At 37.6% G+C, this 243793-nt stretch overlaps 1 protein-coding gene, 1 long non-coding RNA gene and 2 pseudogenes across 4 annotated transcripts; 2 read left to right on the top strand and 2 right to left on the bottom strand.

Moving 5' to 3' along the window:
- Positions 1-24190: 24190 nt before the first annotated feature.
- LOC123806922 lies at positions 24191-28600 on the bottom strand. The gene is made up of 3 exons (XR_006783547.1): positions 28568-28600; positions 26226-26387; positions 24191-24899 (listed from the first exon to the last, which is right to left on the bottom strand). It is a non-coding gene; the product is annotated as an uncharacterized LOC123806922 (long non-coding RNA).
- Positions 28601-29356: 756 nt separating this feature from the next.
- On the top strand, positions 29357-143550 carry EPC1 (enhancer of polycomb homolog 1). Of its 3 annotated transcripts, none has more exons than XM_045820137.1 (15): positions 29357-29622; positions 102667-102826; positions 113573-113718; positions 114670-114876; positions 115204-115352; positions 116193-116352; positions 117578-117757; positions 117839-117928; positions 118010-118158; positions 130098-130447; positions 138170-138288; positions 138369-138455; positions 139812-139953; positions 140058-140421; positions 142171-143550. In XM_045820137.1, exons 1-15 carry the CDS (start codon positions 29620-29622, stop codon positions 142241-142243), a joined length of 2379 nt encoding a protein of 792 aa, XP_045676093.1. In that variant the 5' UTR covers positions 29357-29619; the 3' UTR covers positions 142244-143550. The 3 variants fall into 3 exon arrangements, with proteins under 3 accessions (XP_045676093.1, XP_045676091.1, XP_045676092.1); XM_045820135.1 differs by lacking the exon at positions 29357-29622 and adding an exon at positions 55920-56306; XM_045820136.1 differs by lacking the exons at positions 29357-29622; positions 138369-138455 and adding an exon at positions 55922-56306.
- LOC123806692 lies at positions 118503-121340 on the bottom strand (annotated as a pseudogene).
- Positions 143551-193564: 50014 nt separating the features above from the next.
- LOC123806709 lies at positions 193565-195812 on the top strand (annotated as a pseudogene).
- The last annotated feature ends 47981 nt before the right edge of the window (positions 195813-243793 follow it).

Genomic DNA, 243793 nt, shown 5'->3' with positions numbered 1-243793 from the left:
ACCTAAACATAACAAAGGCCACTGCCAGCATCATACTCAATGGGCAAAAATCACAAGCTTTCCCTTTAAGATTGGGAACATGACAAGGATGTCCTCTTTCACTTCCCTTATTCAACATAGTACTGGAAATCCTATACATAGCAAACAGACAAGAAGAAGAAATAAAGGCATCCAGATTGGAAAGGAAGTAGTAAAAATGTCATTATTTGCCTATAACTTTTGGCAAAGTAGAGTATCAATGACTTTGATACTCTACATAGAGAATCCTAAAGATACCACCAAGAATCTACTAGAACTGATAAATTATTTCAGTAAAGTAGCAAATACAAAATTAATATCCAGAAATCAATAGCATTTTTATATTCTAGTAATGAACAAACAGAAAGGAAAGTTTAAAAAACAATCCCATTCAAAATTGTTTCAAAAAGAATAAAATATCTAGGAAAACTTTAATCAAGAATGTAAAAGACCTGTATTTGGAAAATTAGAAGAAACTAAAGAAAGAAATTGAAGAAGATACTAAGTGGAAGCATATACCATGTTAGTGGAGAAGAAAAATGGACATCATTAAAATGGCTGTGCTACTCAAATAAATCTAGAGATTCAACACAATTCCACTCCAGATACCAATGATGCATTTTACAGAATCAGAATAAATATTTCAAAAATTTATATGGAACCACCAAAGACCCTGACAGCAACAGCAATCTTGAGAAAGAAGAACAAAGTTAGAGGAATTACTGTACCTAATATCAAACTATACTACAAGGCAATAGCAATCAAAACATCATGATACTGGCATAAAACATGCACACAGATCAATGGAACAGAGTAAATAGACCAGAAGTGAACCCATGCATTTACAGTCAATCAATATTTGACAGAGGAAACAAGTACATACAATGGGATAAAGATAGTTTACTCAATAAACGGTATTGGGAAAACTGGACAGATACATGCAGAAAAATGAGAATAGACCACCTTCTGTGACACAAACAAGAATACATTCAAAATGGATTAAAGGCTTAAATATTAGACTTGAAATCATAAAATTGCTAGAAGAAAACTTATGCAGTAAAATGTCAGAATTGCTCACAGCAATATTTTTTCTGATATATCTCCTCAGAGTAGGAAAATCAAAGAAATAATAAACAAATAGGACTACATCAAACTAAAAAGATTATGCACAGCACACGAAACCATGAACAGAATAAAAATACAACCTACTGAGTGAGAGGACATATTCACCAAAACATCTGATAAACAGTTAATATTCAACATTTTTAAAGAACTTACAAAACTCAACACCAAAAAAAAATCTTATTTAAAAAATTGGCAAAGGACTTGAATAGACCCTTCTCCAAAGAAGACATAGAGGTGGCCAGTAGACCTTTGAAAAGATGCTCACCATCACTAATCATCAGAGAAATACCAATTAAAACCACAATGAGATATCATCTCATACCTGTTAGATAACTATCATCAATAAATCAACAAAATCCTTTCGCACTGTTGGTGGAAATGCAGAGTGGTACAGCCACTGTAGAAAGCAGTATAGAGTTACTTCAAAAAATAAAAATGGAACGGCCTTGTGACCCACTGTTTCCACTTCTGTGAATTTCTTCAAAGAAACCCAAAACACTAATTCAAAAGAATATAAGCACTCCTGTGTTCATTTGCTGCATTATTTATGATAATCAATATTTGGAAGTAGCCCAATTATCCATCAGTAGATGAGTTAACATCTCATCTACTGGGTTAACAACAACAACAACAACAACAACAACAACAACAACAACAATGGGACATTTATGCAATGGTATACTACCCAGACGTAAAAAAAAATAAGAACATTTTACAATTTGCAGCAACATGGATGGACCTGGAGAACATTATGCTAAGTTAAATAAGCCAGACAGAGAAAGACAAATACATGATTTCACTCATATGTGGAATCTAATGAAGAAACTGAACTGACAAGCAAAATAGAGACAGACTCATAGATAGAGGGCAGGCTGACAGCCCTGGGGAGGAGTCCTAAGGTAGGGGAACAAGCAAATAAGAAAAAGGACTCATGGATACAGATAACAGTATAGTGATTGCAGTGGAGAGGGCAGTGGGTGGAGTTGGAAGAGGGTATGAGGGGAATAAATAGTAATGGAAAACATAAATATAAACAAATAAAATATAAAAATTAATTAAAATGGTGAGTTTAAGATTAAATTCAATTATATAGAAATTTTGAGCTCAAATCTCATCTTTTGGTCTTTTTTTAATTTTAATTTTTTATTGTTGTCCCACTTTTTCCCACTGTTGCTCTACCTTGCTCTGCCTAACACCCTCCCCGCACCCATAGTTAATCTCCACCCCACCATCCATGCCCAGAGTCCCCTGTACATGTTTCTTGACTTGCCCCTTCCCCTTTTTTTCCCCTGTTATCCCCCTCCTCCTTCAGATGCAGGCAGATGCCACATCTGAGACTCTATCAACCTGGTTCAGAAGGTCTGCTCAACCATGGGAAATCCCTGAAGCTCCATTTCACCCAACTTTCAGCCCACCCAAGCTGTTAACAGTGGCTTTTCCATATAAATGGCTGGTCTTGGCTCAAGTTTCACATCTCCCTAAGTTCTCTCAAACAAGCAACAATCAGCCTTGTACCTCTGGCTAAGTGGATCCAGGCCTGGCACTAGTAGCAGCCACCTGGGGATCACAGTTTAGCTTCACCTGGGAATCCCCAAGCTCAACACAAGTAGCTTCCATCTGCAGATTGCTTTGTAGCTAATGCTGGGTTGCCATAGGCAAAACACAGGTAGTGGCTGACCCTGGTCTGCACCACCCAGGAAACCCCAGATCCTGCTTTCCCAGTGGACAGCTATAGACCATGTAGAAGCACCACCACCATGCCCCTGCACTGCTGATGCTCCATAGAGGGATGAGGTTGATGGTGAGTGGTCACAGCCAGTCCTTGCTGACTGGCCTGGCGAAATAGCTCCCATTGACATGCAAACAGCAATCAAGGCTCAACTACAAGAGGAGGGTGTACTCGGCCCATACAGAGGGCACATCTAAATTACCCACCTTGGGTGATAGAAAAGCCTGTGCCATTGGCCCCTACAGACCACCTGCTACATTAGACCATGCTACAGAGAGTCATAGCAGCTCTAACTAATACAAAAAAAGAAAAAAGAAAAAGGGAGGCTGCCACAATGAAGATGCAAAGAAATATGTTCAAAGAAATGAAAGAACAGATAAAAACTCCAGAAAACAAACTAAACAAAATACAGATGAGTAATTCATCAGATGCTCAGGTAACTTAGTAAGTACCTCAACAGCATAAAAAAGACCTAGGCAGAAATAAAAAAATATACTAATGGAAATAAAGAACTATTTATATAGAATCAAGAGTAAAATGGATGAAGCCAAGAATCATAGCAATGATATGGAACATAAGGAAACAAACAAAAAAAATCAGAAGAAGAAGAAAAAAGAAATGAAAAAAATGAGGATAGTGTAAGGAGCCTCTGGGACAGTTTCAAATATACCAACATGTATATCTTAGGGATGCCAAGGGAGAAGAGAAAGAACAAGAAATTATAAACCTGTTTGAAAAAATAATGAAAGAAAACGTCCCTAATTTGGTAGAAGAAGTAGACATGCAAGTCCAGGAAGCACAGACATTCCCAAACAAGATTGATGCAAATAGGCCCATACCAAAACACATCTTAACTAAAATGCTAAAGGTTAAAGATAAAGAGAGAATCTTAAATTCAGCAAGAGAAAAATCACTTATACCTACTGTCATATGACTTTTCAAAATAAACTTTGTGGGCTAGAAGAGATTGGTAAGAAATATTCAAAGTCATGAATATTTCACAGATATACAACAAACATTTCATACATTTATATGGAACTGTAAACAACCCAAATAGCTACAGTAATTTTGAGAAAGAAGAACAAAGTAGGAGGGATCACAATACCTGATATCAAACTGTATTACAAGGCCACTGTAATCAAAACAGCCTGGTATTGGCATGAGAACAGACACATGGACCAATGGAACAGAACAGAAAACCCAGAAATAAATTCAAGTCTCTATGATCAATTAATATTTGACAAAGGGGGCAGAAGCATAAAATGGAGTAAAAATAGCCTTTTCAGCAAATGGTGTTGGGAGAGCTGGACAGCTACATGCAAAAAAATTAAACTTGATCACCAACTTACACCATACAAAAAATAAAATCAAGGTGGATAAAAGACTTAAACATAAGTAGCAACACCATAAAAGTCCTAGAGCAGAACATGGGAAGGAAAATCTCAGATATTACACACAGCAATATTTTCACCAATATGTCCCCTAGATCAATGGAGATAAAGGGAAAAATAAAACAAATGGGACCTCATCAAAATAAAAAGCCCTGCACAACAAAAACAAACAAACAAACAAAGCATTAAAATGGAAAGAGAACCAACTGTATGGGAAAATATATTTCCAGTGATACTTCGGACAAGGGTTTAATCTCCAAAATATATAAAGAACTCACAGGATTCCACACCAGGAAAACAAACCCAATTAAAAGATGGGCAAAGGACTTGAAACGGATATTTCTTCAAGAAGGACATACAGAGGGCCCAGAGACATGAAAAGATGATCAGCATCACTAGCCATCAGAGAGATGCACATTAAAATGACAGTGAGATATCACCTCACTGGTCAGAATGGTCATCATTAATAAATTTACAAACAAGTGCGGGCGAGGATTCAGAGAAAAGGAAGCCCTAGTGCACTGTTAGTGGGAATGCAGACTTGTGTAGCCACTGTGAAAAACAGTATGGAATTTTCTCAAAAACCTAAAAATGGAACTGCCTTTTGACCCAGCAATTCCACTGCTGGGATTATACCCTAAGAATCCCGAAACACCAATTCAAAAGGACTTATGCCCTACAATGTTCATAGCAGTACAATGTACTATAGCCAAGTGTCCATCAGTAAAGAAGTGGATCAAAAAACTGTGGTACATTTACACAATGGAAATCTATGCAACAGAAAGAAAGAAGGAGCTCCTACCATTCACAACAGCATGGATGGAACTGGAAAGCACTATGCGAAGTGAAATGAAGCAGGCAGTGAGAGGGCCAGACAAGGACTGAGCAGCACCAGGTTGCTTGAAGGCACAAAGAGGGGAGTGAGGACCGAGAGACAATCACACAGGGGCTGTGGGCACCCACGCATAGCCCTGGGAAGAGTGTATGCCCCAGCCTGTGCAGCCAAGGGCAGCCTGGCCACGTGCCTGCATCCCCAACCCCGAGATAGTGTGGCTTTGTGGAAGACCCAGACCCCACAGCCCTGAACACAGAAAAGGCACAGGCGGTCCGAAGGATCCTGGAGCCCGCGGTGGTGAACTCGGGGGAAGTGCCTGTCCCCTCGAGATCCCTGGAGCTCACACTGTGAACCTGGAAAAGACGCAGGGGCGCAATCCACGGAATCCCGGAGCCTGGGAGCCCACTGCAGTGAGCCTGGAAAGCATGCTTGGGAGCACCCAGACCCACAACCAGGGCCCTGCAGAGGGCACCAGACCAGCTCTGGGGAGGCTGCACAGCTAATCCTGGGGACAGTACCCGAGAGGCTGAGTGAGTTCTGACTGGGAAGGGAGAAAAGCATTCCAATTGCCCTTCAGCCTGCTGAAGCCAGCAAGACCAGAAAAACTGGTTTGGCCAGTTAGAAACCAACAAGAGGATTTTTTGTTGCTGTTGTTTGATTGTTTGATTTTATCTCTTTTTTTAAGAAACTTTTTATTTTTAACTCTTATTATTTTAATATCTCTCAATTCCTTATGTTTCTCTTCCTTTCACCCTAATGTTATTCCTTCCTTTCCAAATTTATCCTTCTTCATTCCATCTTCTGCTATTTTTCCTTTTTTTTTGAACCTGCAAGTTACTGCAAATTTGTATTATCTTTTTTTTTCATTATTCTTACATTTTTTATTTTAATAGTATTTTGGTATCCCTCTTCTTTCTGTATAGTCTTCTTTGCTTGGCTGATTATACTGTGTCGTTTGATAGGTGTCCTCTGTTAACTCATTCACAGTGTGTTGCTCATTTACTGTCCTTCATTTGTGTTCCATTAGTACACTACTCAAGGTTCTATACTCCCTATTCTTGTTATCTAGATGTCATAGACTCTGCCATATGATTGTTGCTCAAATATTACTGTAAATAAGACCTATTCTATACCATTGTAAATACTACACAACACCCCTCCCAGATCTCAGCCCACTTAGCGGTTTCCCGAACTCTATTACTATAGTGGTTAACTCTATTCTATCACACACTACACCTATTTACTATTCTTTACTCTCACCCTATCTCAGAATCTGACCTCCCACAGCTTCACTGCTTTCTAGGTCCAACTCAAAATCTTTTCCTCCCCAACAAGAGTGTTATCTTCTTTCCATCCTTTCTAAAATGTGGCTAGTTGGGTGGAAGATCACAGTTAACACTATACATAGCCAAAGGATCTCCTATCTCTTCTCTACTGGCTGCTACTGTAAATATCATAGAATACTCTCTTGCTGTCTTAAACCATTTTGCCTTACTCCTCCAACTGATCACAAAAAAGAGTAGGAGGAAGCTGTGAACACCAGGATACCCAAAGGGGACTGCATCACTGAATCTCACAGCTATTCTACAACAGAAGTTCACACCATAAACCCAGGGAACCAGAACAGATCAATTTAAGAAACAGAGGCTAATACAAAGAGTCTCACAAACAATGAGAAGACCAAGAAACAATCCCCAAATGAAAGGAAAGGAAGAAGCCTCAGAAAGAATGCTAAATGAAACAGAAGCAACTCAACTATCAGATATTCAGTTCAAAGAAATGATTCTCAGGAAGCTCAGCAGGCTCACAATGAGCTACAAGAAACTACAGGGAAGCTACAACGAACTCACTGCAAACTATATCATGAAAAATAAAATAGAAACTATCAACAAGAGCCAAGAGGAAATGAAGAATGCCATTTCTGAACTGAAGAACACAGTAGGAGGAATGAAAAGAAGGATGAATGAAGCAGAAGATTGGATCAGCGAATTGAAGGGCAAAGTAGAAAAAAACACCCAGGAAGAGCAATAAAAGGGATAAAGAGGCTCAGAAGGAATGAAGAGGGATTAAGAGAAATGCAAGACAATATGGAATGTAATAAATATTAGTATAATAGGGATAACGGAAGGAGAAGAAGAAGAGCAAGGGATAGAAAACCTACTTGAAAAAGTAATGATGGAAAACTTTCCTAATTTGATGAGAGAAAAAGTTACACAGATCCAGGAAAACACAGAGAGTCCCAATCAAGAGGAAACCCAAAGAGGCCCATCTCAAAACCACATCAGAATTAAAATGGCAAAATTTAAAGACAAAGAGAGAATCTTAAAGGCACCAATGGAGAAACAGGAAGTAACATAAAAGGGAGCCCCAATAAGGCTGGCAGCTGACTTCTCAATGTAAAGGCTCCAAGCCAGAAGAGAATGTCAAGAAATATTCCAAGTAATGAGAACCAGAGGTCTGCAACCAAGGCTACCTTACCCAGCAAGGCTCTCAATCAAGATAGAAGGCCAAATAAGAAACTTCCCAGACAAAAGAAGTCTAAAAGAATACACCTCCACCAAGCCAGCTCTGCAAGAGATGCATAAAGGACTACTTTAAGGAAAGGAAGGAAGAGAGAGAGAGAGAGAGGAGCACAGTTACATAAATGGCAATGAATAAGTACCTATAAATAATAACCTTAAACGTAAATGGACTAAATGCTCCAATCAAAAGACATAGAATAGCTGAAGGGATAAGAAAGCATGACCCACACATATGCTGCCTACATGAAACCCACATCAAGATAAAAGACCTACACAGGCTGAGAGTGAAGGGCTGGAGACAAATCTCCCATGCAAATGGACAAGGAAAAAAAAAAGCTGGGGTAGCAATACTCATATCAGACAAAATAAACTCCCAAAAAAGGTCCATAAAGAGAAACCCACAAGGTCACTTCATAATACTCAAGGGAAGAATCTACCAAGAAGACATAAACATTGTAAATATATATGCAGGCAACATAGGAGCACCCAAATACATAACAAAAATCTTAGAGGACTTCAAGAAAGATAATGACAGCAACACAATTATAGTGGGGGATTTTAATACCCCACTGTCAAAAATAGACAGCTCTTCCAAACAAAATACCAACAAAGATATTGAGTCATTTAACAATTCCCTAGATGAAATGGACTTAACTGATATATACAGAGCCCTCCAACCCAAAGAAGCTAAACACACATTCTTTTCAAATGTACATGGAACATTTTCAGATAGACCACATGATAGGATACAAAACAAGCTTCAACAAATTCAAGAAAATTGAAATCATACCAAGCATTTTCTGCAATCACAAGGGACTGAAACTAGAAACCAACCCCAAGGAAAAAAACTCAAAATACTCAAAATCATGGATATTAAACAGCATGCTATTAAACAATGAATACATCAATAATGAAATTAGGAAAGAAATCAAAAAGTTTCTGGAAACAAATGAAAATGAACTCACAACAACCCAAAACTTGTGGGACACAGCTAAGGCAGTCCTGAGAGGGAAGTTCATAGGGATACAGGCCTACCTAAAAAAGATACAAACTTTTCAAACAACCTAACCCTATGTCTACAAGAACTCCAAGAACAACAAGAAAGACAGCCCAGAGCAAATGAAGGAAGAAAATAACCAAGATCAGAGGAGAATTAAATGACATAGAGACTAAAAGCACAATTCTAAGGATCAATGAATCCAGGAGCTGCTTCTCTGAAAAGATAAACAAAATTGATAAGCCTTTAAGCAGGCTCATCAAGAAAAAAGGAGAGAGTACCCAAATAAACACAATCAGAAATGAAAGGTGAGAGATTACAACCAATACCACAGAAATACAAAGGATTGTAAGAAATTACTATGAAAAACTGTATGCCAAGAAATTTGAAAACCTAGGTGAAATAGACAAATTTCTAGAAAAATATGATCTTCCAAAACTCAATGAGGAACAATGAGAAAGCCTGAACAGACCAATAACAGCAGATGAAATTAAAGAAGTAATCAAAAAACTTCTGACACACAAAACCCTGGACCAGACGGTTTCACAAAAGAATTCTACAAAGCATTTAAGAGCTAACCCCTATCCTTCACAGACTATTCCAAAAAATCCAAAACGATGGAAGACATCTTTTTATGAGGCTAGCATCACCCTAATCCCAAAACCAGATAAAGATACAACAAAGAAAGAAAACTTCAGGCCAATGTAGCTAATGAACATAGATGCTAAAATCCTCAACAAAATATTGGCAAACCGCATCCAACAATACATTAAAAAGATCCTACACCATGATCAAGTGGGATTCATCCCAGGGATGCAAGGATGGTACAATGCTCACAAATCAGTAAATGTAATACATCGCATGAACAAAAGCAAAGACAAAAATCACATGATCATATCAACAGATGCAGAAAAAGAATTTGATAAGGTACAGCACCCATTTGTGATTTTTTAAAAAGATTTTATTTATTTATTTTTAAAGAGGGGAGGGAAGGAGAGAGAGAGAGAGAGAGAAACATCAATGTGTGGTTGCTGGGGGCTGTGGCCTGCAACCTAGGCATGTGCCCTGACTGGGAATTGAACCTGCTATGCCTGGTTTGAAGCCTATGCTCAATCCACTGAGCTACACCAGCCAGGACCCATTTATGATTAAACCACTCAGCAAAGTGGGAACAGAGGGAACATAATAAAGGCTATATATGAGCAACCTACAGCCAACATCATACTCAATAGGCAAAAACTAAAATCTTTTCCACTAAGATCAGGAACAAGACAAGGCTGTCCACTTTCACCACTTCTGTTCAATATAGTATTGGAAGTTTTAGCCACAGTGATCAGACAAGAAAAAGAAATAAAAGGCATCCAAATTGGAAAGGAGGAAACAAAACTGTCACTGTTTGCAGATGACATGATAGTGTACACAAAAAATCCTATACACTCCGCCCAAAACACTGCTTGACCTAATAAATGAATTTGGCAAAACAGTGGGATACAAAGTCAATATCCAGAAATCAAAGGCATTTCCATACACCAACAATGAAACAGCAGAAGTAGAAATCAAGAAAAAAATCCCATTTGATAAAGCAAAAAGAAAAATAAAATACCTAGGAATAAACCTAATCAAAGAGGCAAAAGACCTGTATTCAGAAAACTACATAACACTGAAGAAAGAAATCAAGGAAGACACAAACAAATGGAAACATATACCGTGTTCATGGATTGGAAGAATTAACATCATCAACATGTCCATACTACCCAAAGCAATTTACACATTCAATGCAATACCTACTAAAGTACCAATGGCATATTTCACAGACATAGAACAAACACCTCAAAAATTTACATAGAACCATAAAGGACCCCAAATAGCTGCTGCAATTTTGAGAAAGAAGAGTAAAGTAGGAGGGACCACAATACCTGACACTAAACTATACTACAAGGCCACTGTAATCAAAAGAGCCTGGTACTGGCATAAAAACAGGCACATGGATCAATGGAACAGAACAGAGAGCCCAGAAATAAACCCAAGTCTCTATGGTCAATTAATATTTGACAAAGGGGGCAGCAACATAAAATGGAGTAAAAACAGTCTCTTCAACAGCTGGTGTTGGGAGAACTGGAAAGCTACATGCAAAAAAATTAAACTCGAGCACCATCTTACATCATACACAAAAATAAATTCAAGGTGGATAAAAGACTTAAATATAAACCATGACACCATTAAAGTCCTAGAGGAGAACATAGGCAGGAAAATCACAGATATTTCATGCAGAGACATTTTTACTGACATACCCTGTAGAGCAAGGGCATAAAGAAAAGAATAAACAAATGGGATCTCATCAAAATAAAAAGCTTCTGCACAGCGAAAGAAAACGGTATTAAAATAAAAAGAGAACCAACTGTATGGGAAAACATATTTGCTAATGATACCTCAGACAAGGGTTTAATCTCCAAAATATATAAAGAACTCACATGACTCCACTCTAAGACAAGCAACCCAATTAAAAAATGGGCAAAGGACTTGAACAGACACTTCTCCAAGGAGGACATACAGAGGATTCAGAGACACATGAAAACATGTTCAATATCACTAGCTATCAGAGAGATGCTAATTAAAACCACAATGAGATACCACTTCACACCAGTCAGAATGGCCATCATAAACAAAGCAACAAACAACAGGTGTTGGAGAGGCTGTGGAGAAAAGGGGACCCTAGTGCACTGTTGGGGGGACTGCAGACTGGTACAACCACTTATGGAAAACAGTATGGAACTTCCTCAGAAAACTAAAAATGGATCTGCCTTTTGACCCAGTAATTTTACTGCTGGGACTATATAGTAAGAACCCTGAAACACGAATCCAAAAGAACCTATGCACCCCAATCTTTATAGCAGCACAATTACAATAGCCAAGTGCTGGAAGCAACCTATATGCCCATCAGTAAATGAATGGATAAAAAAACTATGATACATTTACACAATGGAATTCTATGTAGCAGAAAGAAAGAAGGAGCTCCTACCCTTTGCAACAGCATGGATGGAGCTGGAAAGCATTATGTTAAGTGAAGTAAGCCAGGCAGTGAAAGACGAATACCATATGATCTCACCTTTAACAGGAACCTAATCAACAAAACAAACAAGCAAAATATAACCAAAGACACTGAAATAGAGGATGGCTGACAGTGAACAGAGGGGAGAGGGAAGGGAATTTCAGGGGAGAATTAGAAGGGTTTACAGAAACAAATATAAAGGACACATGGACAAAAACTAGGGGTGATGGAAATGGGAGGGAGGTGGGGAGGGATGGTTGGTCAAGCTGGAATGGAAGTAAAGGGCAGAAAACTGTACTTGAACAATGATTAAAATAATTTTTTTTAAAAAATGAGAGAGAATTACCATATGATCTCACCTATAAATGGAACCTAATCAGCAAAACAAACAAGCAAGCAAAATACAACCAGATAGACTGAAATAAAAACAATCTGACAGTACCAGAGAGGAGGGGGTAGAGGGATAATTGGATATAATGGGGGGGGGGGCAGCAAGGAACATATGAAGGACACATGAACAAAGCCAAAGGGGGTAAGTTCAAGGGTGGGATATGGGGATGGGTAGGGAGGGGAAGCATGGTGGGGTGAAAATGGAGACAATTATACTTGAATAAAATTTAAAAAAAAAGAAATATTCAAAGTCATGAAAAACAGGTACCTACAGGCAAGCTCACTCTATCCAGCAAAGCTATCATTTCGAATTGAAGGGCTGATAAAGATCTTCCCACCACCAAACCATTATTATATAAAATGTTAAAGGGACTTTTTAAGAAAAAGTAGGTCAAAACTATGAACAATAAAATGGGAATAAACACATACCTATCGACAATCAAATCTAAATACAAGCTAAGCAAACAAGAAGAATGGAGACCCAATCATGGATATGGAGAGCATTTTGATGGTTGCCAGATGGGAGGACAGTTTGGGGGAATGAGTGAACAGGTAAGGAGATTAAGAAGAACAAATTGGTAGTCACAGAATAGCCATGGGGATGAAAAGGACAGTACAGGAAATGGAATAGCCAAGGGGCTTATATGTATGATCCTTGGACATGAACATAGGGGTGGGGATTGCCTGAGAGAGTGGGGGATGTTGGCTGGGGAAGGCAAATGGGGGAAAATTGGAACAACTGTAACAGCATAATCAATAAAATGTAATTTAAAAGAAAAAATCAATCAATAAATGCATAACTAAGTGGAAAAACAAATATTTCTCTAAAAATCAATAAATATATATATAATTTTTATTGTTGTTCAGGTAGTTTTCTGCTTTTTCCCCCACCCCAGCCCAACTCCCAGCCCTCCCCACCTCCCTTTCATTTCCTCCTTCACCCCCATTATTGTCCATGTGTCCTTTATAATTGTTCCCGCAAACCCTTTGCTCTTTTCCCCTGAAACTTTCTCCCATCTCCCCTATGGTCACTGTCAGCCTGTTCTCAATTTCAGTGTCTTTGGTTATATTTGGCTTGTTTGTTTGTGTTGTTGATTAGGTTCCTGTTAAAGGCAAGTCATATGGTATTTGTCTTTCACCACCTGGCTTATTTCACTTAGCATAATGCTTTCCAGGTCCATCCATGCTGTTACAAAGGGAGGAAGCTCCTTTCTTTCTGCTGAATAGAATTCCATTGTGTAAATGTACCATATCAAAATGGCCATCATAAACAAAACAACAAACAACAAGTGTTGGAGAGGTTGTGGAGAAAAGGGAACCTTAGTGCACTGTTGGTGGGGTTGCAGACTGGTGTAACCACTATGGAAAACAGTATGGAATTGCCTTAGAAAACTAAAAATGGATCTGCCTTTAGACCCAGCAATTCCACTGCTAGGATTATATCCTAAGAACCCTGAAACACTAATCCAAAAGACCCTATGCACTCCAATATTCATAGTAGCAGAATTTACAATAGCTGAGTGCTGGAAGCAACCTTGGTGCCCATCAGTAAATGAATGGATCAATAAATAAAACTTTAAAAAAATAAAATAAAATAACATATTTAAGTTAAAGTGCCATTAATTTAAAGAAATTTTAAGTAAATAATAGTAAAGGTGGTATGAATCTATAGCAAAAATTATGATAATCAAATGACAAGTTTGGGAAACATCATCATTTGGGAAACACTATAAATAATGTAAAATGCAGCAGGGCAATTGAGATTTAAATGGTGTTTTCTTTTTTCTTCTGATGGAACTTAATGATACTTCCTCTGCTTCCTTATCAATGTAGGTCACAATGGCAAGAGTCAATTCCAGGCTTTCTGCTCTGCCTTAATCTGGTCAATAACTAGATTACTTCACCACCTTCCTTCCTGACTGACAGGGGAGTAATCTTACCACAAATTTGGAACAGTCAGGAAATATGCTCACAGGGCCAATCTGAGTGATAGTTTTCAGATTCTGTAAAAACTAAAAAACTGACCCAAATAAAGAAACAGCTAAGTTGGCCAGGATCAGGGAGTATAGATTTTCATGCCAACACACCCCTGGAACACCAGTTTCTGTGTTGCTTTTTTTGGCTCTTTCTAGAAGGCAAATGTGAATCCTGAGTTAAGTATATAAGAGTGACAGAAAGAGCACTGTACTTTGGGAAATCTTGAAAGTCTGTTAAGGAAACTGTAAATTGGAAACCCTCTCTGCTTCATATTTATTATAGTTCTGTTATAGCAAGTATTTTTTTAGCTAAGAAATGATAAATATCTTATTTAAATGGCAGATGGCTGGAATGGCAATTTTTGTTCTTGGCAAAACCACCAGAGGAAAAACCACACAGGATTGGGAGGTTGGCAGGGGAACAGGCAGGGGGAGGGGTGGGGAGATGGAAACAAAGATCTGACCTTAAACAGCAGAGCAGAATTTAGAAATGGAAGTTCATGTTTTTGTCTAAGAACAATTTATAAGACCAGAAATTAGAACATTTATTAACCTTGGGTAAGTCTCAAAACCTTTATAAGCTTCAATTTCCTCATCTGAAAATAAAGACAGCCCTAACAGACCTATCTCACACCAGGTCCTACTAGATAGGTGGTCAATAAATGTAGCTTTCCCATGAAGCCAAAACTCAGGTCAAGTTCTGAATCTTATTAGTTATATAACAATAGGTTATATTTTTATTTATGGCTCAAAATTTTCCAAAATGTATATGAGGTAGATTATAAGAATCCAAATAATAAAATAATATTTGTAAAATTTCAGAATCAGGGAAGATACCAAATAGAATAAAAAATCAAAACCAGGAAGAATGTATAACATAGATTTCCAGACCAGTAAGTCCTACACTGTATTGATGTGTGCTAGTAGGTGGTGGTACTAATGTTGATATCCAGGAAATTTGGCCTGAGTCCATGTTATTCAACCATCTTTATTCACACATACTACTAGATATAAATTCCTTATGCTTATAGAGCATATGTAACTATGAAAATATTAAGTTATAAAGCAAATATAAATAAATCAATAAATCCAATAAGTTTTAAACTAAAAGTATTAATTTTATGTGATAGATATCGATTTCCTTATCACCAGCTGTAGCATGAATTACTGTCAGGTTACTTCCAGGTAGTATGACATGACAATTCCCCATCAAATTTTTTATTGAAGTCACTGGAAACCATTTGTTCATAGAGCTTGTTGTGATACATGTGGTCTTCACTGTATAAATGCATCATTTATATACTAAGTCTGCTTTGGTTCTTTTCTCATTAACTTCCTGAATAAAGCAGAAATGATTAGTGCTGACTCAATTATGAATACAAACTTAGCCCTGGCTGGTATAGCTCAATGGATTGAGCATGGGCCTGCAAACCAAAGCATCGCCAGTTCGACTCCCAGTCATGGCACATGCTTTGGTTGCAAGCCAGGTCCCCAGTAGGGGGTGCTCAAGAGGCAACCACACATTGATGTTTTACTCCCCCTCTTTCTCCCTCCCTTCCCCTCTCTCTGAAAATAAATTAAAAAACATTTTTTAAAAATCAGTTATAAATACAAACATGAGATTAAAATTGCAGGGTGGCTATAAGGAGGTCATTTAGATGACCCATAAAATGCTTATGTTTTTTAATACTATTTAAATTAAAATAGAAAATTTAAAAAAATCAGAGAGCTCACGGACACTAGAGTCTGCAGTTTGAGAAATCCTACCACACAGTATTCTTTAAAAAACAGGTGACCAGATGACCTCTCTGTAATGTATTATGCAACCCTATCCCAGTTTGTTGCCAGCAAAGAAGCGCTGGAGCAGAAAGTCTCCAAGAACTGTCTGTAATCTTTCAAGTTTCCAACGCTTTCTATCATATCCTTGAGCATTTGGCAACATTTTGAGGTGAAAAGTCCAGCTATTTTGAGTCCTATTTAGATAATGACTACTGGGGAAAGAAAAGAACAATATGTAGATTTGACATTCTGATGGAACCAAATGCCACATGCTGGCCCAAGAGGTCTCAGAGTAACAGAGGCTTCTTTGGGGTTCTTTTGGCAAAAACTAATTCCCAGCTTGGCTCAGAGTCCCAAACCTAAAGGGTTACACCTCTCCCTGAACAGTAAGTTCAGCTCCTTTTCCTCAAATTCCCATCGTGAAAGCTGGCCCAAGCAGCTATTTTTAGCCTTGTTCCATTGTAAGTATCCCTTAAATTATGGTTTGCAAACTGAGGTTTGATGTATTGATTTTCCAAATATGTACAAGGACACAGCAAATTGATTTGAAAATGCCAACAGTTTCAGATATCTGTTAGTGGAAATTACATTTTAAAGACTTTTATGATGACATTGAATATATTACAACAGTCACTGCAGAGAGACCATGAAGAGTCCAGCATGCCTTGTTTTTGCTTAAAATTTCCATAAAAAAGAAAGCCAATAACATAGATCTTCACTAGCAGTTCTGAGAGTGAAGTCTGCACCCTAAAATAGAGTGACTCTAACTCATGATGACTGAAACCTAATCTTGGCTCTTTTACAATAACTCCTTCATATGCCATCTCTTTAAAGAACACTCAGTGGGGATAAATAGCACCCACCTGACATTTTTTTTGTTAGTGAAATTGATTAGAGGTAAATGATGTTGAGTCAAAAATTAAGGATGATAACATCAGAACTTAAATGGTAAATGTAACAAACAATTAGCTGTCTTTGGGGCTATAGATTTATTATGTAAAAGTTTATCTAAAATGACCATGTTTCCTGACTTTCACTGTATAATCCAGGTTGTTGATCCATGCAATTATTAATAGTGCTGTTTAACTCTTTCAAATGTTCTGGAATTAACTGTCAATTATCTGATCACCCTATTTATGGTGCAATCCTATTTATTATATTCTCCACCTCTCCTTCTGATATTATTCTTCTTCACCCGCCAAGAATCTTATTTCTTCATTTTTTTTCCCACTGTGTGTCTTTCCCTGTTTCTAAGTGTTTGGTGTTGCAAAGTTGCCCCTCTCTTTTAACATTCACTCCCATGTGAGTGAATGTTCCTTCAGCACAGATGACCTAAGTAAATGATTAGGAAGCAAGTAAGCAATTTGATTATTTCACTTAAAGTCAGTTGTATTTGTGTTATCTGTGATTTAACAAATAATTTAGAACTAGACAGGAAAACAGTTTTCTAATATTTCTTGCAAAATCTTTGCCCTTTATCAAAGTAGGGTGCAATTGTGTTAATTATGTAATCATTTCTGTCTGAGTTATTTTTGTGATTGCTATTATATACAAGTATACTTATTCAGTTATATAAAGGGTATCGTTGACTTGGCACCCTTTATCCTGAAAGTCTGCCAACACATAAAGAATTACAAGGGAGGGGCCTGAGATGGAACAGTGCAGGCTGCCCAGCTCTCTGCTGGCTTTCAGTCACTTCCTCTGCTACATACAAGCAAATTGGGCCCTTCTGGTGCTGATTCCCAGGGGAGTTCCAGCCAAGATGGAGGCATATGTAGAAACCCTTCACTTCCTCGAACAGCCAAAAGGAGGATAACAACCAATCTAAAATCAATACACAACCAGAAGTGCCACAAAATCAAACCACATGGAACTCCAACAACTGAGGAATTAAAGAAAAAGTTAACCAGAACAACCAGACCACTGCTCCAAGACAAAGAAATATGGCCCAAATGAAAGAACAGAGCAAAACTCCAGAAAGAGAGCTAAGTGATGAGATTTTTTTAAGATTTTTAAATTTGTTTTTAAAGAAACTGCATACATCATCAGAGACAAACAATAATTTAAATGCCATGCAGTTTCTGTATGTACAAAACCTAGGCCACAGAGACCCAGTTTAATTTGTATTCTATTTACATTGTCTTCCTCACACAGCCATTGTCTGTTAAATTAGAATACGAGAGAGCTCTCCTATACAAAGAAATTCTATGTACAGACACCCGGGAAGCAACTGGAAAAAGCAACTGGTTTGGGCATTAACAGACAAATGGGAGGAAGAACTCATTTAAGGTGACCTTGGCACACTGGCTGTGTGCAGGGAGAGCCGGGGAGGCCATTCACCGAAGCACACTCCACGGTTGTCATTCCACAAATATAGCTGAGTCCCCATAAGGCTATCAGCTGACTTTTCAAAAGAAATCTTATAGGCAAGAAGGGGCTGGAAAGAAGTATTTGAAAATATAAATACACATATATAAATACAAATATAAATACACATTCATAAGCAGGAGAAAAATAAACTCAGAGGTTTTCACCACATCTACCATCACACTGTTTGATATCTGATGGAGAGTTTAAAGCCCTGGTAATCAAAATGCTCACAGAACAGCTTGAGCTTGGTCGAAAAATGAAAGAACAAATGAAAGATACCCAAAATGAAATAAAGCAAAATATTCAAGGAACCAACAGTGACAAGAAGGAAATCAGGACTCAAAGCAATGATTTGGAACAAAAGGAAGAATTAAACACCCAACTAGAACAGAATAAAAAAACAAGAATTCAAAAAAGTGAAGAGAGACTTAGGAGCCACTGGGACAACCTGACACATTCCAATATCTGCATTATAGTGGTGTCAGAAGGAGAAGAATAACAGCAATAAATTGAAAACTTATTTGAACAAATAATGAAGCAAAACTTCCCCAATCTGGTGAAGGAAATAGACTTGGACCCAAAGAGGAACACATCAGGTCACATTATCATGAAGTTACCCAAGATTAAAGAAAAAGAAAGAATCCTAAAAGCAGCAAGAGGAAGGGAGATAGTTACCTACAAAGGAGTGCCCATAAGGCTATCAGCTGACTTTTCAAAAGAAATCTTATAGGCAAGAAGGGGCTGGAAAGAGGTATTTGAAAAGCAAGGACCTGCATCCAAGATTACTCTATCCAGAAAAGCTATCATTTGGAATGGAAGGGCAGATAAAGTTCTTTCCAGATAAGGTCAAGTTAAAGGAGTTCATCATTACTGAACCATTATCATATGAAATGTTAAAGGGACTTATCTAAGAAAAAGATAAAAAATATGACAAGAAATAAAGACAATAAAATGACAACAAACATACAACTATCAACAAATGAACCTAAAAGAAAAGAAAAAGAACAAAAACAGACACTAAGCAAACAACTAGAACAGGAGTAGAATCAGAGAAATGGACATCACATGGAGGGATTTCAGTGAGGAGGGGGAAAAGAAAAATGGGGGAAAGGTACAGGGAAGAAGAAGCATAATTAGTAGGCATAAAATAGATGGGGAGAGATAAAAATGGTATAGGAAACAGAGAACTCAATGAACTTCTGTGTACATCCCATGAACATGAACTAAGCAGGGGGAATGCTGGAGGGTTGGGAGGTACAGGGTGGAGCGGGGATAAGGGGGGAAATTGGGAAAACTGTAATAGCATAATCAATAAAAATATTTAAAAAGAATAAATAAATAAATGAATAAGTGCTTTACAAAAAGAATTGCAATGAAGAACATTGAAAAAGATCCAGAGGAGTGGAATTACAAGTGGTTAGTGTATTTTTTATTACACATTTTTTATTATCCAAATAGGTACTAATGAGTTTATATTGCTTTTACCACTGTGAGGAAAAATGAATGCAATAAAAGAGAGTAATACACAAGAAAATAGTAAGTCATTATTTACTTTTATCAATAAGAAAATCTGAAAGCTAGTTTGACATTGAATGATAATCTACTGATTATAAATATACATATTTGTGTCACATATATTATGTAACACTTCTTTCAATGGTCAAATGTTGAAGTGAATCATCACACTGGAAATCTGGCTATGTGAGAACTGTCTCTCTTTTACTAGTCACCCTTACTTGAACAATAATGGCACCCTGCTTCCCAGTGTATAGCCCTGTAAGGTGTTCATCCAGCCAGACAGAAATAAGCCTTGTAAAAGCACATTTCTGTATGAATGCTACTTCTCTGTACCACCTGCTATGAGCACCAGGATTTTTTATGGTAATTGTCAGTTGAGAGCTATTCAGTCCCCAAGTCTAACTTATAAAAAAAATGCCCAAAGTGTTCTTTTAATGCAACACAATATAATGACAGGGAGATTCATTAAGAATAACTGACCAAATATTAAAATATAATAAACCACCTGTGTAGATTCTGTTATTAACATCAATCCCCACTCCCCCCACCCTGAGAAATTATAAGAATCCTTAGCTAGATATAGCCAAGGAAATTATTTATGATTTGATCCTGTTGAACTCCTCTTCCTTTGTCTTCCTAGACCTGAGTTATTTGCTAACTCTCTTTTTTTGTTGTTTTTTTTTGGGGGGGAGGGGTAATTCTTATTGAATTTTATTCACTGGCTTTTGTAATCCCATGTACATCTTATTCTTCATATCCATCAAGACCCTGTAATAAATTGCTTTAAATCTTTTTCATTTTAGTAACCTTTGCTGTAAGTAGCTGAATAATTAGAATCAAAGTATCAAATGTCAGGTTGCCCAAGAATAGCTCTAGTGTGATGTGAAATTCAGCTCCTAACTTTGGTCCCCACTTGAGCCAGCAGGTTCCCTCATGGGAAAGTCAGGATGCCTCAGGCCTTTCCAGGCCTTGCTTTACCCTTCCGATACCTTAGCTATCACTGCATTCTGTCCTGTCCTCTGCTGGGTGGTCACCTAGCTCCCTAGGTTCAGTTAATCACCTGTTCTTTGATAAAACTATTCCATGATGATGTGTTGGCTGGGTCTACTCCCCTTCCTAGTGCTGACTCTCTTTCTGTTCCAGTAATGATTCACATTCCATAACAGTAAGTGGTCTTTGTTGTATGGAAGCTTTAATAATATCTCTTACAGAAAGTATCCATCTCTCTATAATTGTTCAAGGTTCATACTTTAAGAGTCTTTACCAGCTGCATTTCTATTGCTGTAGCTATTCCAGTTCCTCTTTTGCATCATAAACTCATGCAATGCTGAAATTTTAAGCAGTATGGTCTCTGTCAATGTGTGATTTTTTTTTCATAACTGCACTGCAATATGTGTGTGTTAGAGAGATGGTTGTCATGGAGGGAGGAGTACTTTATATTTCTTTCTCCACATTTTTTATTGTTGTTCAAGTACAATTGTCTCCATTTTACCCTCACCATTCCCCCCAAATAGCCATCCCCACTTCCCACCCTTGATCCTATCCCCCTTTGGCTTTGTCCATGTGTCATTTATACATGTTCCTGACAATCCTTTCCCTTTTTCCCCCCATTACCCTTCTCCCCCATCTCTGGTTACTGTCAGATTGTTCATTTCAATGTCTCTGGTTATATGTTTTTTGCTTGTTTGTTTTGTTGATACGGTTCCACTTACAGGTGAGATCATATGGTATTTGTCTTTCACTGCCTGGCTTATTTCACTTGGCATAATGCTCTTCAGTTCCATCCATGCTGTAGCAAAGGGTAGGAGCTCCTTCATTCTTTCTGCTGTGTAGTATTCCACTGTGTAAATGTACCACAGCTTTTTGATCCACTCATTTACTGATGGACACTTAGGTTACTTCCAGCACTTGGCTATTGTAAATTGTGCTGCTATGAACGTTGGGGTGCATAGGTTCTTTTGAACTGGTGTTTCAGGATTCTTAGGATATAATCCCAGCCAGTGGAATTGCTGGATCAAAAGGCAGTTCTTCCATTTTTAGTTTTCTGAGAAAATTCCATACTGTTTTCCATAGTGGCTGCACCAGTCTGCAGTCTCACCAACAGTGTACTGGAGTTCCCTTTTCTCCACAACCTCACCATCACTTGTTGTTTGTTAATTTGGTTATGATGGCCATTCTGACTGGTGTGAAGTGGTATCTCATTGTGGTTTTAATTTGAATCTTGCTGATGGCTAGTGATGCTGAGCATCCTTTCATATGTCTCTGGGCCCTCTGTATGTCCTCCTTGGAGAAATGTCTGTTCAGGTCCTTTGCCCATTTTTTCATTGGATTGTCTTCCTGGAGTGGAGTTATGTGAGTTCTTTATATATTTTGGAGATCACACCCTTGTCTGAGATATCATTTGCAAGTACATTTTCCCATATAGTTGGTTCTCTTTTCATTTTAATACTGTTTTCTTTAGCTGTGCAGAAGCTTTTTATTTTGATGAAGTCCCACATGTTTATTCTTTCTTTTATGTCCCTTCCTCTAGGGGACATATTGGTGAAAATATTGCTGTGTGTAATATCTGAGATTTTCCTGCCTATGTTCTCCTCTAGGACTTTTATGGTGTTTCTACGTATGTTTAAGTCTTTTATTCATCTTGAGTTTATTTTTGTATAAGGTGTAAGTTGGTGGTCGAGATTCTTTTTTTTTTTTTGCATGTACCTGTCCAGATGTCCCAACACCATTTGTTGAAGAGGCTATTTTTACTCCATTTTATGCTTCTGTCCCCTTTGTGAAATATTAATTGATCACAGAGACTTCAGTTTATTTCTGGCCTCTCTGTTCTGTTCCATTGATCTGTGTCTGTTCTTATGCTGGCACAAGGCTGTTTTGATTACAGTGGCTTTGTAATATAGTTTGATATCAGGTATTGTGATTCTTCCTACTTTGTCCTTTTTTCTCGAAATTGTTGTGGCTATTCATGGTCATTTATGGTTTCATATAAAATTTTGAAATGTCTGTTCTATATCTGTGAAATATGCAATTGGTATTTTAACAAGGATTACATTGAATCTATAAATTGTTTTGGGTAGGATAGACATTCTGATGATGTTAAATCTGGTTTTTAAATATTGAAAAGAATAACTTTCACACTGATAACCAGATGAAAATTTTGTTTTTGTTTTAGAACATATTACAATATGTCATATATCATACTCAGGAAAACACTAGCTTAGGGTTTGCTGCTTAACCATTTCATGTCCACTAGGCCCGCAATAGGTCATTTATTACAGATCTTAGTATTCTTATTAGAATGAAAAATTTGAGTGACAGCTGAGGTCATCTAAAACTGGGGATTCATAAACTAAAGATGATTGCTGCTGATGAAGGCATGTATATAGCTGTCAAATAAGAATATAAGAAACAGGATATTGACAGAGTGAATAGTGACAGAATATGATAGAACACTGTGTCGGTAACATGATTAAGAGAAAAATAGATATAGCAGCATGAAGTTTTCATCTTTTTAAAATTTTATTGAATTTATTGGGGTGACATTGGTTAATAAAATTATATAGGTTATCATTATATATAATTATATATCATACTCATATGATATATATGATATACATATCATAATTATATAAGGGTACAATTCTATAATGCATTATCTGTATATTGTATTGTGTGTTCATCATTCAAAGTCAAGTCTCCTTCCATCATCATTTATTTCCCCTTTATCCTTTTCTACCTGCCCCCACCCCAATTTTTTAATGAGAGTAATGGGTAGTTGTCTGAGGTACTTAGAATAATAGAATGTGTTTTAAAATAATTAGGTCTGTCTAGATCTTTTACAATGTCTATATTCAAAGTATCAGAATCTATCACTCTGTAATATATTGAAATTGCTTTCTTTCATTAAAGAGTAACATACATAAAATAAAACACAATAAGTGTACTAATCTGTAGGGAACCGATCTGCCTGGCAATGGTAATTGTAGCTCAGCCCTATTGAAAAGCCCAATAGGTGCATTGTGGTACACAAGAGCCAAACCCATGAATCAGTTCTCCCATGAGAAATCAGGCCCATATTATAACTAGGCTGCTTTGTGACTTGCTCTTGCTAAAACTCCCTCACCCTGAGTTGAGGCAGCAAATGCTTAAGGCATATCTCCAAAGTAAATTCCTAAAGTCTGTGCTAATTCTCCCAAGGACTGAAGTGTAACCAGACCAATGACTCTTATTGTTCCCTTGCATATGCAATATTTTTTCCTTGTTAATCTGTAAGAAGTAATCAGTAACATCCCTTCTATTGCTATCTGTAAAAAGTAATTACCTAAAGCAAGCCTAAGCATAATGAAGGAAAACCTTCTTTGATGTATGCTATTAGAAAGCCAATAAAAGCTTGTCAAGGCAAGGGTTGGTTCACTCTCCTCTTGAGAGAGTGGCTGTGCCATCCCTTTTCCTCCACAGGACTTGGTAATTGATGTGAATTTGTCTCATGTCTCATACACAATGCTGTGGACACTGTGGGCCGATGTCTGCATCATTAATCAGTGTACAACTCATTAATTTTTATATATGTGAGATATGTTACATATCTCACATGTACATGTAACCACAATGTAACAGAACAAAAGCAAAGGTTCAGCTGCCTGCTACCACAAAACCCAAACTCATGAGTCAGCTGCTGATGCTCCGGGTCCTATCCATTCATATCTCTAGCCTTGGACACGCTCAGTGTAAGAAACTCCCTCTGCTACCATCTTGGCCAATAGGAGAGACTCGCCAGCAATTAGACTATCTGGATAACAACAACCCAGATTAAGACAAATTTCTTGCATTCCACAGTCCCCTTGGTCCTCTAGTACTACAAGGCAAGTTAAAAGTAGTTGATTTTAACAGAACAAATATTTTGAATATTACTCACACTAATTACATTAGGAATTGCATTTCCCTATGACAGAGTACATAACACTATACTGTAAACAAATTAATGCATACTTTTTTTTCTCATGTAAATAAAAAGGTTTAGATGGAATAGAGGCTCCACAAAAAAATACCTTTCCTACTTCTGTTCAGCATGCTCTTATCCACAGTATGCTTGGTTGTTATGAGCAGAGCTCCAGACTATATCCAGGTGTGCTGACTACACTCCAAAAAGGAAGAAGCAGAAGGTGCAGTTGTCTCTGTCAGCCACTTTTCCAAGTTTTCCCTTATGAGTAAGAAAGAAAGAGAGGGTGAATAGTGGTTAATCGGCAATCTTAGCCACATCAATGGTCGCAGACTTCTCTCATGAATTACATTAAAAAACAAAACAAAACATTGTGCTTGCAACGGACAGATGCTATCTATAGCATCCCACAATGGGTGATGAGTTGTGAAATAAACACTCACAATCTCTACTAAAGACATAATATTAAAACATTTTGCAAAGAAAAAGTTTGATGAGGTACTGCTTTAAAACACGTTTGCCAAAAATAAAGCATAACTTCATGTTCTTAAGCAGAAAAATATTTGTGAAATCATAAAGAGTAAAATGAAAAGGATTTCTTTAAGGCCAAACACATAAATAAAAAAAAATAATAACAGGGTGTACATGAATTCAGGAGGGCCCACTAATGGAAATCTGGCCATTTCCAAATTATAACTTTGTTCATAATCACTAGGATTATGAGCTTTGATTTAAGCTAGGAATAATTATTTTAACTATCTGAATGGGCTAAAGTCTACAGATCCACATTCCCTTATCCACAATTATGAATTCATAAAATCTTTGAAAATTGAAAGTTTTTCACAAGTTGTAGTACCTGGTGACAAAAGCTGAGGCTACTTGTAGTCTGTTTTTAACCTCACGTAGTGTGATTATATTTTACTACAAAAATATTATTGTATTTGATTATAGGGTGCCATATCATATTACTACTTTAAAATCATGAGATTTAAGATTATCAGATTACTTGCATTTCATAAGTTTCCCTTGTTCTACTTAGCCTGCCACTGTACAGCAATTAAGTAATTCCTGGTTTTAACCAGGAAAATACTCAAGATTACTGACACTGATTGTATTAAAAATTACATTTGACTAATGATGAAGGGACCCCATAAATGGTGTTTCAAACAGATTAATGGCTTTCCTTTTCTCTCATGAGACAGAAAGATCTAGATGGAATAGAGTCTTCATAGAACCTAGCTTCTGAATTCCAAAAACATATCTTCCTTCACCACAAGGTTCTGAGAGGTAAAGATCTTAAAAAGTCTACTACCTAACTGGCTCAAAATTTGATTTCTTAAGAGATTTTTATTACTATCAAAGCTTACTCAAGGGATTACACACCATTGACTTGGCCTATTTTTAAAGGTTTTTTAAGCCCTGAAATCTAAGAAATTGAACACATAATTTCTGCCCATGTGGACACAGGATTTTGGTTTGTTAACAACCAGTTAGTAAATTAAAAAAGAATAACTGTTTTTATTCACATTATATTAGTTAAAATTTAGCTTTAATAATGCTTTACCTCACCCTGGCCATGTGACTTACTTGGTTGGATCATCGTCCTGTGCACCAAAAAGTTGCAGGTTTCATTCCATGAGGGCATATATCTAGGTTACAGGTTCAATCCCTGGGTGGGGCTCATATGGGAAGCAGCCTATTCATCCATGTTTCTCTCTCACATCGATGTTTCTCTCTCTTCTGCCCTCTCTAAAATCAATAAAAAATTTATCATCAGATGAAGATTTAAAAAAACACTTTACCTCATTGTTTTAATAAAAAGTTGTTCATTGAGTTTTGTTCCACTGATAGGAAATGTAAGGGTTTTTTAATTAAAAATACCAAATTCACCACTACCACAGATAAGCAGTAGTTGCCTAAGTTCTTCCTTTTCATTTTACTAGTAAGATGAATGATCTCTGATATTTGTTTCTTGTTCATAATTGTTTATGAACTGAGGCATAATCTATGGCTATAACATGCAGATGAAATGTGGATTTTTAAAAATATAATACCAAAACACTGTGATACAGCTATGTCATTCAAAATTAGGATGAAGTTGTTTTCTTCACCGCAGCTTCTCTGTATCTTATCATTATTTAAAAACTCCAACACCTCAAATTCCAACATTTTCCTCTTTGAATACAATTTACCTGCTTAGATATGAAACTCCTTTCTATAACTTGTCACTCTGCAGGATGTCACTACGTTTCTGACTTTATCGAATGTCTCTTTCTCTCAAAATACTGCACATTGGCCTTATAATATTCCCTAGAATACCCCAAGCTTCAGTTTGCCTCAGGCCTTAACACATGTTGTAACTTTTTCCTGGTCACTATTTCTCACGTATTTTTCAAGTGTGGCTCCTTCTCATCCTTCAAGCCTAGCTTCAATGTCACCTGCCTAGAAACAACTTTCCTTACAACTTTATCTATGTATTTCCCTTCCTGTTGTTCTCTAAGGCTGTACTATGTTTATTTCTTTAAATAGCATTTATCATAATTGACAATTATTTATATTTTTACTTGCTTGTTTCTCTGGCTTCCCACAAGACTAAACATGTCACTCTACATTTTACTTTTACCAAAACAAAAGATGTTCATATCATGTATATGATGAATATTGCCTCAAAATCTCTGAAGAAAATTCTCCTGAAGTATGTAGTCAGAAATATTCATATTGTAAAAAGTATACAGAAGGTTGTAATCTATAGATAATAAAATAGATAAAAGAATATATGTACATATATACATTATATTTGTATAATATGTATGCATATGTACATACATGTGTTACATGGGTATACGGGGATGAAGAAAGGGATGGGAGAGAAAAGAACAGGGTAGAAAAACGAAAATATAGTGAAAATGGCCCCTAGCAATTTTTTCTATTGGAAGGAAAACTTTAAAATTTTCTGAAGAATTTTAGTCCACTCTCTTCAGTAGATGACTTCTTTAAAACGTTTTCTTAATTTCAAATAAATGTCCTTGAAATTTCCTGTCTTAAGGTCACTATTACTGAGACCACAAAATAAAATGAAAATATGAATATTTTCCTTACCATAATTATTCATTAAGTACATCTGAATTTGAGTTGTTTTCTACTTCAGTTGACAGTAGAGTTAAGGCAGTAGGTACAGCACAGAAAAGAGGTCTAGCTCAGGTTCTAGCTACATTGGTCTAGAACCAGGTGACCTGCTTGAAAAGTTCAAGGTTTCCCTGAATACATAGTAGTGAGCTCTACCTCCTGATTTACCATGGACTGTCCCTATTTATTCCAGTCATTCTATAGTTAGTAATATGCTCCCTTTCAATCTCAAAAATGTCCTGGTTTGGACAATAAATTATATAGTCACCCTACCTATAGGGTTCTCTAAGAATTTTACCTATCAAATGCCAGGCAAGAATAGAAATACCAAACTGTGTGTCTGGAGGAAGGACTCCTAAAGAATGTAGGCAAGTACCCACCCTTTCTTCACCCCTTTCCTTTAAACCCTGTTCTATCCTTGGATCGTTAATAATTTATTGGGCAAAGAATTTTATACTGAATATGTTCAATTAAAACATATACTATGCAGTATTTGACAAATTTTGGTATTTGCTGACTTTTGTGACTTTACATTTTAAATCATAGTGTAGCATTCATTTAACTTGTTTTTTTTAGGTTTTCAACTTCATTTTTATTTAAAAGCCCAGTTGCAACCAAGCACCTAACTGGGCTCATTTCCCAGCTCACTTAATTTGAAAGCCTGCCAGACTACGTGAAAGACCTTATAAGTCTGTAAAGCAGGAAATTCAGATTACAGTCTATTAAATTTCTAGTGATTGATGTTCTTTTCAAAACAATTTTTTAAAACTAATAAAAAGCCACACATTCCAAGACCCCGTTACCAAAGGTTTCACTGGAGTTCAGCCTCGGACAATGTACTTGGACTACCGTATTTACCCTAGATTTTTAGCACTTCCGGCAGGCTGCGAGAAGGCACCGTGGGCGGGCAGGGCCATCTCGGCCATTTTGTTTGTGAGGCAGAGGGCAGGCATTCCACCCGGCGGTGAAGGGTTTTGAAATAGAATTTTGAAGGAGGAAAAAAAGCAACTGTGGCTACTGATTTTAATTTGACGCGGAAACTATTATTTTATCTTTAAGATTCTTTCCAGGAATGGTAGTTTTTATGGCTAACAAGTTTTATTTTTCCAAGGAATTAAAGCTCTCCGAGTAAATGGGTCGTGAATTTCTGCAAGGGTGACTGGCTTCTTTGGGTACTTTAATGATATCAAATCAAAAATGTTTTGATGGAGATAGTTTTCAAAGGGCCGTAATTGTATACCAACATTTGTGAAGTGATAAACAGTTTGCTTAATATAGAGATTATATTCTGCAAGAAAAGCCACATACAAGAAACACGAGTGTTTCTAAAGATATTTAAAAAGGCATTTTCCTGAGATAACAGGCAGTCGTAGGTGCTATTGTTTTGCAGTGTCACCTAATAGCGAGCTTAGACTTAAGTTCTTTGGACGGCTGTGCTTTCAAAAGCCTGGTGTAAAATGGCACACACACCGCATTTCTCTACGAGCCGCAGGGGGCGGGGGGGACGGGGGACAGTGCGGCCTGTGGGGACGCTGCCCTGCCAGCCAATCAGAGCGCGCCTGCTCGCCATCGCAAAGTTGTTAACCCCAGAGTCTTCTGGCTGCCGCTGCCTACTCTGCCTTTAATCTTCGTGGATATTTCTCCGATTTTCCCCAAACGCCCACAGATTGTGGGGGAAGCCACCCGACTCAGCCACCAATCATGGAAGAAAGTATTACTTTTTATTTACCAAAAACCTTAAAGATGTTTCAAGCTCCATATGCTGCCTGGAGGCTGTCGTTTCTAGGGACACAAGTATCCAGCCTATATTGTTACAATTATTTTTCAAGGACTGGTTTCTTCTTTGCCTTCACTAATGGTAAGTTTGTAATTTTAAATATTTGTATCATTAAATCTTTGAATGAACCACCAGGTAAAAAAGATTTTCATTGTGTTTCTTCCAACAAAACCAATCTTTGTATTTTTCTTTAGGTTTGATCTACAGAATACACCTCATCTTGTCTAGTTAATTTTTACCAAAAGGAAAAAAAAAACAGTTTCTTTTTCATTGTTAAAGCTGAATATTTATAATATAAATTACACTTTAATTACTGTGAACCATGGAAGAACTAAGCTATTTCGAGATGGACTTGTTTTGTGCCAGCAATGTTGGTAATGCCAAATATGTGCATATCCTCTTTAAAAAATTATGTATTACCTAATTTGTCCAGGACTAAATTATCAGCAGGCAAACTATGGATGTAGTTAGCTTTTTGTATTTTTTTAAAGCCTATTGTGGTTTTCTTGATGAATTGCTTGGACAAACTAAAGAAAAGCTGCCCTTGGTGTAATGAAGGTGGAGATTGACATAACCGGGTTTATATTAAGTTATGGCTGTTGCTAAATAGTGGATCTTTTATTTGCTGATCAGATCTAAACTTGTATTCCATGATATTAATTCTTTGAAGCACTTCATTAGATAATCTCAGATCTATCTTGTTTTTGTCCAAAAAGGTACATTTGGTAGACATTTTGTAATTTTTGGCATTTTTCTAATTTTTTTTCTTTTTGCACACGGTGAGAGATCTTTTTTGTTTTGCATTGATCTGTGTTGGTGGCGCTGTAATGCTTCTTAACAATTTGTCAGTTTCACTAAAAGAAAAACGGAGGCAAAAGAGGTGGGGCTAGATTTGATCTATTACTTTATCCCTTTATTTCCTTAAAGAAAGTTCAGTTTGTTCAGGAGAAATTATTCAGTCGTATGTTTTAAATATTTTCTGTGAACTGTGAACTCTGGGCGAGAGCAGACATGTCCTCACAACCTGTCCAGGGAGCATCAGACACAAGCATGCAGTTGTGTTTTATCTGATACGACTATCTCTAAGTCAGATTTCTTCAATAATACAGCTACTGGTTTACCTTCCCTTTCCTCAGTAACAGTTTGCTTTTTCCTTATATTACAATATCACACATGTTAATGTCTTTTCAATTTAAGAAAATGTTTGAATTTTAGTTTACTGGATATTGTAAAAGTTGAATTTCATGTTGAACCTAGGAATTTCTTAACTCCTCTAGTCATTTAATTTGCTAGTAGTTTTCTAGTAGCTTTCTCCTGGGAATTGTCTAGTAGTTTGACATACATAATGAAGCCTCCATTATTGTCTGTTTTATTTTGAAATGATACTTCACTTTAAATTTATGTATATATTTTTAAAGGCTAATTTTTAAAGAATATATATACAACTGCTTTTAACTTTTAAAATATCGGTATCACATGTCTAAATCCAGGATAAATCTTTTCCATCCTTGTCCTTATTGAGAGTTATCTGGTTAGAGAATATGGGATTTAGGCCCAAAGCCTCACAAGAACAAAAGTGTATATGACAATATGACATAGGTTTTACTAGCCCCTGTAAACATTTTAGTTTATGAAAATAGTATGTCCTTTGTTTAAAAAGAAAGTGGGAAGAATCATTAGTTGTGCCTAAAATATATATTATTTTGCCAAATAAAATTAAAACTGAAGTAGTATCCTAGACCACCTTTTCATACAATAGAGTAAATTATTTCTTGAGGATAAAAATTTCTGAGTTATTATTGTGTTTTTCTTCACTTTGACATACGAAGTGCTCTTTTCACTAATCATTTAAAATTCCAAAGTAAAAGACTGTGTACAAATGACTAAAAATAGTATTTCTGATCTTTGTGTCCCTATGATTCACCTGTTTAAGATCCTTTCCTTAAATTTCAGAAATAATTATGTATTACACCTATATTTTGTTTATGCTATGCTATGAAAATTTGAAAATGTTTATTCTAACATTTTATCTCTTGTAAAATTTGAATGTCCCTGTCAAAACTAGTTATGACATTATAGATTATTTATAGAATGAAATACTGCAGGCATAAATTTATTACTTAACCCTCTGGTTATGATGGAGAGTTTAGTTCTCTAAAGTTGATCTGCTGAATAAAACATACTTGCCAGTATTTTTCTTGCTGAAATATTCTGTTATTCAGATGGTGACATTTTAAATTTTAATTTGTGAAAACTAAAAATGTTTATATAAGGTAGCTCTCCTTTTAAAGAGCAAATTGATGCTCTGAAGTCCATATGTAGCTATGCAATGCTCTTTGTTCTCCCAACCATTGACTATTACATCACTGATTATGAGTAACCAGTATAGTTAAATCTTCACTTTAAAAGTCATCCACAAATATTCTTATTAAAGATATTATTCTATCTGTGATTCTTAAATCACTATGTATGGCAGGCGGTTTAAATCTATGAGACAAAAACAATTATAATATTCTCCATTTTAAAATCTATCTTGTGCTTCATTTTAGCTAATTGATTTTTTGGATATTGTCTGTTTCTCATTGACAACATTTTTGTAGGTATTTCGTTCATAAGCTTGGCATGATAATGATTAGAATTGTTATAATTATGCTTTTATCATGAAAAAACCTTTATTAAATGTAGCATATGGAGAACTCAGTTTTCCATAGCAACTGTTACTAGATTATGAACAAAGAATTATTTTTTAAAAATCCTAAATGTCATTTTAGTCAACAATTACTATTTCATTCTTGCACACCATTTATCAAAGATTTTAACAAGTACCAAATATGACTATATTAAAATATATCATTTTTCACTCTGCCCATCCTTATGATGGAGGGAGGGTAAATGAGCAGTGAAATTGCAAAAAACAGGTTGCAGGAAGAAGACATAAGTGATGCCAAAGATATGAAGAATTTGTAAATCAGATTCTAAACAATAAACCTCAAGAAAATGAACTTGAAATTATGGAGGCTGTTCAATAACAAATAAAATGTAATGAACCCACATAATTTCCTAATTTGTTAATGTGTATTCATTGGTATTGCTGAAGGTTGAGGAAATTTTCAGGTTAGCCAAACCTTTTAAGAAAGATGAGATAACAAAGGGAAGAAATATTTATAGAGATATTAAGATGACCTAACATAAAATGCTGAAAATATCAGCCAAGACCAATCTAATATACTTTGGAATGAACTCTTTTAGAAGAAGGAAAAATAGCTTAAGTTTTTGCCCTCTGAAGGCCTAGTTTAATACAGATCCGAAATTGTATGTTCCTAATTCTACCTAGTTCTTGTGAGTATTTACTATACAGATTCATTCACTATTCTCCTTAGCATGGTTTTGCCAACAAAGAGAAAGGAGAAATTATACACAAACTGGGTGTTATGACTTTTTCTGTACAAAAATATTCTCAAATGGAGAATCTAAAGGGAAAGTAAAGCAAAAATGGTTACTTTATGAAAAAGGTGAAAAGGGTACTTTATACTTGATTTATTCAACATTTATTTTTATTTGGTGGTTGGTTGGTCCTAGATTTTCCTCCTATCTGTTATGTGCTGTTATGCAAAGATGCTAGGATACAATATTAATAAAAGAGGAAAGGATCCCCTTTGACGTTTACAGTCCAGTATGGTTCAAAGTTCTAAGGATACTTTAAATCTAAGGTCTTAGATGTGAGAGGTTCCCATTTGGGAATAAAAGCCAAATAAGGTCCCTAAAGTAAATTTTTAACTTAATTCTTTTTAAATAGACTTTAACAAGTGTCATACTACTGAAGGGCCATTATTTGGGTACCAGATTTCACATACTGAGGGGGAAATAGGCCCCAGATTCTGATAAGGCCCAAATAAATGCTATATAAGTAGATGGTAACCCAATACAAATTCCTAGTGCAAAGTGAGAAATAAAACATTAACTTACTTGTTTGAAAAGAGAGACAAAGAGGATCACTCTGGAAGTAAGAACTTGGGCATGTCCTTGTGAGATCCATTTAATGAAAACTTAAAAAAAATGTGGTAGAGCCTCATTTTGTACATTTTGCTCACATTTCATGGAATAAATCTCAATGTAAATGTTAGGATTTTATCAGAATTAAAAATTTTATTGTGAAATTGAATAGTTTTAATGCTATGTAACAAATTATAAACAAAAGCAAATATTTTAATTTATGAAGATAATTACATGTTTAGCTAATTAATTAGTTAAGCACATCAGATATGGAGCAGGAAAGTATTGTATATACAGATCAGCTGGAGGAGAAGACACTATTCATTAGGATTCTCTATATGTGGTTTAAGAGAGATACGTCAAGAATAAAGTCACCAAATCATTTTGTCATTAAGCCAATTAATCCATACTAGCTAAATGTGGTATGTCATTTAGTTTGCTTTCATGCTAACAGAATCCTACTGATAGTGGCATAAAAAAATAAGAACATTGATTATTTCAACTAAATTAGTAATCAGGAAGCAAGGCAGTTCTACTTTCAGTTCAGTAGCTCAACAGTGTTATGAAGTTCTTTGGTAGGTTGTTTTATTTTACATTGCAATGTCAGCAGTGTTGCCTCATAGTGACAATATGGCTGCTGCAACTCCAAGCATCATATTCTGATATTACAATTTCCAAAGGGAGGAGAGTTTTTGTTATGCATCTTTTTTATAAGTTAAGGAATTCTTTCCAGAGGCCCACAGCACACTCCTTTTTACAGTTCATTGGCCAGCTTGTAGGACATGGTCATGCCTAAACCAGTCACTGACAGGGAGGTTGAAATTACTGTGATTGGTTTAGCTAGGGTAAAGCTCTTGGAAGGGTGAACATCTGCTGAGTATCCAGTGCTCAGTATGGTTAGCACCTACTTGCTTTGTGTACACTTTAATTGCTTTGTATACACTTTAATTGCTTTGTATAAACATTCTTTAGTGACAAAACATGAGTATCTGTTTTCAGAGAGACCAGACTGATCACAGATGCTGCTAATTAAAAAACTAAAACTAAAACTAAAAACAGACATTTAATTAGAGAGATTATTGTATTCTAGTCTCTAGGCTAAATGCTACCTTTATTATCTCCTTAAATCCTCACACAATCTTTGGAGATAAAATTATTAGATGCATTCTATAGATGAGAAAACTGAGGCTTAGGGAGTTTTGGCCCAGTTACATTGTAAATGAAAAGCTGAGGCTTGGTCCAGGTTACACAGTAAATAAAAAAGCTAAGAGTTTGAACCTGGGGAATCTGAAATAAGAGCCTATTTACTTACCTTCTCTTCTATAATGTCACATTAGGTATTTGTAAATTTATGTTGTGTAAATTGACATTTTGAATGCACTGAAGGTATCACTGTTTCAATGAATTTTCAAGTAAATTATTTTATAAATTCAATAACCTATTTATCAGTTGCATATATCTGAATGTTAAATTTGCTAAAGTCACATTTGTATTGCACCTCATCTATTCAGGACTATTCCATGAAATTCTTTCAGAAATTGAATTATAGGGAAAATAAAGATCAAAGACTAGAGATTCTGGGAGGCTTTGTGGAATTGGATGAATTCATGATTCATAACACTAGATCCAAATATTGACTTATGTTTCACAACTTACAAGATCAATTTTATGTACAAAATGTTTTGATCTTTACCAACTTTGGGATGTTTTTGCCTCTGGGATATTTGAGGGGGGATTCTACATTCAACATACTTCTAGATCAGTGGATCTCAAACTTTGGCATGCACCAGAATCACCTAAAACAGATTGCTGGTCCTCACACCCAGGGTTTCTAATTCAGCTGGTCTGGAGTAGGGCCTCAGAAGTTGCATTTCTAGCAAGCTCCCAGGTCATGCTGATGATGCTGACCCAGGAACCACTCTTTCAGACTCTGACCTAGAGAACCAGATGGTACTGCCATGATAAATGTTGTCTTGCAATATGCCAGACTTTAAGGGATGTCATTTAATCACTTGGTAACTACATAAATAAATGCATACTACACTATTAAAAAGGGTGGTCAGGACACCCTCACTGAAAAGCTATGGTAAATTTACACAGTGGAATAGTACTCAGCTATAAAAAAAGAATGAAATCTCACTTTTTGTGGCAGCACAGATGGACCTGGAGAATATTGTGCCAAGTGAAAAAAAAAAACAGTCAGAGACTGGTGTATTTCACTCATATGTGGAATCTAATGATCTCATACCATATAATCTCACTCATATGTGGAATCTAATGGAAAAATAAACTGACAATAGAAATAGACTCATTGATACAGAGAACAGACTGATAGCTGTCAGAGGGAAGGGGTTGGGTGAAAAAGGTGAAAGAATTAAGCAAAACAAAACAAAACAAAACAAAACACAACTCGTAAATATAGACAACAGTATGGTGATTACCTAAGGGAAACGAGGTGAGAAGAGGTAGAAGAGAGTAAAGAGGGAATAAATGTGATAGAAGGAGACTTGACTTGGGATGGTGAACACACAGTAGAGTATGTGAATGATGTATTATAGAATTCTACACCTGAAACCTATACAATTTTATTAACCAGTGTCACCCCAATAACATTCAATAAAAAAAAAGAGTTTCAGCAGTGACTTGAAGTATTCTTCTTATGCCTCAGCATGAACATCACATTTGAGATTTATTTGCGAACAGTTCATATGTATGTGTTTTGACCTTTTAAAAAATAGCAAACCATAATTTATAAATTATTTTTAAAAGCAAGTAAAAATAGAACTTAGTTGTGCTCAATAGCCCATTACATCTGAAAAAGACATCTGTGTCTGTGGCATTTTGCTGGTTTTTTCTCAAGATTTTATCCAACAATCACTAATAATCCACATTCATTAATGGGACATGGTTTCAACGAGACTGAGAAAGGGAAGCTGCCATGCCAATGACCTGTATTTAGCTCTGACACCCAGGCCTCTGCCCCAATCCACTGGAAAGTCTCCATTCTCCAAGACAGAGGTCAGAATCTCCAGTTGAAAAACACTACAGTGTGCCAAGGAGTGAAGAGGACCTTTTCCAAAAATTTAATTGCTTCACTGCATTAAGACTTAAGAAAGTCTTAGTTCTGAAGGTCTTTGCTCAGTTTTCATTAAGGAATGAAATCCAAGAAACAAACTGCCAACATAAATGAGTAAAAAACAATCAGCAACTTTAATGACATTAACATTCCCAGAAGCCAGTATTGGCTTGAAATTCTTTCATACCACTGAAGGTCTAGTCAAAAAAGCTAGCGTGAGTAGTTAGTTTGGACTGTTGTGGTCCAGTATCAAAAACAGCCATTCAGCACCTATTTAATAATAGACTCACATAATTTAAAATGGCCTAAAACTGCCAGAACTGTGCTGTTCAATAGAGTAGTCCCTACACACATGTAGCTATGTAAATTTAAATTTGAATTAACTAAAATTAAAAATTCAGTAGCTATACCTAACCCTGGCTAGTTGGCTACTATAATGGACAAAAAATTTAAGGAACATTTTTGTCTTTGTCTGTTCAGGCTGCTTTAACAGAATACTATAGACTGGGTGGCATATAAACAACAGAAATGTATTTCTCACAGTTACAGAGGCTGGGATGTCCAAACCTAAGGAGCCAGCAAATGGGTGTCTGGTGATGACCCACTTCCTGATTCATAAGACTGCCATCATCTCACCATGTGCGGCCTCACTTAGTGAAATATAGAGGGAGCTCTCTGTGTACTCTTTTTTAAAAGAACATTTTATTGATTATGCTATTACAGTTGTCCCATTTTTTTTCTCCCCTTTATCTCCCTCCACCCTGCACCCCCCCCTCCCACCAGCATTCGCCTTCCCCTTAGTTCATGTCCATGGGTCATACATATAAGTTCTGTGGCTTCTCCATTGCCTATACTATTCTTAACCTCCTCCCATCTATTTTGGACCTACCCATTATGCTTCTTATTCTCTGTACCTTTTTCCCCCATCCCTCCTGTCCCCCCGTTCCCATCCATATTGATAACCCTCCATATGATCTCCATTTCTATGATTCCATTCCTGTTCTAGTTGTTTGCTTAGTTTGTTTTATTTTTTTTTTATTCAATTGTTGATAGTTATGAGTTTGTTGTTATTTTACTGTTCATAGTTTTGATCTTCTTACACAAGTCCCTTTAGCATTTCATATAATAATGAAATTTATTATATGAAATGTACTCCTTTTATGTGACCTTATCTGGGAAACACTTTATCTACCCTTCCATTCCAAATGATAGCTTTCCTGGATAGAGTAATTTTGGATGTAGGTCCTTGCCTTTCATGACTTTGAATATTTCTTTCCAGCTCTTTCTTGCCTCTAAGGTTTCTTTTGAGAAATCATCTGATAGTATTATAGGAACTCCTTTGTAGGTAACTCTCTTCTTTCTCTTGCTGCTTTTAAGATACTTTCCTTATCTTTCATCTTAGGTAACTTAATTGTAATGTGCCTTGTTGTGTGCTTCTTTGGGTCCGACTGGGACTTTCTGAGCTTCCTGGACGTCCTGGAAGTCTGTTTCCTTCACCAGATTGGGGAAGTTCTCCTTTATTATTGGTTCAAATAACTTTTCCACTTGTTGCTCTTCCTCTTCTCCTTCTGGTACCCCTATAATTCAGATGTTGAAACGTTTCAAGATGTCCTGGAGGTTCCTAAGCCTCTCCTCATTTTTTTTGAATTCTTGTTTCTTCATTCTTTTCTGATTGGATGTTTCTTTCTTCTTTCTGGTCCACTCCATTGATTTGAGTCCCAGTTTCCTTCCCATGACTATTGGTTCCCTGTACAATTTCCTTTACTTCACTTAGCCTAGCCTTCATTTTTTCATCTAATTTGCAACCAGATTTAACCAATTCTATGCGCATCCCAATTATCAGTGTTTTGAATTGTGCATCTGATAGGTTGGCTATGTCTTTGTCACTTAGTTGTATTTTTTTCTGGAGCTTTTATCTGTTCTTTCATTTGGGCCATTTTTTTTTGTCTTGATGTGCCTGTTACATAGTGAGGGGCAGAGACTTAGATATTCACCCAGGAGGGGTAACCCATGTCACTGTGTTGTGACCTTGTATTTGGGGCAAGGGTCCGAGAGGGAACAATGGTGCTTGCTCAGCTCATCTTAAGGTCCCTTTAATGTTTCAACACTACATATAACTTAGTAGGAGTTCTACTTAAAAGTCTAATAGGATGACCTCTTACTCATTAGGTCAAGTGTTCTAAAACAGAACAATTACCTACACTAAAAAATATTTCTGTATTCTAAGTCTTTCTGATGTTAATATATTACCTATGAGGAAAACAGTATGTCCTACCAAAAAATTTTGTGTTGCCATCCCAAGTAAATGTTTTGGTCTGCCTTCTGAGCTTATTGAGGTTTCTTGATGATCAGAGATTTTGGTTCGACCACAACTAAATCCTTATCTGAGACACTGTTGTGACATGCTGAGCCAAAGCCTGCATGCCTAAAATAGTCATGTCTTTCATTTTTCAAGCCAAGTCAGAATCTTTGGACCCCACACAAGTAGCTATTTCAATTGGCAAAGATTTGTATTTTTATTTCTTAATCTTCTAGAGCAGGGGTGTCCACCCTTTTGGCATCTATGTACCACACTGGAAGAATAATTGTCTGGGGCACACATTAAATACATTGTGACATGCAATCATGAAAAAAATCTCATAGTGTTTTTTTAAAAGATTTTATTTATTTTTAGAGAGAGGAGGGGAGGGAGGAAGAGAGCTAGAGAAACATCAATATGTGGTTGCCTCTTGAACAACCCCCACTGGGGTCCTGGCCTACAACCTAGGCATGTGCTCTGACTGGGAATCAAACCAGCAACCCTTTGGTTTGCAGTCTGGTGCTCAGTCCACTGAGCCACACCAGCCAGGGCATCATAATGTTTTCAGTAAATTTATAATTTTCTATTGGGCCGCATTCACAACCATCCTGGGCTGCATGCAGCCCAAGTGTCACAGGTTGAACACCTCTGTTAGAGTATAAGATTTAGAGACCTTTGAACTTGGTGGAATCCTACATTCTTTCACATTCTGTCTTGTAAGACAATCAACTCTTGCAGAAATTAACAGATACTCAATTAACACTGAATCTCTGTCACAGCTTTGTCTATGTGGTCACAATTTCCAAGCTTATTTCCAAAACCCTTAGACAAGGGTTTTTTGTTGTTGTTTTTAACTTCCAGAATAGCTAACTAGAAGCCTCTCAATGCACATTTCTATTGAAGATATGAGAACACTTGAAGGACACAGCTTTGACTGATCTGATGGAGTTCCTAGCTCTGTTCTTAACTACATGTAGGTCTGTCCAAAAAAAGTCCAGCCATTGTTAATACAAAGAGAACAGTCTGTGCAACAATGTAACCTGGCAGCCAAGGAGAGTGGACTGGATTGCACATGCGTGAACAATGACTGCTTCACTGTACTAGTCAGTGGGGGTGATAGATGCCATTAAGTAAGCATGTGTACTGTGTGGCCATCATGTTCAAAATGACTGCACAAGAAGAGAACCAAATCTGCATCAAATTTTGCATTACACTTGAGCATTCCTCCACGGAAACTACTTCAATGATTCAGAAGGCTGCAGCTATTGGCAACTTTATCACAACAATGTGCCCCCTCATGCATCATGTTTGTGCAGACTTTTCTGGTGAAACATCAAGTTGCCCAGGTGACTCAGCCCCCCTACAGCCCAGATTTGGTGCCCTACAACTTACCTGGCTTTTTCCAAAATTAAAATCACCTTTGAAAAGGAGGAGATTTCAGACTGTTGATGAGCTTCAGAAAAATACAATGTGGCAGCTGATGGCAATTAGGAGAACTGTGTGAGGTTCCAAGGTTGAAGGGGACTGAGGCATCATCATGGTCCTATGCACAATGTTTCTTGTATCTTCAGTAAATACCTCTATTTTTCATATTACATGGCTGGATACCTTCTGGACAGACCTTGTATAATGTGGACCAAATTACTTATCAGTCCAGACCCTCAGTTTCTTCTGTGAAACAAGGTAATATTACCTACCTCAGCTAGCTATTGTGAGACCACAATAAGTTAATGCATCTAAAGCACTTAGAATATCACCTGACATGTCATTATCATTCAATGTAAGCTTTAAGTTCATTTTTGCATGAACACCTTTGATTTTAGGGATCAAACTAGGCCTTGCACAGTGTGATGGAAATTAAAAAGATCACCCCATGTAGGTTTATTGATATTGTAGTATTACAGAGGCTCCCATTATCCTCTCCAGGTATTGTGTTGTAAGCCAACATATTGAAGAGCTTTTCCAATAATTAAGGTTTCTTTGTTTTCTGCTTTGTTATCATTTGTTAAATAAATCTTTAGTGAGTTCCTACTATGTTGAGAAAACAATATTGTGCTGAGCCTTTGAGGATTAGAGAGAGAACAGAAGAGAAGCATTTGGAAATTGGGGTAAAGTTCATGGAGAAAGTAATTTTGACCAGAGCTTTGAAAGATGGGAAGGCTTTCAACATGTAGAAATGGAGAGGAAATTCTACAAGTAGGGAAAGCAGTGTGAGCATAAGCAAAAAGGAGAGAAAATACATGGCATTTGAGAATACCAGCTAAAAGTTCTGTGTGGGTAGAGAGTCAAGTATAACTTGTGGGTTAGAGCCTGGGAGAGAGAAACCCCTGATGGCTGCCTGGAACCAGCACAGTGAGGACCTGGAATCCTGAACTAGGGAATCCAGGTGTCAGTCACTACCCACAGAACACCAGTTCAAATGCTTGGAACTGGCAAGAAAATGCTGATGGGAAAAACAGGAGGGAACTATCTCTTTCTTAGATTAACCTGTTTATCCTTTTGCTTGGTAGAGGAAAACTGTGCTGGCCTGAATCTCTGGTCAGGTAAGTTGTGTTGGGGAGAGTAAGAGAAGCAGAAAAGGTTCAAAGTTTGGGGGCAGTTTTCAGTAAGTGTAGACACTGGACAGCAGGGGGCAGGATGAAAGCACCTAAAAATTGAAAAAATGCATGGAGGATTTGCTTCTATAATACTTATATTTCTTGACAATTATGAATATATCTATAAGGCTACTTTTAATTAATAAGCACTTAGCATTCTTTTTCCCAAAATGAATAGAAGTTAAAAAGAGAAAGAAGAGAAATAACAGGCCGATTAATGACAGAATGATATTGCTATTCGAGACCATAGAAATAGTTGTCTAGGTATTATTTCTTTTCAAGTGAGAAAGGAACTTAGAGTTTATATGTAATTTGAAAATGTATAAATTTCCACTGAAAAACACACCCTTACATGACTCTTCAAGAGTTTGCATTTTTTTAAAGTATATTTGTTCATCTCCACTATGTTAAAGGAACTAGTAAAAAGAAAAGTGGGGAAAACTCTTTAAAAAATTTTAGTAAAATAATAAATAAAAAAATTAATATGCATTCTGTTTTATATACCAAACATAATAGAATTTTAATTTTTTTATGATTATGAAATTTTTGGACTTCTAAATGAAATTTTTTTCTTTATATATAAAATTCAAGACTATACTCAATTTTATCAAACTTTTCTGGTGAAATTCACCTCCTACCAATCCTTTTAAAAGTTCAGATGATTAGTGATATTAAGAGTGGAAAATTGTAAGTTTCCAAGTAGACTTTTGGAGCTCTGGAATTTGTCATTGCAAATGCTACATCACACCCACCAGAAAATCAATCTCTCTCTCAAGTGGTATCTTACTGCTTCATCTTGCACACTGCACACTTATGGAGAAACTTTCCTTCTCATTTTGCCTTCCTGATTATCTCAGTGTCCATCACACATGTTTAGGAGGTTGTGATCCTGTGTAGGTCACCCTTCATGAACTGCTTTTCATTCCCTCATATTGTGTAGTCTTCTTTCTTTCTGTGTATTGACATAACACTTTGTACTTGTTACTTTAAATGGCAACATAAATGGATGGCTGACTTTTCCATAATTGCTGAATATTGATCTCCAACTTCATTAAAGAAAATCTGAAATGATGGATAAACTTTTGGTTTTAGTTGACCTGCATATTGGTTCTTTTTTTAGGTTACATTTTATTGTTTATGCTATTACAATTGTCCCCACTTTTCCACCATTTGCCCACCTCCATCCAGCACCCCCCACCACCTCAGGCAATCTGGAAATTAGTTCTTAAATACCATGAAAAGAGGTGAAAATAAACTACTCCATAAGGTAAATTAATGAAACATTTCCAGTATATTTTATTTCAATTATTTGTAAATCTGATAAGGATATAAAATTATTTAAATTACTACCTTTCAAATCAGGATATATGCACAAGATGTGCCCTGTTTGTTTTCACAGGAACTAAATACATTAAAGGCAAGAATAACTTTTTCTTTTGTATCTCCCATGGTTCATAATACAATGTTTATGCAGAGGTGGGACCCAATAAATGAAATGATATTAGAAAAATCTATTAAAGTATATGAAACATAATCTTGTTTTTTTTTTGAGGCAAGATTTAAATGTACTCTCACACTTTCATCATGCTTTTCACGTTGTTAAATTGGTTAATTTATTACTATTGTTGCTGTTGCTGCTGTTTGCTATTTTTCTCAGTGTTTGGACTATTGTGTTCTTTTCTTAACTGATTATTTAAAAATTTCTTCTGCTTTTCCGTGAGAATATCAGACTAACTGCAGATCTTTTATTACTAGACTTCATTATTTTGACCATTTCTGCTTCAGCTTTTATTTTGAAGTTTGTATCTTTCTCTTCATATTAATTCTGAAACTTCATTTTTCAGTTTTAATGAGATCGCATTTGACCACACTCATGACAAATATTGTTGGAAAATACCTTAAAGGCATAACTTCTTTTTTTAACTATATTTTATTATGCTATTACAGGTGTCCTAATTTTTTTCCCATATGCCCCTCTCTACCCGGTACCCTCCTTCCCTTCCAGAATCCCCCCCAACTTAGTTCATGTCCATGAATCATGCATATAAATTCTTTGGCTTCTCCATTTCCTACACTATTCTTTTTTTAAACTATATTTTATTGATTATGCTATTACAGATATCCCAATTTATTTTCCCCCCTTTATTCCCCTCCTACCTGTACTGCCACTCTCACCTTCCAGCATTCCACCCCCACAGTTCATGCCCATGGGTTGTGCATATAAATTCTTTGGCTTCTCTATTTCCTATACTGTTCTTAGCCTCCCCTTGTCTATTTTGTACCTACCTGTTCTACTTCTTACTCCCTGTACTTCCCCCTCATTATCTTCCTCCCCCTCCCCACTGATAAACCTCCATGTGATCTCATTTCTGTGATTCTGTTCCTTTTCTAGTTGTTTGCTTAGTTTTTGTTTTTTTAGGTTCAGTTGTTGACAGTTGCGAGTTTGTTGTTATTTTACTGTTCATAGTTTTTGATCTTCTATTTTTTAGATAAGTGCTTTTAACATTTCATATAATAAGGGCTTGGTGATGGTAAACTCTTTTAACTTGGCCTTATCTGAGAAGCACTTTGTCTGCCCTTCCATGCTAAATCATAACTTTGACAGATAGAGTAATCTTGGATGCAGGTCCTTGCCTTTCATGACTTTGAATATTTCTTTCCAGCCTCTTCTTGCCACTAGGGTTTCTTTTGAGAAATCATCTGATAGTCTTATGGGCACTCTTTTGTAGGTGACTCTCTCTTCTCTTGCTGCTTTCAAGATTCTTTCCTTATTTTAATCTTGGGTAACTTAATTATGGTGTGTCTTGGTGTGCTCCTCCTTCAGTCCAATTTCTTTGGGACTCTCTGAACTTCTTGGAGTTCCTGGAAGTCTATTTTCTTTGCCAGATTGGGGAAGTTTTCCTTCATTATTTGTTCAAATAAGTTTTTTATATTTTGCTCTTCCTTTTCTCCTTCCAGCACTCCCATGATTTGGATGCTGGATCACGTAAAATTGTCCCAGAGGTTCTTATGCTTCTCATCTTTTTTTTCTTTTTTGCATTCTTGTTTCTTTATTCTGTTCCAGCTGGATTTGTCTTTCTTCCCTTTGTTCCAAATTGTTAGAGTCTCTTCACTGTTGGTTCCCTGTATATTTTCCTTTATTTCACTTTGTGTAGCCTTCATGTCTTCCTTTATTTTGCAACTGAGCTCAGTTAATTCTGTGAGCATCCTGACTACCAGTGTTTTGAACTCTATATCAGACAGGTTGTCTATCTCCTCATCACTTAGTTCTTTTTCTGGAGCTTTGATCTGTTCTTCCATTTAGGCTATATTTCTTTGTCTCAGTGTGCTGTCTGGATGAATGTTTCTTTAACTCCTTCATTGTTGGACATCTATACAAATGTTTTTCTGGCAGTTCTGGTTGTTCTTTGTTTTCAAATTGGTTATTATCTTTCTTTTGGTTTTGTGAGGAAGTGGAACATTTCTTCAAGTCATAATTTCTATAGAAATCATGTATTTCAATTTAATTCTTTTAACTTTTTACATCTAAAACATTTTAGGTATCCCCATTTTTTGTACCAACTATGGAAAATGGGAGATCATCATAAAACTTAAGTTTCAAGAAATCATCAAATCTTAGTCCTTTTCAAAGTTGAGGAGACTGAGAACCAAGGAGATTAAGATAAAGATCATACAGCTAGTTGTGGTGGAACCAGAATTGGAACCTACATCTTTTAAAATAAAATGCTCATAAATAACTAATACAGGAGAGATAGCAAAGCATGAAGTGTTTTTTAATGAATTAATTCTAAAAGTGTAACATGATTTAAAAAGCTTTTTCTTTTTAAAAATAGTCTTAAAAATTCCCATGATGGAGGCAATACCTTTATATATATAAAGTTAGACTCTTTCATTTATACTTAAAATTGTTTTGTTGTTTTTATCCCACTGAAAATTAAGAGAATTTTAAGAAAATCTATTTTACAGAACACAGTTCAAAATTAATCCTGAACATTCATTATTTTTCAAATAGACTATGAAATTTTAGTTATTTTAAAAAGCACATTATGAAACAACCCATGAAAATGAAGATAAAGAGAATTCTGTTTAGGCAGAAAAACAGCTAGGTATTGGAGAGACACGGGACCATATCCCTTGCTCCTCTGAAGTAAAGAAGTGTGTGTGTGCACTATCATCTTTGTGCATGGAAGGGGAAAGGATAAGATTTGAAAAATAATAATTCAGGAAGGAACACTTTTTATTCAGATAGCATTTCTTTCTCTTTAAGGTTTGGGTTTTTAGTGTTTTTGTTCCAGGGAAAAGACTGATGGGCTACTTACTGTAAACCCAGTTTATCATTTATGCTAAGAGGAAGGTAATGAGAACTTAGTTTGGCCTCCTCCTGGGGAACTATCTTTTCATCCTACACTGGAAACTAGACCTTAATCTTCCTTTAAGAAAAAGGCTGAGCTTTTATGTGAAATAGTATCTAATACTTGTTGAAATCTTGTAAGCTATCTTGAGAGGCACTGAAACTATCTTGTAGGATTTTGTAGACGTGAAATGAGATAATGGATTAAAGCACCTAACCCACAGAAAGAACTCAGTAAGTTTGGTTATGTGGATTATTTATTTATCATAGTAGTTAAGAACTTATTCAAGTTTACAGAGCTAGGAAAGAGCAAAGTTCAGATTCAAACCTAAATTTTGTCTGGCTCTGGAGCTAGCACTTTTAAGCCCTTACATTACACTCTGTCTTTTAGCAATTTGTTTTCTTAAAGCTCCTCTGCTAGAAACTTTGAATACAGCTTTTTGAAGGGGAAAAACTAGTGAGCAGAGAAAATTCAGGAAGAAAACATTTTAATTTATTTTTCTGCTCTAAATTGGGCATGAAGAGAAAATTATATTAAACTTATATAATTTATTAATTGTAAAAATTATAGGTACATTTCTTATCTCAAATTAATTCAAACTTATCATAGACTTCCCAAACTTTTATATTGTACTAGACACTCTTTAGAACAATTCAGAAAAAAAGCAAGATAAAGTTAAAGGAGTAAAAAATAAATCAAATGGGTGGATTTCTGTTTAAGGATTTCCTATTTAAGGAAATTTCCAAAGGGTCCTAGTCTAGCAATCAAATCTTCTGTAGCCAACTGTATGATTTAAACAGGTCATAGATTTTCTGTTCCAGTGTGTTGTTTGGAGGGAATATATATATATATGCCTTCCTAACTACTATGATGGAATTGAAATAAAATAATATATTCTTCTTTATATTTGTATAGTACTGTGCAATTGTCAAAATTTTTTCACTATAATATCTCATTTGTTCTTCACAATGCCCTAAGGATGAGGAGAACAAGTATTCTTTAGGCCAAGCATATAAGATACATAAGCCTCAGAAATTAAATAATTTCTATAGGGTCTCTGCTGGTAAAGGATAGACATTAGATTAGGATCCAGATCTTCAATCGCGGAAGCCAGTATTCCTTGCAGCACATAATGCTACGTCTTAGTGCATAATGTTGCTACTTTGAATATAAAATGTTACTTATCATTTGACTGTTACTAGCAAAGCACTCATCTTGAGGGAAACAGTAGCAACCTGTGCAGAGAGGCCCTGACTCCCTGTGAGCTTGCTTGACCAGATTTAGAGATTGAACACTCATGAGAAACCATCTGATGAATCATTTGGCAATGGAGGGGAAAAGTGCAGCATAGTTCCCTATAGATTTCAACATAGGAGTGACACAAAACTACACAATGGAAATGAACCAAAAAGATTCCAGAAGATGAGTATAATATTGTACACAAATTAGTTTTCTATATATCTAGTTAATCTTTGGTTTCATTGGAGGATTTCTTAGTTTTGTTTCCTTAGCTAAGAGTTTTGAAGGGTTTACAATCCTTATGTTTTATACTGCACATACAAAGTAAAGCTCAGAAAAACAAAATGGTTTAGTCGAAGTTACAAAATAAAAATACCCTTAAAAATAGCTCATGTTTATGGAGCAAGACTTTTGTTTCAGGTCCATGCCAAACCCTACTTTAATTTCACTGAATTAACATAACAACCTAGGTGATAGATTGTATCAAGATATTTTCCCCTGGCTGGCGTAGCTCAGTGGATTGAGCGTGGGCTGGGAACCAAAGTGTCCCAGGTTCGATTCCCAGCCAGGGTACATGCCTGGGTTGCAGGCCAAAACCCCCAGCAACCACACATTGATGTTCCTCTCTCTCTCTCTCTCTCTATCTCCCTCCCTTCCCTCTCTAAAAATAAATAAATAAAATATTTTTTAAAAAAAAGATATTTTCCAAGAGCTTAAGTCAGAGCAAAAATCTATAAATCAAAACTCAACTTGTTCTTTTTCGTAAAGATACTTTGGGAAAGAAATGTAGCTAAACATTCTGGTCAGTTTTGTATTAAACACCAAATGTATTGCCACATAGTAATCTGTTAAATTATAGTGCTTGTTAGAATTCTGTCCAATTGTATATTCAAATGTCTTACTTTGCAGTGTTTTTGGCAGGATAAAAATCTTAAGAATAAAGATAATACTTTACATTTATAACATCTTTTTGCTTTTTCAAAGTTTACGTCAGACCAACTGTATGGTCTGACGTAACTACCTTTTTAAGTAGTTAAATGGATAATTTGTTCAGAAACACTTATTTCTTTGTACTGCATAGATTAGAATTTGCTAAAGTGTGCCTTTTGTAGAACTAATGGTGCTAATTGCTAGTATGTGGTAAGGGGTTGCATGATCACATAAATTTGGAAAATACCATGCTCAGTATCAGTAAATAGATGTCTTTGCTGCAGGACTTGTCTGAACCTATACATACTTTAAAGACAAAGCTATAATAGGTAGTACTCCCCTAACTTACTGTTTTTTTATGTAATTAATTCATTTTAGAATGTAACATCTGGAACAGTGTTCTTTGGAACATAATTTTAAAAATACCAAGCTTATATCTGGGAAGAAATATTGACATTTAAGAATTAGGTTTTTGCAATCAGTTCAAATTGACAATAAAATTGCCAACCTTTATTTGTGTAGACCTGACTTTGATTGTTATTCAAAGAATAGCAGACATTTTTCTGTGCCTTAAATCAGGAAAATTTAAACACATTTTTTATTTCAAATGTTCTTTGAAGATTACATATGTTCTTTAAAATAAAGAAAATTCAGTATGTCTTTAAAATGGCCCTTTAGAAGATGGTGCTTAAGTAAATTATGCTATATACATAGGTTAAAATCACTATCAAAAACTAATCTTATAAGATTATTTAATGAGGTGAGAACATTATCAAATTATATTAAATAAGGAGTGAGGACCACAAAAACAATATGTAGTATCACTACAATATTATAAAATAAGCAAGTGAAAAACAAAACAAAAAATACTGGAAGAAATAAAAAGACCAAAATGTTAATCTGATTATGAGTAAATCAGTTAAAATCAAATTATCTATCCAAATATATGTGCTACCACAGAGATACTTTTGTTGTTGTTTTTGTCTTAAAATCTAGTGTCTGAATTATGGAAACCTAATTCAGAAGAAATCTTAAGATCTGGTGTCGCTTATAACCTTGTCAGTAACTCAAGTCAGGTTGATCTTTTGTTTACCAGTTTCTGCATATTTAAAGATGGAAGATAATGTTTTACTTCCTCCTATCAACAGGATTTTGTAAAAACTTGTAAAATAATAAAACATATCTTCTTCTGATGCTTAATGCATGAGGTGCTGATGATGTTAGCTACTCTCTGTCTGAAGCTCAGCTGATTTTGAACCTCAAGGTGCTCTCAGTCCTTTGAGCAAGTACCAAGAATACACTGGAGAACCTGGGAAATTACTGCAAAACCTTACAGCCTTTGGCTTACCTGGTTAATGATTAACATGCTTCAGGTACCACTCAGCCAGAGACTCCTCCAATTCATGTTTCAACTCAGGAGAAGATATTTTCCACCCACAGCATCCTATTGAAATTGTGTTTGGTGTGATCTCCAGGGACCTCCTCATTCTTTTTGGTCCTTTTCATTGATACCTCCTGGAAATACAGACCTCACCTGGCCTCTCTCCATGCTTCTCCTGCTTTCTTCACTCTGCTGTCTCCTGGATGTGGGTGTTCTCTGGGGCTCCATTCTCCATGCCCTTCTCCTCTCCCTCCATGAATCATCCTTCATACCTATAATCACACTCCTCTGGTTAGAAATCACTTTCCCTTCCCTCCTTTGAAAGAGAGGAGGAACTGGAGTCAGATAGCAATTGGCACAACGTTATTCTAAGTATCATAAAAAATAATAAATATAGTAAAATGTTTATTTCACGAATATTATCTTATTAGATGATAAAAGTTAATTCTGTGCCCCAAGTTTCAGAAAGATAATAATTTCCTTCCTTGAGTCATAAAGCAATAGCAATTCACAACAGTCCCTCTCTTAAATACCCTCTTCCTCATCAATCTTTGTCTACCACCCACTTATATAGTATTTGACTTCAGCCTTTCACTATAAATTTCTACTTCATTAACAGTTTTTCTCTTGTTCCTCTTAAGTTTCTTTCCTTCACCACTCATGTACCATTTATACTATACTGAGTTGTATGTTTCCTTAGTAATACTAATGCTCAAGTAGTATGTTTTATGTACTCAAGATTGTAAGGCACCTAGAGGTTGCTACCTTTCTTTCATCTCCTTTGTCAGCCTTCTTTCCCCACACTCACTTTTATCCTCCTGCCCCTTACAACCTTGGACTAACACAACCGGCTATAAACAATAGTCTGTCAGCAAGTGCCAGTCATTGGGTTAAATAAAGGTAACAATAATTAAACAAAATGCAATTTAGACAAAAATACTACCAAATGTTTTTTATATATGGTTGAATTCTTCAATTTTCCCTATTTTCCAGGTTGGACCTTTATTATTATGGTAACTTAACTGGCATGACTGACATTCCTTAAATACTACATTGCTGTTGTTCAGGTTCCAAAGCATTTTTTGTCTATGCCTCCCAACACCTGTCCAGTGGCCTCCACCAACATCCTTATTAAAATGCTACCATAGAGGTCTCATCACCTACCTGTGGATAGTGAGGGAAAGATCAGATGACTTATAGAACTGGGAATTAAGGAGGGCAAGTCCTAAAAATGGTCAGACTTCCCAATCCACTTTTTGAGGGTGAGTAGGTTGTAAAGTTTGGCTCCTTGTTGTGCTTAGAGTGGATTTTCTGTAAATTTAGGATTTTGTATTACATAATAAAATGTATTCCATTTCTTTCTTTTCTTTTTAGTTACAGTAGTGCTAGAACCATTTCATGGATTTTTAGAAATCTTAATTCCTTCTCAGACAGGTACAATTTGTTTTAGTAGTGTATAATGAAGATACAATTAAACTGAAATGACTAAGTCTGTCTGGAAATATTCTCAACTATTTTATATCAAACATAGTTCTTAAATATTAGGTATAGAATTCCATCAATAAATCAACTCTGTAGATAAAGTAGTAGTTCGGTATTGTTACTGAGAAACCCTATGAAATATACTGCAATGAATTTTGCAGTATTTTATTTCCCAACATTTCCTAAATGAAAAAAAGCAACACATCATAAAAAGCTTCCAGTTTTTATTTTCCTAAAGGTATGTTGAAAGAATTATTTGATGCCATTTCTTCACATAACTTATTATTACAATAAAAAAGTCAAAAAATGGTCACTTTCAGTGAAAATACTCAGTATTAGTACTTTTACACAATGCTTTCAATTACAACTTTGTATTACATTTTAACATTGAGATCATTGTGCAGTCACACATTTTAAAGAAATTAGTTTCACATCTTCCCAATTAAATACAAATGCAGTCTCACTTTATTGTTAGCTCTACGAGGCTATAGGGATCATGCTTTGCCTAGCTTTCAGTAAATATCCAATAAATACTTGTTGAATAGTTGAAGGAATGAAGAATCTGGTCTCCTGCTACCATAACTGATGTCATGATTTTTTAAAAATCTTGTCACATCAAAGAGAATTTAACTTCTTTGGATCAATATCATTTTTGCCCTCCTTCCTGCTTGTTTCAGAGGAAGACAGTCCATTTACATGATTCAGCAAACATACCCACATCTCTCCTACCCTCAAAAACAACATAACTGGTGCCCTGAATAGCTACCCCTTTTTGTCTGTCTCTCCCCTTCCCTCATTGCCAAGACTTTGAAAGAGGCCTCTCTCTTTCCTCACTTTTAGTTCACTCACTTACAGTCCAGTTCCTGGGGCTGCACTCTGGCATCAACTTAAGCCTCACCTCTTGCCAGCTTAGTGGCCATAGTCATAGGTGTGTCATAAAAATTAAGTGAGGTAATACATTTAAAATGTACTTCCACATTGCCTGGCACATAGTAAATGTTCAATAAATTGTCACATCAAAGAGAACTTAACTTCTTTGGAAGTTAAATGCTAGTTATTCTTATTGATTAAAAGTGTGATAGGAGTTCAGAGACAAAAAATATTGGTACAGCTTAAGAATTATTTTGAATTTACCTAACCTCATTCTTCCAGGTTAGGAAATTAGGACTTAGAGAGGTTAAGCACTCAAAGTTTCATGAAGGAAGTGACATTGGAGTTGGATTTTGAAGGATAACAATAGTTTACATCTATTGAATGTTTACTGTGGGCCAGAGACCATTGTAAATGCTTTATGTGAAGTGCTTTACTTAATCCTCAAAATGTTCCTCAAAAATGTGATGTAGTATTTTGGTAGAAGTAGATGATCTGAAGCCCAACAAAGAGAATGGAAAGAAAGGAACGAATGAAAACCTGGAGGCAAGAAAGAGATTCTGATTTCTAAAGATGTTGAAGAGATGAGATTTACCAGCCATAGTGAGGAGCTTTTCTTAGGCAGTAATGAGAAGCAATGTTGGACAGAGACAAAATTATTAGGCCTTGACAGCCATGCCAAAAATTTAAAAAAAGGGAAGAAGAAAAGAAAAAAGGCTATATAGAATGGCAAAATAAAGAGCAGGTATAAATAAATTATTTGGGAAAGGGGCACGGAGATTTGGTGACATAAACTACGAAGCCCAGAAATAGCGGCTTGATCCTGTGTTCTTCACGTCCCCAGAGACCCACAGCCTATACCAGACACCATGAGTTCCTACTAGCCACTATTAGGAGAATACCAGCACAGTTTCCAATAAAGTAGGATCTTCATAAAGGTTTATTGAAGTAACAAATTAATCAAAAATAAATTGGATTGGAGGTTGTTTTTAAGTGGGACTATGGTTAAGACAATAGGAATGGACATAAGGCAAACCCCAGAAACAATTTCAGAGAAATAATAGGACTTGGGCACATATTAGACATAAACTAATGTTTAGATCCATATGTCAGGCTTATATATACAGCGGACTGCAGTGTCAGAGCACTGCATTTGACATTCAATTTTGTTGTTTAAGCAGAAGTTCTGTATTTGAAACAAAATGAATCATGTTTCAGGGTAATGATACTGTAAGTAATTGTTTTTGTCATTAAAACTTATGTTTCTACTTTCTTCTCCTACTCCCTTCACCCAAGTTCTTAACAGTTTTACCTAGATTGTTGTCAGAATCTCCTACCAACTCTACCAAATAAACCTCATCTTCAAGCATATCTCCCATGCTTTTGTTTATACAGTTGCCTTCTTCTATGAATACCCTATCTTCTACCATGTCATTCCCATTACCAGTTGGATTCCTTGTCATCTTTCAGAACAAATTACCTGCTATCTTCTCCATGATGTCTGATCAACCCAGCTAGAACTGACAGCTTTCTTTCTGAACAGCACTGCATCTCACTATGGTGGTCGTTTGTTAAGTGGGTATCCCTTTACTAATATTTTATTTGTTCGCTATGATGATGGTACTGTGTGTTACCTATTCAGTATATAGTTATGGCATGAATTAAAAGCATTTTAAATACTCCAAGTCCCTTCCCAACCATTTCCCTTTGCAGAAAAGTTAGTACAGTCAGCTTTACACTAATATATATCCTTTGTAACATTAAAAATCACATCACCATTGTTAGGAATACTTAGGCAAAGAAGGAACTTGAAGTTGGGAATAGAAAAAGTTAAAAGACTGTGCAAGATTAGACATTTTTGCGAGAAACCTTTTGATTGGATAAAGGAAGCTGAAGAAAAAAACCCTGAACCCTTATTGCTGCACTCCTGCCACTTAGGAGGGAGGGAAGTGAATTGAATATGAGAGGGACTCCAGCTTTTGGGTCCTTGGAAACCCAGGAGGACCAGGGCATTGAGTTGGATAGGAAACTCATGCAGAAAGAAAATATCTCTTAGCAGGCACATTATAGACAAAAGGCAAGCTTAATTTGTAAGTATCTCTCTCAATCTGCTGTGGGAGATGATTCTAGAATTTCTGGGGAACAAAGATCTTAGTTGTATAGTGCCCACTATTACTAATGTAGGATGTGGAAAATGTTATCCATAGTCTATTTTTAATGAAGTTTTAAAAGTTTATATATATATGCACACGCACACACAAATATTTGTTTCCTTGGTGGTTCACTCATGACTTAAGAGTTCACTCTATTTTGTTCTAAATCCAGTCTTGGATTCCTCAATCAAACAAATTTTACTACTAGGATTTTCAGAAATCTGTAGGCTAGAGAGGGCTACAATGAAACCTAGTTAAATAGGTACCATATTTCGCAGCTCAGTGGGCAATTCTTGAGGATCCCAGACACTCTCCAGGTGCTCAGTCTGTGCATGCTGCTTCCCTTGCCTAAGATACCTTTCTTTGCATTTTGCAAGGTTAACCCATACTTATCCTACATAATTTTTACTCACATGTCATCTCCAAAAAGCCTTCCCCCATAGATTGGGTGCCACTCCTTCCTGTTTCCACAATAGCCTGGGCTTTAATGGAAACGCACACCTCTGGTGGGGTAGTTGCCATCCTCCGCAGGTCCTTCTCCCCCTGTGCAAACTCCTCTGGGAGCCTCCTAGGTGCTAAGCTCTCAGCAGTATACTTAGAAGGCCAGGAGGGCTCAATAAATGTTTGTTCATTGAATGAATAAGTGTATAGTCTTACAGGAAATGCAATGGAAGTCCCTCTGCCCAGCAGAAGTGAGTTGTCAATACTAGAGTTTTAGGATAATTTTGGAGAACTACCATCTATGTTCTTGTCTTCCCCCCTCCTGGTATAGATAAACAAGCCTGAAAGGTAGCATTTTGCCTATGTGCCTTAAGCAAAATACAGTCCCTATCCAACCCAGTATTAAAGAATTGATTATTTTTACTATATAGCTCCCAGGGAGAAGAACAGACTTGAAACATTTTGTATCTTAGTGAACATTTGAAATTTTGTCGCCAGACTTATTTTTAAAATATTCCACTGGAAATAGCTCTGTGCAGATACCTATTTTCTTTTGTAAGAAAAATCAAGAGTTGATCTATCACATCCATCCATATCTAATAATAGTTTTTCCTTTTTTTGAATTCATAGTAGTACAGGTCTTCATGATTCAATTTTATAGTTTTTCTCAGAACAAATGATAAAAATAACTAAACCCATAACTCTGTGAAGTAGCATTTTCCTTCCGTACAAACTGAAAATCATGAGCTACCTATAAAGAACTGGCTCTAAAATTTTGAAGTAGGTCTTTAATTTTTTTCCTGAAAGTTACAGTGCCCAATAATTATTACTCCCTTTGCTTCAATTATAACAAAAGAGTAAATATGGGTTGATAAAATGCAGAATTAAAAAAAAAACTTACTTTGGATCAGAGTAGGGTGACATCCGTTTATATTTGGCTGACCAATGTGATACTAAGCCTGTAATCCAGAGTTTCATTAGACATAAAAATAACCGCTGGCAAAAGTTCACATGAGTAGTATTTTGCCCCTAATTTCATTTGCATTTTCTGTTTTGAAGACTTAAAGAAAGCCTGGCGAATATGATGCCTCACCCACCATCTGTACCCAGGAGCGCCGCTCCTCGCGCCTGCGGGGCGGGAGGGCAGGTGCCCGAGAGGGGCGACCCCGGGTAGTGGTTCCGCCCAGCACTTCTACCGCCGCGGCTCTTCAAAAAGCTTTGCGGGTGCGGAAAGCTGTCCAGCACCTTCGCCAGTTCGCCAACGGCGCTGGGAGGGGGAGAGAGTGAATAAGGGAGAGTGTTCGGAAAGCGAGCGGCGACCTGGGACTTAAGGCCCCGTCGTCCGAGAGCCCAGTAGACCCGTCCAGTCTGGTCGCGCTCCGGGCCCAAGGCGTGAGCCACAAGTAGCTAGGCGCGGCCCACGCGGCCGGCGGGCGCCGGGGTTGGCGGGACGCGCGCTCCTTGTCGGCGCCCGCTCGAGCCCGCGCCCCCCCCTCCGCGTGCCCGCGCCGCTGCGCGATGCAGTGTGGGGAATGGCTGGGGTTGGCTGAAGAGCGCACAGTGGAGTTTTAATGTCCGCCATGTTGGCCATGGCGTATTGAAGAGAGCGAGCGAGAGAGGAGCGGAGCGGCACAGCCTCCCACCCTCCCGGCTGCTCTGAGGGCCCGGACGGCGGGCTTGCGCTCCGCCCCTCAAGTCCCCGGCAGCGGTAGGCGAGTGGGGACCGAACCCCCGGTTCTCCATGATCCCGCTGGCCGGGGCCGTTTCCCCAGAGCGGAGAGGTATCTGCTGCGCCTGAGATGAGTAAACTGTCGTTTCGGGCGCGGGCGCTAGACGCCTCGAAGCCGCTGCCGGTTTTCCGCTGTGAGGATTTGCCCGATCTGCACGAATACGCTTCGATAAACCGGGCCGTGCCGCAGATGCCCACCGGAATGGAGAAGGAAGAGGAGTCGGTACGTGTTAACTCCCCTGTCCGACCCACTGCCAGGCCCTGCTCTCTCTGCTGCCGGCGGCGGCGGAGCACCAAACCCACACAAAATGGCCGCCATCTTCTCTCTGCCGCCGACTCTAAGTCCCCGGCCCGGCCTTTACCCCGCCTCCCTGGCCTAGACCCCGAGCCGCCGCGGCCTGGCGGGGCCTTCTCTGAGGCCACCCGTCGACCCCCGCCACTTGTACCCGGGTCTCATGGAATTCGGGAGCCCGAAAGGCACAAAGGGGTCACGTGACGAAGCTGCCGGCAGCCATTTTGTGGTCTCAGTTGTCGGGTTGGGCCTTGTGCATCCGGAGAGGGGAACGGGCTGGGTGGCTGTGGGGGTGCGGCGCGCCTGGTGCCGGGGAGGACCCGCCTGCAGGCCACCCTGCGCACCGCTTGGTGGCGCTCTAGGGCCACCTTGATCTTCGCGCGCCACTGGCGTCCTGGAGTTCAGGTTCTGTTCACTGTCGGGCGTCTCACTTCCTGGTGGCCTGGAAAGCTTGTGGGGCTCCATGGGCCCACGTGGAGCTTCCTGGGGTCTCCGGTGTTGATGGCCAGTCTCTGAGGCTTTATCCCTCTCCCTGCAACGAAGTGTTGAGAGGACTGCGTATTTGCCTGGACGACTTGACTTTCATAGCAGATGGGACTTAACTTTCTGCCTTCATTCCTCACCAGTTCTAGTTAGTCGGAGGGTAATTAAACTACCGTCCCTCAGTTTTTCTTTAGTACTTGAGAATATGTCGCGGATTTATTTATTTTACTTATTTATTTAGGAGTATGTGGCTCTTCTAAAGCCTGTAATTATTAGGGCTTTTGTTTTGTTTTGTTTTAATAAAATTTAGGTTCGCTTGCCTTCTAGTTTCTAAACACGGGGGTGGAGGGAGAAAACATCCACCTCAAGATGTTAAAACTAAGTTTTGAAAGACGGCCCTTTTCATATACATAACTGAACTAAAGGAATCTTAACATCGAGATGCCTAATTTGGGTGGGTTTCAGTATTTTAAATGTGTACAGCTAATAGACATTTTATCATAGCTGTGGCTTTACCTTGTCATGGAAGTTGGGTTGAGACATAAGGATAATAGAATCTTCCTCTCATTTCCCCCAGATCCTTGACAGTCTAACTTGATGACTTCTAATCCTAAGGAATTGCATACCTTGGTTTTCAGGTACAGCCATTTAAACAGGTGCAGTGTATTGACAGTTCAAGGAAGTCGAGGAGTCGCTGGATTTGTGTCCTGCAAATTTGTGGAAAATTGTACTGTTATACCTCTATTTGGTACTGTAAGAATTTTAAATGTAGAAATTATGCTCTGTAATGTGGATTTTGAAAATAAAGCTGTTTAAACTGTTTGGGTTGTTTACCTTTTAAAAGTAAAATAGTTGTGACAGTCAAATGTTAATTTTGAAGCTAGTGCCTTAAAATAGAGATAAGCTAAAATAAGTATATGTAGTACTGGAGATTGTCTATAGTACTCACTTGCAGCACAGGAGACAGGATCTCTTAATTTATTTTCCTTGTATCAACTTTAGCCGTAGAATGGTGCCATTTGTTTATCTTTAAATAAGTGATTTGTTTATAAAAATTAAAGTACTTATGACTGCAGAATCTTGTCTTTTGGTTTTATTTTTGTTTCTGTTTATAAGTTTTACAGATATTTTAAATTTGGGGTCTTGGTGTTACATTGTCTTGGAAATTGATTTGTAGTTTTTGTTTTATGGCCAAGGAAGGGGAGAGCCTTGATACAAGCAAGATAGCATTTAAGTTCACTTTAGAAATGTAGTAAAGTGGTGCTTTAGTTAAGTCTTGGGCAGTCCCAAGAGTGACATACAACCTGAAATCTGAGTTTAGCTCAACTGAAGTATCAATATGCCTGTTAAATTTTACAGATAATTTTTATTCACTGACATAATTTTGACATAGTTTCAGTGGATATCCTAAGTTTGTAACACATGGCATCCTTGTTTTTGAAGGACAATGAGGGATTTCTTTTCCCTTCACACCGTTTTCTGTCATCTGTTTAGAATTTGTTGCACTTCATATCCAGCCAAAACTGATCAGTGAAACACAGACCTCAGGAATAGATACTGAAGTTAATACAAGAATGCAAACAGCTGCTTTACAGTCCTGTGGTTGATGCAGGTAGTAGTGGGCTGTATAAATCACAATATTGGCAATAGTGTGTTACACAATTATGAAAATATACTAAGTATAAATCAAGGTAATTGAATTCAGAGTTAACCTTAAAAAACAAAAACTTTTTGATAATTTGATGAAGTACGATATACTTAGAAAGGATTGAAATAAACTTTTGCCTTTGATTGACATTTAGTCATTGTGTCTTTAAGGCTGGAGTGACCCAGGCCCTGAATTGAGTGTCTAGTTTAGAAAATGTAAAATCCTATATTAATACTGAAAGATGGAGCAAATTTAGATGAGGACAGTTTTGTGTGCACTTCCTCATTAAAGCATTTCATGATGAAAATGTATCTGCAAATTGTCAAGTGAGCTATACCTGGTAATTGTTACCATATTTTGCTTCTATGGTAGACTTGACAAATTCTACATCTTAACCCTGGGAAAATAACACTTATCATTGTACTCCCATTTAACCATGTTTTATAATACAGTTGGAACAACTGACTTAATTAGGCATGACTCTTAATTTTTAAGAAACTATGTAGAAGTCCCCTCTTCGCCCCTCAAATTAATTTTTGTCAACTTTAGAATTTAGTAATTTTTTTATTATTGTGGGGCTGAAAGCAATTTAAGATTATAATAAAGTGAGGGACTTGCTTGAGGTCATAGATGCCAGGGATTAAATGTCTGAATTGGTATAATGTAATATGTTGTAACTTGCTAAATCAAAAAGTAACCCTTGAAGGTTTAAAGAGTTACAGAACTAATTTTCAAGTCATAGGAAATTAGTAGACTATCAGCTTTAAATATGAGATAAATGAGTCCCATTAGGGATAAAAAGGACAGAAATTTAAGCATTTGAGGAGACATATATAATATTTTAATTTTTTATAGATTATAATCTTTAAGATCTTTCAAGTTAAAATAGTAAGTTCAGTGCCAGTTTTACCTTTAATGGAAAGGATAGCTTTCTAAAATATCGTTACTATTGACTTTTTAAAATTAAAATTGGAGCTTTATGTTTAGTTATAATTCTCTTTTATGAATACTCACTTTACGAATGACATTCTGTAAACTTTGGTTTTAAAGTGATATTTAAGAAATTGCAGCTACCTCGTTCCTGTAGTGCTTTAACATCTCCCATTGGGATGGATAGGCTGTGGGGCTTCATTTATTATAAGGTGCAGAGAATTAACCTTTCTTGTCCTTACTTAGGCTGGGTTCGGTAGCATATGTGATGCAAATAAGATCTGAATGATGATGTGACACTGATATTACCCTACACAGCCTCCTTTGAGACTTAAAGTCTAGCCATAACAATCCGACGTAGTTTTAGTAGGATTCTAACCAGATGGAATAGTCTCATAACACCAGCCTCTTCTCTCCTATTAAAACTATATCCTTCATTACTGGCCCAGTATATAATCATTAAGCCCAAGTTAAGGACCACTTACAAAACAGACGGGTGTTTTTTTCTGAAATTAGGGGGAAATTGGAAATATGGGAAATTGGAATATTGGGCTGATACAAGAAAAATGGTTAAGCACTACATTTTTAAAATGATAGAAATAGTTTTTTAATAAAAAGTTTAAATAAGTTTAAATTTTTGATTTCTCACTTTTGAAAGAAATGAATCTTTTTCCTCTAAAACTTTGTAAACCAAGACTTTTTAATCCAGATAAAATCACAGGTAATTGAGAACCAATGATAAAGTCCAGTTTCATCTTTTTACCCTGCCCAAAATATTTTTGAATAGGAATTTCTAAGTTGGGGTTTTGAGGTTGCATGAAAATGATTCTGGAAGATAATGGGTTACCATGATGTATATGTAAAATTCTATGATGGCATATTTTTCTAGGAAGAAAATTCATACTTGTCATCAATTTCTCAAGGTGTGGTAGAAAGCTTAAAGATCTGCTATCTTTGAAGTTTCAAATGGAGTTATTTTGGTTTTATCAGAATGGCAGTTACTACATAGAGTTAATAGGAGAAGATAATTTAAAAAATTAAAGGCTTAGGAAAAGACTGAAGACTTCACTACAAAAGGAACCCCTCAATAACTACTACCTGAGTGCCTGGAGTGTTAATATTAACTGATTCAGTTTACTATTTGTAATTTAAAGTTTTGGTTTAGTACCATTTGTACTAAGACTTCGTATTCTTATAAAACAACAATGAAAATTAACAGGCTTATGTATCTAACAGTGTTTGTGGGTGCTTTGTGATCCCTAATGGAATTTGTGCTGAACTACCTTTTCTCTGTTAATCAATAGGACTTAATTAAAAGTGCCATCTAAATGTAGGGTAGCTTACATTTTGTAAACAAGGAATAATACCTATAATTACAAGCTCATTAATTTATTGCTACAATTAAATATTAAGCCAACCACTCTTACTACTTTACAGTGGACTCGTTTTCAGTTTTGTCTTTTTGCATTCTATTACATCCATGGTATGTAGTAGTAGTAATGGCAAAGAAACAGATGGAAGACGTGTGTATGCATGAACCTACATAATGGCAGGAGTAGTTTGTATATGTGAAGGTGTGAATTCTAACTATATGATACAATTTTTCTGAAAAGTTAAGGGGACTTATTATCGGTAATTGGTTAAAACGGTAATTGTAAATTAGAGGGTAGTGTTTAAAAGGAGCAGTAATGCCATGAAATGATGTTATATTGTGTAATTTTACTTTTTTTAAAGATTATTTTTAATTCTCACCCAAAGATAGGCTTACTGATTTTAGAGAGAGAGAGAAACATCCATCAGTTGCCTTGCTCTGACCAGGAATTGAACCCATAACCTTTTTGATGTATGGGAAGACATTCTAACCAACAAGGTCCCCTGAACCCCCCGGCTAAGGCTGATTTTACTTAAAAAAAGCCAACCCAAGGGAATAAGAATTTTTCATTTTTATTTAATTAGGGAATAAAATGAATTGTAAGTGCAGAAGTAGTATGAAAGTATGAAATAGACAGAACTAGGTAGAATATATCTTAAACTTTTGAACCCTTAAAATGTGACTTACATTAATATAGTAACGTTTCTATAAGACTGTTTATATAAGAATATAAACTATATAAGAATAAGCTTAAGAATAAGATGTTTATGGGGAAATCAATAAGAAATAGATGATTCAAATGTTTTAAGCAACTTGCTAGAGAAAAGCTGTGTTGTCTTCAGCACATTTATAAATTGTGGCAGATCTTTCTTGATTAAGTTTATTAATCTAAGGTCTGTGATTATAGGAATGATTTTAAGTTATAACAATATTAAACATACTCAGCTTTGTACCTTTAGTTCAAAGAAGTGAATTTCACCTACCAGCCCCACTATAGTAGGTATATGAAAAACAAAAAAATGTTGCAGTCAGTAAACCTAATATGATCCATTGTCTGGAGTTGGAGCTTTGATGAATACAGATACAATCAGTTCTTTACAAGTCCTTCCTCTATTATTTGTTGTTAGGTTATCTTTAATAAGTATGGTTCAGCTTCAAATATGCACAGTGACATAGTTTGCTGAATTTTGCAACAGATTTTATTTATTTTAGACGGGGGAAGGGATGGAGAAAAAGAGGAAGAGGAACATTAACATGAGGTTGCCTCTCACGTGCCCTACACCAGGGAACCTTGCCCACAACCCAGACATGTTCCCTGACTGAGAATCGAACCAGCAACCCTTTGGTTCACAGGCTGGCACTCAGTCCGCTGAGCCGTACCAGCCAAGGCTGCAACAGATTATTAAAGCAGATTATCTTGGTTTAATTTTCTTCAGTAGAGCAAGTACAGTTAAAGAAATAGGATGTGACCTTACAGTGAATTCAAGGACAAAGATAACCTGAAGTTTAAATGTCCTCTGAATGACTTAATAAGAGGTTCTGGTGGTTTTATATGTTGGGATACGTTATTTGGGGCTTCATTTTTTTAATAATTTTGGGAGCACAAGTACCAGTTATATATATCCTCTGAGAAAATGTACTTCTTGTGGCCTTGAGACAAGTCAGTTACCCTTACTAATGAACTTTAGTATATAGTAATATATGTAAATGTGTTATACTGATGAATTTCAGTATTACTAAATACTAATAGAATGTTTAGAATGGCCCTGCTTTTTGTTGATGCTCAAAAACTACTTGCATTTATACAATCCTTTGTATTTGGGATTGTCTGTTATGTTCAGTGAGTTCTCTGTCTTTAAAGAGTTGTATGATATAGTTGTAAAAAACTGTGTCTTTAAATTTAGATAATTATTAGTTGGGAAAAGCATTAAACTGGAAGTTATTAGACCTAGGACCTCATCCATTTTCCAAAACTGCATATACATGTTCCCATTCACCCAGGTTTTCTTGACTGCAAAATGAAGTGGAACTATGATAGTTTCCTGTTGTAACGAGTATATTATGTTACCTGTATATTTCAGTCTTTTTTCAAATGTATTTTATGTGTTCATAATTATAATTATTAAATCTTTAATTAGTTTGTGAGTGCATTTGCATATTATATAAACATAAGGTACATGAAAGTAAAGTAATACAGGTGCATGAGTAAGTGGTTTCCATTTAGTCTAGGAAGGCTGTAGTTCTAAAGGTTTAGTGAATACAAATGGGTGCAGTAGTCACAGAATGATTTTTCTGTTATGAAAATTTGAAATTAGAGCCAGAATTTTAGGGATGTTTGCAGATTTACCCATGATGTGTGAAGAGAAAACAATATAAATATGGCCGTTGTGAAGTCTAAAGAAAGAATTTGATCATTATTCTAAAAGCTAAGTGGGGATATTTGAGGTGATGTATCTTGTGCAAAGACAAAATATAAACAAATCCATTTTTATTCACTTCTGTAGCAAATATTTGATGCATATTTCCTATGAGCCAGGGACTGTTAAAGGTCCTGTGGATGTAACAGTGAATAAATGGTTCATTTTTTCGTAGATGTTACATTTTAGAATGGAGGCTTTATGAGGGCAGGAATTTTGTCTGTTTCATTCACCGATGTGTTTTCAGCACCTGAAATAGTGTCTGGCACATAATCAGTGTTTGGTGTTTGTTTAATTGTGTGACCAAATTTCAATGGGAAAGCACAGGCAAAAATCAAAAAGCAAATTAATAAAAATAAAAAATAATAACACAACTCTTATGTGGCAATGGAGCAAGATAATACAGAATTTCAGGTGGAAGGAGGATATATAGTTTTCTTTGCATGGATGGTGAAGGAACATTGCACCTGAAATTTGAATGGTGGGAATGAGCCAACCCTGTGAAGACCTGGACGAAGAACATTCCAGGCAGAGATACTTCAAGATCAGAGAGCCTGCAGTCGGAAGAGAAAGCCAGTATGACTAGAGAAAAGTGGGAAAAAAAGGATTGAGTAGTATGAGATGAGGACTCAGCAGAAGTTAGAGGGTCTATATCTGTAGGCTACTACAGGGAGTTTTGATTGTTTTTGAAATGAAGTAAGCCACTAGAGAGTTTCAGGCAAAAGGGTGACATGATCTGAATTATGTTTTGTAAAGATTATTCCCCCTACCACGTGGAGAATGAGTCATATTGGGCAAGAGGGGGAGTTGATGGCTTTAATTAGGGTGGAGATAAAGAGAAATGGATGGATTTGACGTACATTTTGAAGGTAGAACCAACAGAACTTGCTGAGTGATATGAGTGTACTAGATGGGGAGAAAGAATAAGGATTAACCCCTGATTTTTACCTTGAGCAGCTGGATAGATGATTGGGCCACTTACTGAGAAAGGGAAAATTAGAAGAAGGAGGGTATAGAAAGGATGGACTTGTTCAGTTTGAAGTGCTGGTTACTTGTCCATATTCAGTTGGAATATGCAAGAATGTAGTACATTAGAGCAGTTTGCCCTAGAAGTGTATAATCTGGAAATCATGGGCTGGTGCCATAAATTTGAAAGTGGTGTATAAATAATTTTTAAAGCTGCACCCTGGGGCTCAGGTAGAGTAGGAGATGTTAGAGAGTAGGAAGAAAATGAGGTTAAATGTGTTCCAAGGAGGAAGGATAATGATTAATTATGTCCGCTGAGAAGATAAGTAAGGGGAAAATAACTGCTTAATTTGATTAAATGTTTGCCATTGGACTATTTTGTTCAAGTGGTGGGAAGAAAAGCCCAGTTGGAATAGAAGAAATAATGAAGGGGTCACAGCAAGTAGGATGATTCTTTGGAATAGTTCTGCTATGAAAAGGAACAGGAAAAAAAAATAAGGTGGGAGCTTAGAACCAACAAATGATTTCTTTTTAAAATTATTTACGAAATTTCAGCAGACACAAGGGGAAGTAGGGGGAGGGAAGCAAAGTTGAGCCCTCAATGCCCTAGTCACTTTCTAGGGAGTTTCCAGGCAAAGAAGATCTCAAATAGAGCCTGATAGCTTTTTTCAGTTGAAGAGACAGAATGCAGAGTTCTGGGATGCTGAAGTAGCTTAAGAGCAGGGTACTGGAGGTGCACAGAGAGGTTCCCTTAAGTAGGGGGTGTCAAAACTCATTTTCATCTTTCACCAGGGCCACATTAGCCTCTTGATTGCCTTCAAAAGGCCAAATGTAATGTTAGGGCTATAAATGTAACTACTTAACAGTTATGGGAGAGCTCAATGCTGCCATTGGGCTGGATAAAACAAGGTGGAGGGCCTGATTCAGCTGGATGGCCTTGTGTTTGCCACCTGTGCTTTAAGTCTTTGGCTGAAAACTGATCTTCGGGGCTCCCCAAGGCTGAGGGAAAGGCACCTGGAAAGAAGTAGGAGGAACAGTTCTGGGAGTTCACAAAGAGCTGGCAATATGTTGTGTTTTCATAGCTAGAGTGGAAAGTCATGTTCTAATTCAAGGGGCATCTGATAAGAGTCCTGAAAAGGGCTATTTCCTTAATAGTGGAGCTAAATTAGCTCTAGCTAGGGGTGTCCAACCTTTTGGTGTCTCTGGGCTACACTAGAAGAAGAAGAGTTGTCTTGGGCTATACATTAAATATATTGCAACACATAATCACAAAAAAATCTCATAACATTTTAAGTACATTTACAATTTTGTGTGGGGCCACTTTCATAGCCATCCTGAGCTGCATCTGGCCTACGGGCAGGTTGGACACCCCTGCAAAGTGCAAGTTCTACACTCTCCTAACAAACAAAGATTAACGTCTAAGCTCAAAAGCATCAAATTAATTTCAAGTAATTTAACAGTGTCCCAGAATAAAGTCCAAAAATGTTTGGGACCCAACGAAAAAAAAATTTACAGGCATGCAAGAAACTATAATGGAAAATATAATGGATGACTAAAGGAAAAATAAAAAGAGATAACCTAGTTAATAGAATTAGTAGATAAAAATGATTAAAATAGCTATTATAAATAAAAACAAGAGTTACTAAAAAGTGTAATGGCTAGAGTGAAATAATTAAAAAGGATAAAATACCCCATTCCTCCTTCTCCTACTCAACCACTTTGCTCCTAAAAACTATTTTCTGTCTTTTTCCTGGATCAGGTTTTTGGAGGGGTCAGTGACAAATTAGAGCACAAATACTTTTTCCTTTTTTAAAGTAAGGAAGGCAGATAAGTGAGGAAAGATGTAGATCATTTGGTAAAGTTGGCAGTGGGAGCATGATTGTATTGTATTTTGTTCATTAAGTAATGACATGCAGACATCACCTCAGAGTGAGAAGTATGAATACCTCAGGAGAGACAAAGGTATGTATAGGGAAGCTAACTTACCAGAGAAAAGTAGAAGTATAGGTGAATTAGTTGAGGGCTATTTGTGGTCATTTAAAGTGAAACCAATTAGTTCACTTGGGCAATTGAATGTAAGCATTGAACTGAGTTCAAGCACAACGTATGTGTATGTACTAGTGTTTTTCTAGGGTTTGCCCAACAAGTATGAAGAAGGAAGAGAGTACTGAGGAGATTTAAAGTATCTGAGCTAGATTACTCATGACAGACCATAGGAGCTAAATTGGCTCAGCAGGGAAAAAAGACATCAGGAGCTGACAAATGGTGGGGAAATGGTAGGACTCATTGGAACAGAAAGTTCTGTGGAATAGATTTGTTGGAGTGAGAGTGTAGGAATAGGTGAAACTAGACAGCCGGGAGGGGGTTGGTGGTTAAAGAGTAAGGCTTGAATTTAGATTTCAGAGGGAAAGCAAAATCTAGAGTATAACCACAGGAGTGGTGGCTGAGATACAAAAAAGATTAGGGTGGGTGAAAAGGTTGTGGTATTAGATGTAGATAATTGTCATTAAGAATGCCAGAAATGCAGTAGTAGTTGAAAAGAGTTCTGTGACTATGAAAGAAAGTATATGACAGCTTTGGGGAGAGAGACTAATTATGATTTTGAAAGAACTAGCCATGGGAAGTAAGGGGAATGAACACTTATCCCCAATTGTTAGTATGTAAGGCATGGGGAAATCAACAGCTTCTGCTTGAAATGGCTATAGAGAGCACTGTTTTTAGAAGACACCGCCAGGCTTCAGTTAGGACAAGATGAGAGAGCATTGGAAGAAGTTGAGATTATAAAGAGGACTGTATTGATACATCTTTATTCTAAGACAACAGTGAAAGAATTTGGGAAAGTGGGAAAAGGGATAAAATTGGGTCAGATTAGGGAATATTGAGATGAGAATGGTGATAAGAGTCAGGGTGATGCTTTTAAGTCTTGAACTTGGTTGATAATGGATATGAGGAATGGTGGGATTTATTCAGCCAACCTCAGATGCACAGACAGTTAGGATACTGTTCTACTAGATATTCTGAATGGTACAGGACCACTCCTGCAGCTGGAGATGGCATCTGAAGGACAGATAACCCCACTAGGTAGAAATTGGTGGCTCGATAAACTCCAGTGAGTATGTATCACTTCTGCTCCACAGTTGTATAAATATCTTTACAATGAAGGATCTTTATACAGCATACTTGTTTCAAGACCTTTAGGGTTGCACCATGGGATGCCTGCAGATTCTCCTTGTTTCTCTGCAGTGGTTCTCAATGGGGATTCTTTTCACTCTCAGGACTCCTGGAAGACTGTGGGGGTGCTTTTGATTGTCATCATTTGAGAGAGGCACTGTTGGGGCCAGGAACAGTAAGTTACACCATGCAAAGGATGGTCCTGCAAAATAAAGAATCACTCACATGACTTTCAGCTATCCTGTAAAACATACCAGCAGGTGAAATTTCCACTTATAAATTACAAGACTAGGACTTAATTCCATTTAACATATAAAGTGTTTTTTGTACAATTTTGATATGCAAGAATTTCCAGGACTGCAACAAAAGGTAAATTAAGGGAATGTTGAACTTTTTTTGTTGTTCAGTACTTGCAGGAGATATTACCACTTTGGAAGTAACTCCATCAATCAACACCACTTGTGATATTAGTCTCAATCATAGTAAAAGCCTGCATAAAGTCTGGGTTTTGATCTATTACATTCTTTTGTCTTCTGAGTACCTATCCCAAGCATTTACATGTTGGAATACCTATTTTATTAAAAATTACTTTCTTTTTGCCCTGGCCCACGTGGCTCAGTTGGTTGGAGTGTTGTCCCGTAAACCCAAAAGGTCAGGGGTTTGATTCCCAGTTGGGGCGCATGTGAGAGGCAGCCAATCAAGTGTTTCTCACATTGATGGTTCTCTCCTCTCTCTCCCACCCTTCCCCTCTCTCTAAAATCATGTCTTCAGGTGAGGATTTACAAAAATTACTTCTACTTGTTTTGCAGTAAAGTTTTTGGATTGGTTGTTTGAAAAATGTGTGTAAGTAGAATAGCGAAGGATTTAAAAAGAAGGGAGCATTAGGTCTAATAGTGTTTAAAACAACTCCATGAACTATTGAGTTAAGTTCTGGTTGTACTACCTAAAGTCCCCTTTAAGTGTGGTGTAATGATTAAACGAGATCCTGTGTAAAGTATATAACATGGTACCTTACCATATAGTAAATGCTGAAATCATTTTAACTTAATAGTTTAATTTTTAGTTCTAGAAGGATAGAAATTTGCCTTTTAAGTTTAAACTTTTCAACAAATTTTCTTCATACCAAATGATTTTTATTCGGGAGTGCTTCGATAGTGAGTGGATGCTGATTTTTAAACATATCTAGTTGTATTTGTGATAGAATATGAGATATTAAGCAAGGTATCAAAAAGCATGGTATTAAGGAGAGAAGAATGTCTACAGAAATGGACTGTTTTCTCAACTTAAATATATGCTTGCTTTCTCAATGGCTACCTAAGGCGTATAAAAAGTATTTTGAAGAATTTGTCACATGCAAAAAAAATCCTCTACACATTTTAAGAGGTTGTTTACATTTCATTGATTTTCAGTTCTTAAGGCTACCCTACATGTAAATCTATTAAGCATTTGCACCTAAGAATTCCTGTTATGCCCTGGCTGGTGTGGTGCAGTTGGAGTGTCTCCCACAATGAAAAGGCTGCTGGTTCAATTCCTGGTCAGGGCACATACCTAGGTTTCGGATTAGATCCCTGTCTGGGCACAGTTGCATGTGACCCCCTGTTTGGATGCATAATATCCTGATCTGGGCATTGATCCCTGGTACAGGTACATATGGGAGGCAACCAGTCATTTTTTCTGTTTTTCTTCCTTTCTCCCTTCCTCTCTCTGTCTCTCTAAAAGCAATGAAAAAAGAATGTCCTGAGGTGAGAACTTTTAAAAAAAGATTAGGATACCCTTTTTATTCTGAAAGGTTTGCAAATTCTTTTTAACTGGTCTCCCTACTCTGGTTTTCACATTTCCAGCCCTCTCAGAGTTATCTGGAGGCTCTTTTAAATGTGTGAGTCTGGTTGTTATTTTGTTGTCTAAAAATCTTTAAATTTGTGTGTGTGTGTGTGTGTGTGTGGTAGAATGAATTGCAGATCTCCTTACTGGGGTTTAATGACCTTGGCCTCCATATCCGGGCTTTGCCTTAACCTTCCTTACGCCCTATACTAGCTATTTATTGCTTTGTAACAAATTAATTAGTCCAAACTTCTCAGCATAAAACAAAAGACACTTCCATTATGTTACATAGTTTCTGAGAGCTAGGAATCTGGGGACAACTTATCTGGGTGATAGTGACTAAGTCTTTCACAAGGTGCTAAGGGCTGCAGTCTACTAAAAGGCTTCAGAGTCGAGAATTTCACTTCTGAAATTCAGAAGTGAAATTCAGCTCACTCACGTAGTTGTTAGCAACCTCAGTTCCATGCTGACTAGAGGCCACTGTTCATAACCTTCTTCATTGCTATATCACTGTCATCACAACATAACAGCAGGCTTTACCCCAAGGAAGTAATAAAAAAGCAAGAGCACAAGTGAGAGAGCACTCAGGGCAGAAATCACATAAAAGTCCTAATTTTGGAAGTTACATACCTTCACTTCTGTCATATGCTATTGGTTATACAAACTAACCCTGGTAAAAACGGAGGAGGGAACTACACAGGCAGCAGTGAATGCCCAGAGATGGGGATCATTAGAGGCTAGCTACCACATTCTTCACATGCAGAATGTTTTGAGGACTCCCAAAGTATCATCCCATTACAGTACCAGCTCACAGTCCAAAATCTTACCCAAATTGGATTCAGGTACAGTGAGGCTTCTCAGATGTAGTGCTATAGGTACAGATTTCCAAGTACAAATTTCTTCTAAGCTAAAAACATAAAGAAATCTATCTTCCCATACCTTCCTCACATACCCAGTATACAGCATTGGGTCAGGCTTAGGATGACTGCTATAAAACATTCCTATTCAAAGGAAGGCAGAGGTGGGGACGGTAGGCACAGGGGGTCCCTGGTAAAGAGCATTTCTGAAATCCAGTCAGACAAATGATGGTACTTCCTTGGTTTAGCATCAATTCCGAGGGATAATTCACTCAAGGTTCTCAGCTTTGCCCTTTGTATATTTGGTTTTACCCTCTAGTCACCTTACCATTTGCACAGAAGGTAGAACATGTTTGTTTGCTATTGAGTTTTCTTAGCTATACCTTCCTGCCAAATTTTGGACTCTGAAGGCCTCTTTTGATTGGGTTGGCCAGAAGGGTCATTTGTTGTTTTCTGTAAGATGTCTCTAGTAGCACTTAGTTGTCTTTAACTTCATTGGAAACAATTTTGTTAGACTGTATTGTGACAGCTATCATATCAGTGTGCATTTTTAAAAAAAAAATCAAAATTGGTGAATTTTTATGTAGCCATTTTGATATTGAAGATGAAAGAAAATACACATTTTAGGTATATTGTACTTTATTATTTCAAGAAAGATAATGCAACTGAAATGAAAAAAAGAAGATTTGTGTAGTGTATGGAGAAGGTACTGTGACTGATTGAACATGTCAAAAGTGGTTTGGGAAGTTTGGTGCTGGAGATTTGTCACTGGACAGTGATCCACGGTCAGATAGACCAGTTGAAGTCGATAGCTATCAAATCGAGACATTGATTGAGAACAACCAGCAGTATGCCAGGCGGGAGATAGCTGACATACTCAAAATATCCAAATCAGTAAAGTTATTGGTGAAAAAGAAAAGTGTCTTTTATTTTATAGAAAAAAACCACAGGAACTTTTTGGCCAACCCAGTATTTTGTATCATCTCCTGTCTTTTTCAGTTCAATGTTTCTGAATATATAATTGTTAAAAAAAAAAATAACAGTCTTCTATGAATTTCATTGGTGTCCATTCCATTAGTTGAAAACCATACCCATGCATCTTTTTGAAATAAGCCTTTTACTATCTTGAGCATTTGCTGAGAGACTAAACACCCTTAAGCTTCCTAAAATACAGTATTGTTTGAGAGAAGCTTTAAAGCATATAGTTCTCTTTAGCAGGCCTTTTGTCTGAGGCACATCTCTGATATTTCTGAGGTCTTAAACAGAAGATTTTAGTCACTCTCAGCTTAGGTTTTTAGACTTTTGGGGGGGAGGGTCAATAACATAGATTCGATCTTGACTCAGAATCCATTGCTGAATGTTAGTGTTGGTTGCAATCTGGAGAGACTATACGTTTCCAAAATCAAATCCTGACTCCTCTTTAACAGTTTAGCTTATTTCTTCTCATTTTTACCATTTTTGCAGAAAAATAAAGCAGCACTTTGAACTCTGGTTGAAAATCACCTTAGCTAAATCACCCAGTTTATTAAGTAAATTTTCTACTTTTCACATAACTAAAGGTTACAGTGTTACTAAATTTTCTGCCCTCACCTGCAGCCTTGTAAAATACCATGAGGCTTTTATTAACAGCCTCTTCACTAATACTGTCCTCATGGGCCATGGTCTAGTTCCAAACCTATCCCAACAATTTAGGTTTTTGTTATATGGGGAGAACTCTCAATACCAACTAATCTGTTATGTATTGCTACATAACTACTTATCCCGAACTTAGCAGCATAAAACAACAGTCCTGGATTTTCTAAGGATTGGGAATGTGCAACTGGCTTTACTGGGTGGTTCTGGTTCAGTGTCTGCAGAATACTGTTCAGGGTTAAAGACATCTGTACTGAAGAATCTGCTTCCAGGCTCACTCACACATAGGTCTCTGTGTCCTTACAACTTGACATCTGGCTTTCCCAGAGCAAATGAGACAAAAGAAAGGATGTGTACAAGTTAGTAAGAGAGCACCTAATGAAAAAAAGCTTCAGTCTTTTATAACTTGTTCTTGCAAGTTACATACCATCACTTGCCATGTGCTATTAGTCACTCAGCCCAATACAACAGTGTCGGAGGGGAATGCCGAATGGTGTGATTAACCAGAGGGAAGGACCATCTTAGAGTCAACCAAAGTCCTCTTCTCAGTAAACTGAACTATTGTACTTAATATTCTCTTAGCGCCTCACCTGTGCCTTTGCTTAAACCACTCTCTCTACCCCAAATGTCTTTCCTTCCATTCACTCAGCATACTTTTTGCTGTCAACTTTTATGAAGCCTTTCTTATACTTGCCCTTATTACTAAGTCCTATGACAGCACCTATACTTTTAGAAAACAAATTCATTTATATGATGATACTATTTTCTTTACTACACTGCAAGCCCTTTGAAAACAGAAACAGTGTTGTAACTTAAAATTGTTCTGGCACCAATGTTTATTTCTGGAAAAATGTAAGTACTTTCTGATTATTTGGGTTCAAAAATGGTGATCAGGTAGTCTATTTTAATGGCCTTTGAGCTTTTGGAGTGAAGCTAATAAAGTAGGATTTAAGCTATGGTTTTTGTATGATTGGGATGGACATGTTCTAATAATTAAGCTAATTTTTGAAACCAGAGAAAATATCTTGGCATTTCCAAAATTATGTTTTGTGAAACACTGTGCTATAAGTACTCATGTAGATTAATTTAACAAATATTTGTAAATTTACAAAGCATAATGGTAAATATCATGAGGTCCACAGAGAAGTTTTTTTCCTCCAACGGTAAGATGATAAACCATAATCTGGGACAGTCTTGTCTCTATTGTAAAAATTAGAAATACCGAGTTTTACTTTGGGGAGTTTGTGCTATCACTTGGAGTCTAATAACTCTGTGTAAGTCAACAGCTAACATTCAGTTTCAGAAGAGTCAATTTTTTCCCGTGTTTAAAGTAAATACAAGTAAAATCAAAATCAGTTATTTTACTCTAAAAGTTCATATATTGAAATTCCTTCTTTCTGATCTGAAAGTGTTATGAAAATCGAGATTTTGGTTGCAATTACCTTATTATTACCCTCTTTGAAATTTCCTTTTTTATTTTTTTTAAGACTTCGTTTATTTATTAATTAATTAATTAATTAATTTATTTATTTTTATTTATTTTTAGAGCGAGGGGAAGGGAAGGAGAAAGAGAGGGAGAGAAACATCAGTGTGTGGTTGCCTCTCACACACCCCCCTACTGGGGACCTGGCCCACAACCCAGGCATGTGCCCTCATTGGAAATCAAACCAGCAACCTTTTAGTTCACAGGCCTGCACTCAACCCACTGAACTACACCAGCCAGGGGCTGGAGTTTCCTTTTAATCTACTATAAGTGACATCTTGACACTATATGTGAGAATTTATATGAATTTTTCCCCCTTGTTAAATTTTTCTTTAAAGTGCAATTCCAATTTTTACAAACAATTTTTTTCTGTATACTAGGAAATATAAAATCAACTCCATAAAAATATATTCCTTGATTTCTTTGTATTGAGTTTTCAATATACTATTTAAAAATATCTATTGAATTCTATTTTATCTTTTTTTTTAATCCTCACCCAAAGATAACGTTTATTGATTTGGAGAGAGACAGACGTTGATGTGAGGGAAACATTGATCAGTTGCCTCTTGTATGCACCCTGACCAGGGATCAAAGACACAACCTTTTGATACAGAGGACAATGCTCCAATCAACTGAGCCACCTGGCCAGGGGTATTTTTTGTTGTTGTTGTCTGGACTTTTATGTTGTGACTTTCTAGAATACACTTCAGAAATTTCTCCTGACTCTTACAGTGATGGAAAAAAAAAACATTTCTGAAGATGGAGCAGAAAAAAAGAAATGCTTGTGATAGAATTAACATTTTTTCCTGGTATTTATGTTTTTGGGATTGAATTTTTCATATAAAATTTTAAATTTTTGTTTATAACGAAATTATTTTCCATGGATGTCTTAATACTCTGTATTACTAAGAAACCAATTAAATAACTATAATGTTCCTCTATTTCTGGGCTCAGATATCTTAAGTCCTTCCTAGAATAAATCTTTAATTTGGATTAAAAACATCTGTGATTTCTAAGATTCAGATCTGGAAAATTTTCACTAGGTAGCCTGCCTTATAAGTTGGGAAATAATGGGATACAATCTAATGTTTACTATATGAAGTGTCATGAAACAAAATGACCACTATTCCTAATATATGTGTAGTTCCTAAAAGTATTTCTGGAGCCTGGCAAGAGGTAACCCTTGTGATATAAATATGTAGCATAGTGGTGTTATGTTATCAAAGTGGCTTATATACTAGGCCTTATTATGTAATCTGGCCCCTGCCTCCTTTTGTTTCCTCTAATGCCTTCCAGTTTTCTCAAACCACAGGATCATTGTTGATTCCCATTCCTAAAATATTCCCCTATGGGTTGACTTCATTATTTCTCACTGATCCTTTAGAACTCAGCTCAAGGTATCTGTCTCCCATTAGGGTAGGTCTATCACATGGTATCATAATAATCACTTGTTCTTAGCAGTTACTTTCATTTATGTGGTTATTTGATTCATCTTTACCACATGACTCTAATCACCAAGTACCTTTAGCTTCAGAGCTTAATGCTTCCATTACTTGTTGAATGAAGACTAGATTTGTCTATTATTAATTAACTCATGTTAGTTTAATGTAGTTTAGTTTAAATTACAATCCAGAGCTGTGTTTAAAGATTGCAGGAAACTACCACTATAATTTAGTAGGACAATGATTGTTCCAGCACATTCTTCTACTATGTCATTTCTGTGTGGTTAGACAAGTCACTTAACTGCTAGATCCTACTTTTATCATTTGTAAAAGAAACTTCTGATCTATAAGCTTATCTCTGACTCAGATGTTTAGTGACATTAAGGATTTCCCTCCGGTTATTAGACAGGATAGGCAAGGTTGAGCTGTAAGCACACAATCCTAAAATCATACTGGCTTTATAAAAGATAATTCATAACATTGCATTGTGCATTGGGTTAATTTGGGGGTTCTGATGTACATGACCTCTTTCCAGGATCCAGATGATGGAGCAGCCTCCATCCTAAACACTGATAGACACTGTAATAGAGGAAAGAGTCTGCAGTATCTCATATCTTGTATCATTTATTCAGATTATCTGTTCAGAAATTACATGTCACTTCAGCTCATAGCTCAATAGCTAAAAAAAGTCGTATAGGTCCACCTAACCACAAAAGAACTAGGAGGTCTAATTGTCCCATATGACCCAGAAGGCAAAGAACAAAAATATTTGGCAAACAACAGTAATGACAGATCAGTAATGGTCAGCCAAAGATCTGGATCACGCTCCTCACAGACAAGAGAGTCTTACCACCTTTCCAGTGACTCCAGCCTGAAAATCCCAGGTAAATAGCATCAAGCTTTTGAAGTATTAGGATTTCCAGGTGATATACAGTTCTCTATATCTGGTTTGGATGTGTTTCCTCTTGGTCTGGAGATGATCTGTGAATGAAAATACTGTCTCTGCGCTGCTCCCCTCCACACATATCCAGTACACGTTGGAATAACAGGGACAGGACAATCACAATGAGCACTTTCCTTCAGATAACAGAAGATTGAGGGAAACACAGCAGTCCCTAATCCAAAACAACTCAAAAATCTCACCAGGCTGACTTTCTAAGGGTCCCTTTCCTCTGAATGTGGGAATATCCTTATTAGGTACTAAGTCTACTGTCCTTGGAGGGGCTCCTCCATCCACTGTTTGTTGTGGCTCTAGGCATTGACAGCTAGGTGGTTGTTCTTTTTCCTTCATCTTCCTTAGCCTCATCTTATGTAGATATTAGAAAGTAATGCCCTTTAGGTTTGGGGGCTCTATATTCTGCTCCTATCTGTAGAAGGTTAGAAATCAAAGTGTACTTTTATATCAATCAGGTTTTAATTAGGCTCTTGATAATGTGTTTGTTGGCAGCACAACTTTGTGGGCTTCTAATGTGTTTCCATTTTGCTCAGCATGCCAGTAGCTTGTACTCACAGTTCTTTACTAGACATCTGTCTGTCTCATAAATGCTAACTTGCGGGAAGAGCTGCACCTTTAGTGTCTTTGTCAGTCTGTTTCCTCTGAGCGTTTGGTTCAACTGGGAGTTATAACTGGGTCTCTGCTCTAAGATTCTAATCCATTTCAATGTTGTAACTATCATAGCCATACCCTTTATTTGAACCTTACCCTCAAGGTTGATTTCTCTTCCTATAATAGAGGAACATTATAGTTATTTAATTGATTTCTCTTACTTTGACTGGATGGCCAGTCAAAGGCCATCCTGGTTTTTTAACTTATGGCTTGGTTTGAGAAGCACTCTTCAAACATTGCAAGTCTCCAAATTTTTGGACTTTTCCCTTTCATTCCTGCTTACAAACTGGTCACTTTTTAAAATTTGTTTCTTTCTTGAGCAACTAACATACCATTTTAATGTTCAGGTTTTTTAAACTCTTCTAAAGCTTCAGGTTTGTTAAATACATTATCTGCTTTTTAAGTCATCATAACTGGTTTTTACCAATATTTTATGCTGCCTAATATGAATTGCCAACCTTCCAGCCTCTTAGAAGCTTCCTTGCTTCTTGGCCCCCAAACTAATGGCATATATGTAGTCTGATTGGAAAGGGTTCAGCCATTGTTAATATAGCAAGAACAGTTTGTACCACATCAATGTAACGGCAACCAAGGAGATTGGACTGGAATACACATGCATGAACAGTGGTAACTTCACTGGTTCTAGTCAGTGGGGGCAGTAGACATTGTTGAGTGAGCATGTGTACTATATGGGCATTGCATTCAAAATGACTGACCAAGTAGAACAACAAATCTGCATCAAATTTTGCATTTAGCTTGAACATTCCTCCACAGAAACTATTTAGATGATTCAGAACACTTTTGGGGGTGATGCAATGAGTACAGTGCAAATAAAAGTGTGGCACAAATGCTTCAGAGATGGTGGAGAATCTGTTGAAAGTGATCCATGTTCTAGAAGGCCTGCAACAAGCAGAACACCTAAGAACGCTGAACGTGTATGGGCTACAACCAACAAAGATCAATGACTGACAGTATGAGAACAAGAAGCTGATACAAGAATTTCAAAAACTATTGTGTCCAATATTTTGATGCAGGATCTTGGCATGAAATGTGTTGTGGCAAAATTCGTTCCATGACTTATACTACCAGAGCATAAGGAACATTATGCTATAGTTGCTAATGACTTGATTCAAACCACTACCAATGAACCAGATTTCCTCAAGAAGATTATAACCAGAGATGAATCATGGGTCTACAGCTATGATCTGAAGACAAAGACCCAGTCCCCCTAATGGAAGTTGCCTGGTTCTCCACAACTGAACAAGACAGGGCAAAGTCACAGCAAGATCAAGATTATGTTAAGTGTGTTTCCTGATTGGGAAGTGTCCATCATGAGTATGCCCTTCCAGACCAAAAAATTAATAAGGAACACTACTTCAGTGTTCTTAATCAGTTGAGAGATGCAATACGATGAAAATGGCAGGTGATTTGGCAGCTTCATCACGACAGTGTGCCTGCTCATGCTTCATGTCTCAGGCAGTTTTTTGGTGAAACACCAAATCACCCAGGTGACTCAGCCCCACTACAGCCCAAATTGGCGCCATGTGACTTCTGGCTTCTCTCAAAACTAAAATCACCTTTGAAAGGGAAGAGATTTCAGACTGTGGGTGAGATTCAGGAAAATACAATAGGGCAGCTGATGGTGATTAGGAGAACTCTGTGAGGTCCCAGGGTGCCTACTTTCAAGGGGACTGAGGCGTCGCTGTCCTATGTTCAGTATTTCTCACATCTTCTTCAAGAATCATCTCTTTTTCATAGTACCTGGCTGCATACTTTTTGGACAGACCTCGTATTTTAGTCTTTGTATAATAGCAGTACCTTACTTCTGTGATCAATTTATGTCTCTTGGGATAAACTAGGTTATGATGTGATAACAACCTCGAAAGCTTATTTCTCGTTAATGTGATATTTTTTCATGGGTCAGCTGGGGAACCAACCAGTCTGATGCAGCAATCAGCATCTCCAAGATGGTGACAGGTGGAAGGAGTGCTTTAAAGGATTTCACATCATTTACCAGCAGTTAAATATTCTGGTCCAGAAATAACATAAGATGCTTTGACTCACAGCTCATTGGCCAGAAATAGTTACCTTGTTCCAGCAGCCAGCCACAGCAGGGCCAGAAAAGTACAATTGTACTATGTGTCTGAAGACAGAAATAATTTGATGAACAGAATTAAAGACGACTAAGAGATATAACTTCAGTAGGCCATGTTTTATCTCTTCTGAGCTTAAGGTTTTTAATTTGTGCTCAGTATTAGAAAGTAAGTTTTGAGGAATCATAATTCCTGATATCAAACTATACTACAAAGCCACTGGAATCAAAACAGTCTGGTACTGGCATAAGAATAGAAACATAGATCAATGGAACAGAATAGAGAGCTCAGAAATAAATTCATGTCTCTATGGTCAATCAATATTTGACAAAGAAGGACACAAGCAATACAATGGAGTAAAGACAGTCTCTTCAGTAGGGGGACACAAGCAATACAATGGAGTAAAGACAGTCTCTTCAGTAAATGGTGTTGGGAGAACTGGACTGGTACATGTAAAAAATGAAACTAGACAACCAACTTAGACCATATACCAGAATAAACTCAAAATGGTTAAAAAAGACTTAAATATGAGTTGTGATACCATAAAAATTCTAGAGGTAAACATAGGCAGTCAGTTATCTCACATAGTAATATTACTGCTGATAGATCTTCTAGGACAGTGGAAACAAAGGAGAAAATAAATGGGACTACATCAAATTAAAAAGCTTCTGCACAGCTAAAGAAACCATCATTAAGATGAAAAAGGAATCCACTGTATGGGAGAACGTTTTGCCAATGATACATGTGATAATGGTTTAATCTCCAAAATATACAAAGAACTAATACATCTCAACACCAGGAAGACAAATAATCCAATTAAAAAATGGGCAAAGGACCTGAATAGACTCTTCTCCAAGAGGACATACAGATGGCCCATACGCATATTAAGAAGTGCTCAGCATCACCACTCTATAGAGAAATGCAGATTCAAACTACCATGAGACACTACCTCACACCTCTCAGAATGGCTACCATTGATAAATCAACAACAAATGTTGGTGAGGACATAGAAAAAAGGGAACCCTAGTGCACTGTTGGTGGAAATGCAGTCTGGTGCAACCACTGTGGAAAACAATATGGAGTATCCTCAAAAAATTAAAAACAGAACTCCCTTTTGACCCAGTGGTTCCACTTCTGGGAATGTATCATAAGAACCCTGAAACACCAATACAAAAAATGTATGCACTCCTTGTTCATAGCACACTATTTACAATAGCCAAGATCTAGAAACAGCCTAAGTGACCATTAGTAGATGAGTGGATAAAGAAGTGTGATACATTTACACAGTGAAATAACACACAGTGGTGGGAAAAAAGGAACTCTTACCTTTTGTAACAGCATGGATGGACCTGGAGAATATTTTGCTAAGTGAAATATTTCATTTGGTGAAAGACAAATCACATGATCTCACCATGTATGCAGAATCTAATGAACACAATAAACTAACGAACAAAATAGAAACAGAAGCGTAGATACGTGGAACAGACTGACAGCTACTGGAACAGTTTGGGAATGGATGTAAGATGGTGAAGGGATTAACCAAAGAACATTTATGCATGACCCATGGATATGGACAATTATATGGACATTGAGGGAGGAGAGTGGGTGGAGGTGGGGAAAGGAGAAAAAACAGGAACAAATTTTACCACATAAACTAAGTTTTTTTAATATTAGATAAATCACACTAATAATTGTCAAAGTATAAGAAAAGGTTGACTTCCATATTTTGGGGGGAAGTCATGGTGCATTTTGACTATTTTAAAATCTGAGGATTCTTCTATTAAAAAATCTGTTCAACACTGTTTATTTCTGTCTATGCATTTCCCAAAATTATTTTATCACAGAACTTACCTAACACCTACTGGTATCCCTAGAACTGCTGTTCAGAAGACGGTAGTCTGAGACCATCTAGTTTAAATCGAGAAATTAAGAGCCGGAAACTGTAACTGACTTATGAAGATTGTACAGTTATCTGGCAGTAATTCTGGAAGAAGTGCTTGCATCTCTGCTTACAGAGTCTACTTTTTCTTAAGAGTTTCTACCGTTTCCTTTTGCTCTTAGCTTTCAGAAAAAAATTGCAAGAAAAAGAGTAGTACACCCATATACACCTACTGTTAACATTTTGTCTCATTGGCATCACTATGTTTTTTCACACATTTTATTCCATTCCCCCACACATATTTTTCCAAACAATTTGAGAATAAGTTGCCCGTGTCATAACCCTAAATATTTCAGTGGGGTTTTAATCTTTTATGATGTAAACATTTCTTGAGGTTATAGACCCTTTAATTTGTTTTTAAAATAGAGTGATACCATTTGGGATTTGTCTGAAGTTTTCTCAGTTAGATTCAGGTTTTGCATTCCTAGCTAGAATATTACAGAAGGGATGTTGTATTCTCAAGTCACCACATCTGGAGGCATATATATCTATCTGTTTCTCATTAATGTTAATTTTATCACCCAAATTGTGGCCCAGTTTCTCCACTGTATTGTTACTAGTTTTTCCTTACAACTAAGGAGCATTCTGTGGGGTATCTAAATCTTTTTGAGAGTCATTATGCCGAAGTTAAGAGTTCATACTCACAGCAGGGTTTGAATCCAGCTATGAATGAACCCAGGCAAGTTTACTGATCTGTGGCATATGGATGATAGTTGCCAACACTTTTTCTACGTGTGTGTAATAGTATTGTTGTAAGCTTTAGATAAGATTTGTGAAGCTCAGGCCTGGCAGGTGATAAGTGCTCAGTATGTGTTGGCTATTATTATTTTAATTCTGGAAAGATGAATTGATAGGTATTGTAATAAAGCCTAAGTGAAACTTTTAAAGATTTAGTACCCAGAGCTAAAAGGGGCTTCATAAAGTCATTTCTTCCAAGTAGATTATATTTTATCCAAGATGAATGCCTTTCTAAAATATCTAATTATTGAGCTTGTTCTTACTTTCAGTGTTGTTCCCTACACCTTGTGCCCTGCCCCTTCTAGTATATATGAGGCAAGTAGTTTAGAAGTGAAAATTTTATGAGAATTTTTATTTTTGCTAGATTCTGACTTGCTCCATTTTCAATTTCATAGGGATTTTAACTGAATCTTTATGAAATAGACATTTTTTAAAAATCACCGCTACTTGTTTTCTAAGTCACCTTTGTGTTATATAATAGTTGTGAAAGACTTTCTAAAAGACAAGTAGACATCTTAGAATTGCAAAGAATACAGAGGTTTAGATTATTAAAAACTAAAGACTGAAAGCATCACCAATAGGTGTTACAGAGAAAGTTCTATGACTGAAGTGTGAAATTCTGGGTGGAAAGCAGTAAGGTGCTGGACTAGAAGAATTAGGTAGAACTAGATCATGAAAGTCCTTGTTTGCCATGTCAAGAAGTTAGAATTTTATCACAAAAGCAGTAAAGAGCCAAAGATTGCATGAGAATGGTGTGATCAAACTTTTTTAGAAAGACCAGTGACAGTGACTATAGAAGGTAATTGGAGAATAGTGTGATATGTGACATTGGAAGGCTAGGTGCTACATCAACTGTGAGAATGGAATGAAAAAAAAAAGCACTGAATAATTTCTAGATAGAAAATGAGTGAGATAACTAGAAGGACCTTGTACGTAATTTGGAAATGGGGAAGTAAGAAGGGGGAGCTGGAAAAATAAGGCTTATGGCCTGGGTGACTGGATATATGATGCTTTTCAATGAACGGAAATGGGTTAAACAGGAGGAGGAACAGACTTACAGAGTCAGTGGATGGGAACGTTGATGTTTTAAGAGATGTCTGTGGAATGTATATTAAAAGATCTTTTTTGATATACATGTGCTAGAGTTCAGTAGGAGTCTGGGCTAGAAGTTAAAATTTTTGAATCCTGTCATCATACAAATGGTAATTAAAGCCATGATAGTAGATGAAATTGCAAGAGTGTATTATTATATAAGGGCTGAGGACTAAGTCTTGGTATACTTTGTATTGGATTATCTAAACATGTTTTCTACAAGTGTAAATTAGATATTCAGTTTATTCAGTGTTGTTGCTCTAGATGCTGCTTGAATCCAAAAAAAAAAAAAAAACACAGAAACATCATGAATTTTATTTGACTGCATGAATAAAAAGGTATTAAATGGCAGATACCTAGTTCTTAAGGGTGCATTGGAGAGAGCTGTAAAAATCATCAGTATAAAGATTATAACCAAAAATAAGACCTTTTTGAGCCTTTTTAAATTTAATTTTAGGGAAACATTCCAAAGAGATTGACTTTTATGAGAGTAGAAAGAAATTGAATTTAGTCCCTTTCCTTCACTTAGCCAAACATCACACTGGGCATACAAGCTCAACAACCCAGTCGAAAGGGATGTAAGGGGAACAAATAAGGGACACGAGAAGACAAGGATCAGAATTAAAACTTAATTTTTCCTAGGGGCTGCCTTTGACATGCTACTTAGTAATTATAAGCCCTGAATATTTTCTAAGGAAAGTACTAAATTGACAAATAATTCACACCGAAGAGAGAGAACAACACTGGACTGTTCTACCTATACCTTAGCAGTGGTCTTCCTTTACTGTTTCTTACCCTAAAAATAAAAGTAATTTCTACGTACTGAATTCTAAGTAGGAGGAGAGTTAGAGGGTAATGGTCTTAGGCTCTTTTACATTTATTTCTTGTAGAAAATAAGTATTGAATTGCTCTTTTTCTTGACATATTCTGTCCTTCTTTAACTATTTTTTTAACTATTTGCTCTGAGTTTTTGAAATACAAAAACAAAATGTGTTCATCTTAATTTTTCCTTGCCTTTGTGAAATTTAATCTTAGTATTTTTATGCAGTCTATTCTGGAACATTTATTCAGCAAATATTTTTTGGATACACTGGTATGTATTATGCACAATTCTAGACCTGGAGTAAAGCAAAGCAAAAAAAAACAAGTTTCTACCTTCATGGATTTTGTATTCCAGGGAGAAGAGACAGATATGAAATAAAATAATAATTAATTTTGTAGTCTATAAGATGATAAATGTTATAGAAGACAATAAAGTAGGGTAGGGGATAGAGAATACGTGTTTTGGGGTTGAGAAGGGAGAGATTCCATATTCTTTTGCAATACTTTATTATGAAAATTTTCAAACATGCAGTAACATTTCAAGGGCTTTTACCATGACCACCCAGATACCCACAAGTTAGATTCTACTTGCTTTATCACATATCTCTCCATCTCCATCTGTCAATCCATCTCATTTTTTTGATGCATTTCAAAATAAATTGCAGGTATCAATGCATGTTTCCCTAAATGTTTCAGCATACATGTTAATTTGAGTTCAGGCTTTGTTTACTTTATTCATTTTAGATTAAATTTCTTTCAAAGAGCCTTGGCTGGTGTAGCTCAGTGGATTGAGCATGGGCTTTGAACCAAAGGATCACCGGTTCCATTCCCAGTCGGGGCACATGCCTGGGTTTTGGGCCAGGTCCCCAGTGGGGGCCTCATGAGAGGCAGCCACACATTGATGTTTTTCTACCTCTCTTTCTCCTTCCCTTCCCCTCTCTTTGAAAATAAATAAAATCTTTTAAAAAGTTTTGTTCAAAGAATTTCACAGATATTTAGTGTATATCCGCTGACTTTTGACAAAATTTATATACTTGCATAACCCAACCCCCATCAAGATATGGAACATTATCATCATCCCAGAAAATTCATTCTCCTTCCCAGTCAATTCTTGCCATCACTCCCCAGAAGCAGCTACTGTTTTGATTTTTTCAGTATAAATTTAATTTTGCTTATTATAGAAATTCATATAAAGGGGACTCAAAGAGTATCAACTCTTGTGTAAAGCTATTATTACTCACCCAGTGTTTTGGGAATTTATTCCTGTTGTAAATAGCCTATTCCTTTTTGTAACTTAATAGTATTCCATTCTATTATTATGTCACAGTTTGCTCATCTGTCCTATTGATGGACATTTGGGTGGTTTCCACTTTGGAACTTCATGAATAAAACTGTGTGAACATTCTTATGCAGGTTATTTTGTGGGCTGTGTTTTCATGTGGAACATGTGTTTGGTTTTATAAGATTCTACCACACCTTTTTCTCACTAACAGTATATGAGAGTTCTAGTTATTCCACAGACTCACCATCATTTGATGTTAGCCTTTCAGTTTTACCTACTGTGTCAGGTATATAGTGAGAAATAGTTTGTCTGCAAAGATCACTTTGAACAAAGACTTGAAAAAGGTGAGAGAGCAAGCTGTCTCTCCCTCCCTTTCTCTCTTCCTTCCTTTTTTTGCAAGCTATTTCTTATAAATTGACAAAAAACAAAACAAAAAAAAACAAGGAACCTAGTGTGACAAGGGCAGAGTGAAGAGGAGAATAGTAAATGATGCCAGACAGGTAACAAGGAAAGGGGAATGCAAATCATGTTGGATCTTGTAAACAATTAAGTGATTGCAGCACAGTTTCTAAGGGGAGAATGTAGTACTATAGAAGGACAAATTAGGTGAAGTAGAGGAAAGATAATTTTAAACCAGAATTTGAAGAACAAGTGGGAATTTTTCATGGTAGGTTGGAGGCATTGAATGGTAATGTCAGCAGAGGTGTCTGTCTATATGAGCAAAGGCACAGAGTAGATGTTTAAGACACATTTGCAATACTGTCCCTTCAGGTTTTTGTCAAAAAATAGCTAATGCCACCCTTTACCAATAAAAATGTTTTCTGATTTCTCAAATTGAAGTGATAGGCCCTGTTTAAAGCCAGTTAATCTTTTAACATTAACTACCAATGTGTTTAACAAAGAGACCATAGAAAGGCACCTGAAAATGGGAAGATTTTTATAGAGTAGGCCAAAATAACAAAAAGGACAGTAACCATTAACAGCTGGAGAGAAGGAAAGATGGGTGAGAAATATATATACATAATACAATTTTAAAAATAGGTAGCAAAGTCAGTTGCTGGTCTTGGGGTCTAAGGAGGAAACTAAGATACTTTTTGGGGGGGTCTCTGTCTCTAAAGCTGTTCCAATGCACTAGGCAGGCTCAAGTAACAAAAGTGAATGATTTTGGAGCCCAGGTAGCACGGTTCATGGAGACATGAAAGTGCGCCCTCTGAACTTTGTAAAGGTCGTTGTTTGGTCTTTTTTATGTCCCCTTTTTTAATTGTTCATAATGCTTTGTGTAGAAAACATCTATAAATCCTTTCAGTGCAAGAGGCTTTTTAAAAAAATCTTTACCTGAGGATATGTTTATTGATTTAGGGGGATGGGGAGAACAACATTGATGTGAGAGAGAAAGGTCAATTGTTTGCCTTCAGTACCTACCCCAACCAGCGATCAAACCCACAATCTTTTGGTGTACAGGACGACACTCCAACGAACTGTCACCCAGCCAGGGCAGTACAGGAGGCTTTTAGAGTTATTTGTTAAGTCATAAATTACAGTTCATCCGATTACATTGAATATGAAAGAATTGTTTAGGTTGTTTAATTTTATTTACTTTGTTCCTGTCAGGTCAGATTTATTCAAGAGTTTGTCATTTTATGAAAAACTGGAATTGCTCTTGGCATTTTGATGATTAACTCTTAAATTGCAACTGAACCTAATTATTATAAATATTTTATAATATAAAGAAACTCTACCTACCTAGGGTGTCAAACTAGTAAGTGGTCTTTAGCATAGTTTATTCTTTTTTCTTAATCTTTCAACTAGCTCCCATCTGCAGATTTTAGCTTAAATGTCATTGTGCACTAGTGAAAATGATCTATACTGTCCTTGAGATATTTTTCCTATTTATATTTCCCTTAACACATTGTACTTTTCCTTTATGGCACTTAACCATACTTTACAATTTATTTTTAGGAATATTATAGTATCTCTCCCCCCAATAAAATGTCAAGAACTGTGTCTATTTTATTTTGGAAACTGTTGTTGTTCCCCATGCCAGGTACATAGTTAGCACTACATAAATATAGACTAAGTTAATTAATGAACAAGATGTTCTGCTCCAACATCTCTAGTTTTTATTCTGTACCAGCATTTCCCAAACTGTATAACAAAAGTTCTCCATGAACTATTAAATAACTATTTTCTGAAAAAAAAAGTATTCTGTTGTCATAGGTTTGGAATGACTATATTCTCCCTCATGAAGAACCTCAATTTACATTAGCATGTTAAATCTTTTAGAAGTTCTGAGGTAGAAAAAGAACTCAGAACCTAGTATTCTGGGGGTTTTTATTTCATTGTTGGTTTTTGTTTGTTTGTTTTACTGTCAAACTCTTTATTGGACTATCTGTTGATAAACTGAAATTAAGTATTCCGGTGAACACAGTTTGGGAATGCTGATGTAGTCAATGCTGCAAGTTGATTTACTCTTAAAATTTCACTGACAAATATTATCTTCAGGGAATGTCTTAACTTTTTATATAATTATAAGTTGGAGTTGGATTATCTCAGGTATTTAGTCAAGGCAGGCAGTAAATAATTATTGAGCTGAATTCAGAACTTATTCTCATTTATTTCATTCCACATTTTCCTACTCTATTTCATTCTACATTTTCCTACTCAAAGCAAAAATCTCATTTTCACTGATAATTTAACATTATATAATTTAATGTTCTATTTCTTAGAAATATATATAGTTTTGAGTTTTAAAAATACTTTCTTTACCTGAAAAGCTATGAGTATGATGTTTTACTCTTTGTTATTTACTTTTTAAATTTATTTTACTAAAGTATAGTTGATATACAATATTATATTAGTTTCAGGTGTACAACATAGTGATTCTACACTTATATACCTTACAATGGTGGTCACCATGATATGTCTGGTAACCATCTGCCACCACACAAAATTATTATAATATTATTGATTGTATCTCTGTGCTGTACCTTATAACCCCATGACTTGTTTATTTTATTTGGAAGTTTGTGCTGCTTATTTCCCTTTACATTTTTTTACCTGAACCCCCACCCCTCTGGCAACTAGCAGTTCTCTGCACCTGAGTCTGTTTTTGTTTCTTTTTGTTTTTTTATATCCAGATATAAGTGAAATCATACAGTATTTCTCTGCCTGACTTAATTCACTTAGCATAATATTGTTGCAAATTGTCATGGTTTCATTTTTTATTGCTGAATAATAATCCATTGTGTGTATATACCACATCTTTATCCATTCATTTATTGATGGGTACCTAGATTGCTCCTGGCTTAAATGGGAAAAGTTTTACTGAACCAATAATTTATGTCATCATGTAGTGAAATATATTGAGATTTTTTGTATTACAAGTACATTTGAGAAAACACAGGAAATAAAATTACAAAAGAGCATTTCAAAATCTTACCACCTGGAGGTAATCTGTTTACTTTTGGTTTATGTACTTTGAAACTGCGTGTGCATGCATATATGTAAATACACAGATATATACATTCATGTTCATTTATTCAACAAATATTTAAGTACCATGCATTGTCCCCAGTGCTACTTTAGGATGATTATTCAGCAATGAACAAAATGGACAAAATTCTCTGCACGTTTGGGGTGGGGGGTGTGGCGGGGTGGGAGAGGTGACAATAGTAGTGAAGTATATGACATGTCAGGATGACAAAATAAAGCAGGGAAAGGAATAAAGGAGTATAAAGAGAAGGATTATTACATATATGCACATCTACTTTTAGACTTTTTTCTTTGTATACATATGTTCAGTTGTGTCTTTTTAAAAAGGTTATACACAAATATTCTAAGCATACAATTTTCAGATTTTTTTTTACTTAATAAATTCGTGGGGTTTTTTTCATATTGTTAGCTATTATTCTGAACCATTTAAAAGTTATATATATCCTATCCTATAGCTATGGTTCACTTTCCGTACAGCAACCAGTGTGATCTTTTAAAGACCTTCAGCCACTGTTGCTCTTGGTAAAACAATCCTTAACAAGACCCATGACTCTATGATTTGGTACTAACATCCTGTGCAGATATGTCTGTCATTTTTCCCCCTCACTCACCATGTTCCAGTCTCTCTGGTCTTCTCTGGTCTCCTTGCCATTGAGTCCTCGTATACACGGGAGAGAGTAAGTAGGAATACATAAGGTTATAGTTATAGTTATACCCCAGTTGTTGAGGAATGATTTTTAAGACTTAGAGGAGAACTTAACCTTGTCTGTTGTCTGTTATACACATCTCGGATCACTATTCCATCTTTTTTATTAAGAAAATGTTCACACAGAAGATCTGAATGAATAATACAATGAACAACTATATACTCAGCCTAAATTCTATAATTAATGTTTTGCAGTATTTTTTATTCTATAAGAAAATGGTTTTTGATTGAGTCATTGGAGAGTATGTGGCACACATCATGGCACTTTACCCCTAAATGGCATATATTAAGGGGAAATCAGTTTTTTGACTGTTAAAGATAAGAGGAAATTGTGTGAAATATTTTATAAAACAAAAAACACATGATTTTTTAAAACCAGTATTAACTATAATATTGATAAACAAAACATTTGATTTCACAATTATGAAAATAGATATAAACATAAGGAAATATTTTTCTACACACTGTTTGCACTAGAAAGACTGAGGATATAGAAAACCCCAGCTTCTTTAATATTGAAAAGTATCCCTTTGCTACCATGTTTTGGATATTTAGTATGCCCCACGTAAATGAACATTTACAAATAATAAAATTTGGCTGGGAATAAATATCTTGCATCAACAAGTGACCCTAAAAAAAAAACCAAAAACTAAGCAAACAACTAGAACAAGAACAGAATCACAGAAATGGAGAACACGTGGAGGGTGATCAGTGGGAAAGGAGAAAATGGGGGCAAAGGTACAGGGAATAAGAAGCATAATTGATAGGCACAAAATAGACAGGGGGAGGTAGAATAGTATAGGAAATAGAGAAGCCTAAGAACTTATACGTACAATCCATGGACATGAACTAAGGAGGAGGTAATGCTGGAGGGAGTGGGGCGCAGGGCAGAGGAGGATAAAGGGGAGAATGGGACAACTGTGTTAGCATAATTAGTAAAATATACTTTAAAAACTAATCTTGTAGGTCCCAAAGTAATACAGGTAGTGAACTGTGAAGACAACATTCAAGTTCAGAGGTACTCTTGATGACAAAGTCCATGTTCTCAAGCACTGTACAGTATTACCTGTAAAAATCAACTTTTGGGAATCTAATTTCACACCTAAAATACAATTTTCATTATGATTCATCTAGGAAAATAGTATGAGATATCCAAGAAAATTCTGAGAAAGAATTGTGTGGGAGGAGGATTGTCTTACCCAATAATAAAAGGTAGTACGAAACTACATTGTTCAAAATACATTAAATACTGGTGTGGAAGACAGTTAAATAGAGTAGGTAAAAAGAACTTGGAAATACTTCTAAGTGCAAGGGGAATTTATTCTATGATAAAGGCACTTTTTTAAATTTTTATGTTTTATCCTTGTTTATTCTATTACACTTGTCCCAATTTTCCCCCCTTTGCCCTCTACCGCATACTCAGTTCCCACAGCCCATCCCTACACCCATTCATACAAGTTATTGAACTGATTCCTTCCCCTTCTTTCCACCATTCTCCCCCTCCCCGCTTTCCAGTGGCTGCTGGCAATCATTTCCATTTCCATGTCTCTGGTTCGGTTTTGCTCGTTAGTTTATTTTGTTCATCAGATACCCCTTATAAGTGAGATCATGCAGCATTTGTCTTTCACCACCTGGCTTATTTCACTTAGCATAATACTCTCCAGTTCATCCATTCTGTTGCAAAGGGTAGAAATTCTTTCTTTCTGCTGCCAATAGAATAGTATTCTGTTGTGTAAATGTACCACAGTTTTTTAATCCATCCATCTACTGATGGGCACTTAAGCTGTCTCCAACACTTGGCTATTGGATATAGTGCTGCTATGAACATAAGTGCATACATTTTTTAGAATTGGTGTTTCAAGATTCTTATGGTATATTCCCAGCAATGGAATCCCTGGGTGAAAATGCAGTTTAATTTTTAATTTATTTTACATTTTTAAATTATATTTTATTGATTATGCTATTACAGTTTTGCCAATTTTTCCCCTTTATCCCCCATCCACCCTGTACCCCCCAACCCTCCAGCATCCCTTACCTTAGTTCATGTCCATGGGTTGTACATGTAAGTTCTTTGAGTTCTGTTTCGTATGTCATTTTTTATCTCTCTCCCTCTATTTAAAACCTACTAATTATGTTTCTTCTTCCCTGTACCTTCCCCCCTTCCTCCCCTCCCCCTGCCTACTGAAAACCCTCTATCTGATGTCCATTTCTCTGATTCTGTTCCTGTTCTGGTTGTTTGCTTAGTTTTTGTTCTCGTTTTTCTTTATTTTTTGAGGTTCATTTGTTGATAGTTTTGAATTTGTTGTCATTTTCCTGTTCATATTTTTGGTCTTCCTTTTCTTAGATAAGTCCCTTTAACATTCCATATAATAATAGCTTGGTGAGGATGAACTCCTTTAACTTGATCTTATCTGGGAAGCACTTTATCTTCCTCTCCATTCTAAATAATAGCTTTGCTGGATAGAGTATTCTTAGATCTAGGTCCTTGCTTTTCATGACTTCAAATACTTCTTTCCAGCCCCTTGTTGCCTGTAATGATTCTTTTGAGAAATCACCTGATAGCCTTATGGGCACTCTTTTGTAGGTAACTCTCTCCCTTCCTCTTGCTGCTTTCAAGATTCTTTCTTTATCTCTAATCTTTGGTAATGTAAATATGATATGCCTTGGTGTGTTCCTCTTTGGGTCCAACTTCTTTGGGACTCTCTGGGCTTCCTGGACTTCCTGGAAGTCTTACTTTCCTTCACCAGATTGAAATTTTCTTTCATTGTTTGTTCAAATAAGTTTTCAGTTTCTTGCTGTTGTTCTTCTCTTTCTGGCACCCCTATAATTTGTATATTGGAACATTCCAGGATGTCCCAGAGATTCCTCAACCTCTCTTCATTTTTTTTGGATTCTTATTTCTTCATTCTGATCTGATTGGGTGTTTATTTCTTCCTTTTTTTCCAAATTGTTGCCTTGAGTCCTAGTTTCCTTTCTGTCACTGTTGGTTCCTTGAATATTTTGCTTTATTTCATTTTGGGTATCTTTCATTTGTTCTTTCATTTTCAACCAAGTTTAATCAGATCTGTGAGTATTTTGATTACCAGGGCTTTAAATCTCCATCAGATAGGTTGGCTATCTCCTCCTTGCTTAGCTGTCTTTCTGAGGTTTTGCACTGTTTTTTCCATTTTGGCACTATTTCTTTCCTCATGGCCCCTGTTAAGATATAAGGGGGCAGCACCTAGGGAATTCACCCAGACATGGCAAACCTCCTTGCTGCCATGTTGTGCTGTCTGTTGGGGAGGGGCCAGAGAGGGAACAATGCAGCTCACCTGCTGTCTTTTAACTCACTTTTCAATGAACTGTGTGAGACTGGGAGTTTCTCCCACCACAGCAACCGCCATGGTTCATAACCACCTCTGAGTCTGTTTCCCCTTAAGCCAGCCCCTCCAGCACAGCCTGCCACTGCCCCGCAGCCAGGTTGGCCCCCGCGGTCTGAGGTCTCACCAAGGTTTCTCTCTGTTCACCACCTTACTGGTCTTGTTGTTCTCTTTGACTGTTTCTTTAATTTTGTGGTTGTTGGAGTTCTATGCAGTATGATTTTTTGGCACTTCTGGGGGTTTTATTAATTTTAGACTGGTTGTGTTTCTCCTCTTGCTTGTGTGAGGAAGTGAAGGATTTCTACCTACACCTCCATCTTGGCCAGAACTCCCTTTTCGTGTGTGTGTGTGTGTGTGTGTGTGTGTGTGTGTGTGTGTGAAATTCCATACTGTTTTTCACAGTTGCTGCACCAGTCTGCCTTCCCAACAGAGCCCTAGGGTTCACTTTTCACCACATCCTCGCCAGCACTTGCTGCTTGTTGAGTTATCAATGATAGCCATTCTGATAAGTGTGAAAGGTACCTCACTGTGGTTTCAATTCACATCACTCTGATGGCTGGTGATACTAAGCATCTTTTCATATGCTATGGGCCATCTCTATGTCCCTCTTGGGGAAGTGTCTATTCAGGTCCTTTGTCCATTTTTAAATTGGATTTTTTTGTCATCCTGGGTTCCAGTCATATGAGTCCTTTATATATTTTGGAGATCAAACCCTTGTCTGTGATGTATCATTGACAAATATGTTATGCCATACAGTCTGTTGCCTTTTTATTTTGGTGCTGGTTTCTATAGCTCTGCACAAGCTTTTTAATTTCATGTAGTCGCATTTGCTTATTTCTTTCTTTTATTTCCCTTGCCCTGGGAGATATATTGGGAAAATATTGCTATGTGGGATATCTGAAATTTTATTGCCTGTGTTTTCTGTTAGGACTTTTACAGTACTTTTACAACTTATATTTAAGTCTTTTATCCATTTTGAGTTTATTCTGATGTATGATGTTGGTCTAGCTTCACTTTTTTGCATATACCAGCCCAGTTCTCCCAACACCATTTACTGAAGAGGCTATTTTTATTCCATTGTATGCTTGTGGCCACGTTGTCAAATATTAATTGTCCACAGAGGCATGGATTTATTTCTGTGCTCTCTATTCTGTTCAGTTGATCTATGTGTCTCTTCTTATGCCAGTACCTGACTGTTGATTACAGTTGCCTTGTAGTATATTTTGATATTGGGTATTGTGATCTTTCCAACTTTGTTCCTTTCTCAAGATTGTTATAGCTGTTTGGGGTCTTTTTGGTTCCATATACATTTTTGCAATGTTTGTTCTAGATTTGTGAACTATGCCCTTGGTATTTTAATAGGAAGTGCATTGAATCTGTAGATTGCCTTGGGTAGTATGGACATTTTAATGATATTAATTTTTTCCAGTCCATGTATATGATATATGCTTTCATTTATTTGTTGGGGGGGGGGGGTTCTGTTTCTTTTTTCAGTGTTCTATAGTTTTCCAAATGTAAGTCTTTTACCTCCTTGGTTAAATTTATTGCTAAGTACTTTTTTTTTTTTTTTGCTGCCATTGTAAATGGGATGCTTTTTCTTAGTTTCTTTTTCTCATAGTTCATTACTGGTGTACAAATGCCATCAATTTCTGTATATTGACTTTGTATTCTGCTACTTTGTTGAATGCACTTATTAGGTTCATAGTGTTTTTGGTAGAGCCTATAGAGAGTTCAGTGTATACTATCATGTCATCTGGTAATGATTCCAATTTTACTTCTTCCTTTCCAATTTGGATGCTTTTCATTTCCTTTTCTTGTCCTGTTGCTGGTGGTAGGACCTCCAGTACTAGGTTGAGTAAGAGTGGTAAAAGTAGATATCCTTGTCTTATTCCTGATTGTAAGGGAAAAGCTTCTAGTTTTTGCCCATTGATTAAGATGTTGGCAGTAGGTTTCTTATAAATGGCCTTTATTATGTTGAGGTATGCTCCCTCTCCTCCCACTTTGCTGTTTTTATCATAAATGGGTGCTGGATTTTATCAAATGCTTTTTCTGCATCTACTGATATGATCATGTGGTTTTTGTCTTTCATTTTGTTGATGTGATATATCACATTTATTGAGTTGTGAATATTGTACCATCCTTGCATCCCTGGAATAAATCCCACTTATGGTGCATGATCTTTTTAATATATTGTTAGATCTGGTTTGCTGGTATTTTATTGAGAATTTTAGCATCTGTGTTCATCAGAGGTAGAGGCCTGCAATTTTCTTTCTTGTGTCTTTACCTGGTTTTGGAATTAGGATAAAACTGGCCTCGTAAAATGACTTGGGGGTCTTCCCACTTCTTGAATTATTTGGAATAGTTTGAGGAGGAGAGATGTTTGTTCTTCTTTGAGTGTTTGGTAAAATTTGCCTATGAAGCCATCTGGATCAGGGCTTTTGTGTGTCAGTAGTTTTTTTTTTTTTTGTTTAGTGCTTCAGTTTTGCTAGTTATTATTGGTCTGTTCAGGTTTCCACTTCTTCCTGATTCAGTTTTGGCAGATTGCATGTTTCTAGGAATTTATCCATTTCACCCAGGTTGTCCAATTTCTTCACATATAGTTGTTCATAATATTTCTTGCAGTCCTTTGTATTTCTGTGGTATCAGTTGTAATTTCTCTTCTTTCATTTCTGATTTTATTTATTAGGGTCCTCTCTTTTTTTTTCTTGATGAGTGTGGTTAATGGATTGTCAGTCTTGTTTATCTTTTAAAAAAAAAAACAACTCCTGGATTCATCGATCCTTTCAATTGTTTTCCTGGTCTATATGTCATTTAATTCTGCTCTTATTTCCTTCCTTCTACTCACTCTGGTTTTTGGGTTTGTTTGTTTTTTTTTTTAAGGTTTTACTTATTTATTTTTAGAGTGAGAGAAACATCAATGTGTGGTTGCCTTTTACATGCCCCTTACTGGGGACCTGGCCTGCAACCCAGGCATGTGCCCTGACTGAGAATCAAACCAGCAACCCTTTGGTTTGTAGGCTGTGCTCAGTGCATTGAGCCATACCATCAAGGGCTCACTCTGATTTTATTTGTTGTTGTTCCTCTACTTCTTTCAGATATAGAGTTAGGTTGTTTATTTGAGATTTTTCTATCTTTTTTAGGTAGACCTGAATTGCTATAACCTTCCCTCAGGACTGCTTTCAGTGTGTCCCATAGGTTTGGGGCTGTTGTGTGTTTATTTTCATTTGTTCCCAGATACTTTTTGATTTATTCCTTGATCTCATTGTTAACCCATTCATTATTTAATAACATGCTATTCGGCATCCATGTATTGTAATGTTTTTTACTTTTTTCTTGAGGTTCGTTTCAAGTCATTTTGATCCCAGAAGATGCTTGCTATGATTTTAGTTTTCTTGAATTTGTTAAGGCTTGTTTTGTGCCCTACCATGTACTTTATCTTTGAGAATGATCCATATGCATTAGAGAAGAATGTATTTTGCTTCTTTCAGGGGAAAGTTTCTACAAGTATCAGCAGAGTCCATTTGATCTAGAGTGTTGTTCAGAGCCACAATGTCCTTGTTGATTGTTTGTTTGGAAGAGCTACCCATTGTTGACAGTGGGGTGTTAAAATCCCCTATGTTGACTGTCTATCTCTTGACAGAGAAACATTGCTGTCTATCTCTTAAAGCCCTCCAGTATTTTTTTATATATTGAAGTGCACCTATAATGGGTGCATATATGTTTACAAGAGTTACATCTCTTGTTGGACTACTCCCTTAAGTATTATGTATTGAATTTCTTTGTCTCTTATTATGGCCTTCGTTTTGAAGTCTTTTGTCTGAGATAAGTATTGCTACCCTAGCTTTTTTTTCTGTCCATTTGCATGGAATATTTTTTTCCATTCTTTCACTTTCAGCTTACATGTATCTTTTGTTTGAGATGGGTCTCTTGTAGACAGGATATATGTGGGTCGTATTTTCCTATGTGTTTTGATTGCAGCATTTAATCCATTTACATTTAAGGGTATTATTGATAGATACTTATTCATTGCCATTTTACTCCTTTTATCTGTGCTTCCCCCCATCTTCTTAAAACAGTGTCTTTAGCGTCTCTTTCTCTGCTGACTTGGTGCAGATGTACTCCTTTAGCCTTCTCTTCTCTGGGAAGCTCTTTTTTTAACCTTCAATTCTAAATGATAGCCTTGCTGGATATAATAGTCTTGGTTGCAGGTCCCAGCTTTTCATTACTTGGAATATTTCCTGCCATTCCCTTGTGGCTTGTGTTTCTGTGGAGAAGTCAGCTGATAGCCTTATTGCAAAGCTCCTTCATATGTTATTAGCTGTTAATCCCTTGCTGCCTTTAAGATTTTCTCTGTCTTTTTGACATTGTGATTGTAATGTGTATCTGAATGGGCCTCTTTGGGTTCATCTTGATTGGGATCCTCTGTACTTCCTGGACATGCATGACTTTTTCCTTCAACAAGTTGTTTTTGAAATAGGTTCTATCCATTGCTTACTTTCTGGTCATTCTGCAATTCCTATGATGAGAACATTGTCATATTTCATGTTGTCCCAAAGCTCCCTTAAACTGTCTTCATTCTTTTTGAGTCTTTTTTTTGTTTGTTGCTCTGACTAGGTATTTTTTTCTACCTTGTCTTTCAGCTCATTGATTCAGTTCTCTGCTTATTCTAACTTGATTTTAATTCCTTCTAGTGTGTTCTTCATTTTAGATACTGTATTTGTCATTTCCATCTGGTTCTTTTTCAAGGTTTCTGTGTCTTTTTTCATGCTGATGGTAGGTCCCACTAAGTTCCTTGTAGTTCTCATTAAGTTCCTTGGGCATCCTTATAACCATTGCTTTGAATTCTATGTCTGATAAATTGCTTGCATCAGTTTCACTTAGCTCTTTTTCTGGAGATTCCTCCTTTTCTTTTATTTGGAGGTTTCTTTGTCTTTCCATTTTAGTTGTTCCTTTGTGTTTATTTCTATGTATCAGATTGTGTTTTGACTCTCTGTGGAGTAGCCTTGTGTGTTAGTAGTCCTGTTTGCCTCAGTGATGCACCCTCCTTGATCTCCTGATCTGGATGCTCTAGGAATGTCCTGTGTATTGGTTATATAGGCTCGCCTGTTGTATTTTGATCCTGATTGCTATTGGTCCATTTGTTGGTGGGAACACCTCTCCGTCTGGCTAGCTAAGAAGTTCAGCCTCCACCACATGTTGTATGCTGTTGTATAGGTACTAGGAGAACAAAGCAAAACAACAGAAAAACAGCACCAACACAATCAACCCACACTGACCACCACAGCAATATCAGCAAGAAGAAAGCAAGGGATATTAAAAGCAGAAAGAGAAATAGAATAGTAGGGAAAGAGAAAAGGAAAAAAAAATATGAGAGGACCAATGAAAAGTGATGATGAGAGGAGAAAAGGGAAGAGAACTGCTACTCGTGAAGAATTGAAATAGGAATATGGGGGAAGGAACATAGAAAAAGTAACAAAAATAATAAAAAGAGAAAAGGAAACAGAAGAGGAATCACATATAAGAGTAGGAGATATAAAAAATTAAAGCACCAAAAATAAAAAATAGATTAAAAATGCTATGAAAAAAGAGAAATAGCTAAGATAATGAGAAAAGATCCAAGGGTGCTTGTCTCAGCAAAGTGTAGATCTTGCCTTTTGGTTTCTCCCTTTGGATAGTGCTCTGGTATCTGAGTCTGGTATAAGCCAATGGCAGGTGCTGTCCATGTCTGGCCCTTGGCTGCCATTTTGAAGCTACAGGACATCCATAGTTTGTGACTGATTTCTCCAGTCTTAGCTGCTCCCAGAATGGGCCAAGCTGCTATGCAAAGCTGGCTTTTATCATCACTGGGTCCAAGGGTGTGTCTGCAAATGTACCCAGTCACCACAGGATCCACCTCTGCCTGTCTCTGTCTACTGGCCTGCTGTCAATCTTATACTAGTTGTAGACCCAACTATTTCTGAGGGCTTCTGGCAGAAACAGGGGGCTGAGATTCCTGGATCTCCCATGGCAGGTGCCTTTCAGACTTAAAGGAAGATGGTGGTTTTTTTCCCCCTCCCCTAAGCCACTAGTCTGGGTCTGTCAGACACTGGGTGTTTTCTGTGGCCCTCCCATGAAGAGGAATCACCAGTCTGTTTCCCAGGATAGCATATGGATTAGCTGTGCCCTATCACCAGTCTCTGATGACCCCTGAGTCTGTTTAGTTTTCTGTCTCCTTAAGATACAAGGTGGAAGAAAAGGAAAAACAAACAAACAGAACAGAATACCAGGACAGAGTAAAACTGAAAAAAGAACAAAAAAAGTTGCTGAGTGTAGCAAACAGGATTTCAGAGGTTGTGGCAAGAGTATTTCCAGAAAGTGGAAGGAGCAGTATCCCACAGAGTAAGGTAATTGATTTTTCCTCTGGGGTGGCTAGCTCTTCTCAAGAATGTTGGCTGCTGTCTGGCTCAGGTATATTGGGCCTCCAGAATTTCACATCCACTCCCCCAAGACACTCTCCCCTGTGCTTCCCACTCCCGACTCTTCTTGCACAGCTCCAATCTGCAGCACCCTCTTTTTGCCAGGACCCAAGGTGGGTAGCCGTAAGCACACAGCATGTGCTTTGCCCTTTTAAGGAACAAAAAAATAAGATGATGGGTTTATCTCTAGCAGTTTTTGTCTCTCCCCAGAACAAAGAGCCCCCACATTGCAGACTCCTTGATCTTTCTAAAGGATCTAGGTGCTTTAGAAATGTCCTTTGTGTGGGATATGTGGACTCTCCTGTAGTATTTGGAACCTGATTTTTATTGGTCAGTTTGTTGGTGGAAACTTTTCCACTGTCTGGCTGCCTAAGGGGCTCAACCCCAACCACACCTGCCTCTGCCTTGAGCAGGCTTCTAGGTATGGATTGGATCCCTAGCTGGGGCACGTACAGAAGGCCACCTATCAACTCTTCTCTCACACCAATGCCTCTCCCTCTCTCCCAAATCAGAATAGTCTTCTTTTAAGTCTCATATTGTCCTGATAGGGTACAGGGGAGGGAAGAGTCCAGCAGTAAAACTATAACATGGGGTGATGGCATGGACCTCCAGTAAGTCTCAGCCTTGGACTCCCTCCACTGTGCTTTTGTCACTGCACTTCTGCCGCAGTCCAGGCTGCCTCTTTCTACCCCCTGGCATTCCCAGGTTCTCTGCCAGTTCATAGCTACCTGAGTCAGACTCTGCCCCATTCACTGTTCCAGCAACACCTGGGGCCAAGGGAGGCTATAGCCCCTTCTTTGGCAAGTACCGCAGTCCCCAGGAGATTGGTTCTCAGTGGATGTAGAGATCACAGAGGCAAGCCCAGACATGGAGGTGCAGCCACTCTGGCAGCTTCTTCCCGAGGAGAATATTGCAAATTTCACAAAATGGCTACTGCTCCAAATCTTTGCAGCCAGAAACACCAGGCTGGGCATTGGCTGTAGTGGCGGTAGCAGTGACTCTGCCAGGAGAGTCTGGGTTGCTCACCCCAAAGTGCTCTCACAGGTTTATGGGCACTCGTATGCACATGCACTCACTCACACACCCTCTAATTCACAGTGGCTTGATTTTGGAGTTGATTGCTCTGGTTTAGCTGCAAGACTGGTCTGGCTGGGGCTGGAAGGAAGTGGACAGAGCTTCCACCTACCCTGTACCCATCTTGGAACTATCTGGTAAAAGGACATTTTTAATGATTAAGGAAAATAGATGACTTATGCATGACATTTATGTTCACTATCTCTCCTTACACTCACAAAAAAATCAAAAGATAAATCATGCCTCTCATGTCACCTACACAAAAGAAGTGATAATAGATTGAGCATTCTAAATTAGGAACAGAATGCAAAGCAGGAATAGTGTGCCTTACTTCCCCACTCCTTGCCTTGAGTTGTATGTATATATATGGGGGGGGCGTGAATCAAAGAAAAATTTTTCTGGACTTTTGAGGGTATCAGAATAGAAGAGTACAAGATCTGTCCAGAAAGTTGCAGGCATATAATGTGAAAATAGAGACACTTATTGAAGAAGATACGAGACACAAGAAACATTGTACAGAGGACAGTGATATATCAGTTCCCTTCAAAGTAGGCACCTTACAACCTCACACAGTTCTCCCAGTTGCCATCAGCTGCCCCGTCATAATCTCATGGACGGCCTGAAATCTCTTCCCTTTCAAAGGTGATTTTAGTTTTGGGAAAAGCCAGGAGTCACAGGGCACCAAATCTGGGCTATAGGAGGATTGGCTGAGTTACCTGGGTGATTTGATGTTTCATCAAAAAACCACAGATGTGATGCATGAGTGGGTGCGTTGTCATGATGAAGCTTCCAGTCACCTGAATAGTTTCCACAGAGGAATGTTCAAGCTTAATGCAAAATTGGATGCAAATTTGTTGTTCTACTCAGTCATTTTGAATGCAGTGGCCACACGGTATACATTCTCACTTAACAGATTCTACTGCCCCCACTGACTAATACGGTGAAGTCATTGTTCATGCATGTGCATTCCGGTCCACTCTCCTTGGCTGCCAGGTTACATCAGTGTTGTATAAAACATTCTCATTATATTAACAATGACTGGACTTTTTCTGGACAGACCTCATAACTCAACTTCCCAGCTGGGTCTCACAGAAGCACCCTGTGTCAGTGGGCAGTAGAGACCAGTAGACAGGACAACAAACTACCCAAGTATAAGAGAATATAATCAGCCATTGGTCATACTTCCTGCCCTCTACACCAGTGTTCCCCAACCTTTTTGGCACCATGGATTGATTTTATGGAAGACAATTTTTCCACAGACCAGGGGTGGAGATAATGGTTTCAGGATGATTCACGCATCTTACATTCAAGCTCACCTCCTGCTGAGCAGCCCAGTCAGTCCCGACAGGTCCAGATCGGTACTTGTCCAGAGCCCACAGGTTGTGGACCCCTGCCCTACACTTTCAGTTTCTACCAGTTCCCTGGGGCCCTTAGGCAACCTGAATCAAAGATCATAGTGAGTTATAAAAAGGGAAGTATCTGTTTATACACCCTGGTTTGTGACTGTACAACTTATATCTGTATCTGTTATTAGGCCTGACAAATCTATAAGAAGATTAATAAATTTGATCAAACTTTCCTGCATGGAAAAATACTGTAAATGAAATCAGAAGTCAAACTTCAGGAACATACTTGTAAAATATATTACTTAGGACTCATTTTCTTAATATTAAAAAGGAAATTACTCATGTATTTAAACATCAAGAAAAAAAAGCATTGACAATGAACAAAAAGCAGCAATATTTAAGGGAAGGAAAACTTAATCAGCATTGTAAAAAAATTAACAAGATAGGTGATTTTAAAATTCAAAAAGGATGTTAAATGACAACAAGGAATGATACGAATGTCATTCATAACCTTGTTGTACAAGGATCAATCAATTTGTACATTGTTGTAACCTCATATATATGCTTTCAGCACTTCATTTGTAATTTTTTTATAGATGATTTTACAAGTCCATAAAAAATGTATTTAATAGTACAGAAGTGGTTTTTGGAGTATTTGGGAAGAAAGGTTGGCATTTAGGTTGTTTCCAGGGGAGAGTTTCCTATCAGTTCTAGTTAAATAAATTATGGTACATCCATATAGTGTATACAATGGCAGCTGTTGTAAAAATTGTAGAAGTGTCACTATGGAAAGATATACAGACTATATCAAGTGACCAAGGGATAAAAGTTCTAGGGATAAAGCTCTGTATGTTGCACAGTAGAATCCTATATGTGTATTGAAATGTATATACACATATATTTAATACAGACTGCTTATGAGGACTGGAATTTTTTGTTTTCATACTTGTTTTCATACAAGTTTCATCCCGAAACTTGTATTTTATATACCATATTTTACAGTATATAATGAGTGCCCACATTTTTGGCCCAAACTTTCAGGAAAAAAATCTTTTGTTTTAACTTTTCAATTCGGTTTTTTATGTTTAGAAACAAAACCGATTATAGTACTCTAGGGCATTATTTTGCATGCAGATACTGTTATTGCTTTCTAGAGTTGTATTTTTAATGCATAAGCATAAAAGAATTAAAAACATTTATATAGATACAGAATTCATACTACATGTGTGTAAATGTGCATCCTAATTTTTCCCTCAAGAAATTTGGGTAAAATGGTGCACATTATACATGGCAAAATATGGTATTTAAGAAAAACATTAAATTTAATAAAATACTTAACCAAATTCACTGATTATAGGGTTGGAGGAGAACTTGATATTTTTAGGGCAGCTGGTAATATCACAAACTGGAAAAATCTTCCCTATATGCTAACTAAGTTAATTTTGAGCAACTGTTATGCCAGACATTATACTAAACACCTTATGTACATTTATCTTACTTAAATCTCTAACCAACCCTCTCAGGTAGATTCTGTTTTTCTCTTACTAGAGGAAATAATTTTAGACGATTGAATGAAGGACCTTGCCAAGAGACACAAACTCCAGGGTGTGTGCTTTCAACCCTTATACTGTCTGTACTACTGTTTGAAAGGGGCCTGGAAGTTCATATAAAAAGGTTTACTCCAGACTAAGGACCAGGTTTGAATCTCTGTCAGTTTCATCAACAAAAAATGGACTGATACCTCTACCTTTCTTTGAAAAGATCATATTTGTATGAAAGTACTGAATAGATTAAAAATTGGCAAAATATTTTTCATCCATAGCCTGCTTTATTCATACAAATTCAAATGTTTTTTAACCATTTTCTTTTGAATCTCATCTGTAAAATGCAAACTTTAACAGTTTTAGTCAACTTTTGGAATTTTTTGTACAATTCAACTCAATGTACTTTTTCTTAAATTGAAGAAATTAAAATTAACAAATGAACAAAAACCTCTTTATAAGACTATACATTTTGTTTGCTTTATTTTTAATATATAAGCTTACCTATTTTTCCTTCCTTTTAGGAACACCATCTTCAACGGGCTATTTCAGCACAGCAAGTGTATGGCGAGAAGAGGGATAATATGGTTATACCTGTCCCTGAGGCAGAAAGTAATATTGCTTACTATGAGTCTATTTATCCTGGGGAATTTAAGATGCCAAAGCAGCTCATTCACATACAGCGTAAGTAACTACTCTCTAATTATACTTTCTATATCTTACCATCTTTCTGTCTAACTCTTGACAGATTTTTATCTGTTCAAGGTTTTCAGTACTGATTTCATTGACCAGCATGGATGAAATGAGCATTATTAGAGCCCATTTTCAACTTTTAAAATTGTGCTTGAGATTTCTGCCTGACAAAAAAAGATAGCATTTTTATTCTAGATTTTTAGTTTCACCTCAGCATGGAATCTTACGTTACTTTAGACAAATAGGATAAAGAATATGCCTCAGATATTAGAAATGGGTTTCTTACTGTTCAGAAATGGTAATGTTAATAGTCTTAAAGAACTTCTTAATGTTAGCAGTCAGCAAACTTTCTGTAAGGTTCAGATGGTAAATATTTTAGGCTTTGTGAATCATTTTAGTCATTTGTCACAAGTACTTAGCTCTGATGTTTAAGGCACAGTCAGCAATAGATAATACACAAATAAATGAGAATGGCTATGTTCTCATAAAACTTTATTGACAAAAAAGATAGCAACCCAGTATCGGCCCATGGGCCATGTTTGCCAACCCTTGATCTGTATTTCTACTAATTTTTTTAATTTCAGTGCTCTAACTGGTAACTTGTTTCACTTTGTAGTGATAAATTCTTCATTAGAAATTATGTTATGGTAACTATCATATATAATGCTGAACAGCTGAGAGCTTATAGATTTAAGAGTTCATGTATATTTCATTGTCTCAGTCTCCTAGGATTTGACAACTTAAAAATATAGTTGAAAATTTACCAAGGTAAAATTGTAACAGCTTTCATTGTTGTCTTGACATTAATAACCAAGAGGTTTTTCCAGGAGCCTTTCTAGACATTTTTCAAGACAATACAAATCTATTTTGTTTTTATTGTTCTTTCTAAGGACATATGGAAACTATTTTTTAACTCATTAACTACTTTCTAACTCATTTAACTTTTTCTCCATATGAGCTAGTTTCTGTTCTGGATTTTAAACATTTATTATTAAATGTTAAAACCCAAAGTAAACATGGTGGCCATATTGGATCTTACCAGAATGATATTGGCATTTGATTTTTTTTAACTTTTTAGTTTATTAATCCTCTCATGAAAAATCCACACAATCACCATTGATAAAGTCACTGATAAATATTTATTCCTACTTTTTACCAGTAGCTTTATGGCTGGTTGGCTTTGCCAACCAACATTGGCTTTTGCAGTCTCTTTGACTTTCATTCCGTTCTTGTTTTTTTGCTGGGGTTTTTTTTTGTTTTGTTTTGTTTTGTTTTAAGAATTTTGTGTCATCCCAGAGAGTACACAGTTAATTCATTTTTCTTCCTTTTTGTTTAAGTTGACTTTTAGTGGGAGAGAGAAACATCAATTTTGTACCACTTATTTATGCATTCAGTGGTTTCTTCTTGTATATGCCCTGACCGGAAATGGAACCCACAACCTTGGCATTATCCGGACAGTGCTTTAACCAACTGAGCCACGTGGCTAGGGCCTTTTTTTGTTTTCTTGAGGTCTTCTTTTCATACAGGCCATGTCTTGAACGTCTGTGTTTGGATTCACTTTTCTTCGCATAATCCAGAGAATCATAAATCATGCCAAAGCTAGTTGTTTTGCCACCACCAAAATGGGTTATGAATCTGAATACAAAGATGACATGGTATGGCCATGTACATTTTAGCTAGTTTTTCCCACATTTTTGTCTTAGTTCCCAGGGTGAAGGACATCGATGACCATTTGTTTTCGCTGAAGCAATTTGTTAGTTGTACACTTCCTTGTCTGGATAGTTACTGTGTTGTTTATGATGGCAGCCTATCTTCAAGTAGTCAGTGAGGAAAAGAGCTATCGCATGTCTGTTTCATTATGTTTTATACCTGAAACCATCATAGCCAGAGTGACTATACCTGATTGATTCCCTTCTTGAGTCTGGAGAGCCTTTTGTGTCACCAATTTTGATTCATAACATTTCAGGCCCTAGTTATTCCCTCAGAGATAGTTCTGGAGGCTGCAAGTCCAAGATCAGGGTGCCTGCATGATCTGGTGAGGAGGGCTGTCTTCCAGACCATAGACTTCTTGTATCCTCACATGGTGGAAGGGAGCATTTGATATTTTTAACATGATTTTTTTTTTCATCTTTAACTTGTACCTGACTTTATTGATTTCCTTCAGGAAAAAAAAATAGTAATTTCATTCTACTAAAGGTGACTTTGAGGTAAACCAAAGAAGTGTGTTTTCTTGCACACTCACATGTTTAATTACATATAAGTCACAGACACAAATTTAACCAATTCTAGAACCTAAAAGTTGGTTCTCTGGAAAATCATATCAGTGTGAAAGTTCTAAATCTGATCTTCGTATATTGATTTACTAGAGCCAGATTGTATTCCATAGCCACAAGCTATATTATCTCACAAATGCATGTTTTTAGGTTTAAGTGGGATTGAGTAAGATAAAATTACATTAATCAATTTATATTAGCATTACTATCAGAAAAAAATAGCATGTTTTACAAATATAGACTGTTTATCGATAACCAAATTCCACAACACACATTTTACTGGTAACTAGTGAATTAAATTCTGATCAGAAAAGTCAAAAGGTACTATATTTAAAAAGGAATTGACTTTGCTGACATTGTAATCAAATAGTAATAAAATGACAGCATGATTATAGTTTATTTGGAAAGAAAAATTTTAATCAGTACAACTTTGAAGAATATGGTCTTTGGAAAGAAAGTCAAAATGCATTTTTTTCATTTGATAGGATCATGTGACCTTTCTTCTTTAGCCTGTTGATATGGTAGGTTACACCGTTGATTTTCAAATCCACTAACCAGCCTTACACGCCTAGAATTAGTCCTACTTGACTATGGTGTATTATTTTTTTCATACATTGTTGGATGGGATTTGCTAAAATTTTATTAAGCAAATTGTTCTTATTCTGTTTTCTGGAAAAGATTGTGAAATTGATGTTAATTTAAAAATTGGCATTGGCTTTTAATATACTATAATAAATAAGAAAAAGCTAATTATAGCATAAATTTCTGCAAAGTTAACATTGCATCTTGACTGCTAGGTAGTCTAGTAAATTGCCTCAAATTACATATATGAACTGGTTCATTTCAATTCAGTTAATTTCTGTTATGTAAAGCTCTTAAACAAAAGTGACATAAACTGTTTTTTTGTTGTTGTTGTTGTTTTAAGGATGATAATTAGTATGTCCTAAAAAAGTAGTGGCCAGACATGTTAGAATTGTGTATTGTATTCCCCTCTTCACCCTCAGAGCATTATTTTCCATGTGAATAGCTGTAAACCTACTTTTGCTCCACCCTATATTACTGTATTTATAGGCTCTGGGAGTCTTGTGGAAAAAGTTTATTTTAGCCAAGCATTTTCCAATTGTATTCATTACATGTTATCTGTTAACATTTCATTCAACATTAGTTTAGACATTCTCAACTCTGTTCTTTTCTTCAACTGGCTTAGTAAAGAGATCATCCTAGTCAGAGCTCTGAAGAAAGAAACCCATATAAAAATCATTATCTCCTTCTTTAGTTCCAGACTGTGGGTACCTTCTAATCTATTTCACTGAGTATTATTCAACATTTCCTGATCCAAAGAGTCTTAATGTTTTTATTTCTTTAGATTGGTAACCTGTAAAGCTTCTAGATTATACAGCTAGGACTTCTCCTTTCCTATTTATACTGGAAGAAAGGACAAAACAATTCTGACCAGAAGACGGGAACTGTTCTCTCTCCCTGTTCCCCATTCACTTGGGTTTCAAAGTTCTGCTGTTAATCCTCAAAGGAAACATTTTTTAAAAGGTCTTGATATATATTTATATATGTATATGTGTGTATATAGTTACAGATACATGCATTTCTAGTCCTATCCACTGGAAGGCTCAAGAAGCAAAAATTTTCCACCACAATGAGCACACCTAGCACCTATTTTTTAATCCATTCCCTACTAAATGGAACCAAAACTGTGGAGAAATGGCTGATTCCAGGGCTGGGGCAGGGTAGGTACAAGATGAACCTGGAACATCTTGTAATGCCAGAAATGAAGCCCTCACGGGGACATAGGAATTTCCACTGGCTAATTCTGGGACAGTCTAAACAAGGGAATATTTAAATACAATGATGAATTATAAACCATTGAAAAAGTAGTAATTCATTAGTCCAAAGTGATGATAAACAGATGAGTGGTAGAGAAGAGTACCTCTCATGCTTGTACAGTGGAGTGCAAGTACTGAATGTAAAGAGAGGATTGGAGTTGGGGAATTATTTTCACAATCACCATGATGATTGGATCACATATGAATCATCAGTGTGTGCTCAATATAAGATGAAATTTGGATGAGGCACAGGATATTTGCATGGTCTTAAACTCTCCCACAAACTGCTTATTAGTTACAAGGATGGAAGAAATACAGTGAGTAATCAGGTGATCTCTTGACTGGTGATCAAATTTATCATCACTTATGAGGAACAGATGAACATTGTGTGCCTTCTACATATGATATCCTGAGGAAGACTAAGAAAATTGAGTATGCAGTATGCCAGCCAACAGTGCCTAAACTAGTAACAATGGGAAAAAATCAGACACAAATGAGGAATGTGATGATAATAAGTAAAAATAAAATAATATCCTGGGAAGAGGAATATTTTCTTCAAAAATATCTATGTCTTAGCCCTGGCTGGTGTAGCTAAGTGGATTGAGCTTGGGCTGCAAACCAAAGTGACGCAGGTTCGATTCCCAGTCAGGGTACATGCCTGGGTTGCACGCCATGACCCCCAGCAACTGCACATTGATGTTTCTCTCTCTTTCTCCCTCCCTTCCCTCTCTAAAAAAACAAATAAATAAAATCTTTAAAAAATATATCAATGTCTTAAAAGACAAAGCATGGGGGTGTAAAGTACAGCATAGGGAATATAGTCAATAATATTATAATAACTGCATGGTGCAAGGTGGGTACTAGAGTTTTTGGGAAGGGTCACTATAACTTTTAAAAAATATCTAACCACTATGCTATACACCTGAAACTAATATAAAATATTATTGAATGTCAACTGTGATTGAAAATTATTTTTTTAAAGACAAAGACAGTGGAAATGTTCCATATTGTAGTTGACTATAGTGACAATAAGGAAAATAATACCTAATCCTAGACTGGTCCTATGCTGAAGGGAGAGAATATTATAAATTATTAGATTAGCTGACAAATTAGAATATAAACAGGAGGTTACATTGTATGAATGTAAATTTATGAAGTTGATGACTATACTGTGATTATATAAAAGAATCTCTATTAGGAAATATACTCTGAAGTATATTTTGCAGTAAAGAATGATGTATATTACTCTGATGGCTCAAAAAATAAAGTGTGTGTGTGTGTAGAGAAAGAGAATGCTCGCACACATGCAAATGATAAAACAATATTATTTTAACAATGGGTGAATTTGGGTAAAAAATTTTCAGGAATTCTTGTAGTTTTATTTTTCAGCTTCTGTAAGTTTAAACTTAATTATAAATTAAAATATTTTTTAAAAATAGGTTCACATAGAGCTTACTTTTCTATTGCCTGTCAGACACAGATGTGTCCTGTCTTTATGCCCTTATTCTGAAAGAGTACATATTTTCCTTTTTGCCTGCCTCCACATCTCACTATGCATACATTCTTCCCCGCATTATTCTTCTGGTACTATTTCTGACAGGAAAAATCTATAGCATGAGCCACAGAGCTTTATCTATAAAGGATTTTTTTTCTTTTTTATTTAATTTAATTTAATTTTCAAGAGAGGGGAAGTGAGGGAGAAGGGGAGGGTGAAAAACATCAATGTGAGAGAGAAACAGTCATCACTTGCCTCTTGCCTGTACCCCGACCAGAGACCAAACCTGCAACCCTGACAGGTGTCCTGACCAGGAATGGAACTAGTAACCTTTTGCTTTGTGCGATAATACCCAACCAACTTAGCCACCCTGTGGTCAGGGCTAAAAAAGAATTTCAGAACTTTCAAATGCAAGTTTCTCCATTTACTCTCCCAAAGTACATTCAAAGAAGTTCCTTGTCTGGTTAGCCAGTGATAGTTTTGTTACCTTAGGTCAAAGACAAAGATGTCAAACACCCACCATTCCATAGTAAATATTACTATTGTAGTAGTCTTTCCTGCTGCTCAGAATTTATTCCAGGAGTTTTGCAAGTAGTCATTGAGAGTTAGTGCTTGAGTTGATACCTATTTACCATTTCTGTTCCGAGAAATTTTTCCTCAACCTTGGCTAGTGTGTCTGTCTTTTAATCAGGGATTATATTCTGATATTCTGTTCCTAATCCACATCTGGTGCCATTTCATGGACCCAAATATTATTTTATTATTTGTTTTTTGTATTTTAAAAATACTGTCTGGAGTGGTAGACATACCTACCTGTACAGTCGTCCCTCGCTATATCGCGGTTCACTGATTGCGACTTCACTGTAAACTGAGATACAGTGAAGCTGTAATCCGTGAACCTTGATATAGCGAGGGACGACTGTATACTTCACTGATGAGTACCCATATAGAATTTTATATGCTGTTAAAATTACGTAGGTTTAAGAGTGTAGAAAGTGTTTAAGAGCATATGAAATGTTTATAAGAGTATAGGAAAGGTTTATAGGAGTGTAGGAAAGGTTTATAAAGCCTTAAAATATATGTAAATAATAAAATAAATATAACGCCGCTACTTAACGGATTTTCACCTATTGCATGGGGATCTCTGGAACGTAACTCCTTCAATAGGTGAGGGATCACTGTATACACTCACTGTGAGCCACAATATGGCATTTGTTACATAAACATTTATATATGTTTCGTCTCTATCACTGAACTCTTAAATCTGAGTGCAAGTACCATGGCTTGTACCACTTGATTTAAAATAATCAATTTATGTGTATGGTGTTCCTTCTGCTTAGGTTTATTTTCTATTGCATTTTCTCCCTATGTGCATTATTGATGTGGACACCGGCCTGCAGTGAGATGAGACAGATTCACATGGACTGCTGAGTCCTGTGGAGGAAAAGAGACAGCACAGCCACTCTCTCAAGGGGAGAGTGCCTGTACCCTTGCCTTGACAAGCTTTTATTAGGTTCAATTTGCATAGGAATACGGGGTATATACATAAAGCTCATCAATCATTGTCAGGCAGAAATGATTAATGTTATCTATTGTAGATAACATTAGATAATTATCTAATGTAGCTAATATCTATAATAGATAACATTCAGAGAACTGAAGATTTATTGAGTCATGGTCAGATAGTTAAAGAAAGAACTGCAAAACTTTGGGAAACAAATTCACTTCATGATTGGACCCTTATCATTTAAATTGAGGGCATTAGCAAAGCAGGTTTCACAGGATATTACACATTCTTTCTTAGGCCTGATTGCCTCGGGAACCTGCCCTTTCCTGCCCTTTCCAGCACAGGGCCGCACCCACCTCCAGCATTGTTTCAGGCTTAGGCCAAGCAGGAGAAGTAAGGCAGCCAAGAGATTAGGAGACTTCTTGCAGACAGAATGAGGACTCAGGCCATGTCAAAGCCGAGGGGCGAGGGTCCATCACCCCCTTTCTCTATAGCCCCCAAGTCCTTCCCTGAGGGCCCCTTGTGACCATGCTGTTGTAGGTCATCTCTCCCTTGAGGAATCTTACCTGTCATTGGCTAACCAGTTCATGCACTGGGGCCAGGCAGGGTGAAGTAAAGTGGGCAGAGGCTGTGCTCCTACCAGGGGGATAAGCTTTGTCTCCTTAGTGGCTTAGAATCCCAAGGTCTCTCACCCAGCCTTAGCCATGGGGGGGTTACAGCCTCTGAAACCAGGCAGGGTGATTCCCAACACATTATACTCGGTTTTGTTTAACCACGTGCATATCTTTGTCCCTATTAAATATTTTTAAAGGAGTCAGCTTCTACAGTATGGCTCCCATTATTTAATAATTATTGGCTAGCTAGGTCTCATTTTAGTTGTCAGAACTTAACTACATGAGGCAGCTCATTGGCCTTATTCTCTCTATAGCCTGTTTTCTACTTTCAACACAGTAATGTGGCCCAGAAAATTTGAAGACTCTCTTATTTCTAGGACCATGAGAAATATGTCTTCATCAGCTGTGGTTCAACTGTTAATTGGAATTGCAGGTTTCGCTGAAACTAATTACACTTTAATCATTGTCTGTAAGTTTATTTTGGTTAAATGAAGTCCTAAAGTGAATTTTTTTAATATTAACTTTTTTCTGTAGTCTTAGTAATTTATATCTCATCAAAAATTGGCTGTCTTTATATTTTAAGATCTTAGATGTATTTGTACCAAGTAAAAGAATAGCTTCCTGCAGAGGCTAGAGCAATCTCACTCTCAGATACTTGTTAATTTCACTGGAAAACACACCGAAATCCCTAGGACAGGAATTTTCTTTTCCAGTCTTGATTCTGCTGCCTGATATGTTGGACATGACTTGACATTGATGATAAAACGTATGACAGAAGTATGTCAAATGTATTTTGATAATGTAAAAGTAAATTGGTATTGGATAAGCTTGGTTAGTTTTTGTTTTTTGAATAATTAAGGTTTGTAAATGTGATTTGGTCTAAGGAAAAAATCAACTTTATAGTGAAGGATGCAGAAGTAATGTATAAATGGGACCCTAAAAGTATGTAAAATATGCCCTTAAGAAGGCAGAACATTTGCCGGTTAGTCCCTATTAGTTTTTCAGTTTGGTTTTCTGAATTAATCTACATCACCACTCTTTAATAGAACTTTTAATGATAATGGAAATGTTCTGTAATCTTTCCCGTCTGGTACAGCACTAGCCACATGTCGCTATTTGTGGCTTGAAATGTGGCCAGTGTGACTGAGGTACTGAAATTTAACTTAATTAATTTAAATTTAATTAGACACATATGGCTAGTGGTTACCCTATTTAACAACACAAATATGCATTATCTTGGTCAGAGACAAGAAAAACAAATGTTTTTAATCCAATTAAGTTTTAATCTACTTCGAAAAGTCTAGAAGGTCTGTTTACATAGCAATAACAAACAATTAGATCATGAGAAATCCTTGGAGGGCCTGTGGTTGCAATCAACATGGATACAAAGATGGTAACATATGTCTATGGCCGGAGTAGCTCAATTGGTTGGTGCGTCATTCCATAACCAAAAGTTTAGGAGTTCAATTACCAGTCAGGGCACATACCTAGGTTGTAGGTTCCATCTCTTGTCCTGGAGCATATCATCCCTGGTTTGGACACGTACTCTCTCTCTCTTCCTCTCTCTTTCTCCCTTGGATGAGGGGGAAAAATTTTTTTTAAAGATGTGTTAACTAGAGATTTTTATGAGGGAGTCTTAATATTCATTTTCTTGAATTAAGAATGTGATAGAAGTGTGATGTGGGTCAAAATAGAAAATGAAGCAATGATATAATATATTCTTTTTATTTTTCAATTACAGTTTACATTCAATATTATTTTATATTACTTTCAGGTATAGAGCACAGTGGTTAGACACATATAATTTACAAAGTGGTCCCCCGTTAAGTCTAGTATCCACCTGGCACCATACATAGTTATTACAATACAGGGTGGGACAAAAGTAGGTTTATAATTTGAGTATGTGAAACAGGTTATTCCTGTATTATTTATTAATTATTGAATTATCTACGTGAAAAATTGTAAACCTACTTTTGCCCCACCCAGTATTATTGACTATATTTCCTATGCTGTACTTCACAGGAGTGGATGTCAGGTTGGGTTTTGAAAAAAGTAAATAGTCGTATATTAGGTGGCAAGGCAGAAAACAACTAATGTGAAACTTGAAGACGTGAAACAGCTTGCTGTATGAGACATGAAATTTAATGTTGCTAGGTTATAATATGGTACTGATGAGACTGCACAAAGTAAATCAAAAAGGGCTTCATAATTGTAAGGATTTGGATTCTAAGGTGATAGGAAGTTGGAGGAATTTAAGCAAGGGAAAGATGTGAGACAAGTTATGATAGAAAACTACTTAACACTTTACATTTTGGTCATCCCTGCCTCATGTTGATAAGTAATTAAATGACATTTGATAATATAGAGCAGTGGTTCTTGCCCCTTTTTCAAATATTGACAAATATAGGAAGCACCTCACATTTGTCACCATGACAGTGAGTCTCATGAGGATGCAAATATTTGGGCACAAACCTCCTTAGACCAGAGTGCACTCGCTGAGTGGTAGTTATTATAGCTGTTGGCAGTGGCTTCTAACTAACACCTCAGCTCAACTCTACTCCCTAAGCTTTTGGTAAAGTAGTATTTACTTTAAATATTCTAGAAACAATTTTATTTAAAAACCGTATCTTTTTAGATTATATCAAACCATATTGAAATTGCTGATAATTTATCAGGTTTTGAACTACAGCACTTTCATATAGTTCAAGCCAATACATTTTATAATCTCTGTTCTTAATAATGGACTTCTAGTTTATTTGCTTTTGGGAGTGGGGCCACATCCATTGTCTTTTATCACATATCTATATTAACAGTAAGATAATCTCATTTCTTGAACTTTAAATGTGGGAAACATCTATAAGCTTAGATTGTATATCTAAAAACAAAATCCCCCCCCAAAAAATCTTTCTTATTTCTTTAGAAAGTCTAGGTCTTGTTTTTATCCAGGTGTCTGTTAGAAGGTTTGTCCGTGCACTCACAGTAAATGATTGCTTATGGTTTCTTCTGTTAGCTTTTAGTTTGGATGCTGAGCAGCCTGACTATGATTTGGATTCTGAAGATGAAGTATTTGTGAATAAATTAAAAAAGAAAATGGACATTTGCCCATTACAATTTGAGGAGATGATTGACCGTCTAGAAAAAGGAAGTGGTCAGCAGGTACAATTTCAATGTATATATAAAAAATTTGTGTGTATGTTTATATGGGAATAGCATTGGGTTGGCCAAAAAGTCTTCTCTGTTTTTTCCATAAAATAAGATACACATTTTTCTTTTTCACCAATAACTTTATTGATTTAGATATTTTGAGTATGTTGGCTATCTCCTGCATGGTATAACACTGATTGTTCTTGATTAATGTCTCAGTTTGATCACTATCCACCTCAACTGGTCTACCTGTCAAGCATTCTTCAGCAAGAAATCTCCAGCATGAAACTTTGCAAACCACTTTTGACACAATCAGTCATAGCACCTTCTACATACACTACACAAATCTATCTTTGCATTTTTGCAGATTGCGTTTTTACCTTCCTTGAAATAATAAAGTATAATATGCCTAAAATGTTGCATATTTTCTTCCATCTTCAGTATCAAAATGGCTACACAAAAATTCACCAATTTTTATTTTTTTTAAATGCATACTGTTATGACAGCTGTCACAATACAGTCTAACAAAACTGTTTCAAATGAAGTTAAGCTAAGTGCTACTAGAGCCAGCTTACGGGGCTGGGGGGCGGGGGACAAACGAACTTTTTGGCCAGTCCATTGCAGTGTTGGGGAGGGATAAATGAGCAGGCTTGTGAGTTAGCAAGCATGAATTCTTATCCTGTCTCTGCCCACTATAACCTGTATAATGTTGAGCAAGATATTTAAATTTCTCTGTGCCTCAATTTTCCCATCTGTAAAATAGAGCCGATAAATATCATAGAATGTAGTAAAAATTAAAAATAAAACAATATATAAAGCATCTAGCTCGATGACTAATGTATCTAAGGTATTCTGCATGTTTGCTATTGTAAATACTGTTATTTTGATGTCATTTAAATTTGGAAGTACCTTTGAACCTTATATATGTCTTATATGAAAATGACATAATAATTTTACATTTAGCCAGTCAGTCTGCAGGAAGCCAAATTACTACTAAAAGAAGATGATGAATTAATTAGAGAAGTATATGAATACTGGATTAAAAAGAGAAAAAGCTGTCGAGGGCCATCTCTTATCCCATCAGTAAAACAAGAGAAGCGAGATGGTTCCAGCACAAATGATCCTTATGTGGCTTTTAGAAGACGCACTGAAAAAATGCAAACTCGAAAAGTAAGTGAATTGGGGAAATTTTATAATCTTTTTTTATATAAGAAAAACTATTTATAGTTATGAATACCTCAGTATCTGGAGGCTGTGTTTTGTGCTCAAATAGAGTTTCTGTACAGTAAAATGAAAACAAATAACTTTAAATTGGTATATTTTAATGTTCAGTCATTTAAAATCATATACAAAATTGATTTCCTAGTGATCCATGACCCCATTCAGTGTTTTTAACTATTTTTCTAGCCCTTCAAATACATATATTCTTATGTACATTAGTAGCTATATACAGAATGCCGCTAACTAGGAATTCTCATTACAACTTTATATTTGCAGAATCGCAAAAATGATGAAGCCTCTTATGAAAAAATGCTCAAGCTGCGTCGAGATCTAAGTCGAGCTGTTACTATTTTAGAGATGATTAAAAGAAGAGAAAAGAGTAAAAGGGAGCTATTGCACTTAACACTGGAAATTATGGAAAAGAGGTACAGTACATTTTAATGGCATTAGAAAGTTTGGTAGTATTAGCATTTTGTATACTGCATCAATTTATTTCCTAAGCAGTTATCTTTAACTCTAGAAATATCTTCTTTTAAATGTGTGATACGATATACTTAATATAATTTTATATGTATATCTCCCTATTCATTTTCTTTGAAAGTGATTATGTTCAGTAAAATTAAAATATGCTAGGTATTTTCATTTTGAAATCTTATTCTTTTGTCCTTATGTGAGTGTGTGCAGAGCTATAAGAGAGAACGTTTGTTAATTTAAAATTTTTACTTTATAGGAGAAAAGGGTAAGGTCCATAATTTTAACATTCAAATAACCATTCAGCAAGGTACACAATGAAAACTTGAAGCCTTAGTCCCTTAATCACCTATTTCCTATCCCCCCCCCCCCAAAAAAAACACTATTAAATTTCTTATGATTGAGTTCAGAAAAATTAGTTTTTATAGCACAGGCAATTCAAATTAGCAGAAAGTTCCTCAGCATCATTTTAAGTATTCATTTCAATTTCAACATCTCCAGCAAATCTTTCACCAAAATTTCTAAGTTAACATTCAAACCTTTGGTGGTTTTTCTTTTCTGTTTTATTTTTTTCTACAGTCATCTATTTATGGTGCCAAGATAAAAGTATAAGCCTAAAAGTGAAAGGAAAAAACTAAGGGAATTATGTAATCTTTAATTTTAATAAGCATTCACCAAATTAATCATAGTTTAACTGTAATTTTACCAAGTCTAATCAGTGTTTATAATTAATAGTCATAAGGATAAGTACTTACAGAACTAACTTTTTAAACTCTCTTTTTTTTAAATTTCAGGTATAATTTGGGTGACTACAATGGAGAGATTGTGTCTGAGGTTATGGCACAAAGACAGCCAGTGAAACCTACTTATGCCATCCCCATCATCCCTATTACTAATAGCAATCAGTTTAAACATCAGGAAGCAGTGGATGTGAAGGAGTTTAAAATCAATAAGGTGATACAAAGTTTTGTGATTAAAATAGCTGATAATGGAGTAGTAGTTTATCATTAGAATCAGAGTGAAACATAAAATTATATATAAACTGTACCATGAAATATGCTTCAAAGCCAGCTTTTCATTCAAATTATGCCTGTTGCTATAACTATAGAGCTTGTAAATAATAATTAATTTTGTAATTAACTTTTCCCAAAACACCGTAATGCCATAAACTGCATAAAACTTGACAGAAATATTTAGCATATTTACATAATTATACTTGCCATGATCTTTTCCTTCCCAACAAATACCATTTTTGCCTCTAATTGTTTTTGCCTTTTTTCCTACACATAAAATTCCTAGCCTCTGCCATCCCTGCCATACATATTTCTAACTCAGTCACAGTGGCCTGTATGCTTTATCCTTGCATTTCCCTTGTTTAATGATTTAATATATTTATCCTCTAAAACTGCTCAAAATTCACCACTCCAGAATGCCCTCATTGTTTAGCTAGTAATAAATCTTTACTATTTATTTTTAGCATTATGGCTTTATTTTCCACTGTGTTAATAGTAATCTGAAGTCTGCTATAGAGCAGACTTCATATTACTTCATACATATGTCAAGTTATTTTCATTATTTTTTCCCCATATTGATTCTTAATTCTTTAGAATAAAGACTAGATACCTTTTTTGTTGTTGTTCTTCTCCTAGTATTTTTATTTTTTTAATCCTCACCGAAGGATATGTTTATTGAGTTGAGAGAGAGGGTGGAAGAGAGAAAAATTTATGTGAGAAACATCAATCAGTTGCTTCTTGTACATGCCCAACCAGGGATCGAAGCTGCAACCATTTGGTGTACTAGATGACACTCCCAGACAACTGAGCCCACCCAACTAGGGCAATATTTTTATAGAAAATTAAGAAAAAGAAACAGGAACCAGCAGTAAATACTAATTGCATTTATAGGGTTTCAGAAGCTATATAACTGGTATTCTTTTCCTTTAATTGGAACAAAATATTTTATCAGATTGTGTTTTAAGTTGTAGGAGCATATTCATGTTTTCACAGAGACCAACCAAGCTCTAAGACTTTACAAGATGACAAAACATGAGAGTTTTGTATCTTTTATGAATATGAATGCCTGTATTATAACAGTAAACTTCTTTTTAAATCTTTCCTAAAACTGTGAGTTTGTTCAACATAGTTTCCTAATGTTTGATTAATTCATGGTTTTATTGTAGCAAGATAAAGCTGATCTTATCCGGCCTAAACGTAAATATGAAAAGAAGCCTAAAGTCTTACCATCATCTGCTGCTGCTCCTCCTCCTCAACAGATGGGTCCTGCTGCACTGCCAGTCTTTAATGCTAAAGATTTAAATCAGTATGATTTCCCCAGCTCAGATGAAGAACCTCTCTCCCAGGTAAATACAAGAATTTTTCTATGAATATAGAGGAAGAATGTAAAAAGTCAAATGTTTTGACTCACTGCATTTTATTTAAAGGTTTTGTCTGGTTCTTCGGAAGCTGAGGAAGAGAATGATCCAGATGGTCCCTTTGCTTTCCGTAGGAAAGCAGGCTGTCAGTACTATGCTGTAAGTTTCAGGCTCTCTTTTTAAATAAACTGTTTACCTTTAACTGGCCAAATAAAATAATTTGGGTTTTTTTTTTTTAAGCCTCACTTAGACCAAACTGGCAACTGGCCTTGGACAAGTCCTGAAGACGGAGGATTAGGGGATGTACGATATAGATACTGCTTAACTACCCTCACCGTACCCCAAAGATGTATTGGATTTGCACGAAGACGGGTTGGACGAGGTGGAAGGTAAGGTATTTCTGTATCTTAAGCATGGGGATATTTTTGACAATAGGGTAATCAAATTTAAAATTTAAATTGAGGTAATCCTTCTCAACAGTTTATTTGTTCCCATTTGCTGTTCTTGACTGATGTTTTTGTTTGAAATACTTTGTCTTGCTACCTGGTTCTTATACAACCCTCTTTTAATGCATAACTAATGGATCCCTAATGGAGCTGCTTTTTCCCCCCAAGTTTGAAAACCTCACGTATCTGTCCTCACAGATAGAATTCTAAAAAAAGGCACCAGGTAAAGGCAAATGTAAATTGTGATTGCATAAACTGATTAAGTTAAAGAAACTACAAAATTTGTTTTAGGAATTCTGGAAGATACTGACAAAAAGGATTAAATAAGCTAAGGAATGTAATATATAATATAAGGAGTTCTTTAATTCGTCAGTGAAAAGGCTTCAGGTTCCATGTATGACCTGATCTTAACATCCAAGTTTGTCAGGATCAAATTTTTCTTCTTTTTTTTTTAAACCTAATAGTACTCCTTTATACTCTGGATGCCTTTGTGTGAGAAGTTGTATGGCGGGAGGGAGGGAATTGGGGAATACATAAAAGCAAAGGGGAAAAAAGCTTTCGAGTAAAATGTGAAAAAGTAAAAGCAAAACATGTAATATCAAGGTACTTTTAGGAAGAAACCTAAGGGTATGATATATGATAAATTAAGGGCTTACACATACGTTTATTTCATTTTTGAATCTTAGTTACAGTTCTTATCACATTTTTTTTCACTGTTTGAGGAGTTTTTATTAAAGCAACAATTTTATATTCCAAATTACCATTCCTTGCTCACTTATCAGTTCTGTTATTTAAAACAGAATTGACATTCTGAGCTATTGCACAGTAAAGAATTACAAAAATAAAAAAAGGAATGCTTTAAATTTGTGTATTTGTTGGAAATTCTTTTCCCAGGGTCTATGAAACATTAATTTGTTTCTATATTTTACTATTTTGGGGGGTTTTGTTGTTTTTAAGTAAATAAGTAATCTAGGTCTAGCGTTATGTTTGCTAGACCTGGCATTTGCTTGGTATATAAGGTCCAAAGTTTCCTTTCCTTTTTATTTATTTTCTGTTTTGCAATTTTTTTCTCCATAATATTTAAGTTTTTCAATGTTTAGATATTTTCCTTCGGTGAGGCATGAGTTTCTTTTCATGGTCCCTGACCAATTGTAAACAGTTCGAACACCAGTGGCACTGTTCACTGCTTTCTGGGAGGCCTCTTTAGCTTGGTGAGCTTGTAGCACAGCTACAGCTTCATCAACTTTAGAATGGAGAGACTCTGGAGATTCAAGCATATGAAGAAGTTCTGAATTAATCAATCTCCAACAACATGCCAGTGATTTTTTACCAGCAAGAGTAGGGTGCATCACTTGAAGGAGAAGAAACAGCTGTTCATCTAGCATTTGCTTTTGCTCTTGAGGAGAGGCAGATGCCAACATGGAAGCAGTTCAAGGCTCCTGACCTTGTTCATGAACAGCAGGCTACTGCACGGTATTGTGGCTGTGCATTAAGATGTCGAGGATTACAAAATCCCGCAGCATATTTGTACTGTGGGATGGTGCGGACAGCAGAGTAGCTGTAGCAGCAGCAGTTGCAGGATGTGGACCCATTGTCTGTATTAATGTGTTAGCAACACACTGTGTGGACATGACTCATGGAACCTGTGAAAACATTGGTCTCATAGTACTAAATGGTGGTCTAGGAGTGGCTCGGTGGATAGCAATGGGCATATTTTGGAAGGGATGAGGTCTGGCACCCTGAGCATTCCAGCAAGGACTTGGTCTTAGTTGAGCAGTTTGGCTAGGAGGATAGTATGCAGCATGGTTCTGAGTCTTTTGGATAGCTGCCATGAAGTAACCTGAAAGAGGTGCTGGCTGGTAGGAGTTGATTCTGGGGTTGGGCACAGCTCTCACACTCGCCATTCTCTGCATATACTGGTTAGTGAGGTGAGCCTGGTGTTCTTCTTTGTACTGAGCTAAAACTACATATGATGATGGCTTGATAGCCACAATTCTATCATTCATTTCTATAACTGCTTTAGTGGCTGTTTGGGGGGAGGACAAACATACAAAACCAAACCTTTTGCTGCTACCACCCTCCATCATAACCTTTTAAATTTGTGTATTTGTTGGAAATTCTTTTCCCAGGGTCTATGAAACATTAATTTGTTTCTATATTTTACTATTTGCACTAGCGATTGTACCAAATGGAGAAAACTCTTTCTGGAGACATTCATCATCAATGCCCATCATTAAGATTTTTCACATAAAGGTTAACACCCTGGTATCTGGTGATCCTATCTTGCTTCATCTGTTCAAATTTGCACTTAAGTTCTGTCTGCCATTCCACTTTTTTCTGAGTTCAGCCAATGTAAATTTGTTTTCTGTTAAGCTCCTTCCCATTCATCTTACCTACAGCTTTCTGTGCATCTTCATGCCTTTCGAAGCTTACAAATCCAAAACCTTTGGATTTTCCATTTTCATAGGTCATTACTTTCACACTCAAGGTGGGCCCAAACTTGCCAAGAGATCCTTAAGGCGCTCATCATCCATGTCTTCTCCAAAATTCTTCATGTAAACGTTGGTAAACTCTTTTGCTCTAGCTCCAAGTTCTGCTTGTTCTTTACAGAATTTAAATCATCCAACAAATACTTTGTGATCATTTAGAAGCATCCCATTCATTTTTTCAGTAGCTCTTTCATCTGCTTTCTGTGTTTCAAAATGTACAAATCCATAACCCTTGGAGCCATTTTCATCACAAACCACCTTACATGAAAGGATATTACCAAAACCAGAAAATGTATCATACCGTGTTTTATTATCAATAGATTGTTCAAATTTTTAATGAATATGTTGCCCACTACACTTTTGCGAAGTGATGGATCACGCTGAGACCACATGATATGAACTGGCTTGCCTTTTATAACATCAAAATTCATGGTGTTCAAAGCACGTTCCGCGTCCATAGGCTAGTGGAAGTTCACAGACACGTAGCCCAAAGAGCTGCGGGTGCGGGTGATCGTGTCCCTGCAGACCCGGATGGAGAGGATGGGTCTCGCCGGGCTGAACTTCTCTTAGGGAGTACAGCATTGCCTTGGTCATGTCAGGGTATAGTTCCCCCACATAGAGGGAGGCCATAGGATAGCTGGGGTGCTGGGGTTCATCTGGGCACAGCTGCCCATAGGGCCACAGGTCATGACCTGTCTGTAAGAGGAGAGCTACTGAGTGCTGGAGCCGGAGGGAGGGGAGTGGGGAGCAAGCGTAGAGAAACAAAAGTCAACTGAGATCGAAAACTACTCAACAGATGCAGAACAGGGTTGATCTGCTGCCACTGGCCACTGGCTGCCCGCTGAGGCTAGGGAACAAGGGTGGCAGTGTTGTCTGGGCAGCCAGAAGGCCTCGGTCTCTTGGTTCCTCCTTGGAGCTGCTGCAGGACCATGGGAGGGTCGGTCTGCGCTGCTTCACCAGGTTATTTTATTAAAAGGAAGGAAAAAATAAAAATCTCCAGCGGAGCAGATGCAAACTTTTTGTGAAAAAAATTTTTTTGTTGGTTTCTTAAAAGATTGTTTTAGGTTTTTGGTTTTTGGTTTTGTTTTTTAAATAATAAATGTGTATTGCGAGCCTGAAGCACACAGTCCCCACTCTCAACACTAATAGCCAGGGAGAAGGGCACACTTCTTACCACTTTAAACATTAGTTCAGAATTATCTGGGCATCCAAATACATACTTTTCAGTTTTTTTTTATTTTAATTATTGTTCAAGTACACTTATCTGCCTTTTACCCCCATGCCAACCCACCCCCACAGCCCTGCCCACCTCGCTCCCATTTCCACTGCCCTTTGTTTTTCTCCATGTGTCCTTTATATTTGTTTCTGTGAACCCTTCCCCTTTCCCCCTGAAATTCCCTCCCCTCTCCGTCTTGTGACTGTCAGCCTCTTCTCAATTTCAGTGTCTTTGGTTATATTTGGCTTGTTTGTTTGTTTTGTTGATTAGGTCCTGTTAAAGGTAAGATCATATGGTATTTATCTTTCACCACCTGGCTTATTTCACTTAGCATAATCCTTCCCAGTTCCATCCATGCTGTTGCAGAGGGTAGGAGCTCCTTCTTTTCTTTCTGCTGCATAGAATTCCATTATGTAAATGTGCCATAGTTTTTTGATCCATTTACTGATGGCCACCTAGGTTGCTTCCAGCACTTGGCTATTGTAAATTGCACTGCTGTGAACATTGGGGTGCATAGGTTCTTTTGGATTGGTGCTGCAGGATTCTTAGGATATAACCCTAGCAGTGGAATTGCTGGGTCAAAACGCAGGTCCATTTTTAGTTTTCTGAGGAAGTTCCATACTGTTTTCCATAGTGGTTGTACCAGTCTGCAATCCCACCAACAATGCACTAGGGTTCCCTTTTCTCCACAACCTCTCCAGCACTTGTTGTTAGTTGCTTTGTTTATGTTGGCCATTCTGACTGGTGTGAAGTGGTATCTCATTGTGATTTTAATTTGCATCTCTCTGGTAGCTAGCAATACTGAGAATCTTTTCATGTGTCCCTGGATCCTCTGTATGTCCTCCTTGGAGAAGTGTCTTTTCAAGTCCTTTGCCCACTTTTTAATTGGGTTGCTTGTCTTCTTAGAGTGGAGTCATGTAAGTTCTTTATATATTTTGGAGATGAAACCCTTGTGTGAGGTATCATTGCCAAATATGTTTTCCCATATGGTTGGTTCTCTTTTTATTTTAATACTTTTTTCTCTATCCATGCAGGAGCTTTTTATGTCAATGACATCCCATTTGTTTATTCTTCCTTTTATGTCCTTTGCTGTAGGGAACATATGAGTGAAAATATTGCTGCATGAAATATTTGAGATTTTCCTACCTATGTTCTCCTCTAGGACTCTAATGGTATCACGACTTATATTTAAATCTTTTATCCACCTTGAATTTATTTTTGTGTATGGTGTAAGTTGGTGCTTGGGTTTCAAATTTTTTGCATGTAGCTGTCCGGGTCTCCCAACATCATTTGTTGAAGAGGCTATTTTGACTCCATTTTATGTTCCTGCCCTTTGTCGAATATTAATTGACCATAGAGACTTGGGTTTATTTCTGGGCTCTCTATTCTGTTCCATTGCTCAATCTGTCTGTTTTTTATGCCAGCACCAGGCTGTTTTGATTACCATGGCATTGTAATACAGTTTGGTATCAGGTATTGTGATCCCTCCTACTTTGCTCTTCTTTCTCAAACTTGCAGCAGCTAAACAGAGTCATTTATGGTTCCATATAAAGTTTTGAAATGTTTGTTCTATGTCTGTGAAACATGCCATTGGTACTTTAATAGGTATTGCATTGAATCTCTAAATTGCTTTGGTTAGTATGGCTATTTTGATAATGTTAATTCTTCCCATCCATGAACACAGTATATGTTTCCATGTGTTTCTGTCTTTCTTGATTTCTTTCTTCAGTGTTGTGTAGTTTTCTGAGTACAGGTCTTTTACCTCCTTGCTTAGGTTTATTCCTAGGTATTTTAATTTTCTTGTTACTATATCAAATGGGATTTTTTTCTTGATTTCTGCTTCTGCTGTTTCATTGTTAATATACAAAAATGCCTTTGATTTCTGAATATTGACTTTGTATGCCACTGTTTTGCCAAATTCATTTATTAGGTCGAACAGTTTTTTGGTGGAGTCTATAGGATTTTCTATGTACACTATCATGTCGTCTGCAAACAATGACAGTTTAGTTTCCTCCTTTCTGATTTGGATTCCTTTTATTTCCTTTTCTTGTCTGAATGCTGTGGCTAGAATTTCCAGTACTACATTGAATAGAAGTGGTAAAAGAGGACATCTTCACATTGTTCTTGATCTTAGGGGGAAAGCTTTTAGTTTTTGCCCATTGAGTATGATGTTGTCTGTAGGTCTTACATATATGGCCTTTATTACGTTGAGATGTGCTTCCTCTATTCCCACTTTGCTGAGTGTTTAAATGATAGATGGGTGCTGTACCTTATGAAATGCATTTTCTGCATCTGTTGATATGACCATGTGATTTTTGTCTTTGCTTTTGTTTGTGTGATGTATTACATTTACTCATTTGCAAACATTGTACTATCCTTGCATCCCTGGGATGAATCCCACTTGATCATGGTGTGGGATCTTTTTAATGTATCATTGGATGCGGTTTGCCAGTATTTTGTTAGGAATTTTAGCATCTATGTTCATTAGCTGCATTGGCCTGAAGTTTTCTTTCTTTGTTGTGTCTTTATCTGGTTTTGGGATTAGGATGATTCTGGCTTCATAAAAAGATGTCTTCCATCATTTTGGATTTTTTGGAATAGTCTGTGAAGGATAGGGGTTAGCTCTTAAATGCTTTGTAGAATTCTTTTGTGAAACCGTCTGGTCCAGGGTTTTGTGTGTCAGAAGTTTTTTGATTACTTCTTTAATTTCATCTGCTGTTACTGGTCTGTTCAGGCTTTCTCATTGTTCCTCATTGAGTTTTGGAAGATCATATTTTTCTAGAAATTTGTCTATTTCACCTAGGTTTCCAAATTTCTTGTCATATAGTTTTTCATAGTAATTTCTTACAATCCTTTGTATTTCTGTGGTATTGGTTGTAATCTCTCACCTTTCATTTCTGATTGTGTTTATTTGGGTACTCTCTCTTTTTTTTTGATGAGCCTGCTTAAAGGCTTATCAATTTTGTTTATCTTTTCAGAGAACCAGCTCCTGGATTCATTGATCCTTAGAATTGTGCTTTTAGTCTCTATGTCATTTCATTCTGCCCTGATCTTGGTTATTTCCATCCTTCTACTTGCTCTGGGCTGTCTTTGTTTTTGTTCCTCGAGTTCTTGTAGATGTAGGGTTAGGTTGTTTGTTTGAAAAGTTTGTATTATTTCCATCCTTCTACTTGCTCTGGGCTGTCTTTGTTTTTGTTCCTCGAGTTCTTGTAGACGTAGGGTTAGGTTGTTTGTTTGAAAAGTTTGTATCTTTTTTAGGTAGGCCTGTATCCCTATGAACTTCCCTCTCAGGACTGCCTTAGCTGTGTCCCATAAGTTTTGGGTTGTTGTGAGTTCATTTTCATTTGTTTCCAGAAACTTTTTGATTTCTTCCCTAATTTCATTATTCATTGTTTAATAGCATGCTCTTTAATCTCCATGATTTTTATTGTTTTGGGGTTTTTTTCCTTGGGGTTGGTTTCTAGTTTCAGTCCCTTACAGTTGGAAAAAATGCTTGATACAATTTCAATTTTCTTGAATTTGTTGAGGCTTGTTTTGTGTCCTCTCATATAGTCTGTCTTTGAAAATCTCTCATGTACATTTGAAAAGAATGTGTATTTAAGCTTCTATGGGGTGAAAGACTCTATATGTATCAGTTAAGTCCATTTCATCTAGGGCATTGTGAAATGCCACAGTATCTCTGTTGATATTTTGTTTGGAAGATTGTCTTCTTGAAAGATTCTTCCCTTGAGTATTATGAAGTGACCTTCTGGGTCTCTCTTTATGGCCCCTTTTTTTGAACTCTATTTTGTCTGATATGAGTATTGCTACCCTGGCTTTTTTTCGCCCCCGTCCATTTGCTTGGAATATTTGTTTCTAGACCTTCACCTTTAGTCTTTGTTGGTCTTTTGTTTTGAGGTGGGTCTCTTGTAGGCAGCATATGTGTGGGTCATGCTTTCTTATCCATTGAACTATTCTGTGTTATGATTGGAGCATTTAATCCATTTACATTTAAGGTTACTATTGATAGGTACTTATTCATTGCCATTTTCGTACCTGTGTTTCTCTCTCTTTTCCTTTTTTTTCTTAAAGCAGTCCCTTTAGCATCTCTTACAGAGCTGGTTTGGTAGAGATGTATTCTTTTAGACTTCTTGTGTCTGGGAAACTCCTTATTTGTCCTTCTATCTTGATTGAGAGCCTTGCTGGGTAAAGTAACCTTGGTTGCAGACCTCTGGTTCTCATTACTTGGAATATTTCTTGCCATTCTCTTCTGGCTTGGAGCCTTTCCATTGGGAAGTCAGCTGCTAACCTTATCAGGGCTCCCTCCTATGTTACTTCCTGTTTCTCCCTTGCTGCCTTTAAGATTCTCTGTCTTGGAATTTGCCATTTTAATTATTACGTGTCTTGAAGTGGGCCTCTTTGGGTTCCTCTTGATTGGGCTCTGTTTCCTGGATTTGTGTGACTTTCTCATCAAATTAGGGACGTTTTCCATCCCTTTTTCAAACAGGTTTTTTATTCCTTACCCTTCTTCTTCTCCTTCTGGTATCCCCATTATACAGATACTTTTACGTTTCATGTTGTCCTGCATTTCCCTTAATCCCTCTTCATTCTTTCTAAGCCTCTTTTCCTTTTCTTGCTTTTTCTGGGCAGTTTTTTTCTACTTTGTCCTCCAACTCACTGATCCAGTCTTCTGTTTCATTGCGCCTGCTTTTGATTCCTTCTACTGTGTTCTTCAGTTCAGAAATTGTTATCTTCATTTCTTCTTGGCCCTTGTTGATAGTTTCTATTTCCTTTTTCATGTTGATATGGTTTGCAGTGAGTTTGTTGTAGTTTCCCTGTGGTTTCTGGTAAGTCTCTGTGAGCTCATTGAGCTTCCTGATAACCATTGCTTTGAACTCAATATCTGATAGTTGAGTTGTCTCTATTTCATTTAGCATTCTTTCTGAGGCTTCCTCCTTTTCTTTCATTTGGGGATTATTTCTTTGTCTTCCCATTGTTTGTGAGGCTTTTCTTGTTAGCCTCAGCTTCTTAAATGTATCAGTTTTGACTCCCTGGGTTTATGGTGTAAACTTCTATGGGAGAATACCTGTAAGATTCACTGGTGCAATCTCCTTGATCTCCTGAGCTCACTGGTCTTGGGCTGTCATTTATGTAAGCTCTGTGTTTGTCTTTGGGTTTTGATTGTTGTTGGGTCTTTCTTTGGTGGGTCCTTCCCACCAGCTGGTTAACTGAGGGTCACCCTGTCTACCACCTCTTGTATTTTGTTATGCTGGTGTGGGCAGTTTGTGTTGAAGCTGGTTCTTCCCTGTGTGCAAGGTTTTGAGGATTTTCTCTTGCTCTTGTTCAGTTGTTTGTTCTGGGTAATTTATCCACTATTTAGTTGTATTTCCAGAAAGGTCCTGGATTGAGGTTAGTGTGGCTTCCACTCTCTCCTTCACCTTCTTCTCTTGTTATCTGTTGGTGGTTCCTTTGTTGGCGGGTTTCCTTTTCCAGCAAGTATCCTGGTGTTCACAGCTTCTACCTATTCTTTTTTGTGATCATTTGGAGGGGGAAGGCAAAATGGTTAAAGATAACAAGAGTGTATTTTATGGTATTTACAATATCGGCCCGTAGACAAGGGATAGGAGATCCTTTGGCTATGTATAGTGTTAATTGTGATCTCCCACCCAACTAGCCACGTTTTAGAAAGAATGGAAAGAAGGTAAGACTCTTTTTGGGGAGGGAAGGATTGTGAGTTGGATCTAGAAAGCAGTGAGCTTGGGGGAGGTCAGATTCTGAGGTAAGGTGAGAGTAAAGGATAGAATATAGGTGTAGTTTGTGAAAGAATAGAGTTAACCTCAACAGTACTAGAGTTCAGGAAACCGTGAAGTGGGCTAAGATCTGGGAGGGGTGCTGTGTGGTTATTATTTACAATAATGGAGCAACAATCATATGACAGAATCTATGTGATCTGGATAAGAAAAATAGGAAGTATTGGACCTTGAATAGTGTGCTAATGAAACACAAGTGAAGTGAAGGACAGTAAAATAACAATACACTATGAGCGAGAGAACAAGGAAAACCAAACAATACAACTTAACCAGCCAAGCAAAGAAGACTAAACAGAAAGAAGAGGACTACAAAAATACTATTAAAATATGTAAGAATAATGAAAGAAATGATAATACAAATATACAATAACTTGCAGGTTCTCTGTATTACCAAAGTGAAATTTGTCTCACTGTCTCAGCTGTTAGGATGTCCCCTCTTTGGGTCCAACTCTGGTCTTTTTACAGTTCCAGGTTTTTTTGTCTCACTTCTGGGAATTAAAAAAAAAGGAAGGAAGAGTAAATAAAATGGGGAAGAAAGGAAGAAGGAATAAAACAAGAAGGAAAGAGGAAAAGGAGTTAAAAGATAAAAACAAAAATAAAGAATTACTTTACAAAAGAAAAAGCCTCTTGCTGGCTTCAAACCAGCAAACTAGTTTTGCTGGTCTTCCTGGCTGCAGCAGGCTGAGAGGCATTGGTTTCACTTTCCTCCCTTCTTGATCTACACTCAAGTCAGCCTCCAGCCCGCCCCGTTCCCCAGCAGTCTCTTGTCCTACTGGTTCCACAGGTTCGGGCATGCATTCTCCCTGGGGCGTTGGGTGTGGGCTCCGGACCTTCTTCAGAGCGCACTCTGAGTACTGGCCTCTGTTGCTGGCCTGTGCTCTTGGCCGGGGGCCTCCCATCCCTCAGGTTCAGGTGCGCACTCTTCCCACTTTTCCCAGGGCTACAGGAGTGCAGGCGGAGCCCTCCAAGCCACCTGGGAAGCAAAGCCTGTCTGGGTGGGGAGGAGGAGGCAGGAGTGGCTGCTGCAGGAGAATTCCCCAAACAGTGCCTCTTTTTTCACTTTTTCTTTTTTGAGAAATTCCTCCTATTCAAGCCTGCCACTCCATATATAGGCCTGGCCTCTCACACAGCCCAATTCTCCAACCAGACCAGGGACTCTCTGGGTCACAGCCCATCCTGGCCTCACTCTCAACTCTCCCCAGCTGGTGCTCACAGCCTCTGTGTGTTTGCCACTTAGTCATTATTCCCCTCTCTGCAGCTTCAAGTAACCACGTCTCTCCTGGTGCTGCTCAATCCTTGTTTGGTAGGCGAGGGAGCCGTTAACCTGGCTCTCTCCCAAGAACCCTGTGGCAGACCCAGGGGGTGCCAGGCCTGGGGCTGCAGCTGCCCTGGTCCCTGCACTGGTCCCAGAGACCTTATTGTCCTGAAGCACTCTCCTTACCATCTGGTTTTTCAATGTCCTCTATAATTTTTGATCTCCTATCTTCATGTATGCTGGGGTACTGTTGGCTGTTTGCTCTATTCCTCCGTGAATCAGCTAGGTTTTTCTCCCCTGTGTAGGGTGAAGTGGAATCTGCTCCCTCCTACCTTGTCGCCATCTTCAGTCTCCCTATTTTTTTTTAATTTTATTAAAATGTTTGGGATGACAATGGTTAATAAATTATAGGTTTCAGGTGTCCAATTTTATAATATATCATCTGTTATTGCATTGTGTGTTCACCACCCAAAGTCAAATCTGCTTCTGTATCCAAAATATATTTATTTAGCACTTTTTCCCATGTCATTACACTGGTATCAGTACTAGTAAGAATTTTCTATGTTTGCTATATTGTATTTTATACTAACATGAATCAGTGTTAGCATGTTAAGATGGAGTCATTTGTAAAGTTTGTATTTGTAACATCTGAAATATTTTATTAGAAATTTTAAACATACCTTTTACCGCTTTTCTCCTGCCTCCTCTCTACCCTTCAAAAAATATGATGTTTTTACTTAAATAGATAACAGATATGTTAGCAACATTTTATAAAGTGTTTTGGTGCTTTGTAATGGCAGTGACAATCTTTGATATAAAAAATAATTTGAAAAGTAAAATATTTTGATATGTTATCAGTAACTTACACTGGTAGGCCATCCAGTGCAATTACAACTCTTACTGTTGTAAAATATTTACCTTATTCTTTGAGGTAAATGAGATCATTATAAATAACATACAAGAAAGAACCTTTATCAGATACTGACATTTTAGCTTATAGAGCTAAATACTGCAATAATCAAATTTAAATATTAAGTATGAGATGGTTTTTTGGAGTGAGAAAAAAAAACCCTTTTTTATATCATTTTTGAATAGCTATTTTACAAACATGTTTCCTGCCTTATTTTTAATAGGGTCTTACTGGACAGAGCTCACTCAGATTATGACAGTGTGTTTCGCCATCTGGATTTGGAATTGCTGTCCTCACCAGAACATTCTCCAGTCAATCAGTCTGCCAATACCTCAGAAACAAATACCTCGGACAAATCTTTCTCTAAAGACCTCAGTCAGATACTAGTCAATATCAAGTCGTGTAGATGGCGGCATTTTAGGCCTCGGACACCATCCCTACATGACAGTGACAATGATGAACTCTCCTGTAGAAAATTATATAGGAGTATAACTCGAACAGGAACAGCACAGCCTGGGACCCAGTCATGCAGTACCTCTACGCAAAGTAAAAGCAGTGGTTCAGCACACTTTGGTATGTTTATTTGTTATGATATACATTGCTGTGGAAATGTCAGGTTTATCGATTTTTTGAGTATGTGGCTTATTATTCTTATGGCTAAGAGTCCTTTTCTCTCAAAATAGTTAAAAAAAGAAAGACCTAGGTTTAAGTATTTATTTGAATCCTGTTTGTACATGTGTCTTCATTTAAACATACATAGAAAGGTATGGTTTATTACTGTAGGGTGGACAGAAGTAGGTTTACAGTTGTTCATATGGAAAATAATATAATAATAATAAATAATGTGTTTCATGTGCTCATAACTGTAATTCTATTTTTGCCCCACCCTGTATTTATAATAATTATTTCCTGGATGCAGTCTGAGAAACACAAGATTGAGCAATTATATTTTCAAAATAATATGAAAAAATGGACCATAAAATGTTGTTGTTTTATGTTTAGACACTTGTGTAGTCTTCCACTGAGTTTGCATAAAAATAGACCAGCAAATCAGTAGATACCCAAAGCTTTATCTGTCACAGTAATTCAGAATAATTTATAGATACATACCAGTTTTTCATAGAACAATATTTAAGTTAAAAGATTATTTTAATAATTTGGAAACATTTTTAGATAATATTTTAACATTATAGCTATTTAGTTAAATACATGTGAAATAAATGCTGTCTAGTTAAAATATTTCTAAAAATTTAGCTTTCTATTTTAAAGCATAAATGTGTTGAGGCATGTAGATTATATAAGTCCACTGTTAAAATTATGTTACTACAGATTTTTGTAAAGATGAACAAAAATTTTGAAAGGACTATAAAAATATTTATTCTGTTTCTCTAATTATCTGGTAAGACTATAGTAAAACCTTCTAATAAATACGGGAATTTGCTTATTTTTAAAGACCTCCAGAAAAGATTTTATAAATAGTTTACTTTGTGGTTAGAAAAAAGTATTTCGATGAAGTGGAAGTTTTCCAGCTCAGAAGAAAAATAATCACGTTTTAGAAATTAACTAGAAGATAATGTAAATTATTTGAGGCTTAACAGATTATTTATAATCCCACTAGTTTCCATCTGTATCATAAAGAGTCAAGTTTGTTTCTGCTTTTATAGTCTAAATCAAAATGAAGGAGGACTTATTTATAGTGTGAGTGTAGAGATTATAAAAGTATAAACTTGTAATATGTTTTCCTTAATGGAGATTTTTAAGATGTGTAAAATTCTTTGAGATTTCTCATTGAAAATTGGTGTGTTCCATCAATCCCCATCTTTTCCACCTCTTAAAATAGAGAAGTTTAATTTTGTAACCATCCTTAGGATCTTATAGTAATCTTTTATGTAAATTGTTTTGCTATACAACTTAAGTGAGCATCAATATTGTAAGACTAACTTGATTTGTGTCGGTCAAAGAATATTAAAAGGTGTACATTGAAATGCAGTACTGTGTGACCAAAAGTTTAACCGAAAAAAAAACTACAGTAACTCTGTAATTCTCTTCAGTTATTTCCTTCCCTTATATGTGTGGTATAACTTTTTTAAAAATGGGTTTATCAATTTTGTTCTGTTGCATTTAATTGTTTTTGGTTTTTCCTTCAATTTTACCAGATCCTACTTACGCTGAGAGAGTAGATGCCTATAGATTGCTGTTGAGCAACATGTTCTTTCACATTTGTTAATGCTCCAGAAATCTAAAGCTTTTCTCTTTATTCTCTGTAAAGTGCATTACAGTGGAGTTACATCATATGTACATTTAAATGAATTTAATTGTAAGCCCCTGGAGAAAAAAAATAAAAATTAGTAGGTCAGATGTTATACAGGCTTCTGAATACAATTCTCCAAAAGAATGTAGTTGCAGAGTGGGCCTCTGTGGGAGCAGGAGGAGTGAATATTCATTGTTCTCCTGGCAACATTGATGCTTCATTCGTAGGTTAAGCACCTCACCTCGGGCAGTGTAATTACAATTTTAAAGTGTTTTTTGTTTTTTTTTTTTTAAATAATGTGGCTCTCAAATACTACTTCATCTGGTACTCAGCCACAGAAGCTCTGATCTAGTCTGATGTCAGAAGAAAAATTTGACTGTATTGGGCTTATTATTGAAAGAGATGGATCTTCCTCACATGATGCACTCTAAGGAATTTTTAAAGCTTAATTTTTACTATCCTGACTTTATTTATTTTTTTTTTAATTTTATTTTATACAATCCTGACTTTAGAACTTAATCATTGTATGAGATGAGTCAGTTGATATACTCGCCTGCTGCTTAAGCCAAATAAGTGGGTTTTGATTTAGCCATTTTTTATTCTATCATTATTTTAAATATTATATGTGTGCTGTGACATAGTGATGCCCTCTGGACTGAGTTTTCATTTTTCTAAATAATCATCTATGAGGGCCAATTTATTCTCATTTTCAAATAGAATTATTCTAAATGAGGATATCAGGAGACCATTATTTTTAAAAAGGGGAATGAACTTTTACACAGCAACTTTTGTAGCCTCTGTTTCAATTGCTCAGAATGTGTTTGCTTCCCAGTCTTTGGCCATTATGCATAGTTGTATGGCTAAAAGGGTAGTCTGGTTAGTCAAGTGCTAGAGTTCTGTGTCCTCTGGATACTACACAGCAAAGTCATACAATGTTGAGGAACTTGGGAGGACTTGCTTTACATGTACTTAGAATTTTCAGATCTAGGTTTTAGCAGTTGATAAATTGTATATTTTTTAATAATTTAATACGTGATATGGACAGTTTCCAAATCCTGGTTTGTTTGTTTTTTAATCTATAAAAGCATCTTTGAAAATTTATTCTTTGTTCAGTGACTGAGTATCATTTACATGTATTTGAGTTTGGGAAATACAGAAGTCAGAATTAATACCTTTTGTCATAATTAGAAAGGATTCTTTATAATTCAGAAAGACTGAAAGCAGTAAAGTGATTTTTAAACCACCATTTAAATCCATGTTCAGTATTTGAATTCTGAGTTCCCTATGCAGTTTCATCAGCATTCTAAGTTTTCTAAGCTCACATAGCTACACTAAAGACTTAAGTGAATAGGAAATTTATAGGTAGAATGATATATTCTTAGTCTCAATGTCTGCAGCTTAGACAGTGCAATTTACCCCAGTTTGTAACATAAATTATAATCTGGTAGAGAAAGAACTCTAGATTTGAGCTATTCATTGTTGAATTTTGTAAATCTGTAAGACTGTAATCCTTCCAAATATGTTTCACAACTCAGAACTGCAGTCTCAAGTAGTACCATAGTAAAACACATTAACAGTAGTTCTGCAGTTTTACAGTAACATGTGGGAGTGGTCTCACTAAATGGAATGTTTGACCCCCCAAAACTTCATGTTCAAGTCAGCTGAATGAATTCAGGTTCAGTTATACTGTGCCATCAAGGAAATCACCAAACTTCTGTTTTCAAATTGGATTTCTGAATCCAGTTCTGAGTAGCAGCTGATAAATGTTCAAAAACCACATTCTAAACTATCAGTTCAAGCTTACTGATTAGGAAGTCATACTTCAATACTGTCTGGGATCATTTCATTTCTTTAAAGTTAATTTTTTTCTGTATTAAAATTATTTCCTGCCTGTGTTCTGCTCAAAGAAATTTATAATTGAGGGGTATCTTTTGAAGTAGGTGTTTGGGTTTGTTAAGGTTTTTTGTTTTTATTATTTTTTAATGAAGTAAACCTTTGAGTAATCTAAAATCCAGTTCTAAAACTGAATTTTTAAATTGTCAGTTTTTTTCCTAAGTACCTATCTATCACCTTCCCCACCTGCACTTTTTTGATCATTTCAGTTACTCTACTCCAGCTGCAGGATTGCTACCTAAAGGGCAGCAGCCTGAGCTACGGCCTACTCCAGCTGCTGGTGAACCTCATGGTAGTTTCCTTGTATAAGCAGTGAGCTTTTAAAATCCTAGATTATTTCAACTGAAGTCCTACCCCAGAGAACTGTAAGAAGCTATAAAAACAACAGTAGTTTATGGCTTCTACCTATACTCCTCTAGTGAGGGCAAATTCAACAACTTTCTTGATCAGGTTATTGTATAGTTAGGAGTCTTATTAGAAGTTTGTCCATATATTGAACAAAAGCTGCCTTCAAATATGTGAAGTTCTGCCATGTTTCTTCACAATTCTCAGCTTTTAATGCTGTCCCTCACATGACTCTTGACTGCCAGACTCCTGTAGGAGCTATGTATACATGAGATTTTTTTAAGCACTTGAGTCAAACAAAGTTTTGTTTATTTTTTATTTAAAATCTCATTGGTTTGGGGGTGGGTTTTCCTCCCTTCCACTAGTAAATATCTTTGAGTCCTCAGACAGAAGTCTCTTCATCTCTATTATGAGGTTGTAGGAGGAAATCACTAAGGATCCCTCCTGATCTAAAATTTTTTGGTTCTATGAAATGATTCTAATTCTGTCTATAAAACCATCTTGTCCATTTTTGTGTGAATTGCAAACTTGACCACCACACCATAGATGGAGATAGACATACAACCTAAAAACTTGCTACTTTGTTAGAGATTTAGGGAAATATGGTCATTTTTTTTATTTCCACTTAGCATCTGGTTACACTTTGAATTATACTGGCATCCAAGATGTTCTTTGTTTTCCGTACAAATAATAATGTAAACCCCAATTCAGATTGTACTTGATCCAGTTTACTACTTTACCAAGCTTTCCTTTCATTCACACAGCCTTTTGGATTAGAATTTTATATCTCAGAAGAAATTTAAAATCTTAGCATCTCATGGCTGAAAAGGACTACAATGATCACCTCTTTTATCTTAGATGAATGTACTGAATCTCAAAAGGTTTATAAGTAACTTGCCCAGGTGTACTCTGCTAGTTATGATAGTCTTCAGAACTAAAATAACAAGATCTCCTTGCCCCCAAACCCATGGTTTTTACTACTATTGCTTGTAACTCATGTTATCTGTACAGTTCTTATAGATAATTTATCAAAAATATCCAGCAAAAATGTCATAACTAGACTCTAAAATACAGAGGTATCTAAGAAATAGGCCTGTATAGTGATCTAAAATGTCAGCTGCATTTTAATTTATTTATTTATATATTTTTTAACATTTTTTATTGTTCAAATACAGTTTTCTGCCTTTCCCCCACCCCTCCCCACCATCCCAGCCCTCCCCTCCTCCCTCCCCTTTTTCTACCCCCCTTATTATTGTCAATATGTCCTTTATAATAGTTCCTGCAAACCCTTCTCCTATTCTCCTATTGCATTTTTATTTTTAAATCTGTTATTAATAGGAAGTTAACAGTTGTTAAAAAGTGAAATTCACAATAGCCTCAAGAGACGAAGGATTAAAATGTTGATTTAAATACAGCAGAAATATTTGGAACCTTTATGCATACCAGTTTCCTACTTATTATTGCTAAATATTTTATTAAAACACACAACCATAAAACTCTAGTCACTGAGCTGAGCACCTAAAACTTATATGATGTTGAATGTTAACTATAATTGAAAAACGTTTTAATTATTTAAAAAAAAATATGGCCCTGGCTAGTGTGGCTCAGTGGATTGACTGCTGGCCTGCAAACCAAAGAGTCGCCAGTCAGGGCACGTGCCTGGGTTGTGGGCCAGGTCCCCAGTTGGGGGCATGCAAGAGGCAACCACACATTGATGTTTCTTTCCGTCTCCTTCTCCCTCCTTTCCCCCTCATTTCCCCTCTCTGGGGATAATAAATAAAATCTAAAGATTTATTTTATAAATAAATAAAATTGATTGATTGATTTATTAAATAAAATTTATTTTATTCCCTGGAAATAATAAATAAAATCTTTTTCAAAAAATAAAATAAGTAAATAAATAAATACAGATGAGAAAAAATAAGACATTGAACAAAGGGAAAAACATGCGCACAAAAACATCAGCAAAGAATATTTCCATTCACATAAATGGAGTTTTACACATAGGTCTTCAGTGAATGCTGAATTATTGATTCCCCAGATCTGTAATGACCTGACCTTCCAGAAATAGTCCCTTTTATAAAAATTTACAGAGAATTTCCTATGAGGAAATTCAAAACTTAGGCAACTCATTGAAATTTGGAAAATTTTTAAAGTGTAAATCTCAAAAAATAAAAGTTAGCAAAACTAATAAATTAAAGATCTTTTGGCTTAAACAGTTGCTTTTTACGTATTCTTTAACCATAAAGACAAAAATTATGTTAATAATCATTCAAAACAGAATAAGTTTTTGTAGATTTTCTTCAAGTTTGATTCAACACATTTCTGTATTTGGAAATGGTCATGTTGACAGAAAGTTACTTTTTATTTCAGTAGTCAGGAATTATTCTATTATCAATAACAATCTTCCCTATAGAAATCAGCTCTGAGGGTTTCAAACATAGGAAAAGAAACTCATCAAAGGACAGATATCCACTAAATAGATTTGTAACACAGAAAATTTTAAAAATCAATAGAATTTTCCCAACAGATTATTTTTTTGCTCCTGTAGCCCAAAAACATAGTTCAACTCAAGTATAAGAGTCCATATACATACTAATAACTTCTTTCACAATTTTCTGAGTCATTCAAGATATGGTAGAATTTCTGCCTAAACATTTTGTAGTTGTACAAGTTGGAAGCTTATACTGGTAGGTGAAGATTATTCAGGAGTTGTAAGTGAAAATTACAAAATTTGATAAAGTGATATTCTAAATAAATTATCAAAATCCAGTTAAAGACAACAAAAAATTAGGTTGGCAGTATTTTTAAAACAATAAACTTGAGATTGCAGAAATTATCATGATTTGTAGATTCCCTGGTACCCAGGGATGCATGATAACCCTTTTTTGTTTGTTTGTTTGTTTTGTTTTGCAATAATTCTTACTCAAACATCACAGCTTCTTAAAGAAGCCTTTAAGGTCAGATATTGTGATTGTATGTGCTTTTTTTTTTCTTTTTTTAATTGGCAAAATGAAAAAAGAAAAAGGTTTCCTTTTTAAAAAATGAACACACTTTTGGGGGGGTAATAAATGAACATTTTTTTGTTTGTTTTTTTTAGAACTGAGCTCTCCATAGACAAACATAAGTAGCATAACACAGTGTCTTTCCTCAGACATCATTCTGTACAGTAAATCAACATAAACAACTTCGTTCTTATTGACTGGATTTTTTCCAGGTGGGTTAATTGGGTGGGGAAAATGAATTAATCTTAACATTTGGAGCCTCTTTTCTTCCTGTTAAACTAAAACGATGGGTTCTTAAAAAAAAAAAAGGTAATAAACCAAACCTTTTTTTTTTTTCATATAGAGGAAATGTTTATAATGACTAAAATCAGAAAATACGTAGAACAGTTACTATTATGTTAGGGGTCATCTGAATGCAATGGAACAGTAATATAAGTAAACTAAAAACCAAATGATAATTGCCAGATATCTTCTCAAGCTTAGTGCAAAGTTAAATTTCAGATATGTAGATTTTTTTGAAAGCTGGTATTACCTTTTTACACAACTTGGGAAGTGAGCAGTTCTCTTTCCTTTGTTTAACTCAAGAAGTTTAATATTGTTTTTCTTTAGACTTAGTCACTCTTATTAAATGTAGTTGTAAAAATGCCTAAGTTTTCATTTGAAGGTGACCTTTGGCAGGACCATGAGCTTTTGTCAAATACTTTCAATTTTGCACAATTTTTTTAATGCTGGAATTTTAGTATTGTAAGATGTATATGATATTGTGCATTTTTATAAAATGTTTCCTCATCTTATGTTCAGCATTTACAGCCGAACAATACCAGCAACATCAACAACAACTGGCACTAATGCAGAAACAGCAGCTTGCACAAATTCAGCAACAGCAAGCAAATAGTAATTCCTCCACCAACACTTCACAGGTGAGGGATTTGTCTGTCTTATGATTATCCCTCATTGTTTCCCACCAGAGTTCATCTCTAATTACCAACTGTTGTCATAGAACCTTGCATCTATCCAGCAGAAAAGTGGCTTTCGCCTGAATCTACATCATAACCATTCTGTACAGGGTTTAGAAAGAACGTTACAGGTGAGTATAGAAGCTGTTGCTCTGCTCCCTATTTTAAAACTAAAAAGCATAGTTAAATGAGATGGTGACCCTGTTTCAAGTCTTACTTATAGTCTGTGATGTATGTCTTTAATATATAGCTCTACCTACACCTAGCTCATTATCTTACTATTTTAATTAGTATTATAACTTATTTAAAATTATACTAGAATAACCTCTTAGAAAAAATCACTTTTAAACCTAAAGCACAGTAAAATGTTTGCCATTTAAACACATTTAATGCTTAACGACTGAGATTTGAGCCTCTCTGCATCTTGGAAGAAAAATTCATGTAAAAAATTAAAAGACTTCTTAATTTCTAGGCTAAGTTCTGAAATTTTGTTACTTCCATTCTAAAGGGATGGTAATCTTACTATTCCAAAGGTACATTTAATTATGTGTGTATATATGGTAAATTAAGTGAAAGATATTTATGTACTCATTTATTCATTATATGTACTTGCAAATCACTGAAATGTTTTATGAGCTTATTTCTTGTTCAACATTTTATGTTGGAGGTTTATTATTTCCACACTATAGGAGGTTGATTTTGGTAATTGACTTGTCCATGTTATATATTGTCACATATGAAGATCAAAATTTATAACACCTGAGTTGTAAGATTACTTACACATTTCTCAAATTTATGACTTAGCAAAAGAAAGAAATTGGATGGCCAAAAAGTCCATATAGTTTTTTCCATAAAATAAAAGACACATTTTTCATTTTTACCAATAACTTTAGTGATCTGGATATTTTGAGTATGGAGGCTATCTCCCACATATTATAACATTGATCTCAAACAATGTCTTGATTTGATTGCTATCCACTGCAACAGATATACCCAATCATGGAGCATCATCCAGCAAGAAATCTCCAGCACGAAACTTTACAAATCCTCTTTGACATATTCAGTCAGTCACAGCACCTATTCCATGCAGTGCACAAATCTTTTTCTGTGTTTCAATTATGTTTTCACCTTCCTTGAAATAATAAAGCATAATATGCCTCAAATGTTGCATATTTCCTTCCATCTTCAGTATTAAAATGACTACACAAAAATTCACCAGTGTTAATATTTTTTTAAATGCATGTTGATATGACAGCTGTCACAATACAGTCTTAACAAAATTGTTTCAAATGAAGTTAAAGACTGCTAAGCGCTACTAGAGCCAGCTTATAGGAGGAAAAACCAAACGAACTTTTGGCCAACCCAGTATTTTAGTGGTTTGCCACTTTCGTTCATATTCAAACCAATTTTGCTATACCTGTGTAGCTTTAATATTAATGTCAAACTAAGTGATTCTGAATAGATTTATATTTTTATTTTCTTTTTAGGGTTTTGTTTCCAAAACTTTGGATTCTGCTAGTGCTCAATTTGCTGCTTCTGCTTTGGTGACATCAGAACAACTGATGGGATTCAAGATGAAGGATGATGTGGTGCTTGGGATTGGGGTGAATGGCGTCCTTCCAGCCTCAGGTAAGGAAAAAGACATTTGAGTGGTTTTGATAAAATTTGTAACACATACCTCTTACAAACAGCCAAGTTGCACTTTGTTTAGATGCTTCTCTCTTTTTCTCTAGGAGTATATAAGGGCTTACACCTCAGTAGTACTACACCAACAGCACCAGTACATATGAGTCCATCAGCAGCGGGTTCAACTTTGTTACAGCCTTCAAACATGACACAGACTTCAAGTTCCCACAGTGCACTGAGTCATCCAGTAACTGCTGCCAATTCTGCAACAACTCAGGTTCTGATTGGGAACAACATTCGATTAACTGTCCCTTCATCAGTCGCCGCTGTAAACTCTATTGCCCCCATAAATGCACGGCACATACCCAGGACTTTAAGTGCTGTTCCATCGTCTGCCTTAAAGCTGGCCTCCACAGCAAACTGTCAAGTTTCCAAGGTTTCGTCTTCATCCTCTGTAGATTCAGCCCCAAGGTGAGCAGTCATTCTAAGATTAAAATGTTTCAAAAATGAATTCTACCTTAAAGTCTCTCGCATTGCTGTCTACTTACTGCTTTGTGGTTTTTACACTTCTCTTTATATACATTAAAAATGTATAGATGAGAATTCCTTACTTATTCAAGAACTAAACAGATAAATGTAATTCAGTATTGTTGAAAATTTGGACTAAATGGTATAGAGAATATTACATATATAAGTTGTAATTTGGACATCACTTTCTTACTGTGACAATAGCTTATGATGTTCTTACTCCTCTACCTCTGGATGGTTGGGTTCTCTTTTGAATTCTTATTTGTCTATGATTTCTCCCACTGCTTTTGTGTAGACAGAACTGGTAGGACTCACATGGCTGCAGTGCTAAGCTGCTCTTAATAATGTAAAGGCCTACAGTATTCATGCCAGGTCAACTTTTAATCAAACCATTGTATTCTGTGCTAACTTGTCTTCTTGGGTTTCAATAGACTGTTTAGAATCTTTGCTCAGTCTCTATTCTGTTTTAAATCTTAATGGTAATTAAAGTCCTGCTGCTTACAGAATACTACGGGAAAACAAAAAGACAAGAAGTTTTCAGTGTAGTTAGAAGACGAGCATAAAAGTGAAAAGTTAAATAATGTTGATCATAAATAATAGGAGAAAATAATTTTAGAAGTATCACAAAGCATTATATGCTTGTCAAGCTTATTATATTAGATTATGGCTATAATTTCAATATAAGGAAACATCTTTTCATACCAGGAGTGTTCTGGCAATGTTCTACATAATAAAATTAGATTTGATCTTGGTTGGGCAGAGAAGAGGAAGACAAAGAGTTCTGGAAATATAAGTGTCTTCAGAGGTTTACAAGTAAACTAATTTTTCTAGAGGTTTGGGAAGGTACGTAGTTGAAGTTGGAGTAGTAGGAAGAGGCCAGACTGATATTTAGACTTCCTCACCTGGCAGTGGCCTGGAAGGAGAAGCACGGTTTGTTAGCAATAAGCTGTAGCCTTTAGTTTCTAAACCCATGCATCCCTGTCTGCTTCTGAACTTAATAGTCATTGTCTGCTCAATACTAATCCATTCTTACTAGTATCCTGGGTCTAGTAACACCTAGTCAATCAATTATATAGTTCTTAAATATACACTACATGGCTTTTGTCACTATAGAATTATATAACCATGGAACAGTTGCAGTATATGGAAAACTTTTTATATAGCTTATTTCAGTCCCTTTGTTTTAAAGCTAGGAAACAGATCCAGAGAAGTTAATTGACAAAGTACACTGAGCAGTCTGGGTGCTGGAACAACTAAGACCCTGGTCTTCTGACTCCCAGCTCAATAGCTGTCCTGCTCTACTCTGTAAATAAAACCTTTGAGGTCCTGACATGTATGTTCCCTTTTTTTAAACTCTTGTGAAAGATTTAATAGAGGAAGAAATTGAAACCAAAAACTAAAACTTGGGAATTCTTTGTGTTTTTAATATCTAGGTTGCTTGAGTGGTATGGTACTACATACAGTTCTGTTGGTAATGTAGTTGATCATGGAATTTATAAGTCTGACTTGTGATTTTGTATTTCTGATAATAAATTAAAAGTTTGTATTCCTCTACTTGTTATCTTGACCCAAAAGAAATTTCTATTATTAAAAATATTTAAACTTTTTATTAGGAAAATGGTCTTGGTTTGTTTAATTTATATTTGTTAGATTTGTTGCAGAAAATTAATTTATTGAACTTTATTTCAACAGGGAAAATCATGAATCAGAAAAGCCAGCACTGAACAACATAGCAGACAAGACAGTCGCAATGGAGGTGACGTAGCTTTCTCAGGAGTGGGACTGCAGCCCGGGACTTGATTAGGTGCTATGCATCAGGAGCATTCTGAATGCAGGGGATGATGGGATACAGCACATGAATTTCTGTGCAGCTGTGGGGACTTGACAGCAATGCTCATCTCTCATGCTTCAATTTTTCTTTTCTTACTGTTAATAGGAAAAATCACATCTGTAAATTAAGAATACAGCAATTATCTGTACAGTACTGCATATTTGTAATACCCTTGTATATATGTTACTTGAATACAGAAATGTTCATTTGTGATGCTTTGCACTTGGGGGTGGGGGGTGGGAGGGAAATAACTTGCAACAAAGAGTGTGAGATGTGAGATTGTATAGAGATGAAGTGTCATCACATCATGTGCATGGTGCGGAACCTGCTGTTTTATCTATTTATTGTGCCGTGTTTACAGTTTTTTGTACACTGTACCTTCATTGGTTCCTGTGCTGTAGTAAATGTGTTAGGTAGCTGTGGACTCCTTGGTATTTTGTAAATGGTATAACATAACTTGGTTCCCCTCTGGGTCCCTGAGTTTTCTGTGTATCGTGTGAAAAAAAAAATGGTGACATACATACAGAATTTTACAAAAAAAAAAAAAAGGCATCAGTGTTTAAAAAAACAAAAATGGGGAATGTACTATTAAATGGGGATCATCCTGGTCTACTATCATTAGGATAAGTATAACAAGCTAAAAATGAAGTCTCTTGAATCTTCCCTTCCCCACTTGCCCACAAAGCTGTGGGCAGTTTCTGGTACTTAAAGCACTAATGTTATGTTGCTGCTCTACAAACAGCCCAGTAGTCCCATTTCCTTCAACACCAAAAAGTGTTAAATCAAGTATGCAAATGGAGTCCTTACAACTGGAGTTTATGTTGTCTTGCCCTTTTTTTTAGCACAAAAGAAATTGTACTTTTTTATTGTCGAATTGTTTAAAAGACTTCATTCTTTACTTGTTCTTACAAAAAGGATATAAGGGAAAAGAATGCAGTAATTGCTGTACGTGTATCATCATTCCAGTTTCTAAAAACAGCCAGCCAGCTTTTTTCCTTTTAAGATTCTCCAGAAGGCTGCAAGGCCAGAACCACAAATATCGGGTGCCTTCCTTTGGAAATATTTGACCTCTCTTCTGTGAAGAGAATGGTACTTAACAGACTACTACCAGTGCTTTGTCAGTACCGAAGTCTGAATGCCCAGTCCAATGGCATATATTATCCTTAAGGTTTTTAATCCCACCTGGAAAAATTGTGATAGAATTCTCACAAAATAAACCCAGGGCATTACATGTTGACAAACTAATGTCTAGTGGTCTTTTGCTTTTATTTTTACCCCAATAACTTTTGTGTGCCTTTAATTAAAAGTATTCTTTAGACCAAGCCAGTGTGGCTCAGTTGGTTGGAGTATCATCCCATAAACCAAAGGGTTGTGGGTTTGATTCCCAGTCAGGGCACATGCCTAGGTTGTAGTTTGGTCAAGGCACATTTGAAAGGCAGCCAATCGATATTTTCTCTCACATTGATTCTCTCCCTTCCTCCCTTCCCCTCTCTCTAAGGTCAATAAGCATGTCCTTGGGTAAGGATTTTTTTTAAAGCATTCAGCTAAGGGGAACATGGAAATAGGAGTGAAGACTTGATCTATTTTTTTTTTTCAACAATTATTTATTGAATGATTACTCTGCTTGGGACTATTTTCAGTCCTACAGCAGTGAAAAAATTCTTGCCCTCCCTCATGGAGTTTATAATCTTATTAAGTAATTAAAAATAAAATTAACAAGATTTAAATGGTATTATGGTATAAGGGGAAAGTAATGCAAGGAATGGGGAGAAGCAGTACCAGGATGGAGTGGAGGGTGGGAAAGGAAGGTGATTCCATTTGATCAAAGACTTGGAATTGGGAGGAAAGCATTGCAGGCAGGGAGAATAGGAACAGAGATCCTGAGGTGAGTGCCTGGCTTACTAAAGGAACAGCAGTGTGACTGTTGCAGCAGGAAAGAGAATAGTCAGTGGGTCAGGAAGTACTGGGGAGCCTGCTTGTTAGAGGGCCTGGGAGGTGATGTTGAGGACTTCGGGTTTTCCTCTACTTGAGAAAAGAGTTTGGAGCAAAGGAATGATGGGGTCTGAATAGGCTGATTCTGTCTTTGGTGTTCAGACAGACTGCAGGGGGAACCCAGTTAGGTTGCAAAGTGTAATAATCCAAGTGAGAGACAGTAGTGGTAAGTAGTTGGATTTTGTTTATATTTTAAAATTTGACCCAGTAAACTTTCTCACTGAGTTAAGTGTGAGGAACATGAAAAAACTATGATTTAAGGATGACTCCAAGGTATTTGGCCTGAGCGACTGGCCACAGTTGGAAAGCACTGTGGGAGGAGTGAGTTTGGGGGCAGCTCAGTTTTGGGCTACTGGAGGTCTCCATTATATATCCAACTAGAGATGTCAGGTAGGCAGTTGGCATATATAAATTTGATATTTGGAGGAGAGGTCTGGGTTGGAGGACAAAACTTGAATCATCTTCATAAATGTTGTTAAAAGCCATGAATCTGGGTGAGATTGAGAGTGGGATTAAATCTTGGTATAGTAAACACAGCTGTCATCGATTGAATGTTTTATTCTCACTTTTAAGAGAATTCCCTGTACAATTTGGATAACTTTTTTTGTTCTGTTGTGTTCTTTAAGAACATAGTAACTGATCAGTGTGACTAACAACTTAAACAGCTGGTTTAAATGTACTCAAATAATTAGGATTAAAATTTCTAAATGAAACCTAGCAGATAGAATGAGGTGTGGGCCCACAAAGTGCCTAGTATGCCTACTGAATTGGGGAACAAGAAAATGAGTCCTCATCAAGCATACCCATTTGAAATAAGTTGCATGGGTGAGAGTTGAGAAGCGGCAGATAGGCAAGTGGTGATCAACACCCAGGTAGCATTTACTCTCTTACTTGACCATACCAACTCTGAGATACAGAAAGAATACAAATTAGTATCATTCACATTTTAAAATAAGGAAATTTACTCAAAACTGCATCTGGTCTCAGTTCCTTGCCTTTTTTCCATATACTCTACCAGGGATATCCAACTTTTTGGCATCTCCGGGCCACACTGGAAGAAGAGTTGTCTTGAGCCACACATTAAATATACAAACACTAACAAAAGCAAAAACATCTCATAATGTTCTAAGTAAATTTACAATTTTGGTTGGGCCACATTCATAGCCATCCTAGGCAGCATGCGGGCTGCAGGTTTGACACCCCATACCAATGTTGTATTAGCTTGAAGTGAAGGATTTAATGTGAAGGAGTAATTTAAGCATTTAAGATATTAGGAAAAGGGAGAAAGAGGTCATCGAGGGAACTTTGACATTTAGTCTGGTTAATAACTACCATTTACTGTGTATTTGCAATGCAACATTGTATACATACTAATTATCTCTTTTAATCCTCACAACCCTTGTATATACTAGGATTATCAACCTATTGTATGTTAGACTTACTTGATTATACAGTGATTGACAGTCCAGGATTTGAACTCATCAGCCAGATTCCAAAGCTGCTGTGGTTTGTATCCCTCTACTCACTGGGTAAGCCCAGAAATAGATTTCTAATATAACTTCTTAGCAACCTTTGTTCCCGTTGGGTTCCTAAAGAAATTGATACTGTCGATTCTGTTATTCTGGCATTATTATGCTAGCGTCCATTTCATGAGCAGAAGGCCAAAAACCTCCCAAACTGTAAATTCACCCTAGGTATAAACTGTTTTCCCCCAAGGACATTGTTTTCTGAATTCCAAATGGAGGATTTTTTTTCCATGAATATTATAACAAGGTAGAACATGCTACGATGTTAATGTATAATAAGTTACATTCAGGTAAGCAGGATTTCACATTCCTCACTAATACTTAGTAGACCTTTTGTCTATTTTATGTATGGATGTTCTACATGAATTCTTTCAAAGAAAGAATCGATTTTGATGTTTGAAAGTAATGGCAAAAGGAATTAATAGAGAAATCACACATTGATTCAACAAATACTTATTAACTATGCCAGGCACTATTGTAGGGGAGAGCAATACGTGAAGTTCCTGCCTTCATGCACCCGACATTGTATTGATAGTAGGATATGCACTGAATAATAATCTAGGCAAAATTATGCAAACATTAAAATTTGAATTAACATAAAATGTCTAATGGAGTCAAATTCAGATTTTTAAAATAAATATAACATTTATCCAGCTTTGGAAATTATCTGTGGAATACATTATTGCAAGGACCAGATGAAAATTTCAGTATTTTCCCACAAGATTATATTATGAACAAATTATATAAACAAAATGTAAAACCATGCATTTTGCAAGAGAATCCATCCTTAAAGAATAATCTGCCCTACTTTTGTAGTTCCATAAAAAAGGATTGGTCTGGTCTGTTAGACTATCAGTATTGTAGAGCATTTGTCTCTACTGAAAACTTTATGACCACCTGAATTAGTTGCCTGTGGCTGCACTACTAAATTACCACAAATGATGGCTTAAAACAACAGAAATTTATTCTCTCACAGTTCTGAAGTCCAAAATAAGTTTCAGTGAGCTACAATTAAGGTGTTAGCAAGCAGGGTCATGCCCTCTCTTGAGGCTCTAGGGGAGAATCTGTTTCCTGCCTGACATCACTTAGTGTACGATGGCATCTCTCCACAGTTTTCACATTCATTGTCTTCTCTGAGTGTCTGAAATCTCTGCCTTTTTCTTATAAGGGTACATGTGATTACATGTGGGGTAAACCCAGATAATCCAGAATAAATCCTTTGAGATTCTTGATTTAATCATTGTTTGCCATACAAGGTACTATTCACTTGGGATTAGCATTTGCACAAATTTTTGCCACAGACAATTGTGGATTGCCTAAAAACAATCTAGAAAGATGAGACAGGCTATGACTCAAAACACTGCAAGGAATATACTTAGAATGATCATTGATTTTGTTCAACAAATACTGAAATTGTGGGAACAGGAGCCTTCCCTTCTCACCCATCCACACACACATTTGATTCTGGTGAAATATTTACGTTTGATGTAAGAACTATGCAAGTTTACAGTAAATGAATTTAAGGTACAGATAGTGCTTAGAAGTTAGTAAAATTTCACAGTTGGTTTAATGTATATAAGAAACTTGATAGTACTGTTATAGTCAAATTAGGGGTTCTTTCGGATAAATCTTCCTTCCAAGGTAAACATAAAACCAACTCTAATGTCCATTAGACTGACGGCAATTTTCAGCTGGTGACACAAGAATTTTTAAAACATTCACTACCTGACTAGTCAGTCCATGGCACAGACCTCTTTTCCCTTTGATTTCCAAATAAAAGATGACAGCCAATACAGCAATAGCCATCTGGTGTGAATGAATCAAAATTACACTTTTTTTTGTCAGATTGGCAAAAAATATATTTTTGGTATGTTGCAGAATTTTAGTAATTTATGTGTGCTGTGAGATGAAAATGGTTGAAAATCACTGGGCTAATCTGATTTGACTCATCAAATTTTGTTTTATCATTTGTGCTGTTGACTAAATTCCAAGCTTGTGCTGCTCAATATGCTAGCTATTAACCATATGAATTCTTAATTTAAATTAAATAAAGATTCGGCATCTTAAGGTCACTAGCCACATTTCAAATGCTTAAAGCTGTTTGGTATAGTGGCCATTATGTTGTACAGAACAAATATAGAACGTTTACATCACTGCAGAAAGTTCTATTAAACAGTGGTGTTCCAAAGCCAAATAAATACACTAGGTCAGTCCAGAAAGAGTCCAGCCAATTTTAATATAACAAGTGGTTTGGGCAACATGGATGTAACCAGGCAGCCAAGGAAAGTGGACTGGAATGCATGTGTATGAACAATGACAATTTTACTGTTCCAGTAAGTGGGGGTGGTAGATGCTGTTGAGTGAGCATGTGTCTTGTATGGCCCTTGCATTCATGATGACTGAACAAGTAGAGCAATGGATCTGCATCAAAGTTTGCATTAAGCTTGAACATTCCTTCCCAGAAACTATTCAGATGATTCAGAAGGCTTTCAGGGACACTGCAATGAGTGCAGCACAAATAAACATGGCACAAACATTTCTAGAGTGGTTGAAAATCAACAAACAAAACACCTGAGAATGTTGAACGTCTGTGGGCTGCAGTCAACAAAGATTGGCAACTGACAGTGCAAGAACTAGAAGATGATCCAGGGATTCCAAAAACTGTGTCCGAGATTTTGATGCAAGATTTTGGCATGTGGCAAAATGCGTTCTATGGCTTCTGCTACCACAGCAGAAGGAACATCATGCTGCAGTTGCTAATGACTTGACTCAGACAACTACCAATCAACCAGATTTCCTTAAGAAGGCCATAACTGGAGATGAATCATGAGTCTATGGCTATGATCCAGAAATGAAGGTCCAGTCGTCAAAGTCACCTGGTTCTCCACTCCCAAAGGAAGGTGCGACAAAGTTCCAGCAAGATTAAGACCGTGTTAACTGGGTATTTTTCATTGGGAAGGTGGTGTTCATCGTGAGTACTCCTCCAAGCCAAACAATTAGTAAGGAGTACTACTTCAACATTCTTTGTCGGTTGAGAGATGTAATGCAACAAAAATGGCCCCAGCTATGGGCAACTGGTGATTGGCAGTTTCATCGCAACAATGCACCAGCGAATGTATCATGTCCTGTGCAGAGTTCTTTGGCAAAACATCAAATCACCCAGATGACTCAGCCCTCCTATTAGCCCAGATGTGGCACCCTGCAACTTCTGGCTTTTCCCAACACTAAAATCACCTTTGAAAGGGAAGAGATTTCAGACCGTCAATGAGATTCAGGAAAATACAGCAGGGCAGTTGATGGCAGTTCCAACAAAGGATTTTGCAGTGTTTTGAACAATGGAAGAGATGCTGGGAGAACAGCATGAGGTCCCAAGGTGCCTACTTGGTAGGGGACTGAGGCATCATTGTCCTATGTACATTGTTTCTTGTATCTTCGATAAATGCCTCTATTTTTCATGTGGCTGGATACCTTCTAGACAGACCTCTTATGATCTGTTTATTGATCATTTCCATTTGGATGTGTTCAACACGTTTCAAATTAAACATGTTCCACACTAAGAACAACTCTTCCTCCTCACCACTAAAAAAGAACCCACATATGCAATTTGGTCTTCACCATCTTACTGAGCCAGAAACCCGAGTTATCCTTAGTTTTTCTCCTACCTAACTTTCTACATCCATCAGGCAAAATGGTTATTTAACTTTCTTATGTGTTCAACTGGTATGCTTTCCATATCCACTGCTGCTCCATTTGTTTAGGCCACCATAGGCTGTCTTCTGGCCCATGGCTGCAGTTTCTCTAAATCTTTTTTCATCTCATTCTGTTGCTAGCATACTCTTTCTAAAACTCAAATCTGACTAATGCTCTTGGGGTGAATTCCAAACATCTTCACATGGTTTACAAAGGCCATCTTTGGCCATTTTCCTTGTCAAAATTCTCCACTCCACCCCTGATTGTAGCTAACATTTTATTAACCGCTAATTAAGCACAGCACTGCTCTAACCTTTTTGTTTTCACTATCTCGTGTAACCCTCATAACCAAGGCCACTGGGTTATACAAGTTATTCTGCTGTTAACTATGTGATCCCATGGAAATGGCAAAAACAATAAAACAATTTACAGATGAGTAATCAGAGGGAAAAGACAACCTGTGCAGGTAAGATGTAACTCCAAGCTACTTTAACTCCTGAGTCCACATAGGTAAATAAAGGCCACATGTTTAAACAGCAGGTTAGCTTCAGTGAGAACAAGTGCAAAGTATTGTGCATTTGTGGATAAATAATGCAAACCACATGTAGAAGATTATGTACTCAAAGTTAAGAATTTTAAAAAGTAAAGAGGCTTCATTTCAAGAAAAAATTCTCTCTTTCTTTATAAGGTTGGAAGTCAGAAGAAATTTTCACAACTGCTTTCCCTTTTATAAAACGAAGCAATATATCTTTGACTTGTTGCCCATTCCAGGAAACTCAACAATTTAGGCATAAAACATCCTATAATAACAGTGATTATTCTCAATTTTGGATGTTGTAGGGAAAATGGAGTCAGTCAGGTTCCCTCAACTGGATGCCCAGGTGACTGTGGCTTGACAGTGTTCATGTGGCCTTGAGCAAGGGTCTGCACACATAGACTGAAGCTCTGTTATATAACTGAAGGTCAGTATTGGCACCTTGCCGGCTTTGTGTGCACTTAGTATATAAGGGATTTGGAACTTCCCATAGTGTGACTCTTGCCTTGCAGCTTGGGTGGATTGCCCCATCCCAGAATAAAGGCATGTCAGGCATCCCAATAACTCCATGAATTTTCTTCCATCTGCCCGAATCCCAGTGTGAGCCCACCTAGCCATGAATGGCTGCAGGACAGATGTATACAAACAAAGAACATCAGAAATGGTAAATATGTATGAATATAAAAAATGTTTTTCTTACATTTTACTCTTTTAAAAAAATAACTGATTTTTATAGCAGCAAATAAGATCAGTATATTATGGCATTAATAGGAGAATAAAGGAGAATAAAGAATAAAGTAGAAAGAAAATGTGTGACCATAGTAACACAAAGGTCAGGGAAAGGAGGGGATTTAAGGGCCTTAGTTAATACTTGAAGTTGTATAATATCACTTGAAATTAGGCTATGATGAGTTAAAGATGGAAAGTTAAATCCTAACCCAACCACTAAAATAACAAAATAGTTATAGCTAATAAGCCAGGAAAGGAGGTAAAGTCATAAACAATATCCTACTGGCCCAAAAGAAAGCAGAGATGAAAAAGAAGACAGATAAATAGAAAGCAAATATGAATGTGGCCTATTTAAACCAAACCATATCAATAGTAATAATATTAGATGCTAGTGGTCTAAACAGTCCAATTAAAAGGCAAAGATTGTCAGATTATATAAAAGAATAAACTCATCTATACATTGCCTACAAGAAACCCATTGTAAATCCAAAAGTGCAAATAGGATAAAAGTAAAAAGATGGAGAAAGATATACCATGTTAAGACTAATCAAGGAAATCTAGAGTGGCTAAATTAATTTCATATAAATTAAATTTTAGAGCAGAGAATATTACTAGGGACTAAAGAAGTTTGTTTTATAATAAAAGGAGTTCATCAAGAAGACATAAATATGCATCTAATTATAGAAACTCAAAATATAAAACAAAAGTAATAAAGTTAAAAGGAGAAATAGGCAAATATAAAATTACAGCTACAGATTTCAATAGCCCCTTTTTGATACTTGATTTTAAAAAAGTAAACAGAAAAGTCAGTGAGAACTTGAACAATGCTATCAATCAACTTGACCTAATTGACATTGACATTCTATCCAACAAATGCAGAGTATACATTTGCTTTAAGTACATTTGGAACATTTGCCAAGATATACTATAGTGTGGACCATAAAACAAATCTCAAGCAATTTAAAAGGATTTCAATCATACAAAGTATTTTCTCTGACCACAATAGAATTAGGTTAGAATTATTAACAGAAAGAAATCTAGAAAACTAACAAACTTCTAAATATAACATGCTCAAAGCAGAAGTCAGAGAGGAATTAAAACATACTTTGAACTAAATGAAAATGGAAGTACACAATCAAAAGTTGTGAGATATAGCTAAAACAGCTTAGAGGAAAATTTATAGCAAAAAATAAATAAAAATAAAACAATGACCGGAACTAACTCCTAAGAGAATGCAGAGTGCATATTAAACCTAAAGCAGACAGAAAAAGGAAATGATGAGGATTAGAATGAAAATCAAGAAAATTTTACAAAATAAAGTAGTAAAGCTCTGGCAGGGTGGCTCAGTTGGTTGGAGTGTCATCCCATTCACCAAAGGGTTGTGGGTTTAATCCCCAGTCAGGTGCCTACAGGAGGCAACCAGTCAATGTTCTCTCACATTGATGTTTCTATCTCATACACACGCGGGCGCATGCACGTACACAGAGTCTGGCACAAATAACTTTTGGTGCCCTTTTCTATTATAAAATATTTTACTACAAAATCATAAGCATGTAATTCTGTAACATAACTATCAAACTCAAGCACACTATATGACATTTTAGGTGAAATATTCAAATTAAAACTAGAAATTATTACACTCATTACCCTACCAACCACCCTCAAGCAGGCATTAGTTCTGCTGGACCCTGTAAACATATATATATATATATACACATATGGTCTGTCCAGAAGATATCCAACCATGTAATATGAAAAATAGAGGCATTTATCGAAGAAGACACAAGATACAAGAAACATTGTACATGGGACACTGACGCCTCAATCCCTTTCAAAGTAGGCACCTTGGAACCTCACACAGTTCTCCCAATCACCATAGGCTTCTCCATTGTGTTTTCCTGAATCTCATCAACAGTCTCAAATCTCTTCCCTTTCAAAGGTGATTTTAAAGTCAGAAGTCACAGGGCACCAAACCATGGCTGTAGGGAGGCTGAGTCACCTGGATGATTTGATATTTCACAAAAAAACTGCAGGAGATGTGATGCATGAGTGGGCGCATTGTCATGATGAAGCTGCCAATCACCAGCTGCCTATAGCTGTGGCCTTCTGAATCATCTGGATAGTTTCCACAGAGGAATCTTCAAGCTTAACACAAAATTTGATGCTGATTCATTGCTCTACTCTCTCAGTCATTATGAATGCGATGGCCACACAGTACACATGTTCACTCAATGGCATCTGCCACTTCGACGAAATAGTGCAGTGAAGTGGTCATTGTTCACATATGCACATTCCAGTCCATATATACAAGATCTGCCCAGAACATCCAGCCATTGTTAATATAATGAGAACCATTGGCTCAACATTGATGTAAGTTGGTAGCCAAGGACAGTGGACTGGAATGAAGACTATATAGTCTGTCTAGAAGGCAACTTCTCTCAGTAAAATCAATAAATATGTCATTGAGTGAAGATTAAAAAAAGTAAAACAATAAAATCAAAAGCTGGTTCTTTGAGTAAATGCATAATATTGATAAACTTCTGGCCTAACTAGAATAAAAATAGAGAAGATACAAATTAGCAATATAGTGAGTATAAGAGGATAGATCATTACAGATCTACTGAAATTAAAATGATAAGGAAATACTAAATACTATATGCCAATAAATCTGACAACTTAGTTGAAATGGGAAAACTCCTTAAAAGACACAAATTACCAAAGCTCACTCCAGAAGAAATATTTTTTAATATTTTTAAACTACAACAAAAGAAGACTACAGACAAATGTGCCTCATCAATGAACATCAATACAAAAAAAACTTTAAAATTTTTAGCAAATCAATTACAATATATATGAACATACAATATATGACCATACAAATGACCAAGTAAGAATCACCCCCAAATAACTGTGTGGCATATCTGTGGCTAATGCCTCAGATACTTACATAGTATATCATGGTCCAGGAGAGACACTGTATGGCCGTTGAGATTACCCCATACCTCTAAAAGGACATGAACAGAGCTCAGATTGAACCAGAGCTTTAAAGACTACATTAGATAAGGGATGCAGTTATGTATCAGCACCAAGGATCAGATGGGGTATTCTATACACTAGCATGTACCAACAAGTGATCAGATGAAAATTGAAGCCCAGGAAGCTCTGATTCAAATTCTGGTTATTCCACTAAGGAGCTGTGTGAACTTTGTTTGAGTTACTTAACATCTCTAAACTTCAGTGTCTTTCTCTCTAGAATAAGGAAAATAGTAGTACCTAAAATGTTGGGAGAGTTAAATGAGATCATTCAAAAATAGTATTCACTGAGGACAATGTTAGAAAAATAAAAAAGAGAAAGACTGTAGTGCCTTCCCCTAAAAAGGACTGAATTTTTTATTATCAAGATGATGCAAGCAGGACCAGGAGAATAATTCATAGCTTAATACTTGTTCTGGTTTTCTGTTTGTTTGCTAAATAGGTTGACATACTCATGTTTTCCTTTTCCTATTATCATGAAAAATTGAGCAAGTTTCTCAATTCACTGTGGCCCAAATTGCAAAAGGAAAAAAAAAAACATGAAATATCTAGCTAGTAATACTCTAGAGCCAGCTCAAAATGAGTCATCAGAATCAATTGTTAAATTTTCGGGAATTATATAAACTGATTATTAAACAGTCACTCTTAAGAAGAAAATTACATAAACATACAAGTAAATAAATTATATAACAACAAAGATAATTAAAAAGAAAATACAGAACAATATCCTGAATTAATATCAATGCAAAATCCTCACAGAATATTGGCAAACAGAATTCACCAGCACATTAATAGAATTATACACCATGACCAAGTGGGATTTATATCTGGAAAAATAATGGTTGAACACACAAAAGTCAATCAATACAATATACCACATTAACAGCATGATAGAGAAAAAATACATATTCATCGCAATTCAAAGAGCATTGGACAAAATGTAACACCTTTTCATGATTAGACACTCAACAAACTAGAAATAGAAGGAAATGATCTCAAAAAAAATAAAGGCCTAAATGACAACCTCACAACTAACATTATACTGTATGGTGAAAGACTTAAGTCTTTTGCTATAAGATCAGAAACAAAATAAGGATACGCACTTTCACAAATTCTATCCAACTTAGTACTAGAAGTTGTAGCCAGAGCAATTAGGCAAGAAAAAGAAATAAAAGATATGCAAATTAGAAAGGAAATAGTAAAATTATCTTTGTTCACATGACTTTAACATGTGAACAAAGTCATGATAACATGACTTTATATGCAGAAAACCCTACAGATTTCTCAAAAGAACTCTTAGAACTAATAAATTTAGCAAAGTTGCAGGGTGCGAAACCAACAAACAAAAATAAATGCAACAGAAATGGAAATTTAAAAAATAGTTCCATTATAGTAGCATGCAAAATAATAAAATATTTAGGAATAAACTTAACCAAGGAGGTTAAAGATTTATACATTGAAAAACAAAACATGTCTGAAAGAAATTAAAGGTGACACCAATGTACAGCATGTGGAATATGTTCAATAATATCATATAACCTGTGCATGACAAATGGTTACTAGATTTAGCATTGTGATCCCTTCATTAGGTATACCAATATTAAATAACTGTTGTATACCCAAAACTAATGCAATATTGTATATCAACTATATTTTAATAAAAATATTAAATAAAACACACTCCCTGATTCAAAACCTACTGCAAAGCTTCAGTAATTGAAAATGTGGTAATGACTTAAAAACAGACATAAAGACTAACGGAATAGAATAGAATGCCCAGAAATAAACATTTGTTCATATGGTCAAATGATCTTTGACAAGAGTGCTAATACCATTTGAAAGAGAAAGAATAATCTCTTCAACAACTGCTGGTGGGACCTTACATCGTATATTAAAAAGTATCTCAAAATAGCCCTGGCTGGCATAGCTCAGTGGATTGAGCGCGGGCTGTGAACCAGGCATCACAGGTTCAATTCCCAGTCAGGGCACATGCCTAGGTTGCAGGCCATGGCCCCCAGCAACAACACATTGATGTTTCTCTCTCTCTTTCTCTCTCCCTTCCCTCTCTAAAAATAAATAAATAAAATCTTAAAAAAAAAAAGTAACTCAAAGTAGATCAAACTAAATGTAAGACCTAAAACTAAAAAACTCTTAGAAAATATAACAGAAAAGTTTCATGATATTGAATTTCACAATGATTTCTTGGCTATGACACCAAAAGCACAGGCAACAAAAGTAAAAAATAGATATATTGAATTACATCAAAACTAAAAACTTCATCAAAAGATACAATCAACAGAGTGATAGGCAACCTATAGAATGGGGGGAATATTGCAAATTATGTATCTAAAAAGGGGTTAATATAAAAAATATATAAAGAACTCATGACTCAGCAACAACAAAAAATGAATATTCCAATCAAAACTTGGAAAATGACTTGCCTTGAATAGATTTCTCTAAAGAAGATGTGCAAATAGCCACAGCATATGAAAAGATGCTCAACATCACTAATTGTTAAAGAAATGCAAATCAAAGCAACAATGAGGTTATCACCTCATACCCATTAGAATACTGATTATATAAAAAACAAACAGAAAATAGGAAGGGTTGGTGAGAATGTGAAGAAATTGAAATCTTGTGCACTGTTGGTACTATGTAAAATGGTACAGCTGCTATAGAATACAGTATGGAGATTCTCCCAAAAATTAAAAATAGAATTACCATATGTCTAGTAATTCTACTTCTGGATATTTATGAAAATTAATAGTAGGACTGAAAATGTTATTTGTACAGCCATATTCATACCAGCATTATTCACAATAGCCAAAGGTGGAAGCAACCCAAAGGTTCATCAACAGATGAGTAGATGAAGAAAAATGTATTATATACAAACACAAGAATACTCTTCAGCCTTAAAAAAGAAGACAGCCATGGTTGGGTAGTTCAGTTGGTTGGAACATTGTCCTATCCATCAAAAGGTTGTAGGTTTGATTCCCCATTGAGGCACAAATCTATGTTGCGGTTGGATCCCCAGAAGGGGCACATATGGGAGACAACCAATCAATGTTTCTCATATCTGTCTGTCTGTCTGTCTCTCGATCTCTCTCTCTCTCTCTAAAGTAAAATAAAAAACAACAACAACAAAAATACCCACAATATATCCTTGGATGAGGATTAATGAAAAAGAAGGCAAATCCTGTCACATGCTACATGAATGAATCTTGAGGATATAATGCTAAATGAAATAAACCAGTCACAAAAAAAGACAAATACTGTATGATTCCTCTTATATGAAGTATCTGAAGTATCAAACTCATAGAGACAAAGTAGAATGGTGGTTGCCAAGGGCTTGGAGAGGGGAGAAATGTAGAGTTGTTTAATAGGTACAGAGATTGAGCTTTATAAAATGAGAACAGTTCTGGATGGAGATTAAGTGCACAACATGAATATACTTCACACTACTGAACTTAAAAATGGTTAAGATGGTAATTTTTAAGTCATGTATGTTTTACCATGACTTAAAAAAATTTTGACAGATAATAAACACTCAAACCTCACCAATTCCTAGTTATATTTACTATATGCTTTTGAAGTTACATCTACTGTATTTATTATAGTAGACAGGTGGGCTTCTGTGTGTTTCTTCCCACACTAATAGCTTGAAATCAGCCATGATGGCAGTATTCACCCCCACAGAAACTGGTAAACACTAAAAGTAGTTGTTTGTTGGTTTGGAGTTGTAGTGCTGGTTGTTAAATTATACTAGCAGACCTTTATGTCTAGCATAGATGTACATTTGGGCCCTCTCTGCCACTGAAAAATAAACCAGTCACCAGCACAGGGCAGCCCTTCTTTTCCCTGCCCCTTTGACAATGCTCAGAGAGGAGGGTGGGTGCGGGTGTTGAGATCACATGAAGAGTGCTATTTCTCTTCATTGGACCCAGGGGAAAGAGATGTGAAAACTCAGACCTGATGGGGGAAGTGTGTCAAGCCAGCAGGCCTGTGTTTGAGCCTATACAAAACGGCTGCATTATTCACAGCTGTTCTTTATGCCCAGGACAGCCCAGACCAAATCCTTCATGCAGAAATCCCCAGGTCTGGCACAAGCCCACACACCTCACATTGCTATGCAAATAAATCTCTGATTATTATCAATGGCCCCAACTCAGTGGTTCTAGGATTTATCATGATGTAATCAGAGGCAAAAGATCCACATCTTTGGGGCTATAGGTGGTAAAGTCTGACTGATAAAACATCCTTTGACTCTTCAAATACTGGTTAGTTGCTTACTAATTTGGCAACTTGACAACTCAATGCACTATGAGTACTAGGGTGAAATCACTGGTGCCCCCTTGTGGCAAATTTTGAGAAGGTGCAAACCCAGAACTATCCAGAAAAAGTGGAAAATGAAATGCATGTTGGGTGACAACACAAACTGGTACTTCCACTTGTGTTACAAAGGGGGCTAGAGATGAGGAAGCAGGTCTACTAGCTCTAGAAATGTTACAGTGTCAATGTAATGCTTTAAAAATGTTTTTAAGAAATAAAGACAACAGTCCTGACCTCAGTTCACTGGGTGTCATCCTGCAAACCAAAAGGTCACAAGTTGATGGAATGGAATTGGTTAGGACACATGCCTGGGTTGTGGATTTGGTCCCAGGTGGGGGACCTATGAAAGGCAACCCACTCCCTTTCTTTCTCCATCCCTCTCCCTTTCTCTAAAAATAAATAAAATCTTTATTTGTTTTTTAAGGTTTTTAAACCTATTTTATTTTTATTTTATTTTTTATTGTTGTGTAATTACAGTTGTCCCCATTTCCCCTTGCCATTACTCTTCCCTGCCCTACCCACACCCACCAACCAGATTCAGTGCCCCCAAACCTGTTGTCTTTCTCCATATAATGACAAGGAACATACAAACATGTTCATTGATTATTCTTCCCCTTTTCTGCCCCATTATCACTCTCCCCCTCCTCCCTGGTTACTGTCAATTTGTTCTTCATTTCCATGTATCTGGTTCTATTTTGTTCCATTGTTTGTTTTGTTGTTTAGATAGGTGAGATCATACAGTATTTCTCTTTTACTGTCTGGCTTATTCCAGTTGGCATAATGCTCTCCAGTTCCATCCATGCTGTTGAGAACAGTAGGAGTTTATTGGAACCTAATCAACATTTTCTTCACTGTAGCTGTCCAGACCTCCCAACACCATTTGTTGAAGAGGCTATTTTTACACCTTTTTTTGCTTCTGCCCCCTTTGTTGAATATTAATTGGTCATAGAAACTTTGGTATATTTCTGGGCTCTCTATTCTGATCCATTGATCTATGTGTCTGTTCTTAATCAAAACAGTACCAGATTGTTTTGATTACCAAGGCCTTGTAATACAGTTTAATATCTGGTTTGGTAATCCCTCCTACTTTATTCTTCTTTCTCAAAATTGCTGAGGCTCTTTGGAATCATTTATGGTTCCACATAAATTTTTGAAATGATTTTTTTATATCTGTGAAATATGTCAATGGTATTTTAATAGGAATTGCATGGAATCCATAAATTGCTTTGGGTAGTATGGACATTTTGATGATGTTAATTCTTCCAATCCATGAACATGGTATATGCTTCCATTTATTTGTCTCTTCCTTAATTTCTTCTTCTCCAGTGTTATGTACTTTTCTGAGTACAAGTCTTTTACCTCCTTGATTAGCTTTATTCATTGATACTTTATTTTCTTGTTGCTATAGCAAATGGGATTTTATCCTAATTTCTGTTTCTGATATTTCATTGTTGGTGTACAAATATGCCTTCATTTCTGAATATTGACTTTATGTTGCCCTGCTTTGTTCAAGTCACTCATTAGGTCGAGTGGTTTTTTGATGGAGTCGGTAGCGTTTTCTATGTACACCATCATGTCATCTGCAAACAATGAGCATTTTACTTCCTCCTTTCCAATTTGGATGCCTTTTATTTCTTTTCCTTGTCTGATTGCTGTGGATAGAACTTCCAATACTATGTTGAATAGAAGTGGTAAAAGCAGACACTCTTCTCTCATTCCTGATCTTTGTGGGAAAGCTTTTAGTTTTTGCCCCTTGAGTGTGATGTTAGCTGTAGGTCTCTTGTATATGGTCTTTATTATGTTGAAGTATGTTCCCTCTACTCCCACTTTGCTGAGTGTTTTAATCATAAATGGGTGCTGTACCTTATCAAATGTCTTTTCCACATCAATTCATATGATTATGTGATTTTAGTTTTTCCTTTTGTTTATGTCTTGTATTATGTTTATTGATTTGTGAATATTGTACCATCCTTACATCACTGGGATGAATCCCACTTGATCTTGGTGTGTGACATTTTTAATATATTTCTGGATGCAGTTTCCCAATATTTTGTAGAGGATTTTAGTGTTGATGTTCATTAGTGATTTTGATCTGTATTTTTGTTTCTTGTAGTGTCTTTATCTGGTTTTGGCATTAGGATGATGCTGACCTGATAAAAAGAGTTTTGGAGTCTTCCATCTTCTTAGATGTTTTGGAATAGTCTGAGAAGGATGGAGGTTAGCTTGTCCTTAAATGTTTTATAAAATTCTCCTTTGAAACCATCTGGTCCAGGGCTTTTGTGTGCTGGGAGTTTCTTTATACTGCTTAAATTTTGTGAACTGTTATCATTCTGTTCAGGCTTTTTGTTTCTTCTTCAATCAGTTTTGGAAGATTATATTTTCCTAGAAATTTGTCCATTTCACCCTAATTTTCAAATTTCTGGGCATATAGTTCTTTGTAGTAATTTCTTACAATCCTTTGTATTTCTGTGGTGTCAGTTGTAATTTTTTCTCTCTTGTTTCTGATTTTATTTATTAGGGTCCTCTGTCATTTTTTATTGATGAGTCTGGGTAAAGGCTTGTCAATTTTGTTTATCTTGGTTCAGTGCCACAACATCCTTGTTGATTCTTTCTTTGGAAGATCTATCCATTGTTGACAGTAGGGTGTTAAAACTGCCTGGTATAAGTGTGTTATAGTCTATGTCTTTCTTGAAGTCCTCCAGGATTTTCCTTATATATTTGAGTGCTCCTATGTTGGTACATATATGTTTACAATGTTTATATCTTCTTGATGGATTCTTCCCTTGAGTATTATGAAGTGTCCTTATGGATCCCTTTTTATGGCCTTTGTTTTGAAGTCTACTGTGTCTGATATAGGCATTTCTATGCTGGCTTTTTTTCCCCCTCTCCATTTCTTGGAATATTTTTTTCTAACCCTTCACTTTCAGTCTGTATAGGTCTTTCATTCTGAGGTAGGTCTCTTATAGGTAGTATATATATGCAAGTCATGTTTTCTTATCCAGTTAGCTACCCTGTATCTTTTGATTGGAGCATTTAATTCCTTTACATTTAAGGTTATTACTGATAGGTACTTATTCATTTCCATTTCTCCCCTCTATACCTGTTTTCCACCCTCTCTCGCTCTTTTCCTTCATTGTCTTAAAGCAGTCCTTTTAGCATCTCTTGTAGAGCTGGTTTGGTGGAAGTGTATCCTTTGAGGCTTCTTTTGTGTGGGAAACTCCTTATTTTTCCTTCCATTTTAAATTGAGAGCCTGACTGAATAGAGTAGTCTTGGTTGCAGGCAGTTGTTTTTCATTACTTGAACTATTTCTCACCATTCACTTCTGGCTTGTAGTGTTTCTGTTGAGAAAACTGCTGCTAGCCTTATCAAGGCTCCCTTGTATGTTACTTTCTGTTCGTTTCTTGCTATCTTTAAAATTCTTTCTGTGTCTTTAAAATTTGTCATTTAATTATGATGTGTCTTAGAGTAGGCCTCTTTGAGTTCATCTTGATTGGGACACTCCGTTCTTCCTGAACTTGAATGGCTTTTCCCCTCTTCTGATTAAGGAAGTTTTCTGTCATTATTTTTACAAACAGGTTTTCTATCCCTTGCTCCTTTTCTTCTCCTTCTGGTATTCCTGTGATTCAAATGTTGTTGCCTTTCATGTTCTCTTGCAGTTCTCTTAAGCTATCTTCATATTTTTCAGCGTATTTTTGTGTAGCTGCTCTACTTGGTTGTTTCTTTCTACCTTGCCTTGCTGCTCACAGATTTGGTCCTCTGATTCATTCAGCCTGTTTTAATACTTTCTAGTGTATTTTTTATTTCAGATATTGTATTCTTCATTTCTTCCTGGTTCTTTTCTATAGCTTCTATTTCCTTTTTCATACTGTTGTAGCTCCCACTCAGTTCCTTAGAGTTGTCAGTGAGTTCCTAGAGCATCCTTATAACCATTTTTTTAAATTCTATATCTGATGGTTTGCTTGCCTCCATTTCATTTAGCTCTTTCAGTGGGGAATCTTCCATTACTTTTAATTGCAAGTTCTTTCTTTGTCTCCCCATTTTAGGTAACTCCTTTTGTTTTGTTCCTGAGATTCCTGTTGCTCTGCTTTGCCAGGTGTCCTCGTAGTATGAATTTCTGTGGTAGGGGTTCTGTAGGACTCAGTGGTATGGTCTCTTTGATCTCCTTGTCTGGATGCTCTAGGTTTGACCTCTCTTCTATTTGTGTGGGATCTCTTCTTGTACTTGGGCTTTACCTGTTGGTAGCTCCTTTGGTGGTAGGTTCTTCCCTCCAGTGGGTTTATTGGTATTCACCACTCCAACTTGTCTTGTATGCTGTTGTACAGGTGTTGGTTAACAAAGCAGTATTACCAGACAACCAAATCTATGCCAGCAAAGAGAACCCTCTACCACATCAGCAGTCTCAACTGCAATTGAACTAAGATGAATAAAATTGGAGGGATATTGCAAATGTTTTATGATATGACAAAGGAAATATGAGATGACTAAATGGGAGGAATATTGGAGTGTGATAAGAGGAAGGAGAATTGATAAGAGTTGAGACAATCAAGGTGATGACAGGGAGAGAGTAGAGTAAAATTTACAACATAAGTAAAACACAAGAAGGTGATGGGAACAATGGGATAAGACAAGGGAACAGTATACTACTATGAGGTTTGAAGTAAGACTGAAAAGATACTGGACCAAAGGGAACAAAGTTGCAGAAAAACCACAGCAGGGTCAATAGCAATGACAGTTGAATGAAGTATAATAAAGGTGGAATGGGAATTAGAATATTGTGGAAAAGTGAAAAGTGATTATGAGATGACTATGTTAAGGAAAAATGATTTTGAAAGGATGGGTGAAGCAAGCTAATAAGAGTAAGGAGTAAAGCCCAGGTTGAGAGAGGGTGAAAAAGAAAGAAAAAAAAAGGGAGAGAGAAAACAATGAAATAAAATTCCTTACTGAACTTATTAGGGGCAGGGCAAAGACAAAATGGAGTAAGACAGCAGGAGATTATACCATGGGATTTAAAGTACAAAATATTAATGAACAAATAGGAGATCCTTTGGAGAAGTACATCAATAACTGTGATATTTCCCTCAACTCGCCACTGTTTATGATAGGTGAAAAAGAAATAAGACTCTTACTAGAGGGGAAAAAGAATGTGAGCTAAGAAACAAGAGTGCTTATGTGAAGTAGATGGAAAAGAAATAGTGAGAGTAAAGGATAGAAACTTGGCATAATGTGAGAGAAAATAAAGTTAACTACAACTGTAATAAAGCTCTGGAAGATGGTGAGAAGAATTTAAGACCGGGAAGAGTGCTATGTGGGATTTGGAATAACTATAGTATGATAAACAATATATATTCTGAATAAAAAGAATAACAAGTAAAAGACCAAAGGTAATGTGTTATTTGGAATATGAATGACGTGAAAGGAGAAAAAATAAAATGCAATATGAAATGGGCAAGAAAAAAATCAAATCAAACAATGAAAACACACAAAACCAAAAAACTACAGAGGGAAAAAGATGGCAGCAAGGTAGGTGGGAGCAGAGCCCAGGTCTCCCTCTGCCTAGCTGGAACACCTAGCCAATCTTCTGAGGAACAGAGTGAACAGCCAACAGAATCCCAGCTTATATGAAGTTTGGAGGCCAGGAATTGTAGAGGACACTGAAAAACAGATGGTGAGGAGATTGTGCTGGGACCTAGGCTGCTGTGGCCCCCCGGCCTGGGACCTGCCGCAGGATATTGGAAGGAGAGTTACATCACCAGCTCCCTCCCCTGCCAGGGCAACCTGGCACCAGGAAGGACCTGGATCATGGAAGGACCTGGAGGGAAATAGAGACAAAGTGAGACACACACAGAGGTGGTGTACACACATAGAGGTGGTATACACCCACTGAGACTGTGGACACCAGCACCAGAGAAACTGGGGTTCTGGGCAACACCTGGGGAAGAAAGAAGAGTGGAGCCATGTCAGACCCTGAACTGGATAATCTCCAGACTGGTTAGAAAGCTGGGCTGTGTAAAAAGCCATATGTTTCTTAAGAATGGCAGGCAGCTGATTTGTAAGGAACTCTTGAGCAGTGAGCAGAAGCCGGCTTGCCCCTAGGGTGATTTGAGCTGCACACCCAGAGACCGAATGGCTGACTTGAACTGCATACCCAAGCTTGACTCGTGCTGCGCACCCAGAGGCTGAGTGACTGATTTGAACCTGGCAGCTCACAGAGGACTTGGGCCTGAGGCTGGGCAACTGTGAATATTGTGGCCCAGACCTGGTGCCCATCCTCTTGAAACAGTAGGAAGGGAGAAAAGCAAAGCCCAGTCCTCCTCTTCTTGTGGCATCCAGGAAGAACAGCAGAACTCCCTTAATGGGTTTAAAGTCAGCAGGAGGCTTATTTTCTTTCTCTCTTCTCTGTGTTTTTTCCTTTTCTTTCTTCCCCCAAGCAAGACAATAAGACAGGGAGGTATGAAAGGTCCAGAGACAGATCCAAAGGGGGGAGCACAAGGCTAACCCTAAAATCTGAGAAACTGAGACAAATGTCACTTTGCTGTCCCATAGAACTGGCACTTCATTGTTAATGTGTATTATTAGTATTTCTTTATTTTTACTACTTTTATTTATTAGTATTTTTTTATTTCTCTTCCTTATGTTTAGTTTTCTTCATTTTATTTATCCGTTTAATTGCATTGTTTGACTGGTTTTCCTTATTCTCTCTTTATTGTATTTTAATTTTCCTTCTTTCACTTCCTCATGTTCTAATAACACACTACTCTTGATTAGGTACTTTCTTTTCTGGTTATCCAAATCATATATTTCTTGTCATATTATTGTTGTTCCAGTACTATTGTAAATAATTGTCATTCCATCCAATTGTACATACTAGATGGCAGCCCTCCCTGATCTTAGTCTACATCAGTTTATTCTTGGGCATTATTATTGTTGTGGTTAATTCTATTCTCTCTCTCACACTATGCCTACTATCTCATCATCTAACCTTGCACAAGCGCTCTGTTTTCTGGATTCACCTCACAATCCTCTTCCCACATAACAAGAGTCTTATCTCTCTTTTTCCTTTTATAAAAAGTGGCTAGTTGGGTGAAATATCACAGTTAACACTATACTTATCCAAAGAACCTCTTATCTCTTCTCTACTTGCTAGTACTTTAAATCCCATAAAATACTCTCCTGTTGTCTTAATCCATTTTGCCTACTCCCTGCCACTGATCACATACAAGAATAGGTGGGATCTGTGAACATCAGTTTACCTGCTGGAGGAGAGAAACCACCAGCAAAGGAATCGCCAAAAGGTAAAAACACAAGTACAACAAGAGAGCCTACACAAACAGAAGAAAGTCCAAACCTAGAGTGTCTAGACAAGGAGATGAAAGAGACCACACCACTGAACCCATAGAATCCCTACCATAGAAGTTCATCCTACAAAGTCCACTAGCAAAGCAGAACATCAGGAAGCACAGAGACAAAGCAAAAGAGTCACATAAAATTGGGAGACAAAAAGAGAATCTAAAATCAAAAGGAATGGAAGACTCCCCACTAAAACAGCTAAATGAAATGAAGGCAAGCAAACTATCAGATATAGAATTCAAAATAGTGGTTATAAAGATGCTCAAGGAAGTCACAGACAACTACAAGGAGTGAGTGAGAACTACAACAGTATGAAAAAGGAAATAAAAAATATAAATGAAAACCAGGAAGAAATAGACAATAAAATCCTAAAAATAAAAGCACACTAGAAGGAATTACAATCAGGCTGGATGAAGCAGATGATTGAATCAGCAAGCTGAAGGACAAGGTAGAAAAAAACACACAGAAAGAGAAAGAAAAGGAAAAAAGACTAAGAAAGAATGAAGAGGGATTAAGGGAAATGCAGAACAACATGAAATGGAATAATAACCATATAATAGGGATACCAGAAGGAGAAGAAGAAGAGCAAGGAACTGAAAACCTGTTTGAAAAAGTAATGATGGAAAACTTATCTAGTTGGATGAGACAAAAAGTCACACAAATTCAGGAAACAGAGTCCCAATCAAGAGGAACTCAAAGAGACTCACTTCAAGATACATCATAATCAAAAAAGAAAAAGTCCAAGACAAAGAGAGAATCTTAAAGGCAACAAGGGAGAAACAGGAAGTAACATATGAGGGAGCCCGGATAAGACTGGCAGCTGAATTCTCAATGGAAATGCTCCAAGCCAGAAAAGAATGGCAAGGAATATCCCAAGTAATGAAAAACAAAGTCCTACAGCAAAGACTACTCTATCCAGCAAGGTTCTCAACTAAAATAGAAAGAGAAATAAGGAGTTCCCCAGACAAAAGAAGCCTAAAAGAATATACCTCCTCCAAACCAGCTCTGCAAGAGATGCTAAAGGGACTGCTTTAAGAACAGGAAGAAAAAGAGTGAGAGAAACAGGAACACAGGTACAAAAAATGCCAATAAATAAGTACTTATCAATAATAACCTTAAACGTAAACAGATTAAATGCTCCAATCAAAAGACAGCATAGCTGATTAAATAAGAAATCATGACCCACACATATGCTGCCTACAAAAGATCCTCCTCAGGACAAAAGACCTACACAGACTGAAAGTGAAGGGCTGGAAACAAAATTCCAAACAAATGGACAGGGAAAAAAAAGCCGGGGTAGCAATACCCACATGAGACAAAATAGACATGAAAAAAAAGAGCCATAAAGAGAGACCCAGAAGGCCAGTTTATAATACTCAACAAAAGAATCTATCAAGAAGACATAAACATTGTAAATATATATGCACCCAACATAGGAGTGCCCAAATACATAAAGAAAACCTTGGAGAACTTCAGGAAAGATATTGACAGCAACACAATTATAGTAGGGATTTCAGCATCCCACTGTCAAAACTGGATAGATCTTCCAAACAAAATATTGACAAAGTTATTGCAGCATTGAACAATGTCCTAGATCAAATGGACTTAACTGGTATATATAGAGTCTTTCATCCCAAAGAATAAAAATACACATTCTTTTCAAATGCATATGGAACATTTTCAAGGATAGACCACATGATAGTACACAAACTAAGCCTTGACAAATTCAAGAAAATTGAAATCATATCAAGCACTCTCTCCAACCACAAGGAACTGAAACTAGAAACCAACCGCAAGGAAAAAAATTAAAAACACTCAAACTCATGGAGATTGAACAGCATGTTATTAAACAATGAATGGGTGAAGAATGAGATGAAGGATGAAATCACAAAGTTTCTGAAAACAAATGAAAATAAACTTACAACAACCCAAAACTTATAGGGCATGGCAAAGGCAGTCCTGAGAGGGAAGTTAATAGTGATATAGGCCTACCTGAAAAAAAATAGAAACAATTCAAATAGAAAACTACACAATACTGAAGAAAGAAATGACATACAAATGGAAGCACATACCATGTTCAATGATTGGAAAAATTAATATCATCAAAGTGTCCACACTACCCAAAGCAACTTATAGATTCAATGCAATACATATTAAAGTACCAATGACATATTTCAACGGTATAGAACAAACACTTCAAATATTTACATGGAACCATAAATGATCCCAAATAGCTGCAGAAATTTTGAGAAAGAAGAACAAAGTAGGAGGGATCACAATACCTGATATAAAAATGTATTACAAAGCAACTGTAATCAAAGCAGCCTGGTACTGGCATAAGAACAGACACATGGAGCAATGGAACAAAATAGAAAGCCCAGAAATAAACCCAAGTCTCTATGGTCAATTAATATTTGGCAATGTGGGAAGCAACATAAAATGGAGCAAAAATAGCCTCTTCAATAAATGGTGTTGGGAGAGTAGGACAGTTACATGCAAAAAAATGAAACTCCATCACCAACTTACACCATACACAAAAATAAATTCAAGATCGATAAAAGCCTTAATTATAAGTCATGACATCATAAAAGTCCTAGAGGAAAACATTGGCAGGAAAATCTCAGACATTCCACGCAGCAACATTTTCACTGATATGCCCCCTAGGGCAAGGGACATAAAGGAAAGAATAAACAAATAGGATCTTACCAAAATAAAAAGCTCCTGCATGGCTAAAGAAAACAGCATTCAAATGAAAAGAGAACCAACTATGTGGAAAAACACATTTGCCAATGATACCTCAGACAAGGGTTTGATCTCCAAAACATATAAAGAACTCACATGACTCCACTCTAGGTAGACAAACAACCCAATTAAACTGGTCAAAAAGACTTGAACAGACACTTCTCCAAGGAGGACATACAGAGGGTCCAGAGACATATGAAAGGATATTCAGCATCACTAGCCATGAGAAAGGTGCAAATTAAAAGCACAATGAGATACCATTTCCTACAGGTCAGAATGGCCATCATAAACAAACAAACAAACAACAAATGTTGGAGAGGTTGTGGAGAAAAGGGAACTCTAGTATACTGTTGGTGGGAATGCAGACTGTTGCAACCACTGTGGAAAACAGTATGGAATTTCCTCAGAAAACTAAACATGGAACTGCCTTTTGACCCAGCAATTCCACTGCTGGGATAATTCCCTAAGCATCCTGAAACACCAATCCCAAAGAACCTATGCATCTCAATGTACATAGCTGCACAATTTACAATAGCCAAGTGCTGGAAGCAACTGAAGTGTTCATCAGTAAAGGAATGGATCAAAAAGCTGTGGTACATTTACATGATGGAATAGTACACAGCAGAAAAAGAGGAGGAGCTCCTACACCTTGCGACAGCATGGATGGAACTGGAGAGCATAATGCTAAGTGAAATAAGCCAGGTGGTGAAAGACAAATACCACATGATCTCACCTTTAACAGGAACCTAATCAACAAAGCAAACAAGCAAGCAAAATATAACCAAAGACATTGAAATTGGGAACAAACTGACAGTAACCAGAGGGGAGATGTTGGGGGTAATGAGGGTGAAAGGGTGAAGGGTTTACAGGAACAACTATAAAGGATGCATGGGCAAAAACAAGGGGGCTTGGAAACAGGGGAGTGTGGTAGGGTTGCCTGTGGTAGGAGACAGAGGTGGGGTAGAAAGGAATAAAACTATATTTGAACAACAATAAAATTGAAAAGTATTTAATAAAAATAAGAATAAATAAAAATAAATTTAAAACTAAAAAATAACTAAATAAATGGAAAGAAGAGAAATTTTTTTAAAATGCAAGTTCTGCAGGAGAGCAAAGTGGAATTTGTCTCAGCTATTGGTGTTCGCCTTCTGACTCCTTTCTGGTTCTTCCTCTGGTTTTCTCATTGCTCCAGATCTTACTGTCTTATGCTTGTGGGGGGAAAAGAAAGCCTCCTACTGATTTTATACCTGTCAATCTGGTTTTGCAGGTATTCCCAGATTCTGGAGGCAGACAGGAGCTGGGCTCCATTTTTTATCCTCTCCTGTAGTTTCTGAGGATGGGGGTTCAGTCTGGGCTACAATATTCACAGGTGCCCATTTTCTAGCCCTTGCCCTCAGAGCACTGTGTGGTCCATATTGTCCACTCTGCATAATTGTACCAAGTCAGCACCGAAAATCCACCTCATTTTGCAATCCTTTGATCAGTTGTGAGGTGCACTGAGTGGAAACAAATCACCCCCACCTTTGCCACAGCCCCCTTCTCTGGCCCAGATGCTGTGCAAGCGAAGTGCCTCCATAGCAGCTAAGACCTTCTTTTGAGAAAAGTCCCTGTGGGTGCTGCCTGCTGCCCCTAACAAGCACCTGGCTTTCCACACATTCCAACTCTCTGACCAATTCAGAGTCGAACTAGGTCATGGCCAGTCACAACTTCTCTCTTCTCCCAGCTATAGATGTCGCCAGACTCCCCAATTTCTTTGGTACGGTTGCAGCTGGCAACCGCTGCTGCAGCCAGCATACAGTGCTAGTTTTGTGTCACTTACTGCTTTTTTATCCCCTCAGAGAATTTAAGCATCCAGATCTCTCCTGGTGCAGATCTAAGACTTCTGTGCACTAGGAGAGGATGGAGCTGCTAGGTTGCTATTCACTGACCCAGCTTTCCTCTGATGTTCCAACTGCAGCCAGCCGTGGTCTCTGGCACAAGACCTGGGGACCTTCCTGTCAGCCTACAGAATCTCCTTACCATCCATTTTTAGGCATCCACTGTACTCTTTGGCTTCCAAACTTCATATCAGCTAGGATTTTGTTGGTTATTCACTCTGCTCTTCAGAAGATCGTCTAGGTGTCCCAGTTGAGTGCATGAGCAAGTGGGCTCAGCTCCCACCTACATTGCCACCATCTTCCAGACCCTCAATAATCTTTTAAAATCATCAAGCAGGTCTCAATTTTGTAATCACTAATATAAAAATGTACATATATAAATAATAAAACATTGATTTTTAAAATATGTTTTATTATAAAAGTAAAAGAAAAAGAGGGCAACATAAAACTAGTGGGATGTTTGACATTGTATTTAAGAAACTAATGCATCAATATCTGGTTTGATAGAAGTAGTTACAATTCTCAGCGAGTTTTCAAAGTGCTCATCAGATAGTTTGGTTCAAATTTTACTCTTAATGTGTTTCACTCTTGAAAATAGTTGCTTGCAAAGGTAGGTGCTGCCAAATAGTGATGAAATGAATAAGGCATGATTATGAAGCAAGAGATATTTATCTCTGGAAGGACAGGACCTACAAAAGTCCAATTAAGAGACATGATCAATTTTTTCTTTAAGTTGAATGTCAGATCGCAGCTCTATGCATTCCATTTGAAAATTGGCAGGACATATTTATGTTGACTGAAATGGAGTCACAAATATAGCAAAATACTGATTATTTTCCCACAAATCTTGAAATCTCTTTTCAAATGCTTGTATCAAATTGAAAAGCAAGGCTGCATATTTTTCGCTGTTCTGAGGACGTGTTTAGCCAACGTGTTGAAATGCACAAAATTTTTTGCCTTAATTTGAGCTTGTCATAATTTATTTCATTTGGAACACTGTTATGGTTTGGAACATGGTATCGATAAGCTGGTTTTCAACTTGAAGATACATGTTTCACTCATTTAAATGAGGACTTAAATCTACCAAAAATGCTAAATCTGTAAGTCAGCTTTCATTTTCAAGTTCCAGCACAAATTTGTTTTTTGATACCATAAATGACTTGATAACATGTTGGAAATTGTAAAATCTTTTCAACATTTGGCCTTGACTTAACCATCTTACTTCTGAAAGGGAAATGATGTTACCACAGTCAGCATCAATACTTTTAAGGAATTCCTGGAATCAGCAATGATTCAATCCCTTGGCTCTTATGAAATGCACAGTCTTGATGATGATTTGCATGATGTTATCCATTTTTAAAGTTTTTGTTCATAAACTTTCTTGATGTGCTATGCAATGGTACTTCATCAAATGTGAGTTTTGGGCAGCAATTGCATCGTCTTCTGTTAATTTTGCAAGTCCCTCTCTTTTTCCTACCATCACCAGAACACCATCAGTCACTATACCAGATATGTTGATGATAGACAAAGAAAGTGACTTCAACATATTTTTTTAACTGCTTCATATAAATTTCTCAACTTAGTTGTGTTTTTAATGGCACTAAAGAAGCCATTTCTTCAGTGACATTATATTCATCATCAGTACCTCTAAAAAATGGCAAATTGAGCTATATGTATAGTATCAATGCTATCATCCATTGCCAAATCATAAAATTTAAAATTAGAAGCTTACTCTCCTAACTTCTTTCAATAGATTTTCCAGTTTCTTCAGTTTTCCTGGCTACGGTCTTGTGACATAAACAGATTTTAGAAATATCCCCCCTTTTTTAGGACAAATTATACTTGTCATGCATTCTATACATTTCTTAATAAACTCACCATCAGTAAATGGTTTTGATGTTTTTGCTGTTAAATATGCTACCATGTAACTAGCTTTTACAATGAAATCTGCCTGAGTTGTTACTTTTTGAAAAAATGTTTGTTGAGAAGGCAGTCTTTTTTCAGTTCCTCTATTTTGTCCTTACAACACAATCCTTCATACACATTGAATTTGGCAGCATCTTTTTGCATATAATGCTTTTTCAAATTATAGTCTTTGAAAACATGCGCAAATTCCCTACAAGTTAAGCAGAATGCCTTACTATTTGCCTTGACAAAAAAGTAGTCATCTTTCCACTTTTCACTAAACAATCTTCCTTCATCCATAATTTTTCTTTTGGGGGGTTTTCTTTTCTTTTGAGATGTTGTAGAAGCTATGCCAGGATTAAAAAAATAATAATAGATAAGGGACTTTATTTACTTTTACTATCAACATTAATTGACAGGAAAATAGAAAGCAAGTTTTGGGCCCTTCCATAGTCTTCTCAGCTGCTGATTCAGGGCAAGGCGGAGGACTGATTGTAAAGCATGGCAGGTGATGTTTGAGGCACCACTGAGGTGTGGAAGTACCTTTAATAATCAAATAAGAATGCTTACCTGACTTCCAAATAACATTAAACACATAACGTTGCAATGGTAGATTGAAATATTATTGATAATTGCTGCTTTGCTAAGTCACCACGAGCACATGTAACATCTAATGGTGTCAGTTCTACTGTCTGTGCTTAGAAGATAACAGACTGGAAGCCACACATCACTGTAAAATTAAAGCTATGCATGAGTACAAATAGCAAGAGTATATGTATATTTATTTTACGTGACATTACAACATGTAATCACACGAAAAATCTCATAATGTTTTAAGTTAATTTACAATTTTGTGTTGACCACATTCATGACCATCCTGGGTTGCATGCGGCCCACAGGCCACAAGTTGAACACCCCTGAACTACATAGAGCAAGACTGTATTCTGGGCCATAATGTGTTTTAATAAACTTGAAGGAAAAAAAACAAATTATGCCTTCTGATCACAGTGTAATTATTTTAGAAATTAGTAACAGAAAGATATCCGTAAATCTCTCAAATATACGGGAGTTAAACAATAGGCTTCTAAATAACCCATGAATAAAACAAAAAAAAATACAAATGACATCAGAAATACCTTGAATTAAATTAAAATAAATGTATCAAAACTGAGGCATGCAGATAAAGTCCTTACAAGAGACTTTTAACATTAAATGCCTATATTGGAAAAGAAGAAAGATCTAAAATCAATAATTTAAGATCCTACAGTAAGAAACTAGAGAAAGCATAGCAAATAAAACCTGAAGCAAGCAAAAAGAAAGAAATAGTAAAGGTAACAGTGAAAATCAATACACATAAACTAGAAAAAGAACAGGAAAAATAATAAAAAGTTGACTTTTATGATCAATAAAATTGATAAGCATCTAGGCAGAATGATCATGTAAAAAAAAAGAAGACAAAATGTTACTACTATCAGGCATGGAAGAGAAAACATCTCTAAAGATTTTACAGAATTACAAGGATAATAGGGGTTAAGTAAACAAATTTTTGCCAATAAATGTGAAAACAAATAAAGAGCTTCCTTGAAAGACACACATTACTAAAGCATATTCAACAAGAAACAGATAACCTGAATAGCCCTTTATCCATTGAGAAATTGAATGTATGACTAAAAAACTTTCCACAAAGAAAATTCCAGGCCTAGAAAACTAACTTACCTAAATCTTTCTCCTCTGATTTAGTTTTCAAAACCTGAGGTTGGGAAGAATGTTGGACAGGTCTCATGACTAGAGACTTGAAGGGAGAAAGAAATGCTGAGCCAAGAATGGTATTTCCCGAAGATAAGGAAATGAGAGCATTGGGACTGCATCCCAATTCCTGACAGCAAACTTCAAGGGACATGTGGCTCTAAGCTGTCACGGCAGGCAGGACCATAGGCCTCCCAGGCCAAGTCCTGGTTGTAAGTAAGGCACAAAATCTTCCAAGGGCTTAAAAGCCTATTTGGAGGGGTTTAGTGGACCAGTTGTCACACCTCTCAGAAGTATTATATTGTTTGAAAACAGTTTCTTGTCCTGACCGATGTACACACATCTCAAAGCTATGGTTTCCAATACCATATAGTTGGAATCCTAAGCCCATTTTAGCAATCCTACTTTCTGTTTCTGCTCAGATACTTCCACCTCTTCCCTCAGGGCTCTCCATAAGTCTTCTGACCACTCTTGCCGTGTCCTCTCAGCTAGAATGTTGTTCTCATTCACATAGAAAATGCAGTCTCTCAAGCATGAATACTAGCTCTCTGTCCCTGATCTATGGAATGGTTTGTAACTGCACACACACATACCTTCTTTGCCCCTGCTCTTCCCTTAAAGAAGAGGTCACCTTCCTCCATCTAAGGTTAATACCATCTTACGTTCTTGGGTCCATGTCCCTGTCTTCTCAAACTCATGGCTTTTAAAATATTTCCTTTTTCTTCTGTGTCTTCAATCTTTCTCTTTTCACTGGCTTCTTTAAAATAAACATGCTCACACTTCCTAAATCCTGGTGCAGGGTAGGGGATAAATCTTTCCTTTCATAGCAACATTTTCCATTTCTCCATTCCCATTTACTTTGGTTTTTTCCCTCCCATTGGAAACACTTATTGTTATTTCTGACTATTAAAAGAATACATTTTTACTGCAGAACAACTGTAGGGTAAGTGGAGGCAGTCTGTTTTCCTCACCCAGGTGTCTAGGTAACTAATGGAAGCAGTTTTCCCATGACCTTGAATGGGCCTGATAAGCAGTGTTCTCATAGCCTTGAGACTGGGTCTAATAAATGGTTCCCATAACGTGAACTGGGCTCACATGCACAGAATGATGCTATGTTATCTAACTGTTTGGCATTTTGCTAGCTTTGTTTGTCTCTAGCACTTACTCAGGTAGCAGCTTCTCACTAGAGAGATGAGCAGCTTGCAGCATGTGTGGCTTGCCCACCTGTGAATAAAGGCTATCAAGCATCCCCATGGCTTCACACATTTTCTCCTGTCTCCCCACATCTAGAGTGGACCTGCCAAGACTTGACTGGCTGCAACACAATTGGCATAAGCATTAGGATTCACACAGTATGGAAGTAGAGGAGCCTCTGGGATCTCCCGAGGGGAGCTTCAATGGGTGATCTGATATCAGTACATGGTGGCGAGCCTCCTGGACTCATGGGCTCCACCAAGGGAGTGGTCCAATGTCAGTGGCACACCTGACACCATGAAGAAAGCCCTATGAGAGATTGGGGAAGCCCTGGAGCAGCCCAGTGCCCATGCAGCCACTGGGCCAAAGCTGAAATATCTCCTCCCTCTTCTTGGGAGGTTAACTCAGCCAGATGGTCTTCCAGCCAGACTGGATTGGCTTCCTGGGGCTCTTGGGGTGCAAACCTGAATTTCCGTCATTTTTTTCTTTTTCTAGGGCCACAGGAAGCATTGGTCAGCTCACAGCTGCCTCCAGACCTCCAACAGGTACACGTTCGGCTTACTGTCAATCTTAGTGTGATCAACTCCAGCCCCTAAAAGATGTTGGGTGTTTCTTTCAGCTTTGCGAGCTGAGAAGGAGACCGTGTTTCACAATGCAGAAAACTATGTGAGCTCCAAGGAAAAGAAGAAGCCCTCGAAGCCAGAATTGGTGTTTTGGAAAAAGGTCTGCCAGCTGCAGAACAGTAACACAGATTCCTGTCTCCTGTTGCAGGGGAGGAGTCAGAGTCAGAGGAAGACAACATCAATGTGGAACAGCATTCCAGAAAGGCTCGCCCCATAGTGTTACAGAAAATGAAGTCCCAACAAACTGTGGTGCTTGAGGGGAATCCTGTGTGTCCTGTTCAAATGGTAGAACACACCACTTATAGACCTTACACTCAGGGAGAGCTGGTCAATCTTAAAAATCAGTTTCACCAGCGACCTGGGAGCCTTTAGCTGCGTGGTTCTTGTGTCTGTGAAATTTAGGGGTGGATAGCATCATGTGTTCTGATGCTGAGGTGGAAAAGTTAGTATCCATCACAACACACCCCTCCCTATGCCAACACCTGCAGAATAGCTAGAAGCACGGTGGGGGTCAGGGCTCACATTCTTTGATGGAAAGGGTAATGGTGGCTATCCATACTGTCTCAGAAAATGCAGGTGATGTGCCAGATACAGTGACCAAGTGGCAGTCCTTTACAGACTTAATGTAAATCCTGTGGGAGTTGGACATGCCTCAGGCTATGTTCAATCCCAATACACAGGGTTCTGATGCTGAATGTCTTACAGCTGGAATGAGGGATCTTGTGCTCAAGCATGGCCCCTCACCCCACATCTATTTGGCTCATTGATGGTGATTCTTGCACCATATGTCAGTTGTCACATAAATGACATCATGACAATTGTAGCTAGTCTAGGAGAGGCAAAGTCTTGCCACCAACAGAAAGCTGTTTGCACAGTCTCTCAGAGTCCCTCTGTTCCCCAGCTGAACAGTGCCCCTGTGTGGGTGACTAGGACACAGATGTAGTCAGATCTTTTAGGGGCTGGAGTTGATCACACTAAGATTGACAGTAAGCCGAATGTGTACCTGTTGGAGGTCTGGAGGCAGCTGTGAGCTGACCAATGCTTCCTGTGGCCCTAGAAAAAGAAAAAAATGATGGAAATTCAGGTTTGCACCCCAAGAGCCCCAGGAAGCTGATCCAGTCTGGCTGGAAGACCATCTGGCTGAGTTAACCTCCCAAGAAGAGGGAGGAGATATCTTTTGGACTTTTGGCTAGGGGAGCAGCCAAGGGACCTGTCTTCATGGGACGGGCAGGGACCGGAGGCCACATGTTGAATTGGCTATTCATTGGCCCCTGCAAATGTCTAACAAGTGTTAGCTCTTGTGGACACAGGAGCTGAATATACTCTCTTACGTGGAAATCCTGAGAAGTTTCTGTTGCCAAAGGTTTCTATTGATGGTTATAGGGGACAAAGTATAAGGGTGAAAGCTGTGCAGCTTCCTCTGGGTATCGGTCATTTGCCCCCCCCCCCCCGCCATGAATACATTGCTTATGTCTCCCCCATTCCTTGGTATATCCTGGGTATTGACATACTTCAGGGTCTGTGGCTACACACAACCGCAGGAGAGTTTCGCCTGTGGGTGCAAGTGGTAAAAGCCATTTTGCAGGGACATGCAAAACATCCACCTGTGCAATTGCCACCTCCACAATGGGTAACAGGGGTGAAACAATGTCAGTTGCCCAAAGGACATTAGGAAATCACAGCAACTACAGGGAATTTGGAGATGGTGGGCATAATTGGGGCCACCCGCAGTCCCTTTAACTCTCCTGTGTGTCCAGTAAAAAAGCCAGATGGTACATGGAGAATAAGAGTTGATTCTCTGGGATCTCAGTAAAGTCATTCCCCCACTACATGCAGTGGTCCCTTCTGTGGCAGATTTAATGGACTGGTTAACTACTGTATTTTTCAGACCATAAGATATACCTAGGCTTTAGAGGGGGAAAATAGGGGAAAATTTTTTGAAGCAAAAAATGTGGTAAAATATTGAATAACATAAATAACATAATATTTCACCAATGTAATTATAAACAGAACTCAGCAGTAGCACTAACCATTATTCCTCTCTAATTGGGCAGTGGGGTGTGTGTCTTATAGTCTGAAAAATATGGTAATGAGCTGGGAACTTACCACTTTGTAGCTGATCTAGCAAATGCCTTTTTATCCATTGACAGTGCTCCAGAGAGTCAAGGTCAGTTTGCCTTCACATGGGAAGGCCGACAGTGGACTTCTGCAATGCTCCCTTGAGAGTATTTGTACAGCCCAACTATCTGCCTGCAGGCTTGTGGCAGAGGACCTAGCTAAGTGTCCACGGCCTCCAGAAGTGCATCTGTTCCATTACATTGATGACATTCTGCTAACCAGTGACTTTCTTGCAGAATTAGAGAAAGCAGTGACTCAAGTGCTGTCCCATTTGATGTCATGTGGCTGGGCAGTCAACGAAACCAAGCTGCAAGGGCCTGGATTGTCTGTCAAATTCTTGGGGGTTGTCTAATCAGGTAAGACAAAAATCATCCCTAATGCAGTGATAGATTAGCTTCAGGCATATCCAACCCTTCCCACCGTGAAACAGCTCCAGACATTTTGGGGCCTACTGGGGTACTGGAGAGCATTTGTGCCACATCTAGCCCAGGTCATTTGTCCCTTGTATTCTTTGGTGAAAAAGGGACTGAACTGGGACTGGACCCTGACTTCAGAACAAACATTCCAAGGAACGAAATTCATCATTAATTAAGCATGCTCAAGACTTGTATGCTCTGGATCCTGCTAGACGCCGTGAGCTAGATGCACCTGGGGGGTGCATGTGATACAGGAAGGCTTTGGATGTGGTTTGTGGTGGTGATTGGAACAGTTACATCAACACTTGGGTTTCTGGTCCCAACTATGGAAGGGAGCAGAAGTACAGTACTCCCTGATTGAAAAGTAGTTGGCTGCAGTATATGCTGCTCTGTTGGCCATGGAGGCCATTACAAGAACTGCCCCCATGACAGGATCATGTATTCTATTGCAAGATGAGTCCAGGACTGGATGGGCAAGCCTCGTAGTGGGATAGCTCAGATGCTCACATTGGCTAGTGTGGGGCTTATCTACAACAAAGTAGTACTCTGCTCACTAGCCCCTTGTGAGCTGAGCTACAGGAAGTGTTAAGTCCAGTTATTTACATAGATGAGAAATCCACCTTTCCTGTCACTATAGAAGAGATGGAAGCTAGCTCCTTCCATGAAGGGCAGACACCTAGTCCCTCAGATGCATGGTACACTGATGGGTCCATCGGGGTCCAGCCTGCCATCTGAACCACCATAGCAAATCAACTAGAGACAGACACAGTCTGGCATGGGATGAAGCAGCCAGTGGACAGAACTCTGAGCCATATGACTGGTGGCAGCCAATGAAGACCTGACCCTATTTGCACAGATACTTGGGCAGTATACTGGGGGCTAACAATATGATTCTCTACATGGCATACAAATAAATGGATGGTTATGCATAGACCACAGGTGGCAAACACAAGGTCTGCAGCCCTCCACCTTGTTTTATCTGGCCTCACACCTTGCTTCTACCTGGCAGCAACGCTGAGCTCTCGCTTAACTGTTAAGGAGTAGGTACATTTATACAGCCCTAATTTTACATTTGGCCCTTTAAAGGCAACTGCAAGGCTGATGTGGCCCCTAGTGAAAATGAGTTTGACACCCCTGGCATAGACCATTGTGGGGACAGCCTTTGTGCCAAGAATTATGGGAGGTAGGCCACCAGAAACAAATCGCTGTATATCATGTTATTAGACGTGCACCTCTTGCTTCCCCTGGGAAAGATGAGGCTAATACTCTAGCCAAGGTATGGTGGGTAGAAAGAGTACCTGCCAGTCCCTCAGGAAGGGAAGTAGCCCTGTGGCTACACTGTTGCCTCTTACATGCTGGGCAGAAGACCATAAAAACTTGGAGGTTACCTGTCGCTTTAGCAGAGGTACAAGAGCTTGTGAGACCTGTGTTTTCTGCTCACAAGAGCATCCCCAAAGGCCTGTGGGAACTTTTGGACAGGTGTTGTGGGGATGAGTACTACTGACCCAGTAGCCGGTGAATATAATTGGGCCCCTACCTAGTTCAGAGGGATATAAGTCTGCTATTATGGGTATGGACATCGCTACAGGACTTTTAGCTGCTTATCCCACACAGCACCCAGATCAGAAAGCAGTAATTGCTGCACTGGAGTGGTTATGTTCTGATTATGGATGACCCTTAATCATTAAAAGTGATCAGGCGGTGCATATTACTGGGGCCTTGGTACAACAGATTGACTGGAAATTTCAATGTGGACTCTCATCCCCAAGCTGCTGGAATGATTGAACAGTACAATGATCTCTTAAAGCAGGGCCTGTGAGCTGCAGCTGCCACCCCTACACTAGGAGGTTGGACAAAACACTATGGACTGTCCCCCAGATTCTAAATGAGAGGAGTCAGAGGGGGTGCCCAGCTCTGGTGGAAGCACTGCTCCACCGAACTGCAGCTCCACTTCAATGCAGGTACAGCTAAGGATACCTTGCTGAAACCAGCCATGGGAAAATGGGAATATTTTCTTGCCCACTCCTGAGGGCCTGGAGTGAGGGCAAACAGCCACTTGAACGTGGCCTTGTGAAATAAAATCCCACCACATGGGTTGGGTGGCACTTGTTGCCCCTGGGGACCAAGTGGTGGAGAGAAACTTACAAATAGTGCCCTGGGTAATTGGGACATGGCCCCCAATCTTAAAGGTGACATATCCAGAGCCAGAAGACCACAAAATGCTTCTTTGTGGCACCTTTGGGATTTCCCTATGGCTCATTATGAGTTCTCCCCTGTTATTGCAAATAGATGCTAAGCCCCCAGTTGAGGCATGAAAGGTCTGGTATTCACATCCAGGAAGATCCCCTCTGCCAGCCACTGTCTTATCAGCTAACCAGAAGCTTGCTTCTATGTTGTCTAAGGGTCATGCCTTGCCTTTAATGGTGCCTATAACTTCTCTTTTTGCCCTTAGTAAAGTAATACCTTAGTGGGCTGGGTTCCTACTTATGCCTCGATGGCTAGCCAATCAGGATGCTGGGTATGCACTGAACTTCCCATGAGCACATCTGCCGGACTCCCATGGCTCATCTCTCCTGCTTCTGTCTCAAATTTGACTTGGCTTCAGAGCCAGTGGAATAGTGAATATCTCTTGTGGAATGTGATCTGGACTGACATCTATGCTGGGGCAAAGCAGTAGTATGACCAGCCCAAGCCATTAAGTAGCTACTCTGTATAGGATGCTCAGGGTGGCTCACAGCTGAGGCCATGGATTTGGCTGGACCAGCTCCCCTTTGCATTGAGAACCCTAAAAGACAAGCCCAGATGGGCTGGACTCCAATGGGTCTGTGTCAGACTTAGACTCTAGAGCATTTCTGGGAGGCACAGGATGATGCATGGGCTGCAGTTTCCACTGGAGCCCTCTGGGTGTGTGGCTCATATGGGTGGCCTTATCTGCTTGGAAATTGGACAGAGCATTGTACTTGGGGATGGCCCTATTTGCCTGCTCCAGTTCAGAAAACCTTTGTAAGCTGGCCAACAAATTGGGAAGTATTTAAAGTGCATCACTGGATACAGTGTATCTCCTAATGGCATTACACATTAGCTTATTTTTCTCCTCAAGATGTTTCTATAGTCACTGAGACTAAAATAACTGCTTTAACTTTGCACACTGCTCATGTGTTGAATGCAACACATGATTTCTTAAGTCTGTTGAATGAGGAAGTATATCAATTAAGAAAAGTAGCATTGCAAAACTGTATGACTGTATGATTGCATTCCAATGGGGTATGTGCCTTAGTAGGGGCAGAATGCTGTGTATGTGTTCCTGATGTGCACCAGGAACAGTAACATATGTGAGTCAAGCTTTCTGGGCATTAGCCTCTGAGACTCATGCCATTGGACACCTGACAGGCAATCCCTTGCAGGAATGGTGGGTATCCCTAACCACTGAACGGCAGTGGGTTCTTGCTGTCTTGGACAGCAGCACTTGTTTTTTGCTTGCATGTTGCTGTAGGCTATACTGCTTTTGTGGTTTATGGGTTCAGGGCTCTGCCCTCCTTACCAAGGGAACTTCACGGAAGATATCCCCATGTAGATTGTGTGGTGAAGAACACAGAAGTGGTGAATTGTAGGGTAAATTGAGGCAGTCTGTCTTCCTCACCCAGGTGTCTGGGTAACTAAGGGAAGCAGGTTTCCCATGACCTTGAATGGGCCTGATAAGTAGTGTTCTCATAGCCTTGATACTGGGCCCGATAAATGATTCCTATAACATGAAGTGGGCTCGCGTGTGCAGAATCATGCTGTTATATAATTGGTGTTTTGCTAGCTTTGTTTGTCTCTAGTACTTAAGCAGGTAGGGGCTTCTCACTAGAGAAACGCACAGCTTGCAGTGTGTGTGGCTCACCCACCTGTGAATAAAGGCATGTCAAGCATCCCCATGGCTCCATGCATTTTCTTCTGCCTCCCCGAATCTGCCAGGCCTTGAGTGGTTGCAACACAGCAACTATTAAATTAGCCAAAATTATAAACAACCTACATTAATTTTCCCTAACTAGGTTACATGTGTCACATGTATCAGGCTCAGTACCAAGTTCGTATAAAAGGAAAAAGACCAATCCTGGCTAGTGTGGCTCAGTGGACTGAGCACCAGCCTGTGAACCAAAGGGCCACCGGTCTGATTCCCAGTCAGGGCACATGCCTGGGTTGCAGGCCAGGTCCCCAACAAGGGGCATGTGAGAGTCAACCACACATTGATGTTTCTCTCTTTCTTTTTCTCCCTCCCTCTCTCTGAAATAAATAAATAAAATCTTTTTTTAAAAAAGGAAAGAGGCCAATTTCTTGGGAACAGTGAATGAAGTATTGACACAGAATCAATGATCATTCTCATCTTCCTTTCTTTCTTCTGCCCTTGTTTTCCTTCATCTATTCTCAAACACTGTCATAACTTGGGCCATTCTTCACCTCAGGATGGTTATGGCAAGTAACAGTCAAAAATTTTCTTGGTTCCTTCTGGTCCATGTCTTAATTGTTCTGAGCTCCCCAGCTCCTTGAGGAGATGAAAGCCATGGTAATATTTCTTTTAAAATGCTCCCCACCCTCAACTTCAGTTCATCTCCTCTGAAGCTATTACACTGACTTTAACTGGCTTATTTCCTCTTAAACTAAGTCAGAGGAATAGGGGGTGATAATTATTATTATTGGATTAATTCATTCATTTGTGTGATAATTTAGCAATAATCAGTAATAATTAGGAATTAAAACATTCTTTTGGTCAAGTCTCATAGATCTATACAAGTTGCAGCTCTCTGATCCTTCTTCTGTTGTCACATCTCTCTCTGGCCCTATCCAGGAAGGGTTCCCACATTTTAAGGACTCATGGGATTAGACTGAGTCCATTCAGACAATCCATGATAATTTCCCATTTTAAGGTCCTTAATTTTAATCACATCTACAAACTCCCATTTTTTTAATATAAAGTAATGTATTCACAGGTCCTGGGAATTAGCTTCTGGACATCTTTGGAAGGTCATGATTCTGCCCACCACACATGACACATTTTAAACATTGAATAACTAAATCTCTTGCTATAATTGTTTACAAGTGTAGGAGTGTGACAGTGGGTCTGGTTCGCTGATGTGACCTGTTATGTTGATGATCACATATCAACCCAAATAGAGGTAGAGCTGAGAGGACTTTTCCTATCTACTCAAGATGATGCTACATAAGTAAAATCTAAAATCTACATAGTTAGAAACAGATAGGAGCCTGTAAATTTCTGAAGATAAAGAAGGGTACTTAGATATTTTATAAAGCTGTTTATATTGTTAAATTTGTCCATTTAAACTAAATTCTCAATTTTTTTCAGCTCTGTATAGAGATGGTCAACGACTCCAAACAGCTACTGTTTCACCTTGAAGTTTTTTGACTTTCTCTAAATGGGGGTCAGCTTTCTCCTCAACAAAAATGCTGGCAGGGGCCAATGTTCCTTTTCTGAGCCTTCCCCCCACAGAGCTGGTAGAAGACTGCCATATCTGAGTCTCCATCAACCTGGTTCGCATTATTTGCCCCACCCTGATTCCCTGAGGCTCCTTTCTACCCAACTTTCAAGCCCACTCAAGCTGTATCCAGTGGCTTTTCTATATGAATGGCTTGTCTTGCCTCATGTTTCAGGTTTTCTCAAACAAACAGCATCTGACCTCAGTGAGCCCCATACCTTGCACTAAGTGGCCCCAGGCATGGCACTAGCAGAAGCTGGCCTTGGTTCACAGCTTGGCCTTACTTGAACACCTCCAAGCCCAGCAAAAGTAGCAGCCATCTCTAGATCACTTTGTACTTCTGCCAGGTGGCCCACAACAGAACACAGGTGGTAGCTGACCTTGGCCTGCATCTCTTGGGAAGCCCCAGAACCTGCACACCACCACCCAACCACTTCAATAAGTGATATATTCAAGGGGTGAATTCAGTGGGCACCAGAGCCTTACTGAATCCAGCCCTGCTCTTGTGGAGTGGGCACCTGCACAACTGATTCACCACAATGGTTAAAGGTTGGTAGTCAATGGTCACTGCCAGTCCTTATAGCTGATCAGCCTGGGTAAATCCCTCCCATTGACCAGCCAAAAGCAACTGATGATGAACTACAAAATGATGAAGTACACAGGCCACCCTCAAGGTACTCTGCTTGGGGTGACGGGGAGGCTGTGCTACTGGACTCTACAGGACACCTACTATATTAGGCCACACTGTCAAGCTTGGGAGTCATAGCAGCTCTACCTAATACATATAAACAAACACAGGGAGGCTGCCAAAATGAGGAGACAAAGAAACATGGTCAAAATTAAAGAACAGAGCACAACTCCAGAAAAAGAACTAATCAACATGAAGACAACATGAAGGCAGAACAGAAACAGAATCATAGATACAGAGAACATTTTGATGGTTGTCAGATGGGAGGGGTCTCAGGGGGTTAGGCAAAAAAGGTAAAGATCTAATAAGTACAAATTGGTTGTTACAGAATAGTCTTGGGGATGTAAAGTACAGCATGGGGAATATAGGAGCCACACAATATATATGCATGACCCATAAACATACACAATGGTGTGAGGATTGGGAGTGGTCTGAGTAGAGGGGGGCAAAGTGAGAAAAACTGGGACAACTGTAATAGTAAAAACAATAAAATATAATTTAAATTAAAAATTAATTAAAAACTAAAATATTTCCATTAATGTAGATACCATTATTTTTTCTTTTTCTAAAACATATTTGATTATGCTATTACAGTTGTCCCAATTTCCCCCCTCTGTTAGCCTCTACCCAGTACCCCCATTCTTTCCAGGACCTCCTTTTAGTTTATGTCCATGGGTCATGCATATAAGTTCTCTGGCTACTCCATTTCCTATACTCTTAATATCCTCCTGTTTTGTACCCACCAATTTGTACTTCCTCATCCCTGCACCTTTTCCCCCTTCTCCCCTTTTCCAATCCCAATTGAAAACCCTCCAAATGATCTCCATATTTATGATGCTGTTTCTGTTCTGTTTGTTTGCTTAGTGTGTTTTTTAGATTCAATTGTTGATAGTTGTCAATTTATTGCATTTTACTGTTCATAGTTTTGATCTGCTTCTTTTTCTTTAAATCAGTCCCTTTAACATTTCATATAATAATGGCTTGGTGATGATGAACTCTAATTTTACCTTGTTTGGGAAGTACTTTATCTGCTCTTCCATTCTAAATGATAGCTTTGCTAAATAGAGTAATCTAGGTTGTAGGTCCTTGCTTTTCATCTCTTTGAATACTTCTTGCCAGTCCCTTCTAGCCTGCCAAGTTCCTTCTGAGAAATCAGCTGATAATCTTATGGGAACTCCTTTGTAGATAACTGCTTTTTTCTCGATGCTTTTCATATTCTCTCTTTATCTTTCTTGGCTAGTATGGCTCAATGGATTGAGTGCTGGCCTGTGAACCAAAGGGTCACCAGTTAGATTTCCAGTTAGGGAACATACCTGGGTTGTGGGCCAGGTCCCCAGTAGGGTATGTGTGAGAGGCAACCATGCATTGATGTTTCTCTCCCTCTCATTCTCCCTTCCTCTCTCTCTCTAAAAATAAAATTAAAAAATGTTTTTTAAAAAGATTCTCTCTTTAACCTTTAGCATTTTAATTATGATGTGTCTTGGTGTGGTCCTCTTTGGGTCCATCTTCTTTTAGATTCAATGTCTCCTGAACTTATATGTCTATTTCCTTCACCACATTAAGGAAGTTTTCCGTCATTATGTTTTCAAAGAAGTTTTCAATTTCTCGCTCTTCCTCTTCTTCTTCTGGCACCCCTATACCCTATAATTCAGATGTTAGTATGCTTGAAGATGTGCCAGAAGCTCCTTAGACTATCTTTGTTTTTAAAATTCTTTTTTATTATGATTTTCTTTCTTATTTTAAAAGTATATTTTATTGATTATGTTATTACATTTTTCCCAATTTCTCCCCTTTATGTCCCCTCTACCCTGCCCCCTCAACTCTGCAGCATCCCCCCCCCAGCTTAGTTCATATCCATGGGTTGTACATACAAGTTCTTTGAGTCCTCTGTTTCCTGTACCATTTTTCTCTCTCTCTGTCTATTTTATGCCTACTAATTATGCTTCTTTTTCCCTGTACCTTTTCCTCCAATTCCTCCCTTCCCCCTCCCCACCTAAAACCCTCCATGTGGTGTCCATTTCTCTGGTTCTGCTCCTTTTCTAGTTGTTTGCTTAGTTTTTGTTGTTTTTCTTTTCTTTTAGGTTCATTTGTTGATACTTGTCAATTTGTCGTCACTTCACTGTTCATATATTTTATTTTATTTTTCTTAGATAAGTCCCTTTAACATTTCATATAATAAAGGCTCAGTGATGATGAATTCCTTTAACTTGACCTTATCTGGGAAGCACTTTATCTGCCCTTCCATTCTAAATGAAAGCTTTGCTGGATAGAGTAATCTAGGTTGTAGGTCCTTGCCTTTCATGATTTCAAATACTTCTTTCCAGCCTCTTCTTGCCTGTAACGTTTTGTTTGAGAAATCACCTGATAGCCTTATGGCCACTCCTTTGTAGGTAACTGTCTCCTTTCTCCTTGCTTCCTTTAGTATTTTCTCTTTACATATAATTTTGGGTAGCTTAACAATGATGTGCCTTGGTGTGTTCCTCTTTGGGTCCAACTTCCTTGGGATGCTCTGGGCTTCCTAAGCTTCCTGGAAGTTTATTTCCTTTGCCAGATTGGGGAAGTTTTTCTTCATTATTTGTTCAAATAAGTTTTCAATTTCTTGCTGTTGTTCTCCTTCTGGCACCCCTATAATTTGGATATTGGAATGTTTCTTGTTGTCCCAGAGGTTTGTAAGATTCTCTTCACTTTTTTGAATCTCATTTCATTTTGTTCCGGATGGATGTTTATTTTTTTTCTCTTGTTCCAAATTGTTGCTTTGAGTCCTGGTTTCCTTCCTGTTGCTGTTGGTTCCCTGAATATTTTTGCTTTATTTCACTTTGGGTATCCTTCATTTGTTTTTTCATTTTTTCACCAAGCTCAATCAGATCTGTGAGCATTTTGATTACCAGGGCTTTAAATTCTCCATCAGACAGGTTGGCTATCTTCTCCTCGCTTAGTTCTTTTTCTGAATTTTGCTCTGTTCTTTCATATGGACCATATTTCTTTGTCTTGGAGCACCTGATAAGTTGTAAGAGGGCGGGGCCTTAGGTATTCACCCAGGCAGAGCAACCCTCTTCCAGGCACTATGGCACTGCCTGTTGGGTAGGGGCCAGAGAGAGAACAGTGCAGACCGCCTGCTTGTCTCTAGCACACTTTCCAACAGACTCTCATGTGAGACTGGAAGTTTCTCCCACCATAGCAACCACTGTAGCCCACAGCCACCTCTTAGTCTCAGTTTTGCTTTCAGTCAGCCCTGCCCTCAGAGTCTACCACCTTGCCACAGTTTCTCTGGATCTGCCACCTTACCAGTCTGGTTGGTCTGGTTGGCTGTTTCTTTAATTCTGTGGTTGTCAGAGTTCCATGCAGTTTGATTTTCTGCCACTTCTGGTTGTTGATTGATTTGAGATTGGTTGTTATCCTCCTTTTGGTTGTGTGAAGAAGTGAAGGGTTTCTACCTACACCTCCATCTTGGCCAGAACTCTTATTATGCTTTTCTGATAGAATATTTTTTTCTTCCTCACATACCAAATCATTGATTTGATTCTCAGCTTCTTCCCCTCTGTTGTTGGTTCTTTGTAGATTTTTTAAATTTCACTTAATGTAACCTGCCTAGGTCTTTTTTATGCTGTTGAAATAACCAATGAGTTCCTTGAGCCTCCTGATAACAAGAGTTTTGAACTCTGAATCTGATAGATTGTTTATTTCCCTTTTATTTAGTTCTTTTTCTGGAGTTTTGTTCTGTTCTTTAACTTTGACCATGTTTCTTTGTCTCCTCATTTTGGCAGCCTCCCTGTGTTTGTTTCTGTGTATTAGGTAGTACTGCTTTGGCTCCCTATCTGAGAAGCATGGCCTATTATAGAAATGTGCATCTGTAAGTTGTATGGGACAGCGCCTTAGGTAATTGCCAGGGCAGGGCAACCCTTGTTACTACTCTGTGACTCTCTGTTAGGGAGGACTAAGAGAAGGGACAATGCTGCTGACATCTGGAGTTTTACCCAGGAGGAAGCTGTCTCCCAGCACTTGCCCTGATGACAGTCACTTCATTTTCTCCCTCTGTACCACTGGTGCCCTTCCAGCTGTTGCCCTGGTGATGAACCCAGAGGGAGTGAATCCATGTAAGTCCTAAGTTTATTGCGGGTCCTTTAAGAGGAGTCTCCTGAGAATCCCACAATTTCTTCCACTGCTCCAACCCCCAGATTTTTATAGCCAGAAGTTATGGGGACTTATCTTCCTTGTGCTGGAAGCTTGGACTAAGTTGCCTGGTCTGGGGCTGGGATCCCTCACTCCAGAGGTATCCCTCACAATTTTTATCCACCACATGAGGATGTGGAACCACCCATTCCACATGACCCTGCAGTTAGACAGGCATGGGCAGAGCAGGAATGTTAGGACAGGTATGTAATGTCACCAGGGCACAAAGTCCCTGGTGCCTAGCAAAGGGAAAAACTAGAGAAAACAACTACTATAGACTAGGACCTTATGCCCAGGGTGTTCTATCCTCCTATAGCATGTTTTTAGTCATGGTAGTTTACACCCCTTTGGAGGAGGAACAAAGGGACATGAAAATAACCTCATATGACTCCTATTCAAGCCCTTGCACAACCACTCCTTTAAACATTAAGCCCCCAGGACAGTGAGGTTCTGGTCAGCATCAAATAATATTAGGAATAAAGCCTCAGGTGTGTTGACCACAGAGATAGTTTTGATCAAACTAGAGATAACATCTAGGTCTCAGTTGTGTTTCAGCTCCAGGCCCAGAAAAGTGTCAAAACCAGATGAATGGATGCCAAGGCTGACAACAAGTCCAGCTACAATGACTAATGACCCCCCTACCCTAACACAAACCAATCAGTAGAGACCATGACCCTGAAAGTACATACCTGGAAAACTGATTAATATTCTATTGAGATCCTCTCCTAAAACCTCCTCTAGAATCCCTGCCTTTAGAAAACAGGTAAACTCTCTGAAGGCAAGGGATTCAGGGTTCTCTCTACCTCTCCTCTCTCATGCCCAGGCCCCCTCTCCCTTCTTTTATTAGGCACATATATGTGCTTTACTTTCTTTCTCCTAAGGTCCAAGGGCCCTTTTTTCACCTCTGTAACTTATTTCCTAAGTCCATATAGCCCAGCTGGCTCACTTCTTCAGCCTCTGTGACTTTCTAAATAAATTTTCCCTTTCACTAGAGTCCTTTGCTCTGAATTATTTCTTAGCCAAACACAAGAACTGAGATCTAACTCCACCTTTTGTAGGAACACAAGGGAAGACCCCTTAGGTCTGCTGGGAAGGTTCAGGGAATTCTTTACAGAAAAGCAACTGAGCAGAAATGTGAAAGGACCCACAAGCAGTCCCATACTCTAGGATATGAAACTCATGGAAGGAAACAGAGGGAAATGAATCTTAATAGGAAGGTGGGGGCAATCCTGCGGACTTTTGTATGCCACTTGCAGAAGTTTCAGTGGTATCATGTGGTCTTTGAATAACTTTGATCTGGGAAATAAAATAATCAGATTTGTATGTTAGAAAAATCACTCAGTCAGGAGCAATGTAGAGAAACCATTGGAACAGACAAGGCTAGAGGCAAGAGAATGGCATGTAGCCTTGCCATGTGACAGCTGATGCAGGCCAAACCAGAGCAAGGTCAGTGGAGAGGATGGGCAGATTGAAGCAATTGGCAGGCAAAGAGTCAGCCAGACTGGGTGATGGACAGGATGTGGAGGGGTGGAATAACCCTCTCCAGCCCTCCCCGCAAACTTACCAGATTTCTAGATAATTCTGCAGTCAGTTAGACTTTCTCTTAGTCAAACTAGAAAAGCATTCTTTTTTTTTAATTTATTTTTTATTGTTCAGTTACAGTTGTCCCCATTTTTACCTCTGTTGCTCTCCCTTGCCCCGTCCAATCCCTGCTCCCAAAGACAATCCCCACCTCATTGTCCTTGTCCATGGGTCCTTTGCACATGTTCCCCTTCTTTCCCCCATTACTTCCCTTCCCTTCCCCTCTGGTCACTGTCAGTTTCAAACCAGAACAGCATTCTAGCAGCAACACTCTGACACTCTCATGCAAACTAACAGGAACCATTTGGTTTCCAAATCAAGCAACTCTTGCTTGCCTTGTCTTTGGAAATCTGTATTCCATTCACAATATTGCAAATGCCTGCTCTGACTGTGACTTGAACAGATGTTAAAATGTTTGGGGTAAATAGGGTGCTCTGTGAATAAGATTACATTTTCCCATTACACTTTCCAACACGGTATACCTTGCATCTTGGCTAATTGAAACTGTTAGATATTCACCACAAATCCCCCTTATATAGCTAATGTACCATAAAATTATGCCAATTGAATCAAAACATAATACATAATAAACATTGGCAAAAAGTGGCTATGATAGCAGCTTTACATATGGAGTATAAAATTGGGTTTTCTTCTTGGAACATCTGGCCAGTTCTTCTATTTTAAGTGTAAACTACAAAGCAAAGAATATTTACTAAATTGGCATTGTAAAGTAGAAATTCACTGATTATGGAAACAGTGATAAGGATCACAAAAAGATCCTGGTCAGGGTTTTCTCTGATTTCAGAAAGGTGGTTTTGAAAACTGAATGCCTTGTGTGTGCAGCTCTTCCACACTGAATACTGAAGATAAACCTTGCTGCTAAGGGCCAGTCACTAAAGAATTAAAATTGTCCCATCCCCTGCAATGCTTCCCTGTTTCTTTACCTTCACTTAACTTAAGACTTAGGTAATCCTGACTAATATCAAATAATGGTAACAACAACTAACATGTATTGAGTGCTTACTATGAGCTAAATATGATCTTTATATATATCACTTCAATTAATCCTCTTGACAATCCTGTGAGTCAAGTACTTTATTATTTACACATTTTGGCCAAGGAAATGGTAACAGAAATTAAGCTAATTTGCTGAAATTCACAAAGCTAGGGAGTGGTAGTCAGAATTCAGACTTCAGGACTCCTAACTGTTTTTCTGTACTGCCTCTAATTAGGAGGGGATGTTTGGTGACCATGAGGCCTAAAGCTGCATCTTGGATTTATACCTTAAGCAGAGTCTTCTACATGAGAAACCAGAAAACCTAGTACATTCTTTATATCAATGAAATACAGCAAGAAAATATAATTTAAAAATAAAGTTTCATTTATAATGATTACCCACCAACACCAAAATAAGGCTCAAAGTACTGGGCATTTATTAATTTAGAAACCAAGAGAGCTAATCAATGAAAACTGTAAAATCAAAAAGAAGACTGTTTAAGTTGAGCCCATCATTATTAAAATGTATAGAGACATTTTATATTCTTTTTTTTCTGGATAACCTCATCACAAATTTATAAAGTTCTAGAAAATATGCTTTGAAAATTTTAATTAAAATGAATGCAAGAGAAAGGGCCAACAATAAAAACTACACAGATCTCTAGATAGTAACTTCAATGATATGAATTTAATGAATTATATAGCAAGATTAGTATAGCTGAGGGGAAGAGGAAAATATTTAATAAATGCTGTTGGAACAAGTCTACAGCTGGGTAGCAGATGTGATGGGGGCTCAAATGTTGGAAAAATTTTAGGTTCAGGTAATTGCTGAGCGATTACTAATCGCTTAGTAATCAATGTACGTAAAAAGCTATTGTTTCTGGAACTTAAAGTATGAACCACTGTGTTCCCTTCAAGGCCTGACAGGTTCATGATATTCGTGCAGACAGAAAAATGGTCAGAGCTGTTAGGGTGTCTGGCATGCCTTTATTCACCAGTAGGCAAGCCACACATGCTATAAGCTGCCTGTCTATCTGCATGTCTCATGTCATGGCCCTTGCTCCCCAGCATGGCACCCATCAAGGTACCTGTTCCCTTGTGTGTCTCTCATCATCATTGCTCCCAGAAGGGAGTCCCCACCTGCTTAAGTACTAGAGGGAAACAAAGTCAGCAAGATGCCAGAAATTATATAATAGAACATAACGAGCCCACTTCATGTTATGTGAACAGTTTATTGGACCCAGTCTCAAGCTATGAGAACACTAGTTATCAGACCCCTCTAAGGCTATGGGAACACTGCTTTCCTTAGCTACCATGCCTGGGTGAAGAAACCAGACTGCCTCCGCTTACCCTACACACACCTTGACTCCAGGAGACCATAAGCAATTCTACCTTTGTGCCCCAGGAGGACTGCAAGCAATTCAAGATGGTACCTGAGCCATTGTACTCCAGAGTCAGATGACACCTAGGACACAGCTAAAGACCACCGTTCAGGATGAGAAAGCTGCAGATTTTTAATTCAGGGAAAATAACTTTTCCCTGAATTCCAAACCCCTTACCTATACTTTATTCTCCTTACAAAAAGGGCCATTTTAAAATGGAATTTAAGGAGGTCTATTAGGATACAAACTCACTGTCTTCTCAGATCCCTTAACCATCTGAATAAAGTGCCCATAAAGGTTCAATCCCTATGTTCTGCTTAGTGTGTCTGGTAGGTGACAGGCAGCAGCAACGCCGGTTTTTCTGGTTTCAAATGGACAAAACTCCTTGACTCCTCAAACTGCAGACTAGTACAGTTAGTTAAAAAATTATAGCATATTAAATCTACGGTGCACTAGATCATACAGCTAGGAAAGAAAAATAAATTTATAAAGAAATGAAAGATCAGTTCTAAGATGTTTGGGTATTTAAAAAATTTACAAGTGCATGATGGAACATATTTTGTACATGTCACAAGAAAAACAACAGTCAGGAAAGTACATGTGTGAGAAGACAAGTGACAAAAGCTGTCCATTAATAACATACAAATAATAGAACCAAAGGTATTTATCAAATGCCCTGAGTGACAGAATAGGCCAGACAACAGACACACGCCCTTCCCTTCTTCCCACGCTTCCTCGAGGTTGCTGGGGGCAGAACTTGAAAAAAGGCGGGAACTCTGCCTCAAGTTTCAAATCTCCCACACCTAGCGGGATCTTCACAGGGAGGAAGGAGGGCAAATCCAGAACATTATTAGAGCCTAACTCAGAACTCAGATGGCAGGGGTAGCCCAGCGTGCCTCAAACCACCCCGTGAGGGCCATGATTATGGCGAACGCCCGCAACCAATGACAGCAGAGGCGCTTCCTCAATGCTTACCACAGGCAGGAATTGGGAGGAAAGCTTCACGCCAGTTGGAAAGAGCTGTAGAGCAATGGCCACGGACTTAGGAAAACTGACGATAATGGCTACTGTACCTTTAGTTACAATGGCGGTCGCAGTTGCTCTACTGCCTTGTCGGCGCCAGGGAAGCTTCCTGCGTCTGTTCGCTGAGCCAGTCGGCAAATGATTTTAAAATGTGATATCCGAGGGCTAAATTGCAGCTTCTCTACGGCGGAATTTCGAGGCAGGCCTTGGCAGAGGTAAGGCTCACGTAGGGAGGGTGAGTTGGAACACACTATTCCTTGCCCTTCCTCTTTGCGGGCAGAGGCTGACTGCGCTGGAGAGTCGCAGAGTGGGGTGTCTTGGGCAGTGAAAATGCCTCTGCCGGGGGTAAGTGGCAGGGCCTGGCGTTTCCGGGGAGCGGAGATCTCCTAACTAGGCACGTTTGTGTCTGGTGAACCCGCTTACTGTAGATCACGAGGGAATTTGGGTGTGTCACGTGTTCCCCTTGTCTCTTTCTTACCTGCTTTTTGGGTAGCTTTTTAATTTCAGGGGATTCAGTCTGAGCAGTTTTGCGTCTAGACTTTGGAATGATTCGTGAAGCGGAATGGGTGATTACGTCATCACAGCGTTTAATTGACTAGGGGTTCTTGTGATGCACCAGAATCGACTCCCATACAAAGTGCAATCTCAAGGCTTAAAGACTACTTATTAGGTGCCACCTCTCTGCAGAAACTGTTAAAATCCCTCAGGATGCAGACTTCATTTGTTCCTACTCCACCTGGAAGGAAAATTCCCTAGTGTTCACAGTTGCTGGAAGATGTTGCTCTTCAAAAGATTGCATTCCTTCTGCGTAAACAATGGACTTTATATAGTTTAACTCGCCTGTATAAATTTTCCTACATTAATTTCGAAGAGTATTCTAAACATCTGAGTACACATTGCTGCTGAAAAGCTTAAAGGACTTGCTGTGGAAGTGGAAGAAGACTTCAACATAGAAATGTTTTTCCTCTACTTTCTAGGAATGAAAGAAACACAAAGAGACCCTGAAACATATCTTGTTTAAATGCTGTCAAAATCTTGGAGGCAGTCTTCTGGAGAGTGTTTCAGAAGATTTCCCGTCTACCCTTATTACGTGCAAATTGAGCAGAGACTAAACGGCCATAGTTGGAAACTGGTTTCATAAAACTTTTGACCGTTATTTCAGTCCCTTAGCAATCAATGCGTTTAATCTTTTCTGGGTGGTTGCTATGTGGGCTGCATGCAAAATGAACTGTTATGGGCTATACTGAGTATCCCTGGTCTGTACCCTGTAGCCCTCAAGGTCTACACATTTCTTATGCCATACATCCAAAGGATGCAAAAGGTTGTGGGACATTGTCCAAAAGACACCTGGGGAATGCACCCAGGAGGAAGTTGACTGCCTCTATTCACATGTCCATACTCATTTCAAAATTCATTTATCAGCCACAAGATTGGTTAGTGTAGCTTCAGGACATACTGATAGAAAAGTAAAGATTCTGTGTCATAAATACCTTATTGGAATGTTGGGAACCACCCTGCCTGGTTTCAGAAGCTGTAACCCCCACCCATGGCTAAGGCTGAGTAAAAAGACCTTGGGACCCACATCCACAAAAGAGACAAAGTTTATCCTCCTGGCAGGGGTGCAGCCTCTGCCCCCTTTACTTCACCCTACTTGGCCCTAGGTAGATGACTGGTTAGCCAGTGATGGGTAAGATTCCTCAAGGGAAGGAGGATCTAAGACAGGCACAGTTGCAAAGGGGCCATCAGGGAAGGACTTAGGGGATGCTAGGAAAGGGGTGATAGACCCTCACCCCTCAGCTTTGTTATAAACTGAGTCCTCATTCTATCTATAAAAAGTCTCCTAATCTTTTAGCTTCTTGCCCGCCCCCTCCTGACTTAAGCCTGAAACAATGCCAGAGGTGGGTGCAGCCCTGTGCTGGAAAAGGCAAGTTTCCAGGGCAATCAGGCCTTAGGAAATAATGCATAAAATCCTGTGAAACATGTTGTGCTAAGAACACCCTCAACTTAAATGTTAAGGGCCCAAGCATACAATGAGTTTCCCAAAGTTTTATGGCCCTTTGGTGTCACTCTATCTATCTGACCCTGACTCAGAATAAGCCTTCATAGTTCTTTGAATGTTATCTATTGTTTAATCATCACTGCCTGACAATGATTGATGAGTTTCACACATATGCCCTGTATTGCTATGCAAATTAAACCCAATAAAAACCCACTGAGGAACAGGCTCAAGGCCCCTCTCCTTCAAAAGTCTGGCCACCTTTCCTCCCCAAGCAGATCATATCTTGGTAGAATTATTCTCATCTGAGATGGGTTGAGGGGCTCTGCTGGACAAAGCTCCCTGACATTGGCATATTTGACAGAACTGGCAATTTTTCAAATTGAGTGAAGCCTTGTGAGGACTATAAGGTATGGATTATATATCTTTTTTTCATTGACTATTTGCCTAATTCCTATGTTCAGAGGGACTGCAGGAGAAATGGGCACCCATCTCTGCTTCTTTTCCTCACAGTGCCTTGAGAGTTGCCCAGACAGAAGCCAAGAAGGATTTAGAAGAGCAAAGAAGGTGGTAGTGGATGAGCCACAGCCAGGTGCTAATGATGATCTAGGATGCTAGTCTCTAGAAAATGCTGAGTTGTTAATTTCTAAGTCATCTTTCTAAAAAATATGTAATGTTTATGATGTCACACTTTTAGGATTCAAATGCAATGTCACTAATATTGAGTATTTTTTATTTGGGTCTTTAAAACATTTAATCCCTTGTAAGCATTTTACATTTCCATTCAGAGAGAATTTCTGTATTCTAAAACATTTTTCTAGCATCATTTTGCTGTAGAGAACTAGCAAGCAAAAATCCTCACCAAAGGAAACTAAAAATTAATATACATTTTAAGCCACTAATGTACTTATTTTTAATATTGTTCAATCTTTACAGCAATGTTGAATTAAATTTTCATTTTTAATGTAAAAAAAGCACAGATTTCATTCTAGGAGTGATTCAGAGTAGAGGAATTAAGATTTTATATGGAGGGAAACAGAAAGACATTATCTACAAAAGTGCTCAGCTTCAGTAGCAATTTAGAATACTGAAGTTACTGTTACCATTAATGAGAAGTTCCTGTCTTTGGCACCCTGGTCCTACCACAAGGAAAAAAGTGATAGGCAAAACATGGGAACAGAAATAGGCAAAGATTTCTAAGAGTTCTTTCAGAACAGTGCTTTGACTCTGTGTTGACTGCCCTATTTTATAACTCTATGGGAGCACATTAATTTTTGGATTTTTTTTTTGTCTGGTAAAGATGCATATAATTTCTGTCCATTGCAAAAGAGAATGCCAAAAGTTACAACTGATGACCTTGCAGGTCACTAAGCTGCTTATAAACCCCCAGCTCCTCAAATGCTCCCTGAGCCAATTTTAATATCTCATTGGTTCCCTCATCAGATAATGAGTTTAATAACATTTTTGTCATGAGCTTATTTTATGTTTGCAAGATGGTCACAATTTTACCTTTCTGCAAATTTACTTCAGCTCTTTCAGAGGTCATCCCATTGAGATGTCCAAATGGACTTACCTGACAGAGCCAATTAAACTGCCTTGCTTGAGAAGTGCACCTATGGGTTGCTTAAGCCAAGACATGTCTTTTCTTGACTTCCAAAGTGATTCCCATGCAATGATAAAACTAACTGTACTTATTCTTGTGGGTCCAGTATTCTCCATTAATGGCAGCAATGATTAGAACATTTGCTGATGCTAGATGATTTGGGGGCCTCTGTTAGATGAATGAAAGAGGCTTATTTTCTATTTGATGACATAGTCTGTTTTGGTTTTTTGTTTGTTGCCTGTTTGTGTCTTTGTGAGCTCAACTCAATCAACCAGATATTTGATGCCCACTGTGAAGGAACTATTTGAGATCAGGATAGGTGAGCCTTTGCGTTTCTGTTTATTTTGATCCATGACTGAAGTTATACAACTGAAGCTATAAGCTCTCTTTGTGTTTATGCCTGTAATTTAAAATAGCCTTTACCTCTTTTGTGCAAGTGTGAAATATTTCCCTATATCTAGAGATTGTTAATAATTACCCCTCTTAAGTTAAATGAGCTTGACTCTGTTTGTAAAGATAAATAGGTAACTAAAGAAATCAAATATTCACAAAATTTACAGAATATAAACAAACTGTACCTTTAACACTTTAAATGTGCTTAACTTTTAGGGAATAATTATTATTATAGAAACTGCTAGCTCAGAAATATTTTAAAAAACCAAATCAGACTGATTTGACAATTTTAAGAAAGAAATTAAAACAGTTTTATGGTTTTTCTTTGATTTATTATGACTAAACTATACACATACATTTTACTTTTTCATAAAATTCAGGTTTATTTTCTCATAGAGATTAGTTAACTCGAACTTTGTAAATTTCTTTTTTTCTTCACATTCTGAGTCCTATATTTCTTTAACTTTCTTAAAATAAGTATGTGCTATTTTGTAAATAACACACAAATTATTAAGAAAAGTCCTAATTCAGAATTCCTTACCCCATCCTGAACCACAATATAGACTGTACAAGTAACAAGTTCAAACCATCAACATTGATAATCCAATGAACATCCAAGGTGAGTGGCAGTATTGCTGATCTTGACCGGCACACCCTAGAGCTGACCACAGAGCCATGTCTCCAGGATCTCTGAATCCCTTGAGAAAGGCTTATACAGGCTTGGCCAACTATAGCCCCACTTGGCCATCTAATGGCTGACAGCTCTCTCTAGTGGCAACATTTGTTTTCATGAGTTTCTTAGATTGGTTATTTATCAAATAAGCTAAAGTTACCCCTATATAATGTTTTATGATTAATAAAATGTATATTTGTGTTCAACTAAATTGAATCAATTTCAACTAAGTTTTTTGACAGTATGTTTTATAGTATACCAGCTTAAACATAATTTCCAAGATCCTTATATAATTTAAAATCTTAGATTAATAGTAAATCAATTCAATTAATAAATATTATTTTGATACCTGAATAATTTCTAAGTATGACTGAACATTGATTATTAAGCATGATCTTAAGTTTTTGGTTTTTACTTTTAGTTTTTTGTTTGTATATACAAAATGAGTGAGTATATCTTTGAGCACATGAGAAGGAATGTATTCATTCTGCCACTTTAACAATGTGTGAAAGGAAGGTGTATGTGTATGACTGTACAGAGATGTGTTATATGAATCTATGAGCTTTGCTAGTCCACTGAATTTCTTACATGAGGTCTGTTCAGAAGGTATCTAGCATTTTACAAAGAACAATGATGTCTCAGCCCCCTTCAAAGTAGGCACGTTGGGTCCTCACACAGTTCTCCCAATCACCATCAACTGCCCCATCATATTTGAATATTGAATCTCATTGACAGCCTGAAATCTCTTCCATTTCAAAGGTGATTTTAGTTTTGGGAAAACCCAGAAGCCTCAGGGTGCCAAACCTGGGCTGTAGGGGGATTGGGTAACCTGGGTGATTTGATGTTTTGCAAAAAAACTCTGCATGAGATTTGGTGCATGAGCTGGCACATTATGATGAAGCTGCCAATCTCTGGTTGTCCATAGCTGTGGCCCTCTGAATCATCCAAATAGTTTCTGCAGAGGAATGTTCAAGCTTAACACAAAATTTGATGCAGGTTTGTTGCTCTACTCACTCAGTTATTTTGAACACGATGGCCACACAGTGTTTGCTTAACAGCATCTACTACCCCCACTGACTAGTGCAGTGAAGTTGTCATTATTCACACATGCAAATTCCAGTCCACTCTCCTTGACTGCCAGGTTACATGGATGTTGCGAAAACCATTCTCATTATATTAACAATGGCTGGACTTTTTCTGACCAGACCTCATACAGTTAGGACTTCTGCTAGTCTATTAATGCCTTAGTGCAAATTAGAAGACAGCAACCATTCAAGCACATGTGTATAGGCCATCTTTGCATAATGAAAGAGGTACCCATGAGGGCAGATAGCTTGTGGATAGAGTGTGGGCTAGATTTTAGCCCCCTGCTCCAACCTTTAAAAGTGCACTCTCTGGATCTTCTTCTGTATTTATTTAGCAAGCATTTTGAACCTCTGCTAAAATAGGTAAAAGCATAACTTTAGCACAAATATTTAATAAACACATTTCAAAAACTTTTCCAACTCATTAATTAATAAGGGCTCCAGGAAGATGATAATATTGCTTCAAAGAACATTTGCAAAGCTGGGCACCTATAAGCACATTAGTAAAGAATTGTTAGGATAAGATTGCTGTGTTGGGTACAAAAACTGTTTAACATCTATGGAACAATAAAACTGTAATTATTGTGATTATCTTTTCTACCAGATGGATTGTTTACAACTCTTTCAGACCTCTTTAGGATAACCTGTAAAGAATTGTAAAATAGCACCATTGATAGAAAGTAAATCAAAGGACAAGCCTAAGACTGCACTGAAAGATCAGCCAAAAATCTCTTCTACTTACTTCCAAGTTTTGTGTAATTATTCTGACAGTTTCTTTCACTTGCAATCAGAAATAATCTCCAAAGATTATTCTTGGTACAAAGGGGCTGGTAGCATAAGATTTGGTTAGCTTGATTATTTACATAGGTATAGCAAGACAATTAGTTAACTATTAGGCCAGCTTGACTTTGCTCTTCAAAACTTAGAGTCATAAAATATTGAGCAACTATAAAGACACTGTATGTACCAGATTTCATCTGCAGTACCTATTCATTTGACAAATAAAGATTCATTCCCAAATATAACATTCTGGGTATGGTCTTAATTGCACAGTTGATTTTCCCATTTCTTCTAGTTAAAAATAAAGACAAATTATTAAACTTGTACAAATAACTACTGTTATGACTAGAAGGATATTTGGTAAAACTGCTTTCTGAATTCTAATGTGTCAGGGAGAATCAGATACCATATATAAAGGACACATGGACAAAACCAAAGTAGGATAGAATCCAGGGTAGGAGGTGGGGGTGTATGGAGTGGGGTGAAGTGGTGGGGGGAAAATGGAGACAACTGTACTTGAACAACAACAACAAAAAAATAAAAAGGTAAAAAAAATTTTTTTAAATGTACAAAATTTTAAAAGTTTTTGCTTTATTTTTTAAACAATTTTTAATTTTTCTTGAGGCTTCTGTTTTGATCTTTTTTTAAGATTTTATTTATTTATTTTTAGAGAGGGAAGGGAGGGAGAGAGAGAGAGAGAGAGAGAGAGAGAGACATCAATGTGCGGTTGCTGGGGGTCGTGGCCTGCAACCCAGGCATGTACCCTGACTGGGAATTGAATCTGCGACACTTTGGTTCGCAGCCCACATTCAATCCAATGAGCTATGCCAGCCAGGGGTTTTATTTTTAAGTATATTTTATTGATTATGCTATTAAAGTTGCCCCATTTTTTATCTCCCCTTTATTCCCTCCAGCCCTGCACCCCTCCTTCCACCTGCACCCCCCACCCCCTTAGTCATGTCCATGGGTTGTACATATAAGTTCTTTGGTTTCTCTATTTCCTATACTATTTTTAACCTCCCCCTGTCTATTTTGTACCTACCAGTTATGCCACTTATTCCCTGTACTTTTCACCCATTTCCCCCCTCCCCACTGATAACCCTCCATGTGATCTCCATTTCTGTGATTCTGTCCCTGTTCTAGTTGTTTGCTTAGCTGTATTTTTTTTTAGGTTCAGTTGTTAATAGGTGTGAGTTTGTTGTCATTTTACTGTTCATAGTTTTGATCTCCTTCCTTTTCTTACACAAGTCCCTTTAACATTTCATGTAATAAGGGCTTGGTGATGATGAACTCCTTTAACTTGACCTCATCTGAAAAGCACTTTATCTGCCCTTCCATTCTAAATGATAGTTTTGCTGGAGAGAGTAATCTTGGATACAGGTCCTTGCCTTTCATGACTTGGAACACTTCTTTCCAGCCCCTTCTCGCCTGTAAGGTTTCCTTTGAGAAATCAGCTGACAGTCTTATGGGAACTCCTTTGTAGGTAACTCTCTGCTTTTGCTACTTTTAAGATTCTGTCCTTATTTTTAATCTTGGGTAGTATAATTGTGATGTGCCTTGGTATGTTCCTCCTTGGGTCCAACTTCTTTGGGACTTTCTGGGCTTCTTGGACTTCCTAGAAGTCTATTTCCTTTGCCATATTGAGGAAGTTCTCCTTCATTATTTTTTCAAATAAGTTTTCAATTTCTTGCTCTTCCTCTTCTCCTTCCTCTTCTCCATTTGACTCAGATGTTGGAATGTTTAAAGTTGTCCTGGAGTTTCCTAAGCCTCTTCTCATTTTTTTGAATTCTTGTTTCTTCATTTTGTACCAGTTGGATATTTACTTCTTCCTTCTGCTCCAAATTGTTGACCTGAGTCCCAGTTTCCTTCCCTTCACTGTGGGTTCTCTGTGTATATTTCTTTATTTCAGTTTGCATAGCCTTCACTTTTTCCTCTATTCTGCAACCATACTCAACCATTTCTGTGACTATCCTGATTACCAGTGTTTTGAATTCTGCATGATAGGTTAGCTATCTCTTCATCGCTTAGTTGGTTTTTTGTTTGTTTGGGGTTTTTTTTTTTTTTAGTTTTGATCTGTTCTTTCATTTGGACCATATTGCTTTGTCTCTTTGCACCTGTTACACTGTAAGGGGCAGAGCCTTAGGTATTCACCAGGGCAGGGCAACCCACATTGCAGTGTAGTGGCGCTGTATGTTGGGGAGAGGTCTGAGAGGGAATAATATGACTTTCTCAACTCTCAGCTGGCTTCAGTCACTTCCCCCACTACCCACAAGCAAATTGGGCCCTTGTAGTGCTGATTTGTGGGTAGGTGAGTTTGTGTACACTCTGTGACCCTGTGGGTCTCTCCAACGACCTCTTCTGTGAGGCTGGGAATTTCTCGTGCCACCTCAACTCCCACCCCAGGTTTTACAGCCAGATGTTTTGAGGCTTTTTCCCCATGCTAGAGCCCTGGATTGCACTGTCTCTCTCATTCCCCAGTTGTTCCTCCTGTTTTTTCTGCACACAAATGTGGGACTGCTAGTCACAGCCTTGTTGCACATCCTCTCTGCCCTGGCTGCCCATCTCCACACCAGGTGCCCATCTCTGCACCCTCCTACCACTTTGGATGAATGTTTCTTCTTTAACTCCTTGGTTGTCAGACTTCCATACAGTTTGATCTTCTAGCATTTCTGGTTATTTTTTGTTTTTAACTTTGTCGTTGTCCTTCTTTTGGTTGTGCAAGGAGGCAAAGTGTATCTACCTATGTCTCCATTTTGGCTGGAGGTCCAAAAGCTTTTGCTTTAATAATACACAGTTTGCAAGAGCATAGGCTACTAAATTGAGTGAGATATAGCTTTAAAAGACAAAGGACTTCCTCCTAATTTCATTAAAACTATTGAAAATATTCCTGGCCAGGTGGTTGACTTGCTTGGATCATCATTCCATACACCAAAAGGTTATGGGTTCGATTCCTGGTCAGGGCACATACCTAGGTTGTGGATTCAATCCCTGGTCAGAATGAGTATGAAGGACAAGTGATTAATGTTTCACTCTCACATCAGTGCTTCTCTCTCTAAAATCAGTAAAAAGTAAAATTAAAAATTAAAAAGAAAACTATTGAAGAAATACCAACAATATTCCAAACAAAATATCACAATGAATTTCCTAGCAATCTAGTTTCATGAGGCATGCCTTCATTTGGATTAAAAGGGGTCCTGGAAATTACCACTTAGTTCATTGGAACAGTCTGAATGTTATCTAAGCCACTTCAACTCAAAAGCCTGTACATGGCAATCTATCTGTGGAAGTATCAATAATTTAAAGTACCTGTTACTGTCCTTTCCTGTGGGTTCTGCAACCGTTCTTTCATGAAGAACAAATTCTAGCTTACAGCAGAGCCTTCAGACAAACATCTAAGGGAAGCAGACACCTGTATGGTCATGAGACTGAAAAGTTGTGGTTAATGTATTACTATAGTATCAGAACATATGTACTACTGGAGTCAGTACTTAAAATTAAATAAGGGTTTAATCAATGTTTCCTCAAAAGAAAGAATATATTAGTGATAGTGAGGGTTATAAATATCCATATACCTTCCCATAAAATATATACAACTTAGAGTATTGATATTAATAACACTTAACTGATACAATCTTTTATTTAAATATTTCATTTATTTATTTTTAAACAAAGGGGAATGGAGGAAAAAAGAGAGGGAGAGAAACATCAATTTGTGGTTGCCTCTTGTATGCCGCCTACTGGGGCCTGGCACAAATTCCAGGCATGTGCCCTTACTGGGAATTGAACCAGCAACCCTATCATTCATAGGCTGGCACTCAATCCACTGAGCCACACCAGCCAGGGCTACTGATACAATATTAACTTAGGGAAGGCTAAGCATCTCTGCTGATAGGATCATTTTTTTCCACACAAATCTTAGTGTTGAGCTAGTAAAAAAAAATGTGAGGCATACCAAACAAACTCAGTTATTTCCAGTACCTCTCCTTTTATAAGATGGAAAGAATATATGTTTGTGATTCCCTGAGGCCCTTTGGGAAATTTCAAAACATAGTTTGTGTAAAAGACTAGAGGATTCATGGGCATGGACAATGGCAGTGGGGATTGACTGTGAGAGTGGAGGTGGGGATGGTGCAGGGGAAAGAATAGGGGAAAAGTCAGGACAACTATAACTGAACAATAATTTTTTTTAAAAAGGCAGACATTTTGAAAAAAATTTGAAGGGCAGGCATAAATCAAAAGGATAAGCAGAGGATACTTGGATACTTAAGATAGGATTACAGAGGGCCTGAGAATCAATACTTCATTACTTATTTATCAGATGTGAAAATATTGTGAAGTAAACATAGAAGAAAGCAGCAGTATTGTAAAAAGACTTAGCTCTTTCACAAGTGAGGAACATTTTGTGCTTAGTTTTGAATGATCAAGGACATTATTCTGGTAAGCTTTGGAATTTCTGCTGTCTGGGCTGATCAGAAGGTAAAGAATAAGGTTTCACCACCACTTGGTAAGAGCTCTAGGACCAATCAATCACCTAAAAGGGAGAATGCCAAATTCCAGCTCTGCATTAATATAGTAAATGGAAGTAAATGTTTCATGATGCTCCCTGCTTTCAAGCAATTACTTGGTGAGTAAGCCCATCAAAATTTTGTCAAAATTTTACATAGGTTCTGGCAGAAGTAACACCTGCTTGAGTGTGGTTGGTAGGGTAATAATATGGGTTTAATAATTTATAGTTTTAATTTGAATATTTCACCTAAAATGTCATATGGTACGCTTGAGTATGATATTGTTATGTTACAGAATTACATGCTTATGATTTGTAATAAAAAATTTTGTAATAAAAAGGGGCATTATTTGTGCCAGATCCTGTGTATCATGGATTTTTTTCAGACTCAGTTAAAATAAACTAAAGCAAACAAAATCCATTTCCTTCATTCCCTCAACAACTTGCTATTCAATAAAATTTTAATATTTTTTAAATTTAATTTTATTTATTGTTGTTCAGTTACAGTTGTCCAAATTTTACCCCCCCCATTGCTCTCCCCTACCCCATCCACTGCACCACCGTCCCCCCAGTCAATCCCCACCCTCTTGTCCTTGACTATGTGTCCTTTATACATGTTCCCTGACTTGACCCTTCCCCTTCATTCCTCCATTATTCCCCTCCCCCAGACCCTCTGATCACCGTCAGTTTGTTCTTTATTTCCATGTCTCTGGTTCTATTTTGCTCATTTGTTTGCTTTGTTGAAACATATGGTATTTGTCTTTAACTGCCTGTCTTATTTTACTTAGCATTATACTCTTGAGTTCCATCCATGCTATCACAAAGGGTAGGATTTCCTTCTTACTTTCTGCTGCGTAGTATTACATTGTGTAAATGTACCACGGTTTTTTATGCACTCATTTACTGGTGTGCACTTAGGCTGTTTCCAGCACTTGGCTACTGTAAACAATGCTGCTATGACCATTGGGGTGCATAGGTTCCTTAGAATTTGTGTTTCAGGATTCTTAGAGTATAATCCAAGCAGTGGAATCACTGGATCAAAAGGCAATTCCATTTTTAGTTTTTTTGAGGCAATTTCATACTGTTTTCCACAGTGCCTGCACCAGTCTGCATTCCCAACAACTGTGTACTAGGGTTTCCTTTCATCTGCAATCTTGCCAGCATTTGTTGTTTGTTGATTTGTTAATGATGGCCATTCTGATCACTGTGAACTGGTATTTCATTGTGGTTTTAATTTGCATCTCTCTGATGGCTAGTGATGTTGAGTGATCTTTCATATGTCTCTGGGTCCTCTATATACCTCCTTGGAGAATGTCTGTTCAAGACCTTTGCCTATTTATTATTTGGATTGCTTGTCTTCCTGGTGTGGAGTTGTGTAAGTTCTTTACATATTTTGTAGATCAAACCCTTGCCTGAGGTATCATTGGCAAATATGCTTTCCCATACAGTTGGTTCCCTTTTCATTTTGTTGAGGTTTTCTTTAGCTGTATGGAAGCTTTTTAATTTGTATTAGTACCATTTGTTCATTTTTTCATTTATTTCCCTCACCCTAGGAGATATACTGGCAAAAATATTGCTATGAAAGATATCTGAATTTTTACCACCTATGTTTTCCACTAGGATTTTTATGGTATCATGACTTATATTTAACCCATTTTGAGTTTAGTCTGGTATGTGGTGTAAGTTGGTCCTCCAGTTTCATTTTTCTCATGTAGCTGCTCAGATCTCCCAACACCATTTATTGAAGAGGTTACTTTTAGTCCATTTATGTTTGTGCCCACTTTGTCAAGTGTTAATTGAGCATAGAAACATAGGTTTATTTCTGTTCCATTGATCTATGTGTCTGTTCTTTTTTATTTTTTTAAGATTTTATTTATTTATTTTTAGAAAGAGAGGGGATGGGAGTGAGAAAAAGAGGGAAAAAATCATGAATGTGTGTTTGCCTCTCACTCAGCCCCTACTGGGGGCCTGGCCTGCAACACAGGCATGTGCCCTGACTGGGAATCAAACCAGCAACCCTTTGGTTCATGGGCCAGCACTCAATCCACTGAGCAACAGCAGCAAGGATCTATGTGTCTGTTCTTATGCCAGTATCAGACTATTTTGATTATAGTGGCCTTATAATGTAGTTTGATGTCAGGTATTATGATCCCTCCTACTTTGTTCTTCTTTCTCAAAATTGCTACAGCTATTTGGGGTTGTTTATGGTTCCATATAAATTTTTGAAGTGTTTGTTTTATGTCTGTGAAATGTGTCACTGGTATTTTAATAGGGATTGCATTGAATGTATAAATTTCTTTGGACAGTATGGACATTTTGATGATGTTAATTCTTCCAATCCTTGAATATGGTATATACTTCCATCTACTTATGTCTTCCTTAATTTATTTCTTTACTGTCCTATAGTTTTTTGAGTACAGTGTTTGTACCACCTTGGCTAAGCTTATTCCTAGGTACTGTATTTTTATTGTTGCTATAATAAATAGGATTTTTTTCATTTCTGTTTCTGATACGTCACTGTTGGTGTACAAAAATGCCTTTGATTTCTGAACATTGACTTTGTTTCTCTTTTGTTTTGTTTTGTTTTGTTTTGTTTTTTCCAAATTCACTTATTAGGTTGAGTAGTTTTTTGGTGGAGTCCATAGGGTTTTCTATGTACACTATCATGTCATCTTCAAACAATGACAGTTTTACTTCCTCCTTTCCCATTTGGATGCCTTTTATTTCTTTTTCTTATCTGATCACTGTGGCTAGAACTTCCAATACCAAGTTGAATAGAAGTGGTGAAAGAGGACACCCCTTTCTTGTTTCTGATTGCAAGGGGAAAGTTTTAAGATTTTGTCCATTGAGTATCGTGTTGGCTGTAGGTTTCTTGTATATTATGTTGGTTTCTCATCTTTATTATGTTAAGGTATGCTCTGATCCCTCTACTCCCACTTTGCTAAGTGTTTTTATCATAAATTGGTGTTGTACTGTATCAAGTGCCTTTTCTTTATCTATTGATATGGTCATATGGTTTTTGTCTTTCATTTTGTTTATGTTATATATTACATTTATTGATTTACAAATATTGTACCATCCTTCCATCTCTGATGAATCCCGCTTGATCATGATGTATGATCTTCTTAATGTATTGCTTGATGTAGTTTGCTAATATTTTGTTGAGGATTTTAGCATCTATGTTCATCAGCGATATTGGCCTGGAGTTATCTTTCTTTCTTGTGTCTTTATCTGGTTTTGGAATTAGGATGACATTGGCCTCATAAAAAGAATTTGGGAGTCTTCCCTCTTGTTGCATTTTTTGGAATAGTTTGAGCAGGATAGGGGTTAGTTCTTCCCTAAAGTTTAGTGAAATTCTCCTGTGAACCCATCTGGTCCAAGGCTTTTGTGTACCAGGAGTTTTTAGATTACTGCTTCCATTTCACTATATGTTATCAGTCTATTCAAGCTTTCTGCTTATTCTTGATTCAGTTTTGAAGAATTATATGTTTCTAGAAATGTATCTATTTTACCCAGGTTGTACGATTTCTTGGCATATAGTTGTTTGTTGTAATGTCTTATAATCCTTTGTATTTCTGTGATATCAGTTGTAACCTCTCCTCTTACATTTCTGGTTGTGTTAATTTGGGTCCTCTCTCTTTTTTTCTTGATGAGTCTGCTTAAAGGTTTGTCAATTTTATTTATATTTTCAAAGCACCAGCTCCTGGATTTATTGATCCTCAGAATTGTGTTTTTAGTCTCTATGTCATTTAAGTTTGCTCTGATCTTGGTTATTTCCTACCTTCTAGTTGATCTGGGTTGTCTTTGTTGTTGTTCCTCCAGTTCTTGTAGATGTATGGTTAAGTTGTTTATTTGAAAATTTTCTATCTTTTTAAGTAGGCATGTATTGCCATGGACTTCCCTCTCAAGACCGCATTTACTGCATTCCATGGGTTTTGGGCTGTTGTGTGTTTGTTTTCATTTTTTTCCAGGAACTTTTTTATTTCTTTCTTAATGTTGTTGTTAACCCATTCTTTGTTTTAAAAGCATGTTATATGGTTTCCATGAATTTGAATGTTTTTGCGGTTTTTCCTTTAGGTTTATTTGTAGTTTCAAGCCATTATGATCAAGAAAATGCTTGATATGTTTTCAATTTTCTTGAAAACATTGAGGCTTTTTTTGTGTCCTGTCATGTGGTCTATCTTTGAAAATGTTTCATGTGCATTTGAAAAGAATGCATATTTTGCTTCTTTAGGGTGAAAGATTCTATATATCAGCTAAGTCCATTTGACCTAGGGTGTTGTTCAATGCCACAATATCCTTGTTGTTTCTTTGTTTGGAAGATCTATCCATTGTTGAGAGTTAAGTGTTAAAATCCCCTAGTATAAGTGTGTTGCTGTATGTATCTTTCTTAAAGTCCTCCATGATTTTCCTTATATATTTGGGTGCTCCCGTGTTGGATGAATATATGTTTACAATGTTTATGTCTTCTTGATGGATTATTCCCTTTAGTATTATGAAGTGTCCTTCTCTGTCTCTTTTTATGGCCTTTATTTTGAAGTCTATTTTGTCTGATGTAAATATTGCTACCTTGGCTTTTTTTTTCCTGTCCATTTGCTTGGAATATTGTTTTCCAGCTCTTCACTTTCAGTCTGTGTACGTCTTTTGTTCTGAGATGGGTCTCTTGTAGGCAGCATATATGCAAGTCATGTTTTCTTATCCATTCAGCTACCCTATGCCTTTTGATTGGGGCATTTAATCCATTTTCATTTAAGGCACTCATTGATAGGTACTTATTCATTTTCCCCCTGTTGTACCTGTGTTACATTCTCTCTCACTCTTTTCCTTCCTCTTCTTGTAACAGCCCCTTTAGAATATCTTGCAGTGCTGGTTTGGTGAAGGTGTATACTTTCAGCCTTCTTTTGTCTGGGAAACTCCTTATTTCACCCAACATTTTAATTGAGAGTCTTGCTGGGTAGAGTAGTCTTGGTTGCAAGCCTTTGCTGTTCATTACTTGAAATCTTCCTTACCATTCCCTTCTGGCTTGTAATGTTTCTGTTGAGAAGTCAGCTGCTAGCCTTATCTGGACTCCCTTGTATGTTACTTCCTGTTTCTCCCTTGCTGCCTCTAAGAATCTCTCTTTGTCTTTGAATTTTGCCACTTTAATTATGATGTGTCTTGGAGTGGGCTTCTTTGGGTTCATCTTGATTGGGACCCTCTGTGTTTCTTAGACTAACATAACTTTTTCTCCTAAGTTAGGGAAGTTTTCTGTCATTACTCTTTCAAAAAGGTTTTCTACCCCTTGTGCCTCTTCTTCTCCTCCAAGCTTCTCTATTATATAGATATTATTGTGTTTCATGTTGTCCTGCAGCTTCCTTAACCCCTCTTCATTCTTTTTGAGTCTTTTTATGTTTCATTGCTCTTTCTGGTCATTTTTTTTTCTATGTTGTCCTTCTGCTGGCTGATTTGATCCTCTGCTTCATCTAACCTGCTTTTAATTCTTTCTACTGTGTTCTTTACTTCAGACATTGTATTTTCCCTATCTTCCTGGCTCTTACTAATAGTTTTTATGTCCTTCTTCATGCTGGTGTAGTTTATAGCAAGTTCCTTGAAGCTCCCTTGAGTTTTTTGAAGTTCTCATTGAGCTCCTTGAGCATCCTTATAACCATCATTTTGAATTTGATGTCTGATAGTTAGGTTGCCTCAGTTTCATTTAGCAGTCTCTCTGTGGATTTCTCCTTTCCTTTCATTTGGGTGTTGGTTCTTTGTCTCCCCATTTTATGGGAGACTCTTTTTGTTTGCTTCTTCTTCTTAAGTTGATGTGTTCTGACTCCCCTCTTTGTTGTATGAACTTCTGTGGTAAGAGATCTGTGAGGATCAGTGATGCAGTCTCCTTGATCTCCTGAACTTGATGCTTTTGGGATGCCCTTTATGCCATTTATTTGGCTCTCTGGCTGTAATTGGGTTTTGACTGTTGATATGTCAATATTTGGTGGGTGCTTCCCCCCAGCCGGTTGACTGAGGGTCACTCCACCCACCACATCTTGTATGCTGTTGTGCAGGTGCTGCCTTAATGAAACCACAAAGGAAAACAGGAAACAGACCCACTCCTGCAAAAATAACTCCCACCTGCAATCTCACTATCAAGAACTAATGAAGCAGTACTAACAGTGTAAAGAGATTAAGACCATTATAAGAAAGGAGAGTGAGTATGAAATGATTTACTGAAAGAAAAGTGATTTTGAGAGGGTAGAGGGAGGAGCTCAAATAAGATCTGGGAATCAGAGCAATGCAAAGAGAGAAAGTAAAATTTACATCATAAATATGAAAGGGAATGAAGAAGGAAGAATGGAGTAACAGGAGGGAAGCATATAGTATTGGGTTCAAACAGAAATTAATAAAATAAAATAAAATGAGGAAGAAAAAGAAAAAGAAGAGAAAAAAGTAAATAAATAATAAGAACATAGGAACCAAATCGGAGACAAAGATCCACCACAGCAGTATCAACAACAAATGAGCTAAAATTAATATAGGTGGAAGGGGAATAAGAGGGAAAAAAGAAAAGTGAAAAGCTTAAGAGATGTCTAGAGGAATGGAAAATGATGTTGAAATGATAGAGGTAGAGGAAACCTAAGAGTGAGGAATGAAAACCAGGCTAAGACAGGGCAAAATTAAAATTTGAAACAAAAAAGAATAAGAGAGAAGAATGGTAAAGTTTGATATTTGAAATACAAAATTAGTGAAGATCTAGAAATAAAATTGAAAAAAAAATGCAACAAGTACTCTATTCACAACCAACGAGCAAAGCTTGCTAACAGTGATGAGAGAATGTGGGTATTTTAACAGTGGGAAAATGTATGAGAGATACCCATTGATAAGAAAATTGGTTTTGAGAGGCTGGGCAGGGGAGAATTGTAATAGTGCGGAATGGAAACAAGTTGTAGCAAGGGAGAAAACAAAATTTAAAACAAAAGTAGTACAAGGAGAGAAGAAGGTAAAATTGGGTCAGATAAAAGAGGGGCTAAATATATGAATTGAAATAAACTATAGTATAAAATCTAGTGGCTTACTGTGCACAAACTTGCTAGACAAGAAATGAATGTTAAAAAGCTATGCAAGAAAAACATATAATAAATAAAGCATAGAGAAGACCATGGTAGATTTCATCTCAGTAGCATCTAGTATTTACCACTGTTTTTTCTTTGTGGATCCACCTCTGGTGATGTCAGATGGTGACCCCATCTGACCTTAGGCAGCCTGTTTAAGACTCCCAGGGATCTACTGTCTGTGACTGGCTCCCTCAATTCCTAATCTACTCACTCTACACTCAGCAGTCAGGCTTAAGCACCACAGGGTGGGGCAGAATCCTTCCTGATGTTGGGACTCTATTGTTTTCCCTCAGGCTGCTGCTGGTCAGAAGGGGTGATTTGCCTGAGCAAGATAACTGCTGCTGTTTGGGGAATAACTCATCATCAGGATCCTGGAGGCTACTCTCTCAGTTCTTTCCCCAGTGCTTCTGTCCCCAGATTCCCCTCAAGCATCTCTAGTCCACTCTGCCCCCACCTTAGCTGGAGCTCAGGGTAAGTGGCTACAAATGAAAATTTATGCATTAGTCCTTGAAAGGGCTCTTTGCATCTCCAGCCATCCATCTCTAGCAAAGAGCAACCCTTCCACTTTTTGCTGCTGGATGATATCTGTTTACTTTTCAGACTGGTGCTCTAGGCTGGGGATCCAAGCTTAGTGTTTAGACCCCACTCTTCTCAGGGGGATCCAACTGGTGGCTTAATTGTCCCTGTGGTGCTGCCATCTGTGGGCACCCAGCCAGCCCTCTCATATCTCCGTCATATTCCCTACCAATCAGGGTGTGCTGAAGCTAATTCTTCTGTCTGTCCAAGGTTAGAGGGCTTCTTTCTTGCTATTGTTCAGTTGTTTATTCAGGGTGATTTCTCCACAATTTAGTTCAAATTCCAGGTTGGTCCTGGGAGGAGGTTAGTGTGACTTCCATTCACTCTTCTGCAATCTTGGGAATCCTATGGTTTCTCTTAAATGTTAGTTTCCCAAAGTTCCATATTTCATCTTCTATTCTTATTCAACACATTCCTCTGAGTAATTTCAAAGGCACCCACAGTTTACAATTCCAACCATGTGTCTCTGGGTGATGGCACCAGCCTAGTATACATAACTGGCCACTAGGCAGTCTCACCTGGAGGTTCCACAAATTCCTTAAAATCAGTATGTCCCCAGCTGAACCCACTACCTTTCCCTGGAAACTTGTTCTTTCCATATTTACTATTTTAAATAATGACAGTCATTCAAGTCAACAATCTATAAATGGGCCTAGATCCCCCTTTCTCCCTCATTTTACCAACTACACACACTAATCTGTTTTTAATTGGGTATTCCAAATCATCACCTCTCTTTCAAGATGTCTATTCCATATGAGTTCTCTCTCAGTAAATGACTTTGCCTTTTACTTCGCAGAAGAAATTAACAGTATGTAGTGGGTAAAAATTCTCTTATCTTCCATGCATCCTCTACAGGTCTAGAAGCTGTTAATAAACATGAGAAAGTATGGTCTCTATAACTTCATGTTTATTGAGCTTTGGGTATTTATTTGTATATTAAGAAAGAGGTTTTTGGTTTTTGTGGGGTTTTTTTTAGCAAACCAGTGTACAGTATATTACTATTTCTTTCTTTTTAAAATTTTAATCATTGTTCAAGTACAATTTTCTCCTTTTTACTCCCATTCCAGCCCACCCACCCAACCCTCCCCACTTCCTTCCCATTACCACCCTCCCCTTAGTTTTTGTGCATGTGTCCTTTAAATTTGTTCCTGTAAACCCTTCCCATTCTCCCCTGAAATTCCCTCTTCTCTCCCCTCTGGTCACTGTCAGCATGTCCTTTATTTCAGTGTCTTTGGTTATATTTTGCTTGTTTCTTTGTTTTGTTGATTAGGTTCCTGTTAAAGGTGAGATCATATGATAGTGTCTTTCACTAGTTGGATTATTTCGCTTAGCATAATGCCTTCCAGCTCCATCCAAGCTGTTGCAAAGGGTAGGAGCTCCTTCTTTCTTTCTGCTGCATAGAATTCCATCGTGTAAACATACCATAGTTTTTTGATCCATTCATTTACTGATGGGCATCTAGGTTGCTTCCAGCACTTAGGTATTGTAAATTGTGCTGCTATGAACATCGGGGTAAAAGGTTCTTTTGTATTGGTGTTTTAGTGTTCTTAGGATATAGTCCCAACAGTGGAATTGCTGGGTCAAAAGGAAGATCCATTTTTAGTTTTCTGAGGAAGTTCCATACTGCTTTCCATAGTGGTTGTACCAGTCTGCAGTCCCACCAACAGTGCACTAGGGTCCCCTTTTCTCCACAGCCTCTCCAACACTTGTTTGTTGCTTTGTTTATGTTGGCCATTCTGTCTGGTGTGAAGTGGTATCTCATTGTGGTTTTAATTGGCATCTCTCTGATAGCTAGCGATATTGAACATCATTTCATGTGTCTTTGGATTTTCTGTATGTCTTCCTTGGAGAAGTGTCTGTTCAAGTCCTTTGTCCATTTCTTAATTGGGTTGCTTGTCTTCTTAGAGTGGAGTCATGTGAGTTCTTTATATATTTTGGAGATTAAACCCTTGTCTGAGGTATCATTAGCAAATATGTTTTCCCATACAGTTGGTTCTCTTTTTATTTTGATACTGTTTTCTTTAGCTGTGCAGAAGCTTTTTATTTTGATGAGGTCCCATTTGTTTATTCTTTCCTTTATGTCCCTTGCTCTATAGGACATGTCAGTAAAAAAAAGTTTCTGCATGAAATATCTGAGATTTTCCTGCCTACATTCTCCTCCAGGACTTTAATGGTGTTACAGCTTTTATTTAAGTCTTTTATCCACCTTGAATTTATTTTTCTGTAAGGTGTAGGTTGGTGCTCTAATTTCATTTTTTTTGCACATAGCTATCCAGTTCTCCCAACACCAGTTGTTGAAGAGGGTATTTTTACTCCATTTTATGTTGCTGCCTCCTTTGTCAAATATTAGTTGACCATAGTGACTTGGGTTTATTTCTGGGCTCTCTGTTCTGTTCCATTGGTCCATGTGCCTGTTTTTATGCCAGTACCAGGCTCTTTTGATTACAGTGGCCTTGTAGTATAGTTTAGTGTCAGGTATTGTGGTCCCTCCTACTTTACTCTTCTTTCTCAAAATTGCAGCAGCTATTCAGGGTCCTTTATGGTTCCATAGAAATTTTTGAAGTGTTTTTTTTCTATGTCTGTGAAATATGCCATTGGTACTTTAATAGGTATTGGATTGAATGTGTGAATTGCTTTGGGTGGTATGGATATTTTGATGAAGTTAATTCTTCCAATCCATGAACACGGTATATGTTTCCATTTGTTTGTGTCTTCCTTGATTTCTTTCCTCAGTGTTATGTAGTTTTCTGAATACAGGTCTTTTACCTCTTTGGTTAGGTTTATTCCTAGATATTTTATTTTTCTTTTTGCTATTTCAAATGGGATTTTTTTTCTTGATTTCTGCTTCTGCTGTTTCATTGTTGGTGTACAGAAATACCTTTGATTTCTGGATATTTACTTTGTATCCTGCTGTTTTGCGAAATTCATTTATTAGGTCAAGCAGTTTTTTAGTGGAGTCTATAGGGTTTTCTTTGTACACTAGCATGTCATCTGCAAACAGTGACAGTTTTGCTTCCTCCTTTCCAATTTGGATGCCTTTTATTTCCTTTTCTTGTCTGATCACTGTAGCTAAAACTTCCAGTACTATATGGAATAGAAGTGGTGAAAGTGGACAGCCTTGTCTTGTTCCTGATCTTAATGAAAAATATTTTAGTTTTTGCCCGTTGAGTATGATGTTGGATGTAGGTCTCTTGTATATGGCCTTTATTATGTTGAGGAATGCTCCCTCTAGAGGAAGAAGTAAAGGCTATGAAAAATGAAATGAAGAGAAATATACAGAGAACCAACAGTGAGGGGAAGGAAACTAGAACTCAAGTTAACAACTTGGAGCAGAAGGAAGAAGTAAACATCCAAGTAGAACAGAATGAAGAAACAAGAATGCAAAAAAAAAATGAGAAGAGGCTTAGGAACCTCCAGGACAACTTTAAACATTCCAACATCTGAATCATAGGGGTGCCAGAAGGAGAAGAGGAAAACCAACAAATTGAAAACTTATTTGAAAATTAATGAAGGAGAACTTCCTCAATATGGCAAAGGAAATAGAATTCCAGAAAGTCCAGAAAGCTCAGAGAGTCCCAAAGAAATTGGATCCAAGAAGAAACACAGCAAGGCACAACATGATTAACTTATCCAAGATTAAAGATAAGGAGAGAATCTTGAAAGTAGCAAGAGAAAAGGTGACATTTACCTGCACAGGAGTTACCATAAGACTATCAGCTGATTGCTCAAAAGAAACCTTACAGGCAAGAAGGGGCTGGAAAGAGGTATTCACAATCATGAAAGGCAAGGACCTATATCCAAGATTACTCTATCCAACAAAGCTATCATTTACAATGGAAGGGCAAATAAAGTGCTTCTCAGATAAGGCCAAGTTAAAGGAGTTCATCATCACCAAGCCCTTGTTATATGAAATTTTAAAGGCACTTTTCTAAGAAAAAGAAGAAGATCAAAACTATGAACAGTAAAATTACAAAAAACTCGTAACTGTCAGCAACCGAACCTAAAAACAAAAACAAAAACAAACTAAGCAAACAACTAGAACAGGAACAGAATCACAGAAATGGAGATCACATGGAGGGCTATCAGTGGAGCAGGGGAGGGAGAATGGTGGGATAAGTAGAGGGAACAAGAAATATAAGTTGTAGGTACAAAATAGACAAGGGGAGATTAAGAATAGTACAGGAGGGGGCTGGATTGGGAGTAAAAGGGAGAAAACTGTACTTGAACAATGATTAAAATAAAATTTTAAAAAAGAATAGTACAGGAAGTAAAGAAGCCAAAGAATTTTTATATATGACCCATGGACATAGCTAGAGGGTGGCAGAAATACTGGTGTGGGGCAAAATACTGGTGGGCAGGGTTGCAGGGTGGAGGGGAATAAAGTGGAGAAAAAAATGGGACAACTGTAATAGCATAATCAATAAAACATACTTATAAACAAAGGAGGAAAATGCTTAACAGAAGAAGAAAGTGATGCTGGGTGGCAAATACTTTAGATGTCCTCTAAAAAACATCCAGTTATCCTTCAGGGTTTTTAGATGTGAGAGAATGATAGGATTATAAAAGAAGAGAAAAACTATGAAAAAACACAAAACAGTCTATAAAAGATGTAGGAGAATAAATATCAGAAATGACTTAGGAAACAGGAGAGCTGACCAATCATGGCTCTTTGCCAAATCTTTTTCATGGCCCTGTAGGTGAACTGATTTGGCTTATAGGAATGTATTTGAGATAAGAGTCAAAGACTCTTGTAACTTTGAATAACTTTTGTGAAAATTCAGATTTTCTTTTTGAATTTAGAAATCCTACCTATCAATTTGCAGTCAGATGGTAAACATAACTGATTTAATTTCTAGTTGAAGACATCATGAAAACCATAGGAAACTATTCTTGCTTTATAGACCACTTTCCAGATAACACAAAACTGAATGAAAGAGCCAACTCATAACTCAGGTAGATAAATGGAAAAAAATGACAACAAAAGGAAGAAACTGAATAGGGAGACTCTGGTGTAATGCAAGCTTTTGACATTGAAGAAATCATTTTGAAGGCCAGTTTGTGTTAATTCAAGTTTAGTTCTTGTTTAATTTCTTTTTTTTTTAACTTGAATTTTTGTTATCTTTTTCACAGTCACCTGAAACTAGTTATATTGTAACCCCCTTGAGGGAAAGGACCCCATCTTACATTATTTTTTAAATATATTTTATTGATTGTGCTATTACAGTTGTCCCATTTCCCCCCTTCACTTCCCTCCACCCTGTACACCCTCTCCCACCCACATTCCCCCCTTTAGTTCATGTCCATGTGTCATACTTATAAGTTCTTTAGCTTCTACATTTCTCATGCTATTCTTACCCGTCCCCCTATCTATTTTCAACCTACAATCTATGTTGCTTATTCACTGTAGCTTTCCCCCCTCTCTCCTCCTCCCACTCCCCTGTTACTAACCCTCCATGTGATCTCCATTTCTGTGGCTCTGTCCCTGTTCTAGTTGTTTGCTTAGTTTCTTTTGGTTTTGCTTTAGGTGTGGTTGTTAATAATTGTGAGTTTGCTGTCCTTTTACTATACATGGTTTTTAAATCTTTTTTTCTTAGATTAGTCCCTTCAACATTTCATAAAATAAGGGCTTGGTGATGATGAACTCCTTTAACTTGACCTTATCTGAGAAGCACTTTATCTGCCCTTCCATTCTAAATGAAAGCTTTGCTGGATAGAACAATCTGGGATACAGGTCCTTGTCTTTCATGACTTGGAACACTTTTTTCCAGCCCCTTCTTGCCTGTAAGGTCTCTTTTGAGAAATCAGCTGACAGTCTGATGGGAACTCCTTTGTACATTACTGTCCCCTTATCTCTTGCTACTTCTAGGATTCTCTCCTTCATTTTTACCTTGGCTAATGTAATTATGATGTGCCTTGGTGTGTTTCTTCTTAGGTCCAACTTCTTTGGGGCTCTCTGAGCTTCCTGGATTTCCTGGAAGTCTATTTCCTTTGCCAGAATGGGGAAGTTCTCCTTTATTATTTGTTCAAATACGTTTTCGATCTGTTGCTTTTCCTCTTCCCCTTCTGGTACCCCTATAATTTGGATGTTGGAAAGTTTAAAGATGTTCTGGAGGCTTCTAAGCTTCTCCTTGTTTTTGTTTTTTTTTTTGAATTCTTATTTCTCCATTCTTTCCTGTTTGGTTGTTTCTTTCTTCCATCTGGTCCACTCTATTGTTTTGAGTCCCAGTTTCCTTCCCATAACTATTGGTTCCCTGTGCATTTTCCTTCATTGCTTTTATCATAACCTGCATTTGTTCATCTAATTTGCAACCAAAATCAACTAATTCTGTGATCTTCCTGTCACCAGTGTTTTGAACTGTGCATCTGATAGGTTGGCTATCTCTCGGTCGCTTAAAAGGATGAGTTCTGGGGCATTGATTTGTTCTTCTGTTTGAGCCATCTCTCTCTCTCTCTCTCTCTCTCTCTCTCTCTCTCTCTCTCTCTCTCTCTTTTGGTCTGGCCACTCCTGTTATGGTGAGGGGCGGAGCCTTATGTGTTCACCAGGGCTGGGCATCCCAGTCCCTAGATTGTGACATTGTATGTGGGAGTGGGGTCGAGAGGGATCAATGGCGGTAGCTCTGTTCTCCGTGGGACCTCAGTTCCTTCTCTGGGATCCTGGGTTGCGCGCTCTGCCCTGCTCCACATTCACTGCCTCACTGGGTCTGACAGCTGCCACTTGCATACTCGGGGTCCACCCACTGCGATCTTGTGCACCCCAGATGCCTTACATGTCCCCAGATGCCTTGTGTGCCCAACTCTGCTCTCCATGCTGTGACCCGCACCTGGCTGCTCCTCTCCACCCCTCCTACCGGTCTGGATGAACAGGTCTTTTTCAACTTCTTGGCTCTCTGAGTTCCATTCAGATAAATTTTCTGTCAGTTCTGGATGTTATTCTGCCTCTAAATTATTGTTGTTCCAATCTTGGTTGTGCCTGGAGGTACGGTGTGTCCGCCTATGCCTCCATCTTGGCCAGAAGTTGTTCTTGTTTAATTTCTTATGTAGTTAGTTCAAGTTTAATTCTTGTGTATTACAGTAACTGGTATCAGAAAGAAAATCCTCCTGGACAGTAGATCCTATAGTCCTGTATGAGAAGTTAGGGAGGGCTGTATTCAGCCAGCAGCAATCCTGTTATGGGACTTGGAAGAAGAGTTCCATGCTTTCTTGAACCTCCCAGATGTGCAGGGCTTCATTGATAACACCACCCCTATCGGAAAAGAATAATCAGCAAGATCAATGTCTTCCTCCTTTATTTTCTTGCTCTCAACTATGTGTTTTCAAATACAAGCATAAATAACAATTGCCTGCATTTGTTGTTCACCTATGGAGCACTGTGCTAGAACTTTTTATCACATTGAATCACTACTAAAATCCTATGAAGAGAGTAATGTGGGTAATATTATTTTTAATTATATTTTATTGATTATATTACTAAAGTTGTCCCAGTTTTTTCCCCTTTGCCCCTTCCAATCAGTAACCCTCACTCCATCAGGTAATCCTGACACCATTGTTCATGTCCATGGGTCATGTACATGAATTCTTTGGCTACTCCATTTCCTATACTGTACTTTACATTCCCATGGCTATTCTGTAACTATATATTTGTACTTCTTAATCCCTTCTCCTCTTTACCCATTACCCATACCCACCACCCAACTGGCAGCCATCAAAATGCTCTCCATATCTCTGTTCTTGTTTGCTTAGTTTGTTTTTTAGATTCAATTTTTGATACGTATGTATTTATTGCCATTTGATTGTTCATAGTTTTGATCTTCTTCCTTTTCTTAAATAAGCCCCTTTAACACTTCATATAATAATGGTTTGGTGATGATGAACTCCTTCAGTTTTTTCTTGTCAAAGAAGCTCTTTATCTGCTCTTTGATTCTAAATAATAGTTTTGATGGACACAGCAATCTTGGCCGCACGTCCCTGCTTTTCATGAATTTCAATGTTTCTTGCCAATACCTTGTACCCTACAAAGTTTCTTTAGAGAAATCAGCTGAGAGCTTTATGGGAACTCCCCTGTATATAACTAACTGCCTTTCTCTTGCTACTTTTAAAATTCTTTCTTTATCTTTAACCTTTGGCATTTTAATTATGATGTGCCTTGGAGTGGGTTTCTTTGCATGGATCTTTGTTGGGACTCTCTGTGCTTCCTGGACTTGCATGTCTATTTCCTGCACCAAATTAGGGAACTTTTCTTTTATTATTTTTTCAAATAGATTTCCAATTTCTTGCTCTTCCTCTTCTCCTTTTGGCACCCCTAGATGTGAATGTTGGAACACTTGAAGTTGTCCCAGAGGCTCTTAATTTTTTGGATTTTTTCTTCTTGTTCTGATGTAGGGAACTGTTTTGTTTTGGTCTGGCAAATGTGACTCAGCTCTGTATGGAAAACCTGCAGAAGCAAGGTGGTGGGCAGGAGCCAGACACTCAAACTGGGTTTTCCCATGGTAATGAGGCCTAGAAAATGTGTACAGAGTGTTATGGCTTGCTCTTGCTGAAACTTCCTAACCCTGATCTGAAACAGTAGATGTTTATTGTCTATTTCCAAAGCCTGTGTGAATTTTCCCAAGGACAGAGCTAATCAGCTCACCACCTTTCCCTTCTGCATTTGTTATTTTCATTTCTTTGATTACACCTAAAATGTAGACAACAATATTCTATGTAATAGATAATAAATCCTTCTTTGATGTAAGACCTGAGAAAAATAGACTGTTATTAGAGCCTGTCCAGGTAAGGGTTGGTGCACTCTCCCCTTGAGAGAGTAGCCAAGGTGCTCTTCCCTTGAGAGAAGTGGCCATAGGACTCTCATCTTGAGAGAGTACCTATACCGTCCCTTTTTCTCCACAGGACTTCTGTAGTCTGTGTACATTTGTTTTCATCTTCAGTCACAGCATGCAGATTCTGCTGGCCAGAGGCTGCCACATTCTGATTGGTTGTTTTTTGCTTCCTTATGTTCCAAATCATTAATTTGATTCTTAGCTTCATCCACTCTACTGTTTTTTCCCTGTGAATTGTGTCCATTAGTGTAGCCTTCATTTCTGACTGGTCTTTTTTATGTTGTTGAATCCTCACTAAGTTCCTTGAGCATCCTTATAACCAGTGTTTTGAATTCTGCATCTGATAGATTGCTTATATCCATTTCATTTAGTTCTTTTTCTGGAGTTTTGATCTGTTCTTTCATTTGGGCAATGTTTCTTTGTCTTCTTATTTTGGCAGTCTCCTTGTATTTGTTTCTCTGTATTAGGTAGAGTTACTATGACTCCCTGTCTTAGTAGTGTGGCCTAATGTAGTAGGTGTAGGGTCATGTGTCACAGCCTCCCCTATAGGCCAAGCTGGGTACTCAAGGTAGGGCCTCTGTGTGGGCTGAGTATACCCTCCTCTTGAAGTTTACCCTTCATTGCCGTTAGCATGTCAATGAGAGGGATTTACCCTGGCCAGTCAGCTGCAAGGACTGGATGTGACCACTGACCACCAACCTCTGTGCACCCTGGAGGATCAGTTGTGCAGGGGCAGGGCAGTGGAGCTCCAACTTGGTCGGTAGCTCTCCAGTGGGTACACAGGCTCTAGGGTTTTTTTCCCACCTGTGTTCTGCCCAGGGCCACCCTGCATGAGCTATAAAGCAATATGGAAATTGCTGCTACTTATACTGGGCTTGGAGGCTCCCTGGTGAAGCCAAGCTATGAGATTCCACTGGCTGCTCCTAGTGCCGGCCCAGGGCCATTTGGCAAGAAGTATCAGGGAAGGTGCTTACTGAGGCTAGCTGTTGCTCATTTGGGAGGGTTTAGGAAGTTAAGAAGTATGGAAAATTTGTCCAATATAAGAATACTGCAAATTAGTTTCATGAGATAATAAATATTTATTATCTCAAAAAAAAGAAGTATGGAAAATCATTGTTAACAGCTAAGGTGGGCCCATAAGTTGGGTGAGGCAGAACCTCAGGGGATCTCCAGGGTGGGGCTAACAGTGTGAGTCAAGCTGATGGAGTCTCAGATATGGCTCTGGCTCGCTGGCTTTCTGGCTCTGTGTGGGGAGATTTCAGAAAAGGGACAATGGCCTTTGCTTGCCTTTTTGTCTGGGAGAAAGCTGTCTCCCAGCTCTTGCCTTGATGCTAGACACTTCAGTTCCTTCCCAAAGACTGTTGGTGCCTTTCAAGCTACTACCCCAGTGCTGGAGCTCAGAGGGAGTGAGTCTGAGTAAGTCTGTGTGGATTCTTTAAGAGGAACTGCTTGGGACTCCAGAAATTTCTTCCAGACTCAATCCCCACTGGTTTTTGCAGCTAGAAGTTATAGGGATTTATCTTCCTGGCACTGGAACCCTAGGCTGGGAGCTCTGGTGTGAGGCTGGGACTCCTCATTCTTGTGATATCCCTCCCAAATTTTATCCACCACATTTGGATGTGAGACCAGCCCATTCTGCATCTTTGCCCCTCCTACCAGTCTGAATGAATGTGGTTTCTTATATCTGTAGTTGTCTGACCTCCATTCAACTCAATTTCTGATGGTTCTGAGTGATGGTTGTTCTGTAGTTTAGTTGTAATTTTGATGTGGTTGTGCAAGAAGGTGAGCCATGTTTACCTACTATGGGTAATATTATTATTATCCCCTACAGAGAAGGACACTGGAGTTCTGAGTCAATGTTCAGTCATGGGTCTGACTGTAGAGGCCACATTCTTAATTTCTTACACAAGACCTGCTGAAGAGGAATTCTAGCTGTTTTCCCCAAATTCAAGAGAATCTGTTTTTTCACCTGTATACAGCGGGCACTTTCTTGAGGCAGAAGGTAAATTAAGAATATCTTTGCAATCTATTATAATATTTTCATCCCAAATATAAGCTAAAGTTCCAATGACTTGCTGTTATCAAGAGAGATTAATAGTCTGAGTCATAGAATAATTTATCTAAAATTTGGCTTCAGCATCCATTGTTAGGTAATTTCAAAAGTGAGCCAAAGGTTTGGGAATGTCTTGAGTGATGTCATTATTAGGCAACATGATTGCCACCCAGGGAGACTGAGACCTGGACTCAAACTTGGAAACTTGGTATTTGCCTCTTCTCTCTCTCTCTCACTCTCTCTCTCTCCCTCTCTCTCTCTCTCCCTCGCTCTCTCTCTCTCTCACATACACACACACACACACACACACACACACACACACACACACACAGGTCAGATTAAGTGAGTTGTTCTCTGTTTTGTGCTTTTTATATCCTAGCCATGTAGCTGCCAAGTTTCCACTCTAGGCTCCAGAATGAAGACAAAGAATTGCCCGCCACAGTGATGCCAGAGCTTTTATTTATTTTTTTCCTCCCTTTTGGCATCAGTGTTTTGAATGGAAACCTGATTCATTTGTCACAAAAAAAAAACAAAACAAAACACAAAGAGTGCTAGCTACATCAGAAGAGCTGGACAAAACCTCTCTACTGAGATCCTGTTCCATGCATGATCACCATGTAGGCTGAAAAGAGGGCTTCAGAGAAAGCCCAAAATGCAGCTCCTCCCAAGGGTTAAAGGGAACTTCTCCAAGACCCCAAGGGTTCTTTCTTAAACAGATGATATCCTGACACATGCCAAACTGTGTCAGTACTGGGAAGCTCCCTGTCTCTAGGGTGGAACTTATTTAATTATATCAAATATAATAATTTCAACATTCAAAATGTTTTGAGTAACTAAATACCATCTTATTGTTTGTTCTCAAAAATAAGCTCCACCACTTACTAGCTGCTGCTTAGACTGTAAAATGGGAAAGATTATAGGGATCTCTACCTCATAGGATTGTTGTGATGGTTGAATGAGATAAGTGGCACAGAGCAGAGACAGAAAACAGTGAAGAGTGAACAGTAGAGTGAAATAGGTTATGGTGGGGACTCTGGGCCCAATGAGTCAAAAGTTTGTTACAAGCACTTATTAGCCAGGTGAACCAGAGTCAGTGATTTCACCTTTCAGAGCCTCCATTTCCTTATTTGAAATGGGGATAGAAATGATAATAGTGTTTCCTCATAAGGCTGTTTTGGGTGTTCAATGAGTGAGTATGTATAAATCATCTAGAACACTCCTTAATGTGTAATATGTCCTTTATAAGTGTGTTTTACCATTATTATAGGAAGTACCAAACAAATGGTTTGTACTGCTGCATTACTAGTGCACAACTAACCCTTTAATATAATTCTATATGCAGTTTTTACTTCTTTAGCCCTACAGGCTAGTATTTAGATGCCTACAGATTGCCTTTGATAGACATACTAATCTTTGTTGGTGTACAGAATAAGCAAATGGTTACTGTGTCTGCACCCAGGAAGAGAAAGATAAATATTTATTGAGCGTCTAGTATGTGCTAGGTACTTTACATGTACATACTCACTTGCTCTTCACAATAAACTTGAAGGTAAATGTAGGTGAGAATCAATGTGCTGAAGGACATTAATTTACTCCATGTTACAAGCAAGGAAGAGCAAAACCAGAATCTGCAGACAAGTCTGACTCTTTTTTTATAAGTAAAAAAAAGAAACCTTTTATGTTTGGCCTCTTTAACCATCTCATACAAACCAACTACTTACAGTACAGCTAAGTACATACACAAAATATGTTACTGGACTGTTCAGAATAAGATTGTCTTTTGGTTGTCATTTTTAATTTTTTACAGGCTTTTCTTCTCCTTTGAGATTTTTTAAAAGTATGTTTTATTGATTATACTATTGCAGTTTTCCCAATTTTCCCCCTTTATCTCCCTCTGTCCTGTACCCCTGAACCCTCCAGCATTCCCCTCCCCCTTAGTTCATGTCCATGGGTAGAACTCAAGTTCTTTGAGTTCTCTGTTTCCTATACCATTTTTGAACTCTCCCCATCTATTTTATGCCTACCAATTATGTTTCTTCTTCCCTGTACTTTTTCCCCCTATTCCTCTCTTCTTCCTCCCCACTCAAAACCCTCCATGTGATGTTCATTTCTCTGATTCTGTTCCTGTTCTAGTTGTTTGCTGAGGTTTTGTCTTTGTTGTTTTTCTTTTTTTTTTAAGGTTTGCTGATGTGGAACCTTAAAAAAAGGGTCCGCCACATTGTGGATGAGACACGAAACATTCACACAGACTACCAAGTCCTGTGGAGGCAAAGGGCAAACATGGCTTGTCTCTCAAGGGGAGCAAAAGCCTCAGCTCTTGCCATGACTGGCCTTTACTGGGTTTCTCAGCACTTTACATGATGGTCCTCATTTACTATGCACGGGTTCACTTTAGGTGGTTACCTTTTACAGAAGAAAACAAAGGAGCTGTTGCCACTAATCACATCACAGAGGAAGGATATTTGCAAATGAAAAGGGAAAAGTAGTTTAACCAGTTACACTCCATACTGGGGAGTTTTAGCAAAAGCAAATCTCAAAACAGCCTAGGTACATTGCAGACCTGATTCCCCAAGGGAGAACCTATCCATGGGCATGGGTCCTGTGCATCTCTGAGTGGGAGCTGGGCCCACACCATGCAGAACGGTCTCCTACAGTTCATTTGTTGATAGTTGTGAGTTTGTTGTCTTTTACTGTTCATATTTTTTACCTTCCTTTTCTTAGATAAGTGCCTTTAACATTTCATATAATAATGGCTTGGTGATGATGAACTCCTTAAACTTGACCTTATCTGGGAAGCACTTTATCTGCCCTTCCATTCTAAATGATAGCTTTGCTGGATAGAGTAATCTTGGATGTAGGTCCTTGCCTTTCATGATTTTGAATACTTCTTTCCAGCCCCCTATTGCTGTAAGCTTTCTTTTGAGCAATCAGCTGATAGTCTTATGGGAACTCCTTTGTAGGTAACTGTCTCCTTTTCTCTTGCTGCTTTTAAGATTCTCTCCTTATCTTTAATCTTGGGTAATGTAATTATGATGTGCCTTGGTGTGTTCCCCTTTGGGTCCAACTTCTTTGGGACTCTCTGGGCTTTCTGGACTTCCCGGAAGTCTATTTCCTTCACCAGATTGGGGAAGTTTTCTTTCATTGTTTGTTCAAATAAGTTTTCAATTTCTTGCTGTTGTTCTTTTACTTCTGGCACCCCTATTATTTGGATATTGGAACGTTTCAAGTTTTCAAAGAGATTCAAAGTCTCTTTTCATTTTTTTGAATTCTTATTTTCTCATTTTGTTCTGTTTGGATGGTTATTTCTTCCTTTTGTTCCAAATCATTGCTTTGAGTCCTGGTTTCCTTCCTGTTGTTGTTGGTTCCCTGAATGTTTTGCCTTATTTTATTTTAGGTATCTTTCATTTGTTGTTTCATTTTTCAACCAAGCTCAATCAGTTCTGTGAGCATTTTGATTACCAGGGCTTTAAATTCTCCATCAGATACATTGGCTATCTCCTCATTGCTTACCTCTCTTTCTGAAGTTTTTCTCTGTTCTTTCATTTGGGCCCTATTTCTTTGCCTCAGGGCACCTGTTAAGCTGTAAGGAGGCATGGCCTTTGGTATTCACCAGAGCAGGGCAACCCTCCTTGCTGCGCTGTTGCGCTGCCTGTTGGGTAGGGGCCAGAGAAAGAACAATGCAGCTCCCCTGCTCAGCTCTAGCTCCACTGAACTCTCTTGTGACACTGAAAGTTTCTCCCACTGCAGCAACTGCTGTAGTTCACAGTCAGCTCTGAGTCTCAGTTTCCCACTCAGTTAGCCCCACCCATGTGGTCCACCACCTTGCTGTGGGTTCTTTCTGTCTGTCACCTTACCAGTCTGGTTGGTCTAGTTGGCTGTTTCTTTAATTCCCTGATTGTCAGAGTTCCACACAGTTTGATTTTCTGGCACTTCTGGTTGTTTATTAATTTGAGATTGGTTGTTATCCTCCTTTTGGTTGTGTGAAGAAGGTAAGAGTTTCTACCTATACCTCCATCTTGGCCAGAACTAGGTCTGACTCTTAAAGTACAAATCTCTCTTCCTTCTGCCTTGGAAAGGATCTCCTTGGGAAGAATCTCAGCCTAGGGACATATCACCCCACCTGCATAAGGAAATCCAACCTTACTTTTAACAGGAGTCAAGATCTTTCATTCCACATTAGAATATAAGTTTGAAGACACAGTCACTCACTGCTGACAATAATTCCCACTAAAGTATAAGCACCTAACATAAGATCCTTTCCTGATATCAGATTTGGTTGTGGCAGGAACAAGAGGGCACTGGTCCCAGAAAAGGGAGGCGAGATCAAATTTAGGTTACTATTTACTACTTTCTGGTCAGTTTCATTTGCTCTAGAAAATTCTAATTTTGAATGTCTGCTCCTTTTTGTGTTGACATATTTTAATATATCTATCTTTTTAGTATAACTATGTCCCTTGAAATATTTAAGACATATTAAAAAGCTATTTTGAAATCTTAAATTCACATTTATAGGGTATCCTATATTTTACCTGGCAACCTTAGTTCTTTGACTTGAAAGCTTTCCACTGCTATGTCACAGATAGACAGAAGGGATAAAAATACCATTGCTGAGTATCCTGACATCAGAGAAATAGTTCAAATGTTTCCTAACCCACAAGCTTAAAATGAACTTTGAGTTATAAATGTCTGGGTTGGGGTTAGCAACAGCATTATCCACAGAGAACCAAAAAGGACTAATTGACTAAAGGAGCAGTTACCAGGTCTGAAAGTAGCAGCGGTGGGTTGAGGAGAAAAGATGGACAGGATGGGTCCTCATGCTGTGCTTCTCAACCTGTGTATTAGTTTTCTATTATTGTTGTAACAAATTACCACAAATTTAGTGGTTTAACACAACATACAGTTTCTGTATGTCACTTGTCAAGGTGGGTTTAATTGGGTATTTCATTTAGGGTCTCATGAGTCTGACATCAAAGGGTCAGTCTGGGTGCTTCCCTGGAGGCTGTGGCAGAGAATTTCCTCCCAGGCTGATTGGGATTGTGGGCAGAATTTCATTCCTTCTCATGTACTTACAGGATGATGGTCTGTGTATTTGTTGGCTGTCAGTCAGGAGTCATTCCTAGCTTTTGGAGATTAGCCACTTCATTGGCTCCTTGTCATCTCCATCCTCAAAGACAGCAGCATGGCATCCAATCCTTTTCAAGCTTCCCCTTCTTCTGTACGTCTCTGGCTTTCTGCTTTTCTCTTATGCTCACAGTTTCTGGGAGTATGTTGGGCTCACCCAGATAACCCAGGACAATCTCCTTTTAAGGAGAACTGATTAATAACATTAATTATACCTGCCAAGTTCCATTTGCTATATAATGGAGTATATCCACAGGTATTGTTATAGAACAGACCCTGGGGGGGGCAGTGAATAATATATTACTACCAAAAGGACCACCCCTTTTTCTCCAGGCGCCCCCCCCATACTAGGTTTGCTTTGTCCACTGCCAGAGGAAAGACATCTCTCAATGCCAGAGACTGGTGAAAAGGAAAGGAATTATTTATATAAAAGTTACACAGACTTAGAGTAATGACTTAATGTCTTCATTAAAACACTACAGTTCTGGCCCTGGCTGGTGTAGCTCAGTGGACTAAGCACAAACCTGCAAACCAAAGCATCACCAGTTTGATTCCCAGACAGGGCACATGCCTGGGTTGCAGGCCATATCCCCCATATGGGGTGTGCTACAGGCAACCATACATTCATGTTTCACTCCATTTCTCCCTCCCTTCCCCATCTCTCTAAAATAAATAAACAAAATCTTAAAAACAGAAAACTAAAGTTCTTTAGAATACCCACAAACACACACAGTCCTTCCTTCTCCCCTTTGCCAAGTCCAGGGTACTGTATTTCAGGAAAAGAAGTAGAAGTCCATAGCTCAGACAGCCCCTCAGTTCTGGCACTATCAGCTGTGTTGCCGCCACAATCTCCAGTTAATCCAAAGCCATGTGGCACCTTCTCGTGGCCCCCCAGCGAGAGTCCTTTTACCCCTTTTCTGCCAGGCAAAGTCTCTCCTGCTGCCTAAGCCACATGGAAAAAGGGAGAAACCCAAAGCCACGTGGTCCCAACCTCTGCCCAATCCATGTGATGATTCCCAACTCCTCCAGAGCTGCATGATCCTGATTACTGGTATGGTTGCTGCACCTGGATTTAAATCCCTGAGCCAATCTTCCCCTGCAGCCCCATTTCTGATTCCTCCCACATCAGTTACACCTGCCAGCATTCCTGTATTCTTCCAACAAGCTTTTATTAGCTTTCTAATAGCATACATCAAATAAGGTTTTCCTTCATTATCCTTAGGTTTGCTTTATGTAATTACTTTTTACAGACAGCAGTGGAAATGATGTTACTGATCACTTCTTACAGATAAACAAGTAAAAAATGTTTCAAATGCAAGGGGATGATAAGAGTCATTGGTATGGTTACACTTTAGTCCTTGGGAGAATTAGCACAGATTTCAGGAAGTTACTCTAAAGATTTGCAGTAAGCATTTGCTGTCTCAACTCAGGGTCAGAGAGTTTAAGCAAAAGCAAGCCTCAAAGCAGCCTGGGTATAATGCAGGCCGGATTTCCCACGAGAAAACTGATCCATGGGTTTGGCTCCTCTGTGCCACAATGCGCCTATTGGGCTTTTCAATAGGGCTGAGCTACAATTGCCATTGGCAGGCATATTGGTTCCCTACATTTCCCCCCTCATTTTTAATTAGGACTGCTATAGATCCCACAAAGCTTGCGACTTGCTGGTCTCTTACACAACCTCAGGAAAATAATTTGCAAATGCATCGAAGTATACAAAAGATTATTAGAATCTGTGAACAACTGGCAGACAGACAGAAGAATCAACTTCAGCACTAACTGAATGCACCTGCACAATAGCATATAAGACTTGGTGGACGCAGTGACCCTCAGTCAACCAGCTGGAAGGAAAGACCCACCTAAGAATGACCCAACAGCAATCAAAACCCAATTACATCCAGAGAGCAAACATAAATGGCATAAAGGGCATCCCAAGAGCATCAAGTTCAGGAGATCAAGGAGACAGCACCACTGAATTTCACAGGTCTCCTACCATAGAAGTTCACACTACAAACTTAGGAAGTCAGAATAGATCAATTTAAGAAGCAGAGGCAAACAAGAAGAGTCTCACAAACAATGGGAAGATAAAGAAACAACACCCAAATGAAAGGAAAGGAGGAATCCTCAGAAAGAATGCTAAATGAAATAGAGGCAAGTCAACTATCAGATATTGAGTTCAAAACAATGGTTACAAGGAAGTTCATTGAACTCACTGAGAATTACAAAAAATCTACAGGGAAGCTACAAAGAACTTACTGCAAATTATACAAGCATGAAAAAGGACACAGAAACAATCAACAAGAGCCGAGACAAAATGAAGAATACAATTTCTAAACTGAAGAATACAGTAGAAGGAATGAAAAGCAAGCTAGATGAAGCAGAGTATCGAATCAGTGGGCTGGAGGACAAGGTAGAAAAAAACTCCCAGAAAAAGCAAGAAAAGCAAAAAAGACTCAAAAAGAATGAAGAGGGGTTAAGGGAAATACAGAACAACATGAAATGTAATAATGTCCATATAATAGGGATACCAGAAGGAGAAGAGGAGCAAAGAATAGAAAATCTGTTTGAAAAAGGAATGATGGAAAACTTCCCTAATTTGACCAGAGAAAAAGTCACACAAAAACAGGAAGCACAGATGGTCGCAATCAAGAGGACCCCAAAGAGGCCCACTCCAAGACACATCATAATTAAAATGGCAAGATTCCAACACAGAGAATCTTAAAGGCAGCGAGGAGAAACATGAAGTAACATACAAAGGAGCCCAGATAAGGCTAGCAGCTGACATCGCAACAGCAACACTGCAAGCCAGGAGAGAATGGCAAGAAATATTCCAAGTAATGAAAAGCAAAGGCATGCAACCAAGACTACTCTATCCAACAAAACTCTCAATTAAATGGAAGGAGAAATAAGGAGTTTCCCACAGGAAAGAAGGCTAAAAGAACACACCTCCACCAAACCATTTCTGTAAGACATGCTAAAGGGACTACTTTAAGGAAAGGAGGAAAAAGAGTGAGGGAGAGAAGAACACAGATACAAAGGGAGTAAAATGGCAATGAATAAGTATCTATCAAATAACATTAAATGTACATGGATTAAGTACTCCAATCAAAAGACATAGAGTAGCTGAGTGGATAAGAAAACATGACCCACACATTTGCTGCCTACAAGAGACCCACCTCAGAACAAAAGACCTACACAGACTGAAAGTGAAGGGTTGGAAAAAAAAAGTCAAGGTAGAAGGACACTTCATAATGCTCAAGGGAAGAATCCATCAAGAAGACATATATATTGTAAATATTGTAAATACATATGCACCCAACATAGCAGCACCCAAATATGTAAGTAAAATCCTGGAGGACTTCAAGAAAGATATAGACAGCAACATACTTATACTAGGGGATTTTAACACCCCACTGTCAACAACGGATAGATCATCCAAACAAAATATTAACAAAGATATGCAGCATTGAAAAATGCCCTTCATCGCCCTGGCTGGTGTAGCTCAGTGGACTGAGCATGGGCTGCGGACCAAAGCACCGCAGGTTTGATTCCCAGTCAGGGCACATGCCTGGGTTGCAGGCCATGACCCCCAGCAACTGCACATTGATGTTTCTCTCTCTCTCTCTCCCTCCCTCCCTTCCCTCTCTAAAAATAAATAAATAAATAAAATCTAAAAAAGAAAAATGCCCTTCACCAAAGGGATTTAGCTGATATATATATATAGAACCATTCATCCCAAGTAAGCAAAATACACATTCTTTTTAAATGCACCTGGAACATTTTCAAAGATAGACTGCGTGATAAAACACAAGAAAAGCTTAAAAAAATTCATGAAAATTGAAATCATATCATGCATTTTCTTGGACCACAAGGGCGTAACCCAGAAATGAAGCTCAAGGAAAAAACTCAAAAACACTCAAATTTGTGTAGATTGAATAGCATGCTATTAAGAAAATGAATGGGTGAAGAATGAGATCAATGAAGAAATAAAAACTTTTATGGAAACAAATGAAAATGAACTCACAACAGTTCAAAACTGATGGGACACAGTGAAGGCAGTCTTGTGTAGCTACAAGAGGGAAGTTCATAGCAATACAGGCCTACCTAAAAAAGATAGGAACATTTCAAATAAACAACCTAACCCTACATCTACAAGAACTGGAGGAAAACAACAAAGACCAGAGCAAGTAGAAAGAAGGAAATAACCAAGATCAGAGCAGAATTAAACGATATAGAGATCTAAAGAACAATCCAAAGGATTAATAAATCCAGTAGCTGGTTCTTTGAAAAGATAAACAAAATCAACAAGCCTTTAGGCAGGCTCATCAAGAAAAAAAGAGAGAGGATCCAAATAAAATCAGAAATGAAAGAGGAGATATTACAACTGATACCACAGAAATACAAAGGATTGTAAGAAATTACTATAAAGCATATGCCAAGAAATTTGAAAACTGAGGTGCAATGGACAAATTTCTAGAAAAATATAGTCTTCAAAAACTGAATGAAGAAGAAGAAGAAAGCCTGAACACACTGATAACAGCTGAAAAAATCAAAGCAGTAATTAAAAAACTCCCTGCACAAAAAAGCCCCGGAACGGGAGGTTTCAGATGAGAATTTTACAAAACAGTTAAGAAGAGCCAACCCCTATCCTTCACAGACTATTTCCAAAAATCCAAGATAGAAGACTCCCAAACTCTTTTTATGAAGCCAGCATCATCCTAATCCCAAAACCAGATAACAATACAACAAAGAAAGAAAACTCCAGGCCAATACTGCTGATGGACATAGACATTAAAATCCTCAACAAAATATTGGCAAACCACAACCTCCAATACATTAACAATATCATACACCATGATCAAGTGGGATTCATCCCAGGGATGCAAGAATGGAATAATATTCAGAAATCAATAAATGTAATACATCACAAAAATAAACAAAGAAAAAGACAAAAATCACATGATCATATCAATAGATACAGAATAAACATTTGATAGGGTACAGGACCCACTTATGATAAAAAAAAAAAAACCCACTCAGCAAAGTGGGAGTAGAGGGAGCATACTTTAACATAATAAAGGCCATATAAAAAAAGACCTACAGCCAACATCATACCCAATGGGCAAAAACTAAAAGCTTTCCCACTAAGATTAAGAACAAGACAAGGATGTCAACTTTCGCCACTTCTATTCAACATAGTATTGGAAGTCCTAGCCACAGTGATCAGACAAGAAAAGGAAATAAAAGGCATCCAAATTAGAAAGGAGGAAGCAACACTGCCATTGTTTTCAGATGACATGATAGTGTACATAGAAAACCCTATAGACTCCACAAAAACACCACTCAACCTAATAAGCGAATTTGGCAAAGCATTGGGACACAAAGTCTATATTCAGAAGTCAAAGGCATTTTTGTACACCAACAATGAAATATCAGAAACAGAAATCTGGAAAAAATCCTATTTGATATAGCAACAAGAAAAATAAAGTACCCGGGAATAAACCTAACCAAGGTGGTAAAAGAGCAGTATTCAGAAAGCTACATAACACTTAAGAAAGAAGTTAAGGAAGACACAAATAAATGGAAGCTTATACCTTGTTCATGGTTTGGAGGAATTAACATCATCAAAATGTCCGTACTACTCACGAGCAATTTATGGATTCAATGCAATCCTTATTAATATACCAAAGACATATTTCACAGATATAGAACAAACATTGCAAAAATTTATATGGAACCATAAGTGACCCCAAATAACTGCAGAAATTTTGAGAAAGAAGAACAAATGGGGAGGGATCACAATACCTGATATCAATCAATATTATAAGTCTGAGGTAAACAAAACTCTCTGATACTATCATAAGAACAGACACATAGGTCAGTAGAACAGAATAGAGGGCCCAGGAATAACCCCAAGATTCTATAATTAATTAATATTCATGACAAATGGGGTAGAAGCATAAAATGGAGTCAAAATAGCCTCTTCCATAAATGGTGTTGGGAGATCTAGACAGCTACATAAAAAATAAAAAAAATAAAAAAAAATAAAAACTTGACCACCACAAAAATAAACTCAACATGGATAAAACATGGAAGCTTAAATATACATCGTGACACCATGAATGTCCTAGAGGAGAACACAGGCAGGAAAATCTCAGATACTGCACACAGCAATATCTTCACCGATATGTCCCCTAGAGCAAGGGATGTAAAGGAAAGAACAAACAAATGAGATTTCATAAAAATAAAAAGCTTCTGCATGGCTAAAGGAAACACCAGCAAAATGAAAAGGGAAGTAACCGTATGGGAAAATGTATTTGCCAATGATTCCTCGGACAAGGGTTTGATCTCCAAAATATATAAAGAATTGACATGACTCCACTCCAGGAAGACAAACAACCCAACTAAAAAATGGGCAAATCACTTGAACAGACACTTCTCCAAAGAGGACATACAGAGGGCCCAGAGAGATATGAAAAGATGCTCAGCAACACTAGCCATCAGAGAGATGCAAATTAAAACCACAAGAGATACCACTTCTCACAGGTCAAAATGGCCATCAAAAACAAATCAACAAACAAGTGATGGCTAGGTTGTGGAGAAACGGAATCCTAGTACACTGTTGGTGGGAATGCAGACTGTTGCAGCCACTGTGGAAAACAGTATGGAATTTCCTCAGAAAACTAAAAATGGAATTGCCTTTTGACCCGGCAATCCCACTGCTGGGATTATACATTAAGAATCCTGAAACACCAATTCAAAACAACCTATGCACCCCAATGTTCATAGCAGCACAATTCATAATAGCAAAGTGTTGGAAGTAACCTAAGTGTCCATCAGTAAATGAGTGGGTCAAAAAATTATGGTATACTTACACAATGGAATAGTGCACAGCAGAAAGAAAGAAGGAGCTCCTACCCTCCGTGACAGCATAGATGGAACTGGGAAGCATTATGTTAAGTGAAATAAGCCAGGCAGTGAAGACAAATACTGCATGATCTCACCTATAAGTGGAACCTAATCAACAAAACAAATGAGCAAGCAGAATAAAACCAGAGACATTGAAATAAAGAACAAACTGACAGTAACCAGAAGGGAGGTGGGAGGTAGATAATGGGAAAGGGTCATCAAGGAGCATGTATAAAGAACACATGGACAAAGCCAAAGGGAAGTAGAATGAAACATGGGCCGTGGGGATGGCTGTGGTTGGGGGGTGGGGAGGAATGATGGGGAAAAAAGAGAGACAACTGTACTTGAAAAAAAAGGAACTAGCAACATAAGAAAAATGTTATTAAAAAATAAGTCATGGCTTATTGACATGCAGTTTATCACAGATGACTCCATTTGGGCCTGTTGCTTCTTTTTTAACAATAAACACAAAAGTATGGAAATATTATATTAGCTCTAGTTATATGTTCTATAGAGCTATAGTTTTGAGAAATCCCTACTGTAGCCAAGAATATCAAATTGAATTTAATAACAATTAGGACTTTAATGCTTACTTTTTATTTTTTCTAGTAGAAAGTACTTTTATAGTCACATGGCTTTGATTAAAAGTATTCTAGGTCTGAGATATAGTGAGAGAATATAAGTGTGTTAAAAAGAACATGTATGGGAGCAAGAATGATTCACTTCTTATTCAAAAACAAAACTGAGTTTCCTGCCATAATGAATAGTGAATGGAGGACTTTAATAATCAGCATTCACCCAGGTGACTTTAATTTCTTTAAATAGACATTAAAGTGGATTTAAACATTAAATGCCTTTGACGGTGGAGTATAAAATGCAGAAAGCTTGCATGTTTTGTTTATTATGACATAGGACTTAATAGTCAATAAAACTCTCACATGAGAAACAGTTCTAGTGGTCCGAGGAATAAAAAAGTATTTTTCTCTTTTCTTTTCTCTTATTGTTGCTTTCCTGCTCCTCAGTTTCTCTTTCTAGCTATCCCAATTTTTTGCTGTTAGAAAGGTTTTTTTAAGTTCTACTTTTTTAAAAAAACAATATTTGTTTATTTTTAAAGAGGAGAAATGAAGGAGAAAGTGAGGGAGAGAAACATCAATGTGTGGTTGCCTCTCGTGCATCCCCCACTGGGGACCTGGCCCACAACCCAGGCATGTGCCCCAACCCGGATCATACTGGCAACTCTTTGGTTTGCAGGCTGGCACTCAATACACTGAGCCACAACAGCCAAGGCTAGAAAGTTTTTCTTTATTCTTTTGTCCTACTGCATGTCTTCTTCCACTGGAAAGATGTTTCCCTTAACTGGCTATCATGTACCCAGCACTGTGTAACATGTAATAGAAAGACATAAAGAACACATATAGGATTCTTTCCCACTTGCAATTTAGAATGTGTCCTGGGAGACAACCCTGCATATGTGAAGCAATGAACATATCAGGAACGTAAGTGATTGAAAACCACTCACCAGTCACAGAAAATGTAGTGTGGTTGACCATAAAAAGGAGGCCTAGGTGTAAGGCTGATGGCTGGGAAATAAGTGCAAAAAACCAGGCCAATATTACTGAGTGTCCAGGAAAAGGTTGAACTAAATGTCTAAGACTATAAATCTATTTTGCAACAATAGCTTATTTAGGCACAGAAAGTCTGGGCACACTAGGCCATGGAGGTAATGGCTTCTGAAACAAAGCCCTGAACAAAACTTGTATAATACACCTGTTGGGTACAGATAGGCCAGTTTTGTCTCTTCAGTGGTACCTGGACCTTCAAATGACCATAGTTTCAGATGGACAACTGCTTATAAGAGGAAGAGAAGTACATCTATAGATCACAAACTCATGATACTTCAGGATCTGGGATCTGGTGATTATGTCATTTGGAAGGGTCCAGTCCAAACTGTCCAGCACAGTCTGGAATGTGCAGATTCTTGACTTCATGCAGGGAAAATTTCAAGACATGGGTCCAGGTGATTTTGAGTGTCCAAGCCACAGAAACAAAAGGTGTGAGCCACAGCTAGGCTGCTTAGCTCAGGAAAAGAAATTACAGTAACAGAATTGGGCTGGGCTGCTTAGGCTCATGAAACAAGCTATAGAGGCTAAAATGGGCCTCTTAGAAACAGGATCAGAGGATTGACCTGGGATGAGCTGCTCACTGCACCCCTGGTTGTGAGTCTCATTAAAACCCTTGCAAGGGTGTCCAACCTGCAGCCCTTGGGCTGCATGCAGCCCAAGATGGCTATGAATGTCGCCCAACACAAAATCATAAATTTACTTAAAAAATGAAATTTTTTTTGTGATTATGTGTCATGGTGTATTTAATGTGTGGCTCAAGACAGCTCTTCTTCCAGTGTGGTCCAGAGATGCCAGAAGTTTGGATGCCCCTGCTGGAGTTTAGGGGGGAAAAAATCAAAGATACATGCCCAAGAAAGGGGGGAAGGACACAGGTGTGCTCAAGGGAGAGTATGCACTGGGTCCTTTGTCTTGAGGGTTTTTATGTTTTCTTCAGGTGGAAACTTTAGGGGAGGTCTCAGTCAGAAAATTCTTCAGCTTTCCAGGTGCTCTTTTATGTGCTGATGCATCAAAATAAGTGTATATTTGGGTTTGGAATCATTCTCCCGGTCACCTTCATATTTATCTTGTATTTGTCTGACTCTATTTGAGTTTTTGTTATTTATTCTCCTAACATCATCCATTCTTGGGTTTGTCTGGTGCTAATGGCACTAATTGGGTCTCTGCTATTTATCTCCCTGACTAGGGTAATTTAGGCTACTCACAGGTTGGAGAGGAGATGTGTAAACCATCTACTTCTAAGTGTCTTTGGTTAGGAAGATAAGATCTTAGGATTTATCAGCTGGTTGCTAATTGCTTAACCATTTAACTATTTTGTCTCAGTTTCCCCATTTCACTTGCCAGGGCATTTTCCTAGCTTCTTACTAACCTGCCTCAATTAGACCCAAATTAGGCAGAGCTGGGTCATTAAGATCTCAACCTTGGGCTTTGAAGTCATTTGAACCTGCATACTCTTTTCATCTTATGAAATCCTGTTTTGACCATCAGCATTGGGGAAAAGTTTGGGCTAAATCTGTGATGGATTTATATAACACCTTTTGAAGTAGTATCTTTGCATTGCAATTTGCATTTTTAAAAAGAATTTTTCAATTGGGATATAATTGACATATAACATTAGCTTCAAGGGTACAACATAATGATTCAATATTTGTATATATTGCAGGGTGATAACCCCAATAAATATGGAAAATATCCATCACTACACAGTTTCACATTTTTTTCTTGTGATGAGAACCTTCAAGATCTATTTTCATAACAACTTTCAAATATGCAATAGAGTATTATTAACTATAGTAACCTTGCTATACCTTATATCCCCAGGACTTACTTATTTTATAACTGCAAGTATGTATCCTTTGACCCCCATCACACATTTTGCCCACCCCACCTGTGAGTTGCTTTTTTTGTTTGTTCATTTGTTTGGGTTTTTTTGTTTTTTTTAATGTTTTATTATGTTATTACAGTTGTCCCAATTTTTGCTCTTGGCCCTCCTCCCCACAGCCCATACCCCACTTCCATATTCAATCCTCACACCATTGTCCATGTCCATGGGTGCTTCATATGTGTTCTTTGACTAATCCCTTCACCCTCTTTCAAACAGTCATCAACTCCCTCCTCCTTTCTTCCCACTGTCAGTCTATTCCATGATTCTATGTCTTTGGTTTTAGTTTGGCTAATTAGTTTATTTTGTTCATTAGATTCCTCTTATAAGTGAGATCATGTAGTATTTGCCTTTCATTGACTGGCTTACTTCATTTACTATGTAGTCTCTAGTTCCATCCATGCTGTAACAAAAGATAGGGATTCCTTCTCTTTTTTGCTGTATAGTATTCCATTGAGTAAATGCACCACAGGTTTTTTTTAATCCACTCATCTACTGATGGGCTCTTAGGTTGTTCCCAGGTACAAGAGGGAAAGTCTGACCACCAGCCATCATGGCTGGTGCCAGATGTCTATTGTGCATGGTGGGAGAGAGTTTTGATTAAGCTGCAGGCTGTAAAGTGAGCAGGATAACTGAGTCATGAGCAATCCGTGAGGCTGGAAAACTGGCCTGACTGGGTCATGAGTAGTCTGGTGGGCTGGGAAACTGGCCTGACCCTTTCACTAATAATGAATTGAAAGAGGAAAATGAGGAAAAGGAACATTAAAAAAGAAATAAAAATAATAAAAGGAGATATGAAGGGAACAGTGGAGTAATCAAAGATAAGCGTAAAATAGTAGATATGAAAGAAAAATTAGAGCTCCCAAAAGAAAAAAGAAAAAATAGATAATAAGAAGGCTATGAAAAAGAAAAAATAGTGAAAATAATGAAAAAGAACCAAGCGCATTCTTCTCAGCAGAGTTTAGTGCTTGCCCGCTGTTTTCTTCCTTTGGATACTGCTCTGATGCCTGAATCTGGTATAAGCCAATGTCAGGTGCTATCCACATCTGGCCCTCAACAACCTTTTTAAAGCTACAAGTGATCCACAGTTTGTGGCTGATTCCTTCGGGCTTGTCTGCTCCCTGGGTGAGCCAAGCTGCTCCGCAAAGCTGGTTTTTATCAACACTGAGTCCAGAGGTGTGTCAGTGCATGTCCCAAGTCACCACAGGATCTGCTGCTGCCTGTCTCTGCCTACTGGCCTGCTGTCAATCTTAGACTAGTCACAGACCTATTTCTGAGAGGGTTTCAGGTAGAAACAGGTGGCTGTGATTTCTGGATCTCCCATGGCAGTTGCCTTTCTGACTTCTGGGAAGATAGCGGGTGTGTTCTGCCTCCCCTGAGCTACTAGTCTGAGTCTGTCCAGGACTTTTTCCCTCTTCTCCACAGAGCAGGACCCCTAGTAGGCCTCCATAACCCAGATTATCAGTCTGCTGGACACTAGGATTATGTTTCTGTGGCTCCTCCGTGAGGGGGAAGCACCATCCTGTTTCCCAGGAAAGTATATGGATTGAGTGTGCCCTATAGCCAGTCTCTGACAACCCTTGAGTCTGTTTATGTTGTTCTCTACTCAGCAAGAGTTAAGATGCAGGATGGGAGAAAAGAAAGAAAAAAACAACAAAACAAAACACCAAGATAGCAAAACTGAAAAAAGAACAAAAAAGTTATAGGGGGGAGGAACAGGATTTTAGAGGGTGTGGTGAGCAGAATTCCAGAGGGTGGGGGGAGTGGTATCCCACAGGGTCAGGTCATTGTATTTCCCCTAGAGGGGCTAGCTCTTCTCAAGAAAGATAGCTGCTGTGGAGCCCAAGTATATCCCAGCCCCAAAATCCCACAAGTGCTCCCCCAGGTCTCTCCCCAGTGCCTGCCACTCTAGCCTCATGTGACTCCAGTTCATGCTGCGCCCCCCCTTTGCTGGGTCCAAAGTGAGTGATCACAAACACAAAACCTGTCCCTTGCCCTTTAACCAAAAATAAATAAATAAAAAAAGATAGTTTGTCTCCAGCAGTTTTCATCTCTCTCCCACAGAGAGAGCCACCATAGGCTTTCATGCCAGATGCTACATGGTGGGCCTATCTCAGCACTGCCTGTGGTCACGGCTTCACTACATGGCCCGCCTCCTGGGTGCCGCCTTGCCCACTTCCCCATAGCCTCAGCACACTGCCTGTGTATGTGGTACCAGAACCTTTAACCAGTCTAGGGGTAGTTTTTTTGGCCATATTTCATTAAAAGTCTCTTTTTCAGGTAGCCTTACGTTTAACTCAGGTGATTGTTCTCCTCTCTAGTTTTATTTGCAGTCTGAATCTGAGAAGCAGTGTGCAATATATTCTCCTACTCCACCACCATCTTGCCAGCTCTGTGAGTTGCATTCTTAATAAAGCATAATCACAAAAGCATATTGTTGAGGGAAGAAAAGAAGGCAGGGACTAAAAGCAGATAAATAGCCAAGGTCTTGAAAGATATATGAACTGAGGAATAAGAAACATGGGTATGGCCTTGATAAATAATAAAAATTCAGGGAATAAACAAGAGAAAAATATTATGATCACTTAAGAATTTTTAAAAATTCACTACTATAAATCAGTGGGATCAAACTGAAAGTGACAGTTGTTTAAATATAAAACAGCAGAGAGAAGAAGATATAAAAAAAAACATTTTCTTTAGTTCTTTAAGTTTTAGTAATAAGGGACACCGGTGAAATTTTCTCTACAAGGCAACACAGATCTGAAATGTAAAAAATATACACAAAAATTATTTTCTTGACTCATGCAAACACCTAGAGTGTTGCCTTTTTTACTGAGCTGAACATACCTTTGTCTCAAGTTTCCATAAGACACAGCCTTTGTTAAAAATCCTTGGGAATTAGGTTCTTCCCTAATCCTTGGGAAGAACCTAATTCCCAAGTGGGAGAGGGAAGGGTACTGTGAAATAGTTTAGAAAACAAGCTAGTTTCTTAGAGCCTCAGGATAAGTCCTACCTGAGCACATTTTTCAGAAGGCAGTCCTGCCTCTGATTGTCTACCCTTTCCCTTTGGGACTCTTGTCACAATGTTGCTGGTGGAAATAAGACCCTTTCACAGAGTTGCAAGGAAAGCATTCCAGGAAAAAATGCATAAGATGATGTTGCATTGTGGCAAGGTTTTTGAAACTAGAGCAAACAGAAAGAACTGTTTGGATACAGTTCTATTATCTTATCTCTATCCATCCTACCTTGGAAAAGTCCAACCTTGTCTCCATCAGGCATAGAAATAGGGCCAATGTCCAAGCATTTTGTGCCATTAGTTTAGCCCACATCTGTCCTTATGCAGCTATTTTGGTCTACTGTTTCCAGATGCACTCCAGCTTGCACTGAGCCCCGGCCCACGCTTGGAGTCAGTGAGGCTGCATGGCTTTTATGGAAAGAAATTAAACAAGCAGGGCAAGTGCATGTTTCAGAGGGAGAGGGCAGAGAGAGAGAGAATGAGAGAGAGAGAGAAGGACTTTGTTGAGCTTGGGTTAGATCATTTCTGGATTGGAAAGGACCAGGTATTTTTTCAAACTAACCAACCAATTTCCCAATCTTTTGTGGGTTGGTGTTGGGTCCTCCCCCTAACCAATCTATTTCCTAGATGTTCCTAGGCCCTGTGTCCCTTATCCAGTCTTATCCTTTTCCCAGGCTGGGCTCCTCCCCTTTATGGTCACCACTCTGCCTTAACCATCTGGTTTCTGTTGGACATGCACCTAGTAAAAGAATTTTCCCTTCATTATTTTATCCCTCTGCCAGTAATCTGTGGGTAACTGACCAGTGGTTCCCTGGGGAGTGTGCAAAGCTGTAGCTTCCTAGTGAAGCAAGTCCAATATTGGATTGGTCTGATTCCCGCTCCTCCCTTCCTATATTAATACCTAGCTACCTACACTAACAACTATGCATTTACATTGCCCAACATATTGGGTAATAATTGTGAATCTCTAGAAAACTTAATGTATTTGAAATGTGATAAAAAACAAAGGGAAATAAAAAGCAATGATAACTTAGATTTAGCTATTGATCAATAAAACAATAGTACTGAATTAGTCAGGATTTTTTAGTGATAGTGATAATGAGGTGGGAGTGATAGGCCCCCACCTCAAACTAAAGTAAAATAGGAAGTTATTCAAGAAGACTAGAGTGTCTCATGGAGCCCAAGGAGAGAAATGGGTCTCAGGAAGCAGTGGGCCTCAGGAGGGAGCAGACAGCCTATCAGTTGTCTGTTTTGCCTTTTTGGTGCCCATGTTTTTGTTCCTTCCTTAAATCCCACTATAATCATACCATGTTAATGTTCATGAGCACAGAAGTCCCCAACAGAGGTGAAGCTACTTTTTACTTTCCCTGAAAGCCTCGATATACAGGAAAGATGTTAGGTATCAACCTTCCCAGGAGGCTGCCTTCTCTCTCCCAGAAATCCCCAGAACTTCTGATTATACCCTGGGAGGAATCTCAGTGCTTTTGTTCCTTTGCCTGATGAAATCCTGGTCACCCTTCAGTCTCCATTTCAAATCTATAAAATATTGCCCAATTTTTCCACCCAAAATTAACTCTTTCTTCTTTTTTGTGCTCCCAGCACTTAGTCTACACTGCTAAAAATGTTATTAATGTTTTAATTTCTCTCCACAGTGCTTGGAAGAGCTAGTCTTCACACCTAGTAGGGCTTAATAAGTAGGTACTAAATTGAACCAAACCAGAACTTCTGACCTGGCAGGTCAGTTCTTCAAGAGGAGGACTGCCAGATTCCTCAGGATACCTCACACAAATTACCATGACAGTGGCAGGTCTAGAAGTTGCCACAAAGAACTTGTGCTCATATCATTATTTTTTCATTGCTGGGAGACAGAGAGAGAGAGAATGAGAGAGAGAGAGAGAGAAACATCAATGTGAGAGAGAAACATTGATTGGTTGCCTTTCAATATGTGAAAGGCAACTTTCACATATGTGGGTCAAACCCACAACCTTTCAGTCTATGAGACCACAATCCAATCGACTAAGCCACACCAGCCAGGGCCATATCATTATTTTAAAACAAAGGAGGTAGTTATAACATGTAAATCCATTTTTCTGGATAGTTAAGATGATAAAATAACGACTCAAAGTAAAAGTGTTTTGCCTTCTATTCAATATTCTCATTTATGTTAAATATGTAAGTGCCTAGTTTTGTCCTACAAGCTCTGTACTAGTATAATGGGGTGTAGGCTGGGAGGTCCTAGGGCCCCCGAAAAGGAAG

The sequence above is a fragment of the Phyllostomus hastatus genome, unplaced genomic scaffold (genome assembly GCF_019186645.2).
Source record: "Phyllostomus hastatus isolate PE091 unplaced genomic scaffold, TTU_PhHast_1.1 phas_scaffold_39, whole genome shotgun sequence".
Classification (NCBI taxonomy): Eukaryota; Metazoa; Chordata; class Mammalia; order Chiroptera; family Phyllostomidae; genus Phyllostomus; species Phyllostomus hastatus.
The sequence above is the reverse complement of the archived record's forward strand: the minus strand, read 5'-3'. Positions and strand labels throughout refer to the sequence as shown.

Bases quoted from the DNA above. Each gene is read 5' to 3' on its own strand.
- EPC1 (XM_045820135.1), top strand. From the start codon at position 56,154: ATGAGTAAACTGTCGTTTCGGGCGCGGGCGCTAGACGCCTCGAAGCCG. The intron at 115,353-116,192 runs GTACAGTACATT...TTTAAATTTCAG, and splicing joins CTGGAAATTATGGAAAAGAG to GTATAATTTGGGTGACTACA. The intron at 138,289-138,368 runs GTGAGGGATTTG...CTGTTGTCATAG, and splicing joins CCTCCACCAACACTTCACAG to AACCTTGCATCTATCCAGCA.